General features: G+C 45.2%; 24 protein-coding genes and 1 long non-coding RNA gene across 64 annotated transcripts; 13 read left to right on the top strand and 12 right to left on the bottom strand.

Annotated features, from left to right (window-relative positions):
• Window positions 1-6,355: 6,355 nt before the first annotated feature.
• Window positions 6,356-14,699, top strand: LOC6734660 (paired box pox-neuro protein). The gene is made up of 5 exons (XM_002081631.4): window positions 6,356-6,808; window positions 9,971-10,438; window positions 11,015-11,155; window positions 11,225-11,304; window positions 13,327-14,699. Exons 2-5 carry the CDS (start codon window positions 10,426-10,428, stop codon window positions 14,368-14,370), a joined length of 1,278 nt encoding a protein of 425 aa, XP_002081667.1. The 5' UTR covers window positions 6,356-6,808; window positions 9,971-10,425; the 3' UTR covers window positions 14,371-14,699.
• A 5,661-nt stretch (window positions 14,700-20,360) lies between these two features.
• Window positions 20,361-22,240, top strand: LOC6734659 (chymotrypsin-like protease CTRL-1). Its single transcript, XM_016181866.3, has 7 exons — window positions 20,361-20,586; window positions 20,644-20,689; window positions 20,742-20,905; window positions 20,978-21,496; window positions 21,568-21,616; window positions 21,688-21,815; window positions 21,870-22,240. Exons 1-7 carry the CDS (start codon window positions 20,388-20,390, stop codon window positions 22,223-22,225), a joined length of 1,461 nt encoding a protein of 486 aa, XP_016027850.2. The 5' UTR covers window positions 20,361-20,387; the 3' UTR covers window positions 22,226-22,240.
• A 279-nt stretch (window positions 22,241-22,519) lies between these two features.
• On the top strand, window positions 22,520-24,472 carry LOC120284417 (chymotrypsin B-like). Its single transcript, XM_039292081.2, has 2 exons — window positions 22,520-23,663; window positions 23,733-24,472. The coding sequence occupies exons 1-2, from the start codon at window positions 23,069-23,071 to the stop codon at window positions 23,783-23,785; spliced, it is 648 nt and encodes a 215-aa protein (XP_039148015.1). The 5' UTR covers window positions 22,520-23,068; the 3' UTR covers window positions 23,786-24,472.
• A 1,951-nt stretch (window positions 24,473-26,423) lies between these two features.
• On the top strand, window positions 26,424-81,180 carry LOC6734657 (PDZ and LIM domain protein Zasp). 27 transcript variants are annotated; one of them, XM_039292069.2, is made up of 16 exons: window positions 28,467-28,677; window positions 40,032-40,158; window positions 60,364-60,515; window positions 60,586-60,742; window positions 61,888-62,021; window positions 62,678-62,772; window positions 64,089-64,476; window positions 65,213-65,407; window positions 66,478-66,586; window positions 68,270-69,361; window positions 69,809-69,959; window positions 70,517-70,723; window positions 77,068-78,658; window positions 79,932-80,115; window positions 80,172-80,411; window positions 80,480-81,180. In XM_039292069.2, the coding sequence occupies exons 2-16, from the start codon at window positions 40,048-40,050 to the stop codon at window positions 80,555-80,557; spliced, it is 4,884 nt and encodes a 1,627-aa protein (XP_039148003.1). In that variant the 5' UTR covers window positions 28,467-28,677; window positions 40,032-40,047; the 3' UTR covers window positions 80,558-81,180. The 27 variants fall into 27 exon arrangements, with proteins under 27 accessions (XP_039148000.1, XP_039147999.1, XP_016027828.1 ...); XM_039292072.2 differs by having other exon boundaries at window positions 28,471-28,677; window positions 78,529-78,658; XM_016181880.3 differs by having other exon boundaries at window positions 28,472-28,677; window positions 69,032-69,361; window positions 78,334-78,658.
• Window positions 41,196-48,395, bottom strand: LOC120284419. Its single transcript, XR_006541527.1, has 2 exons — window positions 47,265-48,395; window positions 41,196-47,200 (listed from the first exon to the last, which is right to left on the bottom strand). It is a non-coding gene; the product is annotated as an uncharacterized LOC120284419 (long non-coding RNA).
• Window positions 81,181-81,680: 500 nt separating the features above from the next.
• On the bottom strand, window positions 81,681-116,292 carry LOC6734653 (serine-rich adhesin for platelets). Of its 3 annotated transcripts, XM_016168167.3 has the most exons (7): window positions 115,724-116,286; window positions 110,719-111,619; window positions 106,750-108,668; window positions 87,781-87,965; window positions 85,818-86,046; window positions 85,122-85,214; window positions 81,681-82,977 (listed from the first exon to the last, which is right to left on the bottom strand). In XM_016168167.3, the coding sequence occupies exons 2-7, from the start codon at window positions 111,541-111,543 to the stop codon at window positions 82,473-82,475; spliced, it is 3,756 nt and encodes a 1,251-aa protein (XP_016027824.1). In that variant the 5' UTR covers window positions 111,544-111,619; window positions 115,724-116,286; the 3' UTR covers window positions 81,681-82,472. The 3 variants fall into 3 exon arrangements, with proteins under 3 accessions (XP_016027824.1, XP_039148008.1, XP_039148010.1); XM_039292074.2 differs by lacking the exons at window positions 81,681-82,977; window positions 85,122-85,214; window positions 85,818-86,046; window positions 87,781-87,965 and adding an exon at window positions 100,322-104,699 and having other exon boundaries at window positions 115,724-116,292; XM_039292076.2 differs by lacking the exons at window positions 81,681-82,977; window positions 85,122-85,214; window positions 85,818-86,046; window positions 87,781-87,965 and adding an exon at window positions 100,322-104,671 and having other exon boundaries at window positions 115,724-116,292.
• A 14,700-nt stretch (window positions 116,293-130,992) lies between these two features.
• On the top strand, window positions 130,993-132,081 carry LOC6734655 (CLIP domain-containing serine protease B15). 2 transcript variants are annotated; one of them, XM_039292156.2, is made up of 4 exons: window positions 130,993-131,257; window positions 131,316-131,361; window positions 131,422-131,558; window positions 131,630-131,711. In XM_039292156.2, exons 1-4 carry the CDS (start codon window positions 131,029-131,031, stop codon window positions 131,653-131,655), a joined length of 438 nt encoding a protein of 145 aa, XP_039148090.1. In that variant the 5' UTR covers window positions 130,993-131,028; the 3' UTR covers window positions 131,656-131,711. The 2 variants fall into 2 exon arrangements, with proteins under 2 accessions (XP_039148090.1, XP_002081662.2); XM_002081626.4 differs by having other exon boundaries at window positions 130,994-131,257; window positions 131,620-132,081.
• Window positions 132,082-141,880: 9,799 nt separating this feature from the next.
• Window positions 141,881-142,784, top strand: LOC6734654. Its single transcript, XM_002081625.4, has 3 exons — window positions 141,881-142,102; window positions 142,159-142,352; window positions 142,408-142,784. Exons 1-3 carry the CDS (start codon window positions 142,056-142,058, stop codon window positions 142,515-142,517), a joined length of 351 nt encoding a protein of 116 aa, XP_002081661.1. The 5' UTR covers window positions 141,881-142,055; the 3' UTR covers window positions 142,518-142,784.
• Window positions 142,691-144,270, bottom strand: LOC27209147 (serine protease grass). Its single transcript, XM_016184641.3, has 6 exons — window positions 144,131-144,270; window positions 143,922-144,079; window positions 143,656-143,869; window positions 143,558-143,597; window positions 143,278-143,471; window positions 142,691-143,225 (listed from the first exon to the last, which is right to left on the bottom strand). Exons 1-6 carry the CDS (start codon window positions 144,225-144,227, stop codon window positions 142,816-142,818), a joined length of 1,113 nt encoding a protein of 370 aa, XP_016027822.1. The 5' UTR covers window positions 144,228-144,270; the 3' UTR covers window positions 142,691-142,815.
• A 425-nt stretch (window positions 144,271-144,695) lies between these two features.
• LOC27208949 lies at window positions 144,696-145,078 on the top strand. The gene is made up of 2 exons (XM_016184480.3): window positions 144,696-144,928; window positions 144,986-145,078. Exons 1-2 carry the CDS (start codon window positions 144,753-144,755, stop codon window positions 145,014-145,016), a joined length of 207 nt encoding a protein of 68 aa, XP_016027821.2. The 5' UTR covers window positions 144,696-144,752; the 3' UTR covers window positions 145,017-145,078.
• Window positions 145,079-145,441: 363 nt separating this feature from the next.
• Window positions 145,442-145,814, top strand: LOC120284190. Its single transcript, XM_039291841.2, has one exon. The coding sequence runs from the start codon at window positions 145,446-145,448 to the stop codon at window positions 145,581-145,583; it is 138 nt and encodes a 45-aa protein (XP_039147775.1). The 5' UTR covers window positions 145,442-145,445; the 3' UTR covers window positions 145,584-145,814.
• A 972-nt stretch (window positions 145,815-146,786) lies between these two features.
• On the bottom strand, window positions 146,787-147,954 carry LOC6734652 (melanization protease 1). Its single transcript, XM_002081623.4, has 4 exons — window positions 147,707-147,954; window positions 147,607-147,652; window positions 147,352-147,530; window positions 146,787-147,289 (listed from the first exon to the last, which is right to left on the bottom strand). Exons 1-4 carry the CDS (start codon window positions 147,924-147,926, stop codon window positions 146,811-146,813), a joined length of 924 nt encoding a protein of 307 aa, XP_002081659.2. The 5' UTR covers window positions 147,927-147,954; the 3' UTR covers window positions 146,787-146,810.
• A 102-nt stretch (window positions 147,955-148,056) lies between these two features.
• Window positions 148,057-148,985, bottom strand: LOC120284484. The gene is given in 5 exon segments (XM_044922488.1): window positions 148,057-148,085; window positions 148,217-148,456; window positions 148,459-148,629; window positions 148,765-148,894; window positions 148,980-148,985. Coding segments are annotated over 5 exon segments (576 nt in total).
• On the bottom strand, window positions 148,954-150,091 carry LOC6734651 (transmembrane protease serine 3). Its single transcript, XM_002081622.4, has 4 exons — window positions 149,868-150,091; window positions 149,763-149,805; window positions 149,549-149,700; window positions 148,954-149,477 (listed from the first exon to the last, which is right to left on the bottom strand). The coding sequence occupies exons 1-4, from the start codon at window positions 150,055-150,057 to the stop codon at window positions 149,041-149,043; spliced, it is 822 nt and encodes a 273-aa protein (XP_002081658.1). The 5' UTR covers window positions 150,058-150,091; the 3' UTR covers window positions 148,954-149,040.
• A 295-nt stretch (window positions 150,092-150,386) lies between these two features.
• Window positions 150,387-151,747, bottom strand: LOC6734650 (serine protease grass). The gene is made up of 4 exons (XM_002081621.2): window positions 151,490-151,747; window positions 151,383-151,422; window positions 151,146-151,324; window positions 150,387-150,822 (listed from the first exon to the last, which is right to left on the bottom strand). Exons 1-4 carry the CDS (start codon window positions 151,710-151,712, stop codon window positions 150,428-150,430), a joined length of 837 nt encoding a protein of 278 aa, XP_002081657.1. The 5' UTR covers window positions 151,713-151,747; the 3' UTR covers window positions 150,387-150,427.
• Window positions 151,748-151,890: 143 nt separating this feature from the next.
• LOC6734649 (serine protease grass) lies at window positions 151,891-152,995 on the bottom strand. The gene is made up of 4 exons (XM_016168166.3): window positions 152,725-152,995; window positions 152,629-152,668; window positions 152,392-152,567; window positions 151,891-152,327 (listed from the first exon to the last, which is right to left on the bottom strand). Exons 1-4 carry the CDS (start codon window positions 152,954-152,956, stop codon window positions 151,930-151,932), a joined length of 846 nt encoding a protein of 281 aa, XP_016027820.1. The 5' UTR covers window positions 152,957-152,995; the 3' UTR covers window positions 151,891-151,929.
• Window positions 152,996-153,295: 300 nt separating this feature from the next.
• On the bottom strand, window positions 153,296-154,568 carry LOC6734648 (serine protease grass). Of its 2 annotated transcripts, none has more exons than XM_002081619.4 (4): window positions 154,210-154,568; window positions 154,108-154,153; window positions 153,838-154,016; window positions 153,296-153,772 (listed from the first exon to the last, which is right to left on the bottom strand). In XM_002081619.4, exons 1-4 carry the CDS (start codon window positions 154,424-154,426, stop codon window positions 153,327-153,329), a joined length of 888 nt encoding a protein of 295 aa, XP_002081655.1. In that variant the 5' UTR covers window positions 154,427-154,568; the 3' UTR covers window positions 153,296-153,326. The 2 variants fall into 2 exon arrangements, with proteins under 2 accessions (XP_002081655.1, XP_039148125.1); XM_039292191.2 differs by having other exon boundaries at window positions 154,206-154,288.
• Window positions 154,569-155,015: 447 nt separating this feature from the next.
• LOC6734647 (protein Cep89 homolog) lies at window positions 155,016-156,852 on the top strand. Its single transcript, XM_002081618.4, has 3 exons — window positions 155,016-155,466; window positions 155,532-156,041; window positions 156,098-156,852. The coding sequence occupies exons 1-3, from the start codon at window positions 155,251-155,253 to the stop codon at window positions 156,800-156,802; spliced, it is 1,431 nt and encodes a 476-aa protein (XP_002081654.1). The 5' UTR covers window positions 155,016-155,250; the 3' UTR covers window positions 156,803-156,852.
• LOC6734645 (importin-11) lies at window positions 156,812-161,492 on the bottom strand. The gene is made up of 2 exons (XM_002081616.4): window positions 159,252-161,492; window positions 156,812-158,011 (listed from the first exon to the last, which is right to left on the bottom strand). Exons 1-2 carry the CDS (start codon window positions 161,367-161,369, stop codon window positions 156,902-156,904), a joined length of 3,228 nt encoding a protein of 1,075 aa, XP_002081652.2. The 5' UTR covers window positions 161,370-161,492; the 3' UTR covers window positions 156,812-156,901.
• On the top strand, window positions 157,939-159,254 carry LOC6734646 (phenoloxidase-activating enzyme 1). 2 transcript variants are annotated; one of them, XM_016181894.3, is made up of 5 exons: window positions 157,939-158,030; window positions 158,178-158,411; window positions 158,462-158,507; window positions 158,565-158,746; window positions 158,802-159,254. In XM_016181894.3, the coding sequence occupies exons 2-5, from the start codon at window positions 158,195-158,197 to the stop codon at window positions 159,197-159,199; spliced, it is 843 nt and encodes a 280-aa protein (XP_016027819.1). In that variant the 5' UTR covers window positions 157,939-158,030; window positions 158,178-158,194; the 3' UTR covers window positions 159,200-159,254. The 2 variants fall into 2 exon arrangements, with proteins under 2 accessions (XP_016027819.1, XP_039148126.1); XM_039292192.2 differs by having other exon boundaries at window positions 158,173-158,411.
• A 286-nt stretch (window positions 161,493-161,778) lies between the features above and the next one.
• Window positions 161,779-163,680, bottom strand: LOC6734644 (serine protease 53). Its single transcript, XM_002081615.4, has 5 exons — window positions 163,406-163,680; window positions 162,609-163,345; window positions 162,508-162,553; window positions 162,304-162,434; window positions 161,779-162,237 (listed from the first exon to the last, which is right to left on the bottom strand). The coding sequence occupies exons 1-5, from the start codon at window positions 163,678-163,680 to the stop codon at window positions 161,846-161,848; spliced, it is 1,581 nt and encodes a 526-aa protein (XP_002081651.2). The 3' UTR covers window positions 161,779-161,845.
• A 539-nt stretch (window positions 163,681-164,219) lies between these two features.
• Window positions 164,220-164,903, top strand: LOC6734643 (V-type proton ATPase subunit F 1). Its single transcript, XM_002081614.3, has one exon. It carries the CDS (start codon window positions 164,344-164,346, stop codon window positions 164,716-164,718), a length of 375 nt encoding a protein of 124 aa, XP_002081650.1. The 5' UTR covers window positions 164,220-164,343; the 3' UTR covers window positions 164,719-164,903.
• A 473-nt stretch (window positions 164,904-165,376) lies between these two features.
• Window positions 165,377-167,125, top strand: LOC6734642 (mannose-1-phosphate guanyltransferase alpha). The gene is made up of 4 exons (XM_002081613.3): window positions 165,377-165,766; window positions 165,826-166,528; window positions 166,588-166,852; window positions 166,905-167,125. The coding sequence occupies exons 1-4, from the start codon at window positions 165,519-165,521 to the stop codon at window positions 167,003-167,005; spliced, it is 1,317 nt and encodes a 438-aa protein (XP_002081649.1). The 5' UTR covers window positions 165,377-165,518; the 3' UTR covers window positions 167,006-167,125.
• Window positions 167,126-167,550: 425 nt separating this feature from the next.
• On the top strand, window positions 167,551-187,005 carry LOC6734641 (RNA-binding protein fusilli). 9 transcript variants are annotated; one of them, XM_016181900.3, is made up of 13 exons: window positions 168,267-168,741; window positions 171,990-172,283; window positions 176,424-176,678; window positions 178,321-178,597; window positions 178,795-178,884; window positions 178,948-179,002; window positions 179,873-179,983; window positions 180,117-180,387; window positions 180,509-180,835; window positions 180,929-181,075; window positions 181,146-181,392; window positions 185,481-185,719; window positions 185,918-187,005. In XM_016181900.3, the coding sequence occupies exons 2-13, from the start codon at window positions 172,155-172,157 to the stop codon at window positions 186,353-186,355; spliced, it is 2,586 nt and encodes an 861-aa protein (XP_016027815.1). In that variant the 5' UTR covers window positions 168,267-168,741; window positions 171,990-172,154; the 3' UTR covers window positions 186,356-187,005. The 9 variants fall into 9 exon arrangements, with proteins under 9 accessions (XP_016027810.2, XP_016027814.2, XP_039148124.1 ...); XM_016181897.3 differs by having other exon boundaries at window positions 180,509-181,075; XM_039292190.2 differs by lacking the exons at window positions 185,481-185,719; window positions 185,918-187,005 and having other exon boundaries at window positions 168,265-168,741; window positions 181,146-184,904.
• Window positions 187,006-187,240: 235 nt separating this feature from the next.
• Window positions 187,241-234,119, bottom strand: LOC27207448. The gene is given in 7 exon segments (XM_016183125.3): window positions 187,241-187,533; window positions 189,755-189,891; window positions 189,946-194,161; window positions 207,328-207,481; window positions 214,458-214,501; window positions 214,503-214,523; window positions 230,033-234,119. Coding segments are annotated over 4 exon segments (240 nt in total). The 5' UTR covers window positions 230,092-234,119; the 3' UTR covers window positions 187,241-187,533; window positions 189,755-189,891; window positions 189,946-194,161; window positions 207,328-207,365.
• Between the last annotated feature and the right edge of the window lie 14,117 nt (window positions 234,120-248,236).

The raw sequence follows: 248,236 nt of genomic DNA, 5'->3' as shown, positions 1-248,236 counted from the left end.
CGAGCATTAAGCCCTAACCCTTCGCCTGATCACTGGGGCTGATTGCACACCTTGAGCACCCAGCTCGTCAGCAAATTACAAGTACGCCAAAAGGGGATCGATTGGAGGTCCGCGGTATCTGCGGATCTGGGGTCTCAGCAGCTGCAAGTTCAGCGTAAGGTAAGTATCGCAAATTTGTAGACTGGTGAGTACCTGGTAATGTTACACTTTAACGGATTTTTATGGTTCACAATTTAGAGCAACAACTAAGCTTAAGTCGTTTGTTTCACAGTTTAAAATAGCACTTTAATAAAGTCTAAGAAACTGCTTTTTAAGGGCAACTAGAACATTTTAATCTTCAGCGAATGGTTTTTGCAGAGCAAAAGTAATTAATTTTAAATCTCTCGAGTGAAAACATTTTAAATAAAAGATTAAATTTTATTTGTTTGAATAAATATATATTCAAATATTTATATGGCTATGAAAATTGTCTTTAAAGTTCATAATATGTGTCAAATTTTGCTGCTGTATCATAACTCTAAATAAACATGACATACCCTTTTCGCTTGCCAGTTACCTGGTATAAAATATACACACTCCCAAAACCGATCATCGCACATCGATCAGCGAGGTGGGCAAAAACCAGAAGTGATTTTTGGCAGCATTACAAATTCGGCAAAGGGTCTTGGCCAGAACCTGTGTTTACCTTCGATCCGATAATCGCCTGGGCAGCCGGGAGGTTGGCCCTCACTTTTTAAAGTGTTTGGCAAGGTGTGCGGACTGCCACATTAGCGCGTTTGGTATGGGCATCTTCAGCGGTGGAAGTCCACCGAAGGTGGTATGCGATCACACCTAGCCAACTCGGCATCTTGGTAACCTGGCAACCTGGCACCTAGTCACCTAGCTTAAGGTTACCCCATTTCGAAACAGATCGAAGGGGAGCGATGAGATGGACCTGGGAATGCCGCAAGATTTATGAACGAATGGGCGGTGGGCGTTTCCACCTCAACTGCTGCCCGGTGTAAGTACTTTGGCCAGACTTTAATTTTTCAATTAGTCGAGCTACCGTATTTGACTTTTGCTCCTCGCCAGCCAGCCGTCCAGACGACCACCGCCAAAGGGGCCAACGAACTGAATGATCATCCTGGGCTTTTGGGATTGCGATCGCAGCTCGGAATCGGACTTGGACCTCACTAACTCTGGGATTGACTGGACTGGGTCGTAAAAATATTGCATTTAGCAGGCAGAGCGGCGGACGCAAACGCTTTCCGCGTTTTACGATTACGATGCAGCAGCAGCAGCAGATGCAGAAGCAAGAAAAGCAGGAACGGATTCGAAGTGCCAAAGTTTTATGGTTACTTTAACACTTTTGCTGGCCTGGTACTTGGGATATGGGAACTGGCATCCGACAACGGGCCATCAGGACAAGCAGTAGTTGAAGGAGCAGGAGCAGCTGAAGGAGGAAGTGGTGTGGAGGCCAGGAAACGGACGAAGCTCGATGGCCTAGACAAGCGTATAATTGATTTGGATTCTATGATGTGTGCTGGCCGATTTCCAGAGGCGTTGCGAGCCATAAAACCATAATTACAGTCACACACAAGTGGAAGAGGTGAGATCAAGGAGTTGCAGGAGATGGGTTTCGAATTGGGTACGTTCCTCTGTTGCTGGAAGTACATAAAAAGCCCTGGAGTTCCTTTTAGGAACTTTCAACATGTTTTTGCACATACTACAGACAATCAGAACATTTCTCTCTGGCTCGAAAGAATGTTTAAACTTTCTAATGAATGAAAGAGCCTAGTATAGAAAACTTTTTAACAAAAGATGTATTCTTTTTCACATCCCGAAGAAAAGAGTTCTTTTTCCAAGGTTCTTTGACTTCGATTTGACTTCAAAGGAGTTTGCGATTGAGTCCTGGGATCTCAATTAACTGAACATTTGGAGCACCCTGTTCCCGCATCGATTATAGTGGCTCAATCTATAATCTGTATGTCCTTTGGCACACATCCTATCATTAGCCTGTCAGCGGTTCGAGCTTCGCTGTTTGCCTTTGCCTCTGGCGTGTTTATTGTGTTTGATCAAATAATTTCTGTTTTTATGGCACAATAACTGTCCTGTCCCTCTGCCAGCAGAGTCCTTTAAGTGCCAAGTCTCCCTCTCCCCATCCCTTATGTATTTTGTAGCCGGCTCCTTGGTCTTCTTCTTGCCTTTTCAATTTAGCCATAATTATGTCAGACATTTAATTTATCGCAACCAAAGGTTTTCGTCCTTCCGCCGCCTCATCTTGCACGCAAACTTTTGTAGCCAGGACTCACCCTCGGTGGATGCCTTTCTTCGCCGGGGCAGAAGAACTCTCTCTCTCCGCCTTTCGCGTCGGCCATTTTGTGAGTGCGTCAGGGTTCAGTGGAGCGCAGGACGAGCAGGACTCGCAGGACTCGTAGGACTCGCAGGACCCGTCTCTTAATGTGAGAAAATGTTACAATTCCAGCGCCGCCAGCAAAGTCCTGTCAAAGTTTCTCCCGTAATTGCTCATTTTGCTTATCGGCCCGCCCAATCCAAGGGCTCTGCTCTGCAGGTGTGGAATGTCCTGCTCTAGGGGGATCAATAAAACCCTGTAAACTCTATAAAAATTTCGATTTGTGGAAATTGCGTTTTTATTAATTGGCTCTGACATGCCAGTCACTCGAGTGTCCCAGTTTTCCGTTTTCATTTTTATGGCACTCGAAAATCGCGTGCCCTTTGTCCACCTACACGTCGTCCTTTTGGATGGGGGCAGAAATTACTGCTGGTTGTGCGACTCCTGGAAAAGGTACATTATCCTTAGATCATTTTTATCTTATCGTTTGTCGGCAAGTGTTTACGAAATTGCCCGATTGTTTTTCGGTTTCGTTTTGGGCCACGCGCCTCCTTGAAGCAAGGTGCAACAGGATCGGAGAATGCGAGGATTCGGGGATTCGGGAATTGGGATTCAGGAGGCGAGGCTGCAATGCAACCTGCCTGACTGCATCCATCATCGCGTGGCAGCAATGCTCATGATTTGAGGCACATGCGTAACCTGCGCCAATTTGGCGACCCGCACACACACTGAAATCGCCTTTGTCTTTATATATAAATATCTGTTCCTTTTTTATGTCCCTTCTTCGGACAATTTTCGGGACTTGGCTTGCATCTGCTGATTGCAAGGAACGGGTGCCCCGAAGCGAACCCTCAATTAGGCCGCCCCTGCAATTAGAAAATATATTCCATACCAGGCTCCGTTTTTTTTAGCCACTCAGCGTCTTAAAGAAATGCAAAAAGAAAAAAATAGGAGCAGCTAATTTGCCGCCGGTTTGGGGCAACTAATTTCATATTAGATGGGCGCCCACGCTACAAAATCGCAGTTTTTGCTCGTTTCCCAGGCGCATTCCTGCGGACACCGCTCATTAATGACCATGAAATCTAGACTCTGCCCCGGAGTCATTCCCGCAGACTGACCTCCAGGCACGAGCCGCCCAGAAATACGGCTAACAGCTAACAAATCGGGAGCAGCTTCTGTTCACCTCGTTTTTTTGTTAGCATGCCACCTAATGATTCGGTGGCACGCATCTTGGAATGCGACGCCTTTGGCTGGATGGGTTCGCCATAATTTGATTAGGCAAAAACTTGATGTGGGTGTCAGTCCGTCTAGCTGCCTCTCTTCCAGCTTCCCTCATTCCAGCGAAAACCGGACCCAAATCATACCCCAACACGAACTGGATTCCATTTCAATTACAATATAAGCGAGTGTAAGTTCTGCGATTGCGATCGCATTTGGGCGCGTGGTAAACCAAGTCAATCGGAAGAAGTTAAGCCGATTGTCCCGCCCCTTTTCATTACGGCTCGTTTTTTGCACCCCTGGCACCCGCCTAATAAAACCAGAGCAAACCCACTTCCGTTGCTCATTTGAATGCCCTTTGATGGAGGGTATGATGTATTATTGCATAGACTGGTAACCTAAACTTTTACTTTAGAAATTGTCATGAAAAATGTATCTATAATGTATTCTATGTTTCAAAACGTACCAAATTTATATAGCTATTAGTCTCACTGGGTATAGCTATTAGTCTTCAATTAGATATTGCCACAGTATTTTATAATAATAATTAATAATTAGTTAAGTTTCATGTTTGGTTGGTTTAACGTTGATACTTGTAATTATTATATTTAAATAATAATTTTTAAATTAATTTTTCTTTTTATAATTTATTGAGAGTTATGCATTCTAGAGATCTATTTCCAACGAAAAAACCTTGACCTATTTGAATTATAGGGTACTTTCTCTTCGAGTTGTATCCTTCATGAACTTTTTACAGCCCAGCTAAACGCACTTCCCACACAGATTTGTGTGTGTGCGCCTTAATTGGGGCGTAGTTGGCTTTTTGGGCGCGGACCCGGGGTTTGGGTAATTGCTGCCACTTGAAAGGCTCCGGGTCGCATAATCGCCTTGTCAGATAGGGCAAGACACACGTTGAAGGACCCGCGGAGGGGGTGGCCCATGAACAAGCTCACTGGGCGTTGGGCGTGGCGAGTTGGGTGGGCCAGAGGACTGAAGGACCAAGAGGACCAAAGGACTCTGTGCCAAAAGAGACCGAGAGGTGTGTGTTGATGCCACCACGCACGGCTGACTCGCTTGATCTTATTACGCCGCGCTTGGTTGCCTGGGAAAAGTCAGAGGCAGCTGCTCGGATAGCTCGGTTGGCTGGTAAATGGCAAATGGTTACCGGCAACCCGGCCTTTGTGACAGTTTTATCTCTGGCCAGCAGAAGCTACAGCCAAGCTCTCGCCATCCTCCTGCCATAGGAAAGCCACCGCGCTGAGTGGGCCTAAGAATTTTGCATGTTTTCGCACAGGTTTTTGTGGTTTTTGGTGGCAAGTGGATTTGCCTACGCCACGCGGCTCCAAAAAACGGGTTAGGCTTTAGCCAGTCTTGGTGGATCAGGAGTTACCCCCTGCTAGGGACCATTGATTTCCTAGTCATGGCAACTAATTTCCATTCATCATGTTCGGTGCCTCGAATGGATCAATAATCCGGACTCCTCCCTCGGAACAATCACAAACAATGTGACAGCTTTATCTTTCAGCACCAGTCGCCGTCGCAGTGGAAATCCATTTCCAATTGTGAATGCCGAGCGACAATTGTCGAATTCAATTAACGCCTGCGGCACCACCGAGCGTTACTTAACGCCGCCACCCACCCAACGACCTCCGCCTCCTGCCGCTCCTCCCACTCCTCCTTCTCCCTCCTGGGAGTTTCCAGCGGGTGGGCAAGGACGAGCCGTAGCTGTGGCCGTAGCTGTGGCTGTTTCGCCAGGGTAACGGCTATGCAGTGTCACAATGCGGATGTGGATGTGGATGGGGTCCTTGGAGTGGGGGAGATACATACACTATCAATATCTGTGAACCACACGATGCAGGACGTGGGCGGGGGCGGGAGTGAGAGCGTTTGCGTGCTGCGTTGCCTCCGCCGATTGGCCGGAACGCGGCTGCAACGGCAACGCATCGGCTGCGGAAACGGCCACGGATAAGGCTACGCTCTGCCGCAACGCTCTCTGCCCGGATATCGCCGACCATCCACACCGACTTCGACTACCCCCAGAGCGTTCAAAGAGCGAAGGCGGGCTGCACGGACGTCATGCAACCGCACAGTGAAGCAAAAGTTGCAAGCTGGGATGTAGTGATAACCAACTTGCTATGTGTTTTTGCTCAATCCATATATACCACATACATTAAACTTGTGTACACTAAACTACTAATTACTATTAGTTTTAGAGCAGGTGGCTTACTCTTAACATTAGAAAGTAGCTTTAAAGAAAAAGTCCTGGTATCATGCTTCTATAAGGATTCCTTCCATCCTATATAGATTAGAAAGCAATCCTAACCAGATCTGAACTCTTTAATCACAAATATAGTTTAGTTAGCTGCATTTGAGTATCATCACAAAACCATTTAATTAACTAACCAGATTAGCAATGTTTATCTACAAACGTAACTTCATATTAGTCACTCTCTTAATATAGTAGCTTTACGTAATTACCCCTAATTTCAATGTGGTTTTCCATGCTGTTGAAATCGACCTAGCCCACTAGCCTCTTCACACTTGACCCACTGTGCCCGTGTCGATTTCGCTCCCGGAGGACGTGTCACCTGACCCCCAACCCTCCTGCCGACTCTGGCCAATGGCAGCTCACCATCGGCGCAGCGTGCGACGCATGCGCACCGGGCCAGCTCGCTGATTGGCTCTCATTGGCTGGCGGTGGGCCAAATGGGGCTGGAACCGCCGCGGACGTCGCAGCCGTGAAAAACCGGTTACACCAGAAAAACGGTTCGTCCGTGAGTCCGTGAACGCTTCTGTCAGTGTGTGCGGGCCGCGAATTGCGAGTGTGTGAGTGAGCGGCGGCTTTTCGGTGGCGTTTTGGGCCGCTCTGCTTGGCGGCGCTTCAGTAGAAATTGTCGGCTGATGGACCGCGGGCGAGGCACGAAGCCAACTCTCAATTTCCACTGCTACCACCGCCACTGCCACTGCCACAAAAATTGATCGAATCGATGCGCCGGTCCCGCGATTCGCGTGCAGTTAGTCGAATTTTTGACGGTCGAGTGACAAGGTGCGTCGCGTTCCGAACTCCCAAATAAGAATCATACAGAAGCCATTAGCCGTCGCGCCTCTGAACTGAGTAATCGGCCATTATCCGCGGAATAAGCCACACGGGCATGCAAAACTGAAGCGGAAAGTGTTGTGCTCAAGTGATCAAAGGATTCGAATCTAGTTGCGGCCAAGTTATTGGATAGCCGGCGAATACAGTGCTCTAAGTTTAAGGTGAGCCACCTTTTGAATTATATATTTCAAAAGTATAACCATCTAGGAAAGCTACTATTCATGGAAGATTATCCGTTTTAGTTCAAGCTTTTTTTCCATCACGAAGTTACTAAATTGAACATCACCAAGTTAAGTTGAATTGGTAAAGTTCAAGTGACCATTTGCTATCTAGATTCTAAAAGATATAACATTATTTGTAGATCCAAAAGTTTTGGAAGTACGTTTTGAATTCAAGGAGAATAGTTGAAGTATCTGTTATAATGTTTCAAAAACCGTTTGTAAAGAATTGCCATTATTTTTGGAATAAATTAGTTAAAATACATTCGCTTGGATCTGTAAATAAATTTTAGCTTTTATTTGAATCTGCTTCATTAAATGAAATTAGATGACAACTTTATTGGTTAACTGACAAGCTTTTCGATTGCATATTTTGTTGGTTTGGATTTTACGCCAGATGTGCTATCTGGTTTTCTACTCGATCCCAGATAAGCTTAATTGAACTTGGTGAAAAGTGCACACATTGCATTTTGAGTGCAGACCCATTCGAATCCGTAATATTATGCCAACACTTGACAAGAAGCTAACGACGATGACTTATCGGCGTCTTAATTAAGACCTGGTCGCATCCATCGACCTGCCCATAATGACCACCATAAACGATCGTAATCAATTTGTTTGCGCATAATTTGCTTTCTCAACAACTAAATCATTAAATCGAGTCGCTCCCGATCAGGTTGCGGCGTTTTTGAAAGACTTTAATAACGATATTTGCTTATCGTGTTCGACACATCGGTCTCAAGTCCGACCTCGTCCCCCCAGACCCAACGCCCTGCCATCGATCGGCTTATTTCTTAATGAACGACGATCTGGTCTAACGGATCGAGTCTGAACGGAACCGAACGGGGCGATCTTCATTCAACCGGCGGCGTTAGTTTCGACCAAGATTCGATTCCAATAATATTCGAATAATATTCATGTTGTGAATGAAGTGAAGGAAGATGCCACCGGATGGCCTGAATCAAATTTGCAATGCAAAACTACGGCCAATTGAACTTCCGCCGCACCGAGATAACTCATTTAAAGCGGCCCAATCGATCGTTGGCCAGATCGATGACTGCCTTTTTGGCCAGACTTTAGTTTTCCCACGACCACGGCGAGCGACAAAAGTCAAAAATCGTATGCTAATTAATTCTTTGTCATGCCGTCGTTTCTGGCTGCCATTATGGCCCATTGATTTGGATGCTTTCTAAGCCAAAGTTGAAGCCACCGGCTTTCGGCTTTCGGCCATCGGCAACGAGGCAACGAGCCGTCGGACAACTTACTTAAGCGTGGTCCAGAAAGAGCAAGCTAATCATATTCAAATGGTGAAGCGTACGTTTTATTATAATTTTTTTATTTTAATTAGCGGCTGTTAATGCCCCGGTTGGCTCTGGGGCTTCGATCGATCCATTGATCTGCGGGGGGGCAGCCAATGATACAAAATAAAATCAAGGGAGAGGGTTCCGAAACAGAAGCTCGGCCAACCTGTCGGTTCCACTTTCGGTAATCGCACGAATTTAAATTATTGTATGTTTAACTAATTTCTATCGGTTTTTATGTCTGTTCCGCTTGACATGTGCACGGAGCTAATTGAGACTTACGAGTTGAGGACTGTGGAGAAATCGGTAGCACTTGGGGGAGATACTTATTATACTCGTATATTATCCCCCTGAAAACCAGAAAGCGGTTCTCGAGAACCCAGATTAGCAACATCCCTATATATAACTCGCAATTTGGCCTCAAGATCGCATTCAACATTTAAAATTGTAGCCGTTGTAGATGTGGAAAAAACCTTTGCTACGCGTTTACGTTTTATAAGTTCTCTTAAAATAAGAGGGGATTTTTTGGTCTCGCTTAAGTAGCAGATACATTGGATCATTGGATCACTGCTTGTAAGTATATGAGATAGATTTCCAAAATAAATACCCCAAAATTTAGGTTTTTTTGTTCTTTTTGAATAGCACCCAATAATTGATAATTAACAAGTATATAAGTGGCAAGGCAAGTGGAATCGTGGAATATTTCTAGGGGTTGCTACTTGTCCGGAACTATTTAGTTTTGACTGCTCACTGGCCTCGATTGGGCCACGAAAAATTCCAGAGAAATGGGCGAGCAGCACGCCAGAGGGGAAATTAACCCTTTCATTGCGGCCAAATTGGATTTGGCCGGAATGTCTATTTCACTTTCTACAAAACCGAGTGGATTGCAATCCTTATCGCACTGTCGGCCAAATCGTGGCCCCGGGCCAACTGCGAACTTTATGGCCTTAACGGCCAGCACGAGTTTCCCGTTCGCGGTGAGTGGTAACCGAAAAACTGAGACGGAGACTGAGAAGGTCCGAAAAAACCTAATGAACAACTTAATTTCGAGTTCTTTTTTTCTCGTTCTGTTTGGTGTTTTTTCCGTTTTTTTTTTTTCTTTTTTGAATTTCGAAGGGGGAGTGTGTGGTGCGTGCGGTGGTTCGGTGGCTTAACACGCGCATTTTGGTGGTTTTACGAGCTGAAAAGCGGCAAGGGAGCTGGGCGAAGGACTCCCGGGCTCGGCAATTAAATCAAATGTGAATTCCATAATAACATGGCCATGACAAAGTGTGGACCGTCGGCCGGCAGTGGCAGTTACAGTTTTTGATTTATACGGTTCTTCAGCGCGTTTTCATGCCTCTGACAGGCTGGCGACAGGCTCAAATCCTGGCCGAAAAGCATTAAGTAGAAAAAAAAAATAAAAACAGGAAGCGGAAACCACCGGCCGCAAGTTGGTGGTGCTGAAAGCCCATTTGCATATCTCTTTTGGACCGGTTGCATATTTAACGAAATGAGCAATTGGCCAAAATTCATTTAATTGTTACCCCTGCCTGGCTAACTCTATACTTAGGACTATGGCGACCTGGCCTAAATGGAAGGGGGTACCTTCTCGATAATGGGCCAGCAGTTCACGCTGCGCTCGGAATGTGCCTGATAAGCAGCTAATTTGAGATACTCCCTGGCACTGGGCGCTGGGCAATGGCCAGTGGTAACTGGTCACTGGTCACTGGACATGGCCATTGAGCACATAAACCACTGCACATTAAACCCTCGGCCGCGTAGTTTTATAAAATAATTAAGTTTTATGTATTTTCCTTACTAGATTTTCACTGGTTTTTGGTTTTGGTCTTGGATCGGATCGGTTCTGGCCGGGCCTGGACGCCGTCCGAATTCGTGGAAGCCGTAAAAAGTCTTCGGGGAGTGGGCCGCCAGCATCATCCAGCATCGAACATCAGTTCGAGCAACGCCATTCGGGCCTGAGACTGAGCATCCTAATAGCCCGGCGACCACGACGACATCCATCAAAGCGTTTTTATGACGTTCTTGCTTGAAATTTGATTAAAATTCAGCGATTAACTAAGCAGCAGCAGCAGCAACGGGACGAAAGACAAAAAATAAAAGACTTAAGACAAACCAACCAACAGCAAATAAACCAAAATACTTTACGGAGGCTAAGCGACTGCGAGCGACTACCGATCGCATCGGATCGTATCGAATCACTTTCGGATTGAATTGGATTGGATTGGCTTGAATTGAATTGTTGATCACATTTCAGCCATGCCGCATACAGGTGAGTCCCGCTAATGAACTTCAAAAGGAAATTAAACGAAAGCATCAGATGGCATCTGCAGTCCCAGTCCCCCATTTCACGTACTGCCCCCTGAAAACCCAAGATTCCGAGATCCCACAAAGAGCCACGGTTATTACTGGCGCACTTTTGCCGCCTGCGTTTACGACCACCGGAGGGGGGGAAGGTTGGAAAGATTAGCCAAGTCAACAGGGCGGTTGCCAAACTGCGGGTATTTGGCCCAGACGCGTCTGCTCACTGTAAATCTTCTAGACTTTATTTGGGAAGCTTAGGCGCTTTTAATTCCCACTATAAGCTCCATTTGTCTAACAAACTTTTCTTCCAAATATATGGCTCAACACTAACAGTTTAAGACAATACTTTCTAAGTATCTGTAAAGAAGCTGCATATTGCTGAAGTTGTTAATCTTGTTCAAAGCGAACGTAAAGATCGTTCTTTTCAAAGTCTTAAAATGGATAGTAAATAGGTGAGGAACTAAGTATTGGGACTAGGATTTTCAATTCAGTGAAGATAGTTTATTAATATCTAAAAAATATCCTCTTCCTTTCGATCCTTTAGGTCAAGCTGGTGTCAACCAACTGGGCGGAGTGTTTGTGAATGGCCGTCCTTTGCCGGACTGCGTCCGTCGGAGGATCGTCGACTTGGCTTTGTGCGGAGTGAGGCCCTGTGATATATCCCGCCAGCTTCTGGTTTCCCATGGTGAGTTTATTACATAGGACTTCCTCATAGTTCAGATAAAGTAATATAATTTGTGCTTTTCTCGCATAGGCTGCGTTTCTAAAATTCTAACTCGCTTCTATGAGACGGGCTCCATTCGACCGGGTTCCATTGGCGGCAGCAAGACCAAGGTAAGTGGGCTCCAAGCGGGAACGGGATTGCGAATGGGGGATGGTAACAAGATCTGGGGGGACGGGAAACCACATGTGGTCCGCTGTGGTGCATGAAATCAACAAACGATTATATAAAAATCAAACGCACAGCAGTAAATCCATAAAGTATCACAGATACACGGAAAGCAGATAGCCCAGATAAGCATTGTAACCAGCAGCTAGTTTACATGTTCTCGACATTCGATGACAGCCTTTATGGCCACGTGTGGGAGTGGAAGTTGGGTGAACGGTGGAGGAGTGGGCGTTCGAGTGCAGAGAGCGCAGCAAATCAATCTCGCCTGCCCAGGTCGAGGATGATAACCGGGAAGTGGGCTACCTGGATGGGGCTGGATTGGGCTGGAGCCACCTGTGCGGTTCGCACGCCCAATCAAGTGTGCCTGCTACCGTTTAAGCCGCTGCTGCTCGCTTCACGGCCCCAAAAAGTGACGACAATGGCACGAAGATAGTGCTGATTGCACTGGGCCATGGAATCAGCGATTCCATGCGGAGCCACGCGATAACACCGAATCACGACCCATACGCACCATACTAAACGCTTTTCAGAAGGGTATTGTACATATTTAGGACCCTTTAAAGCATTCGAAGCATTAGTTTTATTGCATATTATTATATTTTCTACAAACTTGCAAAAATGTAGTTCAGACATGGTACTATGTCCTTTCGCTCAGAGATCTTTTAAAGTAGTTATATACTCGGTGGTAGGCAAGTCAAGTGTGACTAGATTAAGATTCAAAAGGGAGTACTATAAAGTAGATCCTGAGATCATAAAATCGATTAAACTAAGGGAAATACATTTTCTTAAATTAGGTTGCCGGTTTTAATAGTTTGTTCTATATGGTTTTGAAGGGATATTACATGGACAGTAAGGGCATTTCTCCAGCTAGAGTCCGTGAAACTACCCCTTCCATTGCGACTCCCCCTCGATTGCGCAAACAGTTGTTCAGGTGCGATATTTGCCGACGGAACAGAACGCCTAATTAACGGTAGTTGCACCGCCCACCAAGTGCACAATGTACCCGGCGGTAGGCGCCCCACCTCCAGCATGTCGGTTACCCACCCGCTTACATGGTGATTCAATAAGCGCTCTGCACTCGCTCGAACAAAACGCGCATTTAACACCTACGCTGGGTCAATAAAGAAGTTGCCCCCGCCCCTGTTCCGCGCGCCCCCTGTGGCATGCATAGGGAAAAAGGGGCGGGGCGGGTGCAAGGACAGTGGCCCGCAAAGAGCGAGCGCGCGTGTAGATTTCCGATAAGATCTGGCATGCAAGCTTGCCGCGTTGGAGGGGCTTCCGACCCCTTGAAGTCCGCCCCACTACCATTCTATAAACCCCCTTAAGCGTATTTATGAATTTTTAATGAATTGCCGCGTCACACGTGAAAAGTGGGCGCCAGTGAAAACGGGAGGAAGGTCCTTCCTTTCAGTCACTCGTACAAATTAACATATGCAAAAGCAGCTACAACACGGATGTGGGTCCGATGCAAATCTTCCCGCGAACATGACAGCTTAAAGGGGGCGTGGCTGCGCTCGCTGTCGACCGCTTTTGCAATTGTTGCGAGTGCGCCGTGGTTTATTTTAGTGCACAATTGAATTTCACGGCAATTAGTCGTCGTAGGCCACAAAACGGGGGTAACCAGAGACACCTGCGAATAAAGGGGTTTAAAGCACCTGGCTGGCTTATATAACCATAAATATCCAGTCACGCAACAGGCCTGTAACGTTTATGTGATACCATTCGCAAGACGTACGAAATATAAATTTAAATTTAGGAAAATGACTTTCTTTGTATGCACTTAATCATTAAATATTAGGAAATACATATATTCCGAAATCCATTAAAGTAAATTTGGAAACGGGCTGGTGCAAGCACTAGTATAAAAGCTTATTTAATTAAGCTATATTGTTTATGGTATATAACTTTTAAAAATAATTCTTATTTCGAACAAATTTAAATCATATTTCTTCTTCTTCTCTTCCCAGCAAGTGGCCACGCCCACCGTGGTGAAGAAGATCATCCGGCTAAAGGAGGAGAACAGCGGCATGTTCGCGTGGGAGATTCGCGAGCAGCTGCAGCAGCAGCGCGTCTGCGATCCCAGTTCGGTGCCCTCGATCAGCTCCATCAACCGGATTCTGCGCAACAGCGGTCTGTGGACCGATGAGATGACTTCAAGTCAGCAGAATGCCGCAGCTGCTGCAGCTGCGGCAGCGGCAGCGGCTCACCAGGCGGGCAGCGGTCCATCGAATGGATATGGCGCCCAAGCTCCGCCCCCTCCGGTGACTGTGGCCCCGCCCACACCGGCAGCCACGCCCTCCATCGCACGCTACGCCAAGCCGCCGGCGTTGATGATGAACTCCGCCGGCGAGATGCCCATTAAACCCGCTCCCAAAATGCCGCCCAGCATGGGACACGGCCACAGTCACGGCCTGAACCCAAATGTTTCTGGCCTGGACTTGAGTTACTCCGCTCTTCACAAGCACTGGCTGTGGAATCCCTCCCTGCTCTACTACACCCAGGCTCACATTCAGGCCCAGGCGGCTGCGTCGGGTGGTCAATTCCTGCCCTATGCCGGCGGCTATTTGCCCCATGCCATGGCAGCGGCGGCCGCATCTTCCACATCCGCCTTGGGTGGTTTCACCAAGTCGGAGAGCTCCATCGATCTTTCGACTCCCGGAGCGGCTGGCGATGCGCTTAGCGACTGCGACTCCGGTAAATCCTCCCCGGCGGCGCTCTCACTAACCGCTTCTGGAGGTGGAAATGGCGCCGCATCAGCTCCAGAGGCTTCACCAGGATCGACACTAAGCCACAGTCGCAAGCGGAATCCGTACTCCATCGAGGAACTGCTCAAGAAGCCGGAGAAGCGACTACGACTCGATAGCAACCGTCTGGAGTGCCTGGAGTCCAGTTCCTGCGAGAGCAGTCAGGATAGTCCAGTTGCTCCACCCTTGGAAACACCAGAGGATGAGGATCCCGCCGAGGGGGAGGAGGAGCAAGAAGAGGAAGACAGCGTTGAGGTAGTCAACTAAATCCACTGAGTGCGCCTTGCCACTGACCCAGTTTTGATCTGTGTATATATAGCAACCTAGTTTAATCGTAAACGCCCCATTCAACCAGTACTAATTTAAGCTAAGTTGGAACTCGAATTGATGGAATTTCTGTGGTCACACTTTCTTCTCTCTTAAACTGGATCTCCGATAATGATGTCTTAAACTGAACAAATTGCTGGATTAAAATACCCGTGAAATTGTATTTATTCAAGTTCCATCCACATTGATTGCTATGAATAATGTTGCAAGGGGATGATAATATAATAAAGTATTTAAATAAAACAATCCGAATACGTGTGCTGAGTAAACCAGTGTGTTTTGCATTATGGCTCGTGGGTTTAATATACAAGTAAGATTTTAAAAAGGTACCAGAAATGCTGAACATAACCAACGAATGCAAAAGGCTTATGCTTCGAATTTCGTGTAATAATATACTTTATTATGCGAAATTTTCTGCTACGAAATTCGTGTAATTTGTACCCGAGATGACCATTTAAATGATAAATGAAGTGTTTTTCACCGACTCGCCGGTGGTCGTCGGCATCTGCGGCTCTCGTTCTTAATTAACTTGCGCGCCAATGAAGTGTCAACAAGTTGCCAACACGCTGGATCCGCCGGAGGGGGAATGGCGAAATTACAGGATGTCTGACACGACCATAACTATCGATCGCCCGCGGAGGAGGCAACGGAGGGATCGCCCCCAGAAGGAGGCGACAATGGTTGCCAACTGCAACTGCAACTGCAAGTGAAGCGGCGACTGGAAGTGCGAAAATGGCATTGGAATCGGCATGGTGGCATTGTGGCATCGGTTGGCATGGTGTGGCGGCACCGGCAGCCAATGTGAGTGGAATTTTAAAGCAGGTGCCCGGGGGAGCTGGACATGGCCATCCTGGGCGAAGGTGTGAAGTTGCGAGAAACTTTCCCAAGACCACTACTCTGAATATGCCAACAATAAATCAGTGGCTAAAAATAATTGCCGCGACAATTGCGCGCAGTTAAATTATGCAAAGCGCGCAAAAAACGATGCGAAAAAACACGCTGCCATAATTGTATCACGTGCACGCCGCGATTCCGCATCCTGACCAATATCGCCTATATCGCTCCTTGCCACTCCACTCGAAACCAATGCACTCCACTCCACACCACTCCACTTCATAAACAATGCTAAAAGGCGTTGAGGATGCGCGCAAGGAAACTGACGGCAAGGAATGCACAGCCAGCAGGGCATATGCCGGGGATCGGCACAAGAAGCCTCCTGATCATGGCCAGATTGGAATGCCCTGGCATGACTATGACTGACAGCCTCTCAGGTCACCACGCAAAAACTGGGCACGGAGAAAAAACACACAGGCATTTATGAGCTATTGGAGTTTCGTGTTCGAAGGTTTATGGTAATTAAGATGATTATAAAAAATTAATAATGTTATAAGAATTTAGCATCCTTGAAATATAATACCATTCATAATCAACTCAATCCTCTGTTTACACACAGTTCCTAAGATTGGTTTTAAATCAAAGACTTATAGTTCGATTTGCAAAGAAATAGTAATCTCTTTTTTACAGGAATCACATTTAAATTCATTTGTTATATAGCTTATATATTTTTTCTCTCGGTGCATTTGACGAAAGTCGAAGGGCTCTGAATCGCCGGATCGATGATGATGATGATGATTTCTGCTGATCGCTGATCGCAGCGACGATCCCGCTCGGGCGACACTTTTAGGCCAGGCCAGGATTGGAATCAGAATCAGAATCGGAATCGGAATTGGAATCGGGATCTCGGGATCTTGGGCCGACAGAATATTTTTATACGCTCGCGCTCGAAATATCAATGAGGCTGGACATTCGGAGAGACACAGAGACGCGTTTTTGCTTAACACATTTGGCGCGGCAAAAAACGCGCGCGCCGCTCGCGTTTGGATTTCGCGCTCGCCTTTTGGCCTTTTTTGCTGGCCATGCTAGCATAGCCCAGCGCTTGGTTGCTCCTCTTGTTAGCCGGCATTCGTGGGCCGGAGCTGAAGGAGTCGTATCTGGAGGAGCTGGTAGCAGTAGCAGCCGGAGCAGAGCGCTGGCATGGATTGTTGCAATGTTTCGTCGCGCTGTTTGCGTTTGATTTGTGTTTTTGGTTTTTGTCCAGCTCGCCTCTGCGTTTTCGGCATAAATCAAAATCCAGTTGGGGCATTGGAAATTGGACTCGGACGTAGATGCGGAATGGGACAGAAGATGTCGTCGTGTACGTTTCACCGATCGGAGGCCCTTCTGTGCGACAGATATTATGGCAGAAAATTTATTTTATGGCGGTAATGGTGTTATGTTTTACGCGATTAGCAGATCCAAATGTTTGACATTGCGGCGACATCAGGCTGGGAATGGAATCGCCAAGCGGATTTGCCCAGCTGAGGATGGGAATGGTAATGGTAATGGTCATAGTGATGGCTTGACAGCAGCATGCACCATAATTAATGTCATTCAATTACGGATAAACTGTATGGATTAAGATGGTGGACATGGAAACAAGCCACTGGCAATGCATATACGTATGTAAGTAATAAATGTGAATAGGCTATGTCGTCTGCTAAAAAAGTTAATAAACGAAAATATATTACGCTTAATTTTAACTATTTTATTATTTTATGCTATTAGCATCGTTTAACCAAAAAAGATTTTTCTGTAAAATATGATTTTTCTTTTAAGACCTTATTAGCTACTTCTATTGAAGCTGTAGAGGAGTGGGCTAAAACTGTTCCTCAGCTTTATGAAGCCCCATCTTCCGTTGTCACCTGACTTCCTCTTTCCCAATTAGCCTGAAATAGTGGGTCCAGAGCTTCCGCTTTCTAGGCCAGAACCTCTGGCCCCTCCAACCCCAAGATGTGACCCAACGTCACTCTGGTTTTCTCCGGCTGCCTTTGGCATTTGGCTTCTTCTGCGTTGCGTTTGTACATTGTCTGGGTTGGTTTTTAGTGCCGCACTGCCTTGTTAAATGAAGCAATTTTTTATGGTTAATTTCCTAAAGGTGCACTTAAATGCACCTCGGGGTTCGGGGGTTACTCTGACTCCTCGCAATCTCTGTTTGCTCTTCGGCCGGGCATCTGAAATCTCGAAATGCTCTTGGCCTGGCCTCACTTGTCAACGCATTTCGAGATTGATTTCTCTGTTTTGTCTCTGGTCGTGGGCACAATTAAACCGTAAAAAGCGGCAACACGGCGAAGGGCCATCACATGGCCACATGGCTGGGGAGGAAGGGGTTAATTGGCGGTGGCAACAGAAGCAGTTATGTTCTCATTTAGAACGCTCCCGACAACAGGTTAGGACCCAATGTGAACTAATAAAAATTGAAACGTTTCGAGACCATTAAATTGTGAGTTTTGAGCTCGTTTCGGAATCGGAATCGAAATCGAAATGGGAGTTGAAATACACATCACAGTGGGAATCGGTATGGGAATCGGGGTGGGAAATGGAAATGGGAATGGGAATCGATGGTGGACAGTAGCAACTGTGTGACATTTACATAATTAACCTTTATTGTGACCATTGATTGGGGCCGCAGGGGCGGAAATGAACTGGCCCTGGGTGTGAACCGGCCGAATTCGAGAGATCTTTCGCAAACGAGGCAATCGATGGTTCCGTGGATCGCGGCCAAGTCGAAGCCAATGACCCTTCGGTGGTCCAGCCGCCGACTGTGCGGCAATAAAAGTCGAGTTAACAACTTACAGGAGCCAAACACGCCACACGTTGATGGATATCTTTGCGACTCCCTGCGCGGCTCTCCTTGGAACAGCGTGGCCGCTTCAGCTGGAACTAGCTACTTTTAACTATTCCAAACTGCTCAATCCAATATGTTTATTGATATTAAAGAACTTGAAACTTTCTCTTGCTCTTCAAAATATCTCATTTTCATCCTGCCTTAGAAAACAATACAATTCTTAACAGAATCTTTTTAAAACAATATAATATATGATTTTAAATTTTCATTTGAGGGTGCTAGAATTGTGTCAGCACTGTCCTGCATCGCTGATTCTGCATCTCCTTGTGAAGCTGGGACATCGCCCGCTGGGCTGCCGAAGTGGCACCCTCCGCTGGATGGATGGATTGATGGATAGATGGCAGATGAACCTGCTCCCTGCCCCGGAGATGCAAATGAGCCCCCGGTCGGATGGTGTCCAAATTTGGAATCACGGGCTCCTCCTCCGCTGGGCGACGCAGTTAATTGGGAGCTTGTGTTATGACATTCTTATCGCCGAATGCGCGTCGACCCCACCTGGCGGCTCATAAAAGCGAGGGGAGCGTTTGCGTTTGTGTTTAGGTGATTTAGAAGGCTTGGGCAATTCAGGGGATTCAGGTGATTCAAGCAGCTAAGCAGTTGAGCTGGGCAGCTGCCGAGAGGCATCCTAATTGGCAGCACTTGAGCGGGGGAAAGGCAAGTGCTCGTTTCGGACATTCCATCAAATGCGGATCGGATCGAAGGCGCTGCGAATCGGGCGAAATGCGCATACTTCCGCATTTTGTTGGCCGTTCAGCGATTCACCTGCTCGTCAGCCAGCTTGGCGCATTCTGGCCACATTAACACGGCCCGCATTATCCTTGGCCATCATTAGTTGCCGGCTCGGCAATTACGCCACTCAATTGTCTTTGACTTGGCACAGGATCTCAGCGCAGGATCAGCAGCACCTTACCCGGCCAATGGGTTCTTGTTCCTGTTCCTGGTCCTGTTGCACCGCGGTAATGGAATTATAATTATAGCCTTGCTTCCTCCGCTGCTAATGTCGTCAGCGAGCACGAGTTTCTGCCCGATCCTAAGTTTCAGTTTCAGTTTCGGCACTGAGTAAGAGTTTTCAGTTTCGGAACTGCAGCTTGACGACTGTCGCCACATTAAATTGTCAAATTGTTTGGCCCCCTTATCGCGATGTCCTCATGGGCACGTGCCAGGCACTCCGGGCACATCATCCTTGTGTCCTTTGCCGCTCATAACGGCAATTCGTGTTGACAAGTGCAAACATTAAGTAGCCGATCGATTCATCAGGTGAATGATATTGGAGCGAGTACCACAAAGTGCAATATATACACATTTAACAAACTATTCCCTAATCAATTTTACACCATAACATGACAAATGACATAGATACATTTTCCTGCACACACATTTACTTGCAGAAACACATGCTACTATAAGTAGCAGAAGTTTTAATTTAAGGTATTTATATTCTTTGGAAAATATTTTTATGAAATGTTAAATGTAGTAAAAGATGCTGCGATCTAAATTCAAATTTATTCATAACCTTATATAAACATTTTAAAGGTTTTCGTTACTAGTAGTCCAAAGCATACAAATTTGTATTTGTACATACTCGACCAACCAATATAATATTCTATATAAATTTAAATTTAAATTACATTTAAATAAAATAGAATATGTTATCTATTAGCGTTCGCATTATTTTATAACAGTTTGATGACTTTTGTCAATCACGGACAAGTCCGAGCTATCGGAGTGTAGCAAATTTTACTGGTTCCAAACTATAAACTACATTTGTAAAAATACTGTATACAAATTACATCTACATGTATTTTACAAATGGCACTACTTATTTATCGGAATGTCCAAAACGTGTACCAAATGAAAGGCCCCCTATAGTTCATGTAATCACCAACAGGAGCGCCACTTGTAGTGTATATCTTTATTACACCCTTTACTTGTAAAGTAAAAGGGTATGCCAGATTCGTTAAAAATCATGGACAGGCAATAAGTTGGCGTTTCTGATCTTATGAAATATTGTTCTTTTGATTTTATTTTATTTTTTTCTAATAGTCGAGAAACTATACTTGTTTCCTTTGTTTTATTTCTTCATTTTCTGAAAAAAGTCATATATTCTATAACATAAATGTCTTTCCAGTTTTAGAAAATGTGTAGCATTGCTGATAAGGCAAATCGGTGGTTTCGCTTGAATTTAAAAATAAAATTCTTGATTCAGTCGTACAGGGTAATTTCATCGAGAACAATGTCTCATGTGCTTTCGTTAGCTCTGATCGGTTTGGTGGTCTGTCAGGGTTTAGCACAACTTCTGGATGAAAAGTGTCACGATCCAGAAATTTCAAAGAATATCAATTTCAATCATGGTGCAATTGAGGCAGCACCCTGGATGGCACGCATTTACAATAATAACCAATTTATCTGCGAAGGAACGCTTGTTCACAAATGTTAGTAAGTAACCAATTACGTAAGTCCCAGCAGAAAGTTACGATTTCTGATTTTAGTGTTCGTCCTAACGGCCGCAAGTTGCATATTGAGAGATAGTCAACTGTAAGTAAAACTCCAGTGCTAGCTACATCGATTGAGTTTTATCTTTATGAAGGTACGTTCTTTTGGGGATGTACAGCCAACACAACAACGAATCGCATTTCTCTAACAACGAACAATATGGAGTGGCGGTGGCTATTCAAAATTCCATGTCCTATCCAAACAATGGCGTAAACGATATAGGTCTTTTAAGACTTTACGGTGAAGTGACGTATAATGGTAAGTCAACAAATGTTATTTAATTAATTTAATTTAACTATTCATTACATTATATATTTCTTCCACCTGTAGCCCACATCCGTCCGATTTGTATAATATTAGATCATGTGGTAAGGTCAGCACCATTTGAAAGACTTAAGGCCTTTGGATGGATGCAACAGAGAACTGAAGCATCCAGCCAAGTGGGGCAGACCGTATATCTCTCCCAGAAAAAGCCATTTGAGTGCCATCGAAATGGCCAGTGGTTGCCCATTAACGAGGGGCAATTCTGCGCCGGGAATAATGATAGGAGTTTCTGTGAAGGTTACTCCGGCAGTCCGCTGACGGCTGATTTCACCTACGGCGAAAGAAATATCACCGTTCAGGTTGGAATGGTGAGCTACGGCAGCGAGTTGTGCAGCCCAACTAGCGTCTATACAGATGTTGTGGCCTTCAAGGACTGGATATATAGAACTGTCAGGAAATACGAAACTAAAGGGGATCAGGTTGTGTACGAAGAATGCAGGAGCAACTGGGCGGAGGATGTCCTTGTTCGCCTGTGGGAGGTATCTCTCCTTCAGAATACTATCTCTGGCGTTCTTATTACGAATAGTAAGTTCGTTCTTTGTCGAATAGCGTTTAAAAATCGTTAAGTAATTATTTAAATGTGTTTCTTTTCAAAGAATTTGTCTTGACGGTGGCCAGTGCTTTCCGTAACATTCCTCTTGCAATGTAAGTACAAATTATATTACTGTTCTTCATTTATAACATTTCTGCTTAACTATTTCCACTTTTTTGCACAGGAAGGTGGAAACTAAATATGGCAAAAGTCTCGACGTGGAATCGATCCATAGGCATCCCCTCTTCACGTTTCCATCGATGGACAACGATATTGCATTGCTTAAACTAGCTTACGATGTGCCAAACTCAGGTAAAAAGAATCAGTTTTGAACGTTTAGTCGATTTTAAAAGTATTTTCATTTAGATCTTGTGAAGCCAATCTGCATTGTATCAAGTCCCGAATTGCCAAGGATGTTAACTGCACTTGTGGATGAGACCACCAATGATTTTAGAGGCGTCAGAAATTTGAACCCCATCAAACACATTGAATGCGCCAGACGAATTGGGAAACCACTAAAAAGTAACCAATTTTGTGTCGAAAAACCTAGTGATTTTGAAGTTCAAGCGCCAGGCTCAATCATAGGCACATATAGAAATATCGGCGATGGTAATAGGTACTATCTTATTGGCCTAATGAGCTACAGTAAGGACGGCATGCTGGTCTACACTGAAATACAAAGCTTTTTGGATTGGATAATGGATAAAGTTTATTATGATTAAATATATAATAAATAAACAAATATAAAAATAAATCATTTCGTAAATATAGTAAATATGATAAAAAAATATAAAATATATCATTCCTAAAATTCAATAAAATTATGTATCATTTAAGTGAGCAAAGTTGTGTTTGTAAATTCAAGGCAAATCTGAGTTTATGCTTACGATTTGCTATTAAATTTATAAATGTACTTTTCAATTTAAGAAGGCGCTGATAAGAAGTGCATATTATCGGCAAGAAGTATATTAAAATAAACAATGTGACTTTGGGTCAGTTATACACCAGGCGAGTGCAAGAAGTGATGTCGTCCTCTGTAATTTTCCTAGTTCTGTTCGCATTAGTTTTTTACCAAATGGAGATGGATGTTGCTCAGTTACTGGACGAAAGCTGCCGGTCAAAAAATAACTTCAAAATTGTCGGTGGAAAACCAGCTCCGATAAATTCGAGGCATTGGATGGCAGCCATATACAACAGAACTAAGGATTTCAATTGCGGCGGAACGCTTATAACCAAAAGTAACTATCACGAAAACGTGGTTAAAATAACACGTACATACATACAAGTTTTTAACTCAACTGCTTTTAGACCACGTCCTAACAGCTGCACACTGTATTATCAACCAGGAAGTCCTGTACGTAGCACTCTTATAGATCCTTCAATTCCTAATCTTTTTTGACCTAGATATGTGCGACTAGGTGAGTACTATATATTGTGCAACGATCGGCAATGTTCTGACCGGAATTGGCTAGCTGTGGTCAAGGCCGTAATCCATGTGGACTTCAAATTTAGTAGAATGTTAAATGATATAGGTCTGTTACAACTGCAGAATGAAGTGAATTACAATGGTGAGAAAAAGGCAGTCTGGATGGGATTTGCGGATTAATAATTGTGTTTGTATGTCCTTTCTGCTGATAGCCAACATTCGGCCCATCTGCATCGTTCTAGATAAAAACATCAGTTCAGTAGGAATCGAAACATTCTCGGCATTCGGATGGGGCAGAACCCATCCAGATAATCCGGATTCTAGCCCAATCCTAAACACTGTTTCCCTTGCACGCAGAAGTGCAATGCACTGCTTACAAAGAGGCGATATAAGGGAATTGTCCGACAAACTGATCTGCGCTGGAAGCGATAAAGGTGACACCTGTGGCGGCGACTCCGGCGGTCCTTTGGTGGCGAATTTACCATACCGCGGAGAATCAGTCGCCGTTCAAGTGGGGATCGTGAGCTACGGATCAATGGAGTGCAATAGTAATGGTGCCTACACCGATGTAATGCAATACAAAGACTGGATGCGAACGATAATTGGACCAACGACAAAGATTCAACAACTTTTTTATGAGAAGTGCGGCAGCACTTGGAGCGGAGGAATCGATGTGCTCCACTTTGAAGTTTCCGTAATTAATCGTAATTTTACCGGCTCATTGATCACAGATCGTAAGTAATTCATGTAAATCCATTGTCAAGCATTATTATATGCTTATAATTGGAATTTAATTTTCAAAGGATTTGTCATAACTGTTGCAAGCGCTTTTCTCAGAAATCCCACTGAAATGTAAGTAGTAGATCTACCATTGTTATAGTCTTCTTATCAGATATATATTAATAATTATTTATTTACATTCTTTTCAGAAAAGTAAAGTCCGTATATTTTACAAGCTTTGACGTTAAAGCGGTCATCAGGCACCGCGAATTCGGAACATCTCCAATGAAGGACAACATAGCTATAATAGAACTGTCTAAGCCTGTACCAATTTCACGTAAATACGAATATGTTTAGCCCATAAACTTTTTCTAAGAATAGATTTGTCCTATAGATTTCATAACCACGATCTGTTTGGATCTAAATATGAATGCCAGAACGTCGCTGACTGCCATTCTCTACAGTACAAATAAAGACGTACTCGGTGCTCAAAAAGTACATTTTGATCAAATTAGCAGTTCTGAATGCTCCAAAATGATTCAACTGCAACTACAACCTTCTCAATTCTGTGTCACGAAGCCGAGAAGCGACTTTAAATTCCACTTACCGGGCTCTGTTTTGGGTACATATGATACTATCAACAATGACAAAAAGTTCCTACTGCTCGGTATGATAAGCTTTATCAAGAACGATTTGATCGTTTTTACTAATGTTACGAGTTACAAAGATTGGATACGATTAGTAACTAAGACCCAACAATAACATATATTTAAGATAACCAACCCACCAAGGACTTTACCAACCCCACACAACCACACCACCAAACATATAAAAAATTCTACAATTCTACAAATTCTACAATTAAGAATGGTTAAAAAACAAATGCGAAATAAATAACATCGATGAACTTATACCAGTATGAATGATAGGCCTTACATATGGTATTTATCACATTATATAGCAAAAAATCTGAAAAATAAATAAAAAAGAACCATAGTTAACCCTTTAAAAAAATAAGCCCAAGTCTGCTGTTCACATCTTGCTACTTAGTTAAAAAGTTACTTTTGTTTTACTGTGAGATAAGTGTGCTACTCAATCCATAGCTTATAGCTGTGCCCGCATAGGTGGCGCTTTATTTGTGTAAAATGAATGTAAGCTATGAAGGTTACGTAACTCAACGCTAGGTGTCCGACACACAGTTTAAAACATAATTATGTGGAGCGCAGTATGTGAAAAGTCTTGGACCTAAATAAAAACTAAACTAAAATAAGCATTGTTCAAAAGTGTTTGCAAGTTATTTGGTTTATCCATAAATATTTTTTTGAAATATTTGTAAATCGATAAATACTAAATGACAGCTGTTGAGATGGTAACACATTTTGGCACACAAAGTGTACTACCCTTAAGCAACAATACACATTTTCATGTCTTTTGCGGCTTATTCCCAGGCAATTTCTTTATTTAAGCGCTCATTAAATTGTAAAGCCTAGGGCGTCCCCCCACTAGATTATAAAGTTGGCACATCCTCCTGGCCTCCTCGCACATCCTCAATGCAATTACGCGCATGCCGACAGCGCATGCGTGACATTTTCAGAGTGACTGCACGATGTCGCTTCCTCTGGCCGGGTTCTGTTGGCCGGTCTGTCTGTCCGCCTTTGGGCCAGAAGTCCGTGGACGCCGTGGACTGATCAAACAAAATAGCTGGCAAATGATTTACTACCGCTCTCGCGTGCATTAGCCAAAGCCATGGGGCTAGCACTTTTGGTTTCTGTCTGTTCTTTTCACCTCCAGTTGCTGGGAGACGGGGTTTTGTTGGCCCGCTTCTCGCTCTTGGTCAACAATATCACTGCAAAGCAAAGGGCATGAAGCAGGCGATCTGCAAGGCGGCAACCGGTTTCGGCCAACTGCGCAGTTTGATCGCTTTTTTCATGTCTTTCTTTTTTTTGGGAGGAACTGCATTTGCTGAAATGTTGCCCTTACATAGGGTTTTTGCGATTTGGTAAGAGAGTTGCCAGTTTTTGATTTTAAAATTGAAATTGAAAAGTATTCATGTACTTTGAGGAGTATGTATTTCATTGCGATATTATAAATCAGCTCTGATAAGCAGATTAAGTTGGCTCATTGATTGCAAGAAAAATAACAACTTTAAAAGGTTTAGAGGGTGTGCGAAAATCGCCGCTTTGTCGACTGTTTTGATTTTTGTTTGGCGCTAAAAAGGAAAATCAGACTTTGTGCCCGTCCAGAATCAGGGTGTTGTGTTGGGGCCGCTGTTGTTTTGGGTTGTGTAGCCGTCACCCAGATTATCAGGAAACTGGAGGAACCAGTTTCGGTGCGATGTGGCATGCAACCTAAATATAGAATTGCAGCTCGCCAAAAGCCGCGCTATTTGCTGCAAATTAGCTTGCTCAAATTATTGATCCAGGCCAGTAAACTGAATTTATGGCTCGAATGCCATTATCACTGGCTGCGAAATTCATGGCTTATGAGTGCGCCCGGTGTTTGTTTATATTTGCATTTGCTCTATTCGGCTTTTTCGGGCCTTATCTTATCAGCAAGTGCCGCACACGAGTTTCACACATGCACAGGTACAGATACAGATACACTGGCCGATACAGATACCGATACATTTGCGCACCTTTTGGCTAACCACTTACCTGTTGATTGCGCGGAGGAGAGAGCGAGTGAGAGCGCAGCGTGCGAATGTGTGGGTGAGCGGGAGTATCTGTGTGAGTCGCTCGTCTTACAGTGCGACTCCAAACAACCCGTCGTCGTCGAGATCCCGATCCCAGCCCTCATTCGCTCGAACGCAACGATCGCGCGCGGTTGTATCTCGCAGAACAACAGAACAGAAAGATATAAACCCGGAACGAAAGATATAAAACCAAGAAGTGTCGAGAAACTCAAACGTACTCACTCAAGTGCTCAAAACATCCAGAAACAACTCTCCCGGTCACGGTCCCCAAACGCTTTTCATTTTCGCAGAGAGAGAACGTTACGAATTCGCTTGCGAATCCAACAAGTGCGAGTGAAGGAAGTGTAAGTGTCTTGGCCAGTTTCTTGGCGATTTGTTGTTTGTGGTTCGTTGTTTGTTGTTTGTGCTGGCCTCCTGCCAAAAAGTTTTCAAAAAAACGGCCGCGAAGAGCCGGTTTCGAGCCACAGGGCTCGATTGTGTGATTCATGGCTCCGAAAACTTGACCGTTGACTCAGCATCCCCGAATATCAAAGACAGATTTAAGCAATTAAACCGCATTGGTGTAAAAAGCAAAAGTGTTAACCGCAAGTTATTGTGTAACTAACCGTTGTCACCGTTGTCATCAAATCATAAAAAACGAAAGATCGTCGAGATGCGGTCTTTAAACTTAATTACGCCCGTATCTCGGTATTCCGTATCTTAATCGGCTGACCGAAATGCGTAATAAAAAACCGCAAGAACAGTGTTTTTTGTTAGTGATTTTGATTGAATTGCGCACAGCGCTAGATTCTTTATTATTATTTTTGCCACTCAACATGATTTAATTAAAAAGCCGAAATGTTTTTTTCGGCATAGTTAGGTTTATTATTATTTGTTTATTTGTTTGCTGTTCTTGTTTAACCCGCCCGAGTTTTTTATGCCACCCGCAATGTGCTGCGATGTAGACACAAATACGCGCGGTATAAAACATCCAAATATTATATTATATTATACATATTTATCTACATAGTTGGCCATGTTTTCCTGCGCCTTTTTTTGTTTTTTGGTGGATTGTTTGCCTCGATTCGATTCAATTCGTTTCGTTTCATTTCGCTGCTTGATTGAGCACATCAGCGCTGGCAAAAACATATTTGCGTTTATTTTTGTAAGCGTTGCGCTATGGCTACATTTTAACATATTAATGCTTTATGGCTCACTTTTCATGCACTGGAAATTCAATTTAGGGAAATTTCGATTTAGCCAGAGTATGTTTTTGGACCTGCGATCTTTAAAAGCAGTATGAGGGATGTGTGACCCCGACGGAATGATTAATCGTTTATTGGGAAATGGATAATGGATCGGATGGATCATAGCTCGGATGGAGTCACCACCGCTGATTCACGCACTCAGGATCTTTTGTGACCCAAATTTCCCAGATTATTCGGGGTTGTTGTTCCCATTCAGTTAGACACTTTGTTGTGGTTTTGAGGAAAACAGATCACGGGAAATAGTTCAGCAGCAGAAACTGAATAGCACCTGCACTTGCTTTCAACTTCAAAGAGACGTGCCAAAAGTGCGTTTCATAAGCATAATTCATTCATGGCACAAAATTATAATAGGAGATCTTTGAAACTTTAGGTATATCATATATTCCAAAGTTTAAATAATGAAACATTATATTTTTTTTGGGATTATTTAAGCCCTTTAATAAATTGTTTATCACATTTAACTAGATGTAATTATAGGATTACCACGAGTTACAGCCCCGAAACGGACTGATTGCACATGGGCATTTGGCTGGCTGCGCCGTTAAAAGCTTGGCTATGAAAACAAAATACAAACAATTAGCCAAATAACAAAAAGTATAGCCCGCACTAGGAACAACAACAAAACAGTGGGCCACAAAAGCCAGACAGACATTGGCAGCCGTTGCCGTCGCCGTCGTCTGGCGTTTGTAGCTTTGCGGCTCTGCCGTCGAATCGGTTGGGAATTGAGAACCGACAATGTCTATATAGATGCTATATAGCCAGACTGTGCCACTGCCACTGCCTCTCGCACGGCCCAAAAGCAGCGAAGCCGGCAGCGACGTCGACTGCGACGGCAGCGATGTGGTTGAAAAGATTTTTGTATTCGAAAACGGCACAAAATGCACATAAAAATTTTCGGTTTCGGTTTTTGCTTTAGTTGAGAGAAAATCGTCGCTTAGTTAACGTCGCCCAAGAACTGAACTGGCAGTGCACCACAAACGCCACAAATATACGAAACCGAGATCCAAGTCCAAATCAGTAAAAATCTAATCAAATCGAAACCGTATCGAATCGAGTCCCAGCAGAAAGCCACCCGATCGGAATAAATCGGTCAGTACCAAGTCGCATGTGAAATCAGGGTAGAAATCAGCTGGTTATACAATAGCCCGCCGCAATCGATTCGCCAGGATCGCTGATGAATCAGAATCAATATCAGAGACAGCATCCCCCCCTCTCATCATTCGTCCCCTAAATAGTGACTTGTGTGCATTTTGTGAAGGTTAACAACAAGTAAAATCCCTTACGAAACCGAAGACTCAGCGCGAATATAGGCGATTGGTAAATAATTTTCTTGGCACGCCGATCCAGGGAATTTCTTTTGACGCATATATCACATTTGTTGGCCAGAGCACAGATACAGAGATACAGATACGTCGTAGATCTTCGGCTCGTTGAAATTGAATAAAATTATATAGTCAAAAAGCGAGAAAATTTTTAGAAACTTTTCAAGGTGAGTTTATTTTTAGCTCCTCGAAATGGCTGCGCGGATTGGATTTGTTTCCGAATACTCTCGCTCAGTCAGTCAGTCAGCGCCGTTCGCCAGCAGCCATCCGCCAGATACAATATCTGCCAGATACAGATACACAAATTGCGAAAGTGCTGCGGATGTGGCGGCCACCACCTCCTGCGCCTCCTTTCGATGCTCGAATTGCCGCAATTTGGCGCCACGGATTCTGAGACATTTTCAAAACGTTTTGAGCGCTATATAGACTATATATCGGCGACAGCATAAAGCATCGCATATTAATGAAGCCAGACCAGCTCTCTAGGTCGCCTCCGCGTAAAAGTGTCTTTCGTTATCTTGGCAATTTGCGTTTGCGATTTTCGTGGCTGCTCTTCGGATTTCCTCTTCGCCTGATCTATTTTCAGCGATTTTCAGCCATCGCTCTCTCCTTTTCTCTCGCTGCCTAGGACGCCAGCTCTCGCTCACTCTCACTGTCGCTGACATCACGTATACGCAGTGGTTGCTCTCCATTTCCATTTGCCATTTCCAATTCCTGCCAGGCCACCAGCAGTCCGCCTGTGATGTAATTTAGCCATGACCAAAACTTGTTGATTATCGCCCTGTTCTTGTGTCCGTTTATCTGCTGGGTTTCTTTTAGCCTGGGTTCAGTGAACCCCAAGAAAACTACGAAATCGATTAATCACCCTCCTTGTTATCTAGCGATTAAACTAATGTTTGGTCACCTCACCAATAATAGCTGTAAAGCAATCCGCCACTTCGAGCGAATCAATCTTACAACGCCTCACAACATTCGTGAATCAATGCCCGATAAGATAGTGGTTCTATAAACTTGAATGAGCTAATGGCAATTGCCACTGACCACTTTTCCGATGAATGAAATGTCTTTGTTTACACTGGGGTTTATCAGTCCAGGGCGGAATTAATTACGCAGAGGATGATGGGTGCACTAGAAAATACACCGAAAACAAAGAGCTGACTGTTTGTTTAATTATTTAGGAAAAGTTTGATGATTGTTTTTTTTTAGCAGCCTTCAAGATAATATTATGAAAATGTATAAGTCGAGTTCTTTTAGCAAACAGAATTGTATCTAAATTTTTTCTCACTGTCGAAAAATACCAGCAAATTCCTCCTCGGCCGGGGATCGTAAATTAAGGCCGTCGCGGAAATGTAGCTGAGCTCATTAGAATGGCACTTCTCGTGCACATCCTATTCCTATCCTATTCCGTTCCTGGGTGCGTGACAATATTTCATGGCTTGGCTTCACTTGACTCGGATTCGTGCACATATTGCAACCATCGCGGGGGGACAGGGCGATGGGGCGAAAAAGGGGAGACATGCTCTACAAATTTCAAACAGCTTTGCGTATATTTTAATTAGTTCGCTCTCTCATTGGCCATTTGCTTTTTGCCAGTTCTCTGCGGTCTCTACGCTTGCCACCAAATCATTTCTCAAGAATTTAACCTTCGTGAACTGTCATGGTAGATTGCATTCTCTTTCCTTTTGCTGAGACAAGCACTTCTCTCGTATCTTTGTATCTTTGTTGATTCTTCGGGGTTCGTATGTCACTCACAGCAAAAAAAAAAAAAAAGCTGGCAAAACAACGCGAAACCAGACCGATGATAATGATTCAAGAATATTTTAACAGACCCTAATGGGAGGTTCTTGCCTGGGAAAGGTTGGGGGAGTAGACTGAGATATGACCCCTTTCGACCTTCTGATCTTGAGTCTCATATGCTATATGGCTTTAAAAAGAACTACTATAATGCAATTTTATTTAGATAAATAGTTACAAACACATGCAGAGCTTGGCTTTAAGAAAGAAGGTGTGCTATTTCAGCGAATGATATCATCTGAGCAAAGAAAACCATTTATCTAAATGTTTACTTCCAAATATTTCTGGTATCTTACTGCCTTAAATACATATAACACTTAATGGACTACATTTATTGGGTATAGTATACTATACTTATCGATTTACTAACTTATAGTGCTCTGCTATTGCTCCCACTTAAAAAGCACTTGTGAGGTGCGCAACCCTGACCTTAACTTCTGCCAACAAGTTGATCACTTTCGCCTGGGCAACAACTGCGATGGCACACTTTCGCACAGATATGAAATCGCAAGTGGAGGAGGCGAGCGGAGTTGAGCGGAATTACACAATATTCGAGCGGCAATTTGACTAAAAGTAATCACGTATCCGACGCCTCGCAATTACATAACCGCAGTGCGTTGAAAATAAACGCCCACAGACGCGAAATCTTCGACGAAGAAGTGCAGACTCAACGCAACTCGAATTGTCTGAACTCCCCCCTGTACCCCTTTTTTTATACTTTTTGCTAAATGGGTAATGGGTACCACTGCTGCCACTGCTCTTTCTGCACCACAAACGTGACTGGCAAACAATTTTTGGTTTCATCGCCGCGGCAAAAGCCACAGAAACCCATCGAGAGATTGCGATTGAGTCGGCACTTTGGGATAGGGTTTTAGTGGGGAAACCCGCATGGCATCCCATACCCATGCCATTCCATCCCAGAGTTTTGTTTATGAATTTAACGAAGGGAAAATATTTATTTTGGCCATGCACGTTGCGCTGAACAAATTATAAAATCTCGTGCGGCGCGCGCTCATAAATCACAACAGCATTTACGTGCATCTCTTTTCGGCATCGAGATCGGGAATTAATTGCCCGACATTTGGTGGCGTTTAAACGGGCGATTGGTGATTTTGAATATGTATGTAAGCCAAGACATTCCTCGCGAGTTTTCCTTGGAAAAATAGTTCAAAACGCTGGCCTTCCGCCCACCGACGAACCAATATTCGAGGGGCATTTCTGCGCCAAGTCTATTTCGATCGACAGCCCCTGCAGACAGACGTCAATGCCAAAGTCACAAATATCAAAAAAAAAAAAAAATATATATGTGATTGGCGAAAGCGAAAGGTAGGGCGGCATCTCAATGAAAATTACTTTGCCTTAACCCCTGCTGACCAAACTGCAGCTCCAATTACCCCAAAAACGACAAGAAAATAAAAGTATAAAACAGCCGTGTGCGTCCGTCACCGAAATAGTTGCCTCGGCCAAATGAATTATATACATTTCTGATGTATTTTTAAAAGAAGAATCCGCCTGTGACACTTGCCTCTGTCCATTACGAAGGCTGACAAATTGTTTGTTGAAACGGGGTGAAATGCAAATGCTAAGCATTTTATTTAGTCTTTGATTAATTCATATCCAACAGATACTTGTTAGCTTGCCAACCGAACGGGCGGGCGGCCAGGGGTCTTAACAAATTCATTCGGGTGTGTTCGCACAATGTTCCCAGCATCCAGGAGCAGCCGAGAAGGAATCGAGGAGCCCAGGAGCCGGGCACTTTGTCAGCCCTAATTGCAGCACTTTGTAAACTGTCACCAGGGCAGGCCGTTCGAAGGGGGCGGGGCAGCAACAAGTGTGTCTCCTCCTGGAGTCCCCATTTTTTGATGGAGAATTATGGCCGACCGTCCTTTGTGTCGACTTTATCTGCCAGTTTCAATCTGCCGCCTGTCATTAGGCCAAGTGAATAGGGGATATATGCATGCGAGATATGCTCTCCAATCATCCGAATGAGCAAAAATTTGCATTTCGCAATTGCATTTCGCTTAATCGCATTTTGTTAACCCATTAAAGCCCACCAATTATGCACAAAAGGTAATTACAAACAAAAAAAAAAAAGGGGCAAAAACAAAGAGACAATGAAAATAGTTTTCAATTAATTTCATTTTGTTCATTAATGTTAAATCAAATGGCAAATCCATTCGCTGTCCGTCTGTTTCTGCAGTTTTCAGTCCGATAATCTTATTGACTGCATAATGCGTTCGGTCGATTGGATAGAACATATGTACATATGGTAGATAACTGCGAAGAGTGTCTTTAAAAATGACTACTTCTAAAATGAATGGTTCGATTTTTGGGCGAGGATTAAATTAAATTACCGCACAAACAGCAGCAGATTGACAAGCCTATTAAATTGTCATTATATATGCCACACACAATTTGTAGACAAATTGAAGAGGGCGATGGAGATGGGCGACTGATTGAGGGCTTTGTTCTGCGCACTTTGTGCGGCTAATTAAATAAATGCGTTGATAATTACGCTTTATTAGCTCAAAACAACTAATATGGCATTAACTATTCCAGTGACAGATTTAAAATTGCATTATTTTCACTAATTTTTTTTCCCCAGCAGATGCATTTTTTTGTTTAGCTGTTATTTGTTCAATCGCCAAAGCCGTCAGTGCTTTATGCCGGGAGTTTAATTTATGGGATTTGCTTTTTTGATTGTTTCTATTATATTTAATTACATTTTGCGCTGGCAAATAATGTGATATTTTGCATTATTAATGGTGGCATTTATTGGCCATTGCCCTTAACAATCCCGCTTTTAAATCCGTTTACTTATCGATATCGAGACGGATAAAAACGAGAACTAAAAGCGGCAGTATTTGTATCTTTTGGATTCGCCCAAAAGCATCTGTTCTAAAATTTGTTCGGCTTCAGCTTTAAACGCCGGTTTTTGACACACAATTTAATAAATATTTACCTGTCAAATATTTCATATGTCTATGTTGATTTACTCGAAAATCCTCCGAAAATAGGTGAACGCATGGAAATTGAATTTTTGGCTGACCGAAACGGCCATCGAACTATAATATCTCTGATTAAAATTTGCATTCGCATTGCATCTCACGTTTCTCATAGAAAGCATTCGGGAAATATTAATCAATTTTGTGCACAGCCATCGCACAATTATAAATCCCGTATCCAAGCAATCAAATTGCCGCATAAGCTCCCCCATTCGCCAGGGTATGCTGTGTGTTTGTATCTGCAGAATTTACATATTTTATTTGTGTAAATTTATGCAACTACAGGCAAATATTTGAAATTGCCAATTGAGAAAAAATGTCGATAAAAATTGCTCTGAATTAATACGCACATATGTAACCATAAATATTCGATTTATATAATGGAATAAGAGTTTTTGGTTTATTAACGTGGGGTATTCCATTGTGGTATTGAACTTTTTGGCAACTAAAAAATGCGACTGCAATCGTATGTGTACCTGTGTATCTGTATCTGTATCTGTATCTGAATCTGTATCTGCGGGTGAGCGGGAGAGTTTTCCATGGCCGGCGGAAAATTGCCACATTCAATGTCACTTGCACATCACTCTCTTTTTCTCTCGCACTTGAAAAGCAAAGAAAATAATCACAAAAGAAACGGCAAGAATGCATGCAAAGTGTCACTTTTGTCAGCTTTTCCCTCGCTTCTTGTGTTGCCATTGCGCCTAGTGCAAAAATATTAAAAATATCATACAAGCACACACGCAGCACAAAGAGAAAAACTTTTGCCCTCCTGTTGTTTTTCCTCATTTTTTTTTCCTACCACACGTTTTTTTTTTTCAAATACTCAAGTGTTTTGATGCACTGACAGTTGCAGACGTGTGCTGGTGTGAGTGTGTGATTGTGAGTGAAAAACTTTTTTAGCTTTCAGCGCTTGATAAGCGCCGCGAGAAAATATAACAAAAAATACAGAATACGAGGGGAAAACGTGAAAAAAAAGGAAAAAGTCGAGTCGTCGAGCCGTTGAGTTACGCCCATTTAGCACGCGCATTGCATTAGACAGACTGAAGAGCAACAGCGTCGTCATCATCAGCGGGGGATCGCGGAGCGGGCTTTTCCCGGTGGAGGGGGCGGGGCTTCCAGGCGGGAGGAAAACATGTCCTGTTAGCCGCAAGCACGAGCGCACACATGACGTCACGTCACGTCACATTGCATCAGTGCGGCACCGCTTAGGTGATAGGTTAAGCGACTAGGGGATACCCTGTAGCGCAATTAATATGGAGAGTAAGCTACTCTACTTTAAATGCATAAACTATAATACTGTATAATTTGATTATAACTCAACTAATATATAAAAGTGCATTTAATTCCATACCATTGTGCTTTTTGCATGAAATATAATACTCTTTAGCTGGTTTATATAGACGTGTACTGCAAATCAATAGATATTTGATTTAAATGTATACCATCAAAATGGTCTTTTATTTTTAGAAAAATCTTTCTTGAAAGCTATAAATTATACAACCCAACACTATCTTACATGTTTGTATAGAAACTATAGCAGATACCTTAAGTATATTAAATATATATACAAAGTTTGTATTTAATTCATAAAAGCTATTCTTTTAAATACATATTTGTGTTCCCACACCTTCGACCTCTTTGCTCAAAAACTATCCAATTAATGGTTGATCTCCACCTCGGTCCCCACCCGCTAATCCGATACGCCCGAGCTGGGGGCTGCCTGAAAGGTATTCAGAAATCACTCGGCCCCAGGCAGAATTTCTACTACTCGCCAGTTTCCCCGCACCCATTCGAATGCCCCCCCTGCATTTCCCCAACGGCAACTTCAGTTTCACTCAGCAAAGTTTAGTTTTGGCCCGGCCAACAAAAGCGCGTCTGTGGAAAAAGCCAAACAACGACAAAAAGAAGAAAAAAACGCCAAAAAAGAAGAACTTGAAGAGTTAGAGAGCGGGGGAGCCACGAAAAGAAAAAAAAATAAAGACGAAAAAACGTTGAGCAGTTTGAAGTGTACGTGAAATTTGCATAAATGCGAAATCAACGCGTTCACTACTTGGCGCTGCCCTCCGCTTCGATTCCCCGGAGGAACTACCAAGCACTTTGCCACACATATGGATATGGATGTGGATGTGGATACGGGGACATGGGGATGCTGGGATACAGGGATACAGGGATGTGGAGGCATGGCATTTGCATGGCTTGTTATTCCCCGACAGATGGGTCTGCTGACTGCGTTTTTCCACTCCTAATTTCAACCAACTTCTGCCAGTTAGTGGGTGAATATGTCGCTCCGGCTTCACTTTTGTTTGGCCCAAAGAGCCAGCACATCAACAGCAGAAGCAGCAGCAGCAGCAGGAGCAGCAAGATCTTTGAAGTAGTTTTCTTGGGCCTCGACCGACCACTTGACAGCCGGCAGTCAAATGGGAAATGGTATGTGGAAAATGGAAAATGGGATATGGGAAATGGAAAAAGCTGTTGCTGCCGCACTCGAGTGGCTTTTAATGAGCTGTTCCCTTATGCAGTTTATTAACGTGTTGAAATGGCCAGCTAACCAAATGCACACTGTTTGTCTGATTCCCGATTTGTTTAGAGTCTGCCGCACGTAATTAGTTGGCTCATTACAGATTGAAGCTGTTCCGTTTGATAAACAGATATGCCAGAATAAACACCACACCAGAATCTATGTTTCAAAAGCGATTCCAATTTCGATTGGTGCTGCACGGTGTTAGAAAAGGAATTTGGAATTTGAGGAGAGTTGTAAAAATATACGAAAATTTAAGAAAAATAATTCAATTGGATTATTTGCGTAGAGTAAACAAGAAAATAACAGCTTGGTTTAAGTAAAAAAAAAGAAAATCTTTGCTTAAAATCCGAAAGAATGTACTGAATCTCTTAGATTGAGAAGCTGTTGAGTTTCTTTGCTATTTTCTGTAGCTATTTTCGCGCAGTGCATTTTAAAGCAGCGTGCGAAATGGCCAAATCGAATTGTCGACCCCAAAAACCCCTGCTCCACCATTCCGCTTCGCTTTTTCCCGTACTATGCCCACCATAGCCACCATGACATCATCTGTGGCAGGCAGCAGCAGCATCATCATGATCACCACCATGGCCATCATCGCCATCGCCATCGACTTTGACTGCTGATGGTTCCAGTTTGGCTTCGGTTTCGCCGTTTTTTCGCCGTTGTCTGCTTTCTACTCCACTCCACTCTCTGTTATTATTCTGGCTTTTATGGCGGGGGCCAAACTGGCAACTGCCAACTGCTAATGATGCTGTGTGCTCTGAAATCAATTTGATTCCTGCTCACTTTCTGCCTGGCAATGGGGTAATGGCAACTCATGAGCTGGCCGTGATTCCCATTATGCGGCTCTTTCGGCGACAGAAAATCGGCTTACAGTGCCACGCAGAAGAACTCTTATAAATTTGGGATATTTTACAGTTTTTGCATACCAACCAGCAAACAAAACGAACACCACGCCCTCCGCTCGTTCCGCACAAAATGTTGGCCATAAATCTTTGGAATTACCGCATGCAAATTGATTTGTTGCTCTCACCCCGAATCAAATGCAAACTGCACTTCAAGGGGGGGAGGCCACCATCAGCGGCCCATAAATAAATTGTAATTTGCCAATTGTGTGTGTAAAAGTTATTAGCGATAACTCGTTTTTTGACACTGCCCCAGCAATGGTTTAGTGTTTGCTCTCAATACCGACGTTTTACTGTACCCGGAAGCGGACTACATCGGTACGTGTCCCCACGGCTTTTGCAACCTCCCCGCACCCAACGAGCCCCCCTCCCTTCGGAAACGCACCCATCCATCCACTGGCATTTGGTTATTAGTCATAAAGCTGCAATGGGATTGCCAACTGGACAACTTTGTTAATGATACATGGTTGACCAAGTTTGGATTTTGCTGGCGCTCGTTATTGTTTGTGTGGCGTCAAGTTGATAAGTTGCTGGAGCAACTTGCCTGTTTGAGGATCAAATAATTTGTTTACAAATTGCTTGCATATGGAAAGTTTGCGCCGCAGTTTGCCCAAGGCCGACCTAAAGTCCAAAAAGTGGGTCAGCTCCCCTGGCAGGATGAAGACGGAAAGGGTTTCAAGAAAAAGGAGCAACCTAATCCTGGGCCAAGCAAATTTCACCATTTGTTACAAGCTTCTCGAGTGGCTCTAAAATGAAAGTTTGTCAAAGAGATAATGTATGGTATGGAAAGTAAAATTGATATTGCCATAAGCCAACCAGAAGACCAATGTACATTTTCTGAGAATTTTAAATATTACCAACTGCTACAACAGAAGCAAGTCTTTAAACTAGGAATATAAAAGAGGTTTAAGGATTCTTAGAATCTATAAAAACCTAATACATATGAGGAATATAAAATTTTAATGATTTCCAACAGAAACCAAAAACTCAAGTACCAAAATGGTGGGAAAACTTAGGCCATTTAATCTTACAGTGTGCCGAATCGTCGATGACGTTTTGTCAGCCGCATAGCATCCTTGTGGCAAGAGCATTTGAGCCAGTAATTAGCCAGGACTCCAAACGGCGCCTTTCGCACCGGAACTACCAGGTTTCCATCCTCTTCCCATCGTTGCCCTTTAAAACTGGAGGGAAGCGTTGGTGTTTGCCTTCTCGTGTTGTTGCGCTTTTGGCCTCTTTCAGTCTGGCACTTTGAATCCGTGGAAGAGTTGGCCGCCTCCGTCTCCGCCTCTACGCCGATCCACTTCACTCTACTCCACTCCGCATTTGTTTAATATTTTAATTAAATTATTCCCGTGCATGTGCAGTTGGTTTGCCGGGGCGTCTAATGGCCCAACTTCATGGCGTACAAAGTATTTACATGCAAATGCCGTCAACGTGTTACGGCCTGTGCTCTTGGCCCCCTTACGCTTCTTGGCGGGAATTCGAGCCGGAAACCTGAATCCTGCAACCTGGACTCGAGATGGAGCCATTACCACCCGCACTTAACGTTAATTAAACTGCTGTGTGTGCTAAAATGTCTCTTTTCCATATGTGTGCGGATATCCCTGCTCCTCCGCCCCCCTGGAATACCCATTCCCCACCGCCAGCTGCTGTCGTTTTAATAGCTTAATGTAGTTACTTCCACTTTGAGTGTCTTCGGTGGGAAGAGAAAGGGAGCGAGCGAGAGAGGGCAGTTGCGGAGTGAAAGAGACGAAACGAACACGGGGCAAATGTGTCTTTGCTAATAAAAAACACAACACTCAGCAAAATTGTTATGCAGCAAACTAAATCAACAGACTCCCATGTCCCGCCCACTTTTCCATTTTCGCCTGACCCCTTTTCTTTTCCCACCCCCTCCTGTGACGCACGTACAAATTACATAGCTATGACGGGGAAAAAAAAGTGCGGCAGGACATGGAGTAGGACAGGACGAAAGGGCGGCATATTGGGGGAGATGGGGGTAGTTGAGTACGGACGCACAGCAAGATGGGAACCCGTGTAAGCCACACTTACAACACGGCTCCATGTGCCGTTCGGGGTGCGCTTACTTACAGCACTCACTGTGGCCAGGACGAGGGATGCAGCGGGTCCTTCGAAGTCCTGGCGCTACACTGAGTCTCCTTTCCGGGGTGTGAGTTTCTGTGTGTGCAAAAAAGGCGATATCTAACAAAGTTTAACTCGTTTTATGTCCAGCACCCTGCAGAAATGGCAGGCAAATGGGATATGATGGAATTCATCGAAAGTTTGGGGACACCAAGCATTTATTGTGTGATATTTATTAAAAGAAAAACGTTGGAAATACAACATATAATACATTTAAGTGCCTGTCCAGCTCCTTATGTTAGATGTAAGTTTGAGAACTATATAACAAAGATATCTGTCTTTACATTTCTGTTCTCTGCGCCTAAGTCCCCAGGATATCGCCCAGTTGGATCATGCCCCTCGACTACTCTCCTGACTGCCTGCTGCATTCAGTCAGCCGAATATGTTGGCTCAGTTTGGCACACAAAACGACGCAGCAGCTTTTCCGCATGCAGCTGCATCTGGCAACCGGTTGTGGGTGGCACAAAAGTGGAGCAGGGCCGTTTTAGGGATTCCATGATTCGGGCTGGCAGGCAGGGAGTGGGGGGGTAACCAGGGAAGGTATGTGAAGAGTCGTCTGACTGTTGGCAGGATTAGCCTGGACATGCCTGAATAATGTCTTTATTAGTGGCCTAAAAGGAGCAATCCGCACTCGTCTGTCTGCGTTGTTTTTCGTTGGTTTCGTGTGCGTCGGGGTTTTGATTTCATTAATTAGTCGCCTACGTGATATCAAGTATACGCCATGTTATCATGATTATTACTTCTCGTTTCGTTACAGTCAGCGCTAAAAGAAGATGGCCCAACCACAGCTGCTGCAAGTCAAATTGTCACGTTTCGATGCCCAGCCCTGGGGATTCCGCCTTCAGGGGGGCACGGACTTCGCCCAGCCCCTGCTGGTGCAAAAGGTAAGTGCGGGGTAACTTGCCCCACCCACTTATATGAATACATATACGTTTGCATTTCCCAACTGGCCGGGGAGTAAACATGTGGGAAAATCAGAAACAATTCGCTTATCGGGCGATTGACAAATGGAATTTGCGTGTTCGGAAACGCTCTCCGAAAAATGAAATTAAATTTACGCTGGCAACAAACGCGAGAAGCGAATATTAGTTGGCCAGTTAATTTATTTATGTGTTTAAGTGCTTGCTGGTCTTCTTTTTTTTTATGTTTTCATGTTAAAAATAAATCCGTTGATATAAGTTTCACTTTTTGTGGTGGCGTTTCCGTGCGATTTTTGCGCACGTTACCCAAAACAAATAAAAGTCGTATTTTTCCCAATTTTCAACAAATTTCCCCTCGCCATACAGCATATATACAACTATACAGACACTCCGGTACATAAACACACACAAATGTACACAGCATTCACACACGGACAGGGACCAAACTAAAAATTTGTTAAACATTCATAACAGATCTCGAAACATTTTACATTTGTGGCGACACGCAACAACAAAATTTGCTAAATCATTTTGACAACTTTATGAGCGCTTGTGGCGCGAAAATGTCGAAGGAATAAATGAATATGCCTAGTTCTATATTGATGTGCAGTGCGATTCGAAACTGTAAGGCTGTAATTAATTAATGCGATTTTAATGGATACAGTTTCCATTTGGCCAAAAGTAATATACTTTGCAAGAACTGTACTTCTATCTAATCTAATTGTTGTTGGCTTCGTTTAACGATAATATCGCTGAGAGTAACAAGCCCAACTCTTGATAAAGTAAGACATGAGCTAATATTTTAGTTAATCAAGTGGAAATGATATTCCCGAGACTTCGAAATGAAACAAATTGTGAATCATATAGCACGGCCAAGCTGGCGACTTCGTTTGTGACTCAAACTCACTCTGATAAGAACCTTTGTTTGTGTGCGAGTCTAATCGGAAGCTAAACATCAGTTGAATTCTTATATGCTCGCATAAAGTCATAAAGAGAATTGCTTTACTTATTGGGACCAAAACAATGCCCCAATAATTCGGAATTATTGATTTGGGGCTTGATAGCTGAGGCAAAGTCCCCCGAAAAGAATTTGTAAATATTGTTGTTCGTTCGAAAATAACACGAATTCTGTGCGCTCTTTTTATCTGTTTGTTTTCGGCTTCGAGTGGGCGGTACGTGGGGGTGGGCGTGGCCAGCGCTAAATGCGCAATTTCTATTTAAACAGCTGTGGATTTGTGTCAATGCTATGCGGCTTCTCTCTTTTCCGAGCTGCACTGGGCTATTTAAAACAGAAAATAAATAAAACATCACACAGCCAGTGCGGATTATCACGGAATTGAGCTGTTTCGATTAATTTAAATGGGCTAAACTCGAGCGCTTCTGTCAATTAACAATTATCAACGCAGCCACTTGAAACAATGTTGGCCAAAAGTGCAACAGGACTGGCATTTAATGGTTGTGAAAAAAGGACTAAGCAAATTGGTTTGGAATTTATGCGAAAATCATCCAGCATGCGCAATTTGAAATGGAAATCTTGATGGATTACACAACGAAAAATTAAGCCAACTAAATCTCAATCATTTGTTGGCCACTCTCTCGTTTTTCCGCCCATAAATCCAAACAGTTCTAGCCAAGATGAGTTGAGCCGCCTCGCGGCGGTGCGACATCTCCTGGCTGGATGCCTTTTGCCTTTCGAACACTTCAAGCCCAATTGAATTTGGAATGGCGCACTTAAGCCGCATCCTCGTCCGCAGGATTTTGCGTAAAAACTTTGCTCGTAATGAGCCACACAGGAAGAAACGTCATATACTATGTTTACATAAAAAGTTTAACTTTAATTAGTTATATTTATATAGTTCAAGCGAAACCCTAACTTATATCCAATGAAAAGGGATTTGTCTTCTTTTGTGTACCAGTATATATATCACACAATTAAAGATATTTTGAGAAAGCTAATGAAATCCCAAGTATACGTTCATAGATCATTTTGCCCGTAAAAGAATGCCATGCTGATGAAACGTTGCTAGGCTATTTTTCGCTGTGCCGAGCTGAGCTCCTTGGCTGCCAGGACACAAGCTGTGCAGCGGAACTAAGCCCCGAACGAACTCGAATGAACTGCGCCACTCTGCCCAACTGAGCACTGACAGTCGAGGGCTCTTCTACCTTGACAACGAATCATCATCTTAGTCATCGTCAGCATCCAATCATGTCAGCTTCCTGGCTCTTGAGCCAGTGCCAAACAAATTGGTCTCCTTTAAATGCTGCCGCAACTCATCAGGATGCAACACATGACATGGCCAGGAGTGAATCTACCACCGCTTTCATCGAGCAACAAAAACTGCTGGTTCGGAGTTGGTTGGCATAAAAATAAGCTACTGAGCTGCTTAAATCGGATTAATTTATGATTTCTCGCAGCGAGTTTCTGTGTTCAGTTCTCGCACCCCGTATACAGTATAAAGTCCTTTCCCTGTTGCTTCCCTGGTTGTCCGGAAGTCCTGCGCCCTATGTCCTGCATCCTGTGTGTGTTATAAGCCTTATGCCCACGGATTTTTACCCACTCTCGCATAGAAGCCACGTTTATATATTTCATTATCAAGTGCAGGGTTCGTTTTGGGGCCACAAAAAGCGTCGCACAAAAGGCCAAAGTCAAATAAAAGCGAAAGCCAAGCAGCGCACAAATAATGGACCAAATAAGTAATACAAGAGCGCAAATTCGGTTGACTACAAATTTCCGGCTTTCTGACCAAAGCCCTCGGTCCACATACCATATCATAACAATCAAAGAGATAAAAAAAGCGCCAGTGTCGGCTATTAGCCAACTTAAAGTCTAGACAACCACGGGAACACTGGAGAGGACAGTGCATAACAAGCTACTGACGGCATCCAAGGCAACCGACGTGGCCGCCAGTCCCACACACATGATCCTCCAGCCCAGTATCCTTTTCCCGCCGAACTCCGCGTTTCGCTCATGCAAATCCGCTCATGACTCGCCTTTTTCGCTGCCCTTGCTAAAGGTATATCTGTTTTATTCCTTTAAGTTAATATATATAACACTCACAACATTAACTTTGCTGTTTCGGGTGCGCTTCGTCACTACGTTAAATTTCACCAGCAGTGAAATCCTCCTAACAACCCTCAAATGATTTTTAAATTTTATAAATACGTATTAAAAACAATCAACAAAAATCGTTTAGCCAATTTGTGATTGTCTTGACATTTAATCGCTCATGAATGGAACTTCCTTTTTCGAGGAAGTGTATTCAAAACAGTTGACCTTCCTCTCGAGATTTTTTCTGCTTTCGGTTCGTTTCGGTTCAGCTTCTGTTGTGTTTTTGCTCGTTTTAAGCTTGTTTGTTTGCCTTCCCCGGTTGGCCATTAATTATTTGACTCCTGTCTGGGGGCAGCCTTTGTGTTGGTAGCCGTGTTTGCCTTTGTCTTTGACTCAAACGGAGGACTTTTCATAACTCGCAACTGCTCTTTCATTTTGAGGTATATCAGTGCCGTTTGCCATGTTCTACTTATTTTTTGGCGTACCTGTCGAAACAGGGTATCAACTGTTTGCTTTTGTAAATTTTCAAGGTCTTCGTTCTTAGTGATTTATGCAAGCGAAATAATAGAGGCAAATTTCCTTTGCTTTGATTACGGGCTCTTGTGTAATTGAATCAGGCGGAGGCGACACCCTGCTGTGGTCTCCACTCTCGATTCTTGACTCTCGATTGCAGTTTGCAGCTTGCAGCTGCTGATTGAACTTGCACTTTTCTCGACCACATCGTCAACAGATGAGGGGCGAAAGTGGGGAAAGTGCATCTCGGTCTGCGGTTGCTTTCAATGCACTCGGACATTTTATTAATTGAACAATGCCTCAAGAGCAACTGTTGTGCCAGCTTATTCGAAGCCGAGACATGAAAATTGCATTTGTGCACTTGGCAGGCAATGTAACATTGTTTCAGAAAGTTACCTTGGTTTTGACCATGCCCAGGAACCACAGAAGTGTGCTGATTATGGGGCCATAAGCCGCACCTGATCCAAAGGCTTTTGACTTGAGTCGCCGGCTAATTCCACACCAATTGGCAGAGCAACGTTAATTGAATTAATAAAGAGATAGTCGGCCGTTGGGGTAAGCAACTTCTCTCGATGCATTGCTGATTTCCCGTGATTCATCTCTGTCAGTCGCCAAAAGGCGTAATTGATAAAAGTTAAGCCAGCGAAACAAAAAGGATAACCAGACAGTGATTAAGTGCCTGGCTGCGTCAGCGCCGCATTTGATTGATTATCAATTTTACCGGGCCCGCTTTAACGGACCCATGACTACTGACTCCGCACTGGACGCCATGGACATCGGTGCATGCCACTGCCACTGAAAGTGCAGCGCATTGCCAATTTAAGAGTGCTGAAATTTATTGAACGAACCCCATATACCCATAAACCTGGCTGCTTCCTCCGGTAGCCCCCATATCCACTTCCGCTCCAGGGAATCGAGTGGCACTTCCGTTTTGTTTGAAGGGAGTTCGAGGGGATATGAGTTCGTGAGCCAAGCCAGATCATTTTGTATCAAATGTTATTTACATTTTTGTGGGTTCAGTGATCCTTTAACTTTTGTTAGGTCATCAAACGATAAATATATTAACTACTATCTTAATAGTTTTTAAATCGATTCACCTCATTAATTGCATGTTGCACTTTTATAGATCACTGGTAATGTCTAATACTACCTTGCGTCATATCTTTTTATAAATGCACTTCAGTTGTGATTAGCTATAAATTCATTTAGCAATAAATCTTGGTATCAAAAATTTAATCTTTATAGTCTAGCCAAATTGGGTGCTATATAACTGCACTTATTCGGTGGCTTAATAATGATTAGCAACTTGAATTACTGTGATTCGTGTTTGGACTCCGCATTTTCATCCGCCTCACGTGCTCATCTCTCGTGTGGTCAGGTAGTTGGGAGTATCTTTAGTCCCTTTAAGTTCACTTGCACTTCATTGCACAAATTCTCTGGCTGATGTTGCATGCTCCAGCTACCTTGCCGCAGAATAGAGAAGATGGAGGAGCAGGGGCAGGAGGAGGAGCAGAACGAGTAGGCCAGGCGGGAGTCGAAGCACGTCTTATTTAGATTTATCCTGCCTGCTACGCTTCAGTTGAGTTGTCGAATTCGTGCCTGCTGGTGTGCGCCTGTATCTGCCGGTTTTCCCTGCTCCTTGCCTTTTGTGTGATATCTCTTTCGGGTTGCTGGCTATATCTTTAATATATTATTGAATATTTTGTGGCTTGGACCGGAAATTGTACTAATGTCTAGCCAGTGCGAGCCACATCCTGCATCCTGCAGCCCACATGCAAAAGTCACATAAATTTCGGCTCCTTTCTGCTGCAGACTCCCATTCTCCTTGTGGCCTAATCCTTGTGCTCAGCATCGCTTCGCCGATTGTTGTTCCGACTGCACAAGAAAAGTATCCCGCATAAGAAAAGTTTGCCGCTGCTTGCGTCCGCATCCCGCTCCTCAACCCCCTTCATCCCATAGTGCTATCTCTCGCTGTTGTCCTTGCTTTTAAGTTGCATGTCAGCGAGCATAAATCCTTCAGTGGAAAATGCTCGCTTCGCTGCATCTGGAGCACACACACATCCCGACATTTAGCCTGGGATCCCAGTTATCGCAGAGCTGTAAGCGGAGAAATTATTGGCCAAGCTCAACGCGCTGCATTATGTGCGCCATAAATATTTATAACTTCTAAGCGTAAAGAGCAAACGCTTAAAGCGGAATCGATTTTGGTCTGCTTCTGGAGTGCCACGGACTGGAGCGGCCACTCTTGAAGGCACCGATTAGTCAGCTAATGGTAATGCTTGGCGGCCTCTTGTTACCTGCATGGAAACGATTGGGAATGATTCACTTCAGGTAGCCTTTGTCTTTGTTTCTGTCCTCCAATCCTCAAATTAATGCCTCTGAGTCACTCCTGCAGCGCGGGCTTTGATTCGTCATATAAGAATGGATATTATAAGACATTCCAAATCGATTCATGAAAACGTTTACTATTTTTAGTATAGTTTAACAGCATCTTCCGATAGTTGGTTAAGTTCGTAGACGATTCCTTACATTGTTTATGCTGCGTTCTACGCTTTTATCTTGCCGAGTTGCTCTCGAGAGTCTGTGATTTAATTGTTGCTTAGTGGATTTTCACAGCATCAGCGCTGGATAAGGGCAAACCAAGCGGAAACGGAAATTGCGCGCAGCGCACACTTATCTCTGGCCCTGGTGCTCCACTCGCACTCCCGGTGCTCCTGGATATCTCACTTCCTGTGCGTGTCCGTGTGCTTGAAAAGGATGTGCCCGGCGCAAATTGCGTGCTGCGGCGTAATCGAAATAAATTATGAGCCGCACTTACATTGCGGCTGGCTCTCGGGAGCCGTGAGATCCGGATTGAGGGCTTTTAGCACTCCAAGCGGCATTTGTTTGGCTTTAATTGGCGACCGGCTTAGGCGGCGACAGGAGAAGTTTGTCCGGCAATTAGCGGCAGGTAATGGCTCCGCCGACATATGCTATTATTCGGGTTATTACTTTATTCCAACCTATTATTCCCGTCCATGTGGCCCCGGCGGGCAAACGCATTTGCCGTAAATATATGTCATTGATTTGCAGTTAAGGAGACGGAGCTCCGGATCGATGTCATCCCCCTGGCAGCCATTACGCATCAGTGTCCTTCGAAGCTGACTCTCCATCTTCGTGTCGTGTCGTCAGGCGCCTTGGGGCCATGATATATTATGGCCTGTCGCCTTGTCTTGTTTATTTGCCGCACTTTGGGGGAAAGTGCGGGAAATGGGATGCTTCTTTTTTTTATTGTTATGACGCATATCTGTTCGGAGAAATTGAGACGCTCTTGATTTCCTGGTGATTTATTGTCCATCCAAATTGATTGAATATTTACTAAACGTCTACGGCATCGTCGGCTAAATGGTTTACAGCTGCGCCTGCTCTCCATCGATCCCAAATCGAAATCGATTGGCGAGAAGTCTGCAAAAAAGTCAATTTTGTTAATCAACACGAACGACTTAATCCAAATTGAATGAACTCGAACCTGGGAGCGTTGCCAAAGCGGATCAGCCGCTACACATCATCCGGGCCAAATGCGAAAAATAAAAGCGGGCGCAAATTTACACATTTTTCGCATTTCTGCACCAGATTCCGCCCCGTTTTTCCTCCGAATTTTCCTCCGTTTTCCAGCTACGAAACATTTGCCAATGAACTGAAGCGACCGAACTGAACCAAACCAAACCAAACCATACCAAACCGAACCGAAACAAATCGGCTCAAGGCTCAGGGCTCAACGAGCTCAGGTGAGAGTTTGCAGGCCTAAAAAAGCGAAAATTGAAAAACGCAGCTGCCAGGGCCATAATAAAGCCCCCAAACACGCAGCAAAAACCGAGAAAAGGGGAGTCAGCTGCGGCCACTGAACTTCAGAATACTCTAGCAGGTTGTAAATTTAATTTTTATTTACTAAATCAATTTGGGGGAATATATTTAATTCAATACTGATAAAGCCAGTGGCAAAAATATAATGAGATATCAACAGTTGGCTCTAGAAACCATTAAATAGATTAGAATTCAATACTTAAGTTGAAATAATTCTTATTTCTTATTCTGTATAGTAGGAGCATATCTAATGTTTAATCAGATCAACTTGTGATATGCTTCTTAAGATCAAACCTTTTAGGAATACATCTTCAAAGCAATGCCGACTTATAAAACATAAAATTAAAAGATTATGGTTCAGAATCATGCATACAGGTATAAAGGTGATCTATTTACAGATTTCTAGATTTCAGATTAGTCCTAAGCTCTGAATTACGCATCATGTAATCATGTAAGGGCAAACTCCTCGGAAGATCTGAAGTAGACAAAGCAGATGCAAGAATCGTAATATCCTTCGAAGGAAAGGGCATTTACACACACACACACAGTTCCTTTGATAAAGAGAGAAGGAGAGAGTGAATTGCGTTTTGTGGACGGGCCAGTGTGTGTGCGGGTGGGCGTGGCACTGCCCACAGCCAGCTCAGCCACGCTTGAGGTGATAATGTAATAAGCACTTTTTATGACCCTGCCGGATTTAGACCTAAAATTCCACTCAACTCGGAATCCGAAGGGCATTGTTCTGTCTGTAAAGTTCGCTAGATTTTCGACGACCAACAGGCATATCCGGAATGTTAGACACCCCAACACGGAATCCCTCCCCTCCATCCTCATCCGTTCTACTGTTTTTATTGGACAGCAAGGATTTAGATTCTAGCCTGCAGTTGTTTGGGCTCAGCTGAACATATTGTCTCGCCATTTTCCATTTTTTTTGGGGAGCAGGTCTCTACTAATTGGTGGCATTCACCATGCTCCAGAAAGGGGGGGCTCCAAATGGTCGTTCGTGCAGGTGCGAAGTACAAGGGCATATGGAAAATATGAAAATTTAAGACTTACCGCTTTTGATTTTGGTTTGTTGCTGGATTTTTGCCTACCTGCGTAGAAAGTTTACAGTTAATACTAGACTTATAAACATTATATGTGCCGTATTACCTGTCTTATCTGCTTCGTTGCTGATCAAATCACTGGTTACATTCACATCAATCACTTCCCGGTTTTGTTTTGAATCACTTGCATTTTACACTCACTATTTTAAGTTAATTTAACAAATATGCACTTATCCATTGAAGATTTGTCAACAAAACAAGATCAGTGATGAGCTTTTCTAATCCTAGCGATGACACGGATTACTGCTCAACTATCGGTTGAGCACTGAGTTGATTAAAATGCATGCTAGCAATTAAAAATTGAAACCAAAAACACACGTTATCTATTTTGAACTAATTTTTGGTAATTGCATTTTCAAATTAGCCAACTGCAATTGCGACACACGCTGCCAAAATTAACTTTTCCACCAGCATCGATTGCCACGCGATGCATGCTCCCCCCATCGATAAATAATCGATGACTTGACTAATTAGTGCAATTTTCACGTTTCATGTTCGCAAATATTCAGAGTTGTATTTCCACGGGTATTAAATTGAACAAAACCGTGACATATTCCATCGACCAATTGGCCATTAAGTGTACCCATATGGCACATTGTGTTTTTTTTTTCGCATTTAAGAGTCTTAAGTGATTAAGCGAGCGAGACGGAGTTGTAAAGGGACATGCATCAAACATACTGTCATTAATATAAAAATGAAATTACCTTGTCCAGCACCAGATGCCATTAAAAAAGGAACGGCAGAAGGAAAAGCGCTCGGACGGGGAAAATAAGGACGAAAGTGCCGCCCACACGGTTGTTTGTTGTTGCTGTGCATCATCAAATTGAAAAATGTCAGCGATAGAGAGGAGGAAAATGGGAAATCAGAGAACAATGCGGCACTGGACAGGTAAAACGCAAAGGTAAAGGTAAACTGCCACGCCCCGGGGGCGTTCTGTTCTGTTGTTGTCCCTGTTGCTGCATCAACTTGTTGTTGTTGCTATTCTGCTGCGGACGCGGCCCAGTTGCATTGACAATCGACAAATGAGGAAAGATAATGCAGGCATTAATCTTGCTACCAGCAATTTGTCAGCGTTGCTCCATCCCGCTCCATTCCGTATTGCCATCTCTTACCGTTCGAGATGTCAGCTGCAGTTCGAGTTACTCGATTCCAGGGGCTGCCTCTTAGGGGGGCTTAAGTATCTCACAGTGGGAGTATTGCACAAGATGTTATATGAGTTCATGTTATGAGTTTACAATTTTGAAGTTAAGAACTAACATATGTAAACTACTCTTTTGAAAACTTAAGATTTCCTTGCTATGTTAAGTAGTTATTCATCTCTATATTGTCTGAATTATTCACTCTTCGCACAAATGAATAGCCCAATCCCTGTCGAATATTTCCAGCGACCGCACTGACATTCCGAAGTCCGAGGGTTTGTCCCTGCCTCTTCTAAACGCTGGCTTCATCAATTAATTTACAATTTGCCAGACGTCCGTGTCCGCATGCACAGTCTCCAGCTTCAGCTCCATCTCCAGTTCCAGTTTCAGGTCCTGTTCCAGCATCAGTGGCTCGTTCTCGTCCTGGTCTCTGTTATACTGCGCTATGCGGTCAGCTTGGCATACTTTTTCTATTCCACTCGTGGCCCGTGGCCCACTAATGGCCATGTCCTTGCATCCTGGCACCCGTTCCACTTCACCCATTTCGCCGGGCTCTGCATCCGTAAATTGCATTGCTTGCCAACTTGTTGAAAGGCGGAGCGAACTTAAATGCTTTTCAATGTTTTTCCATGCCGTGGTACCCACTTAAGGTCACAGATAGTTCACTGGAAAAAAGGGAATTGATATACTTAAGAAAACATATCGCACTCTTTAGTCCCACCAACTGTACTTCCATATTACTAATATATTAACTTGCCTATCGAATGGAATCAGTTTTTCTTTATGTGTAAGGTAGACAGTTGCGTTGTGAACCCCATTTAATGGTCACAATTTAGCTTTTAATTAGATCGGCAAATTTGTTTTCGAACCATTTTGCTCGCTCGTGCGGAGGACGAATGCGGAATACGAATTCGAAGTAGTCCGGAAAGTGCCGCCCGTTTTCCGCCCGGAATTAGAGTGCTTACGGTTTTTCATTTTAATTGTTTTTGTGCGGCGAAGATGGGGCCCTTTGGCCACCCATCCTCCCCAGAGCTCCTCTGCCGTGTCGCTGATTTATTTATTTCTATTTGCTGTTATTTAGCTGGTTCTTGTTGCTTTTTGTTCTTTATATCATTTTATTTTATTTTGTTTTATTTTATTTTATTTTCTTTCACTTCATTTTATTTTCCGACAAACCGAGCGAGCGCAATTGCGGCCGCGGAGCGTCTGCCCCCCTGTCCCGATTTTCCCCATTTTCCGCCCCGCGGAATGCCCCTCTGCAGCTGTCTGCGTGCCATGCTCTAGTTTTCTATTTTTGCTTTCCCGGCCGTAATGGCAACCTTAATCACGTAATGATTTTGAGCGAGTGAGCGAGAGGCGCGGGTGTCCAAATTCCGCCCAACCCGCAGCTTTTCATACTCCACCCACGATTTTCCTGCGATTTTCCTCCAGCTCCTTGCTGTTTGCTCATTCATCGCGGCTCTTGTTTTTGTATTCCGCATTTCGCAATTGGCACAAATCTCGGCACTCGCCACGCTAATGGCCAAATGCTGTGGCGCTAATTGAAATTACATTTCTTAAAGTTAAATATTTAATTGAGAGCCGCCAAGCCGAGCGGACATCATCAGCAGTCCGGCGAAGGCTCAAAAGTTGCTCGAGTGCACACAAGAGTGTGGGAAATTGGGGAAAAGTTTTGGGGGTGTGGGTTTTTGCGAGCATTTCCGAAAGCCTTCCATCCGGAAACTTGTGCATTTAATATGAAAAGCCTTTAAAAGTTTTATTGAGTACGCTTGTTTCAGGCGAAAGCGTAATAGAAACTAATGGAATACAGTGACCCAATTCCCATATTCAATATAAAAACCCATGTAATGTGCTCTGTTCTATATAAAACAAGAACTCAAAATCCCTTATATTGGCAGAGCTAGTCCTTTAAACAAGTATTTTCCATTTAGACAATGTGTTTACTGAATGACCTAATTAAAAGATTTCACTTGACTATGCCCTAAATGCTATGATACTTGGCCATACGTAATTTTAATGTCAGAATACTATTAGTTATTTATTTCATGATAAAGAAAGTGTTTCGGTAAACATTAATGTGCTTAAAACTGTCCATTCCATAGTAGTTTCCCCTTCTGTTTGGGACAGTTTTGTGCTGTTCACTCCATCCTCTTGGATCGACATTTCGGCGCCTTTCATGTCAAATCCCCGGGGACAAACGTCGGACCTTGGATCCCAGCTTCATGTCTGTGCCTCAGCTTGGGCTTGTTGCATTTTCCCCTGGGAAATGAGAGAGGGGACTCCTGCAGGCGGAGACCCGAAAAAGAATGACGATGTGGCATGCTTAGAATGCCCGACACGAAAGCGTCGCCAAATCCTAATTGCATTTGTCTGATTGCACCCGTTGCAGCTGCAACTTCTCCGATATCTGCAATGCTGCATTTCGAGAGGCCTATCCAAAGTGGAATAGCCGGAGCTGAAGAGCTCGAGCAGAAGCTGAAGCTGGAGCAGGAGCTGGCTGATGATGATGATGATGATGCTGATTCATTAAATTGGTTCCCTGCTCCCCTTTCGGCCTTATGACAGGAACATGTAAATGCCATTTACTGTTTCCATTTCGAATTCGGTTTCTGTTGCCCCGCCATTGTCTTGTCATCGTCATTGTCATTCCCAGATCGCAGGACTGGTGGACTGTTCGATTTGGGGGACTGGCGAGGGAGGGGCCCAATCGAAATTCCATTTAATGTAATTTGAGTGCCATCATTCATGCCTCGAATAGCTGTGGCAGCAACGGTTGGTGGAGGTGGAGGGTGATTTTTGGTTAGCCTGAGATTACGTTTAACACGATTTCACGGCTGTCAGAACTGCGTCCAGGATTGATGGATGCCCGAAGAACATATCTGGCATTTCCAGGAACGGGATTCCCAAATATCTTCGCCGACCTGCTCCTCTTGGCACTATTAAGCCATCATGTGTAACTGAAACATCAAACAAGCAGGCATTTCCTGCGCTGCCATAGAGTTTATTTAAAGGCTGACCCAAATATGCCAGACTGCAGTCCAGTTGCAGTCATAGATACCAGATATGTACCATGTACACGAATGCAGATACTTTGGCAGCTGACTCACATGCCTCGCATTTCGACACGTCCGTCGGCAGTGCGTAAACAATGGCCCAAACCATTGGCCACCATCGCCGGGAAATTGGGCGAGTTGCTGCGTGGCGGGAAATGCGAAAACACATTGCGCCGCCCAGCAGGTAGCAGCAGCAGCAGGTTGGGAAAGTATCTCGTTCCCGAAAATTTCCCAATCCACTGTTAGCTTGGCACTACCATCGTGTGGCCCACACGTCTTGGTTATTTCCCGCAGCCAATTTCGGGCTTCATTAGAAATTTCCCCGGACCCGCAGAAAATATAATTTATGCATGCTTCTGACACAATACACAAAGGGTTCAAGGCAACCGCAGCCACAGCCAGCTGAAGAAATAACAAACGGATTGGTTGGTGGTTCGGGAAACCCGAATTGAAAATACCCAGTACTTGTGATATGTCAGCTATTCAAAAAATCACGTACATTCCCAAACATAACAAACATACGTTTTACCTGCAAAAGCATTTTGATTTCACAAAGCATGCTAGTATCCTGCTTCATTTCAAATGAAACAGTAAAGAAAGGGCATCATATTTACGAGCAGAAAGCGCAATTAATTCGCATTAATCTACTGCAATTACCAACAGCATACCCTTTTAATCTCAAATTACTGGGTGCAATCAGCAACAAACGACAACGTCGACGCTGACGACACTAATTAAAAATGTTGGCCAACCCTTCAAATGGCTCATGCGGCGACTGACAAGCGCAGAGCTCTCTGGTCAAAACCAGGAGCTGGAGAACGGTGAGGAGCAGGAGGAGGTGGGCAGGATCTGGAGCTGCGGCTGTGGCTGAAATTGAAAAGCTGGCTAAGCTCCTGGCCGCAGTCAGTAGAAATCCGCTAAATTCCCAAACAACAACCCGTCGCACAAAAACAAACAGCGCGGATTGTGGGTGGGGCAGGACACCTTTCGACCTTGCGACCGGCGGCCCATTGATGATGTTGTTAATGGAAAAAATCTCAACACCCTTTTCTCACACACACACAAACACGCACACAGTCACAGCAGGATAGAGCTGGAAATCTACTGGGGGGACGCAGCCAGAGCGAGATGGAGCCAAACAATGGCGCGTAATTTTGCGAAATTTACATTCCTTAATTAATCTTGTTTGCGCTGCGGCAGTTGGCAGTTGTCTGCGAGCGACGAAAACCCCTTTCCACCGACGCCCCTGCTGGGTTTTTGGGATTCGCCGGTGGATTCGCCTCTGGGGGCAACTAACACCAAGCCACGCTAATGACATTCAAGGCACAAGATGTCGGCCGAGGTGGAACCAGCACACATCCTGTAGCTACTATATACATATATCCTGCCGCCTTATTAACCCACATATATATATTTGTGTGCGGGAACTGGATATCCCGTTGCCTAATGAACCCTTCTTGGCCCCGGTGTTCTGGATCAGGTTCAGGTCGCTCCGCTCCACTCCGCTCCGCTCGCTTTAATCAACAATTTGCGTACGCAGGCAGCGCGGGACATGTGACATTTATTGAAATTCTAGTTTATCCTGGCAAGAGGAACCCGCGGCATCAGCTGAGAGCAATTTAAACTCAATTTCCAGACTGAGACGGAAAGTAGAAACTGGTGCCGTAGTAAATTGCTCCACGTAGATGAGCCGCCAGATGAGCTTGTGTGAACAGCAAGTGGGGATGATTAAATTGGATCCGAGATGGGGGCCTGCTTAAGGAAACTATCTTAGCGAGCGCACCAACTGGTAGTTAGCTATAGAAATTAAAAGTAAGGGAAATCACAAACCTATTACATCAATTTGTTCGTGTACATCCTGAAAGTTGCAGTTGAACACTTTCCTCGACGGACCATACAAAGTAGCAGAAATTACAGAAATGCCATGCGTGAGTGGGCATCGTTTAAATTGTATCTCGGACTGAAGGAAAACCTGTCCCCGAAGTAATCAGCGAATCTATCACAAGCTCGTGCGTGAGCGGCACTTTCACCTGGACTTGGACCTGGTCCTGGAGCATTCGTGTCATGGCTTAGCTCCGCAAATGCAATTGGCAATTGCAATTTCTCACTCGTTTTTAGCCATTTTGCTGCTGTCACAACTCACAAGTGTCCAGTGTGCATGAGCTGTAGCCAAAGCCAAGCCCCTCAAGGCGATTGTCGTTTCTCGGGAGGTGTTGCCTTGGCTGTCCAGGAAATCCACACACGTCAGCCCCCAGATCCGCAGATACCAGATACAAAGATACATCCATCCTCGCCATACACATGTGTGTATCCGAATTTTTCTCTCAGACCTGCGAGCGAGGTCCGGCATTAGCGGTAGATTAATGATCGGCATACTGGCTGCGCCCACGCAGCGGACTAGAAAAATCCCTGGGATGTGAAGCGGAGAAACGGAATTGGATTCCGGCCGCCGGCAGTGAGTGCTCCACATGGGAATTCCTCCGCCGTTTGGCCAACATTCATTAGCCGGGTGCTGGCTGCCGCAAAATGCGCGGCATTGTGGCAATGTTTTTTCCCATTGCTCCTCGTTATGAATATGCAACATTTATATAAATTGTCACGTTTATTGCAGTCAGACTGTGTTTTACTCTCACGCTTTTTCCGCCTTTCGCCCATCAATTTTCTGGCTGTGTGTGAGTGCGACTGCATCTGTCGTTCTACCAAATCAAAAAGCGGGATCTAGTTACAAAACACTTGCTTATGTTGTAATACCCTCACTGAAGTAGATTTGAAAAAATTTGAATTGCAAATGTTTTCCAAGACTTGGCACTTGAGTACTTATAAGATACTTAAAAGAAGAAGTATCGAAGCTAGATGAAAACAAACTCTTCAAGCTTCCTATCAATCAATTGACATTACAATTTTCGCAGTATTACAAACTATTAAAAATTAGACTTGTCATATATTTAAATGGTAAATCAAGTCTAAGCGTCTTATATTTTGTTTATGCGGAAAAGGGAAATGAAAGTATTCCCAATGGGGTTGCTAATACCCAAAAGTTATAGAGTATAGCAACCAAGTTACAACGAAGCCAGCCTTCTGATGGTGGAACGCGCTTTTGTTGAACGTTGATTGCAATCATAATTTATAAATGTTGCCGACAGTTTGGCGGGTGCCACGATGTTGCAGTTGCTGCCGCCCATATTTCGCCATCAATAAATAAATATTATTTGTCTGTCTGTCTGTCCGTCTGTCTGTCCGCCTGACTGACTGGATGGCTGACTGGTCAGCCCTGTAAAACGTAGCGATGATGATGGTTAGAGGAGCGACGTTCAAAGCCGAAGCCATTAGCAAGTGATTTGGTGACTTTTTCCAATCTAATTGAATGTGCATGGGCAGGGGACGCAACCATGTCGAGGGCTTAAAGCTGAAGTGTGGCCCAAATGGAGGGAGCAGGCAGAGAGTGGAAAATGGCAAGGAGCACTTTAAACTGCCAGGCGGAGTGAATTGTTTCTGTAGCCGGTAGTTTGCTGTTTTTCATTCACTCTTTGGCTTGTTTTAATCGCTGCCAGCTCAGTCTAGTTGCGAACTGTTTGCCCATCGGGATCCAGTTCCCAGTACCATAACCCATACCATACCATCCGCATTCGCGCTGGTCAAGTGTTGTGGTTGCCATTTGTTTGTGCCAGAAAGCCGCATCAGCGCAGTGCCGGAGTTCTCGGGGACTCCAGTGATTTACTAGCGGGCGAGGGCATCTGGAAGGGAAGGGGCGAACGTGGCGTATGAGTGATGCAGCATGCATATTCATACACATTGAGATTCATTGTATTTGCCCTGCATTTCCGCAGTATTTTGTATTTTATCTGCTTTGTTCATGTTCGCTCTACTTACGACTTTTCCGCAATTTCTCTTTTCGCCCTTTACGGCCCTCGAGGGGCAGAGTGATAGTAGAGGGGGCGTGTGTCGCTGTCATATTGCTCGCCTCAGCTGGGGCTTTAAGCAGATTTATTTTCAATTAAACAAGCTCATAACTTGGCCGACAACTTGGCAGAACTTGGCTGTTAGGCATCCACTTTAGAGTCCTGCAAGTGTGTATCCTGGCTCTTGGTTCTGGCTTAATTTACGCCACAAATTCAATTTATTTGAGATACACCTAATCCACAAAAGCAAACTTGATTTATCAACATAAATATTTTGCATACAATGTGTGAGCATGGCCCAATCTTTCCCGATTCCCCCCACCACCACCAACAGAATGCATTTCGGTTTGGTTTTTGTTCCATTGTTGTTGTTTTTGTCTCCGGTACATCGATGTGTGCGTGTGTGTGTGTGTGTGTGCTGAACGAAATTCAATTTTAATGCACTTGAATGGATTTGAGCAGCGCTTAGTTGACTTGATTACGGGCCTTTGGCTTTGGCTTTGGCTTCGGTTCGGTTCGGTCCACAGAATTTCATTTGCTTTATGGATTTTGGATGCTGGATGGCCGAAACCATTTTTCCCTCGACTCCGGCAAATCAAACACTTCAACAACTCAGCAACGAAACGAGACGAGATGAGACGAAATTCTTCATACTTTTGTGGAAATGTTTGTCGAGCTGCCAGCGCCAAGCCAACATTGCCACGATAGCCACTTCGACGTATCTGGGCGTATTTGTCATAACGCATATAATTTCAAGAGCTCCTCTCAAGTGGGACCGTCGAGAGAAGCAGAGAGCATACATATGCAGATGCCGAGTAAAATGCTAAATACTCACAAGCCAGCAAAATGCTGATGATAATGCAAATGAAATTATTTTTACAACATTTACTCTCAAGCGGACATGTATGTATATGTATGTGTCACCCTAGCTCTGTCCACTCGCTATATAAATCATCATTTGCCTGCTGCAGCTTTCCCCCTGGTGAGCACCCACACACATGTAATGTGCCAGGACACCACATTAATGTCCTGCTGAAAGAGGCGTGAGGATATGAGCTGTGTGTGGTGGGTGCCTAAAAACATGGCATTGCTTAGTGGGCGTGAAGTCCTAGCTTTTGGACTCTATGAGAAGCGCAGAGAAGGCTTTAAGTGCAGAAAAGGGATTTTTTGTATTCCTGCATAAAAACTAACTTTATATTCTACTTTACTCTACACTTTACTATCTGGAACTCAGATAAGGTCTCCGTGTGACAAATGCTCTTTGTCGGTTGATATACTCCACATGGGATATGGCGTCGTGGGTTTCTCATAACAAACAATGTCAAATGGGCAGCGGGCTCGACCTGAGGGATCTGTGGAAAGTGGCAGCAAAACTAATAATGCGACCCAGGGCGGGGCCAAAGCTCCTGGTAATGCCATTTGGGCCTTGTCCATCTACTCGTACATATGGCCCGCTCATAAGTCATTCGAAAGAGCAAAAACAAATGCTCCGTCAATTGTCGGCCGCAAATGCTATAAAGCTGACAAATGTCGAACGGGCGCACAGATAGATAGATAGATATTCGCATGGGTTGGGGGATACAAACACGGATCGCAGGTACTCATAAAACTGTCCAAATGTCAATATCCCAGACCCACGTTCCCAAAAAGAAAAAAAAAATACTTTCCGAGCCGCGTTCGCTTTGATTTCGGTTGGCTGAATGATGAGGGCATGGGCAAGGGGGTGATGAGCCTGGGCAGGACGAGGAGCCAGGACTTATTTGTTGCTGTCTGGAAAACACCTTGGCCAAGCAATTTCAATTTTACCCACAGCCGACAACAAGAAAATGAACATGTCAACGGCACACGTCGGATATGGACTTGGATTTGGCTTTAGTTTTGGTTTTGGTTTTGCCATTGGGATTGTGCATGCACTGCCAAAAATAGCACCCAAGTTGCACACAAAAGAATAATAATATGCTTCTGCATTTATACTAATTTTGTATTTTAGTATAAATTTTTAAAAGATTTTTAAACGATCTGAAATGTTGTATTATAAAGAAACATTTTTTAAATTTCCTCTTACAACACTGCACTTCTAAGATACGGAACTTACATATACTTTATATAGACCCAATCTTTTCGGTTTTTTTTTTCTCTGTGTACATTTTTGTGGCTCGGTTAACCTGTCGGCTCTGCTCGGCTGCCCCGATTCGCTGCGCTTCGATTCCATTCGATTCGGTTTCGGGGTGAGGTTCGGCGTTTTTTTGGCAACTTTGTAAATATTACAAAATTTAGGTGTCTCGCTTGGTGAGTGCGCCAATGAAATATTTATGCTCACACACACACCGATGCGGCGTATCTGTGTGCGAGTGTCTCTGTTTGTGTTTGTTTTTGCACGAGCGTCGCCCGTTTTGTGCAAATATAAACCGACCACAGTCGAAAGGGGGGTTTTCATGGGGGTTTTCAAGGGGGTAGCAGGCTTTCAGGGGGCTGGCGAGCACTGACTGACTGGGCCTGCCAGTTGTCTGATAAACAGACAATTTGCCAAAGTGGATACGTGCATGGCGCGTATAATTTTGGGGCACACCTGAGCCCCCGTTCGGACCTCCTTTCGCATCAGGTCCCCCCAAGCTTTTGGCCTAGACCCCGAGTGGAGCAACAGGAGCAGTGGAGCCCCGCCCTCCGCGCTCCTCTGTGGCTGTATTTTGTGGTTGTGGACTTTAGCCTGATGAGTGTATCTATGTGTGCCAGGGATTGAGTGTGTGCTTAGTTGGTTAGTTTGGCTGATGAAGCGACATTGACAGGCCAAGTGACTTTCATACTAAGCGGCTTTATATTTGCCCATCGAAGGCTGAGTTTAAATGGAGCTGAGAAGCTAAACCGTAGCAATAATAAATGTTCAGCAAGGGCTGTAATTACAATTTGTCTAAAAACATACACATTACAATCCATTTTCTGTAATTTATATACATTTACGAGCACTGTTTCCACAAACAAAACTTGGAAATGACTAGTTATTCGAAACCCTCCGTGCTTGAGTCACTGCCTGCCATTTCAATTTTAAGTTTGAAATTTGAAAATTCTCTGACGGCTGTATGCGTCAGTGCCGCCCACACAGCCGCTGGCCATATAGAAGAATCTCCGGCGTAACTTTTACGATTTTAATCGTGCAAATTTATGGCATTTTCCCGCACGATTTCCCCGTGGACGTCGAAGTGCCCGAAAACATGCATATATTCGGAAATAAATAAATGATGAAAACAAACGCCCAAAACGCACACAAAGCAGCGCCTATAAAACTAAACTTTGGCCAACAGTTGCGGGCCACAAAAAACACAGAAATATGCATATATATGTATATATCTTTATCTGCATGTTTCGATGGATATATGTATGTAGTCGGCTAAAGTCAGCGCGAGTTTGGAACTCGGAGTGCCGCTCATAATTTTTGCAGTTGCAGCATAATAAATTTTAAGCCCAGTTCGGCCAACTAGGCATTTTCAGGGTAGTGAGTTATGGCCATGGCAAATCGATGTTGAGTTCAGTAATGGTTACTAACCGGTCTTGTTTTTCTCTGATTTTTTCCAGGTGAACGCCGGCAGCTTGTCCGAGCAGGCTGGCCTCCAGCCCGGCGATGCGGTGGTCAAGATCAATGACGTGGATGTCTTCAATCTGCGTCACAAGGATGCCCAGGACATTGTGGTGCGCTCCGGCAACAACTTTGTCATCACAGTGCAGCGGTAAGTAGATGGAACCATTTGCCAAAACAAACTGCTCAATATTATCGTTATTTTGCTTGTGATCCTTTAGCGGTGGCTCCACCTGGCGGCCGCATGTGACACCGACTGGCAATGTGCCGCAGCCCAACTCGCCGTATCTGCAGACGGTGACGAAGACCTCTCTGGCTCACAAACAACAGGACAGCCAGCACATCGGCTGTGGCTACAACAACGCGGCCCGTCCCTTCGTGAGTGTACTAATTTGCAATCACGCAGAGTATAGCCCCATGCCCGTCCTCGCACCACATCATTTATAAAATTCATAAACTGGCAGCCCAAAGTTGGGAATGCGGAAAGTTTTAGTGGCCCAGCTGATGCTGACGTCCTGATGATGACCAATGATGTTGATAGTTAGTCCTTGACTGGCCGCACTCCGCACTCCACACCCCACACACGCCTCACACTTTGCGTTTATTTTGTTGTCTGTCTGTGGCTTTTCATATTCATTCATTTCATTTTCGGTTGTTGGGCTGGGATCTCTAACCCCTAACCCAAAAATCCCGTAGACCCGTAGACCCGTTCACCCCGAATCCCGAACCCCCAAACGCTCAGTATGAGTTGACAACATTTGCATTTATACGATGTCTGTCTGTCTGACGCTCAGTTTGTTTGTGCGTAGTTTTGAAAAGTGTCAGAATGAGTAATGAATATGAGTGCTAGGATTATTTGCCTGGCAAGAATTAATGTGCAAAAGGTCTCTCTCACACACACATAGCCACTCACACACCCACGCATCTGTATCTATGCCATGCCATGCATAGTAATGTCTCTTTTGGTGCGTCTGTGTGTGTGTGTGTGATATGCATACATTTACGTATATTTTATTGTTATGAATTTGTATAATAATAGCTCCAGCCAATGACAACGGACATGAAATTGATTTGGGATCATTTTATGTGCCAAGTTTCAGGAACAATATTATGGAAAGCATAGCAACTTAATTTGATTTAGGACCATGTGAATGATCATAGTTGAAATGGTACGGAGATACTGCAAACACCAATGGCGATAAAACATGGTGTTGTATTAAAGTTCCTTTTCACACACATATTTCATTATTCAAGTTCCGAGGCAAACGGGTGCACAACTCAATCTGGCATAGAAATGTATTCCAACCAAAGACAATATGCTGATAATTGATTCTTTTAGTGCGAATGCACCATTGATATTTTGAAATTTAATTAGTCAGGTACTATTTCAGTTAGGACCTTCCAATTACAATAAGTGCGTGGGCGGACTCCGCTTGTCCTGTTCATTCATTTCACCAGTAACTTTGCTCATTTCACACTTTCTGAGCCTCATGTATTTCCTACAACTCACACTTGTTTTTCAGTCCAACGGCGGCGATGGCGGCGTGAAGAGCATTGTCAATAAACAATACAACACCCCGGTTGGCATTTACAGCGATGAATCTATTGCGGAAACACTCTCGGCCCAGGCGGAGGTTTTGGCTGGCGGTGTGCTCGGGTAAGTTTTTCCGGGAAAAGTCTGGGCGAAAAGCTGGGCAAAAGGCAACAAACAATTGTCTGGGCCGCAGCCGTGACAGTGCAAAATATCAGGAAAAGTTTTACTTAAAAGTGTTCTTTCCCTGCTCTGCTTTGCGCCGAACCGCTGAAGAAGACGAAAAAAAAAAAACAGAAACAACAAATTTAGCAGACTGAGAAAGCAGAAAGCAGAGCGAGCGTGCGAGGAACCGCAGGCCGGTGGAAACGGAGAGTGCAATTTGGCAAATGATAGCCGTTGCTGCAGAAGTCGGGCCAAGTGCTTCGGCTTGTGCCAGTTGTCGACTTTTGCGGGCCAAAACGCACGCGTGGGACCGTGGCCCGCGCCTTTAGCGCTTAATTTCTTTGGGGGATTGCTGGCCAACGCGGCGGATGCGTAACAATCTTGTTGCCGCCACTCACTCACTTAGTGGAGCATACTTTCGGGCTGCGCTGTGTGCATGCCTGAAAGTATGCTACACGCTGAGCTCAAGGGCTCTTGGTTTCATTTACTCCTGCGTTTCGTGTTTTTATCCCAATCGTTAAAGCTCACTTTGCTTGCTCTGAGATTCTGGTCCTTTTTGTTGCTGTTCCATCCTGAGCATTCTTAATAGAAGTTTAATAAATTTCCTCTGCTTTCAGCGTCAACTTCAAGAAGAACGAGAAGGAATACCAGGGCGATCGCTCCGAGGTGCTGAAGTTCCTGCGCGAGGAGGAGACCGGCCAGTCCACTCCAGGTAATGACGCCAACTATGAGCTGGCCCGCCTGCTGCTCATCCTGAACGACGGTGCCAATCCGTTCGTGAGCGATGTGTGGGGTGATTAGCAGGGGGCAGGGCGAGAAGGGCGGGCAGTCTGCCAGATGCTAGCCAATGATTTTTTTAAAACGCCCAGCAGGGACCTTGAAATGGGTGATCTTACGTGCGAGACACGAATCCAATGTAACTAAATTGTTCTGTTTTTTGTCGTTTAACCCATCAGACCAGCAGAAGGAGATGGACTTTCGTTTTCTCTATGTGAAGACACATTTCTAGTGCCCACACACAGTCATGTCTATAAATATATATATATTTATATTAACCAACAATTTCAAAGTCACCTGCACGGATTAAGTCGTAGATAATAAAGTATTATTTTTAGTGAGGAACAATAGGTTTTGTATGGGCCATCCCTATGTAGTTGATCAATAGCAGGGGTCATGTAGCTTAGTTATCTGATTAGTTTCGATTAAAGCATGAGCTCTAATTTTGTGTCTTGCCAGCTCATTTCTGTCTTCCATTGACTGCTAAAGAAAACCCAAAGACACACCCATTGCAAATCCAACTTCTGTCTATCTTTCTGTCTAACTCATGTTTGTATTTAAACTGTTTTCCATACGCACCAATACAAACAACTATCGTCAACACGGCCCACACCAACACACACAACAACAACAGCATTCGGCAATAGCCACTACGAGCATGATGCACCACAGCAACTGCAACAACAGCAACAGCCACAACAGCAATACAACCAACACCAGCAACACTATCACCAGCAACAACAACAACAGCAATCGAGCACCACTCGCCATGTCAGCGCCCCCGTGAACTCCCCCAAGCCCCCGAGCACCGGCGGACTCCCAACTGGCCAGAACATTTGCACCGAATGCGAGCGCCTCATTACGTAAGTGCCTCCGATTGGATATCACTACCTTGTGAAAAGAATACAGAGTATTGAACTAAACTGATGGGATGATATATGACGGTATTCCAAGATCTAGCAGATCTTTCGTAGATGGAATTCTTTCAAGATATCACCTTATGAGACCCATTTAATACCCTCTCTTTTGTGTGTGTGTGTGTAACTAGCATTTGTGTATGCACATTGACTAACAGCAAGCAAAACCGCGATGCTTTTGCATTATTAACTGATTCCCAGCAATTAGTGGGGTGCCTAGAGGGTTCAGTTTCCTGGGGCAGACTTTAGGCAGGTTGTTGCACATGATTAAACCAAATAACTCACTGAGCTTTTCCGCTTCAATCGAAATAATGATGCCCGGCTGATTGCGTAGAACCACACAGTCCCGCCAACTTTTACTGGACACAGAGCCACGCAATCGGCGGCAACGAGCGACGCACTCCACTGCACCACCAGCAGCCTCAGCAGGATGAGCGGATTGGTGTACCATTGCAAGCAAATACACTGGCGCCGGAGGCGTCACACAGGCCCAGCTTGCCGGTGGCCCCGAAGGATAACGAGGAGCAGGCCAGACAGGATCAGCAGGAGCAGCCCGATCCGCGCATCATTGTGCTGCCCATCTGCCCCGGCCTCCAGGGGCCCGAGTACAAGGCCGAAATGGAGGCGGCAGCGGCGGCACTGGCCACCGACCAGGATGGACGACCACGTCCATTGGCCGCCAGCGGACATCCGGCCTGCCAGCTGTGCGGCGTGGGCATTGTGTAAGGATATGCGTTGTTCGCCGTTCAATGATAATTCATGCGTCTGCTGTTGCAAATCCAACCCCGCATCCCCACCCCTTGTGTCTGCATTTTAATTCGCATTTATTCCACGAACTCACGGCGGCGAAGTCAATTGTTTGCCATTCACGCAATATACCCAAACAACACCTGGGCTCCAGCCTCAGTTGCAGCTTCAGCTCCCGCAGCAGCCAGGAATAAAGCTCATGATCCAGACCAGATCCATGGGAACCATCATTTGTATTAATTTGTATGCCAATTTAATTGGCTCGCCGTTCGGGAGCTTAACTCAATAATGCATTATAGCTTTTTACATATTTCTCGCATTACCTGCAACACGGCTAACTGATTGCCTTTGGGGACTGTTACGATGTACACACACAAATGCACAGAGAACTCTATCAGTAGTAATCCAGTAATCAAGTGCTTTTCGATCAATCATCGAGTTCAGTGTCTGCATTTGAGGGGCTCTTCTATGGGATTGATGTGGAAACATTAAGTAGTCAAACTATCAGTAACAATAGTAACTATCTTCATGGCGATAATACTTGACATGAGTGAAAGGATACCTTTTTTTTCTTGATAAATAAAACGAATCATTGTGTGTACTTTCATTGGAGGAAATAAGACCATCATTGACCTATGAAGAGCTTCTCGAACCCACATCATTCTGCAACTCCCGCTAATAATCCCAATTTTTCCACACCATTTTTTTTAGTGGCGTTTTCGTGCGCATCAAGGATAAGAACCTGCACGTGGAGTGCTTCAAGTGTGCCACGTGTGGCACCTCGCTGAAGAACCAGGGCTACTACAACTTCAACAACAAGCTCTACTGCGACATCCACGCCAAACAGGCCGCCATCAACAATCCCCCCACCGGCACCGAGGGCTACGTCCCCGTTCCCATCAAGCCGTAAGTGATCGGAGTTATGCCCAATATTTTATCAGATTTTTTATTGTGGCATGCGACTTTACACGGCCAATTGGTCGGTGGCGGGATAGGTGAAGTGGGCGGGGCGGGTAGAAGGTCCTGGCTCACATGAAAATGAAATATAAATAAATTCAGCGTATTCGCATATGCCAAAATACAACTGACATGACGGCGACGAAAAATCGCCCATGCTCAACAGAGAGTATTTACAATGGGAAATACTCTTTAAAGAGATATTTTTGATTGAAAGATGTAGATAGCTAAAGTTGGTATTAAAACATTCCTATATTTTCCTAACGTCTTGGATCACTAAGGGGGCATAATATACATAATGAGCTAGATTACATTAGTTGCACATCCATAGATAAATACTTGGTAGATTTATAGTTAGTTTTTCATTAGAACATCCATTAGATTTTCAAAGCTGAAGACCCTTACAAAGTTCTATGGGTACGAAGGGCATTACTTCTTCGGTTTCAACTATCCAGGCGTTTTCATTGCCTTGTTTTATTTTTGGCTGGCCAATCGCCGCTTTTGGAAATGAAAGAGGCGACACTGATTGCTCTGCTGACGTGTCATCGGCTGTGCCGCAAATTTTTAATAAATGAATTGGCAACATATGTGTGTGCCGCATACTTTGCATGCCAACTAAAACGACGGCAAACGAGTTGGGAAATCGCTTTCCCCACTTTCCCAGCAATCGATTGGGGTTGTAGGTTGTAATATGAACACACATACATAACATATGTGGGAAAAACGCCTGAGGAGGGTGTGCGATATTGCTGGTGTGTCAAAAATGCACAAACGACCAGTGACAGTTGCAATTTGCATTTGGCATTTGGAATTTGTTTCGGGTTTCGGGTGGTTTTTGGTGGCTGTTTGCTTAATTTAAAACAATGTCGTTGGCCAAACCAAATTAAAGGTCTAGGCACTAGGGGGCCAATTAGGCGAGTGGCTGGTGACAGCCAATTACCGCTGGCAAATCTGATTTATGTGGCACTTGTCTAAGATATATTCTAACCTTTCTATTATTTTCCATTGCTCTCGTGCAGCAACACCAAGCTGAGTGCCTCCACCATCTCGTCGGCCTTGAACTCGCACGGATACGGTGGCAACTCGAACGGCTACTCCAATGGAAACTCCACCCCTGCTCCGGCACCGGTAAGTACAGATTCCGCCAGGTGGCATCATAAGTCCCACCTGTCAAGTGTTAAGTGTTCCCTGCCGTGGCTAAAACAATGTCAGACACTCGCCGGAAAACACAGTTGTATCGAGATAGAGACACAGCCAAACACACAATCAGAAGGCAAGAGCACGGGGTCGAAGGAAAATATTCAGAGGGTATTCCCCAACCCCCGACCCCCAACCACCTTCCACCTGAATCTCCTTTTGCAACATTCAATTCTATCATATTGCTAGGAAAAATGTTTGCTTAAACTCAGCACATTTCGCCGGAAGCGCCAGCATCCGACATATGCTAAAATGTTAAAAATCATCTGCAGAACGGAAAGGGGGCGGCAGAGAAAAATGCAATATAATGCAAAAAGTTTTTGCCAGCAAAGAAGTTCAAGCATCTCGTGCAATTTTATCAAGAAACGCTTCTTGTTTACTGTTTTCTTTGGCTGCCGTTCCGCACTTTTCCACTTTTCCTGCCCACAAAGCGATCAAATGAAAACGCAAAAGTTGTATGCATTTGCTGGCAGAGAGCAAAACTATGTGTAGTTATTTTGGTAAATTATTTTAAAACATCAAGAGCATAATTTGCACATGCCTTATCAACTGTTGTTCTCAAGTATTATTGATCAAATGGTTAATTCATTTAAACTGATTCGACACGTTGGCATGCCATTTTCCTTGTTTATCTGTGTGTTTGCCTGTGTTTCCATTTAGTTTCTCTGTATTTTTGCGTGAGTCCTCTGCTTGCCTTGCATGGATTTTGTGTTTATGTTTGTTGGATCGACCTACGGCTGATTGGGTGAGCAGATCAAGGGCTTGGAAATCGGGATGGGTGTGTTTTCATTGAGAGATTGAAGACTTCCCCCTTGGCACGGACGGGCGTATCAATCCGATCGACATGGCCAGATTGATTGCGCGGCGGTATAAATAGTGTACTATTTTTCTGTTTTTGCCGCGGCCAGCGCATTTCGCGAAAATGTGCAATGGCTGCTAGAAGCTAAATATATATGCCAAGCGCTGCTTTTTACTCATTCGTTCGCGGCTATTTATTTTATTTTTTGCCTTTTGGCCATCTATAAAAAACACACAGCTGCAGCGCGTTGGCAGCTTTTTGGCCGCCGTGGCCGCAGTTTCTTTGCGCCCTGTGCTCAGTGCGCATCTCGTTCCCAGCAACGGAGTCTGTGTGCGTGTCCGTGTCCGTGTCCGCGAAGTGTCCGTAACTGTGTCCGCAGCGAGCGGACAACGGAGAAGGGATCGCGGTGCCCGCGGAAAGTGTCCAGAAATCGGTTTGCGTACAGCACTCCAACGATCGACGATTAGCGAATCAAGTGAAACGACTCTATTTCAGTGACTTCAGCAGAAGAACACACTTCTAGCGATTCGGATTTGCAAAGGTTGCATAATCACTCGAGTGGATTAACCAAGGAATATGGCTCTTTATTTTCAGCATTCCCCTATGGGAGTGATGCTTTTATTTAGCCCGCCCATTGACCTTGACCTATTAGCCATTTTTAGAACACCACCACCAACAGAAACACACACACAGAATAAAGTATACGCACTGGGGTTTTAGTTCATCAGCCGTAGGTTGTGCTCCACTTGCAACGCTCGCGCATTTTAATTAACCGCCTTTGTTAACCCCCCGCCTGCCCGCATTAACCCATTCAGCCTGAGTCTGAGAGCAGCCAGGAGTTGCCCCTGCCACCGCCCCCCTCGCCCACCCAGCTGCTGCAGTACGAGGCGGAGCAGCAGCAGCATCAGCCAGTCCTCCCGGAGCCACACATGTCCACCATCCAGCAGCCGCAGCAGCAGCAGAAGCTGGAGCACACTCGCACCCACAGCAGCCTGTCATCCATTTCCAGTGGCTCGTCCTCCTCGGGAGTGGGCGGCAGCGGCAGTGGGAGTGGAAGCGGGAGCGGCGTGGGCCAGAGCCAGCAGAGTTACTCCTCAACTCTGTCCCTGGATCGCTTCGGTTCGCCCCTGCACTCGCGCCAGACATCCGGCTCCTCCACGTCACTGGAGGTGGCATTGGCTGCTCCTGGCGCTGGCCAGGGTGATAATTACACCATGACGCCGCCCTCCCCGCCGCCACCACCTCCTCCGCAGGCTCAGTCCGTGACGAATTACAGGCTGCAGGCTGCGCAGAACGAGAACGACATGAATACGCAGAACAAGAGCCCCAATGCGTACAACCAGCTGCTGAAAGAGTACTCCAACAAGCTGCAGCAGCAACACCACCACAACACCACACAGCACACGACAGCGACAACAGCACCCTCACTGAAACACAACAACACGGCCAAGCCATTTGCAGTGGCGGCAACAAGCACACCCCAACAACACCTGCCACACCAACAACACCAGCAACAGCCGCTTGTGGCAGCGCTAACGGCGACACTTGCTAATCAATTGAAATTTAACCCACATCAGGTTGCAAGCTCTCAAGCAACAGCAACAGTAGCAACGGTAGCGCCATCCGCTGCAACAGCAGCAACTGCAGCAGCAACACCCCAAGCAGCAACAGCAACAGATAGCCCAGCTGCAACAGCATCATCATCAGACAATATGTCGGCCTACGTGGCAGATGAGCCCTCTTCGATTTATGGCCAAATTAGCGCCGATTCGGTGGCGTTTGCCCCACCACCACCACAGCCACCCACCGCCGGCGGGGGCGATCAGCCCTTTGAGTACGTCACGCTCACCGGCAACGTCATCCGCAGCGTGCAGCCTCCCGGAAAGGGGGCGTGCCCCAGCTACAAGGTAAACCATCCCACTCCGCACCCCAATGGGCCCAAGGTCGAGGTCAATGAGCAACAGGGAGGAGTTCGATTTAAATGATAACTTCGTTAACCTAAATCAATGCAGCATATAAAATCAATTTAGAAATGTAAAAATTAGACCAGATTTGTAGCATATATATTTTTTTTCATAAATATGTAGTGGCTAAGACATTTTGCATATGTTTTTCACACAACCCTGCTGCTCACTGACCTTGCCCCAATTGAATGACCATCGACTAGTCCAAAACGTAAGTACTTCGCACTCTGCTCCGCTCAGCTCGCGCCGCAGCTCGCTCAGATCAGGCCCAGAAAAACTAATTGACCCGTGTTAAGTGTTGTAATGTGTTAGCCCCGAATGAAATCGAAGTTAGTGTCTTTTAAAGAGAGCACCGACTAATATCCCACTTCCAATTTTTCCCATCCAAAGGTGAACCAGGGCTATGCTCGTCCGTTCGGTGCCGCCGCTCCCAAGTCGCCGGTGTCGTATCCGCCGCAGCAGCAACAGCAGTCGCCGCGTCCCGCTCCCGGTGGCCAAAACCCCTACGCCACCCTGCCCCGCAGCAATGTGGGCCAACAAGGTAAGGATGATGATGACGACGGCTGTCTGTCAGAAGGTGAATGGGTCTAGTCGCTTAAGCCAATTGGGATTTTGTACCATATCTTTGTACCATATACCGACCACCTGATATAGCCCGCTATTTAGTTCCTTTTGTTGTTAGCCTGAGAATATATGAGTGATAGACGAGGCAGTCGATCGATTGTTGTATAGTATTAACCGGATTTCTGTTTTGTAACCAAAATGAGTTTTATATATATATCTAAATACGTTTATTTATCGAAATAAATTGCACATGACTTAACCGTAAAGCCGTGGACCAAAACGAAAAGAACTAACCAACAACAGTCCTCAGATGATCGAAATTATCGAGATGCTTGTGGCAAAATTTACTAAAACCATTTTCTGCTCGTTATACCCCGCCCACGTGAGCAACTAAATGAAAACTATTTGGCAAATGTGGCTGCATAAAACATTTAGCATAGCTTAGGTTACTCTACACCCTGCTCTAAGCATATATATATATTGTGTGCTGCCCGTGTATATATACCGATTTCTCTGTGCTGTGTACATATGTAGGTCGTAATGTAAGGTACCAACAACAACAGCAGCAGCAATACAACAATCAACAGAAGCAGCAGTATAGGAACTCTTACCCCATGGGATCTAATTATAGCACCCCGAGTCAGTCCCCCTACATCACCTCCAACACCAACAACTATAGCAGCAGCAACAGCTACAATAACAACAACTATAGCACCTACAACAATAATAATGTGTACCGAGGTAAAATGCAGCCGAAATGCAACAAGCAAATCGCCTTGCCTCGCAGCCAAAAGTTCTAGTTTGAAATTCACTGCCGTAGATTAACTCACTTGTTGAGTACTCGTACTCGTACGATATCATCCGAAAGTTGCTGCTTTAAAGAGTTCTGCCATATCACATGCCCGCATAAAGCCCATATAAGCCCATTCAGGTTGAAGCACACAAATGAATTTCATTAGCAGGTCCGATTATACGACATCTCGACCCCCGAGCGAATGCATTAATAATGGAAACATTTTGTTGACAAACTCAATCAATAGGTGGGGCAGCATTTTAAAATGTGTTTATCATTATTATGGGGCCCAGACGGGAAATTAAAACTGACAATGGCCGATGTAACCGCGGGTCGGAAAATGTCGGTGGGGCGGGGGCGGTGCTATCGGCGGTTTCAATGCCAATGCGATTGCCATCTTCCACTTCCGTGTGCCAGTCGAAAGTGCTGAAAGGCGAACTGCGAATGCAGATGCGAAATCGAAGGGAAGGGGGGTAAACGCGGGTGCAGCTGGGTGGAGAAACCCAACCCGACCCAACCCAACCCAACAAAACCCCAAACCAACCAAACCAAACCGATCCGAAAAACCAAACCGAATGAAAGCAAACCAAAGCGATACGCTGCGTATACGTAACGCGTTGCCATTGCAACGAAACGGGACCCATTCATGTTCACAGAAATAAATGATATAAAATGTATTTGGTTGCCGCTGCAATTCCTGCCTCAGCCTGCGTGGCTGTTGCCATTGTGGTCGCCTCCTCCGCTCCTTTTCAACAGGATAGGGCTTTAAATGCAGCGCAAATATCCCAGCGAAATGAAGAAGGTCGCACACAGTGGGTGGTAAAAGTAAATGGCCAAAAAGTCAAATTAAGGCTGGAAGATCATGGAAATCAATGCCAAATATTGGATTGAAGTACCATAAAGATTCTAAATATCAAAAAGTCAGTTTTGGTTTATTAATATTTACTATCCAATTTTAATTCCCTACTTTTATATTGTGCGTTTGACTTTCTTGCTCACTGTGATTCTGCGGCTTTAACAAGAACACTTTGGGATCTCTCGCGGCAATTTCTGGTATTTTTTCTTCGCCAACTGCACATATGTATATCCTTGCAGCTCCGTGTTTGTCTGTTTGTTTGTTTGTTTGTTTATCAATTACCGTGCTGCCATGCTGGCTGTCATAACGGAAATGAATTAACAACAAATATGGCCGCGCCAGCAATCGCACTCCCAATTTATGGGCCAATTTTTGCCAGTGCCGCGTATTCGTTAAGCAATTAAAAATGCAATTAGCAAGGGACGCGAACTGCGAAGGCTCCCTCTGCACACATAAATCTTCATTTGGCCAGGAATCAATCTCCTAATCAAGGCGAAAATCACGCACAACCGCAGAAATCATTTGGGGTTTTCGGTTTAGGGTTTCGTTTGTCTGCTCCACCCCCAAAAAATCGAGTGGCGGCATATGAGCAAATCCAGTTGCCAATTGGTTGGAAAGGGGGGCAAAGGAAATAAAAAAACAAGAAATGTGCTGGCAAACAAATGTTTGCCTTGCACAAATGCCAGCACGCAGCACAGGCAGCTTTTCCCACACGGAGCGGGAAATGTAAACGAAAGCAGATAAATTACCAGCCATTATTATACGAACAAGCATCCGCCTCAGTTTCACACAGGAATTTTGCGCACTTTTCTTGGCGAGAGCGGCCGCATATTGAAGCGTGCCAAGGGGCCATACATCAAATGGTTGGCATTCGTCAGTGCGAGGATTTATCGAGGGCACTTTCACCATCTAATTTCTGTGATCGGGCGGAACTATTGTCCCGGGCCGGGCCTCCATTAGCCATTATCCCACGAATAACTTTTGTTTTGGTTTCTGATTCTTTTAGGTTACGGTTACCCCTACACGTATTAGAATATCCCCCAATGCCACACCCACAAACACACACAGCCGCAAATGAAAGGGCGTGCAAAGTTGGCGAAATACTGGAAATTCTACGAAATACCTAAATATTAAAACCTTCTTAAATTGATTGGAATACTATGAGTTTTAAGCAATAAACTGCGAATATATACTTCAAAGAACAACCCTCATGAAGATCTTTATAAGAACCATAGTATAAATGCTTCGTGCCTAACCGCATACCGCTTAAAGCGCTCTAAGATATATGGTATTTTCTCAGATACATATCTGTGTCTATATACATAAGTACTAATCGAACTGTGTCCCCTGCTATTCTAAGAAATTTCCTTTCTTGCACAACTTTGCATGCCTTTTGTCTAAAAAACAAAAAAAGAAAACAATAGAATGGGGGTGAAAACAGGGCCAAAAATAATAAACATAAAGAAGAACTTTTGCCTCTTATTATGGCCGAAAAACTTTCTGTTGCTGCTGCCAACATTTTTGATATGACAAAATATTTGCGGCAATAATTTCGTTTCGTTGGCCTGTTTGTTTTCCGTTTTGTTTCTGCCACAGAAACGGTCCTTTGTCCTCGTGTTGGTCGTGTGTTTCTGCCATTTTCAATTTCTGCGAAATTACAGCCAATACCGAATTATGCATAATAAAATCCAATGACTACCTGTCGACGCCATTTTCCCAATGCTGAGCTGGGGCGCCTCCATTTGTTGTTGTATATTTTCGTTTTTTTTCCTTCTTTTTTTGAGGGGGGGGAGTCAGACGTGGTCCCATAAAAAATGGAAGTAAATATGCGTGCCTAGCGCGGCGAATTTCCCCGCTCCTTGTGTGTGTACGCGTGTGTTTATTGTTGCTCGCCATGAAAATGGCTCTGAAAATAAGAAATAAAAAATTTATTTGCCCCGGCTTGGTGGGAGGGGGGTGGGGGGGGGGGCATAAAGCGACTATTGTTGAATCGCATTTAATATTTTCCCTCTTTATACGGCCAGCGATACACCGTTGTTTGTTTGTCTGTCAACAAATTGCAATGGGGTGTGTGGGGTTGGGCGTGAAACTTTTCCGATCCACTCATTGCCTCGCTTCGATTGAGTTGCCTGACTTAACCGTCTTCCTGCTCGACTCTGTGTGCCCTCAACTTGACCATCCATACACCACTTGAGACACTCGAACCACTCCAGGGACCATTACCCACACTAAACACCACAAGCTGAATCACGACTGAGTTGCTTTAGTTTTTTGCCGCCAATTGCCTTGTAGTTTTTAGAACAAGTTGTGTATATAGTCTTAAATCGCCTTCGAATCCGCTGCCGCTGTCAACGTTGCACCACCACTACTGATCCGAACCACCGAACCACTGACCACTGATCCAACTGATCCAACACCAACGCTCTGCCGCTTTCTCAGTGCCAAGGACTAACAAGCGCTTGTCTTTTGTTTCTTTCTGCTCTTATATTTGCCCTGTCCGCCAAATAAAAACAAACAAACCAAACTAACCATGCTCCCTGAAACACACAAATGATACCTGCCCCCAAAAACACTTGACCCCTGCTGTCTGACCCTTCCATCGGAAAGGTGGAGGGGCTGTGGAGGAACTGCAGCCGGAATTCGAGGAGGAGGATTGCTATGAGATGGACATCGAGGTGGCCCTGGCCGCAAGTCGTCAATCGCAGCGTGGCTCTAGTTTCACCTGGCCACCGCCGCAGGATGATAGCCACTTGGCGCCCACCGCGGCGCCACTCTATATCCCCCCACCGGAGACGCAACATGTGGTGGTTTCGAATCCGGTGCAGCAAGTGCCTCCATTGCCACCTGGAGGTGCAACTGCTCGACTAGATCCGCAGCCTGAAGTTGGGACCTCGGCCACCGGAGCTCCCCAGTGGCAGAGTTACTCCGCACCACAACTAACAACCGCGAGTGCCCGCCAATTGGCGGAACAGGAGTCTAGCTCGGATAGCTATACATCCACCTCGACCACCACGACCACCACTTCGGAGGAGTATCAGCGAATGTACGCAGCCCAGGTGCAGGCCTATCAAATGCAGGAGCAATCTGGCTCAGAGTTCGATTACCAGGATTCTATACAGGACTATCCGTCCGGCAGGAGAAGTGCCCAAGAGTGCGTGGACTCCCTAGCTGTGCCTCTGAGCACCTACAAACTGGTCGATATGGTAAGGGAGGTTACACCCAGTCCCGTGACCACGCCCACTCAAACTCCTGCTCCTGCTGCTCCTACAACCCGTCGCGTTGTGTTCAACGATGAGCCCGAGATCAAGGAGTTACCCCAACTACCCGTGGAACTGGAGACCATACCGGAAGCCTCCGAAGCTGTAGAAGATCGCGAGGGTCTTGTCATCGAACAGCGATGCCAGATCCTGGAGAGTGAACGAAAGTTCCAGCCCACACCCGAGATTAAGATTGAGATTGCCCCAGTGCGCCAAATACCTCCGACCAAGATTCCCAACCCAATGCCCAAGGAGTGGATTAATCCCATGATTCGAGTCTTGACTACAGCCCCGGAAGTTCCCTTCCACCTGGTGGAGTGTCCTTTTCCCCGGCCTTGTGGTGATGATTTTGAAGCGGAGGCAGCCGACGCCGAAGCTGCCAAAGCTCAAGAGGTTCCGGAACCTCTTCCTCCACAAGTTTCTGCTGCTCCACCGGCAACAGTTCCCGTTGAGCCATCACCTGCTCCCTTGAAGGAATCTCCTCCCCGGGGATCCCGACTCAGCCAAGCTATGGTTACTGCTCCCGAGTTCGAGCTCAAGTTCGCCCCTCCCGCTGACCAGGGCATCCCACTTCCAGAGGAGACCGAGCCCTATATGCCACCACCCATTGACACGAAGCCCTATTTGAGGGAGGATTACCGACCCAAATCACCATTTGTGAGTGCTCTAACCACCGCTCCCGATCGTCCCTTTGAAGGTCACTTCGATAAAGATGTGCCCATCCACATGATTGACCTGCCCACCCCCAAAGAGCACCTGAGCATGTGTGATGCCCTATGCACCGCCCCAGAACGTGGTTACACTCCCCTGAATCCCGAGAATGCTATGCATCGCGTAGACGAGGAGCAAAAGCAACAGGAACTCAAGAAGCGTGAATTTCAGGTGCTGGATCACGAGGAAGAGCTGGGAATCCGACCGGAACCTCCTCAGTCCGTGGAATACTACGAAACGCGGAGAGATCAGCCACGGAAATCCTCCGCCTTTGCGGCCATGCAAGCATTCCAGCCATCGCGTGAACCCTTGTCCTCAAACACGGTTTCTAATGCTGGAAGTGTGGCCGACACCCCAAGAGCCTCGATAGTGTCTGCGCTTAAGGAGGAAACCGATCTGGAGTACCAGAAGTACCTCAAGGCCCAGCAGCGCAACCAGAAAAGATTGGACTACTTCCACCAGAAAGAGGAGGAGCTCTCGGGTCTGCAGGGCCAGCAGCTAACCCAACTTCAGAGGGAGCTCTCCAACCAGCAACAGAGTCTCCTGAGCCAACAGCAGCTGCAGCAATCCAAGTTGTTACAACTGCAGCAGTGCGTCCAGAGCCAAGAGTTGCAGCAACAGATGCAGCATCTCACCCAGAAGTCACAACAGCAACCTCCTCAAGCTAATCAACAGCAGCAACAACAGCAACAGCAACGGGGTACCCAACAGCAGCAACACTCCCAAGTAACCCAAAGAACCCAACAGCAACAAGTGTCCCAACAAGTAACCCAACAGCAACAACAAGAACACTCTCTGCTATCGCAAACCACACTCGCTGAGACCCAAACCCTTCAGGCCAATGCCCAGTCTCAGAGTTCCGCTTCCTACAGCTCCAAAGCGACTGCTTGCTCTAACTCCTCTTCCACAGTCCCACCTGCCAACACCTCTACCGCTTTCGCACCTGCTCCAGCTCCAGCTCCAGCTCCAGCTCCAGCTCCCACCAGCACACCCGTTCGCCCATCAGCTATCGCTGTACAAAGTAGCTACTGCAGCAGCCAGTTCGATGCCCACGAACTGATCGAGGAGACCGCCGAGGAGCTCGAGCACTCGGAGGTCCTGTTCCCGCCGCCCTCCCCGCTAAGCCACCTGACCAAACAGGGCAAAGCCGTACAGTCCGGCCTGCACAAGGCGGACAGCATCCCCAAGTACCAGCGCAACTGGACGGTGCTGCCCACCCAGAGTCCCATTCGCACTCCGGAACCGCAGGAGCTGCGCGAGAACGTACCGCTGGCATTCGTGGATGCTCCAAAAGCACCAGTTACTAGTGACTCTTCCACTGTACATAGACCCATTGCCCAGGTTGCTGCGCCGACAACTGTGGTTGCTCCTTCCCGGGAACGGGAGAAGGAACGGCGGCCGCAGCTGTCGGTGCCCATTATTGTTGAGGATCGATCGGGTCCAGTAACGATGGCTTTCCAACCGTTAGACGAACTGGTGCGACCGGATCAGGCCCTGACGCCCACCAGGCCGTACACCCCGTCGCTGACCAACAAGCCGGCTCCAATTGTGCCCTTCTACCAGACGGAGGAGAAGCTCGTCTTCGAGGAGTGCTCGGCCACCCATGCCAGGAATTACAACGAACTGAACGCCTCGCCTTTTCCAGACAGAACACGTTCTCCGGCTCCAGGACCACCGCCAAATCCGTTGAATGCCATTCGAGCACCGAGGATGAAGGAACCGGAAACCAAGTCGAATATTCTGTCCGTGTCTGGAGGTCCTCGCTTGCAGACGGGCTCCATAACCACTGGTCAGAGCTACCAGGGACAACTTTTGGCCCACTCCGAGCAGAGTTCCCAGTCGGCCAGTCAGAGCTATAACCAGCAACCGGAGAGGATTACGGAACAAAGGGTGGGCAACCTGAACATACAACAAAGGGAGCAGTCATCTCAGCTGCAGCAGCAAGCTCAATCGCAGACTCAGAGTCAGACACGCAGCCAGGTGGGAAATACCCAAATCGAAAGACGTCGTAAGGTCACCGAGGAGTTTGAACGCACCCAGAGTGCTAAAACTATTGAGATCCGAACTGGCTCCCAATCTGTCAGTCAATCGAAGGCCCAGTCGCAGTCCATCAGCCAGGCCCAGACCCAGGCTCAATCCCAGTCCCAGAATCAGTCGGATACAGAACGTCGCTCTTCATACGGCAAGACGGGATTCGTGGCCAGTCAGGCGAAGCGTCTTTCCTGCATGGAGGAAGAGATTAGCAGTCTGACCAGCCAATCGCAGGCTATTAGTGCCCGCGCCTCTGCTCTCGGAGAGGGCTGCTTTCCCAACCTGAGATCGCCCACCTTTGACTCGAAGTTTCCACTCAAGCCGGCTCCCGCGGAGTCTATAGTTCCGGGGTATGCAACTGTTCCGGCGGCCACAAAGATGCTAACGGCACCACCACCGGGTTTCCTGCAGCAGCAGCAGCAACAGCAGCAAAGGTCTGCCTTCTCGGGCTACCAAGCCACAACTTCATCGGTCCAGCAGAGCTCCTTTGCGAGCAGCTCGAAAGCAACCACCTCATCGCTCTCATCCTCATCAGCATCTGCTTCAGCATCAGCATCCGTCGCGAGATCGTCGCAAAGTCTAACCCAAGCTTCTGCTATTACTACCACCACTAATAACCAGGCCACCACGGCCTACAGGAGCAGCAATGGCAGCATTACCAAGCCTAATCTGGCCTCGCGGCCATCCATCGCTTCCATCACAGCTCCAGGATCAGCAAATGCTCCCGCTCCTGTTCCATCGGCAGCTCCAACCAAAGCTACTGCTCCATTCAAAGCTCCGATTGTTCCAAAATCGGTGATAGCGAACGCCGTTAACGCCGCTGCTCCGCCTGCGCCCGCTGTCTTTCCGCCAGACCTGAGCGATCTGAACTTGAACTCTAATGTGGATAATTCCCCAGGTGCCGGAGGAAAGAGCGCTGGCGCCTTTGGAGCCACCTCGGCGCCCAAGAGGGGCAGGGGTATCCTGAATAAGGCAGCCGGACCCGGAGTGCGCATCCCACTGTGCAACAGCTGCAATGTGCAGATCAGGTGAAGAGAGCATCCCAGAGTTTGTTGTGTTCAAAGTTTAATTCTAATGTTATGGTTGTTATTTATTTGTGCCCTTGAATGGTTCTAATCCGCTTCCCAACACCTTGAGATTGATCTTTGATATGCCAGTTATATATCTTCTGTTATTATATTATATTTTGGGATCAGCTTCCTACTGATAAGCTTGATACCCGCCAGCCCTACTAATTGCCTGCCACCAATCTAACCCATTCGCTTTTTTGTGTTCTGTTTACCCCCATTCTGTTACAGTTCCCACAGGAGCTCAAAGCGCTGCCAAGTCCACTAATCTGCATGCTAGTCCTCAAACTTTCGCCACCTTGCCACGCCCCCATCCTCAGGCAACTGACATACCCGCCCAGGAGCTGCAAAAGGATAACCAACTGGAATCGGACGCCACATCCATGCTGGCTGAATCCGTTGGAAAGATAAATATGGGTGACAAAACCCAAGCATTTATGCAGGAAGCCGGCAAAATCATCACCAATATGCTGGAGGCACGACTTGCCAACAATGGTGGACAAAATGGTCCACTTTCGCATGCAGGTAGCACTTTAAGTCTGCGCAGCAATAGCAGCTCAAATCTCTCAAAGAGTCCAATGATCGTTCGCAAGCGCTTAGATCTCGATGACTTTAAGAACCTGGATCCCACACAGCCGGTTGCACTGCAACCTGTTATAGCCGTACATTCCCAGAAGGATCTGCCCACTGAGGTGGGAAATCAGAAGGCACAACCGCAAGCTCCTCGATTGGAACAAACCCTACAGATGGAACTACCAGCCCAGCATCCCATGGGTAAGATACTTGATCTCTGCGATGGTGGCAAGGCCATCGACGCACCCGAACCGGTGGCATTTAGGAACAATTTAAGACGCACTGGTGCCACGCATGCTGCTGATCGAAGATCCTACATTGAACCTAAGCTGGGTGCTACCAATGCCACCTCTGTAACCACTCAAAATGGTATTCAGAATGGAGGGCAAGCGGGAAATCAAAATGCCAGCCAGGGCAGCGCACCCACATACAGTGTTTCCGTTAAAGCCTTGGGACCTCACAGCGAAGATCAAACCACCATGTCGGAGGAGAACGAAAGGGCCGTAAGTCAGTTGCTCAAGGAGGGTAAGCGTCCCGTGTGTTGTCAGTGCAACAAGGAGATCACCTCGTAAGTACAGCTTGCCATTTGTTCGTTTTTTTTGTTGTTGTTTTATACTATCTTAAATTTCCAAACTAATTTGTTGGTATCTCACATTCACAGAGGGCCCTTCATTACGGCATTGGGCCGCATCTGGTGCCCGGATCACTTCATCTGTGTGAACGGCAACTGCCGTCGTCCGCTGCAGGACATTGGATTCGTTGAGGAGAAGGGCGATCTGTACTGCGAGTACTGCTTCGAGAAGTACCTGGCGCCCACCTGCAGCAAGTGCGCTGGCAAGATTAAGGTGAGTGTTAAAGCTAAACTCCATTGGTTCATCCAACTAATAATGGTATGGCATAGGGTGACTGTTTGAATGCCATTGGCAAACACTTCCATCCGGAGTGCTTCACCTGCGGCCAGTGCGGCAAGATCTTTGGCAACAGGCCCTTCTTCCTGGAGGATGGAAACGCGTACTGCGAGGCCGATTGGAACGAGTTGTTCACCACCAAGTGCTTCGCCTGCGGCTTCCCCGTGGAAGCTGGCGACAGATGGGTGGAGGCCCTGAACCACAACTACCATAGCCAATGCTTCAACTGCACGGTAAGTAGTTCTTTAAGTAAATTTCTTTTTATAACGATTATTAATATAAAATTGTTATTATTTAACAGTTCTGCAAACAGAACCTGGAGGGTCAGAGCTTCTACAACAAGGGCGGACGTCCCTTCTGCAAGAATCACGCGCGCTAAGCCGCAACTCAGATGATTTTGTTCGACTTCAGGGATCACGCACACTAACCAACACCAACTATCTATCACAATCTTCGGATTACTTGGATACGGGAGCTTGCTCCCAACTCGTATCTAATGCTTATTATTGCAATTGTCAGAGTGAATAATGCGTAACTATTATTATTTCTATTTGTTTTTGAATTGTGCACACAAATGTTATCCTAATTTTAACTGATGATCGATTCGCTCTAAATCAAAACAGTAGCTGCAAACGACACGAAATCGAATTAGCTAGCAAATTATATGTCCCACACAACTATTATTTATTCAAACATCGTATCATAACCGAACTACCGAACCCCAGATAACTATGTATGTACTGTGGCCAGAGTTAATTTACTTAGTTGAGCCTGAAAACTGTTGATCAACCCGTAACCAAAAGCTAACAAATCGCGCGAGAGGATTTCCCAAATCGATTGGCAGCGTAGAATCGGGCTAATCAGAGATGTCAAACGAGGTTGTCAGCAGGCAGTTGCTTACTTAATTTCTAAATTTATGTTGTAAATTATCCATAATTCGATTGTAAATTGTAAATGATCAGCAAGTGAATAAATTTCGAAATCTTTTTCGCGTTTAAAAAATGAGTTCTTTTCTCTTGTGATGGTCGTAAACAGCAATCATAATGTACTCGCCGTGTAATGTCATTATCGTTGGCAACTTCCGGTTTGCTGCGCACACGAATTCCACAGGCTGCCTGAAAGTATGCAACAGTTTTTGTTTTCCGCCCGTACGACCATCGCACACACACACTCATACTTACCGCCCACCGACACATGGGCACGCACTTCTACATCAATTTCATGCTTAACCAACTTTTGTTGGTTTCATTTGAGCCTGGTATTTTATTTTTTCGGCTCTCGGCCTAAGGTGTGAGTGAGTTGGGTGATGGGCTGTGCTGTGCTGGGTGTTAATCGCTGGGACTCCGAATACCCCACTCCGAGAAACTCGGATTTTTACCCCGCTCTGAATACAAAACTTCAGAGGCCTGGCGATGGCAGCAAAATTCACGGTAGATTAAGCAGGATCAGGACGTGGAGGCATGTGCCACGCCCTTCGTGCGAGAAAGAAAAACAATTTGGGGTTTTGTGGCATTTTTCAACGATTTGTTGGGTTTTATTTCTCATGTTTAGTTTACGTTGCCTTGCACATTACGGTAAAGGACTTTAAGTTAGTTTTCGAGTGTTTGTTTTGGATGTTGTGTGTGTGTATCTGTGTGTGTTGTACTCGTGCAGGACACGCGTACAATTAGTCGTAACTTACATATCATTAGGGGTAGGTCTACCTATTTTGTTTTTGTGCGAAACGCATTCAGAAATCGAAATCGACATCGAAGTTCAGTATTCAGTTGGATATTCGTGGTTTCCGAAAGTGCGCGCCAAATTTGTCACCGTAGCGTTCCGTTGCGAGTTATGCATATCCCGAGGATACTCATACCTACATACACTATATACTTAGTATTTGCTCTTCGTTTCTGGCCTGGTTTATAGTTTAGTTGCTAGAAATGCGTTCGAAATTTCGTCGTATTTACAGTTCAATAGTCGTTGGCTGAGCTCAGAGTTTCTCATGTACTAATTTTAACATTTCTTTCATTCGTTTTGGATACTTTAATACTTCAATGGGTAGGCGTATATGTATAATTGCAAGTATCTAGAATTCGTAATAACTACGCTGCGCATCTGCTTAATGCTTACAAAAATAAATTCAACACATTCAAGTACAACAAACATCTTACCAGCTAACGCCGCTTACAGATACAGGTTACAGATAGGGGTTACATTACATTCATTTAGGAGCAGCTTGAGTTCCGTACAAATAAATACCTTTGGGTTAACGAGTGTCTGAATCTGAAGTATCCAACCGTTCAGTTCGATCGCTACAGATGCGCCAATATATCGATCTGATCGAGTGCGCTGGCCTGGCCAGCTGGATTTTGCGTTTCAGTTTGCGTTTGGCTGTGGGTGCTTCCGGGTGACTGGGATATGGTCACAATGGTCACCAGATCATTGCTTTTGCTCATCGCCGCCGCACCATTCGATGCTCCGGCCGTGGTAGCATTGGATTCTCTTTCCGGTATACGATTGGATGACTCTATCTCCACGATGGCCGAGGTAAGCAATGTGTTCGACTGCAGCGCCGTGTAGTCCGGCAATTGCTCCACCACCGACGGCTCCGGCAGCTGCAGATCTTCGTTGGCCAGCAGTCTACCGGACGGAGCCGTTTCGATGTTCCGCTCACTGCACACGAGACTGGCGGGCGTGGCATTCCTGGAGCGGTAGCTGGGCGGCAAACTGTACTCGGAGCCGCCCATGCTGCTGCTGATTGTTCCCCCGGCGCCGCCTCCTCCGCCCATTCCGGATCTCAGGGTGGTCAGTGGAGCCCTGGAAGTAAGTGAATCAAAGCATGAATTATTTACACATGAGCCAAAGTCAATCCGGTTCTGTTTGCCCTTCTCGGGCATAAGAAGATGGCAAATATGTTAACCAAATGCACAAATTTGCATCCATGAGATAGGGTCTCTTCAAAGGGGAATTTCTATGAGATTTGTCTATTCGAGTGCACTGGCCAATAATTTTAAATTATCTGTTATTCAATTTCAATTAAATATTATTAAGTTATTTTAATTTATGTATTTTGATTACTTACTATAATTATTAGTTTTTTGAAGATACTTGTAATCAAATACGAATCACAATAACTAAACATTAAATTTAAATTTTTCTTTTTAGAAATTTTGCACAGTGCAGCCAAACGTTGTCAGGCTTAAGTATGTATAGGATATATGACGACTCCGTTCCTTTTCAAACACATAAGCGTGTGTGTCTATTCTCTATATTCTCATCTTTGTCAATTTAAATAACAAAAGGCCGCTGTGGCAATTGTTGCCATGTGCATGGCGATAGGTAAAAAGATTTCAAGGGGAGGATTTTGAAAGGAGCTATTTTTAGGTGAGGGTTCGTCGGGGAACTAAACCCAAATCACAGACAATTCACACTTCAGTCGGCAGAGCACAAAAGTCAACACTCAAACGCTCATCTGCACATAATGGCCTGCCGAGTGCTCCAAAGGGGGCGTTTCTCTGTCTCTGTGGGCGTGGCTGGTTGATTTCTCAAAATTCGAGAAGCTCGCACAAATTGTATGGAGCAATTTGGAGTATGTAGAATTGCATTTAATTGTTCCGACAAAGACGCCGGGCGAACGGAAACAGCAAAATAAGTCATCGTCCAGGATTTGTCCTGAAATCGGGCCTATCTATATGTTGGCCTCCATTGTCTGGTCTGGTCTGTGATGTGATGTGATGTGCTGTGCATAACAGGCAATTTTCGCAGCACTTTGGTCGGCTCTTTGTTGGTTTAATTGACTTGGCCAGCAGCAAGGACAGTTTTCCGTCCTTGGAACGCAGGACATCTTTCCCTCTACCTCTTTCGCCCTTTCGCCCCCTAACCTACCATCTTTACGGTCTGCTTGTTATGCGGCTTGGCAGGCTCTTCAGATGTGCGCGCGTGTGTGTAAATATTTTGCAAAATTTCCCTGAATTCTTTGCCAGTTTTCCCCCCGCCACCAACACTAACGTCATTTGAATACGCAACTCAGACACACACATTTACCCTGCCTGCCTGCCTTGAAGAATGCTGTGATTTCTTGCCACACACTTTGCATAAGTTTTGCTTTTTGACATACTTCCCCTGGCTGCTTCCTCTTCCTTCCGTTTCCGCTGACATTTTTGGCTAACCTAAGTGTGCGGGGAAGCCCCGAAATCAGATTTCCCTGTTGCCTTTCCATTTGCATTACACACATTATAAATATTCAAGTGTGCGAGTGAAGTAAGTTAATTTGACATAAATACGTTACGGTTTGAATGGCAATTTTCTAAAACGAGCTGCAAATAATATTTAAATACCAAATTCAAGCTGCCTTTGTTCTCCTTACAGCAGTAATTTGTAGGCCATAAAAATCAACTTTTCTCATTAGCCCAACATTATGCGTTCCGGGCGATAATTATTCCAGCGCCACCCACTTTTCGGAAAAGTCCTTGTCATTTAAATGGCCTTGGCCTGAGTCATGTTTTTTGGAGGGCGAAACGCAATCAGATTGCTCATATATATTCAGGGTGGATTGCTTTATCTCTTCAATTAGTTGCCGAATCAATTGGAGAGTGTTTGCTGCCATCATCAGGCTATCTTTCGATTCGAATCTTCTCCTTGAATGGGAAAAATCGAAAATTACTCGAAAACTTCTACACCCGAAAAGCAATGTGTCAATGTTGACACCCTCGGAAACCGCACAAAAGCCAAACCGCCGAAGCAGAGTTACCCCAGATCCCAGATCTCCAATGCTCCCACATTCTACATCCCCAATTTTCCTTAACGCGCTCTCCACCTCCTTGGCAGTCTGGAAAACATTTTGCGGTTTGGCAGGCGCCAAACTTTGCAAATAACTCACGAATGGCGGAACGGAGTAGTCGAAACGGAGGCGGTCGGGCAGTAGTTGCAGGGAGGATTGCGCCGGAAACGGAAGTACTTACCTCAGCAGGCTGCCCGCATGAGATCGATAAGTGGGCGGCGGCGAATTTCCACGCACCACGCCATTCTGGCGATCGCGGTCCAACAGCAAAAGTCTGCGGGAGAGAAGCGGAAAGGATTCGGGTGAGTAGCTGTTGTAGTTGTGTGGCATGGCACGACAGGAAAAAGGCGGCCAGCCAAAGGGTTAAGGGTGTGATGGTGTGGATGTGGACACTGACAATAGATACACTGACCACCAGAGGGGCTATCTACTATTCCAAAAACAATTATATTTTATAAACAATAGTTGTCATTTACAACAGAAAGTTCTTACTTATTGGTTGATGAGGACACTTTTCTATGATCAAGATTGTACACTCTAAAATGAGCAAGATTGTATTTATTTTTGATTTAATTTTATTACTGTGTTAAAGAGTGTTTTTGCTTTTAGAAAAAGTTTTTATAGTTCTCTCTCTCTTTTTTAAAGATATCGAAATATTTTTAATACGAATAGTATAGTCTCAGTGTAGCTACAAATCGCTCTGGTTGCTGCATAATTATGCATAATGCAATTAATTGCGCCAGGACATGCGAGTGGCGGACGAAAGCCGCAGGTCCGCCACCAACTGCTGTCCTTGCGTGTAATTTATGCACCAGCAGTTCTGGTAGTCCTGGTAGTCCTGCTACTCCTGGTACTCATGGCACTCCACTCAACTCACCTCAGCCGGTACTCCTGCATGCTGGCCTGGTACGAGGGCGGCGGTGGGCGGTGCTGGAACTCCGGATAGAGCAGACCGTGCGGTGCTCCGCCACCGCGACTGCAGGGCCTCCGGCCACATCGTCCGAGGTCCACGCTGGTGCCCAGGCCGATTCCCAGGCAGCTCTGGCCGCCCGGCGCCGTCATCCGCCAGGCGGCGCCACTTACAGTCACCAAAACGACGCCAACTCCTGCAATGGAAGAGAAAAAATCCAAAATGAGAGGTGGAAACGGACTTAATTTTAGAGCTAGAGTTCGGTTAACGCCCCCAAGTGCCCCCTCCCGATTATCCATTTAGCTCGAGCATTAATTAGCCCACTCCCAAGGGGGGCGTGGCACGCAATTACAGCTCCACTTAAAGCTCCAAATCCAGCCTAGGCCTAATCATGCCAGACTTTCACTTTTCCTCCTGCCGGCCAAACGAGCCATTCAGTGGAGCATGTCATCATGGCAAATTTGCCAGCTAGGCATACGATTTTATTAGCGAAAATTGTCATGAGCGTTGTGACATCTCCGCACAAAAGCCGAAGACCCCAAAAAGACCTCGCCCATCATCGTGATGTTGATGTTGATGATGATAATGATGATGATGGTGGGACTCCACCAGTACCAGCTCCATTATGTGCCTGTACATAGTTGGAGATTTGCTGACTGGCTGGCTTGATTGCCATTAAATTATGTAAAATGCTGCCGCGCACATACATACACTGTAGTGACTGTGTGGACTGAAAACTTTTCGGTAATTGCCACCGAAAATGGCGCAATGTCACGCTTCGCAAGCGCTAAAACTAAACGCGCCGGCAATTGATTAGACCAAAACTCCGACTGCAGACTTTGCACATAAAAGTGAGTAGTCAAGTAGTAGAGCTCTGCACTTGGCCCCGCTTTCGGCAGTGATTGCGTAATGAATGATTCATGAGTGGCCCGAAAAGTTGGCAGACTCGGAATCGATGACGTTTTAATTCAGAAAAGAGCTTTCCCAAGTGCATTTAATTCGGAGTGGAGCTGGGCTGGGGTTCAACTACCTGCGCAGACCTGTTGATCACACCAAATAGAGCGATGGCATGGCCAAAGAAATCGCAGCCGGAACTAAATGCTCTGGCAATATTGACAGTTGGCTTGTCTGGCTGCAAATTTGTTTGTTCTTCGAACTGGGTCAGCAGATGCACGAGGTATCGCACAAAGCCAGATACTCAGGTACACACACACACACACACACACACACACACACACGGTGGGATACAAAGGTGCTTAAATAGACACTGGGGCACCTCCTCCGCCGCCCTTTTCAGCGTGAAAGAAAAACCCAGCAGCGAACGACGGACAGCACCGAATGGCATTTATAATTGTAACAATTGTGAGCAAACACAGGCCTTTTCGCCTTTTCGCCTTTTTGCCATTTCGCTGGCCAGGGGGATTTCCAGTCGTTCCCGCGACTTGTGTAAACATCAGTGAACATCAAAAGGCGCTCGTTGCCGCCTTTAATGCCATTTTCCCTGCTCGATTTTTGCCAGATTACGTAAACGCCTAGTTCGCTTTGAGCTCAGAAAACTCAAATGGATATGCATTTTCAATAAATGGGGAGAAGTCTCCCTTGTTTGCAAAATAACATTAAAGCAGAAAGAACAAATTTGCGACAATAAATACATGTTTACTTTAAGCGGTATCATTTCGGTTGAAAAAAAATGTACTAAGATGGATTTTACTCAAAAAAAAAGTGCTTTAAAAAAACACAGATAAATTTTACTGCTCAATGCATATTTATTGAATAATTACAACCAATTTTTTTGGCCTAAAACAAAATGTAAATAACTTTAAAGGCGATAAATATTTTTGCCCGATCCCCATTATTCTTTAGACCTTCAATTTTTCCCTTTACAAATATTTATACTACTGTTATGGAATCTCATAAAAGTCTCACTCACCAATCATTAGCAGGGCGGCCGTGAGGTGGGAGTTGGGCGGTCCGGCGAGTCCTGTGGCGCCCAAGGCCGCTCCGCCCAGGGCGCAGGCCACGCCCCCCAGGGCGACGACGGCAATGAGGGCGCGCAGCGGCGGTCCGGCGAACCACTGGCCACAGCAGCCCTTGCCCGATCTCTCCGAGGGGGATCTGGAATTGAGCAGAATGGAAAACAGATTTTCAGTAAGGCAGCTGGAAAATAGCAAGGGGCATAATGGTGGGAGACAAAATGGTGGCATGGAAAATTCGTGCAGCGCAGGTGGAATGGCGAGGACAACAGATGCTTTGCTGCGCAGCAAATTGGCAAACGGCAACGTCTCGCGCCAGGTCCTTTTCCTTTTATCCTTGGGTTTCCCTTCACAAAAGCGCAGCGAGTGCGCAATTGTTGTAATTTGATGATTTATGAGGCAAAAGACCAAAAATTTGCGCACTGCCCGCCAACACGAAACAAGCTGAAAGGATCCCTCCGAATATCCTTGGGCATCCTTGGTGGCGAGGCAGCCCAGGCAGCCCAGCCAGGCAGGCAGACAAGCAGACGACGTAAAATATTTTTGCGGAGAAAGGACAATTTATGCGACACAGACGGCGACAAAGGCAAAAAGGACGTGTGTGCGTAAATTCATTAGGATACGGCCAGGCGTTTTCTACACCCGGCAAGACGAAGCAACCGAACCAAACCCTTGCCAAACAATTAGAGGAGAAAATATATTTATAGTCCTTGCTGATGTTGTTAGAGGGATGGAAAAGCGTCTGGCGCTTTTGTTGCATGTGTCATCGAAGCCGCTTCACAAAAAGATGATAAATTGTTGGAAAATTACGTGCACAAACATACATCCGTAAACAAGTTGGGCAACCGGAAATTTATGTTTAATAATTTGCTGCCGTTCTCGCTGGCAAAGGATTTGCCGTATTTCGTGTATTCGGGATTTACACTTTTATGACGGGCCATTAAAGAAGAGGTTTGCCCTTTCCCCGCCAAAAAAGGGCTGACTCCATGGCCCCGAGGTCTCTGACTCCGGTAATGCGGCGGCATGAATGTTTCATCAGTTGTCGTGTCATGATAAATTTGATCTTTTCAGCTCATCATCGCTCAGGCCCTCGGAAATGAGCTCGCAGAAATGCCAAAAGGTGAGTTCAGTCCGAACAATAACAATGTATTCTTTGCCCTATTCAAAAGTTTCTAACGACACGCATCCCCAGATCGTTCTTTATTCCAGCAAAACACCCCAAAGTTCCCACATAGATCTCTCAGATCTCAGCACTTTGCGGCATTTCAATCACGACCACATGCGGTGACAAAGTTCAACTACATCGATGTATCTTCCCCAGCTGCAGATAGCCCCCCATCGTGATTGAATGTTGCTAAGCATCAGATGATTGATTAAACACTAATTAGGGGCGGTCCAAATCGGAGAACTGGAACCCATTCCCATTAGCATTTGCATTCCCATCTGGGGTCTTATGAAAATCCATTGCATGTGAGTAAACACAGCAATTGCGCACTTGCTATATGATGAATAGAGAATATGGAATCTCAACAACACGGAGCAAAAGTTCAGGTAGATGTACTGAGGAATATTAAGTACATTTTTATAATCAGCGAAGTAACAGCTGTGTATTCCAAATGAACCCTAGTAAAGCACACACCATGAAATTTCCTACAAATTTGGTATAGAAACGTTCCATTTGTTTTCCTCAGTGCATCTAAATCCACAAATGTGTGCGATGTGTATCCGAAGTAGTTCAGGGTCAGTTTTCGCTTTATAAGTCTAGCGAAGGCTTAGAAGCTAGTGAACTAGTAACTGACGGACAGTAAGCCAGCTGAGCGCTCATTCAGTCAGTTCGGCAGTCAGTCAGTGTGGCAATTATTCAATCGGGCGGCTGCATTTAATTTTCATTTATTAATTTCAATTTGTAATTGCCAACATTGACACAGTTCCATCGGCTGAGCGTATTTATTCATTTTCGCGCTCGACGCGCACTTATCGCTGAACTTTCATTTCTGCGGAGTTTCCATTTAAATGGCGTTTCCGTTTCCTTTCCCTCTGCTTTCCGGCATCTGTCAGTTTGACATTTGCATGCGAGTGAACAGTTTCCAATTGATTAAGCAATTTTCAGTGCGTCAAAGACAAAGGCGGCTTCATTACGATAAGACTCAGTGGGGATTTTATATATGTATGTATTTATTTATCAGTCCAACATCCGCCAACAACTAGCTACATGGAACAACGAACAACTCCAGCAACAAGAAGAGCGTTGATTCATGTTTTTATGTAAGCTCGTTAAACTGAGACATTAATTCCGCTCGCACCCGCACGTCAATTAGAAGAAGAAATAGAAGGAGGCCTAATCAAAGTTTAATGGAAACTTAATTTTATTTATCAGGCAATTCCCCGAGCAGCGGCTTTTCCGTTCGCTCGTGAGAAATCAAACGAAGGCAGTGGAAAACTAATTAAAGGCGAAGCGGCGGACAATGAAAGCGAAAATCGCGTTAAATTCAATTTACATGTATATTTGATAATTTATTTAATTCATTGGTGCTTTTCTTTTTCTTTTCTCTGCGCTCTCGCTTAGTTTCAGTTTCAGTTATTGTTTCAGCTTTAGTTTTCCTTTCTTTTCACCTCGACTTATGTAATTAAATGTGGAAAATGAGGCAATCACCGCGGGCGCAGCAAATGAAAATAATTAGCTGGAAAAGCATATTAACATTGGCACATTGGCACACACATACAAAATCACAGCCAAACTTAGCCATAGCTTTTCTCATTTTGGCCCACTGACAAAGCAAATTTTTTGGCTGCAGCTGCCGGCTGAAGGACGGATTAGGCCACAAAACCCATTTTCAACTTTCAATCACAGCGTTTCCCCTTCTCCCCGATTTTCCATTCCGAATGGGGCCATAATTACAGCGCGCTTTTCAACTTTGCCGCAGTTCTGATTTGTAATACTAACTTTTTTTCTGTTCCCTCATTGTTTTGCGAGCTTTTGTTGTTTTTTTTTTTTTTTTTGGCAAGAAGGGTTTTCGGGGCCTGAACTACGAGCTGTGTTAATTTGGCCAGACATTTGGGATTCTCTCGCTTGTACTTCGGGCTAAAGTTGGGTGATTTGAGTTCACAAGATCTGTGCTGCACAGAGAGAAATCTGCGAAATATTTCTCTAAGATTCTGTTCTTTTTAATAAATCGTTTAAATAAAGTTGACGGCACAATGATGGATTGGCTTCTACAAAATGTTAGAAACAAATTGTGAGGTCTTTCTTGTGTATGGATAGTTCTTCTGAAGGGGAAACTTCCATAAATCTCTCCTCCCTCCATAAAAATAGAGTGCGAGGTGTTCTATTAAATTCCATGACACTTAGAAGTTTCAGAATCCGAAAAGAAAAGGCAACTGAATAAATGCCCAAACATGATTCTATTTTTACGAAAAGTGTGTGTGTGGGTTAAATGGAAATAAAATGAAAACCAGTAGCAATAGAGACTGCGACTCAGAACATGACATTCACCCGGCATTAAAATCGCAGTTGTTGTTTCTTTGCCGCGATGTATATAAAAATGAAAGCAAACAGCGAGACTCGCAGACGGCAATAAAATATCCAAGCGAAAGAGACAAAGTCACGTTGGGTGTATAGTACTTGTGCTATATAATTGTGTATATATGTATCTAGATATATACACACGTATGGCGGAGCAGCGATTTCACACACAGCCGCAGAAACTTCTGACCTACTAACTGCAGAAGACGGAGAGCGAGTCTCTAAACTTGGGCAACGTTTTTCCAGTTAACTGCAAACGCTTTGACGCTTGACTGATGCCGGAGCTCCGAAACAGGCAAACTCCGGCCAGCTCCAGCTTTAACCCAGGGCCCAAGCTGCCACCTTAAAGAGCCCAGCTGGGTGGCAGTGTCTGGGTATCTCAGTATCTTTTGGGGGGCGTAACTCGAGCACACGACTTCGAAAGCGTCCCCCGCTCATCCACTAAAATGGAGTATCTGCAAGTTGAGTTGTCAGAGGAGCTCTCCTCCGGCGGCTGACAGGCTCCACTCCCCCGCCCCCATTCTGTCGGGCCAAGTGAGCTCTTAATGCGGGTGTAAAAGATTATATGGCAAACTTGGCGCTGCCCATTGGCTGCGGAAATAGCTCTACACTCGCAGAAAATGTCAGGTTTCAAGTGTAAGAATGGTCTGCCATTCGGAAAACATACTATTACAAACAATACTATTATGTTTATTCTAACAAATCATTTCTGTTGCAAAAGTAAATATTTCTTGTAGAACAGCATGTTTACGAAACGTTTACAATTTCTTACCCAGTAGGTACAGATAAAATGCAATACCATTTTTATTGACAGCATTTTTTATGACCATCCTCGTTTTTATAGGTGTCTTTTATTAAAATCACTTGGTTTCCTAAGGAATTCTGGTGGCATTTACATTTAAAATTCTATCGCGATTTGATGGAAAGTATGTCCAGAGACGTAAAAATGTAAAACAAAGTGGCATGCAACTTCTGCAAAATCTGCGTGGCAAGTGCTGGAACTTTTGTTTCGAGTGCAGCAATGCAGACAAAGTTTTGGCCAACGTTTATTGCCAATTTTTGAATGCATAAAACGCAAGAGTTGCCAGCAATTGACGCCCACGCATGGCTCCCGGTGAATCCTCCTCCTGCTCCTCTGGCCAGCAGCAAATCTGGAATATAGGGCAGCATGCCAAGTGTGCGGCCAACTGCAGCAGACAGGCGTACGTATATCCAAAAAAAAAAAAGGCATTAGCCACCCACGTATGTTTGTATGTACATATGTGCATATGTGGACATGTGGGTGGGTGGGAAATAAATGGGTTGCTGGCAGGGAACAAGTGCCAAACATCGTGACGACAACGACAACTGGAGTCGCACTGGCATTGCGTCTCAGGCATTTCTAATTTGAGATCCGTTTCTAATTTCTGGCTTTCATGTGGCACAGCCAGGCGGCCAGGCAGCCATGGCCATGGAGTAGCAGCATCCGGGTTGGCAATTACTTTTACATGTTGCCGACGCGACGCCGCAGTTGTAGCAAGCAACATTGCTGCAAGAACCGCAGCCAATGTGGCGCGCTCTCTCGAAAAAAACACACACACACACACATAGCAACCGCTTAAGTGGCTGCGTCATTAGGCTGCGAGATCTCTGCTGTTGCTGTTGGTGTTGCACGTTGCATGTTGCTGTTGCTGTTGGTGTTGCTCCTGCTGCAGTGCCAGCATTTCTCGAACTGGGATTGGGTCTGCCATGTATCTGTGTCGCTATATGTACGTACATAAATTAAATTCTTAAATTGCTCGTTAGCCCATCATGAGGTTTGCTCATTCATTCATGCAGTCGTCGATGTTGTTGTTACTGCTGCTGCTGCTACTGCTTCTGTTGCTGCTGTTGCAACTTGGCTGCTGTCGCTCGTCTATGATGGGCTGCAATAACAATAATCACGCTGCCAACAGCAAAAACAACTTCTCAATGTTGGCCACAATGTAGGTCACATCGCATCCCAGTCCCCTGGCCACTAACTATTTCACTTTTCCGCTGCCCAGCGATTTCCCTCGAATTCTATGCGCTTTTAATATCGCGCAGTGGCATCTTCAAGTGATTTAATTTAGCACCCAATGGATTCTCTTTGGCGGTCGCTTTTGTCTCAACGAAATGCGAGGGGTCTTTGCTGGAAAGTTGTGGACAAAATTATGTGCGCCAGTGGGGAGCTATTATATTTATATTTTTATTACCCACCAAGATGCGGGCTCTTCAACTAGCTCAGTTTCATCACCCATGAGATGTTATCGGGGAGTTGTCATTAATTAGAATACATTAATGCCCCGGCGAGCAGATGACAGCACTAGTGCCCAGATAGTCAGCTTTGTTCTTTGTCGGCTGAAATACTGAATCAGTTGTGAGTCAAATTTAACGATACAAAAGTATCTGCAAGATACTTAAGCAAGCCTCTGTGGAATATCTGATTTACGCTGCACAAAAGCTGAGAGATTTTATATTTATCGCGAGCACACCATAATTGGTTGGGTTAAAATCTTTAAAAGGGAGAAAAGGTGTCTTATTTATAACACACTTTAAGAGACTTTTGGGAATATTAAATTCCAAAGTGTCTAGGCGCACAAATCCGTATCACCGATTAAACAGCCATTTTAATTTGTCGCTGCAATTAGCTGGTTGGGAATTATTTCCAATCAATCGAAGAGCCAGCTGCTGAACCATTTTGAACTCTGATTATTACGCGAATCGTTTCCTTGGTAAGGGAATGTGTGTGTGTGTGAGTTTACCCCTGGAAAACAAAAGAATTTCGCAACAATCGCCGTCGATTCTCGGCATGAGGTCAACAACTCATTACGTTGTTGTTTAATAAACATTTCTGGGCCGCTGGCCTCCAGATCTCCCAGCCCTTTCCTCCCATTTTGGCCTTACCCCGTACAAACGCCTAATTACTTAGCTGTTTGAAGTGGAAGCTTATTTGATTATGACACCTGATGACCTCGGGCTGTACTCTGTGATGTTGTAAGGTGTGAAAAATTGGATTATCCCGCACAGGGGCAGGAGAACTTTCCAAGCAAATGTAGGAAATCTATAACATTGCATTGGCCAAATTGAATTTCGATTTCAGAAATGCAAGAAATGCGCGGCGAAAGCCAATAACAGCCATAGTCTCGAGTTATGCAAAACCAAAAACAAATACTTTGCCCGGAAAGCGTGAGCAATTTATGGAGGAATTCGCCCGCCAGGAATTCCAACTCGCCGCCCCCCGCAACACGAAGGTCAACCGAAATGGCCAATGAAATGAAATTCCAGAGCCACAGACAGAGCCAATAAAAATGCAAGCGATTCCAAATCGTTGACAAATCGAAGCGCCCAGTGTCTTGGATCTCGGTTTTGCGGATTCGAACCGGGGCATTACGGCGGAAAGTTTTGCAGTTTAGGGATGGATTTTCAACTGCTCAAACGGAAATGCGCTGCGTGGGGCAGCAGCAGGAAAACAGTAACACCGTAACTGGCTTTTCCCACCTCTTCCCTACCGTCCTCTACCCTTATTTTTATTTTTTGAGTGCTGCTCACAGTAGCTTCCAATTGAGTTTTTCCTTTGTTTTTCTCGGCCATTGCCAATTTGATGCGGCGGATTTCTGGAGTTTGTTTTTACGACGAGCCACTCTGCCATGTAAAGGCGGCATTTTCGTTTTGGCTCCTCTTTTGTTTTTTTCGGGTCGCTCCGGAAATTGCTGCCATCGATAGCTTAGCCATAGCCACCCCACCCCGATCCGCTGTCCACCCACTCGAATCGGATCCTTGGCTGCGATTTGCATAAGCGCCAGTCAGACTCATGCTACTGCCTACACGCGAAGAAATTTTGCATTTACATTTTAAAATGTAAAATTAATTCAAATTGAATTGAATGCAAATCCAACCGCCAAATCAATCAATATAGATAGAATAATCAAAAAAATATTATAAAGTTGAGCTGTCTTTGTTTCAGTTTGTTGGGTAAAGATTTTCCTTGAAGTTTTTCTATTTATAGAAGTTTTTCCCCCGTGTATCCGTCGATTTTCCATCCGGAATATCCAGCCATGAAAATGACACGGCAATGGGGAGCCAAAAAGAAGTCACGAAGGCAGAAACGAAAAGGAGCAGATTAAGACAAATACAAATCAGTGCATAATTTTTCTATTAAACAATTTGGAGTGGGCGGTTCTATTCCCCCGCCCGGGAACATGGAGGTGGACCCAGAGGTGGACGTGGACCACCTGGCTCTAAATTCTCAGCTTCCAAATGGTGGCATGCTGATGTTGCTGCCGGGTCACGTGCCTGCCATCTATAAGCACGGACTTTTGTCAGAGTTTTGCGGATGCGGCGGACACCCGAACAGCGGGACATCGGGACATCAGGACATCGGGACACCAGAACACTAGGACATTCCCGGAAAATCCGGACACGTACCGTTAGAACAGCTCGACTTTTCAATTTTAACACAGTTTATATTCAATTTCGGGCCGCTTTAATTCGTTGCCCATTCAGATGACGCTTAGATCAAATGGCGTTGTCATAGTTTCCCGCTCTATAGTATCGTTCTATCCGTCTCTTTCGCCAACCATATTTCGGCCTCTTTCTGCGGCATATGCAAATTGGTGCTCGGTGCGCGAAAGTCGCGCCAAATGAAAAGCAACAGCCGAGCCGATTGAAATGAAATACACGGCAGAAATTAAATGAATACGTGGGACAAATGTGCTCACATTGTTGCTGTTGCTGTTGGTGTTTCTGTTACTTTTGCTTTTGTTGCAGCCATGTCTGCTTTTTATATGTCATACATATTCAATAACAGACAAAATGCAAATTTGCAAATGTCGAAAATGGAAAGTGATGGCAGAAACGGAAAACAAAAAGCAGCCAAACAATCGAGACGAATGGATATACTGGTTCCAGGGGGGCGAAGTCATAACCCTTCGTTTCCAGAATCATCAGCATTCATATGCGGATGCATAGATATATCTACATATGTCCTACTAGACTCCGAACATGGCCAGCATACGAAGTCAATCGCAGGGAAATAGATTTAAATGTCTGTCATGGATACAAAAAACAAGTGTGAATGATTTATCAGGGAAAGTGTATTCTTTATAGCAAGCAATTCAGTTTAAAAAGCCTAACAAATCTAACAAATCTTAATTTATTATTGAATTTCAAGTGTTTGTTAAAACGTTAGTTTGCAGATATGTAGATAGCCCCTAAAGCTCTGAGCGACTCAAACCAATTAGAAATGGCTTTAAAACAGTGTTCACGAAAAATCTGTACACTTTATTTCTAGCTGATAAAACGTTAATGATGGCTATTAAAGAAAACGAAACCAGGGAAATAAAAAACGAAATGTGTGTAGATAAGTTAGCTGCCAGCTGCTCCAGCGAAATGCAACTGATCATAAAAAAGCACATGGTTCACACTCAAAGTCAAGCGTATATTTACCTTTTTCTTCAACCATGGCCAAACACAATTTGTGCTTCAAACGGAAAACCTGAGCAAACACGGGTATCGCCTGATTTTGTGTAAGAAATGATTAGGCCACATGAACTCTCCACCTGAGAACGATCGTTCAGCTCAATATCACATCAATTTCGAGGCAGTCAGCAGACAGCCATGCATATTCATAACTGGACACGAAACAATAAAAACCCGAAGACCAAAATCCAAATTGTGGCCAGGCGGCACTGGCGATGATATCAAATATCAAGTGCTGGCCATAAACAACTTGACCTTGTGCACGTACCGCAGCATTTTCCCCCGAGCTCTGGATGGAAGTAGTAGTTGCCTCAAATAGCATAGAAATAGCCAGGCCAAAAGCAAAGTCGCAGCCATGCCCAATGCTCATCGATTACCAATTCACGTTCACACGTTCAGTGCGCTTCGTTCGTTCAATTTGAAAAAAAAAAAGAAAAAACAGAAGAAAAATCGGTGGTACTGTGGCTATAACTATAGAGCCATTGGTAGTGTGCGCATTGTGGCGACTGTGAACTGTGGAAATCCGACTTGGTCATGCTCATAAATGTGGCTAATTTGCAGCGAAGCTCTGGCTCTGGACGCGATTGGCGATGCTTCTAAGACACCTTGCCCCCGGCACGTTGCCGGATTGTTAGCTGTTGGCAGTTAGCTGATTGAAATGCTCGCTTTCGGTTTGCTTTCGTTTCGTTGCGGCCACAAAAGTGTACCAAAGTCGTGATTCAGCTAAAGTTTCCTTCAACTCTTTTTGCTGGTCCGGCGATAACCTGCCGAATTCTGCTGGCACCTTTAAGTATTTTCGGCACGCAACTGGCCCATTACCCTTGCCATTAACCGCTCTTTTGGCAATTAGTTTTTGATTATTTGTGGGCTGGAAATTGGGCTGCATCGATGATGGGTCGTTTGGTGTTAAGGACTGGCATAATCGTCAATGGTTTGCCATAACGATTGTATACCTACGAGACTGGTTTTAAACGGCACATGAGAGGTCGTAAGACTTTAATAGAATTTCCATAACGATAATGTGCATTAATGAGCCATTTGGCAGAGTGGAAATGCAATATGTACCGGATTTACCATTATCGTCACCGGATCAAAATGCCAGCGCTCACTAATTTGCGTGAATTGAATCAAACCGATAGCCGGCCTGTCAGGCAATCGAATCAAGCGAAATTGGATCATTTGGGCAGCGGGCAGCGCGTTTGGCAATCCGGAAAAACACATGGCTCTCGCCAATTACTCTGGCCATAATTCTAGCCTGCCGCCATTCAAAACTCGGGCTGTTGTTTCTGCTGCTAATGTGCAAACGAACTCAATTACGTAGATAAAATACTGTGCCGGGCAGCAACAAGCGCACAACAAGACAACAACACCCCATCATCCAGTTGAGCCGGGCAAAAGCCATAAAAATGCGCATAAAGCGCAAAACTGATTGAGAGTTATATGAAGACACACGGTACACAGTGCGGCACACTCGCATGTATCCGCCAGATACATATGAACACGCAGATACAGATACGAGGGCTGAGTATCTCCGACCGACCGAGCCAAGGGACATCACGCCACAGCGCATTAAAGGAAATTGACGCGGAAACGAAGCGAATAAAAACTACCCGAGCTGGCCGCAGAAAAGCAATCTGCACTCAGAAAAACGCGACAGTTGCCAAAGGATCTACATGTCTTTCATACAACAAATAGTCCCTGGACTGCATCTACAATCACATCCTTGAGAAATCATCCTTTCTGAATGAGAAATAACTAAATAACCATATCATTCTAGAACTTAACAGAAGCATTTTTTGCACTGTGTACTAGGGGGAGGAGGTTGGCAAAGGGGACGTCCGAGTTGTCTGTCCAACAAGCAATTTCCAGCTATCAACACAAGGCCCTTACCATACCATACCATTCCATACCATACCCACACCACTCACTCCCCCCCGATAACCGAAATCCCCTTTACGCAGAAAGTGCTTACTTCATTACGCATAATTTCCTGAGCCTGCGTTCAGCAACATTTTCATTTTCATGTCCATTTCCATGACTCTTTTTTTTCGCCACCCGAATGACACAGAGAACTGCGAAGTGGTCAGTTTTCTGGACCCAGTTTTAGCTTCGGACTGTGACTCAGAATGAGACCCCTAGGGGTTGGTTGGCTGGCTGGTTGGTTTGTGATGGCCATCCGCCTTATCGAGGGTCTGCCAAATGAACTATGGGGCCATGGCCATGAGATACGATGAGGGTGTTCATGTCCAGCCGGCCACATGTTGTTTCCTTCGTTTCGATTCGTTTTTATGTGCGGCTGGGCAAAAATTATATGCTGATTGCAGTTTGCCGATAAGCGGAACGAAAACCAAACGAAATTATGACCATGCGGGTAGTATCTCTATCTCCCCACCGCTCGGAAAAGAACGAAAGACCGCGCGAAAGTGGAATGGAGGGGATTTCGCGGGGCCCAATGTAAATGGAGACTAACCGCAGCTGTGCGAGATTTGCAAAACTTGCTTTGTAAAATGCAAAAATTGCATCCACTTGGCCAAGGGATTTGGCGGTGGAAAAGCGAGGGGAAAACTGCGGCGTGTCTGCGTGTGAAAAGTCGTCGCAAGTGTGCGTTTAATAGCTCTGCGGCTTGGGGAGCAGGGTTTGCAAGGCAAGATACTCCCGATCCCGAAAGGGGTAAGACCCATCTTGGGCTCCTCAACTTGTAAAGTACACAAACATACACACACACACACACACACACACACAGCGACAGCAACTCATGCAGATGAAGCGTTTAGCCGAGGAGAAAGTTTTCTCTACGTCTTGGCTTTTGTGGCTAAGAGATGAGAGTTTGCTTTGTTTCACTTCCACTTGCCTATCTCCCTACCAATTTCTTCGTATTATTTTAGTTTTTTCTCTGCTTTTTTTCGCCCATCGCCCTCTTCTTCTTTTGTTTTCAGCTGTTTGGCTACGCTCTTAGTTATTATAGCAAATTATTTGTTTTGACTTTTAGTTGGGCCGTCAACTCGCAGCGGCCTTGTTTGAGTGTGCGTGTGTCTATATAGATGTGGCTGCAACAGTTGCTGCTGCTGCTGCTGTTTCCCAGCTGCGTCAAATTACCGCCTTTGTCTCGTGCGGTTGCCCGGGCCAACGTTTCCCATTTCTCATGTTTACCATGCGGCTGAGGCGGTGATTTTTCAGCATCTTCTCCATTAGTTTGGCTTATGAAAGTGCTCGTGCTTGGTGCTCTCTAATTATGACCCCTGGATCCCATTCCATTCCCTACCATCCCGCCCATCTCCAATCCTTCCCTTTCGAACTTCAAGACATTTATAGTTGTCACTGGCAACGTGTTTGCAACCCTTCCACTTGCAAATATCACGCATACGCCGCGTGGGAGGCCAAGACAAATTGTAAGTCTCTGTTTGCCCTTGTCCTCCATCCGTAAATGCTGTGTGTATGTCTAAGTAATTATGAGAAACGCACACGCAAAGGGGTTTTTGGGCGAAAACACGAAGGAGTAACATAAATTATGCATTTTATTTGCTCAAGTGCTGAGGAGGACACACAAAAAGGATACTGGAACTGGAATACCCGGCAGCCACACGCGCATTTGTTAAATGTTTTAATTAATTTGCGAAACGCGCTTGTTTCGTTGCCTTTTTGTTGCTGGGATGAAGCTACAAATAAAAATAAAACCCAAAAAATAAAGAAGAAACACCAACAGCAATGAGCATTACATTACAAGCAAACTGTGCAAATGTTTCTGTCCGTGTGTTTTTGTATGTGGCAAGCAGATTTGCAGACAACGAACAAATAAGCTTTGGCAACAACTTTGACGGCAACAACACAACCGAAACTACAGCCACGAAACTGCAAAACTCATTGCACTTTAAATTGAAATCAGTGCGAGATACAGAGGTCACCCCATCTGACTCAACTCTCGAACTCTTTCCAAATTCGTGGCATCCTGCTGGAAGCTCCCGTTTTTTTTCGGTTGTCCTTTTTTTAGCGCGCGCATTTTGCGGTTGACAGTTGACACAGTGCTGTGTGGCAGAGTGGCAATGGCAGGACCTCAGTATCTGCAGTCGGGGAAAAGGAAAGGGAGATTCAGACATCTCCTCCCTGCCTGGCAATTGGTTTTTGGGTAAGCGCCACACTGTTTAAGCTAAAATGCTGCCATTAAAATGCGCTTTCCCCACTCAACTTCCTGTACGTCCTCATTACACTTGCGCATTTGGTATATATTGGTTTTAAATATTTAAGCACTGGCATTTGTTGTGAACGGTAATTGAAGCCAAACACAGGGCGAGCGTCAGAGGGAATCGTAAATGGATCGCTGGCGAGTGGGAGTTTCTCCGCTCGATAGGCAAATGGCCCACCTACTGACCATCGATCAAGAGATCCACAGAGATCTACGCAACAAACAAGCTGAGAAATCGTTAACTTTCACCCGAAAAACTGTCGGCCAAACAAAACTGGTTCGCCAAATCAAATATTACCTCATGCCGTCCGTAGCCAAAAGGTTGAAAAGCCAAAATGAGGGGCTAATTATCGAGCTGGCAGCTGTGTGAGCCTTAGGTTTAATTGCAGCATGTGCCAATACGGCGATTATCCAACCAAATTTGAACAAACGTCGGGGAAATGCGCCCACATATCCGGCCATAATGCGGGTCAAGTGGTCTGCTCCCTGAGTCATCAGCTTTAATGCCAATTTTAGTGCATTTCCAGCACAACTGAACTTAGCTGAATCCCCGCTTATAAGGTTTATAGCATAACCCCTCCCCAAATCAATGCCACACACGCCCAGTTGCCAATCCCATCGAACTCAGTTTGTTGCACAAAAGCCTGGCCGCAGAAACAAAATAAAATTATAAAAAACAGAGAGAGAGAGAGGAGCTTAGCCATAACATAAATTATGGACTTTTGTTTAAAACCGCAGCAGCCGCAAAAATAAACAAAAAAAAGAATACAGTAAACCTAAGCGAACGACTCGAACGGGCGATACCCCAGGTGAGGAATCGAAAGAGGAAACCACTGGGAGGGGCTTCAACCCGAGACATTCTCCATCCTGTCACAGAAACCCTCGTCACATAGAATAGCCACAGAAGACACGTGTTTACCAGTTAGTGTATTAAACTCTGGATGCGCTGGTTTTTCAACTCAAATGATTATAGTTTATTTATGCGCTTGCTTTAAAATGATGCCCATCATGGGAATAATTGTATTGTGCTCGGCACTACGAATTTGCATCAAACGCCGCCATTTGTTTGGGCTTTTGTGCGAAGTTCTGAATCTGAATTTACAATGAGCTGGCCGGGCTTTGTTTTCGGCGTTGCCCAAGGCATTGAACTGTAATGGCCAGAACGTACAAGTCAAAAAAAGCAAACCAAGACCATCTGAAAATTTACGAAAAAAAAGAGAAAGAGCTGACAGTTTCCCACTGCTCAAGGCCGGGCTCATTAATGGCTGTTAAAAAGTTATTAAAACAATTTGACCACAGTTAGCAAGACTTAATTGCAGTGGCACAATTACGGCCGAGACCCCATTAGATTTGGCATTTTGCGGTTTCTGGGCCACAGTCAGCCCAAATCAAAGCGAATCGACTCGCTTCGAATCGAATCGAATGCACTCGGGTGACAATTTAATAAGCCAGAAGATTGGGCTGTCTCTTCTCGGCCCTTTTGGCCATCGTCCGACAACTCTCTCTCAATCTACTTTGTTGGCAACTTGCTTGCGACTTGGCCCGTCTATTTTGTGATGTGGCTGCTGCTGGTGGTGCTGCTACCTCATCCGATGTTGCTGCTGCATTTTGCCGGCTCATTTCAACTTGGCCCGAATGCATTTTCTATACAAACACAGACAGACCCAGAAGCTGAGGCACAAACAGACGGAGCTGAAGCAGACAACCGCAATTCGGTTGGGCATGGGTATGGCCAGAACACAGAGAGAAAAATCCAGGAAAATGGTAACCACTTCGTAAACTAGTCAGCCTAACAAGCAAGAATAATATGAGTATTTTTATATGAAATGTTCCCACTGATTCAAAACTAGTTTTTTAAAACATCAAGCTTGGTACATTACAGCAGTAATATTGAAATAATTTAAGAACAGTTTTTTTCCATTACTAGCATTTTCCCAAACGTACTATTACTGCATTATTTCGGCTGTGCAACAAGCCCTCTCTTTACCCATATCATTTCGACTGGAGAATGGCAACTTTTTGGTTTATTGGCTTTATTGACTTTTGCTAAGTTCTCTTCCCGGTTGACTTCGTTTCGTTTCGATTCGTTTTGTGGAAAGAGCTTCTTGAACGGGGGCGACAAGTTTGTTCGTTGGGTGGTGGAGGGACGACATCCTCTAAAGGGTATGCCGGCAGTCGGTTAGTGTTAGTAAACTCCTCTGATTGCTGGCTGTGTTTATTCGCTTATAAAAATAAATAAACCCAACACGCCGCCAAATCAGTGAGAGAGTAGGACAGCAGGAGTCCAGGGCAGAGCAGGACAGAAGTTGGCAGTTGCAAGACCGTAAAACTGGAAAGTTGTTTGGTCAGTTCTACTGACAACAGCCACCACCACCAGCGGCAGCAGCAAGCGGCAGCAGCATTTAGTGTCGAGTGCTGGCTCTTGGGCTCTGATTTTCCCGGTGCCGAGATGCGAACGAACATTTATGAAAAATCACTCAATTTTCCAGCTGCGGAAAAGTGTGTCATCCCCCGAAATGTTGCAGAATCCCCAGACAAGATCATCGCGTCTCTTTCCTTAGACTCTCCGCACGGAGTTGCAACTCGATCTTGGCTGGTTTTACCTGGTTGTTTTCGGCTGAAATCTGGTTTTTGTCTCGATGACGCTATCTCTTTCGCTCCCGGTGCATCTGTCCCGCTCACTGTTTTGTTTCTTATTCTGTTTCTGTTTCGTTTCCATTTGCATGGGTGAAGTTGAATCATCGATGTTGATATCGAGCTGGCGTATCTGGCAGATACTTTTGCACTTCTCCGCAAAACGCCAATGCAAATGCAAATGCCTGTGTATTTTAGCCAGTTTCGGGGTATTTGGACTCTGTATTTGGCACTCGCCAGCAAACTGGTTTCCCTCCCCCCCTCCTCCGCTGTCGTGAACAGGACCGATTTCAGTGTCAGCTCAGCAAAATCACCATCAGTCCATCCATTCAATTTGCAATTAGCCGCAGCGCCATAATTAATAAAGGAAACACGCGTCCAAATGATGTTAACTAAATTGTTTTTGATTTATGCCTCAAGTTCGAGTTCATTTCGCTTATGAGTGAGTGAGTGCCTGGATAACTTTAAGCCAAATTTATGATAAGCTGTTGGCCATTTGGCCTGCGTTAACCTCAGGCCAGAGATTCAGATTCAGATGTAGATACAGATACAACAAAAATAAAAATAAGAAACTAAGAAAACCGAATGCGAAAGTGAAAGTGGTCGAAAAAAAAGACAGCAGTCCTCGATCTCTCTCTCTCTTTCTCCTTCCCATCCCGCATCGTTTGTCTCGAGTGATTTTATTACCGCCTTTCTTGTCTCTGTCCCACTCTCCGTGTTAACTTGGCTCTTGTTTTTGGCTCTGTCGGAGTTTCAAAATAAAATTAAACGCTAAGAAAAACAAAACAACAAAGAAATGATTACACCGATTTATACGTGAGTTCGGCATCACGTTTCCTTTTTATTGCTCTCTGAATTTGTTATTTTTGCTGTTGTCATTTTTCATTTTGGGTTCAGTTGGCTGGCTGTGTTTTTCTCCCTCGGTTATTTAATGATTTCCAGATTATACACGGTCCACCAGGCGACCCTTCTACTCCTGGTCCGGTCGGCACAGAGTGCTCCTGCTCCTCCTTATCCCCCCAAAAAGCTGAGGCTGAAAAACTTTCGCTTTTTTTTTACACCTTTTGGGGCAGGTAGGGTAAAGTAACAAAAAAAAAAGCGTTGTGTAAGAGCATGTTAATTTGGGACGAAGGCAGAAGGTGTTAAAATTGCAGATAATGTCTGCGGTTTGTTGTTTGGGCTCTCTCTTCTCGCTTAAGATATATATGTACGTACATAAACCCTTTCATTGAGGGATGCTGTTCACACTTCACTGCCAGGAATCTCCATTAAGCGACCCAATTATCTGTGAATCTTTTGATGGGAAAGGTAAGCGGCTTAGAGCGAAATATCCAATTTAAAGGTTGGTTGTAGGACTAAAACCGCTTGATATGTGATAAATCGTAGTAGAATTTAATAATCACCTAACCTTCATGTAATGCCACCCCCCTGATTCGAAACAACAATTAATTTAATGGGCCAACTTTGAACTCGTACTCGTTCTTCATAAATATGCTAATCAGCCGGCGAACACGCCTCCAATTTATACAAAGAATAGCTAATTCTGGCGCTCAGTTCGGGCTGACACAGTTTTGCAATTATTCAATGGGCAAACATAATTAAAATTGTGAAACACGATTTGCTCTTGACTGGAGCAGCCAACGTCTGTCGCAAAATGTCAAACGTTCAAACGGTGGAAGTTTGAAGTGGTTGTTGTTTCATTTCGAGACGTTTAGGGAGTCCATTAGACAGATAGCGCATCCGTCAGATACGGCAACAGCTACATTAGCCGACTCAGAAACTGAAACAGCAAGACATACAGATACAAATGGCGAAACAGAGATACAAGTTCGAGTACACGCGGCATCGATTATTTGTGTGGCGGGCTCAAATGAAAACTGGTTCTGCCAGTGCCCAACTATAGATAAGTGTTTCACTGTTCCAGGCAATAAATGCGTGGGAAAGCGACTAGGCCAGTCCGATCTGCCAGTATCGCAGAATTATGGCCAGTCAGCCTAGCACAAAGCCAGGCTGCGGCGCTAGATCTGCAATTACAGATAAGCCAGAACTCATTATAATAAAAATGAGTTATTAAAGCCCCAAACTGAAGACCCAAAACTTTTCGCCGAAAACTAGCCGAGAGTAATGGCCAAATGTACCGACTTCTGGCGGTTTTTTTTTTGGCCTCAACTTTAAATTAAAGCCACTCGTTTGCTCTATTCTCTGTCGTTCATTCATTTTTCTACATTTTTCTTAATTTCTTGGAAGCTGTCAACGTTGAGAATTAATTTTTACACCACCGAACCGACCTGGACCGGCCTGGACCTGAACCCGGTTTCCTGGTCTGGGGTTTGTTCCTCGCCGAGTTGGAGAATCAAATCATGCAAGAAATTTGTTACTGACATAAAAATTACCATCATTATAATGTCTGGCCCCGTCTAACACGAACACGAACACTCGAAAGCAGGAAGAGCGGCGAAACAGCCAGTATGTGGTAATAGAAAATGTCGAAATGGACACTGGGAAAAATACCAGGAATCGCAGGTGAGCATGGGATTCAAGTAATTAAACGTAGTGCGAAATTGATTTATAAATCTAGTCAAAAGAGAAGATATATATATATCTATATATCTCTATATATATCTATATATATCTATATATAGCTTATATCCTTTATATATAGTATTCTCTTTTCCATTTGAAGCATATCTTATTTTACTTTACATAATTATTTATAAAGGAATATAGATATTTCCACCAAAATAAGTGCATTTCCTTTTGAGTGTTTTCAAGTGTACTGTACTTAAAGACGCCTTCAAAATGAACTCAAAAACTATTTCGGCAAAACATATGGAAACATGTGTATGTATAACGTGAACGGATTTTCGGTATAACAACTCTGTAAGCAGATTCATGTTAAGCTATAACAGAGGTCCTTAAATTGGATTTATTCTGTTAACCTTAAAAAGTGCCCACATTTTTCTCAGTGCACTTTTCACCGGGCTAGGAAAACGAAATTCGAAACTGTCCAAAGACGACAAAGGAGTGCCTGGTCGAACGTAACGGGTCGGATGAGTGATCGATGCTGTCCGGGAAGAGAGTTGCTCTTGGGGATTGGGGCTCGGAACTCACCTGCGCATGATGGGCAGCGGCAGCGTGAAGCGTCCGTCGTTCATGAGGGGCGCTGGCAGCGGACCCGGCAGTGGCACCGTCGATATCACGGACGTCAGCGCTGGCGGAGGAGCCGGACTTGCATGTGCCGGCTGCTGTGCCGCCGCCGCAGCAGCAGATGCCGCAACAGCAGTCGCCGGGGGCGGCGGAGGCGGAGCGGCGGACATGGCCACGGGCACGGGCAGAGCGGTATAGGGCGGCGGGTAGTGGGCGTGCAGGATGTCTGGCAACAGAGCGCGTGCCAGTCCCATGGCGGCCGGATGAGGGTGGGGAAGTGGGTGGGGATGTGGGTGGTGCAGATGCGGTGGTGGGTGTAGTTGTGGCGGAGGAGGTGGGGGCGGGTGGCGTCGCGCATGGTGTGGCTGAAACTGTTGTTGCTGCTGTTGCTGCTGCCGGCGTTCCCGCCGCTCCTTGCGACGCTGCTCGCGTGTCCGGATCTGTTGCTGCTGCTGTTGCTGTTGCAGATTGGATGATGTACTGGCTAACAGATCATCCGTTTGGCATTCCGTTGAGGTGAAGGTGCGTGGGTGGTTATTATTGTTGCTGCTGCTGCTGGCATTCACACTGATTATATTCACACTGTTATCAGGCTGCACATGATTATTATTGCTGGCCGTGGATGCAGCAGCAACATGTTGCTGATCCCCTTTTGGGCAGCTGCTATTATTATTGAGCCTATTTTGATTTTGAACACTTGCACTAAACACTTTGGCTGCTGGCACACACTTATTGATTTCAACCACGCTGTTATTGTTGCTGATGTTGCTGTTGGTGGTGTTGCTGATGCAGCTGCTGCTGCTGCTGTTGTTGTTGTTGCTGCTGCTGCTGGGGGTGTAGCTGCAGTTGACAACGCACACGCCGTTGTTGTTGTTCACAATGCTAGTGGGCGAAGCCACCGAGACCCGATTGCCGTTACTAGTACCGTTAGTGTTGCCGTTGTTATTGTTGTTGTTGTTCACTTGGATCGTTAGGCTCGGCTGTCGCTGGCAGGACTTGGAAGTGGCTGTTGTTGTTGTTGCAGTTGCTGTTGCTGGCAGCACAGCAATGTTGCTGATGCTCCTAGCCTCATCGACAACTTGATTGTCGCCGCTGTCGGTGCTGCTGCTGCCGGACACATTGAGGAACACACTGCTGCTGCTGTTGTTGTTGCTGCTGCTGCTGTTGCTACAACTAGCAACAGTCTCCGCTGCCGCAGTGGCTGGCACATTTAGACGCATTTCGCTAACGGTGTCGGTGGCGTTGGCGTTTTCAATGTCCAACTGGCACTGGCTCAGACCCCGCTCGAATCTGCTTTCACTCGCGCGAAATTCGGCATAGAGACGCTCGAGTTCTGCCAAACATTTGTTGGGCCGCAGCACGCTGCTGCTGCTCGAATCGTACAGTGGGCGATAGTTGCTGCTAGTGCTGCTGCTGCTGTTGTAGCAATTCCGGTTGCTGCTGCTCGCGCTGTACAGTGTTGGCCCGCCGAAAGTTGCCGAGAGACTGATCGCTGAGCGCTCGCCGCTGATGTTGCTCGCGTAGCTGATGTTGCTGGCGCTGCTGTTGCTGCTCGCTGCTGTGTTCGTGTTGCTGGCTCTCAGCAGCTCTCTGCGCTCTCTGGCGGCACAGGAAACAGGTTGACTGACCTGCACTGCCACCGAGCTGGTTTCCTCATTCTCTGCCCCTGCTGCCGCTGCGGCAGCTGCTGCTGCTGATGTCGCTGTTGCAGTTGCTGCCTCATCTCTCTGTTCATTGATAATGCAATTCGCTGCGCTGCTGCCTGGGTTTTCCTCGCTTTGTTGTGATCTTGCATTCGTTGCTGGGCTTTGTGTTTCCGTTGCCGTTGTCTCAGTGTTGCTGTTGTGCTGCGTTGCAGTTGCTGGCGTGAATGGATCGCAATTCTGCGGGAGAGAGGTGGAAAAGAGAGGAAGAGAGAGAGAGAGAGATGAGCATGAGTACGTTTTGCATATAGCGAGTGACAAGATTTACGTTTCCAGTCGTAATTAATGCTAATTGCTGGGGGATTACCCGCTGCCAGTGGGTCTCATTTTCCACCAGCATTTTCCCGCCAAAAAGGTGGCGAGGTGGGTACCCGTTTGGGATCCTTCGGGCGAAGCATAAATGCGCGCTTAATTGAATTAATTAAGCCAACGCATAAACATAAAACCGTCACAAGTAATTGCTGGTGTTGTTGTGGCTGCTGCTGCCTGCGAAGTGCTGATAAAGCTGTTGGTCCCTAACCGAAACCCTAACCCATACCCTAACCCAATCCCCATCGACATGATGTGGGTTAAAAGCCAAATGCGGATATACACGCATCTCTGCTCGGTTCTGTGTGGGTTCTAATTATGTTACGCTGTGTTACTTGCATTAATTACGTCACAGAAATATAATGTGATTTACTGTTAGCCATCCACCCAGCCATCCCCTTCATTTCCCCTTCGAATCCGCTCGAATTTATTGTTCTAATGCTGCTCAGTCTTGTGCACTGCGATTGCGTTGCTCTCGAGTGCGTTGCAATCACAGCAGCAACATGCGTTAGGCGAGGGGGGTTTTTCCAAGGGGGGCTGGGTGCCGAAAAACCAAACTCATCCTCGGCTAACGGTGCCTGCCAGTTGGAAAAGCTCCGGCAACTTCATTACGTCTCGTCCATAAACCTCTCGTCATGAGTCAGTCGTCAAAAGCCACGCATATAAGCAGTGATATGTGCCGGAAAAGGGGGAAAATGTGGAGCACGAGGGTACACGAATTGAAGAAGTAGTCACTCTGAGCCATTTGTCACTGCTTATTAGATTTGGCCAGCCATGAACATCCATGGATTAGAAATACCAGAGTTCTGAGAACATTGGATGTTTCATTTGGAAACAGTAGTTTCTTTAATTGGATTACGTGTACCAGAAAATAACCTACATAAGAGTGTAGGGTATATTCATGTGCCATTCAAAAATCCAATCGATTCTCCTCTTCTAACATCGATTTGCATACGTAGGTACAAATTGTAAAACCGTTTAATGTTATGGCATTTTTATATGTTGTTTCGTGCAATTGTTACGACTCCGCGTATTTTGATAGCATTATTAGTTTTCCCAAAATGAAAACTGATATAGGGAGAAACCTCCCTATCCCCCCGTCCCCTTTTGTGAAACCATTGTCATGCACTCTCCCCACCCCATTTCTCAGCCCACCACCGCCTTTGTTGCTTGTTTGTCATTTTTGTGCGGTCAATTTTCCGTTTCGCTGACGCCACATAAACAAATTATGAAGTGTGCACAGAAAACACAGCCACATGTGAGCCCCTATGCGAGAGTACTCCATGCCGTTCTTTATGCATATGCATATAAAATTTAATATGTGGAAACAAAACCCCACCCCCGTCCCTCTATTTCGCAGACCGCCCCCGCCCCCTCGACGGACCAAGACCAACATTCGATGCTGATAGGCAACATATGGCGCTTATCGGCGAGGGATGCTAGCGGCACTTAAGGGCCTAAGTGAAGCATTAGCCCTTATCGGGGTTACAATAGGATGGTAGCGGTGCTATACGGTGCGGTGCGGGGGGGATATAGCGCGGAGTACGGGGCTGTCAATGAGCTCGATAAGGCGACAGTTCGACTTGGCGCTCCCATTTCGCGCTGGAGTCCCACAGTTTCCCATTGGCGGCGCCAAGTAATTCATGCTGAGCCCTTGACATCAAATTTGATGGTGCTCCATTAAGCAGCTGAAAGTATCGGGAGGGGTGGTATGGATATGCTATTCCATTTGCACCTGCAGAGGGCGCTAGGTGATTGCTGAAAGGTAAGCATAATCTTGGTATCTCCAAAAGGAGTTGCACTTAATGCCTCATAAAAAGTGACACTTTTAGGAGTGCACTAAATAGAAACCAGGTCATACTTTATTAACAAAGAGTCCTAAACACTTTGATTGGTTTTGAGGGAAATGGATTTCACTTACCTGCGAAATGTAGTCATCCGTAAAGGAGCGCCGTAGACCCAAGCCAGCGGGAACTTTAGCCGTTAGTGGTGCAGCCTTGGATTCAGTCTCATCCAGATCCCGATCGTGACCCCCTTCCTGATCTGGATTCTGATCCTCTGCTGCTGCTTTCGTTGGCGATCGTTGCGATCTATCACATGGTTCGAGAGCCACTCCCACTTCCCCGCTGGTCTTGAGGATCAGAGACGTGGCAGGAGGAGCTCCAATCTTCGAGCTGGAGGCGTTGTACAGGGAGTCGTAGGAGGGTGGCTCCTTGATCGAAGTAGCGGCCGTGGAGCACCATTGAGTTAAAGTGCGGGTGGGGCTTCCCTGGTAGGCGGGGAAAGAGTAGCGGTTCCGCCGACCACCCACACCGCTGGCGGAGAAGCCCACCTTGGCCAGGGGATCGAAGCCGGCGATGGCCGCGTCGAAGGCGCTTAAACTAAACGGGGGAAACGAAGGCACGGGGGGCAGAAGCAGGGCGGAACCGCTGTCCAGCGCCTGCTGGTGGTGGGCGAAAAGCGGGAGGTGGGCGTGGTGGGGCTGGTTCAAGGCCGATGCCTCGTAGCTGCTGTGCGACTTACGCAGCTGGCGATTGAGTCGCTCGTCGTCGTCCTCCTCCTCGGCCTCCTCCTCCGATGAGCTGGGCAGGGGTGTGCGCTCATAGGGCGTCCAGAGCATGGAGGAGAGCGCCTCCTCCACGTCCGGCGGTCGCTGGCGGTGCATTCCACCCGCCAGTCCCCCTGACCCACCTCCTGCCCCCGCTCCCTGCCCATGGCTGGGTGTATTCCGTTCCGACAAGGACATGCTGCAGTGGTGGTCAGATTTTGACGCCTCATCGCTCCGCTTTGCTCCACATCAGCTGCTTACATGGTGGGATATCCTAAAAGAAAAAATATAAAATTTATGTTTAAATGTTTAAGATGTTTGGTAGTTATTTTATTATAAGCATCGGCATAAGCATAAGCATATCACTGCATCGGTTGAATTAGAAGCCATTTAGAAGAAGCAAACTTAAATGAAAATTTTCCTTTTTTTTCTCATTTTTCCATTTTCTCATATCTAAAGCTTTTTTTGTTAGCCTTCGTGTCCCTTTTCCCTTAAAAAATCATGTACATCCTTTCTTAAATCCTTGCGAATATCTCATATGCACATGAGTCTGTATGCAGACTTTCAGTTTTCTTGTCGATCGAGAAATAAAACCCTGCAATGTTCCTTAAAAAAAGCCAGGCATGTAGCAGCTCGAATTGTAAATGGAAACTGAAAAACTTTTAACTAAGCAAATGGCTGACAAATTAAACGCTTACCATGCCCCAATTTCGAGGCCAGAAACTTTTCAGCCCGACTCGGCCTCTTCCAATTTGATAAATTGCGATTAAAGCATTTGAAATCGGTAGAGCTGGATGGAAAGAGGTTTTCTAATAGAATATGCCCGCCGGCGGGGGGTTTCTTTTTGCTGGCAAAGGGATGGGCTGGGGTGATGAAAATAAAAAACCTAAAAATGGAAAACCCCAAAACGAAATAAGCCAGCAGACATGAAAAACAAGCATCCGTTTTGTGGAAAATATATGCAGAAAAGTTTGCGATGCAAAGTTTTTGGCAGACTCGTCCTCTCTCGATTTTCCTCCTCTTTTGCCCCAAAGGAGTTAGGGAAAACTTTGCCGCACAGGGCGGAAAATCGAGTGTGTGTGTGTGTGTGTGTGCGTGTTTAGGCCGTGCCAAGCCAAGTTTAAACTGGCATCGAGTGGAAGGGAATGGCTTGACTGCCATACGACTAAACGGGAGACATCGAAACGGAAATGGCTGGCCATCCAGTTGACTGCTGCAATGGCATTGCCACAATAGCAAGTGCACTGAGAGAAAATGCAGCTGAATAGGACTAGTTTATAACTACAAAAATGATTATGATACAAAAATTAAGAAACAGAGGCAAATATTATAAGCAGATTGAAGACATATACAAGTATATGTCCTTTATTCCACAGGATTCACTGACCACTCCGCCCACTGATATTTTCTCAATAGCATTCAAAAGTTAACCACAAGTAGGAAATTAACTGTGCCAGTGCAGCAGTGGGGCAAGTTGAAGGCCCTTGAAGAAGTCGCTATTCCAGCTATGTGTTGCATATCCCGGGGCGCTTGAGTGTTCTAATTTTTTCACTCGCCACCCGGTTGGCCCCTTCTTCCGGCCCGTCTTTCTTTCAACCATTCTCGGCCTTCTTTTCAGGGCTTCACTGTGTTTGTGGGCTTCCACCATTGAATTGGGTGCTTTCTGCCGTTCTTTATTTTTTGTCGTGTTTTTTTGTGTTATGCTTAAATAAAGATTTGTGTTAGTGTGTTTCATTGTTGCTGTTCATCTTACTCTCTTTGTTGTTGCTGGCTTGCGCACTTTCCTTGTGTTTGTTTGGCAAGTTTATGTGTGCAGTGGCGTCCTTCATTGTTATCATGCTCAATGCTCGCCATTGCATTGTTGTGTCGAAGGAAAAGGAAGCCCCACACTCACACACACACCCACAATGGCATTGGGGCCGAATTAATAGGTATGTGCAACAATTGAGAGTGAGGCTGAATGAGTGAGCGTGTGTAATATGCATGTTACCTACTTTTGTGAGCTTTTAATTAACAACAATCCCCGCACAACAAACAAAGGCGAGAAGAAAGGGGCGGCAGAAAGCCTTGAATTCCAAAAAGACCTTGTTTGCGTGTGTTTCTTTCAGCTTGTTGAATATTTTATTTCAATTTGTGTGGGATTTGCAGCAGCCTTAAATGACATTCTCCAATTTTCGCACACTTTGAGCACTAATGAGGCCTAATTATATCGAAGTTCTGAATGAATCTTGCAGCCATTTTGTAAGTTCGCTTGATTCAAAGAGAAAATCGCCACAAAGGAAATAAATAAGCAGAGAAATATTCAAATATTTACGCAGCGGAAACTCAGCGAAAAGTCTGCGGAAAACGTCGTCCAAATGAGCACTGCACCATTCAATGGAATTATTTACATAAATATTCACAGAGCGACCAAGTTGCTGGCATATTTTATTTTTTATTTCTATGTGCCATTTTTATTTGACTAGACGTGCGTCGTCAGTCAATCATGCTCCAGAACTTTCTGCCGCTGGGGAATTTTTATTTCTGCCTCCCCCCCAAACCCCTAGAAAGATGGAGCTGTTGCTGAGAAAAAGAAAACTTGGCAGCAGCAGCATCGTTGCCATCGACAACTGAGCACAGTGGCAAATTGCTGCCAGTATGTTTGTAATGCAAACAAACTTTATCTAATTAAAGGAACACGTGTTACCCAACACGCCCCCTTTTCCGTCTAGGGAGCATCTTGCCGCCGTCTTTGGGGATCGAGGTCTATATCTCCGTCCGAATATTGCTGGGATGCCAGCAGCTGCTTTACATTGATGACGAGGCACTCGAAATGCTTTTGATGTCTCACTTTGCATTTGCCGATTCGACAGCTTCGCATGTGAGTGTGTGGGTGTGATTGTGTGAGTGTGCGAGTATGAGTGTGCGTGTGTGCGTAACTTCCGTTTCCTGTGCCCCCTAGGCTGCCAGCGTTACGTCCCCCTCTTCCGGCTGACTGAGCGTCGTCGTCTCTAGTCTGGCACTGTCGAGTGCCTTTTGAGTTGTTTGTCAATATGTAGACCATTATTCAATCAATATATTGACACACATTTCATTTCCTCTCGACAAACGCCCGCCATACTGGCAGTCCTTCGAGTGGAGGCCACCATCTTCCCTCTGGCCCATAATCCGGCCAAGTGCTAATCGCAAACAAAGTAGTTTTTGCTTGAGTTCCATTTCAATTTCTTTTGACGTCTCACCCGCTCATTTTGGCCCATTTTTATGGCCCGTGGCTGTTTGGTTTTCGCTACGCCTTCGTCGCCACTTCCTTGCGAATCCATCCAATTCGATTCGATTGATTCCTTCGTCTCAGCTTTACGTACTTTGACACACTTCCAAGGCTCCGTGATGCCTTTGCCCCCAGGGACTTACATTTCCGCTTAACTATTGTTGGCAGGGCAGGAGTTCTTAGGGATCGAGCGGAGGAGATGGTGGCAAAGGAAAGGGAAAGCGGAGAGTATACTCCTCAAATTGAATTTGAAGCCGGGTTCCCTGCTCTGTTATTTGCACACGAGCCGATATTCCACTTCTTTTGCCTTCCCATTTTTAATTTAATTCGGCATTCGGCGCCTTTTGCTTTGGCACTTAAAAAGTTTTTCCCAGTGCCCGAAAGTAGGCAACGAATCCCGACCCGTATCCGATATAGGAAAAAATCGTGTCAGTTAATACACTTTGAGAAAAATAGTGCACTTATTCAGCAATTTAGGGAAATAAAAGTTGTAACTTTAAAAGTGCCATTAATACTTTTATTTTATATGATAAAAGCAAACACAATTTACATTAATAAAGAGCACTAACATCTAGATTGGTTTACTCAATAGTTCAGAAAACACAGTATCACGAATTTTAAATCAGATTAAAATTGCATTGACACAAAACCAGCAGACAGGTTACCCAAAACGAACTAAATTTAGTAAAATATTTCATGCTTTTATTTTTGTACTATTTTTTCTCACTGCTCTGGCATCGAAATGCGCAAACGAATGCGATCGAGTTGCTAAATCACTTAAGCCATTCAAGTTTCGTTTCGATTTTGAAGCGAGGCAAGGAACAGGGAAATTGTGATAGAGAGATTACTTCTGTAGTTGGGAGATTTGTTAGGGAAAGCTGGAGTATCAGTGCTGCGGATTGACTTCTGAGGCATGCCCCAATAATCCGCACTGAATTTGGGTCTTTTCTTTTTTTGAGAAGGGGATAGATGAATTCCCAAGGCCCGTGCACTGCATAATTAAGTGCGGCAAGTGCGGTATTCAATTTAAGTTTTTCCTACTCCTCCCAGGGCTTCAATTAACGAACTAAAACAAGCTGCTAACTTGGGCAAAACAAAGAAGGGCTGCAGCACAAGGTGCTCTTCGCTTACCATGCAGTTTGCCTGCCCTTCGGATCCTACGGATGTGAGGGGCAAATACAAAACAGGACCTTAAAGCTGCTTTGACTGGCGGCTGCTCTTCAAAGTTTCAAGGCTCTGGCCAAGTTTTTTGTCCACCTCGAGTCCTTTGCGAATGTCAGGGGCGGCGTCGGCGGCGGCGGGGGCGTGGTGATGCGCTTAATTATGCTAAAAGCAGGCAGCAACTTTGCCAGCTACAGAAATGAATATTTACACCTGCCCGGATGCAAATGTGGCGCCAATGTCAAAGCCATTCAGTGCCGCAGTGCCAGAGGTAAACAAAACTCCGATATGTATCTTTTGGCACTATTCAATGCTAGTGATTTCATTTAGTTAACGTATTTCACAAATCACTTTCGAGTCCAAAGTTTTTGGGCTGCTCGTAAACGCTTTTAATGTTCTCAAACACTTTCGGAAGCCGCAGCCATTTCTCACTTCTTACGACTTTTGGGAATTGTACCGTTAAAGCCCGGAAAAACACTGGATTCGCACAGGCTTTTGCGACGGAAAACGCGAACGAACTGACTGGCTGCGAAACTGAACAATGGCTTTTCAATGCTAACTTGGCTCGGCTTGGAAAACTCAACACACAGGCTCTCTGCCATTTTTGGTGAGTCTGCGCACGGTTTTCCGCGCTCTGTTAATCTGCACGTGCATTTCACTTCCAGGAAAATCGCCCCGCATCCGCTACCCAACCGAAATGTGTGTGGAAAATGTTTGTTTACATTTGGCAGAAAGCAGCTGCGCTGGAGAAGGAGGCTGAAGGACCGGGGAATCAAGCCCCAATTGGATGTTGCCTACTTTTGGGCTCGTGAAATATGACTTCTGCAATCGAAGTGGAGATGCAATTGCATTTGGCCTAAAGGCCTGCAACCAGCTGTTCCGGAAGCGTTAGTAAGGCTTGTAAGCCGGGCTAAAACCGATTGCCGACACAGCTTTGACACAGCCTCCATCCATCTAATGAACTGCCGCCTTTCGCCGGCTGCTGATGGACAAACTTTTTTAATTATCATTAATGAACTCGCAGGGCGCAATCATTGGCCAAGTTGTGCTTTGCAATTATTTTAATGTTCAATGAGGTTGCTGCAGCAGTCATCGCCAATGATTTATTACCGCCCCCTTAGCTTTTCCGAAGGCCATGGCCGTCGGAGTCCAGAGTCCAAAGTCCAAAGCCCAAAGTGTGTGTGAGTTGCCGACATTGGCAATTAGATAGCTGAAGGGAGGGTAGGGAGCGGGAAGGTCCATGAAACAGCGTTTATGTTTAATGCGTTATAATGGCCGTTGTAAGTGTACATAAGTTGATATAAAAGTTTTATGGCCCGGGCGTGAGCAGCCTCCGGGATCCGATATGGAAAAAGGAAAATGCGGGACGGAAAAACCGAAGGGGCAGTGGAACGGGCTGGATAGTAAAACCACAATGGAGCACAGCCAAAACAAACAAATCGATGAGTTATTTCCAAAGTTAAGGCAATTGAAATTTAGATTTAATTTCACTCTCGACACTCTGGTCAGAAAATAAATTATTGACTTTCCAATTGAATTATTGCCACTGCCGGCTACAAAGCTACAAATTTATGAATTTTTGTTGTGTCTCTTTTTGGCTGGAAAACCCCAAAGATGGGCACTTTTTGAGGTTCTCGATCGGGATCAAGCTGGAACATAAATAATTTAGCCCAGACCTTTTATTGAATTACTCTGATATTGCCAGCCATAAATTATGTATATTCAACAATTTTCCATAATTTATGCGTGCTTCAAAACAATTTAACCCCCCGCCCGCCGCACGAAACACATCGATAGAAATAATTTCAATAGAAAGACCTAAGCGCATGAGGCGGCCAAACAAACAAACACGCACGAATGCCTCCCCAAAAACACGCACACAACCACACACACACACGCACTTTCAACCGCCCACGCACACATCCACACAGCCACACGCGTACGTGTGCTTAGACAGATATCCGTATCTATAACTGCCTCACAATTGCAGCGCACTTGCCGCGCAAAGACCGATAAAAGAATAAACAAGGAATGCTGGTTGAATTTGGGGTACAAACCGTCCATAAAACACCCTTTCGGCCAGAAACTTGCAGTATTCTCGTCCTTATTCATTAACTATATTAACCAATTTATTATATATTTGTTAATAACAACAAGAAACAACTTTAAGGAAGTGAGATTTTCTTGCATCTCCCATATTACTTGATTAAATCATCATATAACTTTAATCAACTTATGCAAACATGTTTTAAATATAAGATCAAATAGGTTTCTTAGCAAAGGAAAGGAGTATATAGTAGGTGGGTATTACCGCTTCATAGGGCAGTGCCCTTAACCACTTCCATTTCGCTTTTACAACCCTGCCCTTGCAAGTGAGCCGAAGGACCCAGACCCCATTTATGACATATGCGCAGGTCGAAGGGCAGTGGTGGGGGAGTAGGGCCTGCAGCCGGCAGACGCATCGCCAGGACAACTCCAATCCCCTTTTCGACCCGCTCCTGGCCGATCCAACCCCAATAGCCCCTTCTCCCCAGCCACCAGAGGCAGTGGCAAAAAATCTTCGGTTTAAGCGATTTCGCCTGCTTGGGGCAAGAAGTTTTTTCTTTTGATGCCGCTGTCGCTGGCGTTGCATGGAAAATGGCTGTATATGAATCGGAATCCGCAGATCCACGCTTTTCCCCCCATTGGCAAACTGTGGCAGTTGGAGAAAGTGGGGAAAGGAGGTTGGGGCAGCTAGGTAACCGTAAAATAGAATGGAAATGGGAATGGGGCGCTGGAGTGCTGGAGCGGGGTGAAAGGCAAGAATTGCAATAAAACATAAAATTGCTGACTTCAATTCGTTTGCCATTTAGGTTTCGTTTTCCATTTTTTTCCATGGCCCATCTGGGCCATATGACGTGCGCGCGTGTGTGTGTTTGTAAGTGTGTGTGTGTAGGTGGCAGAGGGGGGCGTGGGCGTGTAGAAGGGCGTGTGGCAACCTGCGTTCGCCCCTTTATATATTTTATTAGGTTTTATTTGATTTACACTTGTTTTGTGCTGAAAGCACTTCGCCCACGGACTGTGAGTGCATGTGTGTGAGTGTGTGTGTGAAGGGAAGAAAAAGAGTGAAAAGGAAGTGGGAGTGCGAGTGCGACGGAAAGACTTCCGCTTTTGAGTTCAGTGTTTTTGTTCGTCTTCTCTCCATTTAAATATAAAAATTGGTAGATCTATGCTAGAAATATTTAAAGCTAAGCTTAGTTTTGACAATTACTACTACACTTACTAAACTTATATTTTCAATAAGAAATAACTTTTTCTTTAACACATAAGGACAATGCAAAGATTGGTTTGCTTTAATCTTTTTATGCTCAATTATTATTTATTATTATTATTATTTATTCTTAATTAAACTTATAAGAATACTTAAAAATCCCATCTTAAATAGCTATTTATGGAGAGAACACTGAAGAAGGCTATAATTGAGTATCAGCCAGCTAAAAACTCAATTGATAGATTAAGAAATATTAAAATCGAAAATATCAAAAATCATAAAAATATGAAAGTGATAAGTATTCCTTAAACGACTTCCTTACCTGTACCTCCCAAGCGAAAATAAAACCCTTTCTGTCCAGAACTGTATAAAGGCAGTTTATACGCAGAAGTTTTCCGTGCTGAGAATGGAAATCCTTTCTGCCGCTTCCAGCTAAAGCACAATTAATTAAGCACGCACAGTGGAAGCACAAAGATTTTAATTAAAAATTTGCTGAAGCTGCACAAGTGTCCTGCATCCACCACCCAGCCACACCCCTTTCATCCACTGTTCATATAGCATCCTTTGTCGAGCCATCCGAGTTGCACTTTGTTTCATTATTTCATTACATGCCTGAGCTCCAATTGTAAGGCTTTCAATTTAAGCCGAAAACTGATGAACGGCAATTGGTAATTGCCAATTGACAATTGTCGATTGGCCATACAATCGGCGCACTACCTGCATCCATGCAATGCCACCCACAATGGCGCCACTTTCGCCACCCATTTCTCCATCGACACCCTTGACACACTGAGCGCTAACAAACATTCAGCTATTTTTGCTCCACTTCCCCGGAGATAACCTTTATCAACTTATGGGTTAACCCATCCATTGGAGCGGCAACTGTCTCAGCGCGAAATTCTAAAGAGCTGCCTTTGGGCCATAAGGTGTTAATGAGTGCGATAAGATCCAAATTAGAATATTCATAATTCATCGTGTTTGCGGGGCGCTTTTCAATGCGAGCTGCTCTTTGCCGGCCATGTTTGTTGAGGGCTGCAGGCCATTTTCTGTATGACGGCCCTCTTAAATCGATTTTATGATCCGTACACGCATTCAATAATGTTTAAGTGCATTTGGTAAATAGAAACGGCTTATTTCCACAATTAGTTTGATAGTGAAATTAAAATTTAAAACCAATAAAGCTTTAAACTCAATCCATATCTTTGTATGTACGCATATTTATGTCATATATGTAATTCATACTTGATGGCTTGCTATTGATAATAAATTTATTTGGGCCTTCACCGTATTTAAGAATGCTTAAATTTATTAATATCTGTAAATGAATTGAGGCGAGCTCGATTGCATAAGCAACTTAAACTGACCAACTACGGAATAAATGGAGTACATTTTCCTTCACCTGAAACTCGTTCTCCTACCCGTGAACACCTGTGTTTGCTTTTAAGCTTAGCGCCAGCAGTCCCAAAGACAAAAACAGCTTCACACGCTCAACTCCTGTCCTTAACTGTCCGTGTCCGGAACCGTGCTCCAAGCACCAGGCCCCCAACTCCAGTCCACCGTGCTCCATGCTTGTGGGTCCGCAGGTATTAAGGTCAGAAGTATAAAACATGCAAAGCTGCCGGGCAGCCTCACCTCGAATCCTGGCCAGAGGGCAGAAAACGCAGGCAGTCCATCACAAAAACAAACACCCGGCGAGTGTTAACCGACTCGGACTACGATTTCGACCAGGGGTTTAAACCGGAAGCGAGATAGCTGCTGAATCATAGTTTTACAGCGCAGTGCAGTGGTTTTATAGTGACTTGGCTTCTGGAAAATGGAAAATATATAATAAAATCAAACCGTTAGCCAGAAAAGGAAATGTTCTTTAAAATTACCATTCAAATTTTACATATAGCTAAATGAGGTATGGTATATAATTTAATGATTTCTAGTGAATTCTTTATTATAAAAGAGGCTTTATATGTATTGAGAAACTGTGATTGCTTAAAGTTCAGCATGTATTTACCTGTTTTTACTAGGCCCTTTCAACTTAGACCATTTCTGAGATACCACTTCTGATAGGTCATCCCCGAAAAATTGTGTTTGAAGAACCTAATTAAATACCTTTCCCGAAAGATGGCAAAAAATCTTTGGCAAAGCATCAGTGTTTTGGCTGTGACTGTACTGGCTCATAGTCTGGAATTTCTCTTATGTTGCGCCCATAAATATGCTACACATTGGCGTTGGCTCGTCCACTCCTTAACCCTCCAACGGGACCCAACGCCCCTTTCGACCCCCTCACTTACGACCCCGGACTTTGATGTTTTCGCTGCGTAGGGAAGCAGTTTAGACGGACATACTCCCTTGTCATTTGCGGTTGCTCTGGTTTCCGGTTAACACGCACACACACCAACACGCTAGCACTTCCACACACACAAACACACACGCAGCCATGCATATGCATATGAAAGTGTTCGTGTGTGTGTGTGTGAAGTTTGGCTTGTCTGTTTTGATCCCTTGTTAATAATATAAATGATGATTTATGACCCTCGAAGGAGGTCCAGCGGAGCGGCGATTGTTGGCCGTGGGGTCAGCAAGGGGTCACTGGTCATGGGCGTGGGGTCAGGGGATCCGTGAGAGACAATGGTCTAATGAATTATTGATCAACTTAAAGATGGCCACAACTGGCAGCCTAATTGTCAATTACCCACCCAGACAGTTAAGCGAACTTCAAGCGGTTCATGTTTTTCATGACTCCCAGAATATTTCGCTTAGCCAAACAAAACATAAAGCGTTTCCACCCCGCTTTTGGCTGAAGAAAATATTTAAAGCATTTGCCAGCACATTAAAATCGAATTTTGCATAGCAAAACAGCGAAATAATACAAAAAATTGAAACCACACCGAGGGAGAGCCGAGCACAAGGAAGCGCTTGGAGGGCATAAAAAAGCCACAGGGCTCGGTTCTGTGACCCACAGCACAAAACAGTAACAAAAACAACGAAAATTTATGCAAACGAATTAAATTGGCAGGCTGGCGGGAAGCCAGAAGCGGTCTGAATCAGAAACATAGGACCAAAACCGGGACCAGGATCAGCGCCCACCCGCTGATGGCGCCCGCCCGAGCGTAATGATATAATACATTATTTTTCCAAATTTAAATATTTACCCGAACTCACCTTCGCACGCGGTCGAAAACAATTCCACTTACGGCCGATAAGCGCAGGCCCCACGGCCCCAAACTTTGGCAATTAGCCCCCAAAAAAAAGCGAAGAGCCAAGCAAATCGAAGCCAACCACGAGGACCCACCTAATTGGTATGCCCCCAGAGTTCAAATCGTTTACGCAACATACAACACACAACGGCCAACAACACACGACGCCTGCTTATGAAATTGAAAATTGCACAGAGCGACAATAATTCATTTCCTCGCAACGAAAGCCTAGACTATAGCTATAGCTATGGCCATATCATAAGTCAGAGTCAGCCCAGAAATATAACAACAGACGACGCATGCCAAGCACATATATCATACTGCCAGTGGAGCGTGAATCGAAATGGAACTGGAGCTGAAGCTGGAACTGAGGATGGGGATGGGGATGGGGCTGGAAAACGGGTGCCAAAAGGCGGGATGAGTGCAGTGAAATGAAAATAAACAAGCCGAAAAGCGATTCATGGCGAGCAAAAAGGTTAACACCACACTGAGGGTCAAGGATCTACGCCTGGGAAAATAATACAAAATTAATTGAAATTTCAGAATCAGCTCAAATATATCACAATTCACTTGAACCTATTAGATAAAATTTGAAATATTCTTTATAATGCACACTATACGTTTGTAGAGTTATAATATCAGATATCTCTTAAGTATTTCAATTTAATTAATGCTAAACATATTCAAAGATTCTATTACGTTATCATCAACTTAGACTAGTGGCTCCAAGCTGTCCATTATTAAATATGAAACCATTTGTTTACAATTAATTGTTTATCCTAAGTTTTGCAAACTTGAAGGTCGGTAATGCCATATTCCAAAACGTTTTCTTTATAAATTCTGAAAGCATTTAATATCATAAATACTGCTGCATGCTGTTCCTAGCAACTATTGGAATGCTTTCCGCCGAATGAGTAAATTCCGCTTCGGTCTCCCAGCTACCCAGCTATTTCTTGGAATCAGGAACTGACTCAGACCCATGGAGAATTCCGCGGCGGGAAGTTCGGGAGTGAATGAGTGAATGACAGGGAAGTAGCCCGCTGTGCTCCAACCCCCCAGCCACCCAACTCCACCGTTTCCCGCACCCTTCGCACGTGGCGAATTTCCATTGTTGGCAACAAGGCAGTGTCCTTAGGCCAATGCATTTGATTGTGTTTGTTAGCCCACACAATGGTGGTGTGCTGGGTAATGGTATTGGTGGTGTCTGTGTCTGTGTGTGCGTGTCGTTGTCTTGACTTCCCGGGGAATTGTTGCTGCCGTGTTCCCATTTACATGTACCCCTGGCCTGTCCTTTCCGGCGGCTCCTCTTCCTCTTCTTGTGGCGGGCCCATAACACGGTTATTGCATTAAGTAAAGTTGTAGCCTAGATTTGAACGCCGCCCAACCGCCCATCCGGCAAACCATCCCCTTCCAAGGACCTTCGCTTTGTTTAAACATTCAACTTTCATTACCTCTCCTTTTGGCAGCCCCATTTTCCCACACCACCCAGCGAACGCCCACTTTTGCATATTTAATAAAGTTTTCAGTTAATTTTCATCATTCGCATTATTTTCGCGGCACATGCGTGTTAACAATTTATTCCGCGACGCCATCCATTCATCTTTTTTTGGCCCGCAGCATCCTAAATATTTATGAGCCAGTTTGGAGCTCTTCAGAGCGGTAAATATTTAAAGGAGCATATATTTTTCAGCCGGCACAGCTTTAAAAGTATCTATTATAGTTCGACACACGCGTAATTTGCCGTCGAATAATGCGATAATAATAATTGGATGCTCGACGATGATATAATTAAAAGTGACAACTTTCCGAGTTCATGGCTAAAATGCTTTAATGCGAATGGCCAGCGGGCTGTGGGCTGTGGCCAGTGGGTGGAAAGGGGTGGACTCCTCCATAAATGGGGGTCGTGACACGACAAAGTCATCCAGGCTGACACTAACAAGCGAACGCGGCATTGTTGCTCCCCGAAATACCAAATACCAAATTCAAACCCGAGTGGAAGTCCCGAATCGCAATGAAAACATCCCATGGAGCAGAGCCAGTGCCACCAGAATGCATTCGCCCCGGAAAAAGCGAAAAACGAAAACAATGTCAAACACATCAAAGTCAAGCAGCGATTTCCCAACCCGAAAAACGCCCACTCCTATGCAAATGGCAGGCAAATCAACTAAAAAATCACAACAAAAAGTGGCAGAAGAAAAAAAAAAATATATATGTATGTACGTTGATGCGGAGGAAAACGATGGCGGCGAAAAAGTAAAAGGCAAAAATGTCGAGGGAAAAAGTGCAGTTTTGGCAAAAATGGAAAACGATGTCAAATGCAAATTGACAGCTTTCAATATCAATTCCAAAACAATCGGCGAACTGCACGCGAGGGAAATGAAATGCCAGCGCGAGCGAAGTAAAATCAATTTTCCTCGTCACGAGTGCATCAGACAGAGAAGACATCCTTACAATCTCTCCCTCTCTCTCTTTCGGGCATTTTCACTAGCCATGTAACACTTCAACTTCATTCGATTGAAGCCATTCAAATGCAATCAAACGGCTTGACAGGTTAAATTAATTAAACCGGATTTATGTGGATACTTGGGACATCTGAAATGGACAATCCATGGCTCACTTTGCTGTGGGTTTGGGCAGTTGCTTTTGATGCGGTTTCCCTGCGTCTTAGTCGCATTTCTCGAATGCCAAAGGCCAAAGGCCAGGGACCAGCAGCCAGGAGCCAGGAACCAAAGCAAAGCAAAGTACCAAAGGTCCTGAGCCATCACCAAGAAGGATCTCATCATCGTCGTGCGGCTGATGTGTGCGGTTTGACTACATTTCGCAAATTACCCTTGTGGTGAGCTCTGGCCGTCAGTGTTTGTCAATGGAATAAGTATTTAATCGCAAAATGAGTAATTTGCATAAATTAACTCGGCTCACGGGGCTGAACTTGGACTGCATTTGCATTAGCAGCGATAAGGATGTATCAGCATTTAACAACGCCCTTCCAAAACCAACCCACCCCCCCATCATTTTCCCGCAGGACTCGTTATCTTGCTATCCACAGCAGCGGCGAATTCGAGTCGAGAAAATTGCGCAACTTGGTGCATTTCAACGGCAAATTATTAAACCTGCCGCCGAGCAGGCAGGCGGGCAGGCAGGCTCTAAGGAAACGAGGAAAAGCGGAAAATCGGACCGAGGAAATATAATGCGAAGGGGCATAAATTCAGGGCATAAATTTCAATGCCCCTTGTGCGCATTTTTCTTATCGTCAGGAAATTCCATGTAAGAGTTCGCAGACGAATCGAATCGAATCGTATCGAACCGAATCGATCCGGACCATGGCAACGTTATGAAAATTATGAGCGCTCCACGGGGACGAGCCATCGATTTTTGCTCAAGTTCAGGGCGGAAAACATAATGGCGAAATATAGCTGGAAAAGTCAGTCGAGCGGCGAGCCGTAGATTTGTAATTATGGGATTAGTCCGGCTCATAGTCGATTGGCTCTGCTAGCCGATGTGCAAACACAGGCGACCACGACACGTGACCTCTGGAATCCCGGAATCTAATTTGCAATTAGATATGTTTTCCAACCAACCCCGACCCCTTGGGCGTCTTTGAAGTGGCTGATAAATCCAGTTCTTGGGGTGTACAAATTATGACTTCCCCTTGTCTTTGACGCTTGTGGCCATCAATTTGTTAACAAATCGCTAAAACAAATCATCAAACGCATCAGCTCACGCGATTTAAATGAAGTGGCCGCAGTTTTTAAAGCGCCAAGTGGGGTTGGGTGAGATATGTACATCTATTTGTATTTGGCTGGCACTCGGAAAACTCTGCTTTCCATTCGAGTGAGTTTCCAGAGACGCAGCAGCCAGCCATGACGAATGCGGGAATTTGGGCCGCCTCTTCATCCGCCGCCGCGGCTGTGGCTCGAAAATTCATGAAAAACTTGGCTGCCTTTGAGGGTTCTTGTGGGGGGAGGGGTATTGAAGCCAGAGTCTCTGCATCGCCGTTATTCTTTATAATTGCGCATATGACCCCGATTAATACAGTTCGCTGAGCAATTCGCCAGCCAACTTAGCCGAACTTGGCCGTCTGTCGTCTTGGCCTTGTCTAAATGCTAAGTTGTGGGCCAGTGGGTCGAAGAATTCGCACCCGGATCCCAGTGACAATTGATGGCTTAATAAATGACAATTAACTGACATTGATGTAGCGGACTTTTGGAGTGCAAAACTACTTTGCGGCCATAAATCAAAGGCATCGGTCTCTATCCATCTTTTCGGCCGACTCATTTGATAAGAGGCATTTTCGACACAGGTGTGTGGTTGGGCTTTTCGATTTCCCCCAATATCTTAGAGCTTTTTCTACAGAGAGAGAAAAACTGATTAATAAATTCGCAATTGATATAAAAGAAACAGTCTTCCAAGACTTAAGACCTAATAGGATTCGATATATATATAAAATTTGCAACACACTTGCCATTTTGTTATCCACGCTAATAGCTTCCTTTTTCCCCGGTGTGGCCTTGGCTCCATTTTAATCTGGTAAGTGAATGTGTCAACTTTTTCTCACTTTGTTTGTTTGCCCTGCACCACGCAGACCCCAGGGACACTGGGCAGAACAAAGGCATCCAGCCAAATACTAACAATGGGTCTCATTTGGGTTGTTTTTCTTGGCTCACAGCGTTCTATTATTCATTTCAATTTGCGTGTGTGTGAGTGGGCCGAAGGTCCTTCGGAGGTACGGGTAGATTTTTCATCAGAGTTCATAGTCCAGCCCACAAAGGTCAGTGAAAGTTTGTTATTCTTTTTCGCCAGCTCGTTTATTAGATTGTACGTACGTCCCAGTGTGTTTCCCCCCTCCGGCTGACACATCAAAAACTTGCCAGCGGCTGTTCCTGACAAGTCGATGTGAAGTGGCATCAATACCCGGGTCCAGGGGATTGTCGGAAGAACTGTAACTGAAACTGGGGCTGGAACTCATAAACACGACAAAGTTTTTCCCCCCTTTCCATTTTGCGGCTATGCTGTCGAAGCTGATCCGTCGAGGGGAGTTCATTATGGCCAACTAGCTGCTGACCACAAAGGCGAGCGGATGATCCGACCCCAAAAAGCTAAGCTGGATTTTTTCATTTTCCTTTGCGTCGCGTGCAGCTCACTGGACTCGTATTAAGAGGGGCTTACAGCTAATGTCTTTCTAATGGTTATCCTGGTGCTGAGGAATAAAAGGGATTGCCCATCAATTGTGGGCAAGTAAATATTTTGTTAACATAATTGCATAAATCACAGTCAATTTTTCATATCGTGCGATAATTTCAGCCGGCACACATGACTCCCTGACTCCCACGGCAAACATTGGCTGGCCCCGGTAATGATGGCGTTGGGTAAATAAACTGTCAGTTTGCATGACTGCCGCCATCACTCATACGCCCCCATGGCTGGCTGAGATTGTGCGCCCAGCGAATTGCCACGCTCGTACGCACTTCTGGTAAACAGCAAAAGCGGCGGCAAAAGCAACAGCAAAAACAGCAGCCAGACAACAAATGAAGTTTGGCGCTTCCGTTTCCGTTCCCCCACCTCTCTCTATACTCTCTGCTGGCCCGGGTCATATGCAATCATAATGAAGACATTTCCGGCTCATTGAACACCCAAGATACAGCTACGTTCAACGACGCAGCCTAATGAAGCCATAAGCGTTGCACATGGGATGGGGTAATTTGCTACCAGTTCAGTGCATATTCAAATAACTCGAGCTTTCTTTTCGGCAATCGACAGCTTAACAGTCGAGTTCATTGCTCATCAGGTGGCAATTGGTTAGGGGTTCACAGGAAATTAAGTTAACATGGAAAACAAATTGTAGCTGTTCGATTATTATAATCATAAAACCGAGATAAAACGTTTTTCCTTTAAATTTTTGTAGTAGTATAAATCAAATTAAGTGATTGAGCTTACTATGAAGAACATGTAACTAGAGAGAACCCATTGAAAATAAGGCCATATCCCATGTTCGCCTATTGGAATAATTGGCTTGGCCACTGTCAGCGCCGCTGATTTCGTATGCAGATTGAAAAGTGTTCGATGCAGACCCGCCGGACACGGTCGTCGACAATTGTTGCAATTCCAGGGCAGACAATAAATATCTGCGCAGGCTTCCGGAGAAGCACTTTAAAATTGATTCTGCTGAGCTCTTCCCTAAGCGCTCCCCAGTGCATGCTACCTATTTTCCCTGTTCGCCTCTCCATTCTAGTTGGCCAAGTTGCCCATGTGCTGGCCCAAACAAGACACGACAAATTGCCGGGAGAATGCCTTAGGAAAATTCTACCGAAATGGGGATGAGGCGGTCGAGAAAAAGCCTGGGAAAACTTATGCGCATTGGGCACAAGTCAAATTGCATTTAAAGTGACAAATGTGGCTAGCTTGTAAGTGGGTGGCCGTATGGGTGGGATTTGAAGGAACAGAAATTGACCAAACACGTGCTAAAAATATTTCCTTGGCAAACAAAAACCAAATGCCAGTTAACTTCCTTTCTTCATTCATTTCGCCGGCAAAACAAGGAGCAGGAAAAACCAAAGGAAACGAAAGCATTTTTCATGCTTTGGTCAACTACGCCCACACTCACATACGCCCTGGAATCGGAGGCGTGGTCGCTGCCAGTGCTGACCCGGCATTAGAATTTATCGCTGTCAGCACTTGTGGGCCCAAAGGGGCGGGGTATGTCCTACCGCCGCTGCTGGGCTTCCCTTTTTTTGCTTCATTTTTTGCCCAGTTGGAAGTGAAAAGCGAGAAGCAGGAAAAACTGTCGCTTCATGCGGTATCCAAAGTGGGCGGAATCGAATCGGGCCCATACCCATGCATGTGACATGTGAGTTGGGGATTTCGGTGAGTAGTATGGGAAAAAAACGTAGCAGAAAGCCAGAACCTGGGCGAGCACCTTGAGGGCGCTTGATTAATGGCATTGTTCTCCTGTCTGTCAGCGAGATCCATTTGGGCCGACATTGATAAGGCGCGGCGGCTTAAAGCCAACTTTGCTCGTAAGTATCCGCATTAAGCACCAATTAGCTGGCGCCCAACGTGGGGCATTCAGCCCATTCTGCGGCTCTATAATTTGGCTTATTAACAGTGCGTGCAGCGTGTTCTGGCAATTGTTATTGTTATTGCCAACAAAGTTGCACACAATACAAAGCGCAGCAGCAATGGCAATGCCAATGCCAATAGCAATGGCAATGGCAACAGCACCGGCGGATGGAAGCGGGAGCGGATGAAGAGCCAAAATGATGCTGGAAATTAACTCAGAAATCTGTTGTGAGCTCATTGTCAGCAGCCAAAAGTTTTCTCGGGCACGAAAGTTGGCCCAGCAACTTTGCGAATGCAAAAACTTTTCGGCGAGAATTACAATCGTGATAAAAATTATGAAAATATTTGGAGTGCTCAAGTTCTTGAGCGACAACTTGGCGTGGCCACGTTGACTGGCTGACTGGCTGCCTGCCTGTAAAATGTTTGCAAATCAAATCCAATTAAATTACACAAATGTGCAGAAATAGGAGAGCGCGTTTTCCACTTTCCTCCTATTAAATTAATATTTTCAACTCGAAAAGAGAAAAGCCGAAAGAGCAGTCTCCATGCAAAACAGCATTTCCACCTGCTCGAATGCCAGCAATGTTCAATGGAAAAACTTTTGTAATCAAACTATTTGAATTGAACAAGCGTACAAACTCTCACACACAGGGAATGGGAATTCATACAACTATTTTGTATTGGAGAAACTCATAAATCTAAAAGAAAACTATTCCAGCCGAGGGAATCGAGACAAAAACTGGGACTTCAACTGCCTTTGGGCTGGAAAAGCGAGGAAAACCGAATGGGGAGGGGAAAACAATGGCAAAGTTATTTGCTTATTTATGCAGTGTGCATATTGAACTCTCGGTGGCCTCGTCAAAATGCAGCTGTCTTCTTTCCCCCGATTTGCTCCAGTTTTGTGAGTCGAGTCGAGTCCTGGAAAATTGGAAGACAGAGCTCAAGGGCCAACGAACGCACTTAGCGGCCAATTAGAAAAGTTCTCGAGGAAATCTCAGCTCAGCCGGAGATGCAACTCGAGATTTTCCGGGCATATCAAGCCGACTTGATGTCTGTCGCAATATTTAAACGTCTGCTGTAAATATTTGATGCCTAATTGAATCATTCATTCGGTTGCCGTTGCCGTTGCTCATTGCCCCGCCCCGCGCCCCTCACCGCCTTGCCACGCCCCGAATTCGGTTCCCCTTTTCGCCCCTCGAACGAGTTGATTTGAATAAATTTGAAATTCTGCTGAGTCTGCCTGTGCCAGCATTTAGTCTGTTTGTCGCCCATCGCAATTCTGTTGGCTGTTCTGGATCTCTCTGCAGCTGCATCCGTTTTTGCTTTTCCGCCAGTGGGCGTGGCCGATGGGCGGTGGGTTGTGGGCGGATGGCTTGCCAGGCGTGGCATTGACTTGGCATGGCATACTTTGCGGCGCATTATGCGGCGGAACGCGAGAATTGTGCAAATTAGCGGAGCGCGTTTGCACTTGCTAGGCACTCATCAATATTTGCACTTCAATTAGTGACGATATGACAAACAGTGCTTACACATCCGAGCATTTTCAGACTCTGCGTTCGATTAGTCAGTGCAATTGGAGCTGAAAAGAGAACAACTTATCAGAATATATACATTAAACAATTAAAGAAGAGAAGAGCAAGCATCTTCTACAATAATAAATGAGTTGTATAATTTTTTTCGCAGCATTTATTTGCTGATAAGCTAATAATGCGAGATTATTACCAATGAGTTCGATGAAGGAGCCACCAGTACACTGCGTATTCTGAACAAGAGAAGTAATGTTTGTGACTCAGCCGGTTATTTTCACGATTTTCAAGATCATTTTGCTCTGGCCGGGTGCTATGTCACAGTTCCTTGAACCGAATTGTGGCTACCCTGGCATTAGCCCAAAAATAATGCATGGCCAGATTGCAGAAAACGGAACCAATCCTTGGATGGCATATATATTCAAATATAATGATAAGGAAGTAGCTGAGCTCGTATGCGGAGGAACACTCATTCACAAACGTAAGACATAAAGATTTGATAGGTTCAGTTTTCATTTCACTCTTGAATTTTCCTGCAGAATTCGTTTTGAGTGCAGCCCATTGCATCGAAAGAGATCAGATACTGTGAGTTCTATTCAACACCAACAGAAATATCTTTCTCATGTTAAATTTTCATTAATTTAGTGCCGTGCGTCTTGGAGAACGCAGTTCATCAAGGTATTTTGCGGTGACCAAGGCCTTTCGGAACAAGTACTTTACAACTAACAATTATAGTAACGATATAGGCATACTTCGTATACGACCTCAAGTGAAGTTTAACGGTAATTTGGGCACACCAATTCTTCTTCAAAAAGTAATTTTCTAAGAAGTTATCTCACAAAGCTGTTATCAGGCCCATTTGCATTATCACGGATCTGATAAAAGTGCCAAATGTCAAAACCTACAAGGCTGCTGGCTGGGGAAGAACAGAAAACGAGAAATTTTCGAAGGTGCTTAAAACCATAGAGTTAAACGAACTCAACGCATCCGAGTGTTACAATATGCTTTGGGTGAATGTAACCGAGAGCCAGATTTGCGCCGGACATCCGGACGGGGATACGTGCGCGGGCGACTCTGGAGGTCCATTGATTCATCCAGTATACATGCATGGATCTCTGAGGTACGTGCAACTAGGAATCATCAGTTTTGGAAGCTCGTTGTGCAGCAGTCCTGGGGTTTATACCCGGATATCAAGCTTTATCGACTGGATACTTATGGTGGTAGACAACTACACGGTACGCAGCCCACCGAAGATCCAGTATCGAGTATGGCCTTCAGGCAAATAAAGCATGAATATGAATCTTACGTTGGGAAATTTCTGCGACCTTAATTCATTCTACGAAGGTCGAATATTTGGGGTTTCAAATATAATGCTCTTAAGGGAAAAAAAACTACACGATTGATAAGCAGTATTTTCTTTTTGGCACAAGTGGAAGCAGTCAGTTGCAGCTAGAAATTTCTCATAATTCACATTTTTATTGCCGGCCGGATGGTCAAAACTTTGTCCATTTCCTAAGCGCTGAGCTGCAAAAGTAACAAGTTTTTTGGGGCCCTCCTTTTGTCCAGGCTCATTACCGTATTGCGTTCCCCATCGGTTTCCCTCTTAACCTACCAAGTGGGGCAGCCTGCCACTTGCCGCTGGCTGCTTGTTTGTGCCGCAAATGAACGGAAATGGTGAAACTTTTAATTGAAACCATAAATTTTGCGTGGTTTCTGTGCCCACGGAATTTGTCGCACTCCGCCCCCCCTGTTTCGAATAACCTCCATTTCAGCCACCTTCACCCTGTTAAGAAGTGCAATTAGCGCTGTCCTGAAAGAGGCCAAAATCCCTGGCCTGCCACCATTTTGACCAACCAACTAACCCAGCAGCCAGCCAGGTGGGTTGCTCAAATTGCCCTGCGAAACTTTGCCAGCTCTGCAGATCGAGATCCTGGCGGAGATTCGTTAGTTTCGTTAGCTCGACATATTCGACGGTGTGTTTGTGCACCGGAAATGGCGAATGATTAAAATGGGCGTGCCATAATTTCCGCCCTGCTCCAAACGAACGGGAAATTGTCGAGATGAGTGCTCCTAATTGAAAAGGACGAAGCCACTAAAGGGACGCTCCCGACTCCAACAACAAGTTGTTGCCACAGATTCGTATCATCCATCCAGCGTTCGATGAGAGCATTTCAAAATTCAATTTCCTGCACTTAAATGGCTTGGCAGTTACTTTGGAAACAGACTTCAATGTTCAGTATCGATGCGATTCACTATTAAGTTGGCTGATTGATCGCAAGTGGAAGGGACGAACGTATTTAATTTGTTTAAGTACTTCAGACAGCATTCTATATAAACAACATTTATGAACATTCGTATAAGATTGCATAGTTCACTCTCTCTGGTGAAGGAAATGCATATTTGTTTAAATTTGCAAGAGAAGCACAACATTAACGAACGACCTAAATCCGTAGCTCACTGTTTTGGATGTAACTTTCCACAACTTTCATTAAATTTTCCATTTACTGCCTTTGAATAGAAGATATGAATTGAATGCTGGGTGATATGGAGCACCGCGAAAATATTTGGGTCTGGCTAATATTTCAAACATCTGACTCGCCTGCTCTGAAATTTCCGCTTCCTGCTTTTCAGTTTTTGTGTGCCACTTTCGATATTGATTTTGTTTGGCATAAATATGGTATGTTTGCTCATTTTTGTTGCCACTGTTGTGGCTGCCACTTCCACTCTGGTTACGTTTTTATTATTTCTTCATCTTCTTTTTTTTTTTTGCCAGTCGAGCAGCGTGCGGCGCGCCCCTTCCGCCCCTGTGGCAATATTTTTAATTTGCCAAATGGCACAGTCAGCCAAGTGAAAGCCATACCTATACATGATACTTCGGCACGGAGTGGTTGTGGGTTTTGTGTGTGTGTGGCAGTGGCATGTGGGCAAAAAAAAAAAAAAAGAAGAAACCACAGCAGGAATTTTAATAATTCTAATGCGAGCTTTGCTAGCCATGCCCGCTGTAGCAATGGCAGTAAATCGATATTTCGCCTTACCAATCGAATGATTTACGAGGACAATCGAGAGACCCATTTCCGCCGGATGCAGACGCGCACTCCACACGCATCATCGCCTCATTAGCGGGAATCAGCGGAAAAACCGCAAACTTTTATGGCACACACTGGAAAATTTAATGCGCATAATTCATGGCATATTACCAACACTTCATTTCGGGCTACGCTTAAGCTTGGGCGCCTGTGTTTTTGGCAATAAATTCGACGAGAATGGGAAAAATCTGAATGGGCGAGGACAAACTTTTGTTGCTTAAGTAAACTTGAAAAGTTTCAAGACATAAAAGTTTGTTGTGAAAGTCACACGAAAGTTGAATGCAATAAATCTGCACGTTGCTCTGCCACCAAAGCGAACCGAAAAAGGCATCTCTCTAAAATTGTGCAATGCGCAGCCTTCTCCCCGAGCCAAATCCGTTAAAACCCGTTACCATTTGCCCACCAAAAAGTGAAAAAAGAACGAGCAGCATAAAAAGAATTCACTGCAAGCTGGGAAAAAATCAAAAAACAAAAAAAAAATTCAACAAAATGAAAAAAATTATAGTGCAGAAGGGATGGGAAAAACTTTCAGCGCATTCTTGGCTGATAAATGGGCAGCGAAATCTTGAAACACAGGCGCAGATTTCAGCCAGTACGAGTACTATATATAACACATTCCGTGCCACGTCACGGCCAGAACTGCAATGCAGGATGGCTCTTGACCACGCCAGAATGCCAAATGGCCAGCAACGGCAGCTGAGTGCTAATTATTATTAAGGCCGGGCCATTGCGGATGGTTCAGGTGCGTGGGAATTGAGATCGAGTTGCTGGCGAAAATGTGCCACCAACTTGGCTGCTTATTAAAACTTTTGGACGGCACACATGCTAGCTGCAACTGCCTCAAACTGGCGGCACTGCAAAGCAATCAAAAGTTGGCAACATTGCCTTTATGCCTGACAATTGAGTCGAGGCATTTAAGCCGCCACCAGGCGATGGCTTTAATTTTCACGGGCCATAACGATGGCGGTAACCCAGTTAGAAAGCCAAAAGTGTCCTTGTGCCACATGCAAAATAAAAAGAAAATAAAGCCCGTGGGGACTGGCAGCAATCTTGGCCGTAACTAGCGAGAGAGTGGATTCGTTGGGGCAGGCAGGCTTAAAACGCAGTCCATCACAGAGCTCTCCCTCCTTTGACCCCCTCCCCCCCCTCTCCAGTCGCCACTCCTTTATGCCAGGAGGTCCCTCTTTTTATCATTATGTGGCAGTTGCGGCTTAATTGCAACGAAAGCGCACGGCTTCCTCCAGCAATTTGCAGTGCGGCCGAGACTTAATCACATGAACGACACGGCGCCACATAAACTTAATCTCTGCGCCAGGTGAGCGAGTGCAGGACGAAACAGGAAGGACCCTTTTTGCCAGGACTGTTATGAATGCACAGCCATGCACATGCCTTCTCCTTGATCATTATCATTATTATTATTATTATTATCGATGCAGTTTTCTTACCCAGCTCGAAATTTCCTGCGAGCTTAAAGCTGACTGTGCTTCAACTAATTAGCCTCGTTTAAGTTACAGTTTTCGAAAGTTAAACACGCTCTCTGATGCAATTAGCAAGCTTACCGAGTTTATGAAAGTTTTGCCAACACTCCTGCCGCTTTTTGCACCTAATTAATTTGCCTTTTGCAATAAGGAACTTCACAGTGACGCGGACTGTGACAGCCGGCGAAGCAGTCACAGTCACAGTGCCCGAGTAGAGGCACATTTACGGTAATGTGCTGCCGAAAAAAAGTAGAGCGAAATTAAAAACACAGCTTTTGAATTGATAATTTTTATGCGGTCCAACCCGTAATTGGAAAAGTTTTCCCATTTTAATTAAAACATTTAACTTAATGCAAAATGCAGCACAACAACAACGAAAACATCCAAACAATGGGAAAAGTTGCGCCGGCACAATGTGCCGGACATTTTGAATGACTTTGCTTGGTCGGCCAAGTGCAACGCATCGCTCATACGCCCCGTGTGCGGCGCCGCACACTGCTGGTTAATTATGAATTGCCTGTACAGATTGGCCGATAGTGCCTGCCATAAGCATTAAACACATTGCTCATACGCCTCGTAAAGCACTTACACTGCCCAAACGCCTCGGATAGCTCTTGGAACATTACTCATACGCCCCGTATGCCACTCAATATGTTTGCCATGCAAAGATGCTAGATCTCAGCTCGGTTTTAGCTATGTGGCCGCATTCCGGATTCCGCTCGCAGCTTATGCGATTTAGCCGACAAGACAAATAGTTCCATGTAATTTGCTTGTATGTCAAACGACTCGCATATGTCAAATGTCAAACGCTGTCCCACAGCCATTTTTCTCCATCTCAGCCCAGCCTTTTTCTCGCCTCCCACTGCTGGTGTCGACATGTGCGAGCTGCTGGCAAAGTTTTGCAAACAATAAATTACTATTACAATGACAATTCGACCCGCAGTCGCAGTCGGGCATTTTTTACGCTTCGGTTACATTTCCGTTTCCGCTTATCCGCGTATGTGAGATACATATATCTCGTGCCACTGATCAATGCGAGATCACGTTCAGATTCTTCGGGATTAGCCGGCAGCCAGTGCCCAGAGATGTCTATAATGCAAGGAGACTGGAAGAGTGATGTCTGAAAACAAAAACAGGATTCCGGTTAGCCGGATGTCTGGCCAGCTGGCTGGATTAACACTTGAGTTCCAAGCAGAAAAGGAAAAATCCAAGGCAAATAAACCAGCAGCCCAGACACATCGACTTGCGCTAGACTGGGCAAAGAAAATATTGTTCCTGCCCCTCCGGCTAATGCCGAAATGTCAAAGCTTAAAGTCGGACGTAGTCCGGAGTGTCCGGGTACGGGTCCGGGTACGGGTTCGAGTCAGAGTCCGGGTCCGGTAATGCTGTGTTTTTGCTAGCCCAGGCCTTGTGTTTTAATCAGTCAGCAGACGTCAGAAGTAATTAAGTGAGCCTGGAGCAGGAGCTAGTTGCTAATTGAATGAGCTTACCTCGGCCCGTTTCCACTCGGCGTTTATTTGATTTATTAATTTGGCCAGGCTTCACTGACGCAATCGATTACCTAAACGAACTCGGACTCGATCTCTCTTCCGTTTGCGGTAGTCCTTTGCCAAAGGAAGTTTGCGTCAGCTTTTATTTACGCAAACCGAAACATATTAAAAATTTACGGCTCGTTTACTGCGATTTGTTCAATTAAGTCGATACGTTTCCGGGACCTCTGAACACCATCCCGCCCGCTCCCAACCCGTTTCACCATCGAGGCCGTGGTCCTTGCCCCATCCTTCCACTGCCTCCATCAAAGTTGGATGGCAACTTCAGTGTGCTTCGTCTGCTTCTCTTGGCTGCCACTTTTAATTTTCTTCAAGTTTATTTGCCGCTTTCCTGTGATTGCTTCATCCCTTTCATTCGGTAAGCCCCTTGCTTCCCCTGCCCCATCCCCAAACCCCTTCCACCACCCACCTCAGTAGCTTTCCTTTTTAATTTTTATTGAATTGGCTCTTGTTACTGCTTAGACTTTGGATTGAAATTAAACGAGCGTGGTTTATGGCTGCAGTCGCCGGGAAGGAGTGAAATTTAATCAAGTTATGCACTGCTTGCTGGGCAGGGTGGCTGCCAACAAAGAAAACAAGTCTCGAGTGGCCGGCCATTGTTTAAGCCAAGGCAAAACTTTGCCAGCTCCAAACTTAATTAAAAAAAAAATCGAAGCGAGTCGCAAACTCACAGCGCCTGGATCATTCCCTTGGGCCAATACATATCCGCTGGATAAGCACATATTTGATGGCACCGAGCCCACTGCCGAGCGCCAATGCACAAAGCTAATGATGGCCAGGACCGCGAAATTGCGCGTAACTTGGCATAATATTGACCAATATGGCTAATTGCGTATACGCCGTGCTGGACTCGAGTGCAGCAACTACTGACTGCCGACCGAAAACAATCAAACACACGTGAAGCAACCGCTACAAAGGGAAGCCGTGCACATCGACGTAATAATTGTAATAATACAAATGCCGACACTTGCGGACAACAACTGCGTCCTGGCACAGAGCCAGGCAGGCAGCAGGTCAACAAGTAAGTGGAGTAAGTATGCACATACATATATATGTACGTGTGCACAAGTGCAACATCTCCATCATCGGCATCATCATCGTCGTGGCCGGAGGTTGCAGGTCGGAGGTCGGAGGTCGCCAGTCCTGCGCTTGATAATGTTGTTGCGTCAGGAAACTTGAAATGAATTTGCATAAACTTCGGGCCCCGTCGTCCTGAGTCCCAAATTGAAATATGCCAGGCTGCCAAAACAAAAGCCAACGAACGGCAGCAGCAGCATCAGCAGCAGGTAAAGGAGGGCCACTCCTCGCACTTCGTCCTTCGTCCTGCGCCCTGTCGACAAGGGTTAAGAAATAGGTTTTAGGGTTGCCACGTTGGCAAGCTGACTTTATTTGCAATATGGAAATATTTTTCATTACCTTGTCTCCAACGGAACCCCAGTTTAGTGCCCCTACCCCAACTCCTTTCCATGTCAATCGCTGGCTGTCAAGACGCTGGAACTCGTATCTGCACTGCTTGTGGTTCAGCATGCGGATGTGGATGTGGATGCGGATGTGTATGCGGATGCGGATAGGGCTGCGGCGCTTGTCTTGGCATATTTTATGGCAATATTTTTGATATTCCCTGTTAGTCGCTCAACCACTTATATGCCAATTTCGCAGCCAAACTCGGGTGAAGTGAATTGAAGCGTAGCCAAATCTTCTTGTGTCTGGGCTTTAACTTCCAGCAAACAAAGGACACTCTTAATGGAAGTTTAATCCATAGTCATGTGAAGTGAAGTTTAAGAGTTTCGTCCAAACAAAATAACTATTAAAGCACAAGCATTCCATGGATGTCTGAATGCATCTTTCTGAACTAAAAGTTCAAGCTAAAACGGAAATGGTTGGGTATAATAAGCGCTTCATGGGTATGTGAGTGTACTCAAAGTATAGTCAAAGGTTTTGAGTACAAATTAAATCAAATCGTGGACACATAATTGCACCCATGTTGCATACGTCCTTTAACTCTCCTCAAGCTCTTCAAGCTACGGTGACCATATGCCAACCCATCGATCCCGCTTAATGACCACTCGACCTGAACTGACTGCACTCGAAGTGCCCTTGCCGTTGGCTCTTCTGGCAGATGCGGATATGCGGATGTGCGGATGTGCGGATATGCGAATATGTGTCGAGAGGGCTGAGAGCGAAAGTCACAGAGGCTGGTCCAACAATTGAGCCATTGAGTACCGATAAAGTCATTCCCGGAGCATTGGCATATATGCACTAAACTCCGGATACCAGATATATACATACATGCATACGTGCGGCATTAGTGGTAATCCCTAGTTTGCCAGATTGGGCTTATGCCACTCGTTTAAATTGAATTGCCACGGCGCTGCGCCAGCGACTTTTAATGCGTTCCATGCAAATAGAGGCGCTCCTTCAGCGCCAACTGCCGGGCACGGACAACAATTACGCGCATTATCCTTTCGACTGGACTCGGACACGGACACGGACACGAATCCGGATCCGGACGATAACACGGCGTTTGCTTAAACAAGCATAAATGCGAAGCGCTAAAAGGACACTAACAGCAAAACGGAAGCGAAAATGCTTAGTTCGCTAGTCGATGGGTCAATGCTCTACCAAAATTCCAAGTTTAAATTAAATAATATTAAAAATTTAAATTACAATGATCCCTTGACAGAATCTCATTATAACACAACTAAATTTGTAACATATAAGATAGCTGAAAGAATACCACATATTTTATTTAGCTTAATTTTTAAGTACCAAAATAGTTTATAACTTTTAAAAATCTAGACATTAGTATAGTTATTTCCAATTAGCTTCTAATTTATGTAGCCCAACATCGTGCAGCGCATAAGTGCTTTGAAATTTTAATTTGGCTAAGTAGCAGCCAGTGACAGACAGTGGCACTAGGATGCGAATACCTTGTTAGTGGGAAGCGCTCGGATTCGACCCACAGATACCCTGCACTCCCCAGAGAATCGAGTGCCCTTGGACTTCATTTCGTGGCCCAGAATGACCCAACCTCTCATCGCCCTGCTACCCAGCGTAGCTCGAAAAAACGCTAATTTAATTTTAACTTTGTGCATCCTTTCCTCGGACCTTCAGCAGGACCTTCGCCGCTGCTTGTCCGTTTATATATATGTACTTTGCCCACTCCAACCGACTTGTGTTTGATTTCGCTGTCAGCGTCTTTGGCACACTTTTGCAGCGCATTAGAGGGCTCAACTTTGCGGGAGTGGGGCGGAAAGTTAAAGTCAAAAACGGAGACGGTATAAAAAAAAGAATGAATCTCGAAACGGACGCGAAAGAGTAAAAGTAAAATATTTGTCCTGCCACGGACATTGCAAGTGAACAGCGCTGATTGCGGCACTAAAACGAAACGGATTCTTGTGCGGCGATAAGATTTTCAGCATCACCATCACCATCATCCGACTGCCAACTGCCAACTGCCCTTTTCATTGCGACTCCCAACTTAATCGGTCCGAAGTTTGGCCATCGCCGTCTAATGTGCTTGGCCAAACTTTTGGGCCCGGCTCAAAGGCAGTTGGCACCTCGGACCGCTTTCAGTTATTTACGCAGCGTCGCCTGAACCTGACAATCAACAGCAATTTGCCTCAGCGCCTGGGATCCGTACTCGAGTCCCGTCCACATCCACATCCGCATCCGAATTCTTATTCTTATTCAGAAAGCGATAAGCTTAACAGTTGTCGTCGTGCCGCCGGCTTACACCTTAGAATCGGATTTTTAGGGTGGGTTCAGCGCTAGTGATGAGAAAATAAGCTAACAAATTAAATAAAAAAAACAAGTACGCTTATTTATTAAAATAATTTAGAAATATTATTTACGAGTTATTGTCCTAATTAGAAACATATTCGTTTCAATAGGTCATCTTTTATGTTTTTCCTTTTGCATGGTATTTTTTCTATAGCTGAATGGATTTGAAATAAGGAAGAAAAAGGATGTATTGGCACCTCTGCTGGGTTCGGTGGTTTCAGTGGGTGGTTGGGCGTCGGATGGCTATGCGCTGCTGCCAACAAATCGTCGCCAGATGGCGGCGACAATAAAACGTTTTACAATGTAACCAAGGCGACGACAAGGAGGCAGGATCCGTGTGGCCATGTGTGGACAACAATGTGCAACAAAGTTCATAATTGTTTATGGCGACGGCTTCGATTTGATTTTTATGTCTTCAGGACTTGGGGCACTGATTGAGTGTTGGTCGCATGCCACAACCAAGGGGGAAAAAGTTAAGTTAAAGAAACCTTAGAGTTTGTACATGCACTAGAAATTCAATTAAACAATTGTAAAGTAATATATTTAATGGAAACTCACAACTACTCGTTTCACAAACTTTCGAAACCATTTAAAACTTAAATACGTGCATGAAATGGGACTTTAAATTCACCCTCATGCATTCATGGTATCTAAAGGTATTACATTATGACACATAAGTTGCTTTTCGTTTTCTATTTGGCTTAATGGCATAGAAACATTAGGGATGATATTTCAGACTATAATATTCCCCAACCTGCGGGCCCCCAAACCCCCGCCAGTCCGTTGGCTTCATTATATTGAAACTTTGACGTCGTTATTTTGCATAATTTACAGCTCGCTTGAATGCAGCAGCCAAGTAGATTTCTATAACTACGCCGGAGATGGGCGGAAAATGCGGGGGAAAACTGCGCGTGTCGGTTGTCAACGCTACCTTGGCACATGCGAAACGTGAACTTCGAGACATCGAGTTAATGATTCGCACTTGTTCGCCCCCGCCACGCCCCTTTCGACGGTTGCGAGGCAGTAATGAAGTTGATTTATTACATTACACGACTTCTTGGGATCTTCGATTTCTTCTTCAGCTCAACGCACAGAGCATTGAACTCTGCATAGAAAATAGATACGAAAATAGACGCATTGTAACTGCAGAAGTAGCCGCCGGCTGAACTCAAACATCTGTTCCGCTAGTTCCGCCGGATCGAACCATTTCCTAGATGGCTATAAATAGATCATGTAACGCCCTAACTCCAATCTCAGACACGCGTCTGCGATCGTCAGCCGCGACTAAGGGCTAAATTTAGAATGTGGAGAAGTAGGGCCCGCCGCCAGCCACCCAAAAACATTAGTGTGGAGGCTCCAACTTCAGTTTCCTCAGGAGCGCCATGGAGTGCAGAGCTGTTCCCATTCTACCCACCTATTCACAAGCCTGGTTCGTAGTGCAAAGTATTGGATAAGCAAATCTACTAACTAGTTCATATTCAACAGTGGTACTCCTATGCCCCGGAAAACGTCCCTCTGCCGTACACTCTTCGACTACGGTCCTCTAAACGATCCGGTGATCATACTCATAACGCTAGCCGTCGTAGTTGGATCCTTTTGCCTGCTCAGCGGATTCATTTTACTGTGCGTTGTCTCAAAAGCCTGGCAGGATGAGACTTCCGAGGCCATTCTCCTAATGGGTGAGTAACTGTGCTATTAAATTCATGGTTCCTATGATGAACTTTCGGTTTCTAGCGATTGGCTTCTTCATCACGGCCTTGTCCTGCGTATCTTGGAAATTGACGCGAGCTCAACGAATTTCCCAGTTGGTGGATGCACTCGGCGTAGATACTCAAACCATTTAGCTCAAATGTATCTAAAGTAAAACATTTGAAAACTACGAAGTTGCAATTAGTTGCAATATACCTGATAATCTCTAGAACGTTCAACAGTAAGGAGCTGTCCAAAGTAAGATTGATCTTAAGTTGTTTTTCCTTTCCGCATATGTTAAAGTACATGCATTATCTTATCAATGTGACCTATTTAATAATCTGTTTGCTTTATTAATAGCTCGACGGTAAATGTATTTATAAACAAATTCGAAATAAGGCAATAAAAGTGATACAATATTATATTTATGCGTTTAAGTGAAATGTGGCCAAGCTAAGACTTTATATTCTGGGTTATCCAGGGCACAAATCTGGTAATGTCCGTGTAAATGGCTGAAGATCCAAGGCCGCAGTACTTGGGTCCCTTGCTAACGATGCCCGTTTGGACGAATCGTTGTTGCCCACGGTAGAGATACGGATACAATAGAGGTCCGCCGGAATCACCCTGACAGCTGTCCTTTTGGAAGGCACTGACGCAAAGTTGGTTACCGATCAGCAAGATATTCCTACCCATGGAGCATTGGTCGAGACTCAGGCGGGTCACATCGCCCTCCCTGGGCACATCGGATAGCACATTCTGCTCGTATATACCCCACCCGGTAACCTTTTGGTTTTGTCTTCCTTTGTCCCAGATGCTCTGCCTAACCTCCTCGTACAGGGGCAGGCATATGGGTTTGATGAACTCTGCAGTGAGGATATCGTAATATTAACACTGGCAGGGGAGTAAGTAACTCACGGGTGAACTCGATAGATCTTGAAAGGCGGAGAAGCGCTATGTCATAGTGAAGCGTGTCATCGTCGAATCCTTCGTGGACAACGGCTTCCTGTATAGGAACATCCTGGTAAGGAGGCAGACAGATTACTCTTGTGGCATAAGTTTTACAATCTTGTTCCGTAGAGATTGTGTGCTCTCCAAATCGAACTGAAGTCCTGTGGAGTAAATAATACCATTTTATTTTATAAGGATAAACGCATGTTTTGTATCTGTTATGAACACAATCCAGTTTAATACTTACAATGAATTCATCACGCAGTGGGCGGCTGTCAGGACGTAGCCTGCTCAATGTAAAATATTAACTGAGACTCCCTGCTTTCTGATTTACTAAATACTTACGTGGCGTAATCAACGTGCCACCGCACGCAAAGGATAACCTCTCATTGGGCTCTGTAAGATTGAATTGGAGCAAGGCCATCCAAGGTCGAGATCCCATTTGAATCTCGCTCCCTCCAGTGACCTTCTGATCCCCGAATTCTCCACATGAACTCTCACTGGTTTTCAGCAGCTCCAAGCCCGCATCGTTGATGAATTCCTCACAGCAAACGATTTTCTTTGCAAGATTGGAGTATCAGTATATGTCGCTTTGTTGAATGGCCACTCACTTTAGAATTTGAAGAACACAGGGCATTCCTCTTTATTTCCAAGTCCTTGGCGGTCAGCTGGCTCTTTGGCTTCGACACTATTTTCGCGATGTACTGACATTCTCTGTAGTGTACGCATTTGCCTGGCTTCTGATCGTAGGTGGTGCAGTATGTTGGATCTTGGGAAGGGAAAGATTACTACAGGTCGCCCCTCATCAGCTGGCACTTACAGGGCTTCTCTGTTTGGTTTCCCAAGGCATCTGCTTGCCGGGATTGTTGACCCAGTTTAAGGCATATGGCCAGGAGCAGCAATCGCAGAATCGTCATTCCGCCACCAAGCTCTGATATGAACTGAATGCAGCTTCTCCGGAATCTTTGTGGATTATCTGGTTGCAGGTCGCCTAGCTTGATTGCATATTGCAGTGATTAAATTTACAGAGAAACAAATAATGCTGCAGTGCAGGAGATTATTAAATATATATTTCAAATATCAAAAAAAATGAAGCATTATTGCGTTGATACCTTTGCTATTAATATCATTGTCTTCGGCTAACATACTTGTATCTTAAAGCTATCTAACTATCTAAAGCTATAACTATCTAATATATTTATTAATACATTTGCTCTGCACTGAATAAAGATTTGCTCAGATGCTAGATTTGCTAGATGTTTTCGGTTAGATACACATATTGCGAATTGTAGGTAACCAGAATAAGATCCTCACTCCATCCTGCTCTTAAGGACATGACCTACCCCTTGGCATCTGGAGGCGCGAAGAAAATGCAGCTGCTTGTGCCTACCTGGGATCAAATTTTCCTTGATCCTCAGTCCGAAACGAGAACTCATTGAGAGATGCCGCACTTGCAGAACGTCGAGCGGGATTTGCCCCTTAACTGGACCTTGAATCCCATTCGGATCTCGAGTAGTCTCGCCGTAAATACTCTTTCCTTATATCGAAAGATCTCGCAAAACATGTGGCGCAGTTGCATTCAATTTTGCCATAGTCCCAAGTTCCAGCGATATGTTATGTGAGTTTTTAGACATACATATATCAAAAGTGTTCCTAACCTAATCGATTCTTCCAGATTCCTCGAGTCCAGTCTCTGCCAGTTTTAAAGAGCAATGATCCAAGAAAATGCGTCGTCTTTCAAACAGATTGCTTCTGATTTGCAATCTTGGCACGTTGACGATGCCAAATTTGTTAGTTGAATTCATTATAGCGAAACGCAGAGAGACAGTCAACGATCTCGTTCCGAGAGAGGGTTTCGCTTTGTTGTGACTGCAGAGTTCTGAAATACAATATTTTGTGGCATTGTAAGGTGCTGCGAGCACCCGATTGGGTTTGGGGCATTTCCAAGTCGGCGGCTGGGAAACTACCCCTGCCGCGGCAATTCCACGATCCAACCTTCAGCAGGGGGAAAACACCTCGTTTGGAGCTGCAATAAATTCCGGTCGCTATCAAGCCAAGCGTTCAGTAACGTTTCAAAGCCAGACGCGCTAAGATTGCTGATTCCAAAGCTTCGACCAGTCGACGAGCATCAGAACATGGAGCACATTCGATTTGTTGCCAAAGTCTTTAGAGCCGTGATCGCCGGCACACTGCTGCTCCTGATGACCGCCATTTACCGGGAGGACAACTACTCCGGATCCCACTACATCCACCCCAGACACGCCATGCAGTAGCTCCATCGTGGTCTACGAAGATCTATTCACCCTAGTCCGATGCAATCGAATCGTTCGAAAATGCGGCAGAAAAACCGGTTGTGTATCGCCATATCAACTAACTGCACAAATAATGTTAGGATTTAGAAACATAACTATGTAAAACTCATCCCCTCGTAACTAATCTAACTTATGTGCTATAGAAATTAGTTCTAGTGTAAAAATATAATATTAATTGCAATGTATTTAATGTATTTCGCTTATCTTGCATATAACATGGGATCGGGAGGGGTCTGAAATATCGATTAGCAAGCTATTCGCACTCTCCGCAAAACGGGTTGCAATTTCATGCGATCCGAACTTGTTTATAAAAAACATTTTTAATGGGCACGAGTGGGCCAATTTCAGACGACTTTTGCACGAATATCTTTCTTTATCCGTGGCATACAGAATACTAGAAGCTGACCTTAGCTAATATCAGCAATAACGTTTTGGTTATTGAAACAAGTGTTTTGAGCAAATTAAATTTTCGTGCAAAATAACTTCAACTGATATGAAGAACATGGGTGAATACGACTTAGTTTTGCGGTATTTCAGTATTTCAAATTTTTTTTAATTAATAAATAAAAAAATGACTAGAAAATGCATTATCAAAAATAAAAATTTTTTAATTATTTTAAACTTACACAATACATTTAAACAATTTTTCAATGTAAGTGCGTATGTAAGTATCACCCTAATTTTACATCACCAACCCTTAGCCTAGCTTTCAACCAATGACGTAAAATCGACGTAAATGTTTTCTACATTAAATATGACAAATATATGCGAAACTTGGCTAAAATAGAAACTTTTGGAACTCAGATGGATTCGGATATAACAAAAAATAATCAATCAATGGAGATTAAGCCCCTAATTTAAAAAAAAAAAATTTTAATTGGAAAGGAAAACAAGTGTTGTTGAGTTTAATTGGAAAGAGGAGCGATTCTTTGGTTTTTAAACAAAATCCGTTTATGTAAATATACTTGACAAGAATCACTAGCTAAGTCGATCTGACCATGTCCGTCCGAATGGACGACGATTTCTCGGGAACTATAGAAATGTTAAATACGAGATAGTCATTGTTAAGATTAGATGTTCTCTCTGTTTCAACTTTAAACCATTTAATTTATTATATAGTATAGTAATACATATAACTGTTTAAATTTAAACAAGGACTAGCAATAAAAGCTTACTATTGATGTTATATTATTTCGGGTAGTAAAATTCTGGCATTGTATCGAGCCATTTTTGTTTCCTCGATGAAGGGTTCACATCCGTGGAGGGTCCGTATTGCTGTACCACCCGTTTGATCCAGTCTGCGTAGCTCAAGAGATCTGTGAATATGCCAGCGTTCTGGCACTGGCCCTTCACCCTGCTGGCGATGCCCAGTTGCACATAGCGGTCTGAGCCGTTGTGCCACATTATGCGCATCTGCGGAGCCCCGGAGTCGGTGCTGCAGAGTTGACTCAAGGTGTTGCCGGCGCAGATCTGTTCGGATGTCGTATTCCTTTCATAGATTTCGGAGCACGTCCCTGTGGGTTGGCGATCGATGTCCATGGTCTGGAGAACTTGGCTCGATGCGTTTGCGGCGGTTTCACGCCAAACGGTGGTCGTAAACCAGTTGAGCTGGTCTATCAGATTCTTGAAACGGTTGCTTGCGAAAATGCAAATGGGACGTATGTGACCTGGATATATGAGATCCATCGATATTATAAAAATGTCGTACTCTTATTCTAACTAGACCCACGTAAGTACTCCACCCTCCTTCCGAGTCGCAGCATGCCGATGTCGTTGGTTTGGTCATTCGCATTGTAAAACATATGCCTGATGCCCAAATCCACATTGTACTCCTGGAAGGGTTCCTGGCACATGTGGTTGACACAGTCCACCTTAGTCTTCGTGTTGTACTCTCCCAGGCGAACGGTTCTTTAAGAAAATGGTTTAATTAGATTCGCATTGAGTATAATCAAAAGATATAAATATGTTTTTAATGAGTAATTACATTTGCAAGTCGTCCGGAATACAGTGAGCTGCCGTTAAGACGAACACTGAAACGGAATCGTGTTAAAACTGCATGACAAGCATATCATTTGCAAACATACAGTGATTAATTAGAGTGCCAGAGCAATGGAATCCCTTTGAAGTTTCCAAGTAGGCCATCCAAGGATTCTCCGTCAAATTTGCATTCACACTTCGTTTAACAATTTTATGTGGAACCCCGCAATCCTCTTCCAGGAGCATTTGAAATCCTTGCACGCGAGGCCATAGGCAGCAAATAACTGCGATTCCAATGATGAAGCTGCTCATTGCTCGGAGGGTCATTCTGATATACTGAATACTCGAGCAGCCTCTGCAGGTTTTATTCGCTTTACAAAGTGGAAACCTTATCGCTGGTGCCGTTCGGGGAATTGCCGACTTGAAAATATTATTCATCATTTTATTTTTGCTTTTACTACATCTTGATCTGTACGCATCTGTCATCTAAAAGATTACAAGAAACATTAAGTTAAATTGTAACTTGCATGCCCAATAATAATCATCTATGTATTTGTAGTTTTCTAGTTTTAGTATATGTGTTTATTTTGATTTGGTTTTATCGCAATAAAAACTACATCGTATCCCATCGGTGAAGTATTTTACCTTTTTGTTTCATTTGCCATATCGAACCACGTCCGTGAGAATGCTAACTCCGCTGCAATTTTCATACGTGTAGCTAGCGATGACCATCTGGACGAAGCGATGCTCGCCGGAAATCCATACGTACCAACCTTGCGGACAACCGGAATCCCCACTACAAAGGTTAGCATCATCATTTCCGGCACAGATCTGTCCGCTAAGAAAGTTCTGTTTTTTACTTCAAAGAGAACGCGGGATGAATTGGTATTCGCATCGCCAGACCTGAGCCCCCAGCCAGTGGCCTTGAACCAGGTGAACTCATCCAACACCAACTGCATACGTCTATGATGGAAAACGCAGATGGCTTGGATACGAACTGCAATCGAAATATACATCATAATTGGAAAACCTTTCCATCATCCATAACCCTGAAAATGATTTATGTTTCAATTAAAAGAATGAAAATTGAATCATGAAATAATTCGGAAATCATAAAATTTTTCTAATTAAAAACAAAATTATAAGTAAACGAAATGTGATTGATAAGCGATCCGGCGCATGTGCAGAAAGGCCATCCACGGATATCTTCCCAATCGCGCCGGAGTGCCATTTATGATTCTATAGGATATGAGAGGCACTACTCAGCAATTCTCCTCCAGGAAGTCGGACGAAGACTATTGTAAGCGGGAATTGTATTTCGGCGGCAGCAGTATAAGTGATACACATTTTTTAGAGTTCAGTTTAATAGCTTTAGTATACATACATAGTGGCATTAAAAAAAATCGAAAAATAATAGAAAGTTTCTGTTTTCGTCCCGAAATCAGAAGTCTTCATTAATATAATCATCTACAACATAGCTCTGATTAGTTGAATAATGATTGAACACTGACACCACATCCTGGATCCACCAGTAGAATTTCAAGACATCGGTATAAGCCTGTGACTCCTTGCAACCCATATCGTTCACAGTCGCGATGCCGAACTGAACAATCAGAGTTTTGAACAGATACCTAGAACTCTGGATCAGTGGCGAACCGGCGAGGCCGTCGCAGGACCTCAAATTGCCCGGGTGGCCAGCACAAAACTGGGTGTACAAGTCAAGGTTAATGCACATCTCCGGCTTACTCTGGATGAGAATGGGTCCGAACTCCTTGGTTAAGGACACATTGCTGTCTTGCTTCCAGGCATTTCCGAAGAATCGACTAGTCGATACCTTCTGCTGCGGGTTAATAATAATGCAAACCGGCATAATGTAGCCTGAGAAAACAAATACATTCGTGGTCAGGAAATATTCATGTGTACAGCCTTAATTATAAACAAATACACACCTTTAATCTGCACTCTTTCGGTTAGTTTCAGTAGACCGATGTTATTGGCTAGCGAGTCATTGTTGAAAAGTCGGTACCTCAGAGAAAAGTGCACCAAGTGATCTTCTGCCAATTCATCGGGAAACCTGCCAAACTCTCCCAAGCGAACTTTACTGCGAGCAAAAGAATAAGTTTACTTTAGCTGAATTAAATTAAATTATATTAAATTACTTACACGGCACTTGGTCTAATACAGCTTGCTGCAGTCAGTATGAAAACTGGAAGCAAATTCATTGTTATTTACATAAATATTATATGGTAAGTTCCATGTGGTGAATACCATCAGTTATCAGTGTTCCGGCGCAAAAGATACTTCCATCCTCGTGCAATAGAGCTGTCCAGGGGCCCAAAGATGTTGAAAGCTCACCTCGCATAAGACCGCATTGCTCGTGAAGATAACTCGCCGATCCAGAATAGGAACATATAGCAAGCAGACTGGCGAGCAACGCGATAGTTAATGTGGCGTTCATTCCGATCGGATCAGCGCGTTCATACTGAAATTCAAAGAAATCTTTTCGTATTGAGCGCTTTTTTTTTGAAACCACTCTCAGTTTCTCTTCAGGCTTTATCAGCGACTCGAAACGACGGCTTATGAGGTCGATTCCGTGACTCACTGGAAAACACAACAACATTTTACTGCGAAAGATTGCAATCGCATGGTAGAACCTTGCGAGCTTACTAAATTTATAGAATTTTAAGTAATTAAAGTGTAGTGTAAAACATTTTTATTTTGAAAAATCATGTTGCTTGTTATAAAACTTCCAAACGAGTAAACATTAAATCACAGAAAAGGAGTTTGTCGAATAAATACGTTTTTTATTCATTAAAATGTCATTAATTTCAATTAATCAGCATTGCCCTCCGAATCCAATTAATGTAATTTGGCACATATGTATAGACTCCGGGGCTTTGGCAATCCGTTGGGCCATAGCTCACGATGCCCAGCTGCAGGTAGCGTTTGACTCCGTCGAAATCGACCCTGGTCACCAGAGGTCCGCCGGAGTCGCCGGCACAGGTATCCCGTTCCTCATGGCCGGCGCAAATCTGGTTTCCGGTCATATACGCATCACGTATACTCCGGCTGCAGTAAGCGGCTTCGTATGCCCTAAGTTCCGTGGTCTGCAACAAATGGGGAAACCCATTTTTTTTGGTATGTCCCCAGCCGAAGGCCTGGTATGTAGCCACACTGGGCGCACTAGCGGGATTTAGGAGTATGCAAATGGGCTGGATATGAACTGGGTAATGGAATCATGGTTAAACAAGAAAGACAGCTATAGTCGAGTTATTGACTATCAGATACCCGTTACTCGGAGAGAGCATCGATATAATCGATAGAAACTGACAACTTAAATGATGCGTGCTTCCTGTATCCTTTCAACTTTCTAGCTTTTATACTTCATGGAGATCTCGACGTTTATACCAGATCACCACGGCTAGTGATCCTGATCAAGAATATACGCTTTCGTTTCTTTCGCTTTCTTCTTTTTTGTAGAATATAGAATTTAGAATACTATTTTAACCTACGAGTAACGGGTATAACTATTCAGGAACAACTTACCATTGAAATTAATACTCCTGTCCACTTTCAGGAGAGCTATGTCGTTGACTTGGGTGACAGGGTTATAATATCGATGGGTTATTGCCTTCATGATGCCATACTCCTCCGAACGGGGAGAGCAATTCGATCCCTGACAGTCGGGATCCGTTCTTATATTGTGTTCCCCCAGTCGCAATCTCCTAAATCGCAAAATCAAAAGCTTGAGTAAATAGTATCGTGTAAAAGCCGGAAACTTACAGATTGGGAAAAACGCAATGGGCGGCAGTAAGTATGTATCCTTAAATAAGTTTAATTAGCCATTCAAGTGTTTTATATTTAAGTATACGTATAACTAAATAACTAACTTGAGTTTAGGATCGATCCTCCACAATGCACTATAGAATTGTTGGTCACATAGACCATGAACGGTGCGGATCTAATCACAGCTTCCTTTCCGTTGACGATCCTCACGGACGTTGGGAATTCATAGGTAACCCCGCACAGCGGGTTCAGGAACTGTGCGTCCACCATCCTCTGCTGGAGGATCAGGCAGATGGCGATGACAACCCAAGCCGGAGATGTCTTCATTTCGTGTGACTGTTCTATGCCTACTGAACTGAGTGCAACTGACGTTGATTGTTAAGTAAACACCATGCTGTTCTTATCAGCTCATTAATGGGAATCCATCATCATCATTCCAAGAAATCGATGTATGTACATATCTCTTAAAGTGTAATGCCATTATGAGTAAACAAAGCTCATCGGTTAACAACCATTTTTTATTAACCGTTTTATAATAGTTTAATTAATAACCTTTTGACTGCATAACGTATTGGATCCATCTAATGTAATTCGGAACATACGTATACACTCCCGGACTTTGGCACTTGTCGTCGCCAAAGCTCACGATACCCAACTGCAAGTAGCGCCAAACTCCGTCGTAGTTCACCTTGGTGACCAGAGGTCCGCCAGAGTCGCCGGAGCAGGTGTCCGATCCCTGAAATCCGACGCAAAGCTGATTATTTGTGATTGGCATGGACAGCACCGAGCGGCAGTGGCGGTTGTCGTAGCGGGTGAGAACCGTGGTCTGCAGCACATTGGCGGAGTGATTGGTTTCGGTTTGGCCCCATCCGAATGCCTGGAATTCGTGCACATTGGGCGCTGCCGCCGGATTGAGAATCAGGCAGATCGGTTGTATGTGGACTGGGAATATAGATGTTTATATAATTTTATTATCATTCAGTCATATGTGCATATCCATACACACCATTAAAGCGAATGTTCCTGTTCAGCTTGAGCAGAGCAATATCATTGACCAGAGAGCGATCGAAGTGCTTGTACTTCGTGGCCAAAACGATGTCGAATTCTTCGGCAGGGGGAGAACAAGATCCGCCCTGGCAGTCGGGATTTCTGGTAATATCGTGTTCCCCCAATCGCACCTTTCTAGAACGGATTAATCAAATCTTGTCAAGCTGAGACATCAGTGCAAATGAGGCATACTTACAGATAGGGCCTCATACAGTGAGCTGCAGTGAGAATGTATTCTGCAATGGAATGAATCTTAACCAAGGTGGTCATTAGATAGCTGCAAGATACGAACTACTGGAGATGATCGTTCCGCCACAGTGGACCTCGGAGCTGTTGTACAAATAGGCCATGAATGGAGCCGATTTCAGCATGGCTTCCTTGCCGCGAACTATTCTAGTGGCCACATTGGACTCATAGGATACTCCGCAGGACGGAATCAAGAAGTTGGCGGCCACTTGCTCCTGGAGAACCAGGCAGACGCACATGTAAATGTAAATGGAAGTCGATGCGAGAAAAGTGCTCATTTTGCGAGACGGTATCTTGGTTACTGAATCCCCAACAACTGGTGTTAATCAATAAATGGGAATGAAGCTGCATTAATCAGTTGCAATTCCTTGGAATTAATCGCATTCCACAATGCACAGCAAAGAATATTTCGAATTAAGTTGTTTTATATTTTAAAAATATATATTTTACAGTCAAAAAGACAACAGCATTGAAAATCAGAGGATCAATAGGTGTACATTTAACACTTTTTAATGACCTCCAACTTTTTTATCTGAGCTCCACATAAAGTGGAAATATTTTCGATCTTAATCTTCTTGATTACATGTGGACAAAAAACACAAGCACCCCAATAAAACAAACTGTCTATTTTACTATTAGGTATTAATATTAATTTAAGATTAAATGTTTTGGCATTATGGGTGCGGGCACATGGGTGTTCTGCTGCACCACGGTTGCGATCCAATCGGTGTAGCTGTACACATCCGTGTAGACCCCGATTCCGGAGCACTCGCTGCTGCCGTAGCTGACGACTCCGAATTGCACGGGACGCTTCTTGTGCATGTGACTCACAATCTGGAAGAGCGGACCGCCGGAGTCGCCGTTGCACGTATCGGATCCAAGGTGTCCGGCGCAAAATTGGTTCTGCTGCACAGGCCTGCCAAGGGCTTGCCAGCAATAGAATGGATCATAGCGCTTTAGTTGGGTGATCTGCAGAGTACCTCGTGTCCTGTTTGTTTTAGTCTCGCCCCATCCGGTGGCAATAAACCACTGCATGCTATCGACTACTTTCCTCTTAGAGGTATCCAAAATGATGCAGATGGGCGAGATGTGAGCTGCAAAACGATACTGAGTATTTGGGCCAAATGGAGTCAAATTGGAGATTGGACGACAATCACACCTTTGAAAGTCACAAAATTGGCCAAGCGAATCAGCGCGATGTCGTTCAGGTTTCTGCTCTCGGAGAACTTTCCATGCCGGATGGCCATGTCCACGTCGTGCTCCTCAGCCCTTGGGATGCAAATCTTCCCGTCGCAGTCCTCTGTCGTGGTATCATCGTACTCACCTAGTCGCACCTTTCTGCTCATACGAAATCGAATGGAAATAGCTTACTTATATTAAATTCTATATGTTAATAATTATAAATAAAAAGAGAGATGACCATACTTACATCGCATTTCCTTCGTTAACACAATGCGCTGCTGTCAGGACAAACCCTGTTGAAGGAATCTATGGTCATCGCTCCAGTATTCGACTATCCGCACATACTTACGCTGGGTAATGAGAGTTCCTCCGCAGATTAATTTGGTGGAGGTATGGATGTAGGCCATCCAGGGATTTGAGTTTATGATCGCATCCTTGCCCCCGGTTATTTTAAAAGCGATAGTATTAGCAGTAAGCCCACATCTTGGTTCCAAGTACTCTCCATTGCCCAGAGAACAGAGGACTCCAATGGCCAGAGCTGTGATCGCTGCAATAGCGCCCCACATCTGTACGATCTGTCAGCAAACTGCCCGAGCTGACCGTGGATCGTTTTTATAAGCACATTAAAATGTTAAGAGCCTTATCTCTACAATTCATAATTCTTTGTCTGGGAAACACAATGTCTGAATACTCTTAATTTTATGAGTAAACCATATTTTTTATCAAATTCAAGGGTCAAGGTCAGGCACACATTTAGCTAGTTCTCAGCGTTTTAGAAGAATTAGATTTAATTTATATTTACATATGTGCATTTATTTGAGTATAAGTTTTTATACCCGTTGCTTGGAAAGTTAGAGGGTATAGAAGATTCTATAAAATTTATATTCGAAAATAAATGTTTTAAATATTTATTCATGATCAGGATTACTAGCCCGTCCGCCGGTCTGTCCGTCCGTATGAAAGCGAGAAACTCTTTTCTTAAATATTTAAAACTGACCAAATAGAAACTTAAGAAAAAACCACATGATAATTATTTGTAATTATTTGTATTGTCTACACATTTACATTTATATTATTCAGTGTCCAGTGACTCGACTATCAGATACCCGTTAAGATAAATAGTCACATTTCATAGCGTCTTTTTTCAACATATTATGAGTGGTGAGTAGTTTCACAATAGAACAGGTCCCAATACAGGTATTTTTTGGGGGCGCGTTACCCTTTGCGGAAGAGGGTGGCTGTCAGGGTGGCCAAAAAACGGGGTCAAACACCCGACAAGGAGCCATGGCAACGTGGCCAGGACACGGGCTTCAGTGCGGGTGTGGTTTCGACTTTGTTTACAAGCAGCCCAGGCAGTAAGTGTCCGGATTCGGATTGCAAAGCTGTCACAATGAGCACTCGAAATGTGATGATAACGGACCTGGATCAGCCAGATCCGGAGCAGCAGCAGCATCATCAAAATCCTAAAAAGAACCGAAAGGTTCTTCAAACACTGTCGGGCAATTTTAATCGTCGCTCACGAAGCGTGGAAGTGGAAGTAAAGCGACAGGATAACTTGGGTGTTGTCCACAAAGATCGCAAAAAGGATCGCTCTTTTAACTCGCTGGTAAGCTCACAGGATTGCTCCATATATCCCCAAATAACCATCCTGAAACTATGTAAATGAAACAGTTGCAAGCCAAGGACCAGCAGTTGGAGCAGCTTGTGCAGCGATTAGCCACCCTGCATCGTTACAATGACCAATTCGCCAAGGAGAATGACCAACTACGCAAGGACAGCGGCCAGCTGGAGCGGCGTCTTTCGGAGGCGGAGCAGGAGGTTGCCAATTGCACCCGCTGTCAACAGCTCGGCCATCGTCTGGACACCGTTCTTGGCCAGAATCGAACATTAGCCGGCGACGTGGACATGCTCAAGACGCTCGTCTTCAGGCTGAACGTGCAAATTGAGAGTTACCAGGATCAACGGCGTCTAGGTGAGGGTGCTCCTACATGTGGAGGATCAGCGAAAGTCAGCTCCTCATCTGCTCCGCATCCGCCACTGCCCACTCACACGTTGGGACCACTCCTGCAGGCCTACGATGAATCTCTAAGGGATAAGGACGCTCTTTTGGCTCAATATAAAACGGAGTTCGAGCACTTCACCGGGGAACTAAAGCGAGCGCTGGAGGAGAACACAAAGCTGGTAAGGAGTTGAAAATCCAATCCAAATTCACCCCACCTAAATGTAATTCCCAACAGCTGCAGTCCCAGGAGCAACTGCGTCGTGACCTCGGCGGCTGGCGAGAGGAGCGAGTGTGTCTGCAGGCCCAACTAGGAGTATGCCGCTCCAAAGCGGAGGCGCAAACTCGCAAGACGGACTTGGCCAAGGAGAAGCTGGTGGAGGTGATGCACTGCTACGAACAGCGCATGCAGACGCTGCTCCTGGACATGGACCACCTGCAGGCGGCCTACGCGCGAACTAAATCCGAACTAGCCGCGCTCAAAAGTGCCTCATCGGCTGCGCCCGCTGCGGTTGCTCCTCCTCTTCCCTCCGAATCCGATGCACTGCATCAGTGCAAAGCCCTGCTGGAGCAATTGCGGCAGGAGCATGCGAGAGAGCGAACTGCCCTCCAGGAACAGCTGCAAGCCACCACCGCACGGGCAGCTTCACTGGTCCGCAGCACGGAGAAAGCCAAGCACAGCAGAGATCGGCTAAAGGCTCGTCTGAGAATGGCGCTGCAGTGGGCCCAAAAGCTGGAGGCAGGGCAGGCTGAGGTGCGCGATACCTACGAGGCGGTACGCCGCCTGGAAGTACTTGTCCAGCACAAGGAGTCACAATTGCGCGGATTGCATGCCCGAAATGCAGAAGAAATGGACAAGTTGCGTCATAAGTTACAGCAGAAGGAGGAAACGATATGTGCACTGCTCAGAGGCAAAATGGAACGCAGACCGGCGGTGGATTAACGCTTAGACTTAGTTTTTAACAATTAAAAATATATAATTTCAATACAAAATACGTTAATAACTTAGCGTAGAAAGCTTTTAAAGCACAGCAGTCCGGAATCAGCCGGACTCCACCTGTTCGGAGAGCGTCCTGTCCGCTGGCGCCCCCGATCCGGAGCCGGAGCCCGCGCACACCACACAGGCCTTGGGCACAGTCTGCTCTATGTACATGGTAATCCTTTCCAGAACCTCGGGAACCACAGAGCACATTACCTGCTCGTATCTCTGGGATCCCAGCTGTGCCTGCAGCGACTGCAGCTGCCACTTGAGATACTCGGTAAGGGGGATCTTGTAAACGGGATCTTTGAGCACCAACTGACGGTGTCGGTCGTCGTGATAGGTCTTGGCCGGGTAGCCCTTGGTGTGAAATTCCTCGATGACGCCGCCGCCACCGCCCAGCTGCTGCTGCAGATCGTCCAGCTCGTGTTCGTCATGAATGACCAATGAATCATAGAAGCGAGGCGTGGCCTTTGACGCACCCTCCTCGGTGGCGGCGTACTGCTTGTCCATCACCTCGCCCAACGTTTCGTCCACCAGCTGCAGGATATGTGGCAGGCGAGCAAGCAGCAGCTCATTGCTTCCAAAGATCGAGGCGAAGGCCAGGCAGAAGAGCTTTCGCTTCTCCGCGTGCGTGTCGGGAACCATTGGGAACATCTCGATCCAAACGTCCAGGATGCGGGCCAAAGCGTCCGCTTGTGGCAATTGCTGCACCACCGACATGAAAACAGACTGGTCAATGAGCAGGGTGCGGGCCACGATGGTCAGATACCATCCCATTGTCATGGGATACTCCTGCTTAAGGCACACCTGCTGGAAGACAAAGGGCAGTGCTGGGCGCACCAGCCGCAGTCCTATCGCCGCGTCCGTTTTCAGGCATGTCTCGAAGATCCGCAGCATGGCAATTATTCCCTCCACACGTAGGTCTTCAAAAGAGCGCACGCAGTAGGCCACGAAACCCTCGCCGTAGCGACTCAGATAAGCCTGAGCGTCCAGCAGTATATAGGCGTGAATCAGCTGCAGCACGGTGCGTAGATTCTCCGATGACATCTCGATGATAGGCAGAAGGTGGTCGCACAGACCAAGAAGCTCGGGCGTCAGCGCAGTCGAGTTCCCAATCACCGCCAGCCAGAGCATGATACCATCTTCGATGAGGTAGACGTGCGAGGGTTGCTGTGAGAAAAGAGATTGGGTATTGTAACTCATTACGGTTTCATATAATTATAAATTTTAGCTTGTTTTGCTTATATGTGAGAGTATGTTATTAATTGTATTATTTGTTACAGATAAGATTATTGTAAAAGAAAGAATGCTAAACCATTAAAAATAATCAGTACAGCCAGTGTTGACCTCAAGATGAAATCGCTGTCGATTGCTAGTTTCGCCTTTCTGGTTTGCCTGACACCGAAGCTAAGAGCCCAGTTTATTGATCCCGATTGTGGAACTACCATCGATCTGCCGCCCAAATATAGAATCGTTGGAGGTAGAACTGCAGATATAGGATCTAATCCCTGGATGGCCTACTTGCACAAAAACTCGTCTTTAGTTTGTGCAGGCACATTGATCACAAAAAGTTTGTACCTTCGAAATTTTGTGCATTGTATTTAACAATGTTTTTCCTAGGGTTTGTACTCACCGCAGCGCACTGTCTGCACAACTTCCATTTGTTGTTAGTATAAAGTATAAGCTCGTATTTAATTTTGAAACTAACTTAATTCTAACACAGAACGGTTCGCCTTGGGGAATACGACACATCTACACGCATCGATTGTACATCTGAGTTCTGTATTCCAACGTATGAGGAGTACAGCGTAGTGAACGCCTACATCCATAAATTCTTTGATGAAGGACAAGACGGTCGGAACGACATAGGATTGCTTAAACTAAATGGAAGCGTCGTTTACAAATGTTAGATGCCACCATATGTACCCATTATTGTTCTGACTATTATTCTTTTTTGCAGTGTTCATTCGACCAATTTGTCTGTTCCGGGTTCCAGACCAAGTACCCTATATTTCCACCTACAAGGCCGCTGGATGGGGTAAGACTGATCTTTTCAACACCGCCACAGTTCTGCAAACAGTGAATCTGATCAGGCTTGACCAAAGCGACTGTGAGCGATCCCTGCGCACTTCGCTTTCATACGGTCAATTCTGCGCTGGACAGTGGCGGGCGGACACCTGTAGCGGTGACTCAGGCGGCCCGCTGTCGAGTAAAATGTCAAATGGCCGCATAACCCGCACCGTTCAGCTAGGTATTGTCAGCTATGGTCACAACGTGTGTCGAGGGCCAGGAGTCTACACAGACGTTCCAAGTTTTACGAACTGGATACTGAGTATTACCCGCTGGACTCAAAACTGATTTAACAAAAAAAATGTATAGCATATTGAATTAAACATAAAAGATTACTTACCTGAAGATCCGTGCTCAGCTCGATCACGCTGTAGAGGAAGGGCTTCATGGGCTCTGGGACATCCCGTATCGTTCGTACCAGCTGCTCCAGGGTGCCAATGATGGCGCAGCGCAGAAGGTCGTGTTCCTCGCTCTCGCGCCACAGGAGGGGTAAATACGCGATGAACTGCAATGCCTGCGGCTCGATGTACTCGCTCATCTTCTCCACAAGTAGCGTCATCGTGCCCAGCACCACGATCTTGGTGTCGCACTCACCGGCCTCATGGAGCAGCAAGAAGAGGGCCTCAAAGAGGGGTGGAAAATACGGGTGGAACGCTTCCGGCATGAACTCAAAATCGTCGATCAACAGATTTAAAGTCCTGGCAGCGGCCAGCCTTGTGGGCATGTCCTCTTGCGGCCGGAGGAGATGCAGGCAGGCTTCGTAAGCCAGCGGTCGCAGCTCTCTGGGCAGCTGGACGCCAACCCAATGGCCTACCATCCAGATGATGCGACGCCGTAGGATCCGGAAGTTGGGAGCTTCCACGCGCAGCTCCGCAAGCAATTGGGATGTCAGCCATGCTCCAAAGTCCAGCTTGTTAAAGAAATGAAAGGCTGCCTGGCCTACGGCATTGTAAATGGCGTCTTTCAGCAGAATGGCCTTCAGGTCAGATTCCGGGGTCAGCTGCAGCTGCTGGGCACGTCTTACGAAACGGAGCACCTCCTGAATCATCACTTGCGAGTGCTGAGTAAAACAAGTGAAATAAAGGGTCTCCACGCTGGGCCTTAAGGCGTACTTCCAAGCATCACCACCACCGTCGTCCTGGTCATAGCCCTCTGGATCCTGCTGCCACTCCTCCAGCTCCTGTTCAGTGAGCAGAAAATAGTGCGTCACGATCTTCTCACAGATGTAGCTCACTCGCTCTGCTGTGAAGAACTTGGCGTGGCTTTGAGCAGCGCTGGCTAACAGCTCATCCTCTATGGAAGCTCCACCTTCTGGCGGTGCACTGATGCTATCGTTACCGCTCTGCATGATTCCTTTCAGCATGTTCAGCGCCTGTATGGCAAAGTTTTTAAAGTTAATACGATCGCCGGCGTCAAAAATGAGGGCGGTGCCCTCGTGGAACACATAGTGGAAGCTGAACTCCAGGGCCACTGGAACGAATCTCGCAAAGGACACAGAATGCCGCTCCATCAGTTCATTGAGGGTCTTCATCATCTTAATCACAAAGCGCTCCAATTCGGTGAGTATCGTGGCAGTGCCAGGCGTGGCCGATCCCACTTTCAGTTCATAGCGCAGTTCGAGGCACTGTCGCAACCGCTGGAAAAGCTGCTCCACAAAGTTCATGTGATCCGTGGACTTGTACGGCTTGGCACAGCCGTAGACCACCAGCTTGCGCAGGGATCTCATCACCACATATGCACGTTGAAGGGCATTAAGGGCCATGGCCTCGTCCTTTCGGACGAGTTGCAAAAAGCGCGTCGTAAGTGGTGCCCAAATGTCCCACGCCAGATATCCAAATATCTGCAAGCCCAGCTCCTGGAAGGCCCGCTGCTCGGCCATCAGTCGCCGTGAGGCCAGGGCCTTGAGGACATAGTGTAGGACAATAAGAATTCGCTGTTGCAGGGCCGAATCGCCATCCGTACTGCAGGACTGCAGCTGCTTCATGAGTGTCGGCAGCAGATCCGGCCAAAATCGCGGGTAATCCGTACGAGCCAGACGACCCAGGAGCACAGCTATCTGCAGGGCTACCTGAGGCACCTCCTCTGCGTCGTAGTGACGCAGAAGTACTTCCCGGATCTGCTGCTTTTGCTCCGCGGGCAGCTCCTGCCGCGAATTGGGCCGCCAATAGCGCTCCACGCCATTCTTTAGGTAGACAGCCGCCATCCAACGCACCTTCACCTCGGAGTCTTCCGTACTGGACACCACGTCGCCGCCGCCACCTCGTCGCATACTCAGACGTGCAATCGTGGGAAAGAAGCCAGGCTGCTGCTCCCACTCGCGCAGCTGCGCCTCCGCCTTCTGGACAATCTCATGGCTCGGATTTGTGGCCGCCTGCAGTGTCTGGGCTACCAGCTGCTCCACCGAAGCTCCAGCACTCGCTGCGGCTGCTCCAGTTACTGCTCCCGTTGCCATTTCCATCACACGACGCCTCCTCTTGCGACGCTTGCGAGGACGAAAATTATTGGCAAATTTCTGCGGCGCGTGCTGCTTCTTGCTTGAATTTCAGTGTGACCGACTGTGAATGCTGGAAAATACTAAAACAGCAAATTTAAATATAAATCATTTTGTAAAAAAAATTTCAATTTAAATTATTGTTTATTAATGGAATTTTAAAAGAAATAACAATATATGAAAATATATATATGTTCTTCATATTATTTTATAATTTAACAATTACTACTACTAAAATAGTATTTCTGAATATTTAAGTAATTTTGTAAGCATTTACACTTTTTGTTATTGATGCTTTTTGTTGAAATGGAATTTTAATTGGGTTAACAATATACGAAGTTTCTGATGTTACGGTTAACTTTATCAAATAAAATGGTTTTCATATCGCAGCACTCAATATATTTCGACGTAAATATGTAATGGAAAACTATTCGAAAGATTCTCTACGCCTTAACCAATTTCCCGATCCATTCCAAGTGTTCGAGAACATTGGTGTAGACATTTGGAGCGAAAGGCTCGATCCTGCCGAAGCTCGCCAGTCCGACCAGGCTGAATACCTTCTGGTTTCCATGGGTTAGCGGGTTTACCAAGGGACTGCCACTGCCCACGCGCAGGAGATGAGGAGCAGGGCTTTCCACGCACAACTGTTGCTCAACGATCTCCTGGTGATCCTCCTGGTAGCACTCACTGGCATTTGCCCGCCGCACCGCCACGTTAGTCCGCGTGCCCCAGCCAATGGCGATGAGATTCTGGCCGGGATCAGCAGCACGCTTTTGGAAATTCCGCTGCTCCGCTTCGTTGCTTGGCGAGGGCAGGCAGATCGGTAGAATCGATTCTAGCAGCATAAAATGTACAGATTATGATTATGGAGCTAATCGTATGGCCTTTGGAAGACACTCACCCGTGTACTGCACTTTCTTGCCCAGTTTAAGCAGAGCTATGTCGTTTTGGCCCCGGCTAACGAATTCGGGATGCTTGTGGACAGATGCGACAGCGTAGGTGTGCTCATCACCTTGTCCCAGTTGAACCTTTCTAGAAGTATGTACATACAATTGAACTGACATTACTTATCATCCTTCTCCTCCTTAAGGATCTCAGTACTTACAATGCCGTACTTTCGGGAATCAACTGCGCCGTTGTCACCACGAAAGCTGCAAGGAAAACACATTAGTAATCTTTTCGAAAGAGGATATGAAAGATGCCAACTTTTCGAAATAAGTGCGCCGTATGAGATCATAAAGGAGTCCATGTAGACCTCAGCCAACCATTCGAAGGACCTGATCGTATCGGGACCAATACTATCCCAGCTGTGCCTCGTGCCGTTGCCCAGACATCCAGCATCCAGTAGGTCCATATGGGGTAGCACCACCTCAATGTCCGCATCCAGGACAACACGCTCGATAAAGTCAATATGGGCCATTACGTTGGTGTAAACGCCGAAAACTTTGCAAAATTTGCTGCCAAAGCTGACGATTCCCAGCTGTGTTACTCGCTTGATGTCATCGAACAACATCTGTGTGTACAAGGGTCCACCGGAGTCGCCTCCGCAGGTATCTTTGCCGTCCAAGGTGCCGGCACAGAACTTTGTGTCGTCCGAATCGTACCAATACGATGTCTTACATGTTTGCCTGTCTATTTTGTTGATCTGGACCATTTGAAGCTTGTTACTGGTTTCCCCGCTGTCCGTTTGGCCCCAGCCGACTGCTGTGAACTGCTGGATGGCATCCGTTTGCGGCTTGTGTTGGGCGTTCAATAAAATGCATATCGGTTTGATTTGTGGCTTGTAAACGACGCTTCTTTGCAACCTGAGCAGCGCTATGTCATTGCTATGGGTTTTTATATCGAAGCAACCGGGGAAGTAGACCCTCTCCACGTTGTATGTCTCGTGGGAATGGTCGCTTTCACTCGTCGCCAGGAGATGGTACACACCCAATGTAACTGTGCTGCAAATCATATTTAATCATTCAATAAGATTATATTTTTTATCCATTTAAGGTGCTTACAGCTGAGTCCTCGTTGTAATGCAATCCCCATCGTTGCAGATGCAATGTGCGGCCGTCAAGACGAATTTGGTATTAATCAGCGATCCTCCGCAGATGAATTTGCCTTCGGTTTTTATGAGGGCCATCCACGGATTCTTCAATTCCCCCGCATCCACTCCACCTACAATCTTCGGTATTACCTGCACCGCAACTCCGCAATCCTCCTCCAAAAGGCGGGCCGATCCTGCACCCACCGTCAGCATCCAAGCGAATAAAACAAGCCATGCTCTGCACATTTCCAGTGAAAATCTTTAAACCCACTGAAAGTGAGCTGCTGTGCGTCGTGAATTTTAAGAGAAGCTTATCAGCTATGAGTATGATTTTCCTGTTAATATTTTTACCCTTATCAGAAAGAGAGGGATTGTGCGAAAAGTGTTCCAGAGCTTAATAACTTAACTGAGACTCGATAACAAAGCCTTTTGAACAACTGGAAAGTTGAGAAACAAAGTTTATGGGAAGAATTTTGGTAGATGCCCATTTTCAGAACATATATATATTATTATTAAAATATTATATATATTTATTTATTTATAGATATCTATTTAAAAACTCTTCGTAATGCCTGGAATTTAAAACACATTTAAAACTATTAACATAACTACGCTCGATTAGCAAATAAAAAAACATTAAATAATAAATTTATTATAAGTATTTTCATTTGTTTAAAAAGCACAAAGAACACTGTGCCTTACGGTCACACCTCCAGAAGAGACCGTTACGCTGAGGTACTAAAACACCTACTAAAAATACCAAATACGGTGCTGTTAAGCGCCTTCCAGTGCTGTAAACCGCAACTGTGTCATGTGATAGAAACCAGCTGACCCGTACATTTTCCAGAGTCAGGTTTTAATTTCGCTGTCCACATCGCTCGTAAGAAAAAATAGAAAAAGCCAATCGAAATGGCTCTGCACTCGGCAATTAAGGGAAAACTGATCAGCGTTATCGGCGACGAGGACACCTGCGTGGGCTTTCTGCTCGGCGGAGTGGGCGAGATCAACAAGAATCGCCATCCCAACTTCATGGTGGTCGACAAAAATACGGCCGTCAGCGAACTGGAGGACTGCTTCAAGCGTTTCCTTAAGCGGGACGATATCGACATCATTCTGATCAACCAGAACTGCGCCGAGCTCATTCGTCATGTGATCGATGCCCATACGTCGCCCGTGCCCGCCGTTTTGGAGATTCCCTCAAAGGATCATCCGTACGACGCCAGCAAGGACTCCATTCTGCGTCGCGCCCGCGGCATGTTCAATCCGGAGGATCTGGTGCGCTAATTCCTCGAATTCTGCTCGAGGACACTGTTTCGTATTGCTGCAACCGCCAGAGTATTGCTTTACACCCTGTAAACAACTATCCATAGATTCAGTGCTTCGCTTTTGTTCTTATCGTGTATTTAAAGACATTTATTAAATGGTTTTCGTTGTATAAATAGATTAAAATCAAATTGTTCCACATCAAATACTGGAAGTCTGATATCTGGAGGTTTTCCATCGAAAGGTATTTCCAGCTGTCAGGTAACAGTCTTCCAGCATAGATACAGTGCGCATTCGCTAAGTTAAAAATATGTTGAGCCACTGAAGTGGTGTTCATTCTTACAACTCTTGTTGGTATATTTGTAAGAAGTCTAATTGTATAAAAGGGCATGACCATATTGGTCTTTATATATCAGTTTGCCAGAATACATTTTTTTCCGGTAGATAAGAAACTTTATTAACACTGCTACGCAATAAAGCGGTACCGAGAATTTTCAAATCAAAACAAATTAGATATTAAATATAAAAATTAGATTAGCTGTGTTAAATGTTCCATAAATTTTCAATGAGTTTTGTTAAGCTATATGAATTTAAGTTTTGGTGTTGCTGTTTTAAAGAATACCTTGTATAAATGTACCAGATAACAAAAAGTTCAGCGTGCTGTAAAGTCTGTTATCAGCTATTCCAAGGGCTGTTAGCGCAATCAGCTGTTGTGGAACGGTATTTTCTAGCTGGCAACGTAAACATAAAAGATATCTTTCTGAGAACCTGGCCACAAGTTGATCGATCGTCATTAGTCATCTTACCGCTGCACGCACACCATGCTGAAGGCCGTTATCCTGATCGGCGGTCCCCAGAAGGGCACCCGCTTTCGCCCCCTTTCCCTTGACACGCCCAAGCCGCTCTTTCCACTGGCGGGTCGACCTCTAATCGCCCATCATATCGAGGCCTGCGCCCAGCTGCCCGATATCCGCGAGATCCTGATCATCGGCTACTATCCGCAGACCCAAATGGAGGGATTCGTGGGCGACATGCAGGCCCTGTACAGCAGCAGCAACATCAACATCAGGTGTGAAGAGGGGATTTGAAAGAATCTTAAACTCTGAATTGACACACCCCTTATAATAGGTACCTTCAGGAGTTTACTGCCCTGGGCACTGCTGGCGGAATGTACCATTTCCGGGATCAGATTAGAGCTGGTAATCCCAGAGCATTCTTTGTATTGAACGGAGATGTCTGCGCTGATTTTCCGCTTCAGGAACTGTGCGACTTTCACGAGAAGCGCCCTGCAAGTGCTCTAGTTACTATCATGTCCACGGAGGCGACACGTCAGCAATCCTTGCACTACGGCTGTCTGGTTTTCAATCGGAGTAGCGGAGCTGTTTCGCATTATGTAGAGAAGCCCAGCTCCTATGTGTCCACCTTTATCAACTGCGGGGTGTATGTCTGTTCCATGGATATATTCGCGGTGTTGGCACAGATTTTTCACTCGAGAGGTCAGGAGTACAGCTGCCAGGCATTTTGCAATGGCAACGGAAATGGAAATGGACGAGAGCAGGGGCACATCAAGTGGGAACAGGAGGTGCTTACGCCCCTGGCTGGAACCGATAAACTCTTTGCCATGCCAGTGCCCAACTGGTGGTCCCAGCTGAAGACGGCTGGATCAGCAATCTACGCCAATCGTCATTACCTAGGCCTGTACAAGAAAACGCATCCCGAGAGATTGGCCAATGTGGGGACCAAACGCGGAGAAGGCGACGGTAGCTTGATATGCACAGTGCATCCGGACGTCTATGTGCATCCCAGTGCCACTGTCCATCACAGCGCAGTGGTTGGTCTAGATCAAACTTATTTCTTTTGAGTGCTTCTAACAAAAAGGTCCTGTTCCAGCTAGGACCCAATGTGGCGATTGGACCTGGAGTGACAATTGGACCAGGTGTGCGCATTCGCGAATCGATTGTTTTGGAGCAGGCACAGATCCTGGACCATACGCTCGTGCTGCACTCGATCGTGGGCAGGGGCTCCACCATTGGAGCTTGGGCTCGAGTCGAGGGCACACCCAGTGATCCCGATCCCAACAAACCTTTTGCCAAAATGGAAAACCCACCGCTTTTCAACAACGAGGGCAAGCTAAACCCCTCGATCACCATACTGGGTAGGTGTTTTGAATCGATGATGACATTCTTGAATCCTAATTTCCATTTCAGGCTGTTTCGTGCAGGTGCCCGCCGAGAAAATCCTGCTGAACAGCATCGTACTGCCGCACAAGGAGCTCAGTCGCAGCTTCAAAAACGAGATCATCTTGTGAGGATGATTTTATTTTTTATCTTCGCTCTTTGTCCCTATCAGTATGTCATTTTATATGTTTATATTGTGCTATATTCCAAAAAAAACTCCCTATTAAATGTGTCTTCTCCTCTGCAGAAAATTTGACTACTTCTTGGGCACGGTAAGGTAAACTGCTCGACTATGTCGTGTTTTTATGATTGGGCTTAGCACTTTTTGAAAGATGGTTATCTGATAGTCGGGAAACACTCTGTCAAATTAGATATATCCGTTACTTGTAGATATATATTCTCGTTCGCACTCCACTAGCGCATTAAAGGGTATCTTTCATATCACAAAATTTAGTAGTGATTGGTATATTTGTTTAAAAAAAACACAGGTAATTAAGAATTCCACCATAAATATTGTTTTTTTTAAGGAACTTAACTTTTATTCTAGTAAAGTATGTTTCACATTTAAAAGGGGATTTTACATTCTGATATCGATAAGTGCAAGTAGTTGGGGGTCGTGACACGGTTGCTCCTCAAATAAGCGGCCCACGCACACCGACACCTTACCTGTGCGCTCCCGATGCTTTTTCCACTCTCTCTCTCTCGCTCGCGCTCTTATTCGTTTTGACCAAAACGCGTTTACGTTGCTCGGTTGTCAGCCAGTTAGTCGCCGTCGCCTGTTGCTTTGGATCTGTGTATTTCACCCGCTTCTAAAACAGTGAAATTTACTACTAAGTATACTTACCAAATAATGGCCACTAGCTGGAAATGATGATTCTGGCCAAAAGGTAAGGTAACCAGGTAAGCAGTCTATTCTACGTGGGCATTCACCGTTCTCCGTTGGTAATTGAGCAAGCGATGAAGAGGAGAAGGAAGAAGAAGAGCAGAGCAAACAGTGTGCAGGTGTACGTGTGTATGTGTGGTGGAGGACGAATGTGTTGGTGGAGCAGCACAGGTAACTTCTATGCGAGAGGGAGCAAGAGAAAGAGAGAGAGAGAGGAAAAGCGCGGGTCATGCTCACTGAGCGTAACTGTCTTGCGCAGCGTGGGAAACTAATAGACTAGCTCTTTGCTTTAAGCCAAGCTTTATTGGCGGAGTTTGTGTAACTCTCTCCCTTGAGCTCTCTGGGTCTCACTCTCTCCGCCGAGTTGCCAACTACCGCAAGGCCTATTGGCAAACTCATACCTGGCCATGTTGTTGTTTTTGCTGGTATGTGCGTGATGGAATCTTGTTTGGTCTGCTCTCTCGCTCTCTGTCTACCGACACAGAGAGAGGTAAGCGCAGCTCACCTTAATTTACCTTCGTGGTTACCTGCGTTTTGCTGGGGCGATCAGTTGTTTTTCAAACTTGAAGCCAAGCGGATGCGCGACGGGTTAAATAAGTTAATAAACAGATCCGACACACACACACACCGAAACGTTTGCACGCACACTCATACCAATTAAAAAACTAGAAAAAGACAACAAGACAAAGTGGTGGAAGCAACAGGTCAAAAAGAAGAAGAAAATACTTGTTTGCTGGCTTCAAATTAAAATAGTAAACTATTCAAAAGGCCACAAAACAAAAATAGCTGGCGTTTTATCAAATGTAACTGTAACACATATGGTCTTTTCGAGTTTGTGTGCGAGAGAAAAGAAAGTGCAATAAAAACCAAAATTTGTGAAAAGCCAACAAGTGCAATGTATACAACGTGTTGAACGGAAAAAAATCATAAAACAAGAAAACAGTAAAAACAGTTAAGTCGCCGCGCTGAGAGAGGGAGAAAAAAGTGAGTAAGAAAGCGAAGAAACAGAGGAAGACGAGCAAGAGGAAGCTGTAGATATCATTTACCAACAACCTGTGGCATCCCACAAAGATCAAAAGAGCGAGAGGGAGATAAAGAGCGCAGTAGAGTGTCGATGAGGGAGAGGGAGGGAAAAATATCCGATTGAGAACCACTTGTTGTTGCCGTTAATCGAATAATCTATTAAATATACCAAAATGAATGAGCGACATTAACAAAAACAATAGTAGGCGATGCGCTAAACAAAGTGAAAACAAATTTACAGTTAGCGGAGCCCAAAACGAAGATGCTGAGAGAAAGAGAACACAACTTGTTTATGAATACCCTGCACAAGAGAAGTCTACAAGTTTGTCAAAAAACAAAGGCCTAATTTTAAAATGATTATGGAAAATTTAAATAGAACAAAAATTATTTCGATACATTATAAGCCGATTGTTTTTTTTTTTTTTTTTTTGGAAAACATTCCTACTTAGTAATTAAAATCGGCCAAGATAAGATACTAGCCCAATTTGAAACTCATGCTGCTTAGGAAAAAACCAGAACGGTATGAATTTTAAATGCACCTGCTAAAGCGTATTTGAAGATCGCCTAGTGCTGAATCTGTTTTCTTATTTGCAGAATCACAAAAGAGCAGCAATTTCAGAGTTGCACTTGTTGCTTGCGTGAGATCCAGTTAAAAGAGGGGACGAGATAAAAATCCAGATAGAGCGAGAGTCCAAAACATTTTCCTTCGTTTCTTCTCTGCGCTTTTCTACGACTTTTTTGTTGTGCGAATAACTTTGGCAATTGGCATTTCTCGCTAGCAATTTTTGCGCAATCATAGATTTCCTGTTGCTCCAACAACAACTAACGGCACACGCCAGCGACAACAACAAAACATATTTGCAAGCGGGGAACAGTGCATAAAACAAAAATCGTAAAACAGAAACTTGCGCAATTCATAATTTAATAAGCCAGTCCGAAATACAACAAATACATTCGGCCAACAATGAAAATCTGCTCACTTTCTGGTTTACCAATCGGCAGGTAGCAATTCATTAATTGCAATAGTTGTTGCCGCTGTTGTGGTATTAGTTTTTTATTGCGCTCCTGCTGCGCCTGTCACTAATTCGAATTTAATAACGGCTTGATGGTTTTGTCTTTCGCACAGTGTAATAAACGAAAATCGATCTTCACAACAGTTAAACCTCTCAAGAATAACATTGGTGTTCTGTTAACAGAAAGAGGTCTTATTCATATTGAGACATCATGAAGATGGTGGTTTTGATATGAGATTTAAATCTATTTAAATCTTTATAACATACAAAAATTACAAGTTCAAGATAGGCAGATCCCACTGTACTGTGATATTTAGTGTTTGGCGTTTCTTATTTTTAATGACAGCCGTAACGCTTTCCCATTGTCTATTTGGTCATTCTTTATTTTACTTAATTGGGCGACTCGCTTACCGTTATTCATTCATTAACGAATAGAGTACCTTTTCCATTTCCATTTCCATCTTGCCATTGAGTGACCAACGAAAGGGAAACTTATCAATGCGTGTCTGCCCTTCTGGCATAACCGTATCTTTCCATAGTTTCCATTGCAATCAATTAAAAGCGCATAAAGCCTCTCATAAGACTACAACCCATGATATATGTATGTGCCACTCTCGAAAGGTTGATGTAAATCAACAGACTTTAATGGGCTGTAAGGGCTTAAGGTCTCTGAACAGGAAATAGGGCACTTTAAGGCAATAGTAAACGCAGCTTTTCGGTTTAACTAACCCCAGAGGTCGCCAAAAGTGTCAAAATCAAGAAACTTACGAACCAGTTTAGGCTTTTAAGTTATGAAAGCCGAGGCAGTTCTTTTGGGGAGTAAGAAATCGTGGGAACCTGTATTGATGATGACTTCCTGCTAAGGGAAGAAAAACGAACCAAAGGGCGGTGCAAGATGCAAAAACGTTAAACGTTTAAAACCCATAAAAAGCAAACGTCATAAATTGCACAAGACGCAAGATTATAACCGCAATCCCTCATTACCACACGGTCGCTTTTCGAGATGATAAAGCTCCTCGAACGAGAAGAGATTTTGAAGTGTAGACCATAAAAGCAGGGCATTTGCTACAGTCCAACTTATATAAGTACAACACTTAATTTCGTTCTAGAAATTTGAAATTCTTTTTATTTTCTTAAAAAACTGCTTGTTAGGTTAGAACTTTATAAGTGGGTATATCTGTGTGATTAAATTTTGAAACATTAGACTAGAAAGTGACTTTTTTAAAATCATTTATAATATGACATTAAAGAGCAAACTTTGTTCAACAAATTTTTGGTATTTTGGCGTTAAAACTATGGTTCAATGTGTCGAGGTTAGACTGTAAGCCAGCTTCCCTTTCGATCTGATCAGATCCGACACGAGGAGCACTTAAAGTGGCTCAATTACGACAGGCTGGCCTTTTTGCACGTATGAATTATTTGAAATTTTAATTACGGCAAAGAGCAGTCATGACAACTACAAGCAAACAAACAGTGAGCGACTTGCGCCTGCGCGCCCGATTAACCCACGAACGCCATTTTTGTTTGAACTCTGAGGGTCTTGTGTTTTCATTAAGAGTAACACTTTTCACATTAAAAATGCTCATTAAATTGCACTGTAGTTTCTCGTACGTTCTCCGTCTGCCATTTCGCTTTCTAGCCTGGCGGGGCGAAATTAAATTTCAAATCGCCAGTCCGGGGGTTAATACTTTAATTTCAATTTGACCCCTTTGACGTCAACGGTCTTAGAAGCTCCATTGCTCGAGCCAATTACAAATGCAGCTGAAAAGCGGCAACGCGACGGGAAAACTGGCAACGTCTCGTGGGTTAAGTGACGGACGGAGGGACAAACGGACGGATGGACAGACGGACGGACAATGGATTGCATATGCAAAGTGTCGCGATGTCAAGCGTTTTGCCAAGTCTCGCTCAAATCACCGGACTTTGGCTTTCTTTTCGATTTTTTAGTGCAAGCACACACAGTACACATATAGTATATACACATATAGTATAGTCTATCTTTATAGTGGTTTTACTTTGGCAAACTTTGACTCTGCCACAAACCGATTCGCTTTGTTTGACATTTCTTGAACGCACTCGTAATTAGTGCTTACTTAATATGCAGCCCAAAGTCCAAGTGTGCAGTTTTTTGCAGTTTTCCGTTTTCCATATGGATGGCGTAATCACTGATCCCCCACTATTTTCTTTTGTTTTCAGGCACAACCGCTGGCGGTGCAGCCCTGAAATGCAGATCATCCAAAGCTAGTCCTTAGGCTTCAACACAAGGAGCATAAACTCTAGCAATAGATTTAATCAAGGGATCTAGATCCAGCGATCCAACTTCTTCAGTCACATCGATCATCACAGGAAGAGATTGACAAAATGCAGGTTCCCGAGCACGTTGTTTCACTGTACATTGCGACCTGTGGCCAGAATGGAGCAGGCCTGGGATCGGACGAGAAGGAGATCATATTGCTGGTCTTTGTCCTCTTAGAGGTGTCAACTGGACAGGTGAGTTAACTTCAAATTTGAGTTGTCAACTGGATTTATATCAATTTACTCGGCTTAATAGCGATGTAATCTCTTTTTTTTTTAAGTACTATAAGTTAAGATCAACATTTAATTGCTCAGTTTAAGTAACGGTCTATTATTATTACTAGGGGGCAGTGAGTATGCCTCATCTGTATATGGGGAAAGCTCGTCTGGCGCCGCCCACTGACCACCATTTTGTCGAACCGCTCAGCTCTCATCTACTCTTTAATTAATGAATGCTGTGGCGATAACAGACCGCACTCACACACAGAGAGAAATACGCGCTGCACTTTCAACTGTGTGGAGCGGCGATCGCTTATTATGTTACAGCTCTCGATTTTGATTCGCCAAATGTTCGGGATGCTCAGCGAGAGTCAAAATGGGGCAAGCCATTATGGAAACAGTCTCAACAAGATAAAGATAAAATATGATAAGTGACAGATACTTGAAGGCTTTTCGAATTTCTTATGTTTATGCATTTCAGTTTATGAGTTTGAATGCTAACAGAAACATATTAAATGGAATATCGTTTTAAAATTATGGTGACAAGCATTAGCCTCTATAGATTCGCATGATTCTTAAACTTAAACACACTAATTTAAAATAATGTTGAGATTGACACTTTCTAACACTGTCACTTTGTAGATTTTCTCAGCTTCACGTGTCATTCCCTGCTTATAAGTGTTTATGTTTTTTTTTTTCGGGGAGATCCCTGCCAAGTGGGAAACTGAGAGGCCTGCACATTGTATATGGGTATTTGCATATTTTGAGTTTGCCAAGCGATTGACACTAATTGTTTGGAAAAAATCTTTAAACATCCGAGGTGGCTAAGGGCAGGCCAACAACCGAGATTTGCAGTCTCGTCTGAAGCCCTCAACGGAGCTGCGCTCTATGGCATTACGAAATTCCCGCGACAAACTATCGCCTGCCATTAAAATTTATTTGTCAACCGGCAAAGTGAGTTTTTCCAAGAAAGCACACAGAAGTTTTTTAAATTGGAAATTATGTAATGCTGCTGCAGTATGGCAATCCTTTAAAAGATATTTTACAAAACAGTAACTTAATGTTTTCGAAATATTTTAGATGATTTAAGTCACACTTTAAACACGTTCTCGTTTTAAGTCTATCGTGATCACTCATTTGCTGTAAACGTTTTGGAATAAATTATTCTTCCCATTATCGGTTGCATTGACTCGTTATTCGATTTACCCAATTCGATGCATTTCGTCTTATAATGTCGCTTTCAATACGCAATTTTATTTGCCCAATGCTTGACAATCTCGAGTGCACACAAAAACCCGTATCGGATTGTATCGTATCCCCGTCTAGTATCGTCTAGTATCTGGGGGTTACGTAGGCGCTTCGATTCCGGCGGAGGCTGCGTGTTCAGAGGCACCGCATCTGGAAGGCATTGCTTATATACTTAGATGCATATGTACATATATAGTGGACGTTGTTTTCGCACCGACTAGAACTGATGAAGGAAATTGCCGGCCATTAGAGATGGGTCTGTGTGTACCTTCGGGTCGGGGCTCTTGAGGCTATTTGCTGGCACTGGCCGGGGGTATTCGAGATGTTTGCCTGACATTGTCGCGATTTTATGACGAGCACGCAACATTTTAGTAAGTACAGCCAGCTACTCCCAGCCCGTCCTGCCTGCCTGACTGACTGACTGCCCACTAGCCCACCTCCGCGATGATCTTAAGTGGCATTTAATGGCGACATTGAAGGTCCGCAATTACGAATGCTTCCATTTCTGTGCGAGATCTTAGACCCAACCATCCAAGGCCCTGACCCGCTGTCAGAGCAGTTAGCTTCTGTCTGCGTTCGGCTGCCAAAATATTATGAATTAATTACCAAAGCTTAAACTCTGGCTTCCAGCTAAGTGGCTTTCGCAAAACGTTTCGGCTCTGGGGCCAATTTTTATGTTAATCGTCTTCGCGGTGAGTCCCCGCCGCAGAGATTATTGGTAATATTGTATCGCTTTTCTCTTGCTATTTTTGGCCAGGTCACGGGGTCACCGGCAGACGCTCGAATTTCTCCAAAATCCTTCCCTTTCTCCGCCATCCCTCGACTAGATTCAGACCCCTCTAATGAGGAATACCCGTATAGACCAGACTTTTATATAAAATATATTATAAATGTCGTCGCATATCTGAATACGAAATGTAGTCTGCGAAATATATGCTAATATATCGGAGTCACAAAATGCTCAAACGGTAAAGATCCAAAGTTTTGGAAAGTGCCAATATTATAGTAATGTCACTATTTGTATTATTTAAACGATTATTAAATATGTTGATTACCAAGTCTTAAACTTGAATTTATGTATTAAATTAACGCAGGTCAGCAGACAAACGCGTGTTTGGAAATAGGAGATGCGATCATCTGAATTAAGTTAAATATGCCATTTATTGAGCAATAAAAGCAACTCTATATTATATTTATTTGAAGTTAGTTACTATTGAAAGTTGAAATTTCGACAGATCCGCTGCTATTAACAAAACTAATAACAGTATTAGATTTGACTGTCATTATGAGCCCGATTTAGTACCTTGCGTCGTGATTCCACTGACAGCAATTGAAATCGAAATCGCATTTGAAGGCCTTCTGCCATACAAGTAGACATCGAACTATAATAATAATTGCCAATATGCTGACCGATTCTGACTGTCATTTGCCTGCCTAATGGAGGAGGGACTGTTGGGTCTTCTTTTTTTGGACAGCTGAGGGGGGCGAACGACCAGACTGTCAAATCGGATCGTTTTGATTATAGCGATGGCTCGTGAAACGTGATAAGAGAATTTAGTGAGTGTGCTGCCTGCACGAGCAGAGGCAGACGACTTTTCCGAACGGAAACATCGTTTTCCGTCTCAGTTGATCCATTTTCATGTCAGCTCGATCTGAAATTGATTTTCACTGTTATAGATTTCTTGCTGGGGAGCAATTTCCTTGATTTAATATAGAAACACTCGCACACTCCGCCACACTATACAGATGGAGTAATTGGCATGTTAATTACAGGCTAGTTATGACTCGTATGGCAACAATTAAAGTTAATTAACATTCGAAAACAAACTGCAAAAAGCCGTCTAAATCGAGTGCCGAGGGGCTAGACGGGCGCTAGGTGGGCTAGCTCTTAATCTCTTGAACCAATTAGAACTCTTAGTTGGCTGAACTTTAATTAATCGGCGTTTCTATTGAGCTGAAATCAGTGGGTTAATGGAAATTCTGAAATATATATATATATATATATATATATATGTGTATACCCTCTCTTCGGATATATTGAGATCCCCACGCTGGCATAATTAGGGGTGCTCTTAACCCCCACTCTCTTGTCCGTTGAATATAACATGACCACAACTCATGCATTTTTCATTTTCTTCGGACTGCCGTACTGCCATATACCCCTCGTTCTTTTTTTTTACTTTAAACCTCCAATTCCAGTATTGTTCTCACATTCAAAGCCTATGTAAATCGATTTTGGACGCCAACAGAAATCGGAAAACAAAGAAAATCGCCATGTTTTCTTTTTTTTTAGTTTTCTTCCTAAGGCCTAATAGATTTGCATAGCGCCCAACTACCTGCAGAGAACCCCGATTTGGAATCGGATCGTAACTTCTTTGCATATCCGCTGACGCAAGCACCATTCTTTGTTCCCTTGGAATTGAAATTGGGATTGCGGTTTCTGGGTTCCGAAAGATTGGAGGTTTCCGGAAAGACGCCTAGGAAATAATTTCCCAGCAGGAACCAGAACGATTTTGCTTTCTTAGTTGCAGGTGTACTCCACTATCGGATGGTAGTGATAGCAAAAGTTGACTCGGTCAAGAGCGGTTTCTGTGCGAGGTGATAAGACTGGGAATAGTCACGCTTACTGTTTTTCCTATTTTCGAAATGTTTTCTTTAGCTCTAAGGTAGTTTTTAAGGATGGCCTAAACTTGGTCTCAATATGTTATGTAATGTTATGTATGATTGTTACCTAGACTAGAATACGTGTACTCTTTGAAAGGGTATTTCCAGACTATACCTTGTACTGCCCCTATCATTATTACCGACACTTATCATTGTCAAGGTAAACTAATGACTACATCTCCCCATCCATATTCTCATTTTCAGATCGTGGGCACCAAACAAATACTCGTGCGGCCGGATGGCTACTTCATCAAAGATCGCACCATCTCGGGCTCCTCGGACAACTCGAGTGTCACCAACAACACGGCCAGCTCCCCGCCCCTGGCGATCGGGGATGCCAATAATGGCAGTGGTAGCACCAGTGGCAACGGAAGCAGCCTGGAGAACGGATCCGAGCTGATTCTACCCATTGCTGAGGCCCAGGCGGCCGGCAAACCTTTGAGCGAGGCCATCGAAGAGGTGCGTATAATCCAATGTGATCCGTGCGGTAATCAGAGCACGTTGTTCGGGTTGTTTTGGCTCGTTTCGATTCAAGTTGGTTATCAGCTGATTACGATAAGATTACCCTGCACTATGCCACCAGCGAATGCACATGTTTTTGGGTGGTATGCGGATGGGTTCCATAAATAGAACGCTCACTCTCTCGAAAGAGAGGGGAACGTTCTTGGTCCTTGCCCCGAGTTTTATGAGGCCTGTTGCGCGGACCCTTATCAATGGGCATCGGATTACCCGTGCTGGTATATACAATCAGATACACAGTGGAAATTTGTGTTATATTCAAGGCGAATATTAAAGTACAGTGAATGGATTGAAGTATAAACTGTGTTCTTAAGATTTATAGTTATAAAGTATTCAAGCTATAAATTACCAATTCGAAAAGATGAATGACATTAGAGCTGGACATATAGAACGACTTCCGATAAGCCAATATCGATGATCTAGTTCTGAACTGAGGGAGTCATGGTGATTGGTCGAGTTTCTCGCGCAGTCACGATGGGTTGCATTATCCTCTGAAGAACTTTGCCCCAGTACAGATTCCACACCCACTGTCAACGCCATCCCCCCACCCCTTGAGCGCTTATCTGACCCACTGATAACACAAACACTCCAGGCAAGCCCCCGGTTCCACTTTTAGCTCCATTCGGTCAGAAGAACTGGGAACCGCCGCTCTGCAAACAAATGCGACACACATTGTTGGCTGCTGATGCAGATAGAAGATCTCGATATGAATGGGGAAGTTTTTGTTTGATATGTTGGGTTCATCACTAATTTTAACTACTTCAAACATTTGATGCCCTTTTAACCTTGACTAATCAGTTAAGAGTTGTACATCTAGTACAAATATTAAGCACAACATATAATTTGAACGAAGGCAGTTTAATGTGGGTGATTATTATTATTATTGATCGTTTATGAGTTATAAATGATTGTTTCATATAGATCTGGATATTATTATAAGCTCAAAAAGCTGCTGTTAATCTTTAACATTTAGTTAGCAAAGCTTAGATTTAATACATCCATATAATCTTCTATGTGTGATATTCCATTGGTCAAGGCAATTACTTAGCTTAGCTTAAAAGTGCATCTGGGAACCTTTGTTCCCTGGCGAGATTGGCGGCTGACGCACAGGGAAACCGGCACAAGTCTGGCATGCTAATTGGCCAAGTCAATAGGGCCAATAAAGCCATTGCCCGGAGATAAAGCTGCACTCGAACGGCGCAGGGTGGTGGCTCAAGATTAGTGATGTCATCTGGATTACACTCCTTGCTCTGTCGCGATTTCGAGCTGGTAATGCGACATTAAGCCGCGTGTTATATTTACTCACCATGACATGGCTGAAAACTGTTCACTTAATTGGCCATAATTGCCGGCCAGCAAACGGGTTTAAGCCATTGGCATTGGGGCGAATCTGGGGAATGTGGCACTATCAGTGACCCAAAGTAACTACTTTTCTCCACGGGCCAGTGGAATGTTTGGCGTATTTTTCCAAATGCTATTATTAACCTTTGGCCCACACCCTCTTTTCCATCGTCTGTCTTTACGAGACGTGCTAATTGCAATTGGTAACTAACTGTGTATCTCCCGCGACTCCACCCTGCAGTTCGATGCCTATCTGCGATCTCTGTCGCTCCACGATACGGAGATCAAGCTGGTCACAGACGGTCAGCTGCCCCTGAGGCAGTGCCTCCATCGGGAGGCCAGTGCCAAGGATGTGGAGCTGCCGGCGTACTACAACCGCTTCAGCGATCTGCGCAAGGAGTTCCTGCGCTACAAGTCCGGCGACCTTGCCCGCGCCCTCGTTCCCGTCAAGGATGTGAAGAAGATGCTCCAGGCGCCAACGCTGCCCATGCCCCAGTCCATTGCCGAGATGCTTGGAGGTAAGTTGCGATTAAAAAAAAAAAACAATTCAATAAATGCAAAATACTTAGTTTGCATAATCTTTAATAATTGTTACCAAATGCATATTGAGTTAATATGCGTTTAATTAAGCTGTGCTCATAAAACGATTACTATTTGCCGGGTTTGATTAACTGAACACGGTTTTAATTAGTTTATATTACTTTCCCCGCAACAGAACTCAATATTTCATCCGTGGAGGACAACGACTTTTACATTCGCGAATCCCGCGACATGGTCACTGTGATCCAGACGCTGCTCCAGGCAGGTAAGCTATATAAAGTTGGGACCTTTTCTCCGAATTGTTGACTAACTGGAGCTATTTTTACAGGTCACAAATTTGCTGCAAACGAATTGGTCAACCTGGTACTGGAACCTGGAATTTGGTGAGTTTGTAGTAGTTTGTGTTTTGGGTTCGTCTGAACTGGTTCCCCGAAACCCAAGTCGACTCAAGCCCCTCTCAGCTGATCCAAGCACTATTTCGAGTGGGAATAACTCACTCAAAGAACTCAAAGCGATCGCCAAGCCCACCAAGAAATCACTCGAAAACTGCGACAGTGGAAGAAGGCCCCAGCAAATCCGAGCTGGGAGCGTCGCTCTCGTCAGTCTTCGTTTGGATTGGGAGACGATAAGAGCTCGATCGTAGAGCCACATAGTCATAGTGTTTCCACGGGATCGGTTCTCAGCCGATGGCATCGTGAGGTATCGGGTGGCATCGTAACGGATCAGAGGCAACGTGAATGCACGGCTCTTGTTATCGCCAGATCGCCTGGAAATATTGAACTACCTACGACGGCTCCTAGAGATTGGGGTCTGTTTTTTTTGGGTCCAATCACTATAAAAGTTACAATTAGCAAGCGACAGAGGTAACCCCCTTCCCGGAATGGCAATTTTATGAAACTCCTTGTTGTGTCCAAGTTTGCCAAGTCTGATTATTCATGTTTTTTATTTGTTCGCGCAGCTCGTTGGGTTTTATTTTCTTGTATTTTTTTTTGTATTTTTGCTTGGCCCATTTATGCATGACATTCTGTTTTATTTGTGCGAGTGTGTGTTTGCGGGAGAGTCAGCAGAAATGTTTATGCGACTTGGTAATCGTCAAGAACTTTGGTTGCACATCGGAACGTGACTGCGACGCCTTTTTCTCCTTGCCCAAGAGGAGGGCCAAACACGTGTTGCATAACCCCCTCATTCGGGACGGGATAGGTGGTTTTCCAAAAAAACATCATACTTACGGATTTTACCATTTTCCTCCACAGCTCCATAGACGACGAAGTCGACGGTAACTGCATCGTGAGGGCCAGAGGATTACCCTGGCAGAGCAGCGACCAGGACATTGCCAAGTTCTTCCGCGGCCTCAACGTAGCCAAGTGAGTAATATGTGGTGTATTGCCCAGGCCAACCCATTGATAAGACGGTTCAGGGGTCGGCCGTGTCGAGATTACGAGCGACCCACTTTATCATTTACCCACCCGCTAACCGCTCCCCTTCTTCGAATTCCAGAGGCGGCGTGGCCCTCTGTCTTTCTCCCCTCGGTCGTCGTAACGGCGAAGCTCTGATCCGCTTTGTGTGCCAGGAGCATCGCGACATGGCGCTCAAGCGGCACAAGCATCATATCGGCACCCGCTACATCGAGGTGTACCGGGCATCGGGGGAGGATTTTCTGGCCATTGCCGGCGGAGCCTCCAACGAGGCGCAGGCCTTCCTTTCGAAGGGCGCCCAGGTGATCATTCGCATGCGGGGATTGCCCTACGACGCCACAGCCAAGCAAGTGGTAAGTACAGGCAGTTGTCCAGGAGTTCATTGTCACTCCACAACTGGATGCGACAAATCCATATGCAGCTTAAAGAAGAATTATTTAAACTTATGCTAATTTTTATAATTTTCTCTTTCAGCTGGACTTCTTCACCACTGGGGATACTCCGCCCTGCCACGTTCTTGACGGGAATGAGGGCGTGCTGTTCGTTAAGAAGCCGGATGGACGGGCCACGGGTGATGCCTTCGTGCTATTCGCAAACGAGACGGATGCGCCCAAGGCGCTGGGCCGGCACCGTGAATCCATTGGGCAGCGGTACATTGAGCTATTCCGTTCCACGACCGCCGAGGTGCAGCAGGTGCTCAACCGGTCGATGGACCCCAAGAACTATGAGTCGGGCGGCGGGCATAGCCAGCCGCCGTTGATTGCCCAACTGCCCACGATGCAGCTGCCGCTGCTGCCGCAGGTGGGTGCCCACAGCCTCAGCCACAGCCTCGGAGCCAGCCCCGCTAACCTGTGCCCCCCCGTGCCACCTCCCGCTCTCCCTCTCCCCACACAGCACCTCATCACCTCGGGCACCACCAAGAACTGCATCCGACTGCGCGGACTGCCCTACGAGGCGATGGTCGAGCACATTCTGCATTTCCTCGATGACTTTGCAAAGCACATCATTTACCAAGGTGTCCATATGGTTATCAATGCACAGGTTAGTTGGCTTAATAGTATAGTATGTAGTACATTTAATATTCCAAATCTTCTGCTTCTTGATATTTTAGGGCCAGCCAAGCGGTGAGGCCTTTATTCAGATGGACTTGGAGGAGTCAGCGCGTCTGTGTGCTCAGCGCAGGCACCATCATTATATGATGTTCGGCAAGAAGTACCGCTACATCGAGGTGTTCCAGTGTTCCGGGGACGACATGAACATGGTCCTAAACGGAGGTCTGGCCTCTCCGGTGGCACAACCACCGCCGCCTCACCTTGGCCACGCTCACAAGCAGCAATCACTGCTGGCCGCCACTACGGGTATGTTCAGTTCGGCGGGTCAGTCGCCGACGACCGTAGCCGCCGGTACCGCTCAGTCGCCGCTGGGCGGCACTCATACACACACTCACCCGCACTCTCATGCGCATGCGCACGCCACGGGCCACGCCCAAGCGGCAGCCGCCGCCGCCCACCACGGATTGTCCGCCTCATCGGCTATGCTGCCGGGTCTTTCGGCTGCCGCTTCCGCATCCGGCCTGGCCTCCTTCATGTCGGCCGGCCAGCAGTCGGCAGCCGCAGCTGCTCATTCCGCTGCCTCGTTGCAAAATGCCGCAGTGGCCTTGGCACCTCAGGGCTACGCCCTCAATCCTTTCTCTCTGCCGCCGCCAGGATCTGCGGCTGCTGCAGCAGCTTCCACACCCGCCCTGCTGGCCCAACAACAGGCTCAGTTCATAGCCCAGCAAAGTTTGTTGGTGCGACAGCAGGCTGCAGCTGCTGCCTTGGCCGCTGAACAGCAGCAACAACAGCAGCAGCAGCAACAACTCTATGCCAGTGCAATGCTGCAACAGCATCCGCTGTACCTGCAACAGCAGCAGCAGCAACAGCAACTGTATGCCAGTGCCATGCTGCAACAAGGTCAGCCGCAATTCGTGCTCATGCAGAGGCCTTCGGCCGCCTACTTGCCGCCCTTTCCGCTCAGCTATATGTCCGCTGCGGGGGCGGCATCGGGCGTTGGAGTGGCGCCAGGAGCAGCAGTTGCTGGAGCGGCAGCAGCAGCATCGCCTTCCGCCAGCAACTCCTCGCTGGGTCAATCGATGAAGCGCTCGTACGAGAACGCCTTTCAGCAGGATGCAGCGGGAGCGGCAGCGGCGGCCAGTGCTGCTAAGCGGGCCTTAACCCGGCAGCCCAGCAGTGTTTACTCGTACTATAATTCGGGGATCTAGCTAGACCCTAGATCCGTCAAAGCAAATGAAACATTTTACCCTGAAATAAGAGCTTCAACTCCAGCACTTCGGGCACATTCCGCGAGTGGGTGGGGCGTTCATATAATACCTACATTAAGGCGCACACATAACCATATCATGTATCATCATGGCCACACTCACACACAACGCATACCAGGCATTCTCTAGAGCTTAATAATTACCGATTTGGATTGTAGACTTAAGTACTTTTCTTGTATGGAGTACTCGTAGTAGCCTAAGCATACTTGTCTATGGTCTAAGCGAATCATACTTACTATAATTAATATACAACGAGACACACACGCGGGCACTCACACACACACACACGCACACACACCAGAAAGCACTGCTCACCCATACATGCATAAGTACACCAGCTAACAGAGGGCATTTCAAAAATGATCAAGGTATCCTGATCACTAGTGTTCTATTAAGCATTCCATAACAATGAACTTTTATTTGTTTATTTCGATATATGCTTGGTGTGTGTGTGTGCGTGCGCGCGTGTTTTTTTAGGGGCAGGAGGAGAAAGTATATATCTTGAGAATATATATCTCCTCGACTGTCCCCCTATTCGAAGGCAATCAACAGAGGCTAACGTGGTTCAATGGGGCAGGGAGTTCTTATGGGTGGCTCGGTGGCCACCAAGCTCATTTAGTGCAATCTAATTTTAGTGTTTACCCTTTGTAATCCTGTTTATAATATAGCCACTCGGCGCCCTCCATGAGATCCCCTCCCTCCGTGAACCACGTCAGGTGTTGGCTCAAGCGCAAATTACAACTAAATTTGAGACGAAAATCAAAACCCGCAACTGTTTACGGGCTATCACGAGTAAAGCGAATATCACGAAACCCTGTTTTCTTAGACAAACAATTTGGAATAACCATCGATGGGTGGAGTTGTGTGCCTATCGACTTATACATATTTATATACCTACATTTATACACGCTAGCCTTAAGTTTGTGCGATTTGTGAAATGGGATTGCATTTTAATTCTACCGGCGATCTTTTCCCGTGTCTCTCCATGGCAGCTAACAATCAATTATTAATAATCTCATCGTCTGACTTGCAATATCGTACACCCTATAAATACATAGTGCCTAGATCTATGGTGTAGCTCTTAAGTGTGCGTAACTGGTGTTAGTCGCAAATGGGATAGTTCTCTCTACTATATCACTCTCTACCTCTTGATATCAATACCTCTCACTGTTTGTGTGTTCTCTGTCATCACTAATTTAGTCGGGATCAGCTAGATCTATAGTCTAAAGCTTGTTGTAAGTTGGGGCGCTTTAGTGTCTATATACATATATAGTGTGACTAGTCTACATAATCGGATAACTGATAACTGGTTACTGGTGACTCGGGCTTACAATCCTGCAAACTGCTCGTTAGCTTTAAGACTGTCTTAACTCTTGAGAAGCAATTATTTCGAAACGATATGATAATGAGAAGTCAACAAAATTAGAATACACAATTCGGCGTAGCTCACTAGGTATTTAGAACTCTGCAATATATGATAAGGAACATCTCTTGAGTTATGATAGGAATTCAGTTAATGAGCATTTTGCACAATTCTTACACAAACAGGAGCTTTTGTCAGTGTCTTTCGGATTCCGAATTCCCCAAACCTACCGAATCCCCCAAAACAAAAATCCATATATCCACCTCTCTCTTCTCCTGCTGCGTCTAACACTAAGTTTCGCTCGGCTTGGGAAGATCGAGCTTAGCGAGGGAAAGGCATGGGAAAGATAGTCTGCGCCTGGCCTAATCCTTAGCCTAATTTAACCTTTAGTCTTACGTAGAATGGCAATCGAGTGGCTTCCGAGCGGGTTAAACGGCCACTTTAAAGAAACAACACATAATCAATTGTATCTACTTAACTAGTTTGTACGCACAGCAGTTTTAATGTTTTTTGGAAATTTTACGATTTTTGATATTCCATTCTTTTTTACCACTAGATGTTAGTGAACAATCTTTGATTAATTTTTTACATCAATAAAATACGACATACCGCCTAAACTAAGCCCGCTCTCTCTCTCTATCTCTCTCTCTCACACACTGTCCACCATCCCTTTCGCTCCTTTGTGTGTTGCCTGATGAGTAGAGGATTATTCCTAGACCTACTAATAAGCAATACAAGATCATATTGGGTTAAATACCTTACTAACACTGATGCCCCCAAAACCGAGAAGAGAACCCGTCCCGCCAAGATCCCTATCCTTATTCCTTACCCGCACACTCTTCCTCCATTCACACACCTATATGTACATGTAACTGGGATATAGGGCTTGGGCTAAGCTTTACACTCGATCGCGATTTCAGCGCCTCGTCCAAGGGCCAAAACGCTGGGAGTGGATATCCGGAATCGGCATTTGGAGTTTGTTTGGTTTTTGTTTCCGTCACTGTTCTAGCCACATAAATACTATCGTAACTCTAAGTGGAATGTCCATCGTACATCGTACTAGTCATAGTCGCATCCTGTATGTAACTCGACGCAGTTTGTTCCTTCGGGCGCATACTATATAATCAATTACGGCCTGCGAGGGCCTGGTGCTTGGATTAAACAAAACAATCGAATGAAACATCAAACCAAAAAAAAAAAAAAAAAGCAGAAAACAAATTAAAATTTCCAAAAAAAATCGGCCAAACATGTTCAAAATTTGTACTCGTACTTGTGCGCAACTGTTTCATGGTCTCTGGGTGAGGTGGTAAGATACTCGTTCCAAAATACCAACTATATATGTCTCTCCTACCATTTGCAATGTCTAAACGGTGAGTGATTTGAATACAATTTTGCCCCTACTAATCGACTAAACTAACTGGCCAATTAATTACGGAGATAAGATCACTAATTAACCTAGTAACAACTAAAACGTGAGGTTGAACCACAAGCCAAGAAAGTGAGTGGCTAAATTATCCGCATAAGTAAAGCTGGAGAAGCTGAGAAGTTCGGCTGATGTACACCCGTAAACCCACGCATATATACCTGTATATCTTGTATATGTCTGCTGACCCTCGTCCTTACCCTTCAACAAGCAAATGCCATACTCACAACACTTATTACCCAAGAGTTCCCAGAGTGAAACCCGACCCTGTTCTGTTTAGGAACCCCTTCACTGGATGAACACTTCAGCGGAATAATACTCTTTATTTATTTTCAATTAGGTGCCACCGTGCTAGGCGCCCACTTTGGCGGTCCCTTTCCGGCCTACGGAGCGGCCCCGCCTCCACCGCCGCCGCACACGCCCCTGCTGGCCACGCCCCGATCGCACCATCATCCGCACCACCACCCGGCGTCCGCCTTTTACCCGCCGCCGCTCGTCTACTGGCCGTACCCGAGTCCGCCTGTCTCGCCCACCACGTACTACAGCCAGCCGGGGGCGCACTCGCCCTCGCAAGCCATGGTAAGAACCACACGCCCCAAGAGTAACGCTCCCTGATAAGCTGACAAATTCGCGCCTCTAGATATAGCAAATAGAACCTTGGAATCCCCTCCAAAGAATTTAACAGAAATGAAATGTATTTAGATAAATGTGCCTTAAAGCCCAGTAATTATTTTTAAAACGAACATTAAAATGTTAACTTATTTTTGTATGTTGTAGTACCCGCTGGACTTCTTTCCACCGTCGCCTCTTTCGCCGCCCAACGTGTCCATTCCGAACACAAGTACTGGCCTGATACTCACGCCCACCAAAGCGGCCGTTTCCTTTGTGCCGCCCAAGCAGTTTTCGCCCTCTTCAACCGGAAGCGGAAGTCCCAACTCCAGTTCCGTTAAGTTGGCCGGTCAGGCGGTGCCAGCGCATATGCCATCGATCGCTGTGAATGGGAGGACGGAGGGTGCCACATCCACAGGAGCAAAGGACACTCCATCGACGCCTCAAGAGACCTCTGCATCACAAACGCTGCTCAGCATAGACACGAACCATGCCACACCCACAACAGCCGCTGCGCCCCCGCTGAAGACGGGTAGTCAGGGGTCGGCGGGGGCAGCTGCCACGCCCCTTGTGAGCAACTCCTGCGTGGAACTATACATCTCGTAGAGAAGCGAACGAAAAGCCGAGCTTTTTTTCTTGCCAATCGAAGAAACCTATCTGTTAGTCTAGCTTAGAACCACTCGCCCCCACTCTAGCCGAGTCTCATACCTGCGTGGTGAGTTTCGATGGCGGCGAAACAAAACTCGAAGTTTTAAATTCGAAAACGGGACGAGCAAAGCAATGGAATCTCGCCGCCGCCTCATGAATTTCTATATCAGATAATCCGCTAGTGCTAAGTAGTTAGGCTGCCCAGTGCAACTCATTCGATGTTATATTTATTCCGCTGCTGCATTGCATTCTATCCAAATATACACATTAGCCAATTAGCAAAGAATCGAAGCAAATACGACAAATTTATCCCTAGTCAATAGTAAAATTATTTATACAATTATCTATTTGTAAATGCATGTTAATGTTATCGAAGTCAGCGATTTTCCATGTTTTTATCCGTAGGCTACACCATCAAATATTGTTATTATCCTTGTGCACTCCCAGAAAGCAACAACAAAAAAAAAAAAAAGAAACCAAAAAACATAAAAAACATCAGAAAACAAACGTCCCCCTTTGCAATCTGTTTTGTTTGTTAGCCCATTCGCAATGAAAAGATATTATCGTTTGTTTAAATTAAATATATACAAATAAATTTTATTTGAAATGCATAGTCGTGCTATATAGATTAACAGCGTTGGGGTTAGCGGCTTAACATTAATTCCGGAACAGGATGCAATTACGAATCAATTAATGCCACTATCGATGGACGGCAGGTGCAAGACGGCATCATAAATAATTCTCGAAACGGACACTGATAAATCGTTGACAAATGGCGTTACAAACGGACGAAAGTCCCACCGACCCGTTTAAAGGACACGGTCGTTGTGAACCATCATCCGGTCGCACCGTACCATTACCATGGTCTCGTATCACATTTAAAATAGATTAAAAGTCGTCGCAGGTGAACGGGTTAGTTCTATGCAGCATCATTTGCTGCAGCTGCCAGCCGCATCCTGCCACTTCCTCCGGTTCCTGACCCTCCGTCTTCCTGCCCACCGCTCACATGATAATTTATCAAGCGCTGGCGCCGCTGCAGTGGACACCACTTCCTCCCTTGCCGGTCGCCGCTTCCTGCAGCGGCCAGCGGGCCTATCAAAAGGACATTAGGCGTGCCGCTCCGTTGACAAGTTGGCCTGCGAAGTGAGAGAAGTAAATGAAAAAGCGTCGGTTAATGCGCCAAGGCCAATGGAGAAATATGAGGCCAGCGGTTGCAGAAGTAACTCCTAGTTGCCCCTACCATTTCCTCGGGTTCTTTATGGCCGCACACTTGACTAGGCAGCGCCGCCCTGCACTTCCTCTAATGGCTCGGAAATGGCCGTATAAATCTCATTTGTAATCGCAAAGCCGAAAAAACTATCGCCAGACAACGCCTAAAGTAGGCAGCCCGAATAATGGAGAACCGAACTTGCCGCGCAATAGTTGCAAACTTTGCGCCACTGACACTCGAAACTAAGTCAATAAAAAATATAACCCAAATGCCAGTCGCTGGCGGTGCAGCGGGAATGCAATAACAAGGATACCCAATTGGCGGCGGCATATTTTCGACGACTTAGCGACTGTCGTCGCCACTGTCGAGCGGCGAAAAAAGCGCTTCCGTTTTGGTATTAAGTCATCGAAACTTTTATTGATTTAGGGGCTTTCGTTGCGTTTCAGCGAGCATTTCAGTTGACAGGTCTGCTGGAGACAACAACGAGCTTAAAAAAAATCACTTTGCATAGACCCAAATTTAAGTGCTTCACTAGAAAATTGAGTCCTTAAATTGTGGAAAAGGTATGGAATTTATAGACACGCAAGATGTAAAGATTATGATTATATAAACTACAATTCCACATGTTTCTTTAAAGAGTATAAGCTAGATATTGTGTGCAAATAGCTCTTTAAATAATTATCCTTGAATACTAATCTCTAATCCGTTTTTTTCTGTGCTGTTCGCCCTGCTTTCGAGTTCAAATAAAAAACAGTTCCCAGCACCTGCACGGCAATTTTTGACCAAATATTTGCCGAGTACCTTAAACAACGCCGCCCCTTCGGCCAATTGTGTCTCCTGTTTTGTTGTCTGGCCCAACAAAAAATCAATTTCGGGCACATTACCAGCCTGGCAACTTGATTTTATTATTTACTCGTATTTGCCGTTTGACAGATTCGCCTGGCTGCCCTCAAAATTTGAAGCGCACTCACACACTCGCAAACGTTTGGTTTTTGGGGAAGGAGGGGCGCAAATCGGAAAAGCGAGGGACTTTAAAATTGCCCAAGGGGGCCCAAGTAAAATGACTTCAGTGCGCCTTTCGCAACGAGCAGATAAATCGAAATAATAAGAAAGAACAAGCTGAGCAAAAAAAAAAAAAAAACAAGAAAGCAAAGAAAACGAAGCAACGAAATCCATGTATGTTTGCTCACAAATCTTGGGCAAATAAAGCTGGAAAATTCAGGAGGGAAAAGTGGGAAATGCGGCTGGATTTTACGTTTTCATTAGAGACTGTCTCGGGGAATCCTTTGGTGGAGAGTTCCAAGTTTACTGCAACTTTATCCTATTTTACAAACTACTTTAGGCAATTGATTGTGAGCGAATGCAAGTGTGTGTGTGTGTGTGTGTGCGAGTGTCTCAGCGGTGAGTGTTCGAGTATCTGTGAGTGCGAGTATCTCTGTATCTGTGCATCTAAAAGGTGCCGGCAACTGAGCCAGCGCTTTTTGATGTCCCTGCTGTGTGCTGTGTGTGCTTCCTTCACTTTTTTTTCCTTCGCTGCTACTCTTTGCTCTTACACGATTTCATTTACTTTGTGCAGCACAAAGCCTAAGCACTCTATGTGTGGGTGTGAATTGCCGGGCATGTGTGTGTGCATATATTGCTGGGTGTGTGCGTGTGTGTCTCGGAGGCAATGAAGTGCATTTGAAGCGCACTTGATGCACGTACGGCACGCAGCGCCTTTTTAGACGTATTGTAAATGACTGCAGTGGGCGGTAAAAGGGGGCGTGTGAGGACAGCGCGGTTCGTTAGTTTGACACACACACATACACACCCGCCCACGCACACGAGCAGAGAGAGAGAGAGGTGGAGAGCTGTACAGACAGACAGGAAGTGAGTGTGTGTGTGTGTGTGGGCGTCTGTTTGATAAGTGGCAGCAATTTTTTTTGCCCCCCGTCAGCTCTTTTCTGTTTTTTCTTACTTACTGCTGCACGGAAAGAAAATGTCACCGCAATTGAGCAGAGATTTTCTATCTATCTAACTATTGAGCTAAGATCATAATTTTCTTACAGCATTTTGTATCTAAACTAATAGTACTTTTCGATTTCTCTATAGATGATATTACCATATTTTAAGAACTGAATTCCTTCACAAGTTATGATCTTTCTTACGGTGCACTGCTGTTGCTCCTCGTTTTTCTTTTCTTCGGCTGACACTACGTCATCTCCTTCAGCCATCCTTCAGCATTCCGTATACAGCATCCAGCAACCAGCATTCAGTCACCAGTCGCCAGTTTTCATCCTTCGTCCTGCAACGGGGACCACTAATGAAATTGTTAATTTTTGTTAGCAAAGTCACGTACACGATGTGTTGATGACGCTGAAGAGCCGTCGACGCTGACGCCGCTGGCAATTGGCCCCGGCCAAGGAAGGAATCTAAGGTGGCCCAGGGGGCGGATGGGCAAAGGGCAATGGGGCGGGGGATGCTTAGCGGGGATGGGCCTACAGCACTCATAAGTTAAATGGCCCTTGTAGTTTTTATGGCCAGCCTTCGACAAATTGCTGGCTGGCATATTTATGAGCAACAGTTTTCCATTAGCATTCGATTACTTATGGGGCTGTTTTTGGAATCGGAACAAGGGATATCCGTAAAGTTTCAAGTGATTTGTATGTTGCTGCAATGGATAGATATAGTCGCTATATACAGGCACACAGACATACGGACGTGCACCACGTGCAACATACAGCAGAAAAGACATCAACAGCCAAAAAGCGAAAAAGTCGCATTGCAGCTATTTCTGTTACGCTTGCCAACTGCTGCCAAAAAGAAGGTCCTGCCATTAATACCGTTTACCTTCTGGCCTCTCTGCCCCTCTCTCTCGCACTCTGTCTCTCATTCGCTCTGGATCGTCCTTTTTGCTGTCCCTGTTCCGCTGCCTTGGCACGTAGCCATTGCAATTGTTGTTCGTGTTGCTGTTGCCCAAATGCGAATTACGTATACGCCAAGTGGCCCGCTGGCTGCTTGCCTGACTGTTTCGCCTCAGCTGAGCTTGGTTTGCATTTGTTTGGCACTGCATTTTATTCGGGATTCTTTTCCTTTTGCCATACTTTTTTACTTTCTGACTCCCCTGGTTTTTTATTTCAGCCATTGTACTTATGCACAAGTGCAGAACGAAACAAAACTGAAGGCGCAATGTGGCCAGCAACGGCGGTCCTTTGTTAGGTTTGCATAAATTAGAATACATGAAATTTCATTGCAGAACCACCGCACCAACAATTAAGTGGGATTTGTTGAGCATATGAGCTGGGGCGAATTTGAATTTTTATGGCACACTTGCAGGCGGGGATTACAGATGTCGACGTCTTGGTTGGCTGCCATCTCATCAGTTTACGCTTTTTTTCACCCATTTTTTCGCCTTTTTCAATTTTGCAACCTGCGTAGCTGGCCATTAGGATGTGGGAGTCCTGGTGCCTTTCGCCGCTCCCACGCTGCTTACACGTAATCTGTTTAAATACACAATAAATAATGGCATGGAAATTTGCATGAAAAGCCCAAGCCGGAACAATGTGCGATATATGGTCGAGAGGCGAAGGGAGTGGTCGGTCTCACGTATTTTCGGGGCAATCATGAGCATGCCATAATGCCTGTGACCACGACTATTAAATCAACACGCGGCGCCAGGCCAAAACATTGGCCCAAATGGGCAAAACGCTGCCAACAATGTAGCTGGCCATATTACACATACGTCTAGTAAGCCATGCATGTGCGTATGAAAATATATATTTGCCATGATTTATTATTATTCCGTGTGGTTGTTCTTCTCTTTTTTTTTCTTGTTCGTTGTATTCTGCTATTATTTAAATTTTAAATAGCTGCAGAGCGCACACACACTAAAGCCTGGTACTCGTAACTCCCACTAGAGTATATTTCGTTGTGGCCATTAAAACGTTTGCCTTTTCAGCTGCTGCTACTGCTGCTGCTGCTGCTGTTGTTGTTGTTGCTGCTACTTTAGCTGCTGCTGCTGCTGCTGTTGCTGTTGTGTCATTATTATTATCGTTCATTGTTTGCTGGCATGTTGTTGTTTGGCAGCCATTTTGTGGTAAATAGAGTCGTTTAAATGCATACACACACACAATCGCCGCCTCAGCTAGCGAGATTTTATAATAACATTCATAATGCAACGTTTGCATGTCATTCGCAACAGCAGCAGCGAAAGGCAACTGCAAGTGCAACTGCAGGCAGTAAGGACACGCAAACTCTGATTCGTGTAGCATACTTTCCAGGGCACGGCCACTAGCTCGTCGGTTAATGCAATCAGAGTGGCAGCCGCACGACAGCTAATGGAATCAGCCGAGTGCCATGGATTTAAAAAAACTATGCAAAGTTAAAGATGCCGACTCAAATTCAAATTGAGACTGAAACTGCGACAGCTTTCAGCCCGTGAGCTCATTAGATGTCAAGCCGCGATGAGCATGTGTCCTGGGTGCTTAGCGGATTAGGATTTTCCGCCTGCCATGAACCAATGAGCTCTATCGATTTTCAGGGCCCGAAAGACAAAAGTTATTAGCGCACCAAGATGGGGCAAAAGAAAAGAGAGAAAATAAGCAGATTCCGGTAGATTTCATTATCATTCTACATTCGGTTGCTAGCTGCATACTGCAGCTGCGACTCGAGCTGCAGTCGTGCAGCAGTCAGGGAAATCAGGCCAGAACAAAAGTCGCAAGCCGGCAGCCAGAAACGTAAAATGAAAACTGAGGCGGAAAAATAAAGGAAAATTCAACGCAAATCCAAGAAAAGCAGCAGCGTTTTTATTTTAGCACGCTTCGCTGAGAGACGTGGAAAAGGGGCTCCGGATGGCTCCGACATAACTGCCATTGTGCCGAGGCAACGAATAATAGAATGGCGAAATAAAACAAATAGAAATTTATTGCCTGGAATTTATGACAATTCGCGTTCCGCCTGCACCCGTTGCACTTGCACTTGCAACGCCGGCATGTGGCCTGAAATCAACTGTTTAAAATCACAAAAAAAAAATACAGGAAGAAAATCTACAGGAGATTTCATTATTAGAACACTCAAACTGAATGCAGCCAATTTAGAGAAGATAAAAATTTGTCTTGGATCAGGATTCGATTCAATCGAAATGTGAATGAAACTTACGAGCGTATAACTATAAATTTTGAAAATAAAATCTTTATATGAAAGCTGTAAAATTTATCGCTTTGTTTGTTGCAAGTTGTGAAAGATGATAAAACTGGTTTTAAATTGCTGTTTATTGAGCTAAATATTGATGTACATGAACACGATATCATCGGATTCGCAAAGATTGTGTCAAAAACTTAAAAGATAGCGACAATATGCAGCATGATTTTGATATTAGAAGTGCTGAATAATATACTTTTGATTAGAACTAGAATCCTGCTGATGAAATACTTCTATGCCACAAAGTTTAAGACTGGGCCAGCACAAGTGCAACCTGGCCGATAATTACGGTGGCCATCGCAGACCTTAAATCCTTTTTCATTTCGAATGGCATTCAAGACAGCCGGCCTGGCGCAGATTTGCTGGCACATGTTCAAGTGCTATTCCCTTGGCCCGGGGTGTGCCATTCTTTTTGTCTTTCCGCTGCTGGTGGCGAATTCAGCTGCCAAGTGCCAAAGTTCTGCCAGGCGGCACTTAAAATGCATTTTGCTTCTTGGCCAGTGCCCATCTACCATATTCCGTCTACCAGCGCATGGGGTTGCGTCTAATTCGATTAAAATGTTGTAAATTATTGCACTCGCAACGCAGTCACAGCCATGCCACTTGGATGTGTGGGTATAGGTCTTGGCCATATTATATAATGCTTTATTGAATTTGCACTTCGAAGTGTGCAGAGGGTTGATGAGGGGGGGTAGGGCCAAATGGAAAATGTGTTTTCAATGAACGTTTTTGTGCGTTCGCCCATAAATCTCTGCCGTTGGCCAGGCCAAAGGACATCCATAACACACATGCTCCTTGAGGAGAATGCATGGCGAAATGGAATTGCAATTCCCTGGCATTGGCAGCCGAAGATCGGAGAAACGGAATGGAACGGGCAACCGTCTACGTCCAATTGCCAAATAAATGCGTATGGTCGTAACTTAAAAATCAATTTGAACCCATCGCAGCAACGGCCAGCATACATAATGCATCCATTCATTTAGTCATTTACGCACTCGAAGTGTGACAGGAACGACGATTTCGGGCATACGAACGCACATGGGGAATAACAAAATTGTTCTGAGCCCGGCAATCAAATGTGGTAATTTCATTTATTGTTTATTTGCCATGAATCAAACGAGGCAATCGGTTTTGCGGCCGGGCGGAAGTAAAGATGGAGCATCTGCCGCAGGCGAGTAACCAAAATGAACTAAATAAATTATTCGTGTCCCTGCTGCAGCCAGTCATAAACAGAAGAAGTCGAACGGGTCGGAGTCAAATTGATATTAATGATTGTTTGCTCAGGCATCCAAAGGCATCCACAGGCATCCTTGGGGCAATTGCTTACCTGACTCCTGAATCCAGAAATATTCTCCGCCGGACGAACGAAGTCTTATCTGCAAATATCAGATTGATGGACAAACGGAAATTAGTGGAATATTCAGTGATTACAGGCATCGCATTAAGCGGACAGCTGCTTTTGTTGCGGTCATCCATCGAAAAGTCAATCAACTTAATTACAAATAAATAAATATTTTAATTAAAAATCAATCAGAAGCGCGGGCGCCGAGAGTGGAAGTTAAAATTCAATTAAGTGCGACAAAGGGTATTTTGGTTTTCTTTTTTTTCTTTTTGCTCGCGACCATAGGTGCGAATAATACGCATACGCAGCGTTCGACGCGTTGTGATTATTCATGTTTCATTGAGCAATTTTCAAGGAAAATATTGCATGCATAAATCATTGCATTGTTTTTAGATACTTGCACCTGGCCGCAGTCGCAGGAAAATGCGAGCACGTGAGCTGGCGCGTATAGCATAATTGTATGCGTGCACAATATTTATTATTTATCGCCTCGGCCAGGACGCGAACGTCCTTTGTCGCCACTGTCCTTGTCCGCAGCTCGTTGTCCTCGCCGCTGTGGGCGATAATGGGAGCAAGTAACTTTTAATTTTAATTTAAAATGCAGTTTGCCGTCGCATGTGTGCGTGTGTGCACACCACCCAGTGCACAGCACTCCCACTTGTCTGTGTTTATTCACGAAATGAGTTTTAAATTAATGCGATTTTGTTATTTATGAGCGGGTGCCACGCGGCGTATACGCAATGTTAACTTAAAGCTGCCTATTGACTTGGCCATTTCGTTTGAACCAGATTCGGCCCATTTTACCAACTCTGTCTGGCCACACACACAAACAAACAATTGAACTAATTTCCCAGCAGGCCTTTCGAGGCATTCGCATCGAATTCGGATCTAAATTGCAAGCAAATCAATTGCTGGCCGCAAACAGGAAATCAGCACATGCCATGAGCGAGAGCGAGCGAGATGCGACTATAGAGTGGCAGAAAGAGAGGGCGAAACGGGGGCAGAAAGAGACAGCAGGTACGCACACAGAGCCATCGCAAATTGCATTGCATTTCATTTTCTGTCTGAGTTTAAACTCATTAAATATGCAATAAATATCCAAGCTGCAAAGTGGAAATGAATACATTCGCTGCCTTGACACTGTCCTATCCAACATTTGCACCTCTCTTTCCCTCTTTCCCTCTGTCTCTCTCCCTCTCTCTCTCTCTCTCTCTCTTTAGATCCTCATTTGAAATTCTAATTGTTTTGCGAATTCATCAATGAAGCGAAGCCCCGCTCTTTGGTCTCCATTTCATTTCTCATCTCGCCCCTTTCGATTACATTTCCATTGGATTTCCGCAATTGATTTAAATGTATTACGTAAGCTTTCGGTTCGAACTCTTTGTTTGCCAATTGATAATAAATTGTAGCTGTCAGTAATTTTAATACCGTGTGTCTATCACACGGCCACGCCCCCTGACACAGCGCCCTTGATGGATGTATGAGTCCTATGAAAAAAAATCCTTTGGTTTGGTGTAAAAAAACGGTTGAACATGTGATGTGATTATACAAAAAGTAAATTTAATGGTAAAGGAGGTTTTTTTAGGAAGTATTAAGCAGAACACCATGAAAACAAACAAGAACTTCTTGTAACAACTATGTAAAGAAACAGAATTTTAAATGAAGTGTAAAATTCGTTGAACTTTGAATTGATTTGTGTGCAGCAATCTTATCCTTGACTTTCAATTTCGACATCTATGCTGATTGATAGCTGCAGCTCAGTCTGGCAAATGCAAATTGGGAGCAGCGGCATAATTGAGGGTGCCGCAAGGCCAAGTTTCACTCCGCGTCATCCCACGCACTTCCGGTGGCGAAAGGCCAAGTGTTTGAGTGCGGCACGCAACTCGTGGCATGTGGCAGGCAGTGGGGCGTGGCCAGCAGGATGACAGGCCTCGAACGCCTCGAGCGGCACAAACTGAAACGGGAGTCAAACGCTTCAGTGCAGCTGGTGCCCCATAAATCCGCCACGCCTCCTTCGGGGCACTGGACATTTCCGCTTCCGGTGGCCGAGACAAAACGCTTTCAGAGTCAACTTTTAGCCGGCCATTTGATACAATCAATGCTGTTGGCCCGGCGCAACGAAAATAAACCAAATTGAACGGATGGGCGAAGCTCGCCCTCTGCAAAATCTCTTATGTATAATCGTTCACAAGCGATGCGATGGGCCCAAGGAAAATTCGGAGGAAAAACACACAGCACAATACCGAAGCTGTTTGCTTTTGGGGCCTTTTTGGCCATGGGCGCGGTGGCCAAATTATATGGCACTTTAATTTGCGTGTGCCCAGCTTGGGGCGTGTTTAATGATGCGTAAGGGAGAAAAATCCACAGTCAACTCTGGGGTAACCCAGAGAAACTCGGCAGTCAGGGCCACCGAATGCCTGGAGACACGTGCTGGCGAAGGGAAATTAATGAAGCCGCCGGTTTACAGGAGCTTGCACTAATTAAAACTGACTTGGCCCAAAATGCAAAGCCAAATAATGCGCTTAGTCGTGTTGCCGAGCAATGGGGAAAACTGTCGCCAGCAAGCGGCGACGCCTTGGATTCTTTTGCCATTAAAATAAAGAAATTAAGAAGAACTAGAACCCCTCTCAGCTTTATGCAATTATGATAATAACAATGAGGCGTGGAGCAACGCCTCTTTGTCTGCCGGATTGTTGCTAAAGTTTGCGAGTGCATAATTTCGAAAAAGAGCCTTGCAATCCGGGATCTGGAATCTGCAGTTTGCTTTGGCTATGGCTTTGGCTTTAGCTGGTTTGGTTGTCTTGACTGGCTTGGCTGGTCTGGCTGAGCCTCACACATAATGAAATAATTGCAGCGACAGCCAGGCCATTCGCAAATTCGCAGGAGCCGGGCAAAAGATTGCCAACAATTTTAATATGGCCGAGCAGAAAAGTTTTCTCCATGCACCGCCGACATAATTTAATAAGCAGTCTGTGCCACCGACTGCTGCTGCAGTTTTCGTTTGCCATTCCATTCCTTTCAATTTATGTGGCATGCGGAATATTCAATTTTCACACACAGCCACACTCAGTTGCACACACATTCCTCGGCGCCGAGCAGCCAAAAAACTTCTTTTCGAGCACATTCTTTTGGGCGGCTTAACTTAATTGCCGAGAGCTGCAGACCATAAACTTCAGCTTATTGGCAGCCGGATAAACTTGGCTTGTAATTGAGCCCTGAAAAACGCCCGGGGGCAAACAGATAAAAGCGGCCCTCTTGAGTCGGCCATTTGCAGCTAATAAATTGTGGATGCGATAGAAGGAACACCCTCTACATATGCATTACATGTGTAATTTGTAACGAAATTAGAAGTTTGCCTTCTGCGGCAAAAAACGTTACGAAAAAGAAAAAAATAACGAAGAGGATTGCAGTGTCGGGGAAATGAACTGAAACTACTGCACACACGCGCATATTCTGAGCCTCTTCACTTGGCAAGACGGATGGCAAAGTTGAGTCTCTGGCCAGATTAACTTGTAGCCGAGCAAACATGGCCATCCTCCCTACTCCGCCCACTCCTACTCCGAATGCAGTTGAAGAAATTGAAAAACTTTTCACTCGTTCTCCGAGATACGTAGTGCTCTGCATTCTCATCCGTCAGTCGGGCTGGGAAAATTGTTGAAAAGGAGATGGAAAATGAGAAGAAAAAAAATAGAAGGAAGAAGTAATGCCAGTCAAGGAACAACTACTGCATCTACGCCCCTGGCCACGCCCACTGCTGCACTGGCAACATGTGTTGCTCAACGCCTCTGCTTGTACAACGCTTCGTATACGTTATGTGCCGGGCGATGTACGTTTGGGTGCTGAAATTACACAACTTGACTGCTATAAAATTCAAATTAACTCCTCGCTCAGCCAAGGCAGCTTTTTTGCCTTTCCAGTGTGCGAGTTATGCGCCACTCGGGGGGTGAAAGGTCAGTGGGTTGCGAGAGGGGTTATGGGGAAGTAAGCAAGGATTCACTGTAATATGAAAAACGAAAACAAATCTTAATTAAAAATTATTGTTGACACTTGGCGCATCGCGTCCTCTGCACTTTTTCCCTTTCAAAGCTATTTCACTCGCATATCCTTTTTATGTCTGCAGCTACAGTTGCTGGCAACATCTTAGTTAGATTTAGGGGTTTAAAAATATATTTTCGAGGAAATATATACATAAGTCTTTGAAAAGAACCTTCAAAAAGGTTTAAGTCAAACTAAATTATTTACTATTTCCGTCAAGCACTAAGCAAATGATTTACTTTATAAATAGCATGCTTCTATTTTCGCGCCCGCAGCTGTTTGTGGCTGCGTAATCCAGATGAGTGGGCGGCAAACGAGGCGGCGAAGCAATTAAAAAACCAGGCAGCGCCTTCAACAAGTGTTCAAACGCTACAACCACACACACCCACAACCCACACACTACCACATTAGCCATTGAATAAATACGCAGAAATGCGGAAAATGAGGAGGAAAGGTCGTAGGGGCCGGGCCTAATGTTCCCCCATGGTTTTTATGGCGTCCCAGAGGCTGTGCGAATTGCCGAAGCCGGGCCCAGGTAAATATTTTATGGCATGCAAAGGTAAGTGACTCGAATTCCGTCATAATTCGCAGGACAGCTCCCCAGAGGACAAGGCCAGCCGAAAATAGCTTGAGTGATGGGTATGCGTAATTCGTAACTCGTAATTCGATTGGCGAGCCACAGAGAACTTAAAGTCAATTAAAGCTCTAAGTCGAAAATGGTGGCCATTTTGAATTTGAAGCCAACTCTATCCACCACCCTTAACCCTTCAGCGCCCCCGCTGGATTCCCTCTGGTGGGGCAACTCAAAAGTTTTGTTGCAGCAAAAGTTTTGTTTAACTTTGTTACGCTTCTATTTTTTATGTGATATTAAGAACGCGTTTAACCCCATGCCCTCGCTACGTTTTCCGAACAGCACAGAACTTTTGGGGCACACACACATATATGACATCATGGTATGGTTTTAAATATGTGTGTGTGTGTGTGCATGAATGTAGGACGCTCTGTCGCATGCAAATAAACATTCAATATACAAGAAACAAGCAAGTTTGGCTTGTCTTTGTCTTTGTAAATGTCCTTGTTTTCAATTGGTTTTTATCACTGCATTTTGATTTTCTTCCTCAATGAGTTGCTCAATTGTTTGCCATGTAGCAAGCAGTCAACTTGCAACTACGAACTTGCAACTCGAGGAGCAAGTTTACTTTTATTGCATTGTCGTGCGGTTGCAAGTCGCCGAAAGTATGCTTTTAATTTTCCTGCTTGCATGTACGTAAGCGAGATACTCAAGGGTTAACGGGGAAACTGGAACTGGAAGCAGTCGAAAAAGTTAAGCCATTTCGAGTGGCGTGGAAAACTTGCAGCTGATTAAGCTCTAAATTATGTGTCACCTAAGGATGCGTTCGCAGGTGAGATCAATTCTCGGCCTGACTTCCCAAACAAAACTCATTAAAAGCCAGCGCGAAAATGGCGTGCAGTTGAGACCATTACATTTTGCAATTAAAAGCTGCCCAGGATCTGAAAACACGTATCACATAATTAGTCTCAGCATAACTCAGAAACAACAGCAAAAAAAAATCCCTGGCAACTGCGTGATAAAAGTTTTAGTGCGAATTGTTTGCCGTTTAAGAGCAACTAATTAAAATTAATTGCTATGTATAAATGGCGAAGCATGCTAATCAAATATTTAACCACTGCCGTGGGCAACTAGCTGATCTACGCTGTGTCCGCTAATCTGCAAATGAGGTTGAAATAATAATTTTAATAATTCAAGCCGACGAGGGAGGCCAACTGGAGGAGAGCTATTTGCATAAATATATATATGTACAAGCGCATTTCTACGCAGGACCTTCGCCGGTGGGAAAATGTAATATTTTTCCGCTTTATTGGCTTCCAAGTGCATGACTTTGGTTTGCTTTCGCATGGCCTGGCCTAAGCTGCAAAACTTTTCCACGGGCGCTTTTCCGACCGCTTTTCCGCCGCCAGCCTATGGCCATAACTGTGTGTGTGTGTGTGTATAGCTATGTAGTAGCGACCTTCGCTGGTGTGAGAAAACGTGCACCTTGCCAACTTGCGAGTGGCACGAAAATAAAGAAAAAATAGGACAGGCACAAGGCAAAGGCAAAAGCAAAAAATAAGAGTGGGGGTTATGCAGTTCTCGGCTGCGCCTTAAGCCCAAATTGAAAACTCTCGATATGGAATTATTTACATAATGCCAGCCAGGCGCATCGAGTCAAATGGAGCCGGGCTCATCCCAGCAGGATCCCCGGGAGTCCCAAAAAATGTTTTGCATCCAGCAGACAGCTCGCGTTGTTGATTCGCCGAGCGTGCTCGTATTTTACATAACAATTGCTGCCACACTCCTCATCCTCCGCCTTCTGCCCCTTGTTGCAAGCCCCTCTGGAGATTGGAACACAATTGATTTAAATGTTTGCGCACATGTTCCGAGCAGAAGAAAAAGCAAGCGAAAAAATAGCCGAAATTTCGCCAGGACCCCCAAAAGGACGACTGCGACGTAATAATATGCAAAATGCCAACGGAGGCGACGATGCGGATATTCGAATGCGGATGCCAATGCGGCTGCGGGGCTGCGGATGCAGATGCAGATGCAATTGTCGCAACATGTCGCCGCTGACTGTTGCAGCTGCAGATGCAGCAGTAGCAATTGCAACTGCACCACCGCCAGTTGTATGGGCACGGCGTCAACAACATTTTTCCAACTCAATTACCCGGCCAGTCGCGACGTGTGCGGCATTTGAAAAAAGCCAAGTCTCAGGCGGCAAAAGTTGCCAAGGATATTGAATTGAGGGGCGGCAGTCGAGTAGTTTCAACATCTGAGGCTTAAAGACACCCGAACTTGTGCAGCTCGAACTCTGCTGTGTCGCATTATTACACAATTGAATTGTTGCAAAATGCATTTCGTACAAATAACTTTTCAAAATTCAAGCTCTGAATCATGTTACGTTTTAAATTAAAGCATTTTTAAGCTTATAATATAAACAATTTTAATTTAAATACAGCCTGTTTTTCTTATCTATGTTCGTTGCAACATAGTCAGGGGTATAATTTAAACAGTATCTTCAAGTTGCTGCACTATGTTGCCACATCGCCGAATCTCGGCTGATATTTACCTGCCACAAACAGCATACAAACAACACCTTGCTCTAATAAATAAACAGAGTCCCCCAAGTCAACCGACTCCCGAAACGCCCAACTCGCAGCTCGCAACTCCCACTGGCTAATCACTCATATAAATAAAGCTCCCAACAAAGGCGCACCTGCAACTGCCAGAACGGCTTGCAACGTTGTTTGTTGCAAGGACGACAGCCAGGATATTTGCACAGGCTCCCAGGTAACCCGCTTAACCCTTCACGCTGCCGTTTGGCATATGTAAATTATGACAGTGCCAAGTCAGGCACTTAACTCGAATCCGTCTGTGCGATATGTGTGCGCCTGTCCGTGTGCACGGATGTCAGTCAGTCAGGCCGGAATATTTGTGCTCAGGCCTCGCATCAACATCAACAACATCAGGAGCAGAGCATCCGCATCAGCATCAGCATGAGCATGAGCATCGCTAGGATGCAGGAGCAGGAGCAGGAGCAGATGCATCCTCGCCTGCTGATTACAAAAGTCAACTGGGTGAGCAGCCAACCCCAACTCGCTTCTGTGGCAACCGCACGTTGCAAGTGTTTGCTGGCTGCACTCGAGTGAGCAAATACTTTATTAACACAGTTTTTTGGCCAACGAGCATGCAGAGAGGAAAATATGTCGTAAATTTTAAGTGGCCAGGGCCGCAAAAAAATATTTGTACTCGTGGAATACTTTAAAAAATCTATTAAATGGAAAAGTTTTTGGTGAAAATTTCAACAAATGTCTAATGCTTACAATGTTTAAATTCCTTATGTAATCCCCTTTTCTTTTAGTGACTGAAATCTAATGAGCAGCCAGCATTTGGTTTTCCACTGCTCGAGTGTTCTTTGCTGTAGTTATAAGCCCAAACTTAAACACTTTGCCGTTTTCTCTAGCAGATTGGGGGAAATTCTAATTGAAACAGAAGGAGCCAATGATGGTATTAGGGAACATGAGACGAGCTCGAGCAGATTGCGATGGAAAGAGTAAACGGTATGAGGGCTCTTGGCTGGAGTGTCCTTTGAGGAAGTCCCCAGTACTCGGTCCCTTTCGATCTTGTGTCAGCTGCAGCCGCTTCTGTTTGCTTTCGTCCTTTACCCTTCCTCCTTCCTCCTGGAATGTTGTCAAATTTTTTGATTGCCATTCTTGTTTGCATGTGGGCCACGCCCACGCCGCCCCCTTCTTTGGCGGAGTTCGTGTCATTTTGCGAGCGAATTGTTTGGCGTCGCTGGCAGTTAATAGCGTAGTATATCGCCTGACTCCATATCGGATGTCTATCTATATATCAATCCCATCCGTCTATCCAACCATCCATCCATCCGTCTATCCATCTGCCCGTCGCGCCCCACTTGCCCTACTCCACCCCATTTGTCCGGGTCATGTTGATTTCTGACATAATATTGACAGCTAAACAAATCCAATTATGCCCCACTCCGCTTTAATCTCTGTGTATCGTTTCGTTTCGTATCGTTTCGTATCGTATCCTTGGCACTGCTCAGTGGAGCGCTTTAAACGTCCGCCTTTCCAGGGCATTAACTGCTGACCAGAAGGACCTCCGCCTCGCTCTGCACACCACTCCACTCCACTTCACTCCTTTGGCGGAGGTGTGCAATTGAATTATTGCACTCAATGCACAAATACCAACACCCTCGGCAGAAGCCATAAATATGAAATTTTCAGCACAACGCAGGAAGGCATCCTGCCAGGCGATGCAGCGCCTAAAAGCGTGCAGCACCATTTTGGCCAGCAGCCTCATTCGCCCCATCTCTTTCACTTGGCCCCCATTCCGCCCTTTCTTTTATCTATCTGCATCCATCTCTTTCTTTTAGCCGCTGGCCATCTCTCTCGCTCGGTTGCTACCATTTTACGGTTTATTTTTGGGCATTGAATGCAAATATTGGCATAAATTTCGGGCATTTGCGGTCACAGCAGCAGCAGCAGAAAGAGATGGGTAGCGGGCAGGCGAAAGAGACAGAGACACAACCAAAAACATACACACATGTGTGGCCCAGCATTGTTTGTCCGTTTGACTGACTGACTGTCGGAATTCTCTCGGATTTTTGGTTATGGATTTGACTTTGCCCAGCGCCAGTGTTTGTGTTTTGTGGCTGCAGCTTTGCTCAGTTGAGTGGAGGCGCTTCAGTTGAAATCAATTGGCTCTTTGCAACATTCTGCACCCGGCCACCTCCATTCTGTGGTCGTATCTGTGCTGCGGCAACAAATTTAATAACATCTACATGGAAACAACCTGCTGGCAAGATCTGTACACATGGAAAAATAACAAAAAATATTGAACATTTGAAAATGTTTGAAATGAAAATAGAACTTGGGATAAATATAATTTGCCTTAAGCATGAAATTTATATTATTTCTGCTCTCAAGCGCATAAATATTTCAGCATATTTAACAAATGGTTGTTTTTAGAAACGAATAATATTTGCTTTCCAAATGAAAGCTGCTTATTTTTAATATTTATTTTAAAGAAATATATATGGCGATTCATTCGCTAGCACTTATTGCAATTTCTGTTTAGTCTAGAAGTGATGCAGGGAATATATATCAAGCTGGCTGAACTGAATGCATAAGTTGTCACTCCGACACCGCATTAATATGGCTTTTTCTCCGCTCCGTAGCTAGTGAGTTTACCGACTTTGGCTTGTCACTCGCATATGTTTGAGTGCGGCCCGGCCGGCGAACTTTAACTACTTGGATGTCCTGTCTGGGCGATGGGGAATGGGGAATGCAGGATGTGGGATGGGAGGTGGGGATATATCAAGTCCAAGTCCCAGGCCGAATCATCCTTCTGCCTCCCGCCGCCTTATCCACACATGCGTGTGATTTATGTGCTTGTTTTTGGCTGCCTGCTGCCGGACATTTATCAAAAGGCGAGGACAAAACAAGCAAAACAATGGAGCACACACAACAGAGAATACAGGACAACGGCGGCAAGGACACGGGACTTGGGAAGATTTTTCAGTTAAATTTACTTAGGCTCCTCGGTGGGTTTATTTAGTCGATGTTTAAATTCCACTCGGGAGCCTTCCAAATTCGATTCGTTTCGATTCCATTCGATTTCGGTTCAAAGTTCAATTAAGCGCACATTTGCGGGCTGATTTCGATGTTCTCGTTAAGCCCTTCGAATGCCATTTGGGACAAACGTATAAATTTGAAAACAAACACAGACAAACCACCATGTGGCCCCTCGAAGTTTGTCTATCTGCGGGCCACCCGAATCAATAAATTAAACGCCCTCGATATCCTTTAGCCTTTAAAGTTGGCCTCGCCAAAAACTTTTCGACCACCGACTGTTTTGCCTATTTCGTTGGAATTCTTGTTTTTTTTTTTTTTTTTTTTTGTGCCGTAAATTGTTGACGGAAATTGGCAAAAACATCAGAAAACTTTCGGCTGCCTAAAACTATGCTAATTTCCGACGTTCACCATTGTCTAAGGTTCGTTTTTGGACGCCCCGAATTGGAAATTATAATTCCTGCCACAAGCAGCGGGGAATTTCTCACACAAATCTTGTGGCTTGTGGAATGGATTTCTGTTGGCCACGTTAAGAAATTGCTTAAATATAGCACAATTTGTATTTAAATTCGTTTCTTTATAAGGAGAAGAGGAGATAACTTGCAATAGTTGAATACTTTTTACAATATCACTACATAACTGCACACAATTTCCCATTTCCCCCGACATTATAAGAAGGAAAAACTTTTGCCCAACCACAATTCATCTTCATCTTTTGGATATTTAATTGCCTCTCGACAATAATAAATCTCTATTATAAATCAGAGAACTGCAAGGGTGGCACTTTTTTACCACTCGACTCACACCCTACAATTTTGTGTGTGGGTGCTACCCGCCACGCACATCGCGGGTACTAACAAACACACAGTATAAATCTGAACATGTAGACAAGACACCCCGTTGTGCGCGCACCCGAATCAATACGGTGCTCCGCGTCGCGGGTGCCGATCACACACTGCCTAAAAAGGGATGAGTGAGAAAAACACTTGTGGGTATACCGTTAAACACATGGGTGTTTCCAAAAATACTCGGGTGTTTCCAAAAATACTCGAGTGGTCTCGTAGGTAATCGAGTCACAGACAAGATGCGTAACTCCATGCGTTTTACACTCCATACGTTTACACACTATTCTTTCGGCGTGGCTCTAGACTTTGTCGAATACTTTGTAAAATATGCCCTTCATCTTATTATTATATATTATTATAATTATATATATTATATTATATTTTATTATATTATATATTATTAATATAATATATATATATATATATATTATATTATATATTATTATATATTATATATATTATTTACGTTATTATTATTTAAATATAGATTATAGTAAAAATAATAGTACATAATGTCACAAAATTCATTTCAAAAATGACTTTATATAAGAATATTTGTCATTAGAGTATTCAGGTAGCGACGTGTAAAAAATTAATAACGGAATGATTCGAAACGGGTGGCACCCATTGAGTCCATCAAAGACGTGAGCACGAAATTTTTCTTGGGTATTCCCTTTTACCCTTCATTTCTTATACCCGTCACGCTTCCTCCCATACAAATTTTAGGCGTACAAAAAATGACCAGAGAACTGCAGCCCGCATACAAAAAATGACGTGCGGCCGATCGTTGACTGTGCGTCCACTCACCCAAACGGCTCTTGCGCAGCAGGCCTCGGGTGGTTTTTTTACTCGTAACAAAAACACAACGTCGGTAAAACACTCGAGTATTTTGTGTTGCCGCAAGTAGGGTGTCAAAAAAAACGGGGTGCCTAGAGTACCGAGTGTTTATCGGGTGGACGTAGAGTGCGAGTGGCGGGCTGCAGTTCTCTGTTATAAATAACGCTTCAACGTTCGTGTCTATTATACGGGGAATTATATCCTTCTGCTTATTATCCTGCAGCAGCTGATGTTGTTGTGGTAACTCGACTACTTACAGCCCTTTGAGTCCGTAAAGTGTGGCATAAATTGCAAACTCAATTCGCGGACTTTGGCCTTGAACACATTTTAATTAGCTATCACGTCCGTGCCATGCCAACAGCTTAACAGCCACCTGCTTTCCCAGCATTTTCCGCTTTCCCCGCATTCGGCAGATGAAGGGCTTGGCCCCGCCCATCGCACTTCTACCGGTTACGGGCCCTTTTCTCACTGGTTTTTGCCACTCTGTTGCCATGTTCTCCGATTCCAGTTAACAGGCTCAAAGAGCGCTACAGATTTGTTCGTTTCATTTCGTTTGCTTTCTACCATGCCGTCATTTATAGAAAAGCTACTTAGGCACGACTTTCAGCCAGCTCGTGGGAATCGAAAAAAAACGAGAAATATTGGAAGTAAGAGGTCCTGGAAGGACGACAACAATGCAAAGCAGGATGAAAGGCAGTCCGACTGATGTTTAGTTGCAAAACAATTAAGCTGAAAGCAAAGCTGTGTATTGAAGTGTGGCTGTGAAAGGAAGTGGTCCGAAAAACAGATATATATATCTATTATATATACATTGTACATCGTTGTATATATGTAGATATATACAAGAAAGCCGACTATTGACAAATGCAGAGAGACAGAGCTGAGCAGAGCAGACCAGAACAGGATTTGATGGGAATAGGGCGCACACACTGATGGATGAAGATGCTCTGACATTAGCATTAATAGAGCGACATTAATTCTGCGGCCAGGATGGCAGCTTTAAGAGACCGAATGGCAATTATCCGGAACAGGAACCTCTATTAATTTTGCAGGCCCATCCTGCGCCCTGCTCCCCTCCGCTCCTTGGCTATCCACTTCATGCCTTTAAAATGCATGCGAGTATAAACCCATTAAGGAGACGTACGGGATGGCTTCCTGCTCGTGAGGAGTCCACTTGACAGGCGCACCTGGCTTTCGAGAGAGAGAGGTGGGGGGAGGCGAACAAATGTTTGCATATGTCGGCCCCACCTTGCATAAATAATTAATTTAAAGCATCCTTTTAGGCGCCTTCCCGTAAAACTGTAGACAAAACTGCTTAAATATGCATAATTACCTGAAGCGTCCGACTCGAGTTGCTCCAAGATCCCGGAGTCAAGTTGGTTCAGACCGGAGGATCCAGCTGGCAGGAGTCGGGCCATCCATTCCGGAAGTGCCTGGGTTCCCAAGAAGTCCTTTCATGTGTATGCATGTGTGTGTGAGCTGTGCTCCTGCAATGAGAGAAAGGGCCACAAATTAGTTGTAGGCTGGCTTATATTCATGAGCGGAATTTACACAATTGTTGCATACTTTCGGGCCATTTGCAAATGTTAAATTAATAGCCCCAGCCATGTGCAACTGGAACTGGAGTGCCTGTGCCTCAATAAAAATCAGTTTAATATGCTGCTAATTCCCTTTAAGAACTGGGGACAGCACGCAACATTGTCATGAGAGGGCCCTGCTCCCCGCCACGTCTGAGTCTCAGTCCCCCAAGCCATTCAAATTCGCATTCCCATAAATATAATTACAATAATAAAGGAAATATTTACAACAATTGTAAATACCTCGACTCGAGTCGAGTCGACAACTCGACACGCACGGCCTCAAATTAATAAAGTCCAATTGGTGCCATTCCAGTGCCATTCCGACCCTCCCTGCCTCTTCCACCGAATGTCCTGATTGCCGTGGCTTCCTGATGAGCGTGTGAGCCCGTAAAGACTTCCTGCCTCCGGGCCAGGCCTCTGTGCGTGAGTGGGCCAAATGGGAGTTGGAGGAGGAGGTGGAGACTGGCAGGATGAGGACGATAAGTCCTGGGATCTCCTAAACTGTGACACTCGCCGCCATTTCAGCTGTTACTTTTTATGGCGTCCTTCCACCCAAAGCACTTTGTGCATAATTGCACTGTCCTATGGTAAATCTGAGTTGGGATTATTGAAAAGCGGGGACACAGCGGAAAAAGGCAATCAAATCGAATGTCCTGTCAATTGCTGACATTCCGTTTTCCCTAAAGTAGGGAAACCGATTTAATATACATTGAATAAGCAGAAATGTAAAACTGACAAATAAAGAACTCGTGCATACTTTACATAACACAGAAATAATTTGATTTAAATAACCATTTTCTCTAAGTGAACAAACAGTGTCCAATTGGGTTAGCCGCCTCGCACTCTTTATAGCAGTAATATCGTGATTAAACCGGCCACACGCCACAATGTCATCAAATAAAATGTAGTTAAGAGGTTAAGTCCACTTGACAGCAGTTCGCTTGGCTTTACCGCCCCTCGGGGGGCGTGGCGTTTCAGTGGACAATGCCAGTAGAGATCCAGCTGGAAATTTATGATTAAACCAGAGCCAAGCCGAAAATCTGAGAGTTGGCCAAAGGTAAACCTCTCTGGCCTCTGGTTATATGCTAAAGAGATCAGTGCCTGCGAACAGTGGGGCAACAATGGACGACGTTTACCGCAGGCCAAAGTGGCACACTTAAGTGAATTACAAAGGCAGTTGGATGGAGGGCGGACGAAGGGTGGCAGGGCGGTGACTGGGGAGGAGTAGACCAGTCAACGCGTTGACAGCCACAACAAGCGGCTTAATCGCATTAGTGCGGCAGTAAGAGGAGAAGGAGGTCTAGCTGGGGCAATGGGAACTGGCAACTGGGAAAGCAAAGGGACCTAGGCAAGTGCGAGCTGTGAAAACTGATTGTGTGGCGCCTCCAGCTGTGGAGGAGAACCAATCCTCGGCTCCCGCTCTCGCAACCACTGCCATTTCCATTCCGGCTGAGCAGCGGCATTGTGAGCGTCACTATTTATACAAAGAGGGAAATGGGCGGCTACAGTTACCAGGATTTGGATCTGGAACAGGAGCTGCAGCACTGGCCGGGGCAATCGTCGGGACACAAAGTTCAGATGCGGCACAGGGCAGGCAGGAAATAAAAAATTCGTATTTATATTACACAAAAATGTTTTTTCCCAGGAGGAGTCAGTAGGAGAGATGTTGTAGCTCGAGCTCGAGCTCCGAACACGAACCCGTGTGCCTCACCCCAAAAAAAGCAATTAATCTACGACACAAGGCAAGGACATGGAGGCCAAAAAAAGGAGCAAAGGACGAGGCCTAGTCGCTGGGCCAGAAGGGCAAAGGCAAAAAGTGCTTATTCCTGCTTCCTGCCAGCAAATCCAATAACTTATCTTGATTTTATGGTTATTTCAACAAAGGCCGGAAGTTGTAGGTGCAGCCACGTCGAGGGACCGACGACGCAGGACGGGGGTCCAAGGACGAGGACGAGGGCGTGGGCGAGGCCGACAACGAGGACGAACAATTGGCGAAAAGTTCTGTGGCGTCCAGTTTTGCATTTTGCACTTGACATGTCATTGTGTGCCAAAAGCGAAAGGAACCGGAATGGGAACGGGATAGGGCAAGGATCTGGCTGGTTGGCAAAAAGGACTCTGGCTGTGACTTGTGTCTGCCATCTTGTTTATGCGACCGTGTGCAACTGCAATTGACATATGGCTTCTTTTCATTTCGGCTCTGTGAGTTGTAAATTTGAAATGAATTATTTTATTAGAGCTACCGACGACCTCATACATCTGCTCGAATTCCCACAGCAGGTGATGGGCGATTATTGACTTTGTGGTTCGGCCACGCCCCCACGCCCCCACACACACACATGCACACGCACATATTTATAAAGCTGACATCCACAAGATTAATTGTGCGAATCGAGGTGCGTATCCTGCTGCCTGTGACATTTATGAGCCGCATAAATCTTGGCTACGACCAGCATATTTAAATGCAACATAATTCGCCAGCCACTAATTGATTGGACAGTCCACTGGCACTTAAAGGGTCCAGTTGGCTGCGAAAAGCCGGGCCAGATTAGTCGCGGATTAGCCTGCGGATGAGTCAACAAGTCCCGCAGCAGGAGCCACGAACCCAGTGAGCTGTTTCAATTAATATTTAAATTCCCCATCTCTGCGCGTCGCGAGTTAATAATCAAATTATTTTTTATGCAACCCGCCAAGTACAGCGTCAATTACAAGTTGGGATTGAAAAGCGTGAGGCATTTTCCGGGGGATGGTTGCCAAAAATGTGGGCTGCGATGAAGGAACAGCTGCCAGCAGCAGAAAATTCCGGAGCAGATAGAAAGCCGCTTGATAAAGCTTTTTGTTACAAGTCAAGTTTTCGTGGATGGGGGATGATAAGCGAAAAGTTTTTTTCGCTCAGCCATTACATATTCATTAAATTGGAACCCGGAGAAAACGGTAAGAAAGAGAGTGCTGAGCTGTGCTGAGTTGAGCTCAGGGCGAAGCCATTTCATCTAATTGGTAATGGGACAAATACCCTCGACCCTGCCCGCAAATGGATTTTGTATTTGCGTGGCAAATAATTGAAACAAGCTCAAAACTCGTTTCGCTGCCGAGAAAACTGTAGCGGCCGAATGACGCAATTTGGACTGTGATGTCTCGCATCTGCGAACTCTGAACACATCGGCGACAATATGCTCCACTGATGTCATTTGGCTCACAAAATAATCGCAGTTGATGTTGCTGCGCATTGCAACTGCATAAATTGCAGCGGCCCACCGCTAATGGCCAATATTTTCTAATTAAATGCAATTAATGGTCTTTCGTGGTTTTTTAGCAACATAATAAAATCCAATAAAGAGCAAACATGGCTTAAAGCCAGCCAATAACCGCGAAAATGCAGAGTGCGGGGGACCCGCATATATATATAAATCATACGCCATGTTGTCACAGATGTTTTGCCAGCGATTATATATTTTTTTTTCACGCACTTAGGGTTTACTCTTTAAAAGGAAGGAAAACGCCAGTCGATCACAAATTATGACCAGGCAATTGCGCAAATATTATGAAAATATCAAAAACCAATTGCAAAAAGTCAATTTAATGCCATGGAAACGCAAACAACGGACGCAGGATATAGCATAAATATAAAATGTAAGCGAAAATAATTGTCCACCGATGGAGAGTGATTTAAATGCGTGTTGACGAAATCACAGAGGCTAATTTTTTAACCAAACAGTATTGAAATGCATACAATAATACAATGGCATATTTATTTGTACACAATCGAGTTGCACACTCATAGGTTCATCTGTGTGTGTTTGTGTGTGTGGCCAACGGAAACTGATCACAAAATGGCCGCAATTAAACAATCAGCACGACAATTACAATTGTCGACACGATGCTGGCGTAGGAAGTGGCTATCGCTGACAATGTTGTTAGTTGGCATTAATTTATTGTATATTGTATTCAGCCGCCGTGGCAATTAACTTTTCAATAAACTGCATTACTATGTGGAATGCCACATAGTCTGCGGATTTATGGCGCAAGTTTTGGCGCGCTGAAAAATCATGGCCTACACTCGTTCATCTTTATCTGCAGCTAAATGTTTGCTCGGAAGCGGAAGGAGCTGCTATGCTACGCTACGTATGATTGATATGTTAATGCAGCACGTATACGCCGCGTGTGCCGTCATCTCTGCTCCTTTGCTCCTGCGCTCCGCGCCATCATTTGCATATAGACATAATATGCAAATATCTGCCGCAATCTCACGATGTGTGTGCTGGTGGGAGTGGATGATGGCAGCTGGATGAGCCAGAAAAGTATCTGGCAAGTTGTGAATATGCTGCAGATGTTGACAAAATGTGTGTAAGCATAAATTTATGCATGTGCCACATTGGATAAACATTTGCCACACCCAACCAACGCTTTTCTTTATCCAAGTGAAACGGCTTTGAATTGGCTTATTAGACGGCAGTCCTTTAACGAAACCAACTGCAGGTGGGCCAGGACCTGGCAATCCGTTGCTCTGACGCTGACACATCCTCTGGATTGCAGTGACATGCGGAATGCCGTTGACAATGTTGCACGTTTTTTAGCCGCTTATTGCCGGGATTTTCACCAACCAAACGCCCCTGCCGCCGCCCGCTGCCCGCCGCCTTTTGTCTGGCCGATTTGCGCCTGATTTGTTGGCCCGCCAGTCCATTGGCTTGGCTTTCCGGCTCGGGTCTCTTTGGGTCAGAACTCATGGACAAATAAAAAGCCGCCACACAAAAGCCAGCCACCGAATGTGGGAGTGAGCTTTGCTTTCATGTCAGCCGGCATATGTCCTTTGTATTAGTGGTGCTGTTTTTTTTTCCCCAGTTGCTGGTCCTTTTTTTTCCAGCCTAAGCTGATTTGGTTTGGCACTGCTTTTTTGTCGCTACAAATGGGCGTATGAGTGATATTACTGTGTTTTTCCCTGAGCGCCCTTTTGTTGGCAACAATTGATTGATTGATTGAACGTTTTGATAAGTGCTGTCAGTGGTTTAGACCTGGTCGTTGCTTTGCCAAAGAACTCTGGCCGATAAGCCGGTTGCAGTGGGTCAGCCAGCAGCCAGCAGCGAGGGTAAATGTAAATTGAAAAATGGGAGGAGCCAGTCGGCCAGACAGGACACTCGAAGAGAGCACACTCGAAGCCAGTCGGAGCTCTCGAGAACTTCCGTCAAGACAAAGACGAACTGCAGCCTCCGCTCGCACTCGAAACGGATTTCCTTGTTATGCACACCAGCTACGTCCAAATAACAATGTGGCATCCTGGCGCACCAGGATATTCTTGGCACGGACTTCAATGCGGAGTCGCCTCGCAATTAGCACGCATCAATAGGCACGCTCCTGCACTCCAGCACAAAGCGACTCAAATGGCTAAGGCGAATGCTAATCAAGTGGAGAAGAAAAGTCATCTACCTTGGGGAGCTGCACTCGGGAAAAAACTGTGATGAAAGCAATCAGGAAAAGGAAGAAAACCCGACACGAGCAACTTTGATACTAGAACCTTACTAGAAATGTTAGAAAGGATTTATGATTCGGTAACCGTAAAAGCAGTTTAATACTGTTTTAAATAAATACATTTCTCATTCATGTTTATTATGAATTTTCCTTTTGATCGCAGCCCTAATTTTCTTTAAGTGCCCACCCCGCCCCAGCCCACTTTCACACATGCCAAGTGCCATAGATCATAGTCAGTTCCAGCTGAGGACCAAAAAAAAAACACAGGAGAAAGAAATTGAGTATACGCCACTACAAACGGCGGCACTACAAACGAGAATGTCCTGAGTGTGTGCTTGTGGCAGCCACCGCAGGTGGCACAGCAGGTTGGTGGTTTCTGGCCGAAAGTTTCGCCACAATTAATGTGAATGGTGAATATGTTTAATTGTCGACAGGCATGCCATAACCAAAAGGAGCAAGGACGAGCACGTCGGAAAAAAAGCGCCCAACGACATGCAAATATCCTTGGGATAAGATTAAAGTTTTCTCGCCTCCCCGGAGGAGGACAAAAGTGCCTTGTAGAGCATAGCAAATTGCTAGTTTGCCCAACTTTGCTTTCTTTTCGCTGTCAGCTCCGGCTATTTCACGCTCAAAAGCGTGGAAATTAAGCTGGGGACACAGCGGTGAGTGTTAAAATGCCCGAATAATTACGGGCAATTTAAGGATTCGCCGGTTAAGCTGCTGCTGCCTTTAAGCGCCTTGGCCGGAGTTAGGTTTAATTTACAATCAATTATGGCGGATACTCCTCGCATTGTTAACCTGTCCGACACATTTAAATGCAATTTAATGCAATTTATGGCCCGCCCTGGCCAGCGGACTCCCAATCCAGAGAATTGGCAGGCGGCATGCTTTATTATTATGCCCGAGCATATGCAGAACCTTGTTGCAGCGCCGCAGCGAACAACGACTCTTATTAAAAGCGGAAACAATGCGCACTTCCGCTTCAATTGTGCGTGCGAGTGCGTATGTGTGCGTGTGGCTTTGCATATGCGAGTGGCAGTGTGCATGTATTGCAGAATTTCAGGATTTCAGGCTTTCAGGACTGTTCCTGTTCGAGCACGCAATGCGAAAGTGGGCGGTGCTCTGCCTTATTATTCATGCTGCTCCTGTTGTTGCGGCTGATAAAACTTAACAATTTATAGCGCCCGCCTGCCGGCCCCCTTCACAGAAAGGGGCGTGGCCACTCGCAGTACAAAACACTTGAATGCACTCAAATAACGAGGCCCATAAATAAACAAGCGTTCAATTAATAGGGTCAGTCCACGTTGCGTATACTCAACGCAGACCCCTTGTGCAGAGGGTTAACGTCCCACTACGAGTAGTAGTGCAAGAACTTTTGCTTGCTAAGCGGAAACTTAATACGGCAAGAAACTCAGCCACTTACCTCGACTTCCATTTCCATTCGTTTGGATTAAGATTTCCATCTTGCCAAGCACGACCCCAAAGACATCTGGAAGAAATAAAGGAGAAGAACACACAGAAAATATTAGAGTAAGCTCTTTTCCTTGGCTCCCTGGCAGAAATCAACATAAAATTCACATTTGTCACCCAAGTTTTAAAGCAGCGCGCAGATATATCAATCTGCAGTCACACGAGGCGACTGCCAGCCACGCCCACTTGTAAGACACAGCCAAATGGGTGTAGCACTTTCGGCATTTTGTGTTGTGATTTATTTTAAATTGCGTTTAGTTCTGCTCGATTTTTCCTCTGCTGGCTGGCTGGGTCAGAAGTGACTGCCGAATGTCTTCCTAAGCTTATTTGCCCGTTTTTAATGTCAATTTAAAGACATCCAAGTGACAGCAAGTCTGAACTGAACGCAACTCAACCTGAATCCGAACCGAACACCCAAGCAATCGGAAGCTGGACCGTGGGTAACAAAATATGCTGTCATCACGATTATCCTTAACGTCGTATGGCTGCCAATGGCAGTTGTTTCCTTTTCCGTTATAACCCTGACCAAAACACACAACCGAGCACACATGTGATTCCATACCGGATGTGTAAGAATTTGTAAAACGACCCAGAAGCGAGATGGAGGGCAGAGGGACATAGGACACAGGACGCAGGACATGGGACCTGTTTGAAAAACGCACCAAGGACTCGCTCTTCGATAAAAGCCAAAAAAGCAGAAGGCAAAAGGCAGCAGGACACAATCATCTCGGCTGGGAAAGTGCGTTAGCTACCAAGTGAAAAAGGGTGTCCTTCGTTCGCCTGACTAGTCAGGATGGCAGAAAAAAAGAAAGAAATTGGGGAAAGAACGATAGAGAGTCTCTTTGTTGTCTGCTAATTTGGTTTCGGCATTTTTTGCCGTTTGCAGATGTCTCGAACTTCTCTGTTTTTTCTTGGCTTGCATAATTTTTCTTTATTTTTTCGCCGACTGCAAATTGAAATTTAAAATTTATGCAAATTTTCTCAGCCGTTGCTGTCAAGTCAAAAGGGTTGCTTCTACTTCGTTTTTTCGGCAAAACTTCAATTTGATTTCATTTTTGATGGTGTTGGTAATTGTGCCAAAATGGGACCAGCGAAAAATCAAAAAAAAGGGAAGCAGAGATTGGGGAAAAACACAATGGGAAAACTCTGGTAAATTAATCGAAATTAAGTCCGAACATTTTTATGGCATACTTGAGGGCGACGCCGCGCCTAGGGAAAAATGGGAAAATCGGATGAAAAGCGGGTAGGCCGGGGACTTTATCTAAAATCTCCTGGCATGCCAACGCCATTACAGACTGAGTTTCGGCTCGCTTAATCACTGTCCAGCACGCAGTCCCTTTGCTTTTCCCCCGATTTTTCCCGCACTTTTCCTACTCATTTCGGTCACATATGAGCTGCTGCTGCTGGCTATGTTGTCGGCCACATCGTCATCGCCGGCGCGCGTGCAATTAATTAAAAACAAACAAATTTGAAAATGCACGACAGGCTCAGCGGGTAAAGGGGTACAGGACCCAATTTCTCTCCTTCTCTCTCAAGAGAGAGAGTGGCAGAGTTCGCAGATTCGGCAGAGGAAGCCAAACTGTCAATGAACAATGCCAGCCAGCAGGACACTGGGCTCTGGACACACTGGACACACTGGACACACTGGACACACTGGACACCCAGGACACTGGACTGCGGACACTGGACAGTCGCCTGGCAGGCGACAAAGTTGCTGCCCTAAGCGTTTTTTAATGCACAGCGCAGATTTCCTGCAGCTGCCCTGCCCTGCGCCCCATTTTCCTCTCTGGGGCCCTTTGGTAATTTCGTTTTATTATTTTGCAGTTTTCTGTTGCCAGCTCCGCTCCACTTTGTAAATATTAAATTATGAGAGAAGAACGGGCACAGCAGCAGCAAAAAAAAAAATAATAAAAAAAAAAAGAAGAAACGAATCAACGAACTTCTGAAATTTCCCAAATGGAAACAGGAACACGAACACGAAAACGGGTCCGGGCACAAAAACAGATAACAGTTACGCTTACGGCCGTAATAACTGCAGTCTGCCGTACGGAGCACCGCACTCCGGCCAACGTCTGCAGTTGGCAGTTATGACACCAGGTGAGTGCCCATCCCACCGACATTTCGTGGCTCGGAAAAGGGAGTTACTTTCGGGGTATTACCAAAGTACTAAGAAGTTTGCGGGCTTCGTTAACTGGATAAAGTATATAAATTATTGAAATACGCGTAAGTGTGGAGAAGGGTTCGGCCTGGATACTTAAGTTTAACTTAGAAACTTGGTATTTAAATTGAAATTTTTTAAATAATATGTTTAGAGCTTGTGGTAGACCGACTAAAGGATTTCAAACTATTTCGTATGATCCCAAAATCCAACCTTTTTGCTGACTAACCCATCGGTCCTTTAATATTTTGTAATTCGACACCAGTGCTTATAACCCTCAATTTGAAGTACCCAAACCAGAACTGGATGTGGCTAGATTACCCAAAAACTCGATTTACTTTATTAAATCTGTGCCTTTCTCTGCAGTTCTGTTTGTTTTCTGACTTCACGGCCGCTTAGGCACCGAAAATCCTCATCGCAACGCTGCGTAACCATAATGTGTGTATGCCAACTGCTTCTGCGGATCCTTTTCGCAGCTTTCGTCCTGCTGCTCCTGCACCGTTCAACAATTACATGACGCCTTGCCCCTGCAACCAGCGCCATATGCAGCAAATGGCCCCAGTGCCGGAGAATGGGCTTGAATTCATACATGGATATGCCAATGATGGTCATCGTGCTAACTGCTTTAAGTGCAGACAGAGAAGGATGAGCCAACGGAACGAAAGAGAGAACGACGGGCACTTCAGTGAAAAATTGAAATTGAAAAAACGACAAAAGTTTGCGGCCGCATCCGGAGCAGAGTCCTCATCTTCCTGCCCGCCTGCTTCCTGCCTTCCGTTCCAAAAATCTACAGACCATCCCATCATCATTCGCATTCGTGTCCTGTGAGCCTGCTGCTGTCGTTTGTCGCATGCAATAAGTGCTAGTTGAGTGGCGGCACTTGAAACCAGAGCCACACATTCAATTGGCCGTCTCTGGAACCCTTTCCCTGGCCTGGTCTGGTCTGTCCTGGTTTCATTCCTACCATGTCCTGCCGACTGCCCTTGCCAACTGACTCCATGTGTTTTCCAGCGGCGCTTCGGATTTCACTTTTGGCCCTGGGTGTCGTTGCTGGCGACCTGACGCCGCCATTTCCGCCAACCAGCACGGAAGTGGCAGTCGTGCCCGTGCCCCTGCCGCTGTCCGCGGACCCTCCAACTCTCAGCCCCTTGACGATCCTGCGGATTTGCTGCCGCGGCCATTGCATACGAAATGTGTTGCATACATTTGCGGGTAGTGGTGGCGGCTCGAGGAAAAAACCCGAAATACACAGGAAAAAAAAAACAGCAGCGGCAATCAAAATGGAAATAAACGCGAGTGGAAAACGAGACGGCCAGAATGAAAATTCCCATAATAATAGTCGTGCCGAAGGAGCGTAGGACAACGGGCAGGACATCAGGCGCTTAGAGGACGTAGCTTTTCCATTTTTATTCTTTAAGGTTTTGTCCAGCCGGCTCAAAGCCGCCGCTTTCTATGCATACAAAAAGGTAGCATGTGTGCAGAAGCGAGAGGACCCAAAAAGCTGGTAATGTCCTTCAGCAGTGGCAGCCATTTGCCAGTTTGCGGTTTCCGTTTCGCGTTCTTTCGTCGTGCAATTTTAGTTTTAGTTGAGTTTTTAGTGGCGTCCACAACTCGGCCATTTAAGCACATTTGTCGTCTCATTGTCCTGCCAACCGCCAGCACCACCAACCCTCCTCGTCCAACCGCCGCTGACAGTGTGCTAATTAGAAGTCCTTGTTGCTTGTGGCCACAACAAAACAGACGTCGTCTACAGGACACCACTACGTAGGGCAGTACAGCGCCGGAATGGCACATAAAACCGAAGGCAGGGAAAACAATGAAAACTACTTTCAGGCCAAAGTCAGAGCGGGCCTTCGTTTTTCGGCCATAAACTGCATGGATGTCCTGGCCACTTGAATATCCTGGCACGTTTTGCGTGGCCTGCACATTTTTATTGTGCAGCTCCTTGCGATGTGTGACTTTAATTTCGAGCTGTGGGCTAAGGTACTCCTCCCTCCCATGGAAAACCCGAAAAACCGTAGGAGAGAAATGCTCAGCCAAAAATATAAATAATTGCTTTGCTTGCTCAACTGTGAGAGAATGTGGCCAGGATATGGGTGGAGGATACTGGCTGGTTGCCTGCTTGGTTGGTTGGTTGGGGCTGGCTGACTGCCTGGCATTGTCTTCCAGTGCAACGCACATTAGTTCTCGTCTCAGTCGACAAGCCCCCATATAAATACGTATATATATATATATATACAAATATATATAGAGTATGTACGACTCTGAGTTTAAGGGGGCTTAGGGTCTCGGACCACATGACTTCATTTTTCCCCGGGCCGGAGAGCATTTATAAAATAAAATTTGTTTATTATGAAAATGCAGCGATGCGAGATAAGCAAGTGCCAGTTGCGAGCCACAACAAAGTTGGCCACTTGACTGGCCAGCTATACAGCTAGCCAGCCATTCACCATTTTGCCCCCACTTTTACCAACTTTTCCCAGCCATTTTCCCTTCCTTATCCTTGTTAATTGCTGCGGTTTCCGACTGCTGCCTTGCCGTCGTGCCAACAAAAATAAATGAATATTTTTGCGCCAGCTTAGACATGAGTGCAGAATAAATTGTTTGGCATCTTCTGCTAGCTGAATAACGCTGCACTTGTATCTGCAACTTGTATCTTTTGTTGGCAAATCATTTGCCGGCCAAGACTTGGCTGACTAATGGCCAGGGCATAAATAAGCCACCCCTCTTTTGATAACCCAATGAAGTTTTATGACCGGAAACGGAAATGCGAGCTTAGCCATCGGCAACAGTAACTAACGGAGCACAAAGCACTTTTGATGGCCGCATAAAAAAGCTAAGCGACAGCATAAACATTAATGAGCCCACTCCGTAGAGGTGGTAACAAATCGATTATATCCAATATTGGCCAACTCCTTGAGAGACCGGCTTTTATCTCAATTCTGATTGTGATTCTGCGTGGCGCCTGCTACTGTGCATAATTTATGCTGGCCATAACTCAGAGCTGTGACGGCGAATGGTTAAAAATGTCTTCCAACTGCAACCATAATTCCTGCAAGTCGACGGCAATAAATCACAAAATTTCCTTCTTCAATCTGCTTTGGAATCTGTGGCCCTGCTCGCCAAAGGATGGAAATGCATTGGCATTGCCTGGAAAAGTGGCAGCCACTTACACACACACACACACACACGCGCGACATTTACGTGTGACAGACGCCGGGGAAATGGGGAATTTCCCAGCCCTTTTCCCGCACCTCTGCCCCTACCATTGCTGCTGTTAATTTCATTCATTATTTATGGTTTACCTCAAAAACGCATCAGTGCTGCTGCATCGAAGGGCAGATGGCAGTTGTAAACGGCAATCCAGCAACGTGCAACCTGCCACCTGCAACATGCAGCCCCTTGGCCAAACCCATTCCCCCAAAATGTACACTTTTAATTAACAAACGCACGAAAATGCTATTTTGCATGAGGCGTGTTCAACTGGGGGGTCTGTCAAGGGGAGTGCCATAAGGGTGGGGTAAAAGCTCGTTATTTGGGGTAGAAGTCAAACAGATATTGCATGTGTGAGCCCTAATGCAAATGGGCACACTAGAAAATAATACAAAGGAAACGAGGAATAAATAGAATACGAAAGTATAATGGCTTCGATTAAATAACTGTGTAATAAAATGGGTTAATGGTTACTTAAGTAACTATAAAAATAATAAAGAACACAATGTCGAGCAGCAAAAAAAAGAGACAAATGAGTAAACATAAATATAACTTTTAGTGGTAGAAAATATGCCACAATAATATAGTACTTATTTTTTATAGTCAAAAGTAAACCACTTTTTTTTTTGGAAAATAAGAACTTAAATATTCAAAAATCGAATATGTGTTTGTGCTTAGATTTTCCAAAATATATATTTTTCACCTACAATCCTGATATCCCCCACTGTGAGTAATCATCGCTGCATGCTGCATTCCGCTATTTCTTTTGCGGTGAGTGCATTGTTGTGACACCCCCTCGATGCAATTAAGAGCTGGCATTAATCAACAGGCTCAAAGCCCGTCTTGCCCCCCAAAAAGCTTTCGGAACTATTACAGTTTTGGCCAGCTCCTTGCCCCTTTTACCGCACTCCACGTTTTTGGCCCACAGAGGATGCTTTAATTTATTTAGACCAAATACAACGCAAGCGAAAAATGGCAAACGACTGAAATTTATCTCCTGCACGCCTTGTCGCATAAATTATGTCGAAGAAGAGAGAGAGTTTTCCCTGCCCCTTCCGCAATTTCCCCGCGTCTGGCGAAATTAATGAAAGCAACGCTGCGGCGGCGAAAAGATGCCGAAGCAGCGTAAAACACGAGACAAAAGACAGTTAAAATGAACTAAAATCAAATGAAATGTGGCCACCAGGGGCGGCGAAAGGGGGCGGCGCCTAATGACAGCTACAGTGAGGGGCATGGGCCAGGAGGGGGCGGAGGTGAAGGAAAGAAAGCGAACGGCGAATAGGAAGCGGAAATGAAAGCAACGATGCCGAAGGACAACGCTGAAGATGCAATGCAATGCGATGCGATGCGATGCAATGCAGTGCGACTGCTGCATTGGGAATGCAACAAATCAGAAGTGAAACAGCAGCAGCCGCAGCAGCGCAGCAGAATCGCAGCAAATGTTGCATGGCAAATGCGATTGTCAAGCAATGACCTCATTAGGAAGGCGTGGCCAACGGAGGCAGGAAGTCAATGTTCATCCTGGCTGCCAGCCGTGCCACGCTCCCGCCCACCCCGGCATTAATAACTGCCAACCGCAAACAATTATGGCGAGAATGGAAGTGGCAACTTTGGGAAAACAGTGGCATGAGAAAAGTGCACAGAAAAAAATATCACAGTCTTATCCTTTTAAACAAATTTTGAACTAATAAGCATGAATGGTAGTCTATTTAAGTGCTTCTACTTTCAAGAAGAACTCCTCTTTTAGCTTCCCCGTTTTCCCGCAGTGTGTCTAACACCTCAGATGCAGGGGGTGGCAAGTGGAGCGGAGTTGGGGAAGGGGTAAAGCCTGCCGTAGGCGAGCTGTCAGCAAGCATACAACGTCATATACGTCAACGGAATATGCTAGTGCGAATGAGGGGGGAATTCAAGGGGGTTTCAGCCTCTAATAATGGCGATATAATCAGTGCTAACAAAAAGCGACAAGAGCAGATAGCGAGCAAGCGAGAGGGAAGAGAGGAGGGAGAAAGATGGAGATAGTAGGAGGTGGAGAGACACAGGAGCCACACAAAGGTGACAAAATGTGACAGCACTAAAAACGGGACAATGACATGGCCACGGGAAAACGGTTTCCTGTCAGAGCCCGAAAAACGCGGCCAGCACACACACATAGACGCACACCCACACACACAGCCGCCCACAGAGACACCTGTCAACCGCACTCAAGAGCGAACTGTAAACTGTCATATCCTTAAAGCGGGCTAAGCCATAACCAAGACAACCAAGAACAAATTACATCGCATTTAAGTTTCATAATATGCTTAAAATGAAAACGCACAAAAACTTTTACTCCCCCCCCTTTTCACCCAACGCCGACAGCCATATTTTCTTTTGAGTATTGTCAGAAACTAAACCCCGAAAAGCACCTGGCAAAGGGGCAGAACCCACCTGGCAGACCACCCGTCGGGTCCTTGGAGCGGCAGATCCTGTGAGTGGAGTCTGTGTCCAAGACAATGGGCTGCGACAAGTGCAGCAGTCTATAAAAACGAACGAGCTGAGGGGGTGGTGAGACGTACACGGTTGGGCGGTCGGTCGGTTGGTGGGTCGGTCGGTTGGACAAAAACTAAAAACTTGCAAATGCACAACGTTGGAGCTTTCGGACCTGGAAAACCGCATGCTCGACATGGAATTGAAAGAATAAACTAAGAACTGCAACTACAGGAACCACATCTCATTGTCTGGGTCTTGTTTCGCCCAGCCCACGCCCCTTGAAAACTTCGCTTGCATTCTGTGCTTAAAAAGGATTGCAACAGCAACAGACAAGACAGCGAACAAAACATACAATTGTGTGTGTGTCTGGGTGTGTGGGAGTTTTGCTGTCTACATGGCCATTGTTGCTCCTTTTGCAACACTGCACCAGTGCACCACCCAAAAAAGGAAAATGAAAAAAAAGTAATGGAAAAGTGTGGTGCTGCTGGCGACTGACAGCTGTTGGCAGCGTTTTTGGACAGCAGTGTTATTTACACTTTATTGACTCGAACTCAACTTGAAATTATTTGCCCCATTTATGTTTAAGCAGCTGAACAGGTTGTTTTAATAAGCCAGCCTGCGGAAAAATACAACGGGTTTCGTTAATTTGCTTTTCGTGCTCCGTTCCTAATACAGTTAACAAAGTGTTGAACTTTGAACTCTCCTTGAATGGTGTCACCTGCGGCGCTTGGAAAGCAAACTACTGAGAAAACCGTTTCATTTCAGCCTTTCAAAAGGTTTTCAAATTCCACGGCAAAACAAATTTCACAGCAGTTTTCATAAATCATATATAAGGAGTGTGTACTTGTAGGGGATAACAAACATGACCACATGCAGTGTGGGTCACTTGGAAATTATGACAACCTGGCCAAGAAAACACACATAGCGTACAGCCAGGTCGTAAGGAATGGCAGGACATGTGGGTATGTGCTCTTGTTTGCTGGGAAATTCATGGGCTCTTGGCAGCCGGCCTGGAAAAGCCAGAGGTGGAAAAACAGCAGCAGCAGCAGAAGCTGAGGCAGCAGCAGCAACCCACGCCAATTGGCAGAAAACAAAACATGGCCCGTAGACAGGGGGCTGCCACTCATTGCCAAAAATTCCTGCCTCACCTTGTTGGCATGGGCGTGGCCCAGTTTTTGCCAAGGACTTGGCCCCACCAGCAACGGAGAACCCTTTTTTCTGTTTTTTTTTTTTTTGGCAATCAGCTTCATCTTCTAGTTTTTTGGCTGGGGTGGTGGAACTTCTTGTTCTTGCTCTCGCCTTTCATGTTTGCCAAACGGAACTTTGGCTCGTTAATATTTTTGTGCACAGCGGGCGTAAAAAGGATTCCACTGGCACCAACAACAAAACAATCAAACGAACGAAATCAAAAAAGTTCGGAACAAACGATGGCAACAAATTTTGTAAATCTGCATAAGCAGCTCGGCGTACCAATTCCTCTGAAAGGTATTTGCAATATTAATTTCCCATGCAGCCAGTGACTTGGCCTTTTGTCAGTTAACAAAAAGTGTGGCACATAAAAAATTCATTCGCCAAACGCTCAAAAGTAGGCAAAGCCAAAACGAAATATTTTCACGGCATAAAAGTGTCGAGTAATGGAAATGGATACTCAAAACGTAAAAAGGAGGGCAAAAAAGAAAACGCTAGCAAAAAAAACAAGGAATGTGGGTTTGAAAGGGATACACAGCTATGCTAACAAAATAAAATGGTGCATAAAATTTTAATGCATATCAAATGATTTAATTTGACGCCACATAAAAATGGACACAAACGGGCGGCTGGTTGCCAAAGTGTTTAAACAGGCAGTTAGGGCGGTGGGCGTGGTCGTGGCATGCGAGTGTGTGTGTGCGGTTGTTGGAAGGGAAGGAACAAAGAAAAAAAAAAAGAAGGCAAGCGAAGTCTCGTAATTACTTTGATGAAAAATGGCAGTTTCTGTGATTAAGCAAAGCCTGAAAGCAGCGAAAAGGAAGTGGATACACTTGCGTTAGTGTGTGTGCGCGTGTGTATATGTGTGTGTGGCATGTGGCACCATTCACTTGATTACACATACGCCATGTTGTGCGAGAGGCGAGAGCAGGAAATTAAGCCTGTGGACTAGGCGGAAGTGGCCAAAGTCAAACGATGTGCCAGCCTGGAAGTATGTGAAAGTACACAGAGAAAAACTCTATATACTATATGGTACGTGATAAGCTTTAATTAGTGGAGGTCATGTAGTTTAAAAGAACTAATTATTTGTTTTTAAGCGTTATTTAAACCAAATAATAGGTTGCTGAAATGCCATAAGTGGTATACTAAATGAGGCATTGCTTTCACACCCAATAATTTTACGGCCTTTTAAGTGTTAAGCCAATATTTTCCTCAGTGTACCATATTCACTTCAACGTATATGTGTGCGTTTCTGCATGAGCCTAATGATGTCAGCGGCAGCGGGAACACGCAGTTGCCGCATTAGTTGTAATTGCCGCGCCATGTTCGCCAATGATCGCCGCGATTCCTTATCCAGCCTTCAAGGACCTGCAACCATAACTCAGCGCCCTGTCCTTTGTGAGCATTTAAGTAAATATCGACGAAATATGCTCGGCCACGCTCGCTGGCTCGGCGAGAAAAAGAGACCCGCGACGACATGAAAAATCTAGCGAGAAAAACATCTTGCCATAAAGAATGTGCAAGAAAAATTGCAATTGCGATAGCGGCATCAGAACTGCAACAGCAGCAGCAGCAGCCGTGGCAGCCGCGCCACCAACAATGACAATAAATTGCAGCAAAAATGAGCAATGAGTAATTCATATGGTGAGACAGAAGCACGAGGAACGGGCTCTGAAGAAGTCGAGGGAATAGCCGCAGAGCGAGCAATTCAACGGGCCATCAATCTTGACTGCTCTGCCATCCCAATTCCACTTCTCCTTCTCCATAACCATGGTCAAAAGCTGAATCTGCTGCCGCTCCTGGCGCCACTGAGTCTGCATCAATTTGGCAGCCACCAAGAATCGAGGGGCTCAGCAGAGCAGCAAAGCAGCAGAGGAGCGGACAATACGGACATTACGGACACACGGACGGACAGCCCACGGACATGACGCGCTTTATGTGGCTGCTGGGAATTGAAGAGTCGGAACAAAGGGAAAACAGGTTGGGGGTAAGAGTGGGTAAAGCTCTGTACGTGCGGGCTGAGCGTTTGTAATATGCTTGTAAAATGCAATAAATTTTGTTAGCCCTCGGACCAAGTCAGGACACAGCAGCAGCAGTGGCAGCAGCATCGACGATGGCAAGCCATAAAACGCGTTTTTGATTTGCCCCAAAATTTATGTGGCCACATTAAATGCGAGACAGTCAAAAGGAAGCACCAGCAGCAGCACCAGGCCATCAGCCGAGCAACAGATTGTTGAGCGTCATTATCTTCGTGTGTTATCAGTCCAAGCAACACCAGCAACATAGCCAGCATCAGCAGGCAGCGACAGGTGTTGTCGTTATGTGCCATAATCTTTTTGACAACCCGCTGCATATTAAAGCAACGCCCCCGATGACAGAGTTGATTGGTGTTCCTGATGGCTGCCACCGGTGTGATGTGGCAGCTACCACTGTGTAGGATGTTGCTTGTTGTTGCTTTCAGCACTTGCCGCTGCTACTGATTGTTGCTTCTGTTGTTTCTAGTTGCCACTAGCTCTAGATTGATGTTTGCTTTTTGCTGCCGAAGTCAGGATGTTGCTAGTTGCTTCAGGCTGTAGATTGATTGTTGCTTTTTGCCTCAAGTGTGACACTGATAATAACAGAATTTTAGATAAATTGTGTGTCTAGAGTGGCTTCTTGCTGTTATATTATTCTGTTTTTTGTTCTATGTGGCAGCGATATGGATGTTGAACGTATAACTAGTAGCTAAGAACTGTAATTAGTAACTAGAAACAGTTTAATACTCCGATACTTTGTTGATTTAGGGTGCTACCCATGTATTTTAGTTAGTTTAAAGCTGCTGGCTGCTGATTCTAGCGCAATTTGACCACGATTTTCCCATCTCACCTAGCTATTTGCAGTTCCGCCTCGATCTCTGTTTACAAATCGGTTAGATGCTCTCGCAAATCTCTCTCCGCGTTGCTGGTTGCGAAATCTTTGTTTGTTTATGGCAAGTTTTATGTATTGGCCGCTTTGCGAAACGGCAAACATGTGGGTCTACCTCCACCAACATACATACATATGTATAGTATGTGCCGGCCGCTAAAATCGGAACATCTGCGTATGTTGACGTAATGCGAATGAAAATAGCCGCCGTTTATTCGTGCTAAACATTTCAAACTCTTTGTTTATGGGCCCGGCATCATCTTTGGCTTGGCTAATGCTCACTATCGGTATGGGAATTCGGGAATTGGAAAGAGAGCATCTCTCGGCCAATTGAGATGCTGACCAAGTTGGCCAAGCCATTAACTTGACAAGACAAGAGCTAGAGCCAGAGCTGTGCTCGGACTAGTAATGGATTCGCAATTCCCCAGGATCTCACTCTGAACTCCCCGGCCATCGATGTCAATTAGGGCTTTTCGGGCTACAAACTGAAATTGCAATCAAAGCCTCCGCCCGGACACAAATTGCACTCCGAAGGCTGCGAAATATATAGAGTGCAGCATGAAAACAATTGCCCCGGATCGGCCCCCGGAATGGCATATTTATTCAACTCTCCACGAGAACTTGAACCGAATATCATGCAAATTGTTATATATATTTCAATATTTTATTAGCCCAGGGATACGGAATCCAAATGCGAATCCGATTCCGATTCCAATGCCGATGCCGTTGCCGAATCCTGGCCATGGTCATAAATTGCAGCAGTTGCTGGTTCTAGGAGTCCAAAACGAGTCGGCAGGACGAAGGACTTGCTGGCCATAAATATCGCAGCCATTACACAAAATACAACTGCAGAAGGGTGGGGAAGGGGGGTCGAGACAAAGGGGCGACACAAACACACATAAAGATAGAGAAACATGAATGGCACAATAAATAAATCGGGGTAAGCGGCGTTTTAAAACAAATAGAAAGAAATGAGTACACAAGCCGAATAAAAAAACAAAACAATTCCAAATGCACAACTAAAGCCGGGATGAGATAGGCATTGAAAGAGGGGCAAGCGGATGAGCCAACCCCAACCCCTCCCCATCGGAATAGCGAAATAAAATTTGCATTTTTTGCGTTTAAAGCTTCGGTATCAGCAAAACTACGAACCGAATATAAAACAGCACAACAAATTCCAAAACGAGACGATGAGACGATGCAAAGTCAAAGTCAGCAGAAGCGAAATGTTATCGGTTATTGAACAAGTATCGTTTCGATGGTGGGGCGGATGTGGGGATCCATTTTGGGGGGGATGTGTCGTCGAAGATGCTTTGTATGTGCATATTCCATATACCGCTGCTCACTGTTGTTAGGCCTTATAAATAAACGTGTGAGGCTCATCGTTATGTATGTATGTACATATTTCTGTCCTCTGGAGTCGACTGTAGGTGCGCCGTATGCTGATTTCTTTTTTTTATTTTATTGCTTTGCGTTGCTGTGATAGCACATATTTGGCTTTTAATGAGAGGAAATTTCCTTTTCGTGGCAGTGACAATGCGGCGGATGCGTAATGTTATCATAGCAACACCGGAAACTGACCATCTGTATACAAGACTTGGGCAGCGGAGAATAATTCTGATGTACATAGCTTAAAGTTACATTTCTTTAACAATTTATTTTAATTTTCTTCAATAATCCTATCTGACTGGATAATTTCCTAGACCAACTTTATTCTCTTAACACCATTCTACTTCTGTGCTTTTCCTCTCTTTGTATCCTTCGCCCATTCGAGGATCAAAAATCATTTGATGTCCCTGGGCTCTTTCATGTGACTCGAAAAACTTTGCCGGAATCGAAACATTTTCAATACATTTGATTAAACCGGGTCCGGCTGAACCCACCACCCTGGAATTCCCCACCCACACTCTCATCATCGTTGCTGATGGCCAGGACCATAAAACGTTTATCTCCCACACTTTGCTCCTTCGCTCCCTATCTCTTTGCCGCTTTTATCGCAGTATCAATAAATTAATTTGAAAACTTTGTCGCTTCTATTTGATTCTGGGCGGACCGAATACCCGGCATCCTGGCATTTCTCTTTTAATTTTTTTGTTCAAATTTTCGTCTGTTTCAAATTCGTTTCATCGTCGGTATCTTGTATCTATAAGTTAGCATCAGCCGCTGGCTCCGTGTAATTTGCTCTCAGCCCTCCCCCCTTTCCCCACTTTCTCCCAAGCCCAGAGAAGCACTCACCACCCCATTTTCGTGCTCGTCTTTTACTTTTTGGGCAAGTACAACTACAACTAGGACAACTATGAGTTCAGTGCGATGGCAGTTTGCTCGACAGGCAGTTAACATGAAGCACCTCCGCCCCCTTTTAGCCCATTTCCAACCAGCCAACCAAACCATTTTCCGCTCCCATGTGTGTGTGTGTGTGTGTGTGTTAGTATTTTTTGGCTATTGAATTGGTTTCATGCTCATGCATTTTATATGAAATTGTCTGCATGTCTGTCTGACTTTTTGCCCATCGTGTCACGCCCACACGCCACCCAAACTTGTAATCTAACCCAGACCCATGGCATTTTCCCTATTTTCGGGGAGCGCAAAAATTTACATCGCTTAATTCGTTAGCCGAGAAAATGTTTTTCGCCTGCAATTAGTGGACAACATTTGTTAGCCAAACACTTTTGCAACGGTGGCAAGTTGGTGGGAAAAGGGGAGGGTCTGAAATGGGCAATAGGCAATGCAGGTAGCAAAAGTAGAGCTCTTATCTTTATTACAAAAAACGAAAAACTGCCAAAAAGAAGGAAAATGTGGGCACAAAAAAATTGCGACCAGCAAAGAAATTCGAATAAGAAAGAACGAAGTGAAAAATGTGGAGAGGCAGCAGTGGAAAAAAAAACAACAAAAAAAAAGGAAATTTGTGAAATAGAGATGGGAATTTTTTTTTTCTACTTGGCTCGCGTATGCACGACTTTTATTTGAAGTTGAATTTTAATCCATGGTTTTTTAATGCGGGCGATAAACTTTTACGGCAATTGTCGACGGCATTAGCGAGGGTGGATTGAGAAGTGGCGGGGGTCTTCTTCTTCTCTTTTTTGCCCCTCCTATTTCGCTGATCAGCAGGGCTTGACTTAACTTAGCGATTCAGGTGCACAAACACCACCAGCCCACCAACACACACGCATAGTGTTGGCATACGGTTTCATTATGCTCCCCTGATGGCGCTTCTGATGTTTAATGCCTTAATTAAATGTTTCATTAGCACGCTCGGCGCAGGGGCGTGGCAGTTGGCCGCCCACAGGCGCAGTGCTAGCCAACTGGCTCAAACATGCAATCGAAAATAGGTGGCAGAAATAATAACTTAGGCATTGAATGGGAGGGAAATGGGCTGCCAAGTCAGCATTTCAGTCCTTGAATTTTAAAATTGTGCTAATAGTGCGATTTAATCGTATTGAAATGCCTAGGATTTTAATCTTAGCTGCTTAATATGTATATTACTTTCAAAATTGAATTTAATTTAATCTTAAATAATTCAACTTAATAATAACGTGTTTACTGAAACGAATTTGCACACAATTCGTTATGTTTTTATATATCTATTTATTTTTGCTTACCCGCACTTCCTTATCGCCGCTTCTCCACTCCACTCCCTCTCTCCCTCGTATTCGATCATCTCGAATATTCAGATGTTTGCCCATTCAGAATTTGTGTAGTGGGTTTTTGGGTTGCGGCATTTTTATGCTTTTGATTCAGTTGTTGCTGGCTCTGCTTGCTTGTTATAGCCATAAAAAAAAACCATTTCAGCCGGGCCAACACGCCAAACCAGTCGGTCAGAGTCGCCGAGTCTAGCGTTTTGTTATAAATTCACGACTTCACGGCAACGCCAGCCAGCCAGCCGGCTCTTTCTCGCTCGCTCGCTTTCTGCTCCCGTCTCTTTCTGGTTGATGGGACATCGGATGGCAGCAGGAGCGACCTTAGCCAAGGCTGAGATTGAAAAAGATGACAAAGATGGCTGCAACATCCGGTTGGCCATGTGTGCAAATGGGCGTGTGGCACACGGTGTCTAAGTGAGTGTGTGTGTGTGAGTTCGCATATGGGCAATACGAATTCCAGACAACGCCGACAGCAGCGTCTCAGTTTCAGCCGCAGTCTGATTTGAAGTCTGTTTCAGTTTCTGAGACTGAGACTGAGTCCGAGTTTGGGGCTGAGAACGAGACTGCGACTGCGACTGATAACTGTGTGGCGCCCCTCCCACTGTTCCCACTCCCACTGCTTTCAGTCTGCCTGCTGTCTGCCAATCTACACTGGGCGAAAATCGTTGCAGGAATTCGGTTTATCACAAGGTGTCATTGCTTTGTCAGACTCTTCGTACAAGCTTTAAATGAAAGCACTGCTCTTAATTCATTCGAAACATTTTGCATTTGAACTTTAGAACTTGACATCTTAACATTGTCATCGAATAAGTTGGGAGTTTCTGATTTAAGCTAGATACTCAGTATCCAAGGGCCAAGGCGCCAAGTACTTTCCATTGAAGTAGTTGAAATTCTAGAAACTTGTTTCAAGTACCGCACTGCCCTGCTAGCTTCTCTAGTTCCGATCTCTTGAGCTAAATCTCGGTTCTATAATGCCCAATCCGGGTGTATGGGTGCGATGTCTGGGCCTGTCGTTCGCACATTGTAGCTGCAACTGTGCGAGTGCGAATGTGAGTGCGAATACTCGTGTCTGTGGCGATAGCTCTTGTTGCCGGATTGAGCGACTGCGGGAATGACGCATTGGCTGGGCCCCACAGTTTTTCGGCTGATTGTTCACTTTTCTTTTCTTTTTTTTTTTCTCGTATTTTATTTTGTCTGGAATATTTTTGTATGATTTTTGCACTTATTTAGCTGGAGCACTGTGTTTGTTAATGTTTCTGTGTGTGTTACTGCCTTTGTCTTTGTTTAACATTTGCACTGTCAGAGTGTGAGTCTGTTTGTGTGTGTTTATGGGGGGAGGGCGGCAGGCGGCAGGCGGCAGGCGGCTGGGCAAGAGAGAGAGGCAGGAGAAAGACAGCAGACAACCGGCACAGGCGAGACGCGCAGCACGAATGAATGGAGTTTCGCAGCCAGCGAGCGAGCAAAGCTATGGCCGACCGTTCGGCGAACCGAAGAAAGCCGACGGCGCTCTCTTCGCGGCCATTGCTCAGGCGTGTAGGTCGTCTAGAGGCCGTTGCGAGCCGGGTCTCTCAGTGTTGGCCCGAAGCGGCTCTCTTTGTTGGCCAAAACTGCAAATCAAAGTCGAGGTCGTTGTACGAATGAAAGAATGTCGGCATGTGATTGTTGCCGGCGTCGCTGCCGCAGTCGGCGTAGCAGCTGGCATCGCAGCCGGCGTCGCAGTCGCTGAATGATGTTTAATGCCTGGCCCGATCTGCCACCCAACTCACCAGCACCACCCAACCCCCCCACACTATCGCTCACTCTCTCGCTGCTGCATTATGCTGCCATGTATCTGTCTCTTTATTTCGCCCGTGGGTTTGTGTGTGTGTGTGTGCATGCCTTAACTTGGCTTTCTTTTGAATAATGTTGCTTCATGCTTTCGCAGTCTTGGTCTTCATCTGTCTGCCGCTCCCTCTCCCGCTCTCTCCGCAACTCTCTTCCCGGCCAACCTTAAGCGCCCTCTCTGTCAGCGTCTACACTCAGAAAAGAAATAGGAGAGTAGTATGTATTTGCATTGCACCACAATGTCTATGGTTCTTTAGCCCAGAAAAGAAACTAAGTAAAACAGTCTAAGTGGTACATTCATTAAATTTTTCTATTTCATCTTTGTAGGAACTTAAGTTTGTGAATCAAATATAATACTCGTTTATCAACAACTGAGTACAAGGAAATGCACTACTGTTTACTTTGAGTGTAGGCAAAAATGCTGTTACTTTTTATGTGCAACCCTTCCGCCGCTCGTCCCCTTTAAGCCACCCAGAAGGAATTCAGTTAGCCTCGCTCGCTTTGCCCATTTTTACTACCTTTTCAGCTACTCCTTTTTCATTTATTTTCTATTTTACCATTTCAGTCTTCTTTTTTTTAGTACATTTTCGGCTGCCTAGCCGCTTTCGCGCGTTTGTAATAAAAACTCGTTATAAGTAGAAATTCTTTTCTTTGGGCTAGTTTCACCTGTCCTCCCCTCGTCCACTCGCCTTCTTTAAGCACTCTTTGCGGCCACTTTTCTTATTATGATATTCTATTTTTTTTTTTTTTTTTGGTGTTCCTCAGCTTTTGGCCATAACAAATGTGAGAACCGCCCGAGGCTGCAGCGGCTTAGGCCTTTAGAAGTTCGAAGTTAACGCCCCCAATTCCAAGTTATTTGCTCGCCGCTTTTGGCCGGCTTAGCTCAATTAGAGCTAATTTGCTTATCAGCAGTCAGCGGGGTAGCCCGCCAAATGGAATTGTCACTTTCGACCAGCTGATAAGGGCGCTGAATTCATGCGATAAGATAACCGCTCACGTGTAAAGAAATTAGTTTTGCGGGCTCCACACAAACTGCGAATTCATTCCGGCCACGGACTATTTAACATCATTTATCGTGAGCCGCAAACAAGGCCCAAACAGAAGGGCAGATGAGCGAGTGCGACGCATGATTAGGCACAAAGTGATTGGCAGTGTTATTGACCAACAACCCATTTTTTTTGGGCAAGGAATTTGCATGGCCAACGGGAACGGAAAGCGTTGGCTGGCTGCTCGGGAAAAGCGTGGCAAATGTGCTGATGAATCGGGTCGGTTAGATTGATGACTCGTTTATTGCATTGAGAAAGTACGCAAAGAAATGATGGCTGACAAAAGGAAGAATTGTTGCAGGGGGTTTCTATAGCACATTCCTAGCTCTTTCTGAACTCGTTTCTTCAAAATTGTCGGGCTTAAAACTTGAAACTTACTGTTTTACTACAATTCGGTAGCTATTTTATAGACCTCAAAATAGTGCCCAAATACAAAGTACCTTTATGTATTTCGTACCCATGGCGGATACTTGATATTTACCATATAATATCCCTTTATCTTTGAATCTCCACCCTTTACCACTTGTCACTTGATAATAATAAGTGCCCCCTAATGACAGCTCACTCACCTGTAGTTTTCCGGCTCACACCTGTCATATTCATTTTCTGGCTTCCCATTCAGTTGCTCTTTGTATTTGTTTGTATCGTATATTTTTGGGGAGGTGGCGCGTCGCATTAAGTGCAAATGGATTACGGCGAATTGATTATGCCCGCGTCGGAATTAAATTACACACGATAGCATTGGAGCCGTATCAGAACTTGGCCAGTACGAGAGTACAACACACAGACACAGCAAAGTGTACTTAACGGTTTCAGATTCCGCTAGCTGATCACTTGATTGCTTAGAATTTATGTTTCTCATTAATGCTTTTGTTTCGGTTTTGGCAATTTGCTAAGTTCTCGATGGCACTGAGAGCACCTGCGACTGCTTCGCTGGAGGCTCTCGGCTCGACTGTCGCTGCACTTTTGCGGCCCAAAGGCCAGAACTTGGCTTTGGAAAGGGTTCCTTGGGCTGCTGCCTCGCAAACTCTGTTTTTTTTTGTTTTTGGCCACTCGATCGAGTGCCGCCAAGTGGAGCCGGGCAACCTCGACTGGCGGACGTTGCGTGGCGACTGAATGCCAACTTCTCGGGGACTGGCCCAACGAGAACTGCCGTGAGCTCTCTGCTCTGCAACTCCGTCGCGTCGGCAGCGGTGCGACAGAGAGATCTGCTGTGCGGCCGACGCGCTTACTGCGCTGCAACGTTGCAGCGGTAAAAAGGGGCCGGGAAATGGGGGCGGACGTCGGGCCAGACAACGAGTGCATTGGCATAGTAAACTTTTGCACGAGGCGCCAGTGCCAGTCTCCCTCCCTCTCGCTCGCTCGCTCTCTCGCTCTCTCTCTCTCTCTCTCTGTCGCTCGCTGTGATGCCGTTAGATGCGCACTTGACGTCTGGCGTGTCGCAACAAGTCGGCGGCAGAGCAGTCGACTGCGGCAGAGGCTGCAGCAGCGACGTCGCTGTCTGTCTCGCCTTCGTTTCGGTGGAAAAAGGGATTCCCGAAACCCAAACGAAGCGACCCGAACGCCATGGAACCGAACGGCAGCCGAAAAAGACCGAGCACCAACGGCGCCAGCGAAGTTTTACACATTTTTTTTTCGCATTTTCAGTGGCTGCTTTTTGGATACGATTAACTAGCCGAATATTGGGAGTCCCGACTTTGAAGTATAGATATTCTTAAAAAGTAATATCTTAAGTATGGGTACAATCAACAAATTAAATACTAAGATCCTCATCATATCATTGAGGAAAAGAATATTTAGTGGGTATAATATTAAGGGAAATGCATTGTCACTCGCAGCGAGAGTGACAAGCATACTATTAAACAAGGAAAGAGGATAATTTGAATATAATAACGGGACATAAATGTATAGGACCTTGTGGAGTAACTTTAAGTTAATATGGAGGTGGTATCTAAATGCCTTTATTATATGTTTATGATATGTAGTTTTTTTTACAAAAAACTTACTTTGTGATATGTGGGATATGTGCGAGATCGGTAAATGCGGCCAAGAAAGCGTACGCAAAAGCGGGGCTTACAACACAGAAAATAGGCAATGCAACCCCCCAAAGTTATGCCAGTTGTAAGCCGCTCGGGTATAGATTACAATGCAAAACTTGGCTGAGCCAGAGAAAACTGATGCGGGGGGCAGGTGGAAGGGGGCTGGGTGCACGGAAGCCTCGAATTTAGCCGGCGTTTTGCAGTGCATCCGCTCGGCAATCGGCAACGCACAGGGTGGATTGGTCTCTCTCTCTCTCTCTCTCTCTCTCTGTCTCTCCGGCCGAAGAAGGCAGAAGAGAAGGGCCAAAGAGCGCAGGACTTAAGAGTGCCACGACACTGGCTTTTTTTGGGGCAGGTCAAGTCGGGCGGAGAAGCCAGCTGACGGACATTGGACAGCGAACGCGGAAGCGGCGCACAGAACGAGGCAAAAGGATGCGTCGCAGTCCCAGCTCGTTATTAGATTCATCTTGTTTAGCGCTTAAGCAGCTTGGAGCCGGGGCACAATCCCCAACTGACCGTAAACTCGGCTCGGCTGCTTTGCGGCAACTCCTCCGCCCGCTCCGGCCACTTTTCTCATCGTTATGCCAGCTGGATTTTTATGTCCGGCATCTGCATCGTTTCATTAAAATGATTATTAGCACATCTTCAGAGCTACGACTCGACTGTGAGTGCGCTAGGAGCACAAGTGGGGTTCTTTCTTCAGGATTCCGGGCACTGTGCCGGGCCAGCATCTAATTATATGCATCTAATCAAGCTGACGCCTGATTAGGCCGAGGGTTCTTGGCCAATTTGCATTGTCCGCTAGCCGCTTTAATTCCGTTCGGTTTAATGCCATTCAGTGAACTACTATTGGCCGCACGCTAGACGACAGCAATTAAATTATCAAACAATTTCCCAACTGCAGAATTATTATTAAATTTGGTGTCGCCATCGCACGCACGCATCCATCCAATGCCACCCGCACACACCTACAAATACTTATTGTCATGAATATACATATATGAACGTACATATACATATACATATATGTATGTAAATGTCCAGATTTGCATCCTCGCCCTCTCCGAGGACATTCTGCACACATGTCGCCTATTAACCGCGTACAATTTTCATATGCAAAATTGGCAAAATTTTCGATACGGCTAGAAAATATGCAGGCGAATATTTCTGATACGGAGGTATGCGGCTAAAATGAACAGCTGGTGAAAGTGGAATTGCAATACATTGATGTACAGCTTGATGATGAATAGCTTGATGAACATATTGATAGCTTGATGAAGACCGAACTTTTTGGGTTATAGGAACATATTGATCTTCTAAATAAGAAGTACAAAAGGTTTAGTAGCTTATATGCCATTTAAATTGCAAGCTTAAGTGGTAGATACTAGTCTTATATAATTTTGATAAGAGTAGATACTTGTAAATTTAATTTATAATTTTATTCAGCCATTTTTGGCAATGCGCACTGTTCCAAAAGCTGTGTGGGATTTTGCATTGCACCCCCGCTCCCTTCGCAAAGTTTCAAACTGCATTTTAGGCATTTTGTCGCTAAATTGAGTTCCGGTTTTAGATGGCTTTTGTGTGGGTTTTGGTCCAGACCCCGCAATCCCTGCGATCCTTCGGCTTCCCGCAGCTCGACCCTTCAATAAGCTGTGTGTTTGTCTGCTGCATGTTTTTCACATCTCTTTTTTTTTTTTGCTCGTGTGTGTGTGTTTATTTTATGACCGTCGCAGTTTGTTTTACAAATATTTTTATGCCGGCTAAATAAATTCGCATAAAATTTTGCGCCTCCCGTCGTCGGCGAATTGCCTTGTAATTAAACCAGAAATGCCACTGTTTGCTGCCAAAAATAGCTGCTAGCCGTAACCATTGGCCAGTAACAAGAAGTTGGCAGCAATTAGCGATGGACACAAATAAATTATTTAGAAATTTCTGCGTTCGCCATAAACAATCCATAATGCAGCAGCCACGCAGTGGGCTGCTAACAATTTTTATTTAAATGATTTTGAATGGCGCAACATGAAGCAGATAGGCGGCAGGATGGCAAGTTATGGCAGTAACCACGAGAGCTTTAATTAAACATTAAAACGATGCTAATCAGGCATCCCAGGGCAATTGCAATTCAAACTAAAAGCCTGCATTAAAGCGGCAAAACGGTTGGATTGCAGTATACCCATTAGGTGGACGGAACAGCAGTACAGAAAACAACAAAAAAAAGAACGAGAATATATATGCGCAAAATATTCAAATGCATCTAAATAAATATGAAAATTTTATAATATTATACATGCAGATAGGCAGGACTAAAAATCATTGTAGAGCCACTAGCCAACCCACTTGGCCCGCTCGAAAATCTCACTCACTCTTACGCTTTCGGTAATATTGAAAAGGATTAACTTTGATCGGAATTGGCACTGGGAACAGGAGCTGCCACCGGACAGGGGCACAAATTAAGCTAATTGCGCGCCAGATATGCAAACACACTCAGCCCAAGGGGTCGCAAGTAGGTGGCTAGAGGGGTCGGGGGTCGGGGGTCAGGGGTCGAGGGTCTAGGGTCGAGCGCATTAATAGTCGCATTTGCATAAAGTGCACTACACCAGCCCAGTTGTATGGACGCACTCATTGTCAGTCTCTCTGGCCCGATGGACTCACTTCGTCCCGATGATGAAATGTCCTGTCAAACTGACAGCCAACAAAAATCCATCTGTCGAACTGTGAGTGCCGAGTGCCAAGTGCCGAGTGCGGAGTGCGGAGTGCGGAGTGCGGAGTGCCTGTGCCTAAAGCCATATACACCAGACAATATGTTGCCTGATTGACGGGTCAAGTCAATCGAGGCTCCACTTGAATTATGCAAAAATACCAGCCACATTGGCTGTCGAAGTCGAGATATCATAGCGATATAATTCACAGATCTGGCTGCCAACTTTACCTTATCCTAGCTAGCCCAGTGGGCCATAAATTCGGTGCTTAATGCCAAGTGAATCCGGCTAATTGATTCCCGGATTCTTTGGCTCCAACTTGAAGCACTCAATTACCAGTAGGTGGCAGCTGAGTGAAAACTTTTAAGCTGCCACATTAAATGAAGTGTGGCGGGGCAGAGGCGAACGCAACTTTTGGCTAATTCTGGCGGATTTTCAGGCAGCTCGCACTAATTGGAAAAGCCAATGCCGCGTACCACTTGACGTATACTTAATCTTTCTGACACACAAACAACCGGGAGTCATTGTGTACATGGGGGTGTCAGGACATCTCAAATGGGTTAACAGACAAGCCCGGAACTTGACACACTCTCCACTAGCTGGGCAAGATGCAAAGCAAATATAAACAAATCAGCGGCCAACGAGGAGGAGAGTCAGCAAAAATGGCAAACACCATGCGAGTCGAAGGATGGACGATGGACGATGGATGGTAGTTGGTATATGGTGGTATATGCTACATGGCTCGTTCGGACGATTGGGTTACTTTAAAACTTGCACATCAGCAGAAACCTGCAGCAGCTGCCACAGCACACGAAACATATGGAAATTAAATTTCTTCCGCCCGAAAGGAAACAAGAGCAAACGGAAAATGCCAGATTTTGTTGCACCATTTTTGGCGCAGCCTGAGCCGAATGGTATGTATCTTTGTGTTCGTATTCGTATGTGTGTAAGTGTGGGTTTTTAGAAAATGAAACTTTGCACGGCCATCGAGAGCCTCCGCCCAAAAACAGCCAAACGGTGCAAACCCCGAAAAACAAGCCCTGAGAGCCCAGAAAGCCGAGAACTGAGAACCCTGCCCACACAACTGCGGCTGCGAAAGCACTTAATCATCTTAAACCGTTGTTTGCACGGTTTGCCGCAGACGTGGCTGCCACCCACCACGCCCCCTCGTCCTTGCCGCCCCCTCGACTCGGCCACACCCCCACAAGCAGGCTCACTTTCAGTCCTACACGTGTTTTCATATGCTGCGTCGCACGCAAAACAAAAACAAAAGTCTAAAAAAACATAAAACAAAAAGGGTAACCAATGGGACAACTCAGATTCAAAACGAACAGCGAATGATCTACTTTGCAGGATTTTAGATCATATCTTTTCGAAAAAATAGAATATTTCTCAATCTAAAGTTTTGTTTAGCTTTGATAATGGAAACATGTTCTGATCATACCAACAATATTGGTAATAAGATATATAATCGTATATACTTTCCTTGCCAATCCAATTTCCCATATATTGCCCCATCATGTGGCATTCCTAAACCCAAAGTGTCTTTACCCGCATTCGGGACGTGACCAGGTAAAAACCGAAAAGAGTTGGCCCAACAAAACCGGATATATAACATCCAGGGTGGAGGGAGGACCACTCCTCCATCCACCAGTGCTGCGTTCTATCTGCTGCCACCTCAGCGGCATCCCCAGACCCCGAACCCCCTAACCCTTCCGCTCACCCCAAGCCCCCGCTGCCACCGCCACATTGACCAGTTGCGCAGCAAACTAAACACGTGGCAGCACCTGTCCAACCAAGTTTCGCATCCGCACGCCCCCGTCGCGCCCCTGGCGACCACATTTCATACAGTTTCCAAAGCTAAACCGCATTTAGCGCGCGTTTAGTGGTCGCCATTCTGTTTGCCATCGCTGCGCGTTGTTGCCCAGATTTATGCAATGGAAATATGCCACTGTCTAAAGTTTCAAGTGCCATTCAGGCCCTGTTACCGTTGCCCCAACAGCAACACCAACGCTTTGCCCCCGTTGCAGTGGCGCCTCCGACGCCGCCACACATGACAGGGTAAACAGCGGTAGTGGCTGAATGCTTTCTGCCACGGAGAAGTTCGCTTAGGTTTTTGGTAATTAAAAAAATTTTTGCTTATATGCAAATCAATTAGTGTGAGCCAGTGCTGGGGTGGCGGATATAAAGGGAAAGCCCTCGAAAGCAATATAGGGCTTTGTCGTTGCCCTCCTAATTTGCATCTCTGGCAACATTTGGTGGCACGGCCACAAAGGCTCGAAATTGAAAGGCATATGCGATGCAATACTTAGAATCCTTAGCTGATATGAGCCTAGCTCCAGACTGATTTGCGCAACAATTTGGATCCTCCTCGAAACATCGACAGTTGGTGCACGGAGAAAAATTAATTGATTACATCGGCGAAATTCTAGCCATTAAACATTTAAACTAATATCTTGATCTTGATTTGAACATTCTTTTCATATGTGCTAGACGCACCATCATCCTGACTTAAAGTTTAGCTAGCAGCCAATACAATTGATGGATTATTTGGGTAATATTTTGCTCTGTACAGCTGTGGGAAATGGCGAAGATGGAGCCTCATTTGATTGCCGGGAGCAGCAACAGTTTGCTCTGCACTGCGGCCGTGTCCTGTGGCCAAAATGGATGGAAAAGCGAAGGATGAACGGGGGCAGGATGCTTTGCATATTGTGTACTTAACTTGTTTGACTGCCTGAGGGGGAGTTGGTAATGGGTAGAGGGGGGGCTTCGGAAACTAGCAGAAAACAGCGGCAGCAACAAGCGATGAAGGACAGAAAGTTGTAGCTACCCCGCTTCTCACACGACTCACAACTCTTTGAAGCCAAAGGGCAGAAACTTGCCTCGGCTCCTTCAATTTGCCCCCATCCGATTTCCCTCCCCCCAAGAAGCCAGCTCGCATTTCAACGGCAAGAAAACAACTAAAAGTCAAATAAACAATTCAACTTTGCGCTGTCAACGGGAGAATGCAGCCACGTCGGTGGAAATGCAGAGGGGGGGAGCGAAGGGGTAAGGCGCAGCAACATCATCATCGCTCATAATAATGCAAGGAGCCGCCGAAGGAGCCAGCGAAGGAGCAGACCGAAGGCAACCTTGCACCATAGTTTCTTATTTCGTTCGTTCGTTGCTTTGCATCTTTTATTTATTGTGCTGCCATCGCTCGCTTTTCCTGCCTTTTGCCCCAAGAAATTTCCTTGTGTTCGCTCGTGTCGCCAGCAAGAGGTTACAGCTCTTGACTTTAATTGTTAACAACTTGACTGCTGCGAGCTTAAATCATTGAGGACACCTATGAAAAATGATGAGATCATAATTCACATTTTCGCCAAGGTGCATACATTCTCCTTAAGGACGATGATGACAAATGTCCCGATCCTGATTAGGTAAACATTAAGAGGCAGCAGCAGCACACGGCGGCATTCGCTCGTAAGTCATCATCAGCTGGTCAACACGGCGTATGCTTAACACTCGTCAACGCTGCGTATGCGTGATAAATGCCCAGGGATTCGTTGCGGCTTCAGGGAGCGAGCAGCAGGTGTGAGCCAGTGTGGCAAAGGCAACGAAAATGGAGCAAAAATAATTAATACTTGCCGTGCAGAAGTTTGCCTTGAATGAATCATGAACGGACGAATGCAAATTGAAGTGGCCAACTTCGGAACTGGCCAATTGCTCTCGAGAAACAGGGGGGGAAAAAAAAGGAAACAGAACAGAACCGCCCGGCAATCGGGGCGAATCGCATTTGAAATTCAATGAATTTCGTACCCAGGTAAGAGGATGAATGGCCAAAACGATTGGGAAAACAGCGTGGGGGCCAGCCAGCCAGCCAGCCTGACAGGAGACACGGTCCTGTCAATTGGACGCCTCTTGAGCCGGGCCGAAGGTAGGATTCAATGCATCCGCCTGCAGCTTGGAGGTGCTGCCACGCTCTGCATTATGGATGACTTTGGACGACAAATGGCGCCCGTTTGCATTCCCCATCCGGATTCAATTTGTGACAAGTCGGTTGAGCAATGTCCCCGGCCAGTGCCATAAATTGTGCAGGGATCTGGGACTTGGGATCCGGTGGTCACTACAGTCACTACTGGCTCTCTGCCCTGCTGTCGCTAATTATCAAGAGTGCCCCGCCCGACGACGAAACGCATTAAAAATGTGTGCAACTTGCAGTCGTAACTCATGCGAATCTGTTGCCTTTATTTATGGCCAACGGGGATTATTAGGGGCAATTAAAGGCAAGGCAGCATCGGAAGACAGCCACTTGTTTACAAATGCAAATCCGCTTTAAATTTTAACACCAATAGTCCAAATTCGGAAGCCAATAAACAAATTGGCCTCGGGGAGATGGCAGCTCAACGAGCAGCAAGTCAGATGACTACGACTACGCAATAACAATTAGGAAAAGCTTGCAGGCCGGAAAATTCCACAAGGATCAAGTTGCAACAAGCTGCAACAAATCGAAATTAATTTGAAACTCCGACAGCCAGGCTGCCGGAAAGATTTTCGCCCGGCATCTTGAGCCAGACATCAGTCCCCAAGGACCCGAAAGTCCAAAAGGATGTACCGGCCAAACGAAGTGCATTGGACAGGACAAGTTGTCAAGTTGGCCAATTAATAAATCAATTCGTTTACTCGCATTTAATTTTGCATTTATTGACTGTCACTTAGCGGCTAGTAGCAGCCAAAAATCAACAAAATCCAATCAAATTGTATCAATTAAGTTAGTGTATATAGCTTAATAATTAATGCTTAAAATTACTTTAAAACGAAAGTGTGCAAATATGCAAGCAATTAACTAATTTTGAAAATTTATTTAATAAGAATACCAATCATATGTCAAATTGCTAGCATCAATAAAGTCTAAAAATAGTTTTTTTTTGAAGTTTACACTACATGTGCATTAGAATTAAAAGTTGCAACTCAACTTGAATCTCAGGCAAAAATAAATCTTAACTTTACTATTTTTAATTACACATTTCCGTACCTCCAGCGCATATGTACATATGTATTTACGTTAAGTGGGCTTCTAGTCTTGGCTAGAGGTACACAGGAAATTTAGTTTGGGAAACCGAGATGGAGACTAGGTCGAAATGGCTTTTTTTGGGTAGAGAGGGGGGAGGGGAATTGGTAAGGGGCCTTAGTGGTTTTAGCGGCAGCGGAGTCTTGTTGCTGCGGTTGTGGTAATCATGCAAGACACGCTCGACTCGTGGAGCAACCGCAAATACATAAATCATGCGGCTATTTTAAGACCCCCGAAAAGCGAAAGAAATCTGGAAGAAGGGGTGGGGGGAGCGGTACGGAGATGGATTTGAACAGTTAGGCTAGTCCATGCAGGTAAATGAACTAAAAGTGCGAAGCGGCGCGTGTAGAGCGACAACAATAGCAACAACGAACAGCAACAACTGAAAAGCGGTAAGCGATCGCCGAGCGAAATGAGATTGCCACACTTTCGGTTCGAGTGAGCGAGATGGGGCGATGTGGGACGCGGTAATCAACGCATTTGAATGAACAGCGCTGCCCGCACGCACACACACACAGCCATTCATTCAAGCCGCCGAGCGAAGAAACAAACAAATAAAAAGTAAATAAAACCAACCAAAAAATAAACGCTTTAAACAGCTGACGGTGCGACGCGGCGACGCCAACGGCGACGCAGATTATGCAATCGTTAAAACTCTAAACGGTAAAAGCGCACTGCCCACTGGCCAGCAGAGGCAGAGGGGCGGCAGAGGAGCGGCGGAGGAGCGGCGGAGGAGCGGCAGAGGTGTTAACGGATCCGCGGAGCGTGTCCAGAAGTCTGGAGCCCACTTAACCTGCACTCCACCAGACCACAGAAGCTCCACGCTTGTGGACTAGGCGGATTTATTTAAAAGATACAAAAATAGAGAAAATTGTATGTATTTAAAGATGGTTCTTCAGAAATTAAGGTTCTTAAACAAATAAGCTCAAGTTTAAAGTTGCAGATACTACTTTTTTTCATATACCAACATTCTAAGTTTATGTTTTTTAGCGCTTACGATCCTATTTTTTTATTCTTAGCTGCATTGTGGTTTGTCTAGTTCTAGCCAATGCTGAATCCGTGGCTTCTGCCGCTGCTTCTCCTGCTGCTGCCGCGCTGGCTGCACAAGTTGGCCAACAAAAGCCGCCATCGCCGGCTTCGTCGCCGGTGGAATGTGGAGAAAGTAGGCCGCGATCGTCTAAGCGCTGGCAGAGATCGCTGACTCTTGCCGTGGCGCTCAACGTGGCTGGAACTGCACAACCGGGCTTAGAGACCGTCTGAGAGCCAGAAGTCGCGTGCATGCAGCATTCCATGCGGCAGCTGATGCCGCTGCTGCTGTGCTGCAGCTAAAACTGCAGCAGCGGACTAACAGTTAGCCGCCCGTTGCAGTTCCGTTTGCAGCAAGCGGATTTCTGAGCCACACTAATTGGTCTCAATCTGTCTGGGAGAAGTGGCAATCGGTGGGCGGGGTGCGGGGGGCGGTGCGGTCTGGTCGGCAAGGTTGTTGCACGTTCGAGTTATTAGCGCAACATTGTTGCAGGCAGTCGGCCATGCAGCTAATATCTTGGCCATTAGTCGGCAGCCTAAATGGCCGGCAGACAGAATGGGGAAAGGGGTTTTCGAGCTGCTCACCCAGGCCGTGTAGGTCTCAAGGGAACTAATGTTCTCTACGCTCTAAAGTAGCCGCACATTGATATGTAATTAGCTGGCAAAGCATCGGTACATAAAATACAATGTAATGCCATTTATTCTTTATTTACCTATCATGTACTATTTCCGTACAAAATGCTTTGAAAGAGTATTAGCTCCTTGAACTTTATATATTTTGTTGGCATGGAAAGAAAAATATTAAAATGAACCACGGATACTAAAATGAATTTCTAGTTCATCACACAAGCTGAGTTGTGATTATAGAAGTTGTTGTTTCAGTTCTGAAAACGTTATCAACAAAACTGCATGGAATATAGAAATCTGATATTTTGCAAATAAATGAAAAAGAGAGGAAGAGAGAAGAGTAGTAAGGCCACAAACTCTTTTCTTTATCACATTTACTGTGCTTCCAGCGAACCGGAAGTTCGTTTACCTTTCCAAAGATGCCTTACACTGCACACTAGTGACAGAGTGGGAGAAAGGTAGTAGGAGAGAGGATGAACGCAAGTGATCGTATTTAAGAGCGCTTTTCCCATCTCTTGCGTCCGGAATGTACCTCTTCGCTGTGCTCTTTGGAGTGCCACAAACGAACTTGACACACTGACGCGTTTTTTTTTTTCTTACCTCGATGGGGTGGTTGGGGCGTTGCGGGGTTTTGCGATCTTCGCATTAACTGTTAAGCGAAATGCCTGCGCTGCAGTCGAAGTCGACAACGGCAGCGGCGCTTTCTGTTTGCCGTTTGATTTATTTGCCGTTTGCACTTGAATTTGTGTTCTCAGCAGCTCTCTTTGCCTCTCTCTTAGTCGCTGCCTGCCACTTGTCTACTGCACTTGTCTGCCGTCGGGAATAACAGTTAAGCGCTTCCGTTAAGCGTCTGATCTCACACTGCAAGAAAAATAAGGATGTGTATGATCTGACATAAATTAGATAATAACTTTTTAGAATTTGGAGTTTGATTTTAGTTTAAATTATAACTATGCTGCCAATTTAAGATATTTTAATAGCAGTATGAAGTATCTGGAAATACAAATAATTTTAGTAAGAAAAAAGCTGAAAAACAATATTTTCTTGAAAAATTTAATATTAATAATTAAAAAAAAAAACAACTTTTCTTAGCCGTTTTTTCCAGTGCCCTAAGAAGCCAGTCTAGTAGCTCCTAAGATCTAGTTTGAGTGACAGCCTTGTTGGTCCGCTCACTGGTCTAGAATTAACTCCTGACCATTTTTGGTAATCGCGTTGCTGACGCCCCTGACGTCACTCGGTGAATATGGAGGGCAGCTGAGAAGATCCCTCTTAAGCCTGTGCTTAATCCTCTCGATATCCAATAACCACTACGTCCGGCGCACTATGGGCAAAATAAAAAAAAAAAAGGCGAGCAACTTGCCACGGCTGCCGTTCGCACAATAACTGACCGCCATAATTTACAGTTTTTAATGACAACATTCACCGCAGAATACTTCACTTCACCGCTGGACGCCCACAAGCCCCCTTTTTTTGCCTGCTACCCCCATCCATGTCGTTGGGATACATTGTTGTGTTAATTAAATGTCATACGTGAGAAAATTGGCGCCATATTGGATTTTATCTGTGGCGAGGCAGGAGCAGTGGCGTTGCGGAAGGGGATGGGGACGGGGGATGTTGCATCCGCGGGGTGGCGCCTCTTTTGCATGTGGGCAACTGCAAGTGGAGCTGCGCTTATCTGGCTTTGGCTTTTGGCAAATTAATGAGCCACCTTCTCTGGTTGTTTGGGCGTCCGATCCGTTGGCACCCCGGCCTGCGGATGCCTACTACCCCCACCCCTCCAGGACACCCTCGGAAAATCTGCTACCAACTTCGGTTTGGTTTTGTTTCGTTTTGCGCCTTGTGGCCGGGCCAACCAACTTATAAGTAAAACATGTAATTTCAATTTTGTGGCTCTTGTTCTTCCACCGATTGCAGTTGTTGTTGTTGTTGTCTTTTATTGATGTTGTTGCTGTTGTTGCAGCACATCACGTATGCAGCGCAGGTTCGCTACTGTTTCATTTTTTTTTTTAGCCCGGCCAACCTTTTTGTGGCCCAGCGAACAACGAACGCCGACAACAAAATTGAAGTTGATAATAATGCAGTGCGATTTCTTTTGCGGCTACCGCTCATGATGTAAGCAAACAGTGGGGGCGCTGGGCGTTGGGCGGGGGGCGTGGCAGCGTTGGCGGCTGCAGTTCATATGTCAAATTTTTGGCACATGTCCAACAACCCCACAAAAGGGGGTGCAGAAAATAAACAAAAAAAAAAAAGAACGCAGAAGAAATACCATCCAAACTGGATGAGAAATGTGAAGGGGGGAGGGGCGAGCACAAAAAACTGGGCGGCAGACTCGTAAAAATCAACGAGCGGCGTTACGGAAGGGGTCCACTTCCTCCGAAATTCTTAGTGAGTGTTGGAAAACGACGGCACTTAGAGACAGCCAAAAGTGGAGGGAGGGGGCATTACTACCCAAAACAAATGGACAAAATAGATCCAACCCCATCTTCCATTTGGTTTTGGCTTGGCTTTTCGCTTTTTCGGTGATGCAACGGAAGCGGATGTTCGTATTTGCACTTTTGCATTTTCGCTAAATGCGCAATTTTGTTATGCGCCACTGGCTAACGGGCCACGCCCACCTGACCGCCTCCTCGACAATATATGGACGCCCAGCGTTACCTATGCTTTTTTTTTTTTGTTTTTTGAGGCAGCTTTTTATCCTCTGGCATATGCGGCGTATGTGTAATATTTTTGTAGGCATGCTTTCCGGTAGGTTTCAAGTATTTTTCTAATTAGTTGAAAGCTTGGCCGAATGGCTGACTGAGTAACTGACAAACCAGTCGGTCGGCTGTTATAAGTTTTTATCGAGATGCCGCTGACGATGTTGAGGACGATGATGATGATGATGATGCAAGTCTTTAGGCTAATGAACGAGCCTTGGCAGGCAAAGACGGAAAAGGGCTGGCTGGAAAAAGTTAGACAAAGGAGACTCAAGTTTTGCCTGCCCCCCAATAATCAAATTGCATTTTGTGCAATCAACGCAGAGGCGGGGAAGTCGGGTAGCATAAAGAGACCGAGAATATGACAAAAATTTAAAATGAAATACAAACGTTCTGGCTGAATGGCTTGGACATGGACTTAAACCGGAAGCGGAAACGTAAACATTACTTTCAATATTTGGGGCCCAAAGTGGACAGTGCCAGTTGGCAGGATGCGAGGGGCGGGCGGTTCGGCGGGGAGCGGTCAGGCTGGCAGGTCCTGTGCAACGAGCGTATGAAAGCTGGGGCCCAGCTCCTGTGTTCCGTGTCCAAAAGTCCGGCCATGTCCTTTTTCGGCATGTCCTGTCAGGCCGCAAAACGCAAACTGCATACCAAATGCGTGTGTCGCAAAAAATATATGGAGGAAGGGGCTCGGCTCTGCGGGGGGCTGGGGGGTTCGTTTGCTACAGCAGAGAGGGGAGCCAAGGATAAGGCAGATCGGGGGCCAGAAGAAACTAAAGAGGACTAAGGCCAGTTGGGCAATCTTTTTGCTGGACATTACAATAAATCTAAAATAAATATACAACAAAGGAGGGAACGCAGGGGCAGGCGGGGCGGCATGTCGAGGGGTTCAGGCACGGAAAATGACTTTTACCCCCAGCACTGCCCATTTGCACTCCTCTTTTTGCCAACTCATTTCCTCGGGGCCGCCTTCGAAATTAGGTGCAAAATGAGCACACAAAATAAATTTTCAATTGCGGCCCCACTGCCATTACTTCCCAAATAGGAAAGGGATAAAATCCACAGCAATGCACAGGAGCGGGGAAAACGGCTGGTGTTCCGAGGAGGCGGGGGGAGGCATGGGGGAATCAGAGGGGCTTACCTTAACGACTTGCCATA

Source organism: Drosophila simulans, chromosome 2R, assembly GCF_016746395.2.
Source record: "Drosophila simulans strain w501 chromosome 2R, Prin_Dsim_3.1, whole genome shotgun sequence".
Classification (NCBI taxonomy): domain Eukaryota; kingdom Metazoa; phylum Arthropoda; class Insecta; order Diptera; family Drosophilidae; genus Drosophila; species Drosophila simulans.
The sequence above is the reverse complement of the archived record's forward strand: the minus strand, read 5'-3'. Positions and strand labels throughout refer to the sequence as shown.

Excerpts from the sequence above, each read along its gene's own strand:
- LOC6734643 (XM_002081614.3), top strand. The coding sequence starts at position 164,344 with ATGGCTCTGCACTCGGCAATTAAGGGAAAACTGATCAGCGTTATCGGC.
- LOC6734651 (XM_002081622.4), bottom strand. The coding sequence starts at position 150,057 with ATGAACGCCACATTAACTATCGCGTTGCTCGCCAGTCTGCTTGCTATA. Across the intron at positions 149,806-149,867 it reads CGGAACACTGATAACTGATG|TTTTCATACTGACTGCAGCA; the intron begins GTATTCACCACA and ends ATTTGCTTCCAG. Across the intron at positions 149,478-149,548 it reads CGAAAGAGTGCAGATTAAAG|GCTACATTATGCCGGTTTGC; the intron begins GTGTGTATTTGT and ends TTGTTTTCTCAG.
- LOC6734647 (XM_002081618.4), top strand. The coding sequence starts at position 155,251 with ATGAGCACTCGAAATGTGATGATAACGGACCTGGATCAGCCAGATCCG. Across the intron at positions 155,467-155,531 it reads ATCGCTCTTTTAACTCGCTG|TTGCAAGCCAAGGACCAGCA; the intron begins GTAAGCTCACAG and ends TAAATGAAACAG. Across the intron at positions 156,042-156,097 it reads TGGAGGAGAACACAAAGCTG|CTGCAGTCCCAGGAGCAACT; the intron begins GTAAGGAGTTGA and ends AATTCCCAACAG.
- LOC6734654 (XM_002081625.4), top strand. The coding sequence starts at position 142,056 with ATGGAGTGCAGAGCTGTTCCCATTCTACCCACCTATTCACAAGCCTG. Across the intron at positions 142,103-142,158 it reads CCCACCTATTCACAAGCCTG|TGGTACTCCTATGCCCCGGA; the intron begins GTTCGTAGTGCA and ends CATATTCAACAG. Across the intron at positions 142,353-142,407 it reads CGAGGCCATTCTCCTAATGG|CGATTGGCTTCTTCATCACG; the intron begins GTGAGTAACTGT and ends TTCGGTTTCTAG.
- LOC6734659 (XM_016181866.3), top strand. The coding sequence starts at position 20,388 with ATGTCTCATGTGCTTTCGTTAGCTCTGATCGGTTTGGTGGTCTGTCAG. Across the intron at positions 20,587-20,643 it reads AGGAACGCTTGTTCACAAAT|TGTTCGTCCTAACGGCCGCA; the intron begins GTTAGTAAGTAA and ends TTCTGATTTTAG. Across the intron at positions 21,816-21,869 it reads TTACGATGTGCCAAACTCAG|ATCTTGTGAAGCCAATCTGC; the intron begins GTAAAAAGAATC and ends ATTTTCATTTAG.
- LOC120284417 (XM_039292081.2), top strand. The coding sequence starts at position 23,069 with ATGGTGAGAAAAAGGCAGTCTGGATGGGATTTGCGGATTAATAATTGT. Across the intron at positions 23,664-23,732 it reads CGGCTCATTGATCACAGATC|GATTTGTCATAACTGTTGCA; the intron begins GTAAGTAATTCA and ends TAATTTTCAAAG.
- LOC6734650 (XM_002081621.2), bottom strand. The coding sequence starts at position 151,712 with ATGAAGACATCTCCGGCTTGGGTTGTCATCGCCATCTGCCTGATCCTC. Across the intron at positions 151,423-151,489 it reads AGGATCGATCCTAAACTCAA|GATACATACTTACTGCCGCC; the intron begins GTTAGTTATTTA and ends AACTTATTTAAG. Across the intron at positions 150,823-151,145 it reads CAGGAGTATTAATTTCAATG|TTCATATCCAGCCCATTTGC; the intron begins GTAAGTTGTTCC and ends TCCATTACCCAG.
- LOC6734657 (XM_039292066.2), top strand. The coding sequence starts at position 40,048 with ATGGCCCAACCACAGCTGCTGCAAGTCAAATTGTCACGTTTCGATGCC. Across the intron at positions 40,159-60,363 it reads AGCCCCTGCTGGTGCAAAAG|GTGAACGCCGGCAGCTTGTC; the intron begins GTAAGTGCGGGG and ends GATTTTTTCCAG. Across the intron at positions 80,412-80,479 it reads GCCAATGCTTCAACTGCACG|TTCTGCAAACAGAACCTGGA; the intron begins GTAAGTAGTTCT and ends ATTATTTAACAG.
- LOC6734644 (XM_002081615.4), bottom strand. The coding sequence starts at position 163,680 with ATGTGCAGAGCATGGCTTGTTTTATTCGCTTGGATGCTGACGGTGGGT. Across the intron at positions 163,346-163,405 it reads ATTACAACGAGGACTCAGCT|CACAGTTACATTGGGTGTGT; the intron begins GTAAGCACCTTA and ends TATGATTTGCAG. Across the intron at positions 162,554-162,608 it reads CGGCGCACTTATTTCGAAAA|CTTTCGTGGTGACAACGGCG; the intron begins GTTGGCATCTTT and ends TTTTCCTTGCAG.
- LOC6734655 (XM_002081626.4), top strand. The coding sequence starts at position 131,029 with ATGTTTGTGACTCAGCCGGTTATTTTCACGATTTTCAAGATCATTTTG. Across the intron at positions 131,258-131,315 it reads AGGAACACTCATTCACAAAC|AATTCGTTTTGAGTGCAGCC; the intron begins GTAAGACATAAA and ends ATTTTCCTGCAG. Across the intron at positions 131,362-131,421 it reads ATCGAAAGAGATCAGATACT|TGCCGTGCGTCTTGGAGAAC; the intron begins GTGAGTTCTATT and ends TCATTAATTTAG.
- LOC120284190 (XM_039291841.2), top strand. The coding sequence starts at position 145,446 with ATGGAGCACATTCGATTTGTTGCCAAAGTCTTTAGAGCCGTGATCGCC.
- LOC27209147 (XM_016184641.3), bottom strand. The coding sequence starts at position 144,227 with ATGACGATTCTGCGATTGCTGCTCCTGGCCATATGCCTTAAACTGGGT. Across the intron at positions 143,598-143,655 it reads TGGCACGTTGATTACGCCAC|GCTACGTCCTGACAGCCGCC; the intron begins GTAAGTATTTAG and ends TACATTGAGCAG. Across the intron at positions 143,472-143,557 it reads CACTGCGTGATGAATTCATT|GACTTCAGTTCGATTTGGAG; the intron begins GTAAGTATTAAA and ends TTTACTCCACAG.
- LOC6734652 (XM_002081623.4), bottom strand. The coding sequence starts at position 147,926 with ATGACCCTCCGAGCAATGAGCAGCTTCATCATTGGAATCGCAGTTATT. Across the intron at positions 147,531-147,606 it reads ATTCCGGACGACTTGCAAAT|AACCGTTCGCCTGGGAGAGT; the intron begins GTAATTACTCAT and ends ATTTTCTTAAAG. Across the intron at positions 147,290-147,351 it reads AAGGAGGGTGGAGTACTTAC|GTCACATACGTCCCATTTGC; the intron begins GTGGGTCTAGTT and ends TCATATATCCAG.
- LOC6734645 (XM_002081616.4), bottom strand. The coding sequence starts at position 161,369 with ATGGAAATGGCAACGGGAGCAGTAACTGGAGCAGCCGCAGCGAGTGCT. Across the intron at positions 158,012-159,251 it reads AGCTGAGCACGGATCTTCAG|CAACCCTCGCACGTCTACCT; the intron begins GTAAGTAATCTT and ends CTTTTCTCACAG.
- LOC6734660 (XM_002081631.4), top strand. Across the intron at positions 11,156-11,224 it reads CCAGCTTCTGGTTTCCCATG|GCTGCGTTTCTAAAATTCTA; the intron begins GTGAGTTTATTA and ends TTTCTCGCATAG. Across the intron at positions 11,305-13,326 it reads TTGGCGGCAGCAAGACCAAG|CAAGTGGCCACGCCCACCGT; the intron begins GTAAGTGGGCTC and ends TTCTCTTCCCAG.
- LOC6734648 (XM_002081619.4), bottom strand. The coding sequence starts at position 154,426 with ATGTGGGGCGCTATTGCAGCGATCACAGCTCTGGCCATTGGAGTCCTC. Across the intron at positions 154,017-154,107 it reads GTTAACGAAGGAAATGCGAT|AAAGGTGCGACTAGGTGAGT; the intron begins GTAAGTATGGTC and ends TCGTATGAGCAG. Across the intron at positions 153,773-153,837 it reads CAATTTTGTGACTTTCAAAG|CTCACATCTCGCCCATCTGC; the intron begins GTGTGATTGTCG and ends ATCGTTTTGCAG.
- LOC27208949 (XM_016184480.3), top strand. The coding sequence starts at position 144,753 with ATGCCGCACTTGCAGAACGTCGAGCGGGATTTGCCCCTTAACTGGACC. Across the intron at positions 144,929-144,985 it reads AAGTTCCAGCGATATGTTAT|ATTCCTCGAGTCCAGTCTCT; the intron begins GTGAGTTTTTAG and ends CGATTCTTCCAG.
- LOC6734642 (XM_002081613.3), top strand. The coding sequence starts at position 165,519 with ATGCTGAAGGCCGTTATCCTGATCGGCGGTCCCCAGAAGGGCACCCGC. Across the intron at positions 165,767-165,825 it reads AGCAGCAACATCAACATCAG|GTACCTTCAGGAGTTTACTG; the intron begins GTGTGAAGAGGG and ends CCCTTATAATAG. Across the intron at positions 166,853-166,904 it reads CCCCTCGATCACCATACTGG|GCTGTTTCGTGCAGGTGCCC; the intron begins GTAGGTGTTTTG and ends TTTCCATTTCAG.
- LOC6734641 (XM_016181895.3), top strand. The coding sequence starts at position 172,155 with ATGCAGGTTCCCGAGCACGTTGTTTCACTGTACATTGCGACCTGTGGC. Across the intron at positions 178,885-178,947 it reads CCAGACGCTGCTCCAGGCAG|GTCACAAATTTGCTGCAAAC; the intron begins GTAAGCTATATA and ends CTATTTTTACAG. Across the intron at positions 180,388-180,508 it reads ACGCCACAGCCAAGCAAGTG|CTGGACTTCTTCACCACTGG; the intron begins GTAAGTACAGGC and ends TTTCTCTTTCAG.
- LOC6734653 (XM_016168167.3), bottom strand. The coding sequence starts at position 111,543 with ATGTCCTTGTCGGAACGGAATACACCCAGCCATGGGCAGGGAGCGGGG. Across the intron at positions 87,966-106,749 it reads CCGCTGCCCATCATGCGCAG|ATCCCCCTCGGAGAGATCGG; the intron begins GTGAGTTCCGAG and ends GCTCAATTCCAG. Across the intron at positions 86,047-87,780 it reads GGCCGCCCTGCTAATGATTG|GAGTTGGCGTCGTTTTGGTG; the intron begins GTGAGTGAGACT and ends CTTCCATTGCAG.
- LOC6734649 (XM_016168166.3), bottom strand. The coding sequence starts at position 152,956 with ATGAGCACTTTTCTCGCATCGACTTCCATTTACATTTACATGTGCGTC. Across the intron at positions 152,669-152,724 it reads CGGAACGATCATCTCCAGTA|AATACATTCTCACTGCAGCT; the intron begins GTTCGTATCTTG and ends ATTCCATTGCAG. Across the intron at positions 152,568-152,628 it reads CACTGTATGAGGCCCTATCT|AAAGGTGCGATTGGGGGAAC; the intron begins GTAAGTATGCCT and ends AATCCGTTCTAG.
- LOC6734646 (XM_016181894.3), top strand. The coding sequence starts at position 158,195 with ATGAAATCGCTGTCGATTGCTAGTTTCGCCTTTCTGGTTTGCCTGACA. Across the intron at positions 158,412-158,461 it reads AGGCACATTGATCACAAAAA|GGTTTGTACTCACCGCAGCG; the intron begins GTTTGTACCTTC and ends TGTTTTTCCTAG. Across the intron at positions 158,508-158,564 it reads CTGCACAACTTCCATTTGTT|AACGGTTCGCCTTGGGGAAT; the intron begins GTTAGTATAAAG and ends ATTCTAACACAG.